General features: G+C 40.0%; 2 protein-coding genes and 3 long non-coding RNA genes across 11 annotated transcripts in view; 2 read left to right on the top strand and 3 right to left on the bottom strand.

Annotated features, from left to right (window-relative positions):
- Nucleotides 1-669: 669 nt before the first annotated feature.
- Nucleotides 670-124,859, bottom strand: CERS6 (ceramide synthase 6). 6 transcript variants are annotated; one of them, XM_083842405.1, is made up of 12 exons: nucleotides 124,319-124,713; nucleotides 89,205-89,310; nucleotides 86,775-86,905; nucleotides 63,951-64,008; nucleotides 54,320-54,469; nucleotides 39,280-39,330; nucleotides 37,118-37,210; nucleotides 30,616-30,744; nucleotides 25,164-25,270; nucleotides 10,168-10,324; nucleotides 9,128-9,151; nucleotides 670-6,200 (listed from the first exon to the last, which is right to left on the bottom strand). In XM_083842405.1, the coding sequence occupies exons 1-12, from the start codon at nucleotides 124,486-124,488 to the stop codon at nucleotides 6,039-6,041; spliced, it is 1,338 nt and encodes a 445-aa protein (XP_083698531.1). In that variant the 5' UTR covers nucleotides 124,489-124,713; the 3' UTR covers nucleotides 670-6,038. The 6 variants fall into 6 exon arrangements, with proteins under 6 accessions (XP_083698531.1, XP_083698533.1, XP_083698532.1 ...); XM_083842407.1 differs by lacking the exon at nucleotides 54,320-54,469 and having other exon boundaries at nucleotides 124,319-124,821; XM_083842406.1 differs by lacking the exon at nucleotides 9,128-9,151 and having other exon boundaries at nucleotides 124,319-124,705.
- Nucleotides 107,602-124,308, bottom strand: LOC310901881. Its single transcript, XR_014586264.1, has 2 exons — nucleotides 108,916-124,308; nucleotides 107,602-108,211 (listed from the first exon to the last, which is right to left on the bottom strand). It is a non-coding gene; the product is annotated as an uncharacterized lncRNA (long non-coding RNA).
- A 167-nt stretch (nucleotides 124,860-125,026) lies between the features above and the next one.
- LOC310901883 lies at nucleotides 125,027-141,592 on the top strand. The gene is made up of 3 exons (XR_014586266.1): nucleotides 125,027-125,166; nucleotides 131,509-131,629; nucleotides 139,932-141,592. It is a non-coding gene; the product is annotated as an uncharacterized lncRNA (long non-coding RNA).
- LOC310901878 lies at nucleotides 130,724-139,316 on the bottom strand. Of its 2 annotated transcripts, XR_014586258.1 has the most exons (5): nucleotides 138,211-139,316; nucleotides 137,489-137,595; nucleotides 137,206-137,399; nucleotides 136,880-137,077; nucleotides 130,724-130,835 (listed from the first exon to the last, which is right to left on the bottom strand). It is a non-coding gene; the product is annotated as an uncharacterized lncRNA (long non-coding RNA). The 2 variants fall into 2 exon arrangements; XR_014586259.1 differs by lacking the exon at nucleotides 130,724-130,835 and having other exon boundaries at nucleotides 135,945-137,077; nucleotides 138,211-138,504.
- A 20,621-nt stretch (nucleotides 141,593-162,213) lies between the features above and the next one.
- Nucleotides 162,214-209,350, top strand: part of STK39 (serine/threonine kinase 39) — a 91,088-nt gene continuing 43,951 nt past the window's right edge. Inside the window, 11 exon segments of the mRNA XM_083842403.1 lie at nucleotides 162,214-163,697; nucleotides 163,699-163,970; nucleotides 180,322-180,434; nucleotides 185,587-185,695; nucleotides 186,772-186,913; nucleotides 189,022-189,077; nucleotides 189,560-189,669; nucleotides 189,762-189,863; nucleotides 191,132-191,265; nucleotides 194,686-194,734; nucleotides 194,841-194,906. Coding sequence (XP_083698529.1) covers nucleotides 163,552-163,697; nucleotides 163,699-163,970; nucleotides 180,322-180,434; nucleotides 185,587-185,695; nucleotides 186,772-186,913; nucleotides 189,022-189,077; nucleotides 189,560-189,669; nucleotides 189,762-189,863; nucleotides 191,132-191,265; nucleotides 194,686-194,734; nucleotides 194,841-194,906 — 1,299 coding nt within the window. The 5' untranslated portion in view covers nucleotides 162,214-163,551.

Here is a 209,350-nt window from a genome sequence, read left to right as displayed (position 1 = left end):
ACAAGCAAACAAACAAAACAAAAAGATGACCCCCCAGCCACGCACCTATAAGCCTTTACCCCACTCCCTCTTAACAGCAGTGAAAAAAACCCACAGAATCCTATCATATAATAAGCAAGCAGATTTGGTCTACTCTGTAATGGCAGAGGTCTGAAAGATGTAGGTTCCTTGGCAAAATCAACAGCTTTTTCTTAGGAGAACCACTGTACAACAGTGGCCCTCTTCTCTCACTTCCAGAAGAGGCAAGTAGTTGGTGCTTTACTGACTGACAGTCTAACCTGAAACATCCAAACAAATGTCTATTTAAAAAAAACTCTGACCACTTATACTGAAAAAAGACAGCTTTTCTGAAGTGGCTCAAGCTGGTATTTCAGAAATGATAACATTCAAAATTTTACATTTGAAATCTTAGCAAAATGCCTTATTTTTATTTTTTGTAGTAATTTTAATTTTTATTTTATATAGAGAGAACTTGCTCTTCTGACACTTACTGTTACAAACTGTCTCAACCAAGAAATACCAGAAAATATGGCAGTGATGACCTCAGCAAAAACATACTTTATCTGCTCTAGAAATGCTGGCATCTGCAGTGTGGATGACAATCCTTGATCTAACAGAAAGGAAAAATGTCATTTGCATTTAATGAAAAAGAGAAGGCAAGTGACAGTAGATTCCTAATACTTATGTTTATTATGAAAGTGTCTCCAAATTTAAATAGCCCACAATACCGATTGGTTCCAGAGACTTTATGAGGGATAATTATTTTCCATATTAAAAACAAACAAACAAAACCAAACCAACCAAGTTAAACACAAAATAATTCCCAAAGTTCTACACAATAGCTATACATAAAAGGACTTTCAGCTAGCTAGCACATCACTGTGTCTGGGACAGTGGAGTTCCTACACATCACTGCATTTCTGAAAGAGTTGCTCAAGCACAGGATTGTCATGAAAACACACGTGAAATAGTGTCATCTGCCTCACCCTGACTTGCAACAGGCAGTCAACATGCACAATACATATGAGAGCTCGTCTGTGGATCTACTTAAATCCAGGGACTGCAAGAAGCTGAATTTCAACAGAAGAAGATGTAAAACGTGTTTCATTACACAGATCATTTTAGGTCATGTAAGACAATCTTGTTGGTCTTTCATTGTCACAGCTCCAAAACATCAATTCATAGTATTTCCTCCATTTTTCAAATTGAAAGCAGTTTCAAAAACAGAATTCTGTACAGACACACTCAAACACTGTGTTTTCATTGCAACTACTATCAGAAATCTTTACAATTTAAAGGCTACACATATATGCCACTTTTCCAAACTTGCACTAGTGTTTTTCAAAAAGAAAAGAAATAAAGAATAAGGTTGTCTTACTGAAGTTCCCATTAGGTCCCTGTTCCAAATCAAAACCAGTCAAAACAAGTAATACAAACTGGTTTTGCTTTATGGTTTAAAGGCAACTATAGTTTGCAAAACACTGAAGTTAGGCCTAATAGGTTTTACATTACAGGAAGGGTAAAAAGTATTCAATAGCTCCTCTTGCACAAATGTCACAAGTAGTAGACAGTAGGAGACATACAAAAATGGGTTGTAGCAAATAGATTAAAAAAATACCAAAGCATCAACTGTAGAAAACCAATAATAGCCCATATTTCTCTGAGAATACAGAAGGCTGCAGTAATGAAAAGATGAATGTAACAGGCATTAGGCTTCCTACTAGAATAGGCTGCGTAAAACACGCAGCGTCTAAATCAACTCGTGTTGATCATCATTGACATTTGCTGCAGGGTAACAGCTTTTGCCATTGTGTTCTGTTCAGAACTAGAACGTGATTTTCACTCAAAACAGATACAGATTTAAAACAAGAATCATTTTACCATAAGCAAAGCTTTAGTGCATGTACTTGGGTCTCAGAAAAAGGATTTGGCATCAGCAGTCACACAGACTGGTTCCAGGCTGAAACAGGAGCACCTGAAGATGTGACACCCATTTCAGTTCTGCTGGAATCATTAAATAAATAACACATATAAAAACTACAAAATGGCAACAAGGAAACAGCATGGGACACTTTGGTATTTTAGAACTAGCACTATTTAACAGTGATCAAGATCCAAACGACTCCAATATCCACCCTTGTTGTTTGATCAGATATTTCTACCAATTTCTGCAATGTTTAAGTGTTTTTTTTTTAATGGTAAAAAAAAAAACCACAAACAAACCAACAACTTATTTTTCTTTTGGTATGAAAAATGCCAATATGAAAAGCAGTAAACAAAAGGAGACCTGAATCTTATTTTACTATATTCTGGGCTGGCTAGGGAGAGAAGACAAATTCTTACTACTTACTAATAAACTCTACACATCATTTCCTCATTTTCCTACTTCAACATCTCAACCACTGTGTTGTGTACTGTACTATAAAAAGGGAGCATAGAGTTTGAAGACAAATAGGTTATAGAATACAAACCCTCATTTCTAAAATGACAATTCTACAAAAGGTACGAATATACAGAACTTTCTAAGATATCGCATTTACCATGAGCCATGCGAATCACTTTAATAAATTTTCAGGAATGTGTGTGATTATCCTCTAAATACTTAATGGCCTCCAAAAGCACCTTGCAAAGCTCTTCAGCAGAGAAGCAAACAAATTCAGTTAAAAAGGAAATAGTTGCATGACATTCTCTCTGCAGAGTGGAAGAAGAAGCCAAAGTTTTGACATCCATTGGTTAAAGCAATAAATCAAAGCACACTGCCAAGTATGATCACTAAAACACTTGGTCCTTCTCAGTAAAGACAGAAAAAATGTGTGAATTTTTCATCACCATTAAAAACTGTAACTTGAAAGTTCAGCAATTGTTCAGCAAGTTAATTACTTGACACTTCTTTAGTCTTATCCCATTTCCGCAAACGTGCCCTTTGAATCTCTGACCTTGCCTATTTTCCAGACATATCTGTATTGAGTTTATCCGAGGCTGCTAAGAATGGACTCCAAAAAGCCTGGTTTATGGGAGATAAATAAGTTACTGGACATCAGTGGAATCTTGGTAACTGTTTACATGCTTTAGTGAGTAATAGACACAACTTATTTTAAATGTCAAAGGAAGAGTTTCAATCCAAGTTACATTATTTAACAGTGGGGGTACACTACGAATCTACATATCCAGAAATGGTCAAGCCAATTCAAGGGTTGTAACCTTGACTGAACGTCTGAATCAGCGCTCTACAGCACAACTGGAGAGGACCAACAGGGACCAAAGGTCTCCTGTATCTTGTTTGAGAACTGTTCATGAGAACCACTGTCTTTCCTGATATCGATGATATCACAGCACTATAGGTGTATGCCAACAGTTGAGAACAACATTCTGTCCCCACATATGACAAAATATTTACCAGAATGCCATTTTTATAACTATCTTTGCAGAAGGGAAACGGTCCAGTAGAGGTAGAAATCAACATTATGAAAGAGATGTGTTTTAGCTATTCACCGAGAGGGTGGTTGGGCACTGGAGCAGGCTTTCCAGGGCAGTGGTCACAGCACCAAGCCTGCTGGAGTTCAAAAAGCATTTGGACAATGCTCTCGGACACACGGTCTGATTTTTAGGTAGACCTGTGTAGAACCAGGAGTTAGATTTAATGGTCTTAGTGGGACCCTTCCAACTCAGGGTATTCTATAATTTTATGATTCTAAGCTGTTACTCTCAAGAACTTTCTCAGCAGGTCAGATTTCAGAACTAACAATGCTTATTCAATATATCCCAATTCAATTTTCTTTTAAAACCTTAGTATAATATTCACAGTAATTAGTAACAAGTGCCACTTCAAATACTGTGGATGGGATACCTTCTATTGCAATCACGGTATCTTCACACGTATAGCTGGCCTTGCAGATAACTGTACGAAATCAGGGTCACAGGAGACAGATTAGAAAAATTAAGAGGCAAAGAAGCTTTTAGGGGAGAAGGAGATTTGAATAAGACTCTCTTGCTCCCTCATATACGCTCAGGGACATATAAGCTTTGAAGCTGCTGAATTACAAGGTGCCTGGATTTTTCAAAGGATGCTCTGTAAACCAGTTTTCCTCACACGATTTAGAAGTTTTCAGTTTTCTTACCTTTATTTGCTACTAAATGGTGGTACTATTTTCATTCATGCCATTCTGTCTTTACTTTCAGCACATTTTTTGCTAACACGCATATGGTCCCTATGGGTAATAAGGGTTTCAGAAGTTTTCAAGAGTCATGAGTAGAATGGAACGAATCGCAGTGTTTCAAAAAGAGAGAAGTGGCAACAAAACTTTCTTCAGATGAGTCTGTATGCTTTAGAACCTTTAAACATGTTTTATGATGCTAGAAATCATCTATGTTTTGCTATTTGCATAGGGTGGAAGGAATAAGAAATACTTCCTGGCCTAGGATTCCAGCTGAACACAGCACTCCAGTCCCTTTCTGTATAGAAGACACACTGTTACATTTTTTCCTGGTTTATTCCTTCCTTTTTTTTTCCTTTTCTTTTCTTTTCTTTTTTTTTTTTTTAATATTTATATAAGTCTTTGGTCTACAAGCACATTGGTTCTGTGTGCACATACACAATACTGTTGAACAGTAGGTTGCATAGAGTCTGTTGCCCAAGAACCTTGCCTACTTTTGGCACTGCTGTCACAAATCACAGAAAAGTGTCCTTCAAGAGTTGTATGATCCTTAGCATCCTACATCAAACTATGATCTAGGAACTGGAAGAAGTGTTATATATGTATATATATATATTATGTTAAAAGAGGATGTTAGTTTTAGGTGTTATTTTGTCTTCTTTGGGACACAGTTTGTAAATATTGGATGAAATAGGAGAGCAAAATAATTTAACAGACACACCCCCTTTTTTTATAAAGGTGACAAAATACTGCTGAGCCTTCGAAGTTTGTTGTGAATTACGTTAAGTGAATTTTGCTCAAGTTTTCATGCATTTAAAATAAACTACTTCTAGTAATGTATGACATTGTGCCTTTTCTCTCTTCAGCCTACCAAAAAAGTGGTAATAATTAAAAGAATGATACCTAGACTGAACTGTGTTTGAGGAAGCAATGACTTTTCATCTGCTGTTTTTTCAATTACATATCTGCTCTCATCCATCTTAATTTGCAAGAACAGTTTCAGGAGTGAGTTCTGGATTCACAATGGTGCACTTGAACAAATACCTTTCAACATGGAATCTCTGCAAAAAACTGAAATCTATAGAGGTCAAAAATTGCAAGACAAAAAAAAACCAACAAAACAAATAAAAAAACAATACAAGAATGAGCGTATCTTAACCGTTAACATAAATGCTTTTGGGCATTTGCACAACCAATCAAATCTACTTCTAATGCAACTAACGACCAATTTTGAATTTTAGCTTATGCTAAAATAACATCTCACAATGGCAACAGTTCTTTTTCCCCAAATTGCTAATTGACCATATTACCTACTATTTAAAATATCAATCCAGTGTTTTAAAACTTTCTGTTGGAGAAACGGCCACTGTGAATTGATAGGCAATTTCAAAACCAGCACTCTAAAACACAAAGATAGCAAAAATATCTGAAGCAGAACTAGAATATGTAAAGCTATGTTCTATCTTTTGTAATTAACAAATCAAGCAACTATTACTTATAGCAGACTCAGCAAAAGCAACAGGGATGGACCGAAGAGCTCTGAGCGTGATGCTCTCCACCACTGTGAAAAAAGTTTGAGAAAGGATATTCCCTTTTGTTCAGAAGTTCCCAGAAAGAATACAAAATAAATAATATTTTAAAGACAGTACAGGTGAAAATACTGCTCCCATTGTGTCAATTACATACACATACAGCATGCCTACGTATACAGAATGATGTGTTGTCTTCATTCACAAACAGGAAATATGGCAGTGCACTATCTGAATGCTTTTATACTCCTAATTTTTTCTGATGCTGAGATATATGAAGAAACCGCATTCACAACTTATAATTTACTTCCATAACAAACAGTTCATTCTGTTCGTGTCTCATGACACCCAAGGATTAATGCTCCTCTGAGCAAGTGCCACCAGTAATATACCCATTTGTCCCATTGGCACCACCGGTCCCATTAGTGGTGATAGTGCTGTGCGGGGTCTTTGAGCGAGGTACTGTTTCTTCCTCATCTGAGCTTGATTCAATGTCACTTCGGTCATCCTTTGCTACCTGTAGAATTTGAAGAAGAAGCAAGCAGTAGATAATTTTAAGGAAAGAACTGAGCTTTTTGGTTCAAGCTGGAATCAGAGAATTCAAACAGTTTTCAGTTGGAGCTTTGAAAGTGGTATCAGCTCTGGCACATTCTCTGCCTTTGCCTGCCTGCACAACTTCAAACACAGCTGCCTGTACACACGCCCTCTGCATGCAGATGCAGGGTGAGAACTGTGCCCTGACGCATAAAAGGTATTATGTCAAAGGGAGAGTACAGGGTTCAAGGCAAAGGGTGGTGCCCCAACTAAAGGTTACCACAGTCCAAGCTCCCTAGTTCAACCTAGTCCGTGTCCTTCTGCCCTCCTACTACAACTCCATTTTCTTTGTCTTCCAGACATGGGGAGGCTCATAACTGACACAGGGATTCCCATACTTCCTTTGGGGTGCTTTTATTTGACCTGACAATGCCAGAATAAATAGTAAGTATTCACCCTAACATCTCCCCCCTCACCTCCCACATGGCTCCCAGGAGCTGTGCTGTGGGCTGGCAGTAGGAGGTAGGAGTACTGGCCTAAACGCACCTCACGGCACCAGTCTCTGATCTCTGAGACGTGGTGAGAACAGTGCTCGGAAACACTCGATGTAGTCCAGTCCCTAGCACAGGAACCCCACATGTACTCGAGCACTTCAACCATCTGCCCCAGTGTGCCATTGGAAAGCTGCTTCAGAAACACACTGGCCTTAACTGCTAGGGACTTCCTGCTAATTTCCAGCTGAACTTCATTCCTGCCAATTTATACCCTTTTACTGGATGAATTCTACTCCTTAGACTAACGAGTCTGCTCTTCTCCTTTGTAGAGCTCTTTGAAGATCATAAATGAGGATCACTAAGTTTGAGAACTGAGCACTAAGTCCCTTTGGAATCCCTGAGGTGACTTTGCTTTTCTGTGTTCAGTCAGGTGCACCCAAAACAAGCAAAAATGTGGGGAAGCCAACAACAGACAGGTTAAGAAGAGCAAAGAAGGGCAACAGAAAAGAAAATCCTGCAAAGAAAAAGCCCTGCCTGCCCTATTTTTTCAGGGCTGTTTTTTTTCTAGGAGGTAACAGCGACACTGCCAACATGTAGGATCATAGGATAACTCAGGTCAGAAGAGGCCTCGGAAAGACTATGCCTAGCCTCCTGCTCACAGCAGGGTAATCTGTCAAGTCAGCCGAGGTTTATCCCAGAGCTTTATCCAGTCTAGTCTTGATAAACTCCAAAACTGATAAAAGTACATCAGAGAAGTTAAAAAAAAAAAAAAAAGGCATCAACAGAGAGAGGCATGAAGTCAAAGTTGCAGGCAGCTTTTAAAGATGCAGCTTTCTATGCCTGACTGTATAGCTGAGCTTCCTAATTCTTTTGGGATCTATCCATCCTGTGCAAGTTACCACATCTGAAAATTACGATTGACTTTACCATAGTGAGTGGACATAAAGGTGACAAAACACACGGCAAGTCTTTTCACCAAGGAAATCAAAACAATTAAAGAACAGGGAATGTCACTGAATATATATGTTTGCTTACAACAATCCTCCGCCATCCCAGAAAGCCCTGAAGACAATTTTGCTCTCCAACTGTTGCTTCAAAAATGACTATTGGCCTTTGAGGCTCCCAGCGCTGCTACCACCCCTGCAATACTGTAACGCCTGAGTGACATTACTCTGTTTGGGAACAGAGAAGAAAGAAACACAAAGTTCCCATACACCTGGGAATAACTGCTTTTTAATGTCAATGTCTAGTAGGGCAGCAGTTCTGACACCTGTGAAATTGGACTCAGCTGAGGTCAGAAATTCAATACCATACCTACACAGCTTCAATTAACAGATTACTTCAGTCTCTTATATACAGGGAGTTTTGTATTAAAACTGTTGTGGATATAGAACTACGCTTAGAATTACACCTTTATCAGACAAAAGAGAATGGGCTCTCACAGTGTGCCTGTGATCAACGTGAGGGCAGACTAGATGATCTGAAAATTCTGCGTCATTTTAAATTCTTTTAATATATTAAATTTACTGCTAAATCTTCTGCTAGCATCCTGCCCCGAAGCCAATTAAGATTCTATGATGTGACCATTTATAAAATGCAGCACATGACATACCAGGGGCTTTCTACATAAAACGTGGTATGAATGCAGCACATCTTGCAGTACTTAATTATCTTTGTTTATTTCCAAAAGACCAGTGGAGTAATTCCTACAGAGTGTGTTTAGAAAATATGTACCTAGGTTTATAGAACTCCTAAGCATAACAAAAAGTAAGAAATAGATTATCAGGACTGTTTACAGATTTAATGATAAGAAATTGCTTTATTAGCTGAGCTGTTCCAAAGGTGGGTACTAGTAATACAACAATAAAACAATTAAGAAAGAAGATATACTGTAAGATATCTTCAAACTTCTGTGAAAACACTGCTTATTTTACTGTGGAAACTGAAAGGGTTGTAAGTGAGGAAGAAAGTTAAGATCTAGAGGAAGATAGTCATGTATATGTCATCATGCCTCAAGTCATGTATATGCAGCTTTAACCTTGTCACTGTCTTCTTGCAAGTGTCTAACTCCGCTTTCATACAATCTTAATTTCCTCCTTCTGTGCAATTGGTTGAACTACAAGGCAGAGGACTTATGCTCTCACGTATGCTTCCTGAAGGGTGACAGAGCAGCATATGTAAAAATGGTTGTAATGCAATAACACTCAGATACTATGGATAGAAGAGGGTTTGAATGGTGTTGGACAGTGCACAGGCAAGAAGCAAAAACACGCTTTAAGGACAGCCTTCCTTTAAATATGTAAACACAATCAATGGATAAAAACATCAGGCAGAAACTGCAAAAGAAAAAAAGAAAAACAACACCCTGCTATTGTGCAGAACACATCTTTTGCATAGTAAATTTAAAGAAACTTACATGCAAGGGGTTCCACTTCCCAGCCTTCCAGCACAGCACAAGGGAAAGGATAAACAAGCAGAGTAAGAGACAGTATGAAACACTTTTTGAAGTCACTGGTTTAATTCAAACAGGACAGCTGACGGTAATAACCGGTAAAAGCAGAGAAGCCCAAAGCGTGACTTTCAGGCATAATACAGTTCAAGAACGTGCTGCCACACTGAGCGAGTGACAGATTCTGGGCTCTGTCCAGCAAGAGGCTGAGCTCTCAAGTACATCCACAGAAAGCAGTTATCTGCAGAACAATCCCATTCCCTTCAGAGGTGGTCATGTCTAAAATATCAACTTATGTGCTCTACTGTTTAAGGGCAAAATACCCTGTAGTTTACATGATCAATGCAAACTTTTTTAATCTAAATGTGAGTGCAGTTCCTGCACAGGAAGTGTAATGGGGCTAGTATTTCTGTGAATTACATCTCCCCATCAAATCTAACAATGTTAGCAATATACTACATTGCATCCCAAACAGTCTTGCTGTGAGATTCCTAGAAAGCAAGTACATAGCCCTTTGCAGAATCTCATTATACCAAAATCCAAAAGAGATTGTGGTTTGTAACTTTGCCACTACCAAAAGCAGCAGAATTTCAGTTTGTATTATTATAACTACCAGCTGGGAAATTAACACTTTTCTAACTACTATAAAGAAGAAGAACAGAACTGGCAGCCCCTAAGGAGCAGTTTGCTTGTTTTTTTTGTTTGTTTGTTTGTTTTTTTTAAAATCCAATTTCTGGAATGTAGTTTGGTTCAGTGCATCAGATTATAAAAAAGAAGCATGGAAGCACATATAAATACAGTCACTATAAAGAATGTATTAACTTATTTACCATTTGTTAGGAGGAGTGGAAAAAAAATCCATGAAAAGGAAAAGTGTTTATGTAAGACAACATGTGCCTTTAGTAATGGGTTATGGATCAGAAAGAACAAGTACCTAAAAAGTAACCATGTATTGATAATGAAAAAGTTAAAAAGAGTAAACATGAAACAGAGATGTGCTGTCTTACCTTGCCCTTTGAAATAGCTTTGTAGGCTGCCTTTATGATTAGGTAAGACCAAAAACAGTGCAGAATTTGAAGAACCACAAGCAACACATTGAAGACCCACAAGGCAGGAAAATTGCCCAGAGCTTCATACAGTTCAAACAATGTAGTGTTTAATATCCTATAAGAGAATGAGACAGAAAAATAATTGCACTTTCTTTAGGCCAACAATCTAAAAAAAGCCCTTTATAAATCAAGATGACAAATACGTGATTAGATGGGATCCACCCATATAGTTGTTTCTTACAGCAACAGCGACTTGGACTGAATTGTATTGGTGTCTCCAGAGATAACCACCACCAAAATGTTGCTTTCAATGTTTAACATCACTTAACAAACATCACATATAGGAATAAACAATTCTCAGTGTGCATTTCTTCCGTTCTTTTATAAAGCTGGCAGGTGTCAACTCTCTCAAATAACCCCATCCCTGATTAATAACAAAAATTACCTATTTATTTATTTTTGATCTTGACTTCTGGAGGGGTTGGGTTTAGTAACTGCCTATTACCAACAGGTAAGAGAATGCATGAGGATTGCTACTTTGCACTGCAACTCCCAAACAGTACTGTGCTCTTCAAACCACACTCCCAGGCTGGGATGGTGGCTGCAACCTCCCTTGCTACACAAGGGAGAGCTGGACAAAGAGCTGGGCAAGGTTCCCTGCACACTGCCATCTGAAGTCCTGACGGAAGCTGATGGGCTTGCCTCAGCGTACACAGCTATGAATGTCTTTGCCTTCTTGACATCAACAAAGTGAGTAAAGTGCTATGAACAACAGAAAACACAGCCTGAGGTTGTTCCATTAATATGAAACTTTACCAGTATATGAAACAATGGCATACGCATGGCAGGACTCTGCCCCTTGTGGGGTTTTCCAAGACTGAGAGTGAGCTTTAGTGCAGGCACTAAAAGGGATGCTAAAATATGACTTGTGAAGCTTTGTAAATACAGCACTAATTATTCTCTGCCCAAACACTGATATAGCAGATGATTTTGATCTAGACGTTAGCAAATAGCCTGACAGCAGAAAGTGGATAACAGACATTAAAACAACTGCATTTTTGGAAACAAATAACGATCTATGAATGCCTGTTATGGAAGAATGGAGGTGGCCAAGAAAGGAGGAAATATGAGGATTTGTCAATCTCCATCCATTTTCCCCGCTGGTATGTATTTTTTTAAATTAGCTATCAGCCTGTAGCCACTAGATGGCACTAGATGCGCTTTGTCTGAAGGCAAGGGATCTAACTGAGGTCCTGTAAGAGATTCAGGACAGCATGGTTCACTTTTGAAGTGTTAGAGATACTGGGCTCTACTTTTTAATAAACAATCAAGCTTGCCATAATCCTTTCCACATAAAATTCGGCTCAAGCAATATTTTAGTAAGAGGAATGTACACACAGCAAACCCATAAAATAACATTTAGTGGTAATGATTTATGCGTATAAACAGTATTGGCCAAAAATCAGTCAGCAATTTTTAATACACTGGCCTTAATACTCTAGGGCATTTCATAACAAATATTTTACCTTTTTATTTTTGCTTTCTTATGCTAAACTACAAATATGCTTCACAATTTAGTGACAAGTGGACGTCTTATAACCTTATTATCCAGCTGTGTTTTTTAGAATGTTTTCTGGTTCTGGAGTGAACATCAGAAAAAAAAAAATGTTTTCCAGATGATGCAAAAAAAACCCATCACATTATTGCTTTTGTCAGCTAAAACTCTTCAGTCTCAGCTTTCTGCAATTTGTTCTGCCAATGGAGGCATTGCTCCATGGCACTGCAATACCCCACTTTATAATTCAAGGGGAAACTCTCAGCTGTAGTCAGCACTCATAGCTGTAGTCAGCACTGTTTTACTTCACCAGTACTTAGTTTAGTTCAAACTACGATATCAAATTCAAACTTCACATCAACAACTCCTGTATGCAAGCCTACTGTTATTTACATCCAACTGTCTTCTTTTGCGTCTGGAATTCTATGTGCTCCAGAATTTAAGTGCAGTTACTACAGGTTTCTATCTGCACTTTTATTCACTGGACTGAGTTCATCTCTGCTGACTTCCATAGTAGTCAAGTCAAAAAAGCAGCATTAGAGATACAGATGGTCTGTTCTTGCAGTAGTGCAAAATATTAGGAAGACAGGAAGGCCAAAAAGAGTGCTTGTGATTCCAAAAACAGTTTCACTGTGCAAATGAGTCATCTACTGTGTATGAGGTATGGGAAATAAGCTTACGCTGGAAAAGCAGAACTCTCTGTAACTTGCTTGTGCCTGGCATACTAAGGACAGACTGGAACTCTCCATAAAAGCTGCTGAAGAGATCTCATTAATTGCTCAGTAATGCTAGGAGGGGTCAGAGACACAATGTGCAGGCTAGGTGTGGAGATATAGCTAATGCTTACAGCATCTAAGCACAAAAGGCTGAACAGAAGCTGAGTGAAAACTACAGAAAATTATGGAAAAAATGGAGGAAAGCAAATAGACTTTTTCTAAATATAAATCAATTATTTCATATCAAAAGCCTGAAATGGGGGGAAATCATAAGGTTAATGGGACAGAAAACAGAGAGTAATTCCTCCTATAGAGACTGAGGAAGGGAGGGAGGGAAGAAAAGTTAGACAACTTTCCACCAATTCTGCTTTTGAAAGGATTCAACGGAAGCATTTTAACCAACTGCACAAGTAACAGGGGCTGGAAGAACCAGCATGAGAATGGATTACATAAAGGAAAGAGCATCTATGGCATTAATGTACAAATAAACCTTTGGTTCAGCTACTCAGAAAGGTGCTTAGGTACTTATATCTGCAAATCTGCTTGCTGGAATATTACAGTTCTCCAGTTGTTAAATCCCAGCTTTTCAAAATGAATGGTGGAAACTTTGATTCCTGTCTTTCTGATTTAAAAAGTTGGATTTGATCTCAGAGAAAGAAATTACTTTAAGATGCAAGTGCTCTACTTCTCTGAAAACTTTGGTCAGCATTTCTCAGCTCCTGCAATTTGAAACAAAATATTAGCTTCTTCTTTGAAAACAGGTATTGGCCTACAGAAATCTTCCTGGGGCCTTGAAAGATTTTAATAGCTGAACAAAACACCAGAATTTCATGGAAGATATTTTTCTCTTTTCTCTTGTTAAATATTTCCCAAGTGGGGTTCTGTACCTGGAAGCACGAAGCTCTCAGTTTAGCATTTTGAATTAAGCAGTGGCTGATGAAGACACATGAAAACACATTCAACACTTAGATCATCCAATCTACTCTTACAGAAATCTGTGGTCTCAGACAAGGACCGAGACACGACTCAGATAAGATTATGCTCCCTCCCATCAATTTACTGGGCACAAGTCCAGGCTCTTGGATAGCAGAAACTAAATTCTTGGTTAGCTGATCGCTTGTCTTGCACTTGAGGTGCAACAAGGAAAGGGAGATGAAGGAAGAGAGATAGAGATGGATGGGTGGAAGAGTAAAATGCGCATTTAAATTTATCTGAGAATTGGCAAAATGTGCCGTGTTTGTTTCTGAAAGGACCTTTAGAAGAATGAAAGGAGGCAAGAAAGAAGGCCATGTGGAAAGAGTAGGCAGTTTTCCAGGCGAGCAGGAAACACATGATAAACTCTGCAGAATGAGGCATATGAGGCTGACTGCCATGCTGGGCACTATTATCAAATCCAAAGGAAGCAAAAACCGTGCAGCTGAAATGAACACTACTGAGAGTTGCCTGAGCTCCTGCAGCACTGCCAGTGACCAACATACTGAGCGTGCAACAAGCTGAACAAAAGGCTTGTGGTTACTGCAGCGGAACAGGTATAACAAAGGACAGCAAAACATCAACCTCCATGTCTAAACAATTTCAGAATAGATGTCTATCTTCTTGGCCAAGCATATAGCAGACAAGTTATTCCATATTACACCATAACCAGCTGCACTGGGACATCTTGCATACTGCATTCATTACAGAGCAAATAGCTAATTGCATCTAGGTGGGCACAAATGAAATTCAGATCTTATTTAGTGCAAGTAATCCAACAGCTACATATACTATTTCCAGCAATGCTTAGAAACTTCTGCTTCTCTGAATTTTTCCCTTAAAAATAAAGGATTGAACTTACTTCTACCTCAAAACATAATTTATTCTTCATTATACATGGTAAATAGTGACCAAGACCAGAGATCAAAGAAAGAGGAGTCCTATATTTTGTATTTAGCTGTTCTATTAACTTATTGTGAGATCCGAGACATTTTCAAGTTCCTTTATATGGTTTACTTATTGTTAAAGATGGATATAAGGTATCAATACATCCTGTCTATCTTACAAAGATGCTGGGAGACTTAATTCATTAGCTTGCTTGTAAACTGCTATGGACTACCTAAGTAAAAAGATCCCATAACACTAAGAGTGTGAAAGTACATCCACATGTTGATCAGCCACAGGACAATAAATCAGTACAGTTCATCAGTAGTCAAGATTTATTTCTGGGATTTAGACTTCCATTGAAATCTAACAGGACTTCATAACTCAGGCTGCCCTAGCTACTTACAGTGATAATGCTAAGCTAACTTTATGCAACAGGTGATCTGACAGATGTTTCTGTATGCATGACCTTAGACGAGCTACCCAACATTTTACCTGAGATGGGTAGGAAATGATGGGCAAAATAGCCATTAACTTCAAGAAATGTTGGTCTGCAGTGCTTGCATATCCCAGAACCCTCAATCTGCAGCACAGCTAAATATTTAATTATAGCAAATCCAGTATATAAAGGTTGTACTGCCAACTTCTCCCTCTTCTAAGTTTCAGCTCGGCCAGCTGCTTTCAGGACTGCGTCTGTACCACTGTGCTGCTTTGAACAGATGCTTCTCGGTTCCTGCTGAGTGGAAGAACAAGCTGGTTTCCCTTTTCAGATCTTGCTGTCTCTGAGATTTTCAGTGCCTCAAAGGAAGATTTATGCTACTAATCAGTGCATGGCAAATACGGGGGGAGCAGCATAAACCCACTGCAAACTGAGAACAGTCAGAAGAACCAGTCACTCACACAGCATCATTGAAAGAGGGAAGAAGGGACAGAACAGGAGAGAGAGACGGAAAGAGATGGTCTTTCAAGAGCATCTCAGAGGAAGTCCTCAGATTTTTGGATTGGTGCTGCTCATTACCCTCTTCCTTTACACAGTAAGTCGATAAAACATCTCCACAAAATGCAGCAAAAGAAGGGATAGAAACTCCTGAGTTCATATACAGAGCAATGTTAAACCCACATATTTCAGTTTTATCAGTGAGGTCAGCAGCATGTGGAATTCTGCTCACCCATCCCAGCCCCACATCAGAGGATTCTGAGGTCAGCTGAGGCCTGCTGCTCCTAACATGGTGCTAGTACAAAGGCTCAGCTGCTGTGCAGACCGGTGGCTCCTGCTCTAGCACTAATCGGCAACAATACCTCTTGGCAGAAATCACATCCCTGACACTGAGACCGTGTTATTTTTAGCCCTGTGCAGATCAATAGGATTTCCAATTACTTAACTAAAATGATGCATTGGACAGGAAATTATTCATGTTTGATGTACTGTAAAAGATACCATTCTGATCAAGCTGTCACTGTCCTGGGTTCAGCTGTGCTTTTCTCTTCACTCAATTTCTTCTCATCAACAGTTACCGCCCATTAACTGATTTTGCAGCCACTGGCATGAATATAAGCATTTCCACTCTTGTGGATAGAAAAAACACAAGAATACAAGGTCAGAGACACCTTCACATTCTAAGCTCAAATCTCAAATCTCAGGAGAGTCTTTCAATAGACATTAGGATATGGAAAGAATTCAAATTTCCTAGCAGAATGTAATTATACGCAGCAAAATGTTGTATCAGTAATGTATTCTGGCAAAATGCTTGCATGAAGGCCTGTGGATCACATCACAGGCAGAAACGACGTTATGCTAAGAACGACACTTCCACATCTGAAAACCTCCAAGCACACATAAAACTTTTACATGCGAATATGTTATCAAGATCCCTTTGCCTACAGTTCATGCTATTCTCTAAATAGGAAAGGCATTCAGTGGAAACTATAGGAGACCAGTTTCCAGTCCTTGCAAAACAGGCTATCAGAGGAAATAAAAGCCTTCCTCATGCCTCTTTCTGTTAACTACAAGTAAGTGCAGTACCTGTGTGCAAGGAATATTTCTCCCTCTTGCTTTAGGAGCACACACTGATGCTGATGGCAGACAGTTCAGGAAAAAAGATTACCCAAACCTTCTCTAACGCAGGAACTAAACAGAACTAGTTCAAAAACCCACAAAACATCACAAAACAGCTGCAGTGACCTCTCTGCCAGGTACCCAGTGCCTTTCAGGTGGCTTATATCCCATTAGGAGTACTGCACTCTGGATTCATTGGTCTGGTTCTGAGAACCTGGCTCTAGAGTAATGGAATCATTTTAAAATACACAAAAAATCATGCAGCTTAAAGAAGTGTGCTGGCACGGTGTCTGTCAGTGACTTATCTTTCAAATAAATGACTCAGGTATTACGGTCCAGTTGTGGGAGAAATGCCAAAAGACATGGATAGGGAGGGGGAAAAAAAAACCAAAAAGCTAATGAATTCTACCTTTGTCTCCACAACCGTCATAAGAACTTCCTCCATGGCAAAGGCTTGGAAATCAGCATTAAACAGTTTTCAGTTCAATCCAGCTTCCTCAGTTGTGACCTGTACTTTCACAGCTATCATGGCTCACACTCTGCCATTGTGCAACACTGATAAAACCAACAGGATGTGCTCACTTACATGGGTGCTGACTTTATTCCAAAGTGTTTTGCTGTAATGACCTCCTTCTAGCTGAGCACTAATGAGACTCTAGCTGCATCATGGCTGTTGATCACGGTGCTCAAAAGCCATTTACTATTTCAAGCTGGTAAGTTAACTACCATTCCCACACTTCTGTACAGCTACAATTTTTATGCCCCACATATAACAGCAACTTGCAGTGAACCAGCAGCATTGTTCTGCTTTTATATCAACACGGTGGCATTATAAAATATGCCCCACCAGCAGCAAACACCCCTGCTACAGTTAAAGCTTTTAAAAGAAAAGGGGATGAGCAGAGGCAAAACATTCGCCAGTGTTGAAACTACCTAGAGCCAGCCAGAGCATCAGCACTCCTATGGGCTGCCTGTGGTACTTCTGCATCAGCACAGCTCTCCCCTCTGCAGAACAGGTTATGCTTTAAAATGTATTTGGGGTCAAACTTTCCTCACATACCTCTGCTTTAGATAAAAACCATGTCCAGCCTCTTTTTTTCTCCCTTCCTTCCTGCAAATGATGCAATTTCAGAGAACTTCAGCTGACTGCCATGGCAGAGCCAACCTGCAGTTCAGCCTCCTCTCCAGTCACCATGCCCCGTGGAGCTGGCTTAAAAGCAGCTAAAGCATCTGGCCACAGGAACACCACCAAAGCTGCTTCCCTTCCCTTGAGACATTTACACTCATCAGAATAATTCTGAGCAAAAGAAGTGTTCTGGTAATTGTCTCTGTCCTGTTTTCAATCAGACCTCAGGTTTTAGAAAGGACAGATTTCGTAATAAAAGAAGGAAAGCGAGTACACAGTCTGAACACCCTGTCCCTGACAACAGAAGGCATTATTACAGCCACAGGGAACAGTCTGTAGAAACTAAAAATGAGGATAAGAATTGACTTTGGAAGTCCTGATGAAATCCTTTTTAATACATTTTTTTCCAGTTGTGATCACATGAAAATCTTCGAAACTGAAATACCAAGCAAATGCCACTTCTTTTTGTTTACACTGCAAACCCACAATGGTGAATGACACATGTAACCTTTCCATTTCTTATAGCTTCTCTGTAAACAGTTGGTTCGGCACTCCAAAGACTTCAGTTTTGATTCATACAGTACTCAGAGCCCTGAGTTCACAAGTGCTGTAAACAATTTGAGGAAATAAAATAACCAAGCAATACAAAAAACATCATCAGGTAATGTTTTGTCAAAAACAGATGGGATGACAACATTATATGTACTCTGCTAAAGAGCTAAGACAAGAGTCATGAGTAAATTTATGGAGACTTAATTAATAGACCCTTTTTAAAAAAAAGCATACATTGAAGTCTATAATTTCTTCAAATGTATTGCATTTAGGTTGCCAAAAACTTATTAAATGCTCTTGATAAACTAATGGGTTAGAAGTTACCTCCTGAAGCTTAAAACAACCTGAAATACAAGCACATTAGATAATTTTTGCTGCTAGTTCTGCAGCATCCACTCACTGACAGTGTGAATAATATTGGGAATCAAGTACATTGGATCAAAATAAGAATTTATTCCTTCAATATCTGCTACCCACAAACAACCTAGATTGTGCTTTATTTTAGACAATGTTTTGAGCAAAATGAGCTCAAAACAGTGTCAGAAGAGATTTACTTGCTTAATAAAAAAGTAGCTTATTTTACAGTAGAACAATTAGAGATGTTTGCCCAGTTGTATACATAATACTAGCCAGGCTAGAAAGGTTTTTGCTTGCCTCAGGATCCAGTGAGAATAACTAAAGCCATCGTGAAACACTGTTCATAGAGTCCAGATGAGGTTGGGGCAGCTGGGATTTATCTGGTTACCTAGATTCTTACCATGCCTAGTAAATGACCAGGATTCTTGCTTTAGCTAGTGCCCACATATTGCTTTGATGTAGTGGGATGCTTGTGGGTTTGAGATTTCTGTTTTACCAATATGTTCACAGGAATGAAGCAGGGTGCCTCTGTCAGGGTCCACATGCTGCCTTCCCACAATACACATGCTCAAAGGGCCGAACAGCAGAAAATGTGCCAGGAAAGAAAAACAGTATCAAAGATGATGATTCAAATTCCCTGCATGTTAAGAGCTGCACAAAAACAGTCAATATCAGCTAGAAACAGGACAAGGCTAGGAAAAAGAGAGGTTCAGCAAATCTCTGCAGCAGCTGCTACTAATGGGGGCTCTGTGCTGCCCTATTCATAACTCAAGCTGCAATTTCACTCAGAAGCTGATTGCAGGATAGAAGGAAGGAGACAGAACAGTGCAAACGGGCAATACTGGATCACTGTTTGGAGACCCAGTGTGTGCATTAATAGTATGGCTGTATTCCATGCTGTTGTTCAACCAGTGATGAAATTCAGGAAGGGCTAGTCAGCTGGTCATGCAGAGATGAGAGAAAGATGGTAATAAGTAACTAGGGTTTGTTCCAGCACACCATTGTGAAAAGAAGTTAATTTTAACTCAGCAAGGATCACACCATGCCTGTGTGGTTCATGCAGATATTCACTGCCATGAAAAGGCAATTAGAAATCAGCCATGAACCAGACTGTTTGTACTCTCATGGGCATTAAAAATGAAAGAATAACAAGAAACCAAGCTATTCTAAGGTCTGGCAGACCTGCGCTTATATAGGATTTGTTGGCAGAAGAAAAAAAATCCATTTAGCAACTGTATTTTGGAGTCAATAAGAAGACAGGCACCAGAAAGAGCCTTGAGTCGTAACTGTGAGAACTATTTTTCTTTTTTTTTTTTTCTTGACAGAACCTTTCCAAACAGATGCACAAATGGAATAACCAGTTAGATATACCTACCAACATTACACAAGACCATAACAACTAACCAAAGTGGTTTACTGTCTGTGCTCACAGCTTCTAATGTGGTACAGTAGTGGGGGCATGCTGAGGCTTCACAGATCTCATGAGTGCAAACAACATTTCCCTGCTCCTCTGACTTTTGACAGTGGCAATTGCCAGTAAGACTTCCCTGAAACTCAGTGTGTTCTAGTTCTCATATAACATAATTAATTAAAAGTAGCAAAACACAAACTCATACGAGTACTATTCAGAGAAACACAAAAGAATGTGAATTTAAACAACTTGGTGCCTCCACGTGGTCATCATCAGCCTCGCTTTCCTTGAAGTGTTCTCTTCCTTCTTTGAAACCCCTAAGTTGCACCTTTCCCTAGTTACCTTAACCCATGTTTTTAAACAGAGAATGGGTTTAGTAATCTTGTATCTCTCTCCATGCCAGCCACCTTTCTCCCACTGAAGCTCTTGGAAATACCCTAATTGTCACCTTGTGAAAATAGTTTCAGATACTGAACTCTTCACAGCATTAGGAGATCTATACGAACAACCCTGTCAAAAAAAAAAAAAAAGGCAAAACAACAACAACAAAAAACACCCACATATTCTGGAAAGATAAGCAAAGCAGGTGAGTAGTCTTGGGTTTCCTCTATAGCCAGCCTTCAGGAGTTTCAGTTCTCAGAACATGAACTCTGCAATGAGCAAAGAAAACTGGAGAGACTGGAAAATCTTGGCTGCTACACAGCATCACCTTCTTAAGACCCACGCCTCTTCGAATGGAAGTGCCTGTTTGCCATCTGCACACCTCAAAATTTGATTAATAAATATTACAGCCCCATGAGTTCCCCTGTCTGAATACTGAAAGAAAAACATAACAGCAGCAAAAAGCAAACCATTCCTTTATCAACAGAGAAGACTACGTCTGTGTAACTACATCAAAAATAAATGTTTGAGGCCTAAGGAAAAGGAATTGCAAGGCTTATTGAAATGAAGAAAGGCTCTAGGTAACAGTTTTGTACAGCCTGATTAGACTAGCCGAGGGCTCGCATCACTTCTATCAATTCTTCAGTTTGAGATTGCCTTCATTCTCTCTACAATCCTCTATCACCTGAGAAGGCATCATGTTCCCCGACTCTTGGAGAGTTGTTTTATGTTGTAATTTGCTAGAACAGTGATTATGCGCAAGTGGGAGAATTTCACAAGCAAAATGTCTTGTCAGTGGAAATAGCAGCTTTACTCCTACATTTGCTTAGCAGCAGGAGGCAGAAAGTGTCCTGGGGTTTTTGAATTATTGCTGAAATGAACTCCAGATGCCTGTAGAAAGACTGCTAAATATATACCTAATTGCCTGTTTCTTTTGTCTTAGCCCTGCTGCTAAACAACCTTCAGACAACAGCATTTGATACATTCTGAATTCTTTATTAGCACCTTTATGCGGAATTAAATGGCACTTGTGCAAAGCTGGAGCACAAGAGCATGCCAGCGCTTCATAAGCGACATTGCTGGAACCCTGCCTTGGATGTTCGCCTTCTTGCGTGGGGGAAGTTTTCTTTATAAATTACAGTCTTCCTTTTACATTGCACACTCACCAATTTTATACCTCTCAGTTTTTATGCTAGAAAAAATTTGCATATTTATGTAATATTAATCAGGCATCAAATTTTGCTATTTTGAATATTCAGCAACAAGGAAAAGGAGGGCAAAACTATGTTTCCTGGCCTGCTGCCACTTCAATGACTCATCTTTGCTGACATGCAAGCTAATGGGGGTGAAGATTTATAAATGCAGCTTCACAGAAATAAAGGATTTTGAGAGACAAGCTCATATGTCCCATGCTTCATCCTTACTAACTCTGACTCTCACATGCAATGCCCGCACTACAGCTGAGAACTATGAAGCTGCCTCCAGACTCCATGATTACAGATACCTGTAAGTATAACCATTAACTGCATGTACATGAAGGAAATAAGATGGTATCAAAAATCACACATCATACACAACATACTTGTACTGTATTCCCTGTAATTGAAGCATTCTTGCAAATAACATTCCACCAACAGCTTCCCTTTTCCTTGGAGCCACCCTCTGAAAACACCTCTCCAATTATTCCTTTCTGCTACAAGGTATTTTGGGGCTAAACAGTTTTACTCAGTTTGGTAAGAAGTAAGTGGAGTCTGACATTCTGCTTCTTACTCATGCAGTTAAGCCTATTATACATTGCATGTACTTCAAAGCAAGGACTTTGCTTTTCTTGCAATGTGGTTGTTTTTCTTGCTATGAGAATACTGGCCATTTATAAAGTAGCAATAAATTTCCACAGCTGAAGTGCTGGAATACTAAAAAAAAAAAGGTATAAAAACAATGAAAATGACAATTTCAAGCCACAGACAGACTTGTCAAATACTATTACTAAGAGCATCAGGTGCCAGGTGGACTCAGAGAATGATTCAAACAATATTTATGGTTCAGCATCATATTTTGAAGGTTCAAGTGAATGACTGAACCATTCACAAATTCAAATTAAATAAATGTGCTCTTTTGTCAATTAAGGGGGAGGAAAGGCAGAGGGATCACTAGTATAACCACTCCATCTGTGAAAGAGGAGTACACTGTCTACTGCTAAATTCCTGTGATTCACACAGTCCCTCTACATTCATTGCCTTCATGAGTCTACTTTGAATGATACCACCTAATCACACAAGTGTGGTGATGCATTCTTCCACTGCAGGCTTCATATGAACAAAATATGGCTATTAGGCAGGCAGTAAGTTGATCACATTCGTCTCAATCTTTAAAATATTGCTTAGTCCTAGCAAAGGCTTTCTGCAGGGTAGCACTTGGCTGCAACACTTCATGGAAATCACTCTAGACGGCATGGACCTTCAGTTTCTGAGCCTCAGTTATGGTTATAAACACAGTGTTATTTTAAACACTTCAGATTAATAGTTAAAAGGGTGGACTTTCCAAAATTTGACTACCACAGTAAGGATGTAAAAGATGGGAAAAACTGGACCTTGCTGATTTTCAGATGTCTCAAGAGAAAAGGCATATTAGGCAGCTTCTTCTAGTTCAATGCGTAAAGGACTAATGACCTCCTTCAAAATCATGCACTCTGAAAAGATTAATCTGCTCTTTGTTGACTATTCAGCAAGGCAAGCACACAGTGGTGATCTGGTAAAGTTTGTGTTTGAATAGCAAAATTTAAAGTCAGCAGTTCCCTGTTTGCCAGTTCATATAACACAGAGAAGGGTTTAAATACTCTGCTAGTGCTGCAAATAAATGCATAAGGCAGCTTGCAGAATCACAAAAGGGTTGAGGTTGGAAAGGTCCTCTGGAGGTCATCTGGTCCAACATCCCTGTTCAAACAGGGTCACCTAGAGCAGGCTGCCCAAGACTCAGGCTTTCACAGGTCCCATGTCACCAGGTCCCCTGTCTCATTCAGCAGTAGGTGTGTATTTTCCCTAGTCTTCCTTTTGTCACCTATGTATTTATAGAAGACCTCCTTGTTGTCTTTGACATCCCCCACCAGATTCAATTTTAGTTGGGCCTTACCTTTCCTAACCTCATCCCTGCATGCTCTGTATTCCTCCCAGGTTAGCTCTGCAAAAAAACCACCCTCAAAGCACTCAAAAAGGAGTGTGAATTTGTTATTGTTTTAAAGCCATTAGAGGAGAGAGGAATAAGCAGTGGGATTTCTATTTCAAGCTGTCATCATCTGACTGAGTCTTCTCTGAAGCAGAATCATGTATTGAAGTCTCCAGTGGCAGAGCTGCACTGATAGAATTTGGTCTTCACTACATTTCCTAATGCAAGACAATGTGTGACAGACTAAATCCTATGAGCAGATGTACCACCATTTTTCCTGTCTGAGATCATACAAGTAGAAAAATCAGCTTAATTTATTTATAGAAATTCAGTGTATGGCCAAGTTAGCTTTGAGGAACAACTAAGGAAAGGGAAGCAAACTTGTTTAAGAAATAAATCATTGCTCCCTGGAAAAAATAACAAGCACTTTTAAATATGTATGTTGTGTGTCTATCCCTTTTCTCCTTTTGTCATGGGGCTTCACCAACTCACAGCGCAGTAGGGACTAGGCATTATCACATTATCTTTGGAGTCATTAAACACTAAATGAGACTTCTACATTCTACTGCTAATAAGAACTGATGACACAGCTCCCTTAGGGCACCTTGGTGTTATCCTGTTTGCACTGAACAAACTCCTAAAGAGGTATCATTATATAGGATTTGAGAGGAAAAAGTGACAGAGATTGATATTAGTATCTGTAAATCATCTGCATGCTTAAATAAGGAGCTTGGTAGTAATGCCTCTAATTAAACCTTTGCCAAAGGTAACATTTCTGGTATTCCTGTTGGTTCCCAAAACCAAAGCTATCATCGTTACCTTCTATTGCAATGACAAACCCCTCTTGCTCTCACAGAGATTTGGGTTGGTTCTGTTCATACTAGAGAAAGGAAGGATCCTGAACACAAAAGAGTGAGATCTACGCCTTCTCCCAGCCCTGCTCATACATAGAACACATTCAGCTGTGTGGGAGCATTTCTTTTTTTGGCAAAGGTAACTCATACCGTGCTTGCAGAGAAACTTGAATGGGTTTCTGAACTGGTGTGCATCAGGCTATCTTCTAACTAGCCAGCAGCCTTCTGGATGTTGAAGATCCTAGCTAAAGAACCAAATGTCTGTGTCTGTCTGTGTGTATAGATGCATGTGTTCTCACCTAGGAAGAGAGAGTGAGTGCACATGCAAGCGACTGCCTTTCGGAAGAGGTGAGATTACATTAACACTTGTATAATTACCCTGAAGATGTATGTATTATACAGCTTCCCCAGGACACCCAGTTCAAAGGAAGGGTGGAAAAGGAGTAGCCTGCAGTATTACAAATCTGCATGGCAATAACATCCTTATACAGATTTCAGCAGAGCTGAACTTTCCTTAGCTCCCTGTGTTTTCTTTAAGCTGAACTTGTTTATAAAGGGTGCACTGAAAGCTAATGAGCAGAGCCTAGCTTCAAGCATAGCCTCTGGTCAGCATCTTCAGAGACTAATATTTTATTCCCCCTCTAACTTCTTGCCAGCACAAAAAACCACCTGCTAACCCAAAGCCATGTGATTTTCAATCCACTTCCACCTTAAAACCAGCAGAAGCCCCATATGTTTCTTGTCTAGAACGCAGTAACTATAATGGCACTCTAGCAAATATGCTATTACAACACCTGGTTATGTCTGAAACTCTCCTTGATGCTTTGGGAAACAGAGTAATGTCAATGAATCATGTTCAATTATAACACAGCTATTTCCAAACTTGTTTGATGTTTAGCATTAGACGAAAATGATATGCTTACTCACCATAAAGGATATATGCCAAGCCTACTGACAATGAAGACAATGGCAAACGTAAGGAACAGAAGGTCACTCAGTTTTTGATACTTGCAATAGTTTGCCATTTTGGCAGCCTGTAAAAGAAAGAAATGTCTATTTACTTCTGTGAGGACAACTGAACTCTCCTGCATTGCGCTGTAAAAAGAAATTAAATTTTGATGAAATCACTAACATTTTTATTGGTCACCTCCCAGTGACCTTGTAACTCCTTTCTACCAAGCAGCTGGAAAATGTCTTCTCAGAAAAAAAAAACAAACAGACTGCATGAAAACAAAGGTACTTCTTCCACTTGTTCCATCTCCTTTTTGAAACTCTAGAGTTTCAGATTCACAAAATGTTTCTAAACCTTCTTTTGAACTCCATTATATTTGTGCTATTTTTGTCTCCAGCCTTTTAACCTACCCATCCCTCGCCTTTCCAATATGCTATTCTTCTGAATCTGACCTAATAAAGCACTTCCTTCTTTCCCATTGGGCTCCACTTTCATTTTCCCCAACTATCCATCTTCCAGCCGCCCCATGTTCTTCATCTTCTAGTACTTTTTATATATAAACTTCGTCTCAAATCCTCTATTATGCCCGATATCCTATATTCTCCTACAGTCTCTCTCCTTTCCTAGCCTCTACGGAGCAGTTTCCACCTCTAAGATTATACTCCCCTCCTTCAAATCTTTTTCCAAGGTTTTCTATTGCTTCTCTTTCTTCCTTGTCCTCTGTCATTTTTGCTCTCCCAACTTGTTGCCCTAAGCCTATTTTTACATGCTTCTTTCATATATCTTCATGCAATCTTTTGATTCCTTCCTTGGTGGAGGAGTCAGCTATAGAATCTTTAATCAAACTGCTCTTTAAACTTTGATCTTTCCTGAAGTTGCCCTGTCCTCTTACCTCTGGAGAAAACAACATGTACAAGCAAGTTTGTTTTAAGGCATCTATGCTTTTTCCAGAGTGTTCATGTGCATTAGCAAAATTACTTATTTTACAGCATTTGCTTCAAGGCAGGAACAGTCTTTCTTTATGCTTTGTGCCAAAAGTATACAGAGAGTCACTGCATGATGAAATACACGAAGAGCCTGGTTAAGTGTACACTGTCTGTGTCCCTCTGAGGGGACCGTATCCAGCTACCTTATTTCAGAAAATGCTTACTTGCACAGACTTTCCAGAGGGCTAAGAGGGAGCAAAATAACTACAGTTATGCATATGGAATACTATTCTGAATGCAGAATTCAAACCAGAGAAGTCTCTAAAACGGTGAGAGACACTCTTGCATTGTCTAATTTTATCGGTATGAACACAATTAATCTGTAACTGTTGAATGCTCATGTCAGACAATCCAGAAGCCAAAATCAACCTGCACTTTAGGATATTACATACTGTCTGCAATACTTCTGTTCAAAACCTGAACATAAAGGATATCCTTACTAACAGAAAACAAATTAGGGAGCTCACAAAATATGAGGAAAGCCACAAGCTCTGCAAAGAAATCCCATGACTTCTGAATCAGTCTTATATTCTACTGGACACAAATGAGTTTCCTAGCAGTTTGTACTCACAGTGTGGTTTAGGGAAAAAAGAACACTTTGGATGCCAACATGTAAAGCAGAGGAGTTACTAACATCTTGATTTTCAGATGACTGAAAGTTCAGCTAGGAATCTTGGATGTATTTTCATGGTGGCAGTCTAAAAAAGTTGGTTTTATAGTGTGTGGAGCTGATATTGCCATAGCAACTTGTAGTAGTATCATGCCATTTCTCAAAAACAGAACAGCTGCTGGGTCATCAGTTCTCAAATAACAAATCTGCAAACAAAATTGATACAGAAGTACTAAAAAAAAAAAAAAAAGGGAAAGAGAGTGTGTTGCTGGATGGAATTTGGCCACCTAGGACAATACAACACAATTTTCAAAGCTTAAAAACTGTGACGAAAGCTGAACAACATAGCTCTTATGGAGACCCTTGCTGGTCTATTTAAACCCATTTTTTTTACAGTGCAGCTGTTTGCCTTGGTCTAAAGTGTCCATTCCCTGCTCTTTTTGAAAAGTGTGTTAGGAGATAGCTGGAACTTGACAGGAAGGATTCTGGTTCAACAGTCAGCTATGTGAGGCTCATATACCAGAAGCAACCAACTACTTCACATCCATACACTGACATAAAAAATGTCAGTGTTCATTTGAAGTAGGAAGGTAATTGAATCTGGAAGGTCTCAAGGTCTCCAAATTGGTGGGGTTTTACATACTGTAGTGGGTTAATTCACAGTGTTTCCAACCCACAAGCTGTACTGCAGTGCAAAGATACCTAAGACCCCTCAAACAACTTAGGGAGGATGCTGAAAATAGCCTCTCAGTGACCTAGACTTCAACTTAAGCTAATGTACTGGTTTCCTAGGCAAGCAAGTGACTCTTTGCTTGGTCTGTTCTTCAGTGGCTTAAGATAACTTTCACTGAGACCTAAGAGAACAGCCATGGATTCCTGGAAATCACAGAATCACAGAATGGCTGAGTTTGGAACTGACACCTGGAGGTTATCTGTCCAAACACGGGCACCTAGAGCAGGTTGCCCAGAACCATGTCCAGGTGACTTCTGAAGATCTCCAAGGGTGGAGACTCCACAACCTCTCCAAGCAACCTCTGCCAGTGCTCCATCACCTGCAAAGTGCTTCCTGATGTTCAGAGGGAACCTCTGTTCCGGTTTGTGCCCATAACTTCTGGTCCTGGCACTGGGCACCACTGGAAAGAGTCTGGCTCTGTCCTCTTTGCATTCTCCCTTCAGATATTTTTATACATTGACAAGATCCCCCTTGAGCCTTTTCTTCTCCAGGCTGAACAGTCCCAGCTCTCTGAGACTCTCCTCACAGAAGAGGTGCTCCAATCCTTTGATTTTCTCAGTGGCCCTACGTTGGACAGTTTCCAGCATGTCTCTCTTGTGCTGGGGGGCCCAGAACTGGTCAGAGGACTCCAGGTGTGACCTCACCAGTGCCGAGCAGAGGGAAAGGATCACCTTTTCTGACTTATGGGTGATACTTTGCCTAATGCAGCCAAGAATACCACTAGCCTTAGCAGCAAGGGCACATTGCTGACTCACATTCAACTTGGTGTCTGCCAAATCCTGGTTCCTTTCCTGAAGAGCTGCTTTCCAGCTGGGTGGACCCCAGCACATACTGCTGCCTGAGGCTGCACAGGACTCTGCATTTCTTGTTGAATTCCATGAGACTCATCAGCCCACCTCTCTAACCTGTCAACGTCCATCTGGATGGCTGCTCAGCCCTCTGGCTGAGTTGTCCTTGAATGAGACAACATTCTCCCCCATTTCATCTGTGAATTTACTGAGGGTGCACTCTACCCCACTGTCCAGATTGTTAATGAAGATGTTAAACAGGATGGGACTCTTTATTGACCCCTGGGGTACTCTGCTTACTACTGGCCTCCAACTAGACTTTGCACCACTGACCACTACCCTCTGGGAACGGCTATTCAGCCAGTTTTTGATCCACCTCACTGTCTGCTCATCCAGCTTTAGCAGCTTCTCTATGAGAATCTTACGGGGCTGTCCCAAGGTTTTACTGAAATCCAGGAAGACAATACCCACTGCTCTCCTCTCATCAAATCCTATGACTCTTCTTTACATGCAGATGTCTTAAAGTCCATGGAAAACAACTAATTTCCAGTATTTCCACCAACACTTACCACTTTTTGCAATAATAGCAAAATGACTGCATCCTCAATCAGATTTTCATTGGGTGTATTCCATGATGAAATAGGTAGGTGGAAAAAGTCTAGTGGCCTCTGGAAATAGCTTTCCATTTCTACAAATATGTAACACATAAAACAGGTCAGGTGCACAACTGCACATCATGGCAAGAAATTCTACCAGCTTCTTTTGCAGCTAAATATTTTTCTTCCTCTGCATTGACTTTCCATCACTAATGTCCCAGAGCATACGAGTCCATCTTCTCTCCTACAGCACTGGGGCTGTGACCCACTGCCCTGGCAGAAGAAAGTCTGTTGAGTGAGTCATAATGGCTCTCTTAGTAAATGCTTCCCTGGGGTTGTGATTCTTGTTCTTTATAAGTGACTTTAGTATTTCCAGGTAAAACAGACTGAACAAATTGACTAGGAAGACCACTAAAGACTATGTCTCATGGGGAAATGTATTTGCTGAATGTTTTCAAACCATGTGAGAATAGCAATTTCTCTTTGTCTTGGGCAGTGAATGAACAGAGGAATTGATCAAAAATGTATATCTCAGTGTGCTCAAGCTAAGGTTTTAGCTAGCCTACTACAGCTACCCTATGGTAGTTTTCTAGTTCCACAAGCACCAGTCTGATCTGAAATGAGCAAGGTCAAGTATGTCCTTCTGGTGGCAAGAAAAGAGGAATGAATAAAGTTTGGGGGAATTCACAGGCAGCAGAATGGATATACACGGATCTGTTACTAAAACAGAAAAAAAATGTAAAGATGTAATTATTTCTAACCACAGAAATACATATTCTATGTTACCTTCTGCCTCAGGCAGTCATGTGACTTCTACATTAAGAGCAGATTAAAAAATAAAAACAGTTGCAGCATAATCAAATCAAAATAGCAGGATTTTGATTCTGAGATAGGTGAATCATACAGTGAGGCTGCGTTGTTGCGTAACAGGATCCTTGAAACTACTTGAAAAATACTTGTAGACAAAACAGTTATTAATTGATCCTGCTGGAGAGTTCACAGAGCAATCCTAGCATTACTCAGAGTAGTCTAAAAATGGATACATATACAGGATGAGAAAATCTCTAAATTGCCACTACAGAAGTTAGAGACCATCTTGACTTAAAAGAGTATCAATCATCCCCTCTTCTCCAAAGCAAGCTGCTTCATACTGGCATCTAGATGAAGAGGCACAGGAACCTGGAAAATTCTCAGGACCAGCACTGAGCTCATTGCCTTTGCACAGACCAGCCAAGAAGTTGGCCAATGCCCTCTGCTCAGCAAAGCACAGCAGAATCAAATAATGACACCTTGATTCTTTGAAAGACAAGATTCTCCCTCAACCCATCACTTCAGAGTGGTCAAGAAACAGAAGCTTCCATCCCACACAGCCATCACTTTTCAGATTTCACAATCTTTAACTTTTGACTTTACCATGTGATATTTAAAATCTATGTGTAACCTTCCATGGCAAGTAATGCGTTACCAGACTCTGCTCTATACAAGCAACTTACCAAGGGATAAACCAGCCTGAAATCACAAACATGCACTGCTACAACTGTAATATATTTTAGCAAGGAAATGTGCTATATTAATCACCACTACCTTCTTGAACTGGCCTCTTTGCTGAGGGAATAGTTGTTCTGCATAGCAAATAGATTCCAGCCACTGACAAGTGAGCTCTCAGAATAGTGAATACCATGTAGAGACACTGATGACACATGTATTTTCTCACCTCTAGGACAACATCGGCCGCATCATGGAGACATAAGGTCAAGGTTCCCACTCGTGTCAAATTGGTTACGTATGAGAAGGTTATCAAGGTGACTGTTACAATGTGATGTGTAAACATGATGCCAAAATCCTGGAGCAGCAAGAAGCAGAAAACAAAAAAAAAAACAAAAAACAAAAAAACAAAACAAAACAAAACAAAAAACAACAGTGAACCAAATAGTGAAATTCAATATTCTTATACAAAAACGGATGGATATTTTTAAACCCAGCATTATGGTTATGTTACAGAAAGATCCTGCTACTTAATACATATATTTCACTTAGACTGAATAAAGTGGTCATTGCATGTTAACAAAAGGCAAAAAGATTATTGAAAGCTAGGAAATTCCTACACTTCTCAGTTCATAGTAATTTAACCAAATGAACCTTTTATGACTGAAGTTACATTGAAAAGCCTCATGTACTTAAAAATAAATTACACCGTATTTCTTATACACCAATCAACATGCAGCCTGCAAAATAATGCATCATTCACAAGAGTTCAAATAGCTACAGAGATACAAGAAACATATTTCCACCATGGTAAGAGCTGTTGACAGTCACCTGCCAAGCACAACTGAGCAGTTTCACAGCTGAGAATCCCAGTTCCAGTTTTTCACTTGTATGTTTTTACGGAAGCTGCTTTGTCTTCACACAGTATCGGTGTCAGAAAAGTCTTTAAATTAGCTGGTGCAGCTCCTCCTACTCGGATCTAAGCTACTGCCTTCCAAATGATGCAGATTCACTGGTCTTAAAACCAGTAACTCACAGAGTTATTTGGTCAGAAAGTAACTGTTACTATTGAAAAAAAGTGGGAACAGTAAAACTCTTGGACCATAAAATTCCCAGACACATGCTGAGGAGCAGGCAAAGCAGAGGAAAGGACCAGTCTGCCTGGCCTAAGCTCCCAGGCTGATTACTGGGAGAACAGAACCTAAAGGGATGAGATTCTTCTCTGTAAGGCACCAAATCAGTTTAAAAAAGAAAAAAGAAAACAAACAAACAAAAAACAGCTGTGAGAATGTAGTATCAAAACCCTAAAGAAAAGGTCACCAGACATCATTTGACTGGGGAGTTCCTCCAAGCATCAGGTGCCCACCTAGCAGAGCAGCTCTCAGCAGTGGCCCTCATGCAGGGCTGTCTGAGGGAACAGATCCAGGAAGCCATGAGAAACAGCTCCTCCAGGCAAGCTCTTTTTCACCAAGCATTTCAGGAGGCAGCGTTTGGCTTTGTGGCAGCTGTTGTGTGCCAGTCCTGCTGAGCTGTCTCCAGCTGAGTGGCTCAAAGCAGAGAAGCTGAAGCTGCGATGTGCAGCCTTTAGAGAGGCAGAACCTGGCTTGGAAAGGGAGGAAAGGTCTGAGGCTCTGCAGGGAAAGTGCTGGTGAGCTCCCACTAACACAGGGACAGCTGTAGCTACAGCTGCCCACTGCTCTCTCTCTCCAGTGCTGGGAAGAGTAACTAGCAGCATGCTGCCTCTCCCTGGGAATGGAGCAGGCACCTCTGTGTTAAGGGAATGCTGTGCCACTTGTACTTCCAGTACCAGCACTCACCTGCGCTGCATTGCACACCTGGAAGCTGTGCAAAAAACCTGCAGCTGGAGCCGACCCACTACCCTTGTAGGGAAAGGACCTCCTCCCAGGAGTTGAGTAGCTATCAAGTGCTACAAAGCTCCTCTTTTCTACAACTACTCATCAATGGGCACTGCCAGTATTTCCAACACAAAGATGAAAAAACAAACAAACCCACAACCAGACTAAAAGCATAAAATTGTATCCTAGTTTGATATACATCCAACATTTCTCAGCCAGATTATTTGGTCTCCAGCAGTCTGAAGCATAATCATATACATTCACCAGGCATCTCAAGCCATTGCTTTAAATCCATTTTCTTAAAGCAGAATGAATAAAAGGAAAAATATAGGCTGTTTTTCTCTTTTTGAGGGTCTTAAGGGGGAGTGGGGACATGATATCTTAGTCATTTCAGTAACCAGAAATCCCCACGTAGGGATCACTTGACCTTGCCATAATCAGAACAAGAAAGCACCTACCCTTTTCCCCAGGAGTAGAAGTAAGGTGTTAGCATTCCCATATGGCCATACTGCAGCCTAGCACTTTACCTGCTTCAGCTGCAAATGCTATGGCACTGTTCTTTATTTTCCTGCTAATTGCAATTACATTTGCACGTTAGCAGTCCAAATGAGCAAGGAAGCCAAGCAGAAATTCTCCTCTGTTTTTATAGATGCCACATTCATGTTATGCAAACACTACATTTCTAGTCCCTCTTGGGAACTCTTCAAGGCTTTCCTGACAATATGGATTATTTCTAAGCAGACCTAATGCTCTTGGGCAGCAGTCTTCTGCACTTCTGCATGAGACTACTTACAGAAACACTGTCCAGGGAACTCCTTCCCTGATAATGTTTCTTAAAAGAGACAGCTGTCTGACCCTGCCAGCTCTGAAACAGAGGTGCTGGACTGACCTACTGAAAACTGTTAGAAGAAAGTGGCAGTGTGACACTAATAAGAATACTCTTGTTGCTCTGGTCTGTCCTTTCCCATTTGTGCCATTTCTTCATGTCAGTAATTATTACTATACTTGGAGATGCTATGTGTTAGATTTTAATTACACATAAAGGTAATGAATACAGAGAAACTGATGTTGCAAGTCTCCATAATGTCAAGAGGTACTCGTGTTCCCAGCTCACTCAAGCACTTTCATCCATACACAGTAGATGAGTAGCTGTACAAGAATGGTTTCTTTTTTCCTTTTAAAATATATTTTGAACTGCATGCATGTTTGCACAAGATGCCTTTATTTACAGCACAATTATAGCCTCCAGCTGTAACTTCTTAAAGATGGCATGTGCCTGTACATGTCATGAAAATATGTGGCTAATGGGAGAAAGACCCTGCTCCTGACACCATCAGTGGAAAGAATACAGTGCAGACAATGGAAATCCCCATGGGTCTCAAGTTTGACACAAACCCTCCAGAAACAAGGTTTCTATTACTCAGGTTAGCTTAACATGTCACAATGACTATGGCACATAAAGGCCACTAAAGGGCAAAACATTGTTGGTCAAGCCAGCTCTTGGAAATGGGCTATGTCAACAAAGAAAGAGAATATGATCAGCTAAAGGTTTTAACCATTACAATTCTTGTGAAGTCTGCAAAATGTACACAGTCTACATTTCTTTCCTCTGAAACAAATAAATCAGCCCTGACTCCTATTTTTTTTTTTTAACTGAGTCTGAAGAAAGATCTAGGATCCAGAAAAATATAGCATATGTTTTCTAGAACCAAAACGGAATATTCAAGAAAATTAGCAGCTACAGATTATTTTACTTTGGGGGATGAGTGCAGAGTCATTTTTTTAAAAAAGTAAAACACAGAAGCTCTAGGAATTGCCAAATGTTTGGAACTAAAAGGTGTGAATGAACAAAAAGGTCTAGATCTTCTATTAACCTGTTAAAACACTGACTGAGGTAGAAGTTTTATAAATTCCCTTAAATACACTGTTCAAATGTATTTGTAGCAAGCAATACTTCAGGTATTCAGAAAGCATGTTAAATAAGCCTCACTGCTTTTAAAACTTATCAGGGGCTTGCGAGAGTAAAACAGTTCACCAATCCAATTATCTTTCTCTGTGTTTTACAGAAAGGAGTATGGGAAGCTGGAGAGAGAAGATATAATAATAATAAATAATAATAAAAAAAGAAAGATACTAGATTGTGATTTTTGAAAATGGATGGAAACTCTTAACGGTAGAACATCATTACAGCAACAGAGTAGATGTTTATGAAGCAAATAACACTCCATTATGAAACTGTAAAAGTTAATCTACTCAGTTCACTGCTTTAACTTAATGCCAATAGCAGGTATGGGCAAAAGTCTTAAAATTTTGCTCATATCTCTTCAGCCAGACAGAGATAATCTGGTGGAATTTATAAAATCTGAATAAAGATAAATAAATGAATAAAGATAAACCAATTGGAAGTCATTTTAAAGTCATGAATTTGTTGTTAGGGAAGAATAAAAGACTTTGAAAACAAGAAGTAGCACTTCTCTTGAGCTGCACAAAGTAAAAGACCAGTGCTGGAGTTACGGCAGTGCTGATCACTAGCACTTTCTGAGAAGACCTATAGCACCTTGCCTTGAGAAAGCCAGCTGCATAAAAGCAGTTGGCTGAATTCCCGCAGTGCACAAGGCTGCCAGGGCACTTTTGATCCTCCCAGACTACAAGACAGTCCCTGTTGAATTTAAAAGTATCTAAAATGATAACCACAACTTAGATAAAAGTATTCCTCTCACAGTAACAAGAAAATATCAACAGGTTTCTAGGGCTGAGAACTGTTAATCTGCTCTGCATAAACTGTCATGAAGTATTGCCATAATGTCTGATAATAGCTGGCAAATATCCTGCTTCTTCCAGCTCTCTATCTCATATCGTATACTGAGTACGTTAAGAAGTTTCCACACTTTTCAAACTAAAACTAAACCTGCTCTTTAAAAGAGAACTATGATGGTGCTGCAAGAGCTGGTGTCTCTGTCAAGCTCATACCTCCTGCAGGCTATGAAGCGTTAACTCAGTTGGCACCTTTACTTGCTGGCCTAGTGAAGTGAGGGTCTCGCAACACGTAGAGTAGCTTAGGAACATGGCCTTCAGGGCCAATCTGTTGTGACATTTCAGGTCTCAAAATCTTCCAAGTGCATCAGTCTTGGGCCAATATTACGCTTCTTGCCCTTGCCTTATTTGACAGGTTGAGAACTTGTAACACTTTTAGCTTTTCCTTGTTGGTATACATACCCATGTATTTGGGGCTCCTGAGTGTCTGATGTGAGAGATCTGGGCGTTGAGGCTCATCTCATGTTTTCCTAGCACCATCTGTATTCCCACTAGCCTGATACATTGTCTGTCTGATATCCTTCTACATCCTGAGCTGTCTTGTCAGAGAGGACATTCTGGCGTTGTGCTGTGTTCCGGCTGACGGCTGCCATTGCCCAGGAGTGTGTGCTACTACTGTTTGTCAACTACTGTAAGCTGCCAGCATTAACATTTTTCAACTCATGGGTTTCCTTGACAGTTTGCATTTTTGCCCCTGGACACAGCAGTTTTACTGTCTGACACCAGCACATGGCCACATTTCTCCAGTCTGACCTTCCTAGTTATCAATTTTGTTTAAAATACGAAAAGAACTGCCTCCACAGTGCAAACTGGTTGGTGATCTCATATTCTATTTACATATATGGCATCTCAATCCACTGTCTCCTGCAGGGTGCTTATAATGAAAGGCTTTTGACTTGCTATCACTGCACTACAGATACTGTGCTCCCGCTCTGTGGGACACTTCATACTCAGACACCGCAGATGTATGGGATGCTGCTTTGACTTGGTGCTCTGGGGTCAAGCGCTGCAAATCTGTGACAGGAGTGTTATTTAGCTGTTAGCAATCCACTTCCCCACCTCCATCTCCCCTTCTATTTCCACAGTAGGCTGCTGAGAAACCTTCTCAGTAGTCATATGTATTTGTGTGTATAAATATATATATATATAAAAGTCATTTATATATAACAGAGAGACAGACTTGCAAAAGATTGTTTGCACCTATATATGGACAGGATCAGGCTTTATCTCTGTGCTCAGCTCACCAATGGGAACAAACTCTCCAAGTCACAAGGGAAATAGCTATTGCATTTTCCCAGGAGACTTATCAAAGAAGAAAGGTGTTACTGACTGTCACAATGGACCTTTTCAGAATTGTACTTCACTATACCTAGGTGCTGCTCAGGTCAGGAATCAATTAAATATTATTTAAAGATGTAATGTTGCAAATGCAATGCTGTTCAATTTTCCTCCCCCTGAAGAACAAAGAACAAAAATACAGCCAATGGCTCAGAGCAGAGAGCTGAATATGAATGCAGGGGGATTGATTAGACACAGCACATTTCTGCAGTGATAACTTCAACAATTCTGTAGCATTGCTGCAGAGGTTTGGTTGATAACCAAAGGTTACGTGTAGCATCCGTGTTTAATATTAAATGTATCCCTTTTTTTTCCCTGCCTGCGTAGAATAAATTCAAAGCCTTCATAGACCTTACCAAAAAGATGTTATGAATTTATGAGGTAGCCTTGCTCCATCATTGATATATCATCATTTAACTCTTAGTAGAAATAATACATCTATGTGATCAATTTCATTCAAGTCACTGTTTAAGAGCAGGAGATCTTTTCGGCTGATGCCGTTTCCCTTTGAATATTTGGTTACACCAGGCTCTTTTTCCCATATGCAGAAAAAAAAACCTACACATCATAGTAACAAGGAACAGAATGAAACAGGCACTTCCAACACCAGTTTCTCAGTGACAACTATCTGCAAGTTCCACTGCACAGGTAATACAGATATTCTTCAGGTCAAGAAAGATATGTGTTTAAAGCCTTCAGTGTTTTTAGTCTTGCTGTTCTTACCTTTCTTTTGATGTCAATGAATTGAGAAAACATTAAGGACCAGTAGAATGACAATTCAACAATGTAGTAAAAATGAAGGTCGGGCATCAGCGGCTGCAAGATGGAGATGAGAAAAGGTTAACAGAGGGTCTAACTGATATTACAGGTATCTGAGGTCTATAGGGCAGATGTGCAATCATCAAGGGATTACTCAATTATACATAAGCATCCTATGCAAGAAAAATGATGATGGTTGCCTCTTTTGAACTTTGATGGTTCTGGAAAAAAAAAAAAGCTTCCCAATCTACCCTCTTGACAAACCTTTACAGTATTGTAATACCAAAAAATTATGATATCCAAAAGGAACCTAGAACAAACTAAATTCTGCCCACTCATACCTCTGTTTTGAAAGATTACTTGAAACATCTTGCTGTACATCATTAATGTGTGTGTAAAGCACAGCAAAAGAAACAATACTACAGCGGATTAGAGAAATATGATACCAGCATATAACATCATCTGCACGTGTTAAAAATGTGAGTTTTAAACAGGTTTAACTCTTTCTGGTATTAAAGCCTCCCTTTAAAGATTGTAACCATTTTCTAGGAACATGTTAACATTTGTGAAGAAGAAAATAAATAAATTTAGCCAGGCATCTTGCTTGATAAACATCACTAAATACACATTTAAAAGCAAAAGAAGTAAAAACAACAAGAAAGAAATTTTTCACAACCGAAACCAACCTGGGGTAACTTCAAAGGAGGTAGCTGGTGGCATGCATAGGGTGTTTAGCCCTCAGCCTAGGAGACAGTCCTAGGAGCTACTCTAATTTCCTCATGATTTTCTGCTAGTCATATCTTCCACCACAGTGACAGAGAGGGGCCCTAGCACAGGAGAAGCTTCTGAGGACACCTCTCAAGGGATTAGAGGAACCATCTCTAGAACAGTCTTCACTGGCCCAACCAAACACCCAAGCAGGGCAAGAGTCATTTCAGTCAGCAAGAGGCATTTCAGTTGCCTCTTTTATTCCCACTCCCTTTTGTAGACTGATTCTTTTTAGCTGAAAAACAGTCTTTAGGTGCCCACTGAATGTTGCCTATGGGTTATTTAAATATAGACATATGCTTATACTTTATGAAAATGTATACGCTCAAAATCAGTCTTTTAAAGCTATTGCCTGGGCCAATACGATCCTTTTCTGATTTAGTGATACAGTCAGTAAGCTTTTAATTAGGTGTAATAAAAAAGGGACAAGAACATGAGCTAGCAATGGTAGTAACGAGCTGCAACTATTAAATTCATTATTGCAAGACAACTCACCAGGGAAAATCTCTAGTAAAACAATTAAGATAGTCAGCTGCTTTACTAACAATAACTTTAGAACTTCTATACCCATATACAATGACAACAGGGGGAAGTGTGGCTTTCCCTCCATGAAAAGATCAACAGTGTGTGTTTAACTTAGTCAAAATACTAGGTTTCAGTTCCCTATAGACTTAATTCAATAGGGCTGTTCTGCACTTATGGATAGGTTGTTGCCCAAATGATTGACTGTATCTATTGCAAGTCCAGCTGTATTTCTGCAATGTTGTGCTGAATAAATTACAAAGGGACTGTAACAAACAAGAGATTAGAAGTTTTACCTAGTTAAGAAAAATAAGAGTCAAACTGAAAAACCAGTACATAATCCTGATCAGCACTCAGTAGATTTTGTCTCTGCAACAATGATTTTAATAATGTTTTTTATTACATAATTTCTGTTGGACCCTGTCAACTTGTAGCATGATTTTAGATATAGCAGGTATAATTACCACCCTCTAAGAATTGTAACTCACTTTCTGAATGACTTTTCTCAATCTGCTGAATCTCTGGCTTTGCTAAAACTTTCAGCATCCTCAAAACTTTGTAAAAAAATGGCCATTCCTCCACTGTGGCAGATGTCTGCTTTCACAGTTAGATTTCCCAGATCTGTTTTCAGATCATGTGCTTCATATCAAAACAGGTGTGATAGTTATATTCATATTTCCCATCTTGAACACAAACAAGACAGGGAGCATCTAACAATGTTCTGAAACACCACGTGGCCTGTTCATGCTAACATATTGACATAAAGCTGCACCATAGTACAAACAGAGCACTGCAGAGATGCCATTTCTGATTTTAGGCAGCACTGTAACTTTTACCTGATATGGGTACCCATTCCAGCACTGTCTGGTATTCCAAAGCCATGGTGTCTGAAAGAGAAAGAAAAAAATAAACATTCTGTACATAACATTCTGGACAAAATAAAAAACCGGGAGACATGCAGCTCAGTTACATGTCCTGTTTTTTTTTTTTCCTGCTTCCAAAAGACTTACATGATTATTTCCTTTTCAATGCCACAAAAGATAGCAGAGCCTTTTAAATCTGTTCCTGTAAGCAGTTTTTTCTTTCAGAGTTCTTTAGTTTTATCTTCATTTTCTGTGCAACTGAATAGGCTCAACATATGGGCAAACTCTTCTACCCAACATCTTCAACTGTTAAATATGTCCACAATGGGCAATAAGAGAATGGCCAAACCAGCAGTAACCAAGCAGCCACACTTCCCTTTTTAGGCACGAGCAGGAGCAACTCCTTTTCGCTATGCATGTCTTGCAAAGCACAGCTGCATCTCAGGCTCTGCAGGCATCTGCACTGAGAAACACACATCTACAGCACAAGTACCCACCCACTGGGTATCTCAGAAACATGAAAGAAAGCTGTGGATTCAAGATATTTGTGCAACTCCTTTACATAACCTTAGCTTCCCTACATGCATGTATAAAGGTGGCAGAACATTGTTAGAAGGTTCCCTGGATTAAGACACGCATACCCTTACAGCACTACGTGCTTCCACTAAAATCATTTTCTCAAATGAGTCCCTTGTGTGGAAGAAAGCATTTTCTTGTTTTCACCATCAGGTGGAGCAGTCCAGCTCAGGCAAAGCCTAACAACACACACATGTAAAACACAGTATGTGAGGAGCATCAAACCAAATAAAACGAACACTAAGCAGGCTGTTGTTCTGGGGCCTAAAGTCCCAAGCTGAGAATCACGCTAGTACAGTCTTTATAAATAGGAAGCATTTGTGCCATATTAAAAGATAGTACAAATGGCAGTCAGAGTTATAGCCCAATTCCCAACTGATATTTCGGTTCTAATTATGATTTGTCTTACACAATGTCCAAAGGGCCTTTGTGGGTTAACAGTGATGTAAGATGACTATTAAAGGCTCTTCCTAGTTTTTTGAATGCATCCTTCACTTAATAAAACAAAATAAAACTTACACACCTACACCCCTGTTGCTCCTCAAATGTAAAGGGATACTTGTTACAATAACCTGAGCAACATTTACAAGTAACAGACCTCCTAGAGTTTCTGATGTGCCTCTCACAAGGAGGCTGTAAGAATAGTAAAAGTCCACTGAAATCTCTCCATCTCTCTGCTTGGAACAGCAACCAATTCATTGGTTCAAACATCTCCATGGTAGTTACTGTGGTGAGTTCCTTTCATTTCCCACAACAAAAAAGGTCTTTGGAAACAGACACAGCCTCTCTATAATTGTTTCTAATATACAGAATTTTTGTCTGACAGCTGCCTAAATTAGAGCCATCCAAATATTGTAGGATAATTCATAGTTTTAGCCAGGTTTGAAAAGCTGTAACTGTCTTTCATATCAGATTCAGCTAGAGCTAAGAGATGCTTCCTACCCAATTATTTTGCTATCTAAATTACAGGTGCTAGCAAAAAATGCACATTTTTCTCTGTCAAATATTATGATGTATTAAGGCTTCTTATGAGAGATGTGTGCTATAGGAGCTGCAGATACAAGAGATCTACATTCAGTTAAAACACTGAATACTAAATAAAATAAGCCTCACTGGAAGAACCCGGAAAGACTTTACCGCAAAGCCAGAAAGGATACCACAAATTGAGAAACAATGCACTCCATGCATTATTATTAAGTCTCAGAGACCAATACAGTGCAGAAAATCTGCTGCTTCTGAGCCACAGAAGGCTCAGCCAGCCACGCTGCCACCTCCAGCAAAATGCTTCCAAGTTGCTGTTTGGAAACCTAAGGGATGCTAGGAGGGCAAGAGGCAGGCAGCGAAGGCTAAGACTGTGGGGCATCTACACCACTTTCCCACCCCTCTTCCCTTCCCTGTCTCCCCTCCGTTTGACTTGCCTCAGCTTCTCAGAGTCGACCCTAACTGCTGTAGTAGCACTGGACTTTGGTTGCAGTTGCCCTGGAGTGAAGAGGTAAAGAAAGAGCACTTGGTTTAAGCACAACCTCCCCATCCCACCTCCACAATCAATGCAGCCCTAGACTGAAGCTCACTTCTCCATGAAGACGTGGTTCCAGCTGGAACAGCGAGGTGCCTCCCTTAGCGACCCCCACAGCTGAGGGATACTCTGGGCAGGCTGCGGCTGGAAGGAGAGAATCCTGAACTGCAGTGGAACACCTAGACATGGGCAAACTATCAAGAAAGGAGTTAATGCAGGCACGCTCGGGGCTCAGCTGAGCCCTGTGTGTGCTCATACGACAAACCCATGAACCTCCTTGCACCAGACAAGTTCACTGCTGGGCAGAGCCCAGCTCTTCCTGGGAAGTCCCACAACAGACTGGGAGAAAAGGTCACTGGCTTGGCTCTGCAACAGACCCTTTCTTGATGAACAAAAGAAGCATGCTACTGTTTCCACTACCTACTGAATACCCAAATATTGAGAACAAGAAGTAAAATGGAAGTGTAACGCCTGGGGAGGAGGTGAAATGCAAGGAACCTGATAACAAAAAGGCATCCTGAAGCTGGAAACAATACTAAAAACTTCAGTACCAATAATGTCAGGCACAAAGCACCAGCCCCACAGTGCTGAAATCCTCCCTTACATAACAAAGGAGTTCAGATGGAGACGTAAGCTTTACCACACTTCAGTAAAGTATCTGATCAGTGCAGTATCAATGACAGTGAAGGATGACAAACAGCTGTTGAATCTGCCGTCATTCACAGCATCAAGGAAAAAAACTCCTTTCTTTTACTTTCCTTATAGAAATATCTGTCAAAAGCTCCATCAAACCTCTCTCTAACACTGTGATTAAAGAGAGCAATTGTAAAGAACCCTTTCAGAAAAAAACAAAACTCTCTCGAGACAATGGAATGACTGAGGATTTGGAAAAAAATGAACAAATGATCTCAGATGCCTGCATGCTAGGCAGAAGCCTCGGGTTGCCTTGCATGCCCTGGCCTATTCACTTATCTTTAGAGAAAGCTTCTCGTCGGGTCCTGGCTCTCACATGCCCCCAAGTCTGTGTGTCTTGCTCAAAGTGCTGCTAGCATCTTGTATGTGATGGGTCAGTTTTGATAGTAAATGGGAAAAAAAAGGAGCATAATAAACCCCCTTCCATTTGTGATCTGCTCCTTAGACAGCTGATTTGGCTGAAAGGTATTTCTGTGTGTGTGTTATCAGAGAGACAATAAATGTACCTGATGAAGTATTTTCAAATAACAAGCTAGATTCTAGTTCATCACACAGTAATAAAAATGACCACAAAAATGCCTCCCTCGTCCACATGTGCCCAGCAGAACCCACCAAGTACAGAAAACACGCAAAGGCCAGGGGCTGGATTCTCTAGCAGAGGGAAAGGAGCCCTACGTGTCTTCAGCCTGTACTTCCCCACACCATTGGCAAGCCAGCCATCGGGGGTGGGGGGGTGTGGGGGGGTGGTGGTATCAGGCATGTCAAGGGTGAAAGTGAAATGCACGTGCCTTTTACACAAGCAGCTTGTATTTTTAAACATAAATATAACTATCTGGAGGTCACACTTTTTTTTTTTTTAAGAACGACTGCTTTTGTGCAGCTAAAGTTCATCTCATTGCAAGTTGCTCTGTCACTCAGTGAGCTACCTGTACTTGTACCGAGCACGATTAGAAACCCAAAACCACAGGTTGTACCACGTGTACTGGTGTTGCTTTGCGCAAGAATTCATGCTCACCCGTGGAAGTATGAGCTTATAGATAAATAAAAGATGTGCAAAAAATGATTAGTGTTGCTGGCATTCATTTTTCTTCTTGCAGTCCATAAACTTGAAACGAGGAACTTGGTGAGGAAACACTTCCAGAGGCACATCCTTAAGCCCGGTGACAGCAACCCCCAGCTCTCTACAGAGCAGCTTCTGCCCTCGCAGTCTGAGCATTAGACAGCTGTTATGCACCTGATTTACCCCTGGCCATATGGGCACGCTGTAACACCCAAAGGAGTTCTCCCTAAATTCCCAGATAAGTAAGAAAAATCTTCTGGCTTTTCCAGCAGATGAATAAACACAGTGGGCCAGCTGTTTTTATGAGAATACAGCATGCAAAAATCCAGGAAAATCTCCACAGAATCCCCACATTTCTCGAAAGCCTATTCATACCCAAAACCGCATTTGAAACAAAAACGAGACATTCTCTGAACAAGAATTTAAGTCACTTTTGAAACCTGGGTTACTTTTGAAACCTTATAGGTTAATTGAAAATTGGCCCTATAAAAACAAAACCACCAGAAATCCTGAACATCCACCGCACATGTTACTCTACATTCTCAAAAGGCCAAGATTTTATCTGGCTTGGTTAATATATCTGGATGCAGCTTTACATAATTTTTTACATAATTTTAACTCTGACTGTTATAAGCATTATAAAGTGCAACAGAAAATAGTGCTTTTAGCATCAATTAAAGTCAAGGGAACAAATATGTTTGGCAAATTTCTACGCACCTCACTAGTTTTTGGCTGATAGATATCTTATGGCACTTGTACCTCTACTTTCATCAAGTTAGAGCAGGTTCTTGTTCTTCATGGAAACAAGTAGTACAGCTGAGGCCAGAACATTTCCTCTTGGTCAGCATTTGTTAACTGAGCCCTGAAAATGCTGTGCTAGTTTGTTCTTAACCCTAGACCTAAAGGTTTGTCATCTCATACACGCATGTCCTTTCCTCTGTTCCTCAAGAGCAGCTGTGTGCTCTCACTGCAGGCAGAACACTATCTCCTGCTCAAGGGGATGGACACCCCACCATAGTCCAAGCTTTACAGCTTATCTGTGTGGGAGTGCAATTGTAACAGCAGGGAAGGAGGAGACTATAATTTTTCTGTTGACTGCAAGGCATAAAAGTATTTAAGACTTCCACCTCTTTTTTATTATCCAGGAACTGAAAATTTCATGCTTTTAGTGAACAGCACCTTCCAGAACATCAGCAGAAGAACAGTTACTCATAATTAACAGTTCCGTGTTTTGTTTTTTTTTTTATGTTTTGCATTTAATCTTCTTCGTGCTTAAATTAAATAGTATCTCACTGTTCACTTTTTTTCCAATTAAGGTTAAAAAAATCTAGCACTTTTTCCTTATTCAGTATATTAATAGGCATTCTTCCAGCACATCACTTGGTTGAATAAGTACTCACTTAGAGGGGATTTACTTGAATTGCTTTTTTTTTTTTTGTCCCCTCTCTATAACACCTGCATCCTCTTGGCATGGTAAACTGAATGGCTGTTGACATTAGAGAGAAAGCCAGGTCACCGTGGCAGCTCACAAAGCATCCTTCTGTAGTTTCCCACCCCAGAGGCACTACGGTACTTCCGCGGTGCAGAAGTGACTCCACCCTCTTATGGTCAGACCGAGAGACTTTTCACTAAGTGCATCTCTCCTACTCCAGCCTCACAGTGGTCCCTGGTTCCCTTCCCCATCTTCTTTCTTGGCCTAATGGCAATCAGTATAAGTGTGGACTACTGCAGCCTTCCTCTCTTAACAAAAATATATACCAATGAAAACACATGCTTCTGCGTGTAATGGACAAACCAATACACCGCTGGTTTTTTTAAGCTACAGAAAACTCCCAGATATTAATTGTTGTAAAACAAATCACAGCTGAACAGGCACAGGCTGTTGCAAAGGAAAAACAATAAAGGAAAATAATGAGAAGCTCTTCCTTGCTAATAAAATTTATAAACTGTGCATTGATTTATTATTACTAAAATAAGCAAAATGCATTGAGTTGTAACCCGTCCTTTAGTCATTAAGCCTATCTTTATTAGCTCTCTGAATGTACTCCAAGCACTTCTTCAACTAAAAAATAGCCAAGAAATGCTGAGAAAATACTCTGTTGTTACTTCGTCTTTAGAGAAGCAAAATGAAATTAAAATCTATGTTTAACTAGGCCCTCTGGGGTAAAACACTCACATATAGCGGCATAGCTTGGATACTCTGCTAGCCACGCAAAAAAAACAGGAGACCAGGAGAACTGGTCTGTGTTTCTGTCCACACAGGGGCTGTTAGCTGCCTTATTAAAATCAGTCATCTTAGGCATACAGTTTACACAGCTCCTGTGACTTCTGCTGGCAAGCTTAACAGTCAAAGTACTGGATAGCCAAGAGATACTCGTCTCAGAAGAATTTCTCTGGTCAAAGCTGCTCCGCTTTTTGTTCATTGCTGCACTTAGCCGCAGTTGATGGCCTACAGCAACAAAGCTGAGACCGAGACCTAGGCCCCGTGCCACTTCAGCAGACAGGATAATGACCAGGGAGTATAAGAGTTTGAGCCCTCAGTCTGTGTCAGATTTCTGGAAAGGCTGCCTTAACCAAAAAGCCATTTGATACTCTAGAGGAGATGTGACATGCACATTGCTGTGGAAAAGTTATTGATGCATCACAACTGATTTTTTCAGGGGAATGATGCAACTGAAAACCTCCAGCAGTTCTCAGCAGCATCCTTTTCAGTTTCAACCAGAAAAGTAGCTTTTATTTTGAACTCTTGGGCACATCCCTGTTTTTATTATGATCATTTGAACACCAGCAGCACATTCATGATAATCTGGATGTTGGTAAAGGGCTCCATTTTCTGAACATGTTTCTTTCCATATTATTATTATTATTTTCACAATGTGACACAAATGAAGTGACATTTCTTTTCTTCCACAAGTATCAGCATTTGCAGCAATTTTTTCTCCAGCAGAAAGAAAATTAAACTCCTCCTCATTTTCCTTGATTTTTAGAAGATTTACAAATGAATAACCAGAATGCTGTGTGTCAGCTTTTCAGTTTCTATGGCCTTCCCTAAATTTACCCAGCCTCTTAGGACTTCACACTTAAGATGTCTCAGAAATTTTCTGTGATCATTTAGAAATATTTTTTACTTCTCCTCCTCCAAAAGACACCCTACATAAGACAGAATCTGAACCGTACTAATACCATTCCTTGTTATGGTTGTTTGCTACTAGAGTATTTCTCATACTGAAGTCTCACCCATTTAAAAATCACATCAGACAGCTTTCAGCATCCAGTGGCTGCCGGGACAGGCATTTTATGCACGATGTTAGCAGCAAACAATGCCAACAGCACTGGCTGGTTTTGTTTATGGCAAGATAAACTGTGGAGTCATCAGACAAGGCTCTCTGCAAAGACAGGATTTAACCGCCCCCAAATCACTAAGTAGTGACAATGCGAAATGGAAAAATCCATGGCTAACATTTTGTATCAACTTCTGCACGCTCTTCTTCCCAGTGATTTGTGGTTTGGTTTGCTGCTCACACCAGGAATAGCATTTTCATAAATTCTTCACAGACCCAAGCAATCATTCATCATATTTCTTGGCACAGTTCACAACATAAGCGAAGACAGTATGACACATTGCCGATGAAAATCCTGAGGTGCTCTTTTCATAGATTATGACTGAGCAAACTGTCATAAGTTTCTGCAGAACTGTTACTGCTCTAGAGTTTAGTGCTTTGTGTCTGCAGAAACAAGGTGCTGGGAAAAAACACTTGTAGTGTAGAGCCCAGCCTCTCCCCTCAGCAATCTGCAGTGCCGACTTCCAAATATAATTAAAAATGATACTTCTACTAATCGGAAACTATAAAATATACAGGAGGACACATTCCAAGGCCAAGATTAACAACAGTCACTGAAAGATGCACTTGACATTTCAAATGCAAATATGTGCACAGAAGTATTTTTAGAAAAAAATATGAATTCAAATTTGGATTTATTTACATAAAATCACTTCTGGAAAGGCAGAGTAAGCTCAATGCACCACATACATCCACTTTTCCCTTTTGCAGATATGATGTATGTAGGTCCGTTGTGGCATTTATGTCTTGTGCTGATAAACACACGGTTTCAACTTTAATTGTAAAGAATGTGGAAGGGCCCTAATATCTGCCAAAGGATGGAGGTGTTGGGAGGAAAGAAGTCTGCACCATTTCTAGCAGTTGACACACAGAGTGGTGTGGGTGAAGTTTTGCATGCATTGAACAGAACCGAGGAATTCTGCAGCCAGAGAAGCTGGTAGCTGCAGCATCTCCTCCCCTTGCTCTGATCAGCAGTCCTGCTACCAAGTCTGGTCATCAAACAATTTGTGCTCGTTTGAGTACCTTCTTATTCTGACACTTCCTCTTCTGCTTGCTTGTCACAAAGAGGCTGGGCTGCCAGTGATACTCAGATAGTTTAGAGCAGCTGAAGGTCTATGGAAATGTAGAAGCTGGGCTAAAGATCCCGTTCGTTTGTGCGTAACAGGTTTCCTAGTGACACGACTCAATATATTTTGTACTTACTGCATGGTAAGGGTAGTGCATAAAAAGTAGCAGACCCATTCAGCAGAGCACTCCAGATGCCTGATAACACTTTGGGAAAGCAAAGCAGCTGTAAACCCATTAGCTTTACAGCTGCCTTGTGTTTTTTGATCATAGAGCCAGACCACACCAATTAACCTAGAATTTGCATCTAAGAGGGCATTTTTGAATTTATTTTATTAAGACAGACAACATGCAACCATGGGTCTGGAATCAGTTCAAAAAGAGCAAGTGTTGAGGTTTACACTTGGCAAACAGTAGCTCTGTAAGAGGGTGAACTGCATAGAATTATACATATAAGAGACCAATAAAAATCCCAAGAGAGAATTATTAAAACAGATAAATAGGTCAGTTCACCCCTGGTAGCTGTGCAGTGCTCCAAGATTGCTGCTGAACTGCGGGACCTCAGAATGCTCCTCGCTTTCCTACAGGATACAGCTTCAACAGAGCTCCAGGGTTTCCAGCACGCTCTGCTCTGATACTACAGTTACCCAAAGGCATACAGGAAAGTGGTTAATAATTAAACTCATCATTACACATCTACTTTCTGTAATTATACCTACTATCTGTGGCTGATCTGCCAGAAGAGTACATCAGGCTGATTTTGACCAGCCGCTGATTTCCATGCCATTTGCTGAAGGGAAGCATTGACTATATCCTACATTGTCATCCTACATTGTCCTACTGACGCTGACTTTTGGAAATCCCCAGTGAGCTTCTTTCCTTCCCAGGACTTGCTGTGTGCTGTAAGGACTTGATTTACTGACATGCTGTGTCAGTGAAGCAAGCTGTTACTGCCCGTGGCCCACAAAGGGAAGCAGAGTCCACCTCAAGTAACAGCAAAACAACTCTTTCCTGAGTGAGCACTAAGGTACAATTTCAAGCACAAAACCAGATGTTTAAGGAAGATGTTTAAGGATATTTATGAACTTGCACTGCCTGCCAGAAAAAGGCTGTATACAGAAAAACAGAACAAAATCCCCTCCACTTTCCACTCCTGCAATGGCCGTGTTTCTGGAGGTTAGCATTGGCACATTGCAGCAAGGTCTCAAAATCATCCCTGACATCTGAAAGGTAGGAAGTTATTGCAATTGCAGAATTTTGATTAGGAAATACAGGACTTTTCCAGGTCACAGGGCCAAGACTTAACCCCAGAGATACAAGAGTGTGTTTGAAACATTTGGTGCCATTACTGGTGCCTGGTCAGGAAACCTTTTGGCAGTGAACTCCTCTCACTGCTGCCACTAAAACCCTGACAGAGTAACTGACCTGCTCCCAGACGCAGAAGCAGATCAAGTCCCAGGAGTGGCTGTGGCAGCAGAGCTCCATCCAGACAGGTTGCTGCAGCAGGCAGCCTGAAAGCACCTGTTGTGCGCCTCTCCAGCCCCACTGAGGTGATGCTCACTAGAGGGACCAGTTTCTAAGCAATTCCATCACTGGGCACAGCTAAAACAAAGCATAGGCTAAGCAACAAAGACAAGGATGGACTAAGGCAGCCTCTTTCCCTCCCCCTTCTGCAACTGCTGCATTTTTCTGAGGTCAGTGCACGTATACTGGAGCAGGGCAATTCACCCTTGGGGTGCTGGTGTCCTCAGTAGTGTATTTAATAATGCTACAAGTACTGGGTACTGCCTGGGAAAAGGCCAGTGAGGAAAACCTCAAATACTGTATTTTCCTCTAGCAGAATAAAAGACTGTGGGAAAACATTAATTAATTTTAATGTAAGAATACAGTTTACAAGGCATTGCTTCCTGCCCAGTTCTGAGCCAGTGGCTCTGAGAACATTTACTACACCAGAGCAGAATAAAATGGACATCTTGAAAGATTTGGGAAATTATTTTGCCTAAGCCTACATAAACTTTTATGTAAACTTTTCTTCTTTTATTTCCCTTTCTCCTCCTGCTGAGGAAGCGCGTAGATACAATCTTTTGTTGTTTCCATTTGTCATCTCTCACTGGATCCATTCAGACATAACTTCTGTTTTTCTTATGCAGCCCTCTGCTGAAACAGCTAGCAAGAAGAGTGGCTGGTAGAGATGGAAGCAAAGGAACTGCGCTGGTGTTTTATAACTGCTCAATTTGTAATTAATTTTGGATTAATATCATAAACTGTAAGTTCTGGGCACAGCAAACACCTAGAGTAACTGAGCAAGAAGAAAGGGTCTGCTCCCTCACTTTCCTGAACCTACAAATCTCAAGGGAAAAAAAAATCTATAATCTCTGCTGAAACTCCTTATTTAAGTTACATGTGTGAAAACAGCAGTTAAGAAAACAGAAGCAAAACTCAGAATTAGATTTGAACTTAAAGGAGTATTTCCCCAAGAAAAGTCTGCCATTTCTCATAGCCAGTAACTGAGACCATCAATAGGCAGGAAAAATGAGATACCTTTAAGAAAAAATTAACTGGGAAGCTGTGGAAGGTAATATAATACAAGAAAAAAGAAATGCTCACTGAACTACTAATAACGTATCTGTTTAAATAGTAAACTTCTTTTCCCTAGCACTCAAAGGGTAAAGTGAAACAGCTTTATGACTCGAAGCCTTATACTGTAAAAATACATAGTGATCTAAAGGTCATACTAGCCTAAATGAAGATAAAGCTATCGTGCTCCAAGTCACTGCCTCAATAGTGAGATCAACTCAATAATGGCAATTCAAAGCACCAGTTGGATTATTAATAACCTGCTCTTATATCCAAACGTGCACTCTTTGCTCAAGTGTAATTAGCTGTGGAAAATAGGACTGCTTCGTTCATCTGAACAGCAAAACAGGAAAAGCTCCTGCAGTAGCAGAGCACTGTTCTAAATACTCTGCTAGAGGTAAGTGAGCTACCATAGTTTCCAAATGAATTAAAGCTATTTTTATCCTAAAGTTACTCAAATAAAATGCTTCTAGAATTACTTCCTCTAGATCTGCTATTTTTATATATAGGACATTGAAAAATCCGTGTCTTTCAGAAAGCTGGTAAGTGCTGTGCTGAAGTCAAAGCTGGCTAGCAGGCTGCAGCAGGACAGGCGCCCTGCGCTGACCGGAGCAACGGCATAAGGTGCAACCACTGACAATGTGGGGCATGGCTCCCTACCGCCGTAACTCTTCAAACTGCTGATTACAGAGCATTTACTCTGGTGTCCATGGTTATTAAATACTCCCAGCTGGATACCAAGCAAAGAGAAATTCAATTCTAGATATATTTTTAAATTACTGTGTCGTTTTTCAATCCCTTGCTTATGTCAAATTTGTCCTCATTGTCATTATGGTATTCATTAGGAATATCAGTGATATTCTCCTTTTGCCCATTTCTTTCAAAAAAACCTTTTATTTTCTTTCAGCCACAAATAAATTCTGCCATCTGGCTTAGCTTTTGCTTGATCCAGTTATTATGTTAACTTCAAACAGCTTACACAATAGATTATTTCCTATACTAACTGGCCTTCTCTTACAAAACCTCAGTGTCTAAACTGCATTCATTCTTCCCTGTTAATGTATATTGAAGTAGTGGAGTAATTTAAAATTAAATTTCTCTGCTGACTTTGATCTTTCTCACAGCATGATTCATGATTTATATTTTAGATAGCCAAAGCACTCTATTAATCTCTCCTAAATGCCCTCAACCATTTTTATGCCCTTTTGAAAGAGACATCTGAAACAAATTCCTTTTCCATTAGATGGATCTAACGTTGGTCTTTCTGGAAACCTTTTCTACTCATGATACTTACTTAAAAATGCAATATGGCATTTCCATGTTTCACAATGGCATCCTTCAGGAGACTCTGACACAAGTGCTCTTCCCTGTTTTCACAGCAAATTAGAAATTATGTTATTTAGCACCCAATGCTGAGCCCCACTTTCAGGAAAGAAATCAAACTAGATTGGATTTTAACATCCAATATTATTTTAGCTTAACAATTTTCATTACTTACAAACACTGAGCAATTTGTTTTCCCGATTTAAAAGAAAATAATAATAAAGAAAAACAGCCCAAATCAATTTTAGAGCAAGTACAATCTGACAAAGGCAGGCTTCATTTCCTCCCTGAGTGGCATACGTATCACATTATCCTTCTGTTAATAGAACAGTAAAATATCAAATATCAGCGTTGTGTTAAAAGCACTGCAGAGTGGCCCCTGACATTCTTCATTTAAATGAGAGTATTTATCCAGTATGGGACAGATAAGCTCAGTGAACAAAAGCAGTTACAAGGCTTCAGTAACAGATAATATAACAACTTTCCAGCCCTAACATGGGAAGGAAACACCACAACACACACAGACTAGAATACATGCCCAGCTGGATGCCTGCTTCACTTAATTCAGGAGTGGAGAAGAGAGGGGGCAGCAGCAAGGGCTCTGGAGCAAACCTCCTGCTGCCAGCTGCTGTCACACTGCTGTTTTCTACAGCCAGGTCTGAAATAAACCAAGGTGGCAGATATTTCAAAAACTCATGCTTTGGTACCTCAGAGCTAAAAGTAGAAGAGTTTGGCCCAGCTTAGTTAGTCTCATAAGAAGCAAACTGTCAGATGTGTTGTGTGTTCACAGCAGCGCACATGTTTCTGAGATACTGTGCTTCTTGTGTCTTTCTGCTCAGCAGAATAGCCAGAAGCAACAGCTTCATGGAGAAGTACATGCAGGAACATGAAATGGAAATAAGCGATAAGTGAAGTGCTGCCCATTCTCATCCAGCTTGTTTTTCTCCACTCCAAATCAGCTAAGTCACACACAACACGTTCTGTAAATAGCTTTCCAATAGCTGAGAAACTTTTTCAATGGAATCAAGGCTGTTCTACTGCTAGAAATACCAAAAATTGTGTAAAGCATTGTACGTTTTCAATTAAGTCAGTAGGATTGGTATCGAATCCCTGGATGTGATACCAAATTCATCTGCAGTGTTGCTCCATGCAAGCGTAAGGAATTTTGGCCAGAAACATATTCTGCTGCCATCACATTCCTTAGGTGTTTCAGAGGTAAGCATAAACTAAACCAAACTTTCTATTTCTTATTCATCATTATTTCTATATTTAAACTCTTTTGTTATTCCCTCCAGAAAAATATCATTAATATTCTAACTAAAACTCAATTTAAACTGCAGCACAGCCTTTATTTTGTAATGCTGAAAAGGTAGTTTCATAGTCCTAGGCCAAATTAAAATCCCGAAGTCCAAATAAATGCACTTGACACCTCCATATCCACTGTTTTCAGAAATCATGTGTTGCTCATGCACCAGCGGCAAGGGATCAGTGCACCCGGAAGGGAGCGGCAGAGCAGCGGTGCTGTCAGAGTGATCATGCAGCCCAAGGGCTCTTACCCAACAAGACATTTCTGAGCCATCAGACTTGTAAAACACAAGGCTTTTGGGAAGCACGGCAACAGCACTATATAGTGGTTGGTTATACTTTCATACCTTTAAGAATGTATAATTGTATTTATACTTGCAACCTAATTTGCAATAATGTACGAACATTTACAGCCCACTGACTGCAGGCTTCATTTCAAACAGGATAATTTCCAAAACTATTTCCCATATTTCTTCAGTTCCGATTTCTTCAGTTCTCAAACCAATGCCAACTAAAAAAGTAACATAAGCTTGTTTAAAAGCACAGTGAGTGATCTTCTCCTGTATTAGCAGCTTTGTTCTGCTGCAGACCACACAGTACCATGACTTGGTGTGCACAGTAACCTTACATATGGTGCAGCTTCCCAAGTAAAGCAGTTAAAAATGTCAACTTGGAACTTGTCATGAAGCTAAAATGAATCCTTTTCAGCAATGTGTATACAGAATCAGTGACATTAGGAAAAGAAAACTACTCACAGTTGTGTGCCGCTTGACTGTTTGAACAACTCTTTGCAGATGCAGTCACCTTTGCTGCAGCACAGCTGCTGTCTCATGAAACTGACAGAAAGACTTCAAAAGCATTCCTAAAAATCACGGTTCAATAAAGCACTGCAACCAGCGTGAGGCTTTTGAGAAAGTCACCATGTGCCTCTCCCATGGCGTGACTACAGCAAAAAGTCACTGGACAACTGAGGAAGACCAGCTGGCTTCAAAGCAGCTGCATCCTGGCTTGCTTCCTCAGCACATTCAGAGCCGGTCGATCACAGCGGTAGCCGACGTCCGTCCTGCTGAACCTTCAGGCTAACGGGCATGGCATCAGTAGGGCCGAGTCAGAAGTACCCCCCAGTCCCTCTAGCGCTTTGGAAATTGCAGTGTACAAAGATAAAATTCCTCAGATGTATTCTCTCCCTGTTCTAGAGAACTGAAGGGATCAGATAACCTTCAGAAGGATGACACTCCCTGGAGCGCTTCTGCTGGAACATGATTGACCGAGATTGTAAAAGCAAGGTCACTGCTATCTGTTTCTTCAGGAATATGTGTTGATACTATGTAAGATGATCAGAGTAAAAAGATGGCAGCAAGAAAAGAATGAAACAATGCAGCCTTCCTGTAGTCCATAGGAACATGTCAAACCTGCAGTCTTCCAGGACTCCCAAATCCATTTCTCAAAACGTACCAACAAGCCTTTGGCCGCACAACACAGAGGAACTGACCATGGGGAAATGGGCTGCTAAGACTAACCAGTCTTTCCAAGAGAATTGCAAGGATAAAGCCATACCTTCTCCCAACTACTCCTCTTCAGATAATCCACGAGAGAAATCTTCAGATAAACAGACCAGAAAACAAATGTTGCATAGCCGGTAGAAGCTAACAGAAGTCTCAGCCACTTCATGCTTTCCAAGATCAGGTCGTTCTTTCCAAAGCTACACTAACCAGATCAGGAAAAGAGAGAAACGATTAACTGACCAAATCGTACCCTCCATTGCTCCTCAGAAATACAACTCAGCTCTCATGGGAACAATTAAGGAAAAACAGGAACAGTATTAAAAAAAAGCCTCAGGTACAGCTGTGAAATTAGAACTCTCCTTGTTTGTTAGGCAAAGTAATTTGTGACAGAACCAAGTTGCTTTATTGAGTCGGTGCAGGGAACCACTTACAATGTATGCTGGGCATACTCATGATTGTTTCCTACCAAAGAATTCTTGCCACTAAACAAAAAAGTGCATGATCTTCAAGCTGGCTGCACACTTCTGCCACTGTTTCAGGTACTCCCTTTTCCTGGACATGATAAGGCTAGGGACAAATGCCCATATATTCTAGAGAAGCAATATTACTTTCTTAAAAATACCTAGAAAAATAACCAAATAGAGAATCCAACACATGGCTTTGAGTAACTTGAGATTTCAGATCAGAGATTAAAGTGAAATTAATTCAGAGAAGAAAAGGGAGTTACTTTTTTGTAGACTGAATACTTATAGCCAAAGGCTCTACGTACATCTAGCCCTCTGGAAAACAGTCAGTCAGTCTACATTTAATAATTAGTTTTGACTCTACAGAGTTAACCCCTCATTTCACAAAACAGTCTTATCCCATTTTATCAGCCTAATTCCCAAAGCTTTCATTCAAGCTTTTCAGTAATCCAGCAGTTTTATTGCTAATTCTTCCCAAACTCAGGGTATTTTTACTTTCAGAGCACACTGCCTCTTGGAGGTCCTTGAGAACATCTTGTCTTTGGTAACCAGAGCAAGCAGAGTGACAGCAGTTGCAATTTCTTAGGTCCTTAAACTGACTGAAAGAAGCTATTACCAACTCATTAGCTTAGTGACCAGTAGAGACACATCTCCTTTAAGGTGTTTCCAAAGGTGTGTTGCTAGTGTTTCCAAAATTGCTTTATTTAACAGCTAAAATAAATGTAAATGTATTTGATGACATCTGAACATACGAATGCATCCAGAACAGACCTCATGATGTTCTGAGGAAAACCGAAAATATACTATCAGTGATAAAACTGATGCAAGAAACAGCGTACAGTGAAACTACCAAATTGTTTAATACCAAAATATCAAATAGCTGCAAAACTGATAGTAAGATAAATAGAAGAAAACTACCAAAACCTGAATGGCAAATGAAAGACCACTCCAGCTAAACATCCCATTGTTCCTGTGTCCCAGTCTTGACTTCCCACAGGAATATGAACTCATTCTTCATCACAGAGACACCTCTTTTCCCAGATATAAATCCTACGACTACTTTACCTCTGTGGGAATCAACAACTATTTACTTCTTTGGAGGTTAACAATCTCAGTAGTCAAGAGATACAGATGAAGTGTATTACAGAAAACATGTCAAATACCAGTCACCACACCATGAATCAATTTTTTTTTTTTGTATTTTAAATGCAGATGGTCTGACTTCAGGCTCTAAGATTCTCGGTCAGAAGCAACTCAAAATGACATTTTCAAATGTTTGTCTTATCTCCCAGGACTGTAACATCTGTGTGCGCTGCTGTTGCTGTTCTGTTCCAAAAAAGGCAAAGAACACGCTGATTCACCTCAGCAGTGAAATGGAGCATCCTCACTCACAAAAAAAAAAAAAAAAAAAAAAAAGCATCAGGAAGCCAAGTCATCTCTAAGTGCATGCAGAAACGTTCAGACAGTAACAGGCCACATCTTGCTGTCACAGAGCACTTACTTAGCCCAGTGGTTTCTGCACACACTTAAGGATAAAGTCAAACATCCTATAGTTTCAAGAAAAAAGAACTTTTCAGAAAAGGAGGAGTGGAATTGCTTTTTCCACTTCATGTCACACTGTAATCTTTCCAGTTGCCTTCCATACATTCACATTACTTCTATTTGGAGTCAAATTTAGAGTTCAGTATGGCCTTCCTGTTGTTTTGAAATAGATCTGCACTGCTATCACTTGCAATTTCATGATCAGCTGTTTCAACAAGAGAGTTCTACTGTATGGGGATGGCTTCTTAGGAAGGGAGATGCAGAACTGCCCCTCAATCATCTGCAGAAATATGGAAGCTTGTTGCACCTGGCATTTTCTAAACAGCCATAGTATCCTGATACCATGTGCTTTACTACAAGACTAATTTTGAAAAAGAGCAAGTCAAAAGTGTTGTGTTTTTTTTTTTATCCAGTCAGATGGTCCTTTTCCAAGTAGGATAACCACATGACTTCATATTCCCAAGTCTCAATATAGACCTACCAAGACTCTTACAGAGGGGAATTCATGCTCTTTAATGACTTTGTAATTCTCATGGGCAATTAATGGAACTGAATGTGAAGAGTCACCAAATGTCACCTGGAAGCTTTGCTTCCAGATATTTGTAAAGGTTTTTTATTCTACATAATTACACGGATACTGCTTAGCACCAAGACTCAGCAAGCAAGTAACAAGCCAATCCTGAATTCCTCACTCTGTTTATCACCAAAACTAACCCAAATTGTAACTATTAACTATTAATTAACTATTAATATTGACTACCAACTCTTAATTAACCAAGCCACTATTGATTTCATTGTAAAAATTGTTGAAGGAAACAAAAATGTTATCTTGCTCCTATATTAGCAATAAGCAAAGCAGTCAGTTTAACGTTACGGGAACTTAGTGTCTTGCTGGCACCAATGCTGGTGTGGTGCACTACAAGGGAATATTTTGTAGACATGCAAACAAACAAAAAAACCTGTAGCACCATGCTGAAAAATCTCAGCTACAGTTAAAAAGGTGAAAAGTTTGCACATACATGATCAGAGTAGAAATATAGCTGGTTAGTTATCTTCTTTTCTGCTTTGAATCTTAGTGATTTATGAAGATAAAAAGAACACTGCGGTACAGTTACTACCAAGGGAAGACGTGCCTCTGAGCATGGAGAGTATTATGCCAGCTCCTGGTAGGACCTGGAGGCATATCATTATTTCATAATCATACTTCACACTAATGATGGCATTTGAGACAAAAGACCTCTGTGCAAGAGTCAATGTCATTACACACAGCTTAGCCTGGACAGAGGTATTCTAAGCTAATAACCAGCACCATCTTGTCATGCATTATCTATGAAGATGAAAATCTTTCCAGAACTACTAGGGCCCTGGTACCACCCATGGAAAAATACCAGGTTTGTATTAGGTAATTTCTTATCAACATCAGACCTTTGCATTAAGGGATTCTGTGGCCCACTCAGTCTTAAGCCCAAAATCATTTAAATTTACTGTGGAAAGCAGTAATGGAGGGAGCACTGAGTAACGAAAGAAAGCTTCACCTTCTCTTTGCAGGTCAGTGTCTCAGTCTGCTTCTTCACATAGAAGAACATTCATCACCAAATCTGCCCTTGAAAATAGTAATATTTGTGGAGGAAATGAATTGGCTTGAACTCTGACTTACAGTGACATTGATCCCCTCTTCTCATAAAGCACTAGAAGTTACAGAGGCCGCTTCAAATCCGACTCGGGACCTGTTGGGCCGCTCAGCGCAGCAGCCGTCATGCTGCTGAGGAGCCCAGAGCCAGCTCAGCAAGATGGCGGGACCCAGCCTGGCTGCGGCCTGGCGCTGTGAGGCAGCGGATGGGGAGATAACCCTCTTGATCTCCTCACGACTGCCTCATGCTCGTTACACTGAAAGTTAACAGTTGTTTGCATCAAATTGAAATTTGGAAGAACAAGAATAAATCTGTATCTTAATCTAACAATGGGAGACTCTTTTGGGAGCCTTACTATGCCACTTGGTAATATAATGAGCTACAACTGAAAGTGTTAAGTCTGAGAGGACTTGAAGCGGAGGCAAAAATTTATAAGGAACATTTAAAAAAGAATCCAAAACCAAGGAAACAATTTTGTCTTTGAGATGCTTTGACACTAAAATGTCATTAATTACTTCACCACTGACAGACAATGACTGCAAAACCGCTAATAAAATTAAACCTTGTGGCTCTGTAATATTCATCTACTTATTTTGACGCAAAGAAAAGTAAAGGCTGAAGGCGCACAGGAGCTGGGGAAACGAGGAATGTCTAATATGATAATTAAATACTAACACCTCTACATAAAAAAAAGTACTGAAGTCTGTTGCTCTCTTATACGTACATATTAAGACAATTTGTAGGTGATTCAATGCTTTGGCTGAGTATCTGGAAGGCTGTGAGCTATTTATCTATGTGTGGTCCATTTGTGAGTAATAAAGCAACTGCTTTGCCATCTCTCCTCTCTTACAGAGGACAGAAGAACTTAATTCTCTTACTTCACTGAGAGGGGCATTTATTTCATTTGCATTGCAAATATTTATAAGAGAACACCAATAATATACCTGCACCCTGCAGTCAAAAACACCTGTTGACTGAAGAAGGCAGATATGAATGGTAGAAGCTGCATTTTTACCATTTCTTTACACCCAAGAAAAGGAAAACAATCAGAGAAGCTGGACATGGGATATGCCATCAACAGTACACCTTATAAGAAAAAGGTTCATTTTTATAATGTCACTTAATGAGTGATGCATTATCACAACAAAGGCAAAGTTGACAATGTACACACTTTTGAGCTAGGTCTCTGTTGTGCATAGACCATGAAGACGAAGACTTATTTAAATCCTATAGACTGATTGGTTCTGATGTAGCAGTGCAAAATTAGAAAACAAAGCTTTGCATCAGATATTTTTCCCTGTGAATTGAGATTTTTGAAAATACTGTTTAACAAAGGTAAGATTTTTGATGATTTTTTATGACTGAACACTGTGCATCAAGAATGTTTCTGCCACTGGAAAATGACCAGACCCAAGAGAACAGTTCAACAGAGACAGTTTTCAATGATTACAAAGGTTTAGGATTCCAAGAACGTACTCAGCAATTGACCAATGTGACCAAAGAACTGATGTCTCATATCATCAGAGTTGTCAAGAAGTCTTCTATATGACTACGTCTTATTAAACTTGGGCACATCTTCCCCCAGAAAAGCTATATAGGCTTGTCAGCTCTACAAAGCCACCAAAGACCTAGTGGTACTTCTTGCAAGAATGGTGGTTTGACACAGTATCCTGGTGAGATCTTCCTTGGGTGGCTTGATGGGACACAATGAAGCTGAAATCCACCCTTTTGCTGACACTGCACGGAGGCAGTAATACTGCTTTATGCGGCAAACAGGGAAGGTGACAGTAGAAGACAAAGTAGCTATGATTCATGTGCTGTGGGCATAATGAGAAATGTGTTTTCCAAAAGAATCCAAAAGGTGAAATTCATCTCTAGGCAAGGGGCCAGCACAAAGCAAAGGACCTCAAAACTAACTCAGAGTGGTGCTTAAGTAATTGACAGGCTCCGTGCCAGTCTTGTAAGTAAAGGTGAATTTCTACCTCCAACCAAGGGAGAGCCAATTGTAAACAGAAGAGAACCAACAGGTCAGCAACAGCATGTGCAGCAAAGCAAAGGAGCGGCAGGTTGCAAGAAGACTAGGTTAGGTCAGAAGGGAAGGATGATAGTACAGAGGTCAGAGTATTTTGTTGCCTGGCAATTCAAGAGCCAACAGAGAAACTGTAAAAGAGACAATGCACTGGGATTTGTGTTTTAGGGATATCCTTTTGTACAGATGAGCTGGTTCATATTTCAAAACCTCTAAGAGACCTTAGATCCTCTTATGTCACCAGATGTCTTTGCATAGGCTATCACATGGTTTTTGCTTCACCAGCGGAGACCAGTGGCTTTATTATTGAGAATTTATAAACCAGCAGATGAAAGAGCTACAGGAAGAGAACACGTAGCAATGCAACCATGCTGCTAAAGCTCGGGTTAGGAGAAAGCACTTGCCTGGAAAACCCTGTGTAACAGTCTTCAGAAAGAAAGTGGTGTTACTTCCCACAGCAGAAAGGCACATCCTGCACAGTGCAGTCTACTGCAGGGCTTAATGGTGCAAACACAACCACCCCAAAAATCCACAAGTCAATGATTACCATATTTTAGTGGTAGCTACCCTTGCCCCACACTTAAGAGACACAGATAAGTTGCTGCTAGTGTATCTAGAGACCAGGAGAGCAATGGAGCATCTCTGCAATTCCGTGACAACCTCCCAGCCACTGTGTAAATCAAGTCATTGTAGAGTTTGACGGTGAGTTGCACCAACTTGCTGAACACCATCTTTCAACAGGATTCTGTCCTCCCAAGTGATATATTCTTCACATGTAAAAAATAAATAAATTGTAACACAGTATTACTGAGAGCAAGACCTTGAAAATCGGTGTGGCAAATTGGCTTGGTTAGAAAGGAATAACCAAAGCAAAAAATACAGAAGGCAGGTACACTATTGAACATGAACAAGGGAGTACCTCATGAAAGTAAGTCACAAGCCCAGCCAATAAAAAACACTTCCCACTCGAGATGGCAAAAATCTTCTCAAATCTGGGATCTTAACTATCCAGAAATGGACAAATGAACCCATCTTGAATGATTCTGTTATTTAAAAATCACCAGATCACCAAAATGCGGTTTCCCTTCTAAAAATACTTTCTTATATACATTCAAGTGTTTGACATGTGTATTCACTATGTAAAATCTCTTATCCAACTGTCCAAAGTGTCCATCACTTAAGCATTAGTTTAGGTTCTAAAAGTCAAAATTAGTATTTCAAATGTGTTGCTATACTGGTGGCATATTCCGTTCCTCAAAACAGGAGTGTTAGTAATAATTACTCTTCCTCCTACTCTCTCAGTTAGTGAGTGTGTTGCTCTGATGGAATTATGCTTTTTCTCTAGCTTCCTAAAGAAGCAAATAACTGTTTCATCACAATTGTTCCCTTAACAAAAACAAGATACACACACACACACACAAAAAAAAACAACAAAAAACCACAAAGGATTATCCAACTTAGTACTGCAGTGAAAGGTTTGAAAGAAGCTCTCCTCCAGATTCCAGGGTCAGGATTTTATTCCTTTCAAACTCAGATTTCCCTCCTAAGTGGGCTCAGTAAAGTCTTTGATGTTTGATGAACAGTAAAAATACTGTATTTTCTTTTAGTTACACAATGTTACTGGGGAGATGATGCAATTACAAATATAAATACAATCATAATTTTGTTAATTTACCTGCATTCCCATGTGGAAGACTTGAGCATATGAAGTAGAACACTGGAATAATGACTATAGCATAAAATGATGTGATTCATTTACAATACTGTGTAAAAACAAATAATTAAATATATACACAGTTACATAGTGAACAAGTTCACTGTAAAAATTAAAACATGTTGAAAGTTAAAATTATAGCAAAATCACAAAACCAATCTTTGTTAAGACTAGTTTGTTTAAATACTGGTATATTTCATTCAAACAGCCATGCTATGCTGGCAATCCCTCTTCAAACTGAGTGATATTCTGAACAGGGAGGATGACATTCACACTGTGGATGTGGATGACAATTGTCATCTCAGCCTTCAGACCCAGCTCACAATGCTTGTAATAAAGCATGCATTTTCTGTATTCTTTTCAGTCCTTAGAAATGCTGGTATTCAGAGTTTTTCCAAGGACAGACACTTTCTTTGTACTGTGTAAGGAAGTTTCTGAATTGTTACCGTAAGGCTTCAGTTTAGCTAGCAGGTTCAAAAAGTATTTTCTTCGTTTGTCTAATTTGAAGCTAAGAAATATCAAAATAGTAATTTTATTCATTCTCACCTCCAAAGGTACGGGAAAAGAACAAAACCAAAAGAGCTTGCCAGAAGAAAATCAGTAATTCTGAAACCGTAAGGGGCACAAGATCATTCTCCCAAAAGAAGTTAAGCACTCCAATACTTTCGAGAGAGATCCAGTCTATGGCCACCAAAAAAAAAAAATCACTGAAACATCCTTTAGTTTTAAAGTAAAACTATTCTTACACAATCTACCATTTCTCACTTTTCAACATATTTAAAATAAGATAAAGCTCTATGAGGTTGAAAATCAAAACAAGACTAAGGCTGTTTTACCTAAAGGATTCCCTACTTGCTAGTTATATTATTCTGAAGAGTATGAAACTTAAATCTCTTTGATTTAAAACAAACCACACTGTTGCCCAAAATTCTAGTGTGAGCTTGAGCTGAAAAACATTACTCCATATATTACTATGTATTTGCCAACAAGCTAGAAATATAATATGTAATACAGGCACAGGGAAAAGAAAACTAGATTTTTCTTATTCCACTGCACCATGGCCACTCTTCTTGTCAAACACAGGTAGAATAACTTGACTTTGAGTAGTGAAGTCTTCTGCATTGAGCGAAAGCATCCTAACAAGTCAGAAACCAACCACAGAGCATGGAGCGTTCCGCATGGTGGCAACATTCACTTAACAGCTTATCATTAAAACTGTTTTCCTATTTCAGGCCACACTCACAGGAAAAATCAAAGGCACACAACAGAATATTAGATCATGGAGCATAGAGCATGTTAATGAATGAAGTACACACAGAACAGGAGCGTTCAAGGAGAGAGGGAGAGGCTGTGCGTTATGTGTGGCTCTGCTCTGTTTGGAGGACAGGTGCACGCTCTGCATCTGAGGCTGACCACTGGTAAGGGGCTGACAACAGCTGATGTCCCCTCCCTGCACAGGGCATAATCAGTCCTGCTGGCACTGAGTTGACTCACCTGGAACAGCCTCAGGAATTACAACTGTAAAAATGATGGTTCTCTACCCCCTGCACTCTCCGTACTTTTGCTTACAAAAAACATCAGGAACATTTAGGACGCATTCCCTTTTGTCAATTTTTTGTCCAAAATGAACAGATGAAATTACATTAATACACGGAGAACACACATTCCCCTAAATTACATCTCTCAGAACTACAAAAATATTGCCTGACTTGCACAAAAGCTCTGAGAACTAGCAACACTGAAAAAATAGTTTGAACCACAAACCCATATAACTGCCCAGGACGAAGTTAACAGACTTATGCCAGGGCATTGAGAGGCTGTCCATACCCTCCTCTATTTTAAATCACCAGAAACACAGCATTGATAGGAAACTCCATGGAAACTTCTTTCCACAGCGTACCAGACAAAGAATGAGCAAAACCACAGCATTTTTAAAATCACTAATAGATTGATTGTTATTAAAAAGCATCTTCTACCAGAGGCATTTAAATAAGGATGGTGCAGAAATTGAGCTGAATACTTTGGTAAACTTTTCTGCCAGTTTAATGCCTATAATGAAAAGTAATAAAGTGAACTAGGCAAGTTGCTATACCCATGTGGTTTTTTTTTTTGTTCCATTAAATATTGATGAGCACTTATATTCCTTACAAGTGCCAATGGCAACTCATTTTATGAATGCAAATTAAGTTTTAATTTTGTTCTTGGTGAATGTAAGTTTTATGCCTGTGCTCTACATTATACATATACAAGACTTGAAACAAATCCATAACGTGTCATGAAAGCATAATAATGCAAGTGCCTACCTTTTTCAGGAACCGTACTCCATAGGTAAATATATAAAGGTAAAATGTAAATCTCCACCTGCAAAAAGTACAACAGATTAACTCTAGGATACCAGGTTTACACTTCATAGTTCAACACATTTCTTACAGTACTGCCAACACAACACACCCATGTCACGTTAACAGAATTTGAAGCAAAATTTTGGTCTGGTATTCTAAGACTTTTGTTATCAAGCATTGTGTTCATCTGCCTTTTCCCCCATTTCCCACATGTCTGGTGCAAAGAAATTCACTTGTTACTAGATACTGGAAAGTCCACCAAGCTTAGGAAAAACCAAAAGAATTAAGGATAGTCATCACCACTGCTAAGTGGGAAAAACTTCAACTCCTTTACTAAGTAGAGAATTCAAATATGAAAGAGATTCTTAAGAAACCATGTTTCACTAATTCTACCCTGATAACACTTTCTTTTGAAAATTGCACTCCAATTCAGGGAAGCACTTCTGTATGTGATTTCAATGTATTGAAATAAGCGGTAATTCAGTACTTGTTTAAATTACGCATCTGCCCCATGCTTCCCAGCTCCCTGTTTACTCCGTCTTTGTGTTTCAGAGGTTCTTATGGTTATACTTGTTTACCTGGGGCTTCATTTTGATGCCGTCTTACATGGCAAGGCAGTGTTAAAATTAAGCCATTTGTGTAGAAAGAACTTAGATTTTCACTTTAAAAATGTAACACCTAGGACTGCTGTCACTTCTGATACTTGGGAGTTACTGAGCAATCAGAAAAAAAGAAAGACTTACTGCAATGCTTCTACAGGACCTGACTTCATTTTTAGGACAACAATAACAAGAAATTTTATTAAGCTTTCAACGGGTAACATTAAGAGTGCTGCACACCAAATACGGTCTTCAGTAATGAAAAACATCACCCACAGCTAGCCATAGCCAGAGTTTTTGCAGAGGAGATTTCAGCACTCCACTTAGTTCTAGGAAGTGTATTTGTATCAGACAGACATGCTGGATGCAAGTATATATCCGTAACTTATGTCTGCTTCTAAAGAGTTTCCTAGCTGCACATTTCCTGGAGAGTTTTATATTCCATATTTTCCCAAGCACACATGAAATAATTTCTGGGCTTCTAGGTGTTCTTTTCAGAGGCAAACTAGAAGCCAAAAGCAAGGTGCCATAGAAAATGAGAGAAAAGCCAGCAGGAGATCAAATCCAACCCTACAAAATGATCGTCTCTAGGTCTTTCTTCCTTTTCCAATAAAAGAAGGCATAGCAAGTATCTTCCTATCTTCCGGACCCATTACTGGCTTAAGAAAAAAGGGTCAATAGAAGCATAACAAAATAAAATCAAAACTTTATGCAGTGCAAATTCTTACACGAACCCCTGTTTTTTCCAAGGGCTGAAGTGACTACACAAACATGCTTGAGATAAACACCAGTGACTTACTATTCATAACATTTATAACAGGATGAGATTTAGCTTCATTAGTGAGGCAATACTGCTGCGTGAATCATCTTCAATTACGCATTTTACGGCACAACTTTCTGTTCACTGGCAAAACTATTAGCTTACAGTTAATTGCCACTGAAGTGTGCTCAAAAACCTATTGGAAGGGTGTCAAAACTGAAAACGCTCTTATGTGAAAGAAGGTTAATCCAAACCTTACTCTTCAGAGCTACTTCTACAAGTGTTTAGAAGGAAAGCTGTGTAGCTGTGTCAGACATAAATAACCTTATGACAAGCTGAGTACAGGACAGTGTAAGAACATCAATGAGATTTAAACTGCAATACCTCAGCTGAACAGAAACTGTCTCTTACCCTGTAACCTCCAGAGCACTTCAGAGATTATTTATTCATTTGGTATTATACAAACACCAATCCCTTCAGTAACACCAGCAACACAGCTCGCAGTTTTCATGCTGGCACTTTTGTTAAGATACCGCAAAAAAAGGGCACTTGGGGGGTGGGGGGTAGGAGAGTAGTTGTGCTGGTAGAAACCTTCAGGCTACGCATGTGGAAGAAACAGCAAGAACAGCAATATGAATCAAGGTTTTATTTGGATAGTAATCTTCTTATTAGGCTACTCCTATGGCTAGGAAACCTGCTGTTTAACTTCAAAGTCATCTACCTCCTCTAGTGAAAGCTTCAAGACTGTCATTGAAAAAAATATACATATTGGAAGAGAAAAACTGTCTATCCTCATCTCACTGTTGAGCACTCTCAGTGTCCTTATTTTACTCATAATTATGAGCAGTTGTTATAGATCCCTCAAAGGTTTTTTTTGTTGTTGTAGTTACACTAAAAATCTCCTCAATATCCCCTTTATTTCACACTTCTCCAAGTAAAATTTGTAACATATTTGAGGACATTTGTAAATTGCTGTTGAGAAATTCAAAGGCGTTCTAAAGTATTTGAAATATGGTGCTGGTTAAGATTTACATGGTGGAGCTCAGGGATTTTCCAGCCTGTGTGTTTCTCTGAAAGACTCCCACTGCAGCATTCGCTGCAGCTGGCACCTCAGTGGAAGGAAACAGCCCTTTCCTGAAACGTGCAAATTCAGAAATATTGATTTTCCAGCCTAAGATTCCACCCTCACCCCAGACTACTGCCACAACCACAGATCTGTGCCAAAAGCACGGACTACCCCACAGGAGGATTCCTGGAGCTTTTGGAAAAACCTCAGAGCCAAAAGCCACCAGACACTAGTTGTACCTGCCAAAGGCTATCAGCTTGCTCCAAGTATTCAAGTGCTCCACAGGTGATATACAGATACAAGCATACAGTAATAGATGCTGTTAGTATTCTTTAATCTTTTTCCCAACCCTCCCAAACAAGTCTATTTGGGTTGAGCATCAGAAGACAAAGAAAAGCTCTGAACTGGGTGACAGACAAAGCTGGTCAATCTTCTAAGCAAATAAATAAAACAATGTAAAGGTAAAATGCTCATTCCTGAGGAACGACATTCATAAAAGCTATTCAATAATCTTCTGGGTTGGTCAAACTGCCATCAGAATTGGTACCCGGCATCTTACAGTTGCAGTGAAGTGAAGGACTTTCCATTGCTCTGTGTCAGGTAACCAGCTGCCTTTTCTGTAGGCTTCAGAGGGAAATTCTGCCCGGCTCAATACCTACACGGGAGTCCAGACAGTTTAACGCATTGTTTTACCACTACCTGAAGTTGGTATGCTGCATCAATTAACAGTAAAACATCCACTGGCCAAGGTCAAATGGATAACTATGTCCTTGTTTCAGCTGGGACTGAGTTAATTTTCTTCCTAGTGGTTGGTATGGTGCCATGTTTTGGATTTACGATGAAAATACTGTCAATAACATGCTGACGTTTTAGTTGTCGCAGAGCAGTGCTCACACAGAGCCAAGGACTCAGCTTCTCATGGTGCCCTGCCAGCGAGAGGGCTGGGGGTGCCCCAGGAGCTGGGAGGGGAGACATCCAGGACAGGTGGCCCAGACTGGCCAAAGGGATGTCCCACACCCTGTAGCATCGTGCTGAACAGTAAAACTGGGGGGAGTTGGCTGGTGGGGCTGCTGTTGCTCTGGGATGTGTGTTGGTTGGCTAGAGGTGAGTAATCGCATTGTGCACCATTTGTTTTGTGTAATTTTTTTCACCCTCTCTCTTTTCTTTCCTGTTAAACTATCTGTATCTCAGCCCACAAATTTTCTCCCAATGCCCTATCCCATCCCACTGTGGGGGGAGTGAACAAAACAGCTGTGTGGTGCTTAGCTGCCTGTTGGGTTAAACCACAGGAGAGTACAAGAAGGTCTGGGAGAAAATTAATTTTACGTTATTAAAACGTTTCTTATTATACACTAAGTGAATATATCTGGTCTAACTAGCTAAGTAACTATGTTCAACACTTTAGTAAATGTTGCACATTAACTACTACTTATTGTGCTAACACCAATGGTCTTAGCAACTGGATATATTTCACTTATAATTGTCTTTTTAAACCAAAAAACTAGATCCTTGTTATCTACAAATTAACATATATTGAGATCTATAAAATCTACATTAAATTAAATCAGTATTTAAGGCCATTTACAGAGTGAGTGACAGTAATGAAGCATAATAGTCTAAAGACATATACATACAACAAATGGACAGAAATGAGGGATGTTATTTCCATCAGCTTCAGCTATAGAGTCAGAAAAGATAAGAACGTATCTGGAGCTGTCGGCTGTGCACTATCAGGAATTTAACTGTAGATATATCACTAATTCTTTGTACAAGATCACACACAGATCACTCTGCCTCTGAAACACACCAGGAATTGAATTATCACACGTTCCTCTGCCTACTTTCCTACCTTGGCGCAGAGAGCCAATAATCTAAAACTATGCAGATATTTTATTAGCATATGAGCAGTCCTCACTCCCCCCAACCTCTCCTTTTGCTCAGTAGCCCAATAGTAAGAACATCTGCCAGACTTTGGAAAAGTTAGGTTCGGTTTTCTCTTGTCACATCTTGCATGCCCCTGATGGGTTGTTAGCCCCAAAGCTGTCATATGTAGGACCATCTCTCCTTGTGAAGCCATTTTATGTAGCAAAAAAACCACACCTCTATGACTTGGGAGGAAGGACAAGAAGAAAGGGACTGGAACTGTGTCATGAAGCTGTACAAATCTCTCAAAACTCATACAGACAAGTCCAGGAAATAAAAGATAAATATATCTCATGCAAAGAAGATTTGTCCAAGGTTGAATGGACAAGGTTCAACTCCAAATTCAATTCTTTTCCATGAAGTACTCTATCTAAATCTATAATTTGCAGTCTACAGTATCTCTCTCTTTATCCCTCCATTTTGGTCTCAGTGCAGTCTACTGATGAAGAGATGATACAGTGGAGGGAAACAGTTAGGAGCAGGAATCATGTCCACATGGCAATACATCTGAGTGTCCAAAACACTGTAGTATTTTGGGAACTTAGGCAAAATATTCTCTATGCACAGCATACTATAGAAGAAAATGACATCTTTCTTTAGTGTGAGATTAACAAGTCTCATTCCCAACTGAATTCACAAAATGGTAGCTGATTAAGAGAGGTCTTTAATTTATCCTAAGTAATAATGCCAACACTCAAGGTTGGAAAAAGCCCTTAGCCTAGCCACAGTCCAATTAATCACAGATTGCAGGTAGGGGAAAATCTCTGGTCAGTAGCATAAACCCTCTTTAGGACCCTTTCTGATAACTCTCAGAAGTCCTGAGGCATCCACAGCTCAAGCTTTAGCTCTCCAGGCCACTGGGGATGGTTGTTGTTAGGGTCATAGCTATTTCTCTACAACAGGGAAAGTAACAAACTGTTCTACAGCAGCAACAGCAGAGACCAACTGACTAGGAAAAGCAGCACAAGGTTTGTATTAAGATACCTCTTGTTCCCCTTCCTCCCCAGCAATATTCTCCGGCCCATTTACACAACACAATGGAGGCCACTAGGTGAAGCACCCCATTCCGGGTGACTGCTGCATCAATTCACATTTAACTGAAAGAAGAGGACAGCTGAAGCCGCTCTGTTTTGTGAGAATTTGCTCTGTCCCTCAGATGTGAAACACCCCTCCAGTCAGTTGTGCAGAGACACGAATTCTGAATGACCCAAATACACTCAATTTGTATTGCCTGAAAGGCTTCTTAGGTTAATTTAAATCCAGCAAACCCAGATGAAAGCATACAAGGAGCCAATGTTCTGGAAGACTTGATCTGTCTGCTCAAAATAAGGTTTACTTCAGTCCTGCACTAACATGCCTACAAGACCTCCTGACTGAACCAGGCTTGTGTCTGGTCTGCTTGAGCCCAACATGAGCGAGATCAAGTCTACGTACGAGCCTTTAGGGTAATCCTTTCAGGTTGGGCTGTGCTTATCAGGGCTGTTGTTATGTTTCAAAAATGGATGTGACACACTGCAACAAAGAGTCACGGTAAAGCATAGTAAGATTTTTTTTTTCTTTTCAAATGTAGTCTTAAAACAGATGCTCTGAAGCACCTGGAGAGTACAGCAACAGATCTGACTGCTCTTGTTCAACACATAAGTGCATTCCTGATCCAAAGTACAGACAGTTTCAAAACCTCTCAACCCTTTTAACTTTGAGCCACTAATAAAATTTTAAAGATGCTTCAGCATGATACAGAATGCTAAGGAGATGGAAAAGTTGAAGAGCATCTGCCAATTAATCTGGTATATCCAATCATGCTCAATTCAGCAAAAACTATTTCAGTGCACATCTAACTAAGCACTTTGCAGACTCCAGGCATACTTCTGACGAGGTTCCCTTTAACATCCTGCTGAATTGTGTCCTTAAAAATTCACTCCAAAAAGTGAGATTGAACTTTACCTAATAAAAGTCAATTGTTACAGCAATGAACTAAAACAACTCTCCCCCACACACATTTTGCAGAGCCCAACACATCAGGTTCATCTACCCAATGACCTGCTGTCTAGCGGAGCGAGCTCAGCATGGCTGCTCTCCCAGGAAAAAGACCTTACATTGCCAACTGCAGATTAAACAACCCCTCACACCTCCTCCCCCGCCCCCAGATTTGTAGCTGTTACTTACAAAGACACTTCTGCCACTGTTTTGCTGCTGTTAGGGCTGCAGACAGTAACATAAGAATGTCACGCTTCAAATGGTTAACATTAGGCGGTGCTAAAACCCCTGTCATATTTAGCAATTAGCCATAGGCTCTTCAGATTGTCAGTAATCAATTCAACTGGCTTTCCAGCTCTGAAAACCATTTTCATGTGACAATTCAACCGGTACTGTATGTCACTCTACTTTGGGCAATATTATTTTTTTTTTGGCCTTCCTCGATCAAAGCCCTAACACATACTAGCAATAAGCACTGGTATCCTGCAGACCCGTTAGGGAACTGTGTTGGATGGTTACTAACACTTCACAGCCTATGTCACTATCTACAAAAATAATGCAGTGAATTGCCACCTTCATTTGAGACATCATCTTTTCAAAGAATTTAGAAAATCAGAGTCCCAGCTTCCTTCCACACAGAAGGCAAAATACAGCAGGTGAAGGAGGCTGATAACCCTTGTGGCACGCTCTGAGCATTCTGCCTGGTACGCATGGGCACATGTTTTCACATTCAAGTTTTCAGAGATATCTCCTGAAGAACTTCTATTCCTAGTTCCAATCTCAATTTCCTTCATCTACTAAAGTTATTTAAAATAAATTGACAGCTTTATTAAATCCTGTCTGCATGTACTTCAGATCACAACAAACATATACACAAAACCCAACACAAAGCGTATCAGAAACACAATTAGTACATAGGACAGCCTCATGGAGTACTTCCCATCGGTTCAGAAACCAGGAAGAAGTAGAACACTGCTTCAGTTTGTAGCTTCCACAAAATCCATGCTTATAGAAAGCTCTGTGACGGTATGTTTAATGGTAATAGACCAGCTGTTCCAATATTCTACCCCCCATGATTTCTTCAATGATAATTTGCTGCATTTTTAACAGCCTGACAGATGCAACAAGAATTATATAGTGTTAATTTAAAAATAAATAAAAGTCTTCTTCTTGCCCTTCTTGGCATGGTAGTGCTGTTGAGCTGTACTGGAGCAATGAAGCATAAGGTAAGCACTACGGTTAAGTTATCTGAGGAAGGAAACAGTTATAGACAGTTCCTTACGATGTGCAAAACAGCAGGTATGACGAATTGAGAAATTTTCATTACTTTCCTCTGCAATTTTATAGCTTAAGATTTGGCCGGCATCTGATTTTTCTCTTGGCTGCAGTTTGAAACAGCTATTTAATATTTAATGTTACAGTGCCACTTGAGACCATCCCTGTCCTAAATCTGTATGCTCAAAATGTAGCTCTAAAAGTCTTAAGAACAAAATTTAGTAGTGCAGGAAAAAAAAAGGAAAGGAAACACAGTGATGCAGTTTTATAAATTATAGAGCATGTTTATATAATTAGACCACAATAGATGCACAATGCAGTAGGTGTTTTGGTAATTCTTTTAGGTTACATATCTTCTGTTTTGTGGTTATGTAACCGCCCCCAAGGCATCCAGGAGAGAACAACATGAAATAAAGCTCTGATAAGACCTCAGAGATCCGTTAGCACTGCCAAATCTTGCCCTTCTATCATCTGGAAAGCTCATGGGAAGAACACATAGAAAACAGACATTGCTGCCATGCACTCTCCCCTGTGCTCTGACTGACAGAACTGCTTTCCTCATCAGTGACGTTCAGAGCACACAGCTGACAGGAGACTTTGAGAGAAATCAGACCCAAGGTCTTTCCATCCTGGACTTCTACTCTCTGTCCTTACTGGTAATCTCACAAGTCACCTACGTTTTCAAACACAGCCCTTCACTTTCCCTGTGGCAATCACAACAGACACTGTCCCCCTCTTTTTCAGTTTTAGAGTAACAAAAACTTAAAAACTTCCAAACTGCATTTGCTTTTCCAACCTGGATGATTCTGTGCTTTTTGCCTAGTAATGCCGTCTGAGCCATGATGACCATCATATATCCATAAGACAACTTTTGTGACAGGTAATTATCATTTTAGACCACATTATACTAGCTGTTTCCATTTTTTTTCTCACGCTGAAAGTTACTTTCCTCCAGCATTACATCATTTGCTTCAGATTAGTTCTTAACCCACTAAAACAAGTGCTGGACCATTACTGGTACTGATCTTCTTGATGTTTCTCACCTCTACCTGCACTGTGTGCATCTTCTTGCTGAGGCCACTGCCAGTATCCTCTCAGTCAAAGGCCACTGCTTGCCTTTTTTGTGGTGAGCAGTACTCCTGTGTCACCTACCTTACAGTTCTGGATATAAACAGATGTTATGCCCATATATTACAAGTATATAGGCATACAAAATATTCTGCCAAGTCAAAAATTTATTTCCATGTAGATACAAGGGAAATCTTTCCATAAATGCATTTTGATTGACAGCCATACAAGTGCAGCATTAAGCAGGCATTATTTTGACCCAGGTCAGTTTAGAGCTTTCAGTAAAGAAAATGGAGGGGGAAAAAAAGAGAACTGTATATCGTAAGTTGCAACACTAGCTTACAAACTATTTACATTTTAAACAAATAATCAGTTCAGCTTCCTCCAAAGAGCATGAAAGTACTTTATCAGACAACTTGCTAACACAGAAAGCAATGCAGTTAAATGCCTGTAAGGAAAAAATATTAAACATTGTGGAAGCTAATTCTCCTCTGTAATTGCATCTCTGTGAACAGATGCACATAGTCCATGTATCTACAAAATGAAAGGTAATCAAATGCAGCAGAAAACCGTGTGACAACTTAAATAAGAAGGAGAACAGAGGAGTAAGGACTTGCATGCCAATTCACTGACTGCTGCATATAAAATCAAAACTTACTGCCACTACCCTTCAGAGTGCAAGGTATTTTGATAAGTGTTGATCGTGACTAGCAACCCATAGAGAACAGGTAAATCATACTCAAATTTCTGTTTAGTGGTAGAGACTGAAATAGGAAAAGATACCGAGTATGTTTGGTCTACTAAGTCTGTGCAATTCGTAATCTCCTGTGGAAGAGAAGAACTTGCTACAAAAGGCATCCCTGGGGAGCTCCAGCTGGGCCAAATCTGTGTGGATTCAGTGAAAAGCTGGCAAATAACATTTACTAGTTCTATACATGCAGAACAGCTAACAAGTCTAAAGACAGCATAAATTGAGTAAAAGCAGTACCTGAATTGTCTTTTTTATTAAATGCAAATAAAAGTAAGACTCTTATTCTGGATGGTTATCTGGTGGATATCTGCATTTACTCATAAAGCAAAGATTTGCATCCACATGAGAATGGAGGATTTATTCTGAAACTGACAATCTCTCTCCATGAATAAATACTTGTTTTAATGTGTTTCATAAAGTTACTGCTGCCTAAGCTAATATTGGTCATGCCATTTTTATACTGCGAATATGTAAAAGGTCAAACTAAAGCATAGTTTGGACTGGTAGAAAAAAAGAAAAAAGAGAACATCCTGGAGACAGAAAAGAAGTATAACTTTCTAAGAATAGAGAAAGCAATATGGAGGAACAAAGTATAAAGCAAATATTGCACAGTAATCATTAAGTAATCACTAAGACATAGAATGGAAACAAACACCAAACCTACAGGATGAAAGTAATGAAAAGAGAAGAATGCTCTGAAAGGGAGGGAAGAAGGTAAGTGTTTTTGCTGTCTTCCTCCCTTCCACACACCTGTTATACTTTTAAAGGCAATATCACAGATTAAATAAAGAACTGACGAGCACCATTATGGATATGAGAAGTGAATAAGAACTTCACTTAATAGATAATAACTATTTTACACTATTTGCTATGCTACTTTGGCAATAACGGTTTTATTATTGAAAATTACATTTCAGAGAAATAAAAAGCCTTCAAAGTCTAGAAGTAATAAAATATATTTTTAAATCCAGTCTATGTTCCAACTCACAAGTCAAGAAAAAAAATCAGAGGTGACAGTAATTTAGGAACTGGAGATATCAGTACCTGAAAACTACCACTTAGGGGAGATCAGTATCACGGACAAGCACACTAACAAATGATGAGGAAAAAGAAGTCCAAAGCTTCAAATGGAACAAGAGAGACAAACTGTCAGAAATCCTGGTACTGAATTCTCAAAAGATCCTCCCCAAATCATCAAGAATCAGTTTTTAAGCCCTGTGATTCTCATCTGATCTACTAAGCATAAGAAGCAGTCTTGAAGTCTACAGCATCCCAGATTCAGCCAGTACTTCCCTTGTGGCTCCTCTGAAAAATCCCGGGTCTGTCTAGGCGTTCTTTCACTTTCAAGCCACTATCTGAGACGTTTGACAACTTCATTTAAAGCTGACACTGACTAAAGAGGCAGCCTCATCCACCATCAAGAGACGGACAATTTAAGGCACACAGAACATAAGAAACAAGCAGCTACTGCAGTCTGCGCAGTTTGCCTCTAGTTGTCTTTAATTACCATACTGAAGTTGTGATTTTGAACTAGTATACACATTAACTAGAACTTTAGTAAGATTTATTTAATTTCCATAACATAAAATAATGATGATAACACACAAACCACAAGAGAAAAGAAATCTAGTTAATTTGTTATAACCTTGCTTAACGTGCAGTGATAATGTTAAGTGATGGTATCTTTGGAGGGCTAGCATATGAGTTAATGTAAATTTATTAATTTTATTAAATAATGTGTCACAGAAGGCAGTAAAAGTAGGGAATTCAAAGTTTTAAGTAATCCAATTTGAGGGAAGAGGGGAACTTCATAAGATGCAAAATGAAAAGTGCTTACAGCACAGTCTAGAAATACAGTGAGCATAATCCGACAACCCGGCATGGTCATCTTCACCTGCTTGCTCCAGCAGAACAGCAAGGGAAAGGGTCTGATGATTCCCGACACCTAACCAGTGTCTGGGCACAGAGATGCCACAAGACCCAGCTTATAAAGGGAAATCAAAGATCATATTCACACGAGCATGGCAGATACAGTAGGAAAGGAATCATGAGAGAAACTGCCAACATTGCCCAATTCTAGGGTCTGCTCCATAGAGTCCTGAAGTAACTGAAGCCTAAGCAGCAGGCTAGGGAGTAACAAGAAGTCTACCCCCACCTTCCCCTTCACCCACCAGTTCAGCTTTCTCATGCAGTGGGATAAGGCAACAAGTGCAGAGACATGCAGACCCAGTATTCTTCTATTCAAAATTGAGAAATAAGGATAGAAGGATTAGATAGAGGATGTAAACATACTCAAAGGAACAGCTATTCAACAGAAATGCATTCATTCTCTTAGCCACTGTTAATCTAAGCACTTATAAACAGCTGACAGCAGGGAGAGATGCACTTGCAGCACCCATGGCATACCCTGTCCTGCTCCACCACCACACCATGTCCTCCTGCCTGGCTGTGCCAGAAGGGGCCAGTGACTGCAGCAACACCCCTTCTCCCTCCTCCTCTGCACCAAAACCCAAGCTTTCCCATTTGATGCAAGTACTGCCACGGTGCCTCCACATCTTCCCTTCTGTGCTCAGGTGCATGTGTATCCCTCTCTACCACAAAAAAAGACACCCCAGCATGTTTACATTAGTACCTCATGACCCCCATGAGGAAAATCTGTCTGAGAAGCATGCTATGTTTTTATGCAGGGTGCCATTTAACCCCCATGAGCTCACTGTGCAGCCAAGCCTGGTGCAGTGCAGGCGATGGGCAGGCAAGGACACAGGTCAGGAAGGGGACCTTTACAGCTTATGAGAGCAGCAGCGATAGCCTGTGCTGCTAAATGACAGTTGGAGCCAGCCTGTACAACTACACTGCAAGCCACTGAGAGAAAGCATCAGCACAAAAGCACACAACAAAACCACAAAATAATATATAATTTAGCTACTCAGGCCAGCCTGGCCAGCAAATAAGTGTGAATAGTCCAAAGCCTGAGAATACAGATGCTCCCAGAGGCAAAGCTGGAGGCATAAACCCACTGTAAATCACGTAACTGCCGGCTGTGACGCCCAGCCTGGGCATCTGGAAGCGCGAGTGCTGAGCAAGCTGTGCATTGGAGAGGAGGCGCAGGCACAATATTCAGTCCTGATTCATCAGAGAGCAAGTGTTAGGGCAGGATTAAAATTGCTCTCAGTGGCCGCACAGTGTACTCATGACTTTAAAATCACGACTGCTTGTTTTGGCAGCCATTGAATTATTCATGTATTCAGGACCTTGTATTGGGTTTATGTGGCAAGGTTTTGATAGCAGGGGGGCTGCAGGGGTGGCCTCTGTGAGAAAAGCCCAGCAGCTGCCCCATGTCAGAGCAGAGCCAGCTCCAGCTGGCCCCAGAAGGGACCCGCTGCTGGCCAGAGCTGAGCAAGTGAGCAATACTAGTTGTGCCCCTGTGAGAGCAGATTTAAGAAAGGGAAAAAACTGCTGGGCAACAGCAGCTGGGATAGAGTGAGAAGATAGGAGACAGCCCTGCAGACCTCAAGGTCAGTTCAGAAGGAGGGCAGGAGGTGCTCCAGGCACCAGAGCAGAAGTTCCCCTGCGGCCTGTGGAGAGGCCCATGGAGGAACAGGCTTCCAGTTTGCTTTCAGTTTCTCGCTGCTATAGCCCGTTTGTTACAGGCAATATATAGCTCTCCCTATGTTGAACCTGTTTTGCCCATGACGGTAATTGCTGAGCAATCTCCCTGTCCTTATCTCAAGCCTTACACCCTTTCTCATTGTATTTTCTCCCCCTTCTCCCTCAAGGAGGGAGACTGAGAGGGCAGTTGTGGTGGAGTTCAGCTGCCCGTCAGGGTAAAACGACCACAGGCCTCAGGCTAAAAATTACTACATTTTATGTAACTCAAGGCAACAAGTATTGTCTTAGCCTCTCTCCCTCTGATAGGGAAGCCATCAGTGAACCAGCTCTGGATCACATCTTATGAAAAAGAATATTTACACTAAACGAAAAGGCTTCATCAATACCCTTCCGCATAGGCTTCAAACGTGGCTTAGGGAAACAAATTCCCCTCAGCGTACCCTGCTACCAGACAAATGAGTCAGTAACGTACAGAGCTATTTAGTGTTATTCTCAAGGAGCAACATCTCACACTGATGTAATATGGAGCAGGATTTTTCTCGTACCTTTTTATAGCCATACATGACTCTATGCCTTTTTGCACCAATAGTTTTGCTAACACATGAAACTGAGCATAATTGCCCCATTCTCTTTTATCTCATATTAAGACCTTGTATTCAAGTTCTCTGTTCGTTCTCTGTGATGCTATTAGATACAACACCAAGAGAAACACATTTCCTTGACTGTATCAATCCCATCATCCAGATGTAAATCTTACAGATAAAATAGCAGTACTTTACATACTAACTATAGATCACAATTGCAAGACTGTCTTTACTTCTCTCTACACTGTAGTTGCCTCTTGCTAGATGACTTCAATGAGAGTCTCCTTTTTGGCAACCATGACTCATCTCAACTTCCCTGCTACCTGCAGTTATAATAAACCCTTCCTGCACCCAGTGAAGGTCATGTTTTCCCTGTTCCAGAACAATTTCATGGACTCCAACTCCCTCCACATCTCACTGAAAGCATGTGTCCTCCCTCACCCACTTGCCTCACAAATCTGACTCTGCCAACACCTCAGCTTGTACTCCTTGCTATGCCCTTTGTTTGGACAACACAGTTTGCTTTCAGGGTTCTTCTCTCCCTTACCTCCACACTCCAGTTTTAGCATGCATGATACTCTGTGGTTAAAAAAAGATTAGTCTTCACAACTGATTTTGATGTAAACTATGGCTACAATTTATTTATCAGCACAATACTGAATATTCTGGTTCCCGAAGTAAATACAGCCATCTCTTTAATTACAAATTACTGCTGACTTACTGCCTCAGGAGAGCAATGAACACCATGAAAGAAACATGAAATCCTGTTTAATTACTCAGGGTGTGAAAAACTGTTTTCACTATTCAGTTTTGTACATGCTTCTTCTCTTTCTTGATTAAGTATCGCCTGGTTCTTCCACTGTGTGATAGGTAGTTGCTGGTTTTTTTCTTTGTGCAAATCATCATTTCTGTATGTTTTTATCTTTTACTAAGGCAACCCTCGCACTTCTTCTATTGTCTCTGATCTCCTGCACAATCCTTTTAGTATCTATGCAGTCACTGTCCTATTTGCATCTGCAAAGCACAATACTTTCATGCTACAACTAATGAAAATTTTAATTAAACACATCAGTGGAACAGTTTGGTCTGCTCACACCAGTCTAGCAGTACACTGGGGAATGGTGACAGGCAACCCATCTCTTTAGGATTCAGCAACAGTAATTATATTCCCTTCAAAGACAACTTTTCTTGAGTATTATCAGAGTTAGCCTTTGCTGCTAACACTAGAACCAACATTAAATCCACATCATCTGATGTATGAATCCTTTCACAGACATTTTACAGAGTTCATGGTTGCAGAAGACCAACTAGCTTGGAGTGGTTCACATCCACAGTGCTCTGAGCTTGAACACTGGATAGCATGTGCCCAGGATTTCCTTTACATTGATAGGAAATATAGCTCCAAAGTGTGGGGGTTGTGGGTTTGGGCTTTTGTTTTTCTGCTATTTCTCCCCTGCAAGAAGGATCACAGTTTCACAGATAGTGAGACTGACGTATTGCATCTTGCCAGAATAGTGCTTTTATAGCCTGACACTAAGCATGTGCTGCATGCCCTATGGCACAATGCGGAGGCACTAGCCCTGCCTGGATAACAAGACTATCCCAGCTGGAAGAGTCAGATTTGGCAAGTTTTATATACATATCATCTGTCTAGAGCAAAGCCTGGAGAGAATTATCTTTCCAATGAATTATCCTTTCAGCAGTGCCTGCATTCCCTTTTGGCAGGAGGTAGCAGCATCACTACAGAAAGTGAGTCCAGCAGTACACCAGTGTTCACAAAGTGCAGACCATTGGAGATAAGACCCCTGGGCAAGAGCATGACAGTGAAGGTGCACCCTGGTTTTTCAGTTTTGTTTCTATTGCAAAGGCAAAGATAATTAAAAAAAAGTAACTGAGACCTGAGACTTTCAAGTTGGTATTTTTAGAAAGACACATCACAAAAACTATATTAGATGAAAATCACACGTTTGATAAAAACAAAAATGGATTATTGGTATTAATTAATTCTTCTTTCTCCAGCATTTTTACAATAGACATCGCACAGCATGTTTCTTACTCCCTTCTTCTACCAGTTAAAAAAAACAACAAACAAACAAACACAACAAATGAGAACACCCTTCTTGCTTCAATGGCATTTTATGGCTATTTAAGAGGTACCAATTTACCTTTACCAGCAGCTTTATGGCATACAAGCTATCAGGAGTAATTGACATGAAGTTCCCATATATGAAGCTCTACACTACTTAGTTACATGATATTCATTAAAGGAAAAAATAATTAAAATATATATATCGAGAGACCTTCAGAAAACACTATTAAAGTGCTTTTTATTTCTGAAGACTGTCAGACACAATCTTTAATGGTTTGTCAAGGGTAACTAGTACAAAACAATAAGGATGCCACATGGAAAAATCACAACTGTGGACTGGGGGATAAAATAAAAATAAAAAAAAAAATCACACCACAAAGACAAAACCAAAACAAACAAAACATTGATTTACGCTAAATTATAGGGATCTCTCAGATTACTCATTTGAAAAAGGGCATATTCTTTTACAAGGACAGATCATGTAGCAGTTCCTTCTCTCTCCTTTTGATGTAATAAGGTTGGCACAATTAGAGCGTACAGACAGCAGCAGTAAACAGTAACACTGAAAAGCTTCTTCAGAATAAAGTAGGATGCCTCAAAATTTAATTTGTGAAGTGCTACACTTTGGTAAATTGATAGAAAGAAAAATCTGTGTTCACACTGCCTTGCCTAGACTTGATACTCATGTAGGTTAAAAGAAGCTAGCTTGGGCAACTTTTTAGCTTGACATTAACTCTCAGTGCAACTGGGTCATTCACAGAAGCTCAGAAACAATGACAGTTTCCCTCGCTCTCCCTTTACAGCACTGTTTTAACAGGTTGGCATTCTGAGTTAGCAGCTTTGGAGAAACGACCTTGTTGCTTTACCTGAGACAAAACAGTCACTTCTTTGGGCTATAAGCCCAGATACTGTGCTTGAAGGAATAATCCTCCTCTTACCCCTCCTGCTCAATTCCCTTTGTTGTACGGCCATAGGAAATAAATAAATAAATAAATCAACTGCATTAAGAGAGATGTACAGACATCACACAATTATTTTGACACCACTACCAGAAATACAAAGTAGTTGCTCCAGTATCGTAACAGTCTTTGTGAAAGGCTGATGGATATTTCCATCAGGGTCACAGAAATCTCTATGAAATACTGAAAAGAAGTCAAAAAGTTAAGGATCAGCAATAAAAATATGCAAATGACTCAACTCTTCACTTGTATAAACGTTTAACAGTTCTATTAACTGCTTCAGCACAAAGTGGCCCAGAAAGAAGAAACTGTATTAATTAGTGCCTTCTAGTACTATGGCTCATTGCAGAGTTTCCTGCTGCCACTTCACAAAACGTTCCAGAAACTTTGGATTTTCCTCAATGCTTTCTCTTTCGGGCCAAACTGCTGTCCTATAATCATCTACCAGAAGTACCACCTGTAGCAGGAACACCTGCCTGCAGCACACAGCTCACTGCTGGAAGTTAGAAGGAGAGGGAGCAGCAGAACTATGTATCTGCCCAGTTAGAAATAGTAATAATCCAGGATAGCATGAAAAAATCTCTGCCTTTTTGTCAACATACTACATAGACATGCAATTTCCACCAAGCAGCTTGTCGAGCTACCGGTGCTTTGGATCTCCTGAACAGACCAGGACAGCAGTGGAAATGTTCTGCCCCACATCCATGACAGCATGGAGGAACAGCCACTCCTGCCCCATGGAAACCCGCAGAGGAATGCAAAGGAGATTTGATAGCTCTATGCCATTAAACAGCAACTATCACACTGTCCTGTCACATCATGGTTAATTAACAGAACCCTTCTACTCCTTAAAGTCAGGTTTAAAAAACAAAAAGTCTAATCTCTGGGCTAACTTCAAATATCAGCTTTCAGGTGGAGTTATCCTTCGTCCCGTCCTTACAAACTCCTTTACTCACAACCCCAGATTTGAGCTTCCATTTCACTCGAGTAGACAGTGCACCCAGTAAGCGTAGAAGAAACAGATTTTAATATTGGTAACTGGATAGTGACTTCAGTGGCTACATAGCTGCAGAGACTGGCTACCTCAAGAGATGTGAGACGCATAATCACCATCAGACCTCCAAGTACACCTTAAATACACATGCATGCAATCCAAACACTGCACATTGAGAATAAGGAGTTGTCACATACATATGCATCAGCAGCAAATCATCTGCTCATGATAGCTGAATCCTATCTATCCAAGTTATCTATTGGTCAGTGACCAATAATAATAAGAAAAAAATTATAAAAGAAACCTGAAATCAGTGAGTGTAGTAGCATTTGGTCCACATGGCCACCCAATGCACTGCTTCCTACAGGAATTCTAAACATTCAGGCAATTTACAAATTCTACTAGTTGCTGCAGCAGGTAACAACCTGAGAAACTTCCAAGGAAGAAACTCTGGGTTTCTCCAAAGAAGGACTCCAAGTCATCTTAAGATGCCTGCAAATATGAAAAGCTAGATAGCACATATAATAGAGGCCTAATTCCTTCCCATTTTGGGTGTATGCTTTGTATTCACACTTAGAAGCCACTCACCCCAGGGGAGCAGCACTGCTTTCCAGACTTCTCTCTTTTCTAGTTGTGAAACACTCGTCAATTCTCTGTTGCATGTAGCACTGAAGCAGCAGAAAATTTGTATTGACAACTCTGAATTAAATGGACCCATAATATCATTTACCACTTCTTCTTGCTTGCATCTCAAAGATCGCTGTATTCAGCAGTGTTCTGTAGTTGACTTAAGTGGGCCTGAGGCTACACAAAATTCGGAGCTAGAAGGTTTTTTGACGCCTATTTGTTTTCTAGTGCTTTACTGCTACACAGAAAAGAATTCATCAGTCTGTGCTTTATGTGCTTTGTTAAGATTTGTATCAGCACAATTCAGAATTTCAACAACCAAGCAGCTGTCTCAATTTCTTTCCCCTGCATAGTTATTTTTCTAGCGCAATTCTGTAGAAGAGAATAAGGCCAAGAAGTTGCAAAACAGCCCATAAAATTTTCACAAATGTGCACAAGTGAAAAAATATTCTATATGTATATATCTCTCTATACACATAAACATGTATACAAATAGATACATATAGCAGTCTTCGCCTCGCAAAAAATGCACAGTTTCACTTCCTTGGAAAAAGGGTATGTTCTGTCTAGGAGGCGAGATTGAGACTCTCTTTTCACCTACATCAAAACTAAAAGTCACCCTACTTACAGATACTTTATTATCCAAACTTCCTCTACAGAAATACGTTTAGAAAAATAAATGAAAATCTTTAGCTCGTCAGTCAGCACATTTCCATGTTTTCACACGCAGACTGCTGCATAAACTCAAAAAACACTCTTGGACATATCTATCTGCCAGCTCCTCCTTGGAAACCATGCAAATATCTCTAATAAGCAGCTCTAGACAGCAAGGGAGGGGAATGGGCTGCTTGTTCTTTCTATGCTATTTAGCCTTTGAGAAAAGCAGACATGCCTAGGCACTGGCAGTGTGAGCAGCAGCAGCACAACAGACTGAAGTGGCCACGAACCTGGAAGTCACTTGAAAATCACCACTGTGTTGTCTTTCAGATATATTAACAAAGATATTCGTGTGCCCTGCATTCTGCCTGGCAGTCACCAAAGTTACCATTCAAGGTATTCCAGACATTACATTCTCCCAGTTGTCCCCAGCATACCTCTAAGCCTTTTTTCCATGAGCTTATTCCATGCCTGGAATTCCCATTCTTCTATATTCAGATGTAACGTTCTCCCTCAAGACATTTTTGGGAAGTTGTTCTCCATTAATGGCCAGACTTTTTTCCTTCTTTTTTTTTTCTTAAATATATTCGTGCTAGAATTATGCTCCAGCCGAGTCCTTAGAGCATTTGGCCCAATTTATGCCACACACCTATAAGTAGATCAATAGTCCTCTGCAGAAACAACTTTTAGCCTTGTAAAGTACTGCAGATACTCTCCATGAATAACACACAAATTACACAAGCTTTAGAAAAGATTCAAGGTAATCCACTTGGTGTTTTCTGATGTGCTGCATGCTTAAAGAGCAGAGTACAAGGTCCTTCCCCTCCTCTTGTTAAGGAGAAAGCTTGTTCTTTCTTGATGGTAGGCTACACTATGAGTACAGAGACAAAGGAATAAAAAGCAGCAGAAATGCACAGCAGTAGAAAAGTCCACTGTGCACACAGTTTGCCAGTTCTTCTCCTTTATTCACTTTGGATCTATCAAGTGAAGAAAGCAGAAAAACTGCCTATATTCCCAACAAGAAAGAAACGTTATGCACAGACTCACTCCTGCAGCTACTACCTGAGCATTACAATCTTAAGTTGTACAAGTTGGGTGTCTTCCAGTGACTACAAACATCCTACTGCTAACTCCAAGTTTCATTTCAGAATCATCAAATCCTTGAGAAACAACCCATCAACTTGCTGGTAAAATAAACCTCTGCACCCCATTTATTACTGCCTTTCTGAATAATACTGGATAATGAATCATCACCTGCTGATACCATCTATTTCATGTTTTGTATAGGTACATATCACCATAACATCTGAAATCTTAAGCAGGTATGTGATGCCACTGAAGTCTCACTATCAGCAGATTCCACAGCTCCAATAACCAAATGGCACCTTCACTTGAAAGAGAAGGTTGAGACAAAACTGAGGTGACTGCTGGTTAAGGTCACTCCAAAGTCATTTGTTTTCACGACAAGACTGTTGCACAGGCAGTGCCTACAGACAAGGTATTTTATTACTATGTTTTTCTTCATATAGCTACCACATGCTAATTCCCAGGACATCTGATAAAACCCAGAAAAAAAAGAATTATTCAATTTTTTTTTGAGGAAAAAAAAAGTGTAGATTTTGAAGTTGCTCTGTTTAGGACCATAACTGAAATACCTTGGAGGGAAAAAAATGGGATAAAGAAATTGAAAATTCTGGGGCAAGAGAAATAAGAGAAATCTAGTGAAAAAGTTACTGTTTTAGCCTGTCTGGGTCTGGATCTTGGGTGTCATTCATGCCAGCTGAGTGCATTTATCATCAAATTTCACTGTCATCCTTTGCCCTTTTGAAACTCCTCTACTTTACATAGTAACCAAGATATCCATTTGGCAAGAAAGATAAGGCAGTCAAGAAACAGTCTACATCCCCTCATGCATGTCTGTCTTCTCCTGTGCAACATGGGAAAAGCCATTTTGTGCCCAAGGAACACTTTTACTAGCAGTAAATTGAACCGTCTGCTTGTAAAAAGAGTTGGAGCTCTTCTTAGGCAGCTCCACATTTGCTGTGGGTTCTGTCACTGTTCTCTCCGAGTCTTTGCCAATCAATTCAGATGCCAGCAAAACTGAAGTCTTCTCTGGAAGGACAACAGCAGCTCAACAGACGAAGGTGTGGGTGGGGATCACTGTTGCGTTGCTTACGTTATGCCTGCTGGCTACTTACGGGCACGTTTTGCTCTCTGTCGGGGCTTCTGACCATTCCCCTGGAGCACGAGTTACTGCAGGTTTGGAGTGCGGCCGTTCCCATGACTGCTACGGGAACACGTGCTTCATGCAGCCTAGAGCTCTGTAGCAGCTGTCCACACACGGATTCTTCATCCAAAATGTCACCCAATTAACTACATCTGTGAAAAGGCTATTGACCTTGAGCAGATTTGTATTTCTTTGCTCCAAAGATACTGCACCACATGTACTGCCCTGATTTAACTAGACACCCGTTTCACAGCCATACTGAGGGGAGAAAAGGGTATCCCTGACTTCCCGGTGCTATTCCAACTACCTGCCACCAACTCCATCCAGCACACATGACAGGACACCTGGTGGTACCTGCTGCAGTGCTGCAAACACTATCAGGGCAATGCACACCCGCAGACAGCAGCACGTTCTACAGTAACGGTACTTGTGGAGCCGCAGAGGCAACTCTTTCTGCACTCTCTGCAAACCGTGAGCTGAGAGAACCTGAACTACCCACTTGTTCTTCACACCAACTCGCTTCCTTCTGGAGATACGAGTATTGTCATTACTGTTAAGTATACATATTGTAGTAACACCCAATGGCCCTCTCTAAATGAAGCTGGAACTTAATTCTGCTTGCGGAAGTTAATGGCATTCATTACAGCTTGATCTCACCTTTCAATTTGCATTCACAACTCTTATCTACACACTTTTGCCATAATGTATGCCACAAAGAAGAAAATATGTATATATACACACATACACATATATATACTTTTTTTTTTTATTTATTTCTTTACTTGAAATTTTTAATGAAATCACGTAAAACTGTTTGAAACCAAAAAAGGTTTAGAAAAATAGATTTAAAATAAATAAGTTTTACTTTGTAATTTAAATAGGCTTCCTCTATTGGTGCTGACATTTCTACTTAACACTTCTTTCCCAGCTAACAAAAAGCATAACTAGTTTTAAGCCAGCACTAAAATGACTACTTGACCACAGGGTATGATAAAGCTGATGCTTGTTTATGGCATTATTTGCCAAGCCTCTTGATTTGGAGCATGTAAAACTTGCCTTAAATGCATGACCTTCCACATCAAAGGAACAACATTACAGCAGTGCTGGAGGGCTGAGTCTTAAGTCTTTCAAAGAAACTAGTATTCTTCGTGTTTTGTTGTAAGTTCAATATCTATCATTCCTCCTTTAAGAAAAACATGTAAACATATTAAGTAGATTTAGTTTTTCACGCTCTTTCAACGCAGATTACGTATTAGTGTGTTAAATCCAGCCAGCATGAAAATCTGACTCAGAGACTAGAAACAATGGGGTCTGATTAGAAAAAAGACCTATGTGTAGATAACCAGTTTTGAAGAGCAGCTGCATTCTGGGAAGCAGTCTTTAGAAGTAAACCCTTGCAGGTGAAAAATAACTGCCCAAAGAAAGTGGAGGAGCCTTTAGTTTCTCAGAATTAAGTGCACTCAAGAAGCCCTGCTAGTAAAAGGATCAAGCCCAGGATGAGAAAAACAAGGAAGGGCTTTAACAACCCAATTGGCTTTTATTTTTACTGCTCCATTTCAGATCTCTGTCAAGCTGTATAGAGAAAGGAGAAAGACTCTGCTGTAAAGACAGTTTGCTTACATGCTCTCGCAGAACTTCGTAAGAGTACTGGGCTTTTCCTGGTTGCGTCTTTGTCGAAACCAACGCTGAATGCTGCGTACATCCCAGTCCAGCTGTTTGGAGAGTCCCTCCAGCCTCTTCTCATCCGGATGCTACAGAACAGAGAAGGATAAAAATTATTTCCTCTTCCCAATTGTGGTAACGCCACTTTAAATTTAGAACTGCTGTAACCACCTCCCAATGGCTTAGAGGCTGCTTGTCAGACAAATGGATGCACAGAAATAAAATAACTATGACAGAAATCTCTGCTGGCACATCCACATCAAAATATGTTTACAGCGACAGTACCTTATTGATATAAGAAGGTTGACATATGTTGCAATATTGCATATTGGTTATTACTGATAAAAACTTACAGGGGTAACTGGATGAAACCTTGCATGAAACTTGGAAAGTAATGGTAAGCAGAGGTAAAAAGACATATCTATCAAGCAGAGGGGCTTACAAATGCTCCCCTGCCTGCCACACACTTTGTATATTCCAACCTTGGTCCCATTGACAGTTGCAGGAGTGATGATTGCTTGACTGAAACGGAAAGAAGAGGATATATCCCATGTTTGTGCGTATTAATGTTAAAAAATGAGGTCATTAAACAAAGTGACAACTTCAAAAGGAAAATCACCTGGGAAACAAGGAAAGAAATTTTTTTTTTCTTTAAAATTAGCTACACAGAGCTATTCTCCAAAGCAGCAAATGTAAAACTCCCCTTCCATTCTAGTGGCTGTTCTCTGCAAACATACTTTACGTAAAGGTAAAATAAAATGTAAGGTAAAAAAATGGCAACGTAAAATAAAATGAATCTATTCTTAGTTTGAATACTAAATAGAAAAGAGTGGAACAGGCCATATTTCAGATCATGCAGCAATTCTACATGTACACTACTGCATAAGCACAATTTATATATTTCTCCTGATTACCTTTTTTTTTAAAAAAACAAAAAGAAAAAAGAAAAAAAAAGAAAACGAAAAAGCCATCGGACAGTCTGTTTTCTGGAGCTTTAGGTTTAGGTCTGTAAGCCAGTTAGATACATTAAAAAAGATACACAATCTGCCACCACAAAGACCTTGTTAAATGTAGCAAAGAGTAAAGCAGCAGCCTTTGCCAGGGTGAAGTTTCATCTACCAGTCTCCAGCAAAGAAGTCGGAAAGTAAAATTAAATAATAAGATGAGAAAAGGGGGAAGTTCTCAGAACTTCCCATCCCTTCCAGAAATTATTTTTTTATTTAATTTTCAAGAGAGTCAACGTAGCCACTAGGTTTTCCAATGTAAAACTGAGAAAAGCCCCTGTCACTGACTTTAAAAAATCTAATTCTTCCTCCACCTGAGTCAGGGAGAGAATACAAGTGCTGCACCGTTTAGAAATGAGGCATGCATCACTTTCTCTGAAAACAAGACAAAAATTGCACCAAGTGCTCTGGTGATCTCAGCATAGGGTAGGACACACAAAGACATACTCATGGCATATTTCACTGTCTGTGATACTGAACCCAATTTAGCCCTCTGTGATCTTAATAGTTTCTGAAATTCCAGCTAATTACTGTCTTTGCTGTGGTGTGCCCAACTGCAGCCTGGAGCCAAGGTGGAACTGGTGAGTTTCTGCAAAAGAGAGGCTTCATCCTTCAGGTCTTCACAGGCCTTTGCACTATTAAAGAACTGCCTGTTGACTTCTTCAGGAGAAGCTAAAGGACATCTGATCATTGCTTAGTGCTATGAGAAAACTTAGATTGCAGCAAAAGCATGGACAGGATGACAGCTTTAGCTGAAGATCTCATACAACGGGAGCTGTAGAAACAGTGGCAAGCAGTGGCAAAAAACTAATTTTCTACAAAAAAAAAAAACCCTGCAATCTAAAATAGTGTTCAGTCAGTTCTCTGTACTTTTCTAGCTTTTCCCTCCAGTTTCAAAGGACATTAATCACAAACAGCTAGGATAACAGTAAACCATCAGCACCCTGCTCTCAAGCAGTTGCCCTGGAAGGAGTATCTTCAGTTTCATGGAATACACAGTAAGGCCCATCTTAGAATCTCATAATTTGCTCTTCATTCAATACAAACAAACAAAAAACCCACCCTAACGAAAACAAAAAAACAAGGATTCCGTGGAACTTTCTAAAAGGAAGCAAGCAAAACAAAAAAGTAGGTGGCCATACAGCCAGCACCTACGAAGTATTTCTGTAACTTTTTTTTTAAATCAAAAGCTTACAGGACACATCATGAAGGGATGCACAACTGTTCAAGTTGGCATGCCAATAAAAACCTTGACATTTTAATGTTATGACATTAGCTGTAAACAAGGCAGTACTGAATTTAGCAGTTACCCTCATTTTGTTCAGATGTATTTTATAATGCCATATCCCACTTTATAAGGTAAATATTTAGGTAAATACTCTACCTTTGTAATGGCTGTGAAAACTTTTTCCAGGATAGCATTAGGTTGAGCTTTTTGTGGTCCATTAGCTTGGACTTTAAGGCCTAAGGCACATGGTTTAGCAATGAACCTACGAGAAACAGAAGAGTGAAAAAAGAATGTAAGTGAAATCCTTCAGTTATTTACTTCATTACTGTTATCAATCAATGACATGTGGTAAATGTGCAAACATTATAACACTGCCAACAAGAACCAATACTTAGCCTAACAGCTTAAAAGCAAGCTCATACAGGCGATTACATGACAAAATAAGTAACAGCACTTTGAAGGATGAAATGAACTCCACAGAGCACATGAAACGGGATTTTCTTTCATGTTGAAGAAAAAAAAAAAGCATAGAACAAAAGCATGAGAGGAATGCCTCCCAGAGAAGCACTGCCTAATGAAAAGAGCAGGGCAGCTTGCAGAGCTGAAGAGCACGTAATGTTCTCCTCCTCCAAATAAGGCCTTTTTCACAGATCAGTTTCCAGAGTAGCTATTGCCTTAGGACTCCTTTTGCACAGTGAAAATTCAAACAAAGTCCTTAAAGGCAGCAAGCATTGAAGATGCCCAGTCAATACAATTTTCTGAACCATAAAGTTCAAATGATGTTGAGCCATGACTCAAAGACTTTGCTTAAGAAATAGATTTTCCTCTAAATTCTTACGCTCAAGCACAAAGCTGTCACAGATCCAAACACCAATCTATAAATTCAGCCAGTTTATAAACTGGGAGTCTCTAACATATTTTAGAGATGAATTAAATAGCTTACACTCAAAGAAAACCATTCCATCCATTAAAAACTAAACTATTTGTAACTATGGGTCCCACTCTTGAATCCCCGAAGTCTAAGGGATTCAAGTGTGGGATTCATAGCTACAAAGTCTTTGTAGGAATTCCATCCATATAAGAATAGTAAAGGATTCAGTAATGTCTGTCAACAGCACCAGAGGTGCCAGCCTCTGCACCACAGGAAAGCATGTGCAGATGTATTGAGGCTAACTCCTTTGAAAAGAAAGGAGAAGATACTCTGAGAGGAACACACCAGAATTTAACCTTACCCTCTGCTCACAAGCAGCAACTACTATAAACAGTTACATAGTTGGAAAAATATACAGGAAAATTTGATGGGGAGTAATTCAAGACACTACTTAAATAGATCATATTTATGCAGTACATGCCTGCCTATATGTAAATTATTAATGCTTAGATATATTGTTTTGTTCTTCATTTCTGTGGTGCCCAGAACAATAGGACTTAATCCATACAGCTGAAGAGGAACTAGGGTAAAATAATGCTTACTGACTTCTAACAAGTGGATGCAGTTGCAGTGGTAACTGAAGTGAGAACTGGATCCCATCGTCCCCTGAAAACCATCAGTTTCCTAAACTTCTGCCATCTTTGAATTAAGTAATTTTTGATTTCACTTTAAATATTTTATTTTGTTAAGACTTAATTTGCCACAGACAAAACCAACACACTAAGTAGTTAAGAAGTAGCTCTGTGTTTATCCACCTGAATACAACCACATGCTCTTCAAAACTATAATGTTCTTATACACATTTAAGCACCATTTTAAGTATTGTTTTGAACTAAAATTGCTGCTTCTGCTGATTAAAGTGAAATACAAGCTCTGCATTTGTATTATATGAAAATATACAATTTGTACACTAGCTAAGTAATACACAAGTTTCCAATTTAAAGTGCAAGAGATACATAAAATCTGCTGAAGGGACATTTTTTTCATCTAAAACTAGATGACAAAAAGAAGTGAGAGCTGTATTCTTTAGTTCAACATGGACATAATCAAATCAGTTGGTCATTGCTGTTATCAGGTAATCAAAAAGGTGCAGCTGAATAAGCTGATAAAATGCACAAAGAATTTGGTTTCAGAAATTTACTTTTTAATTCTAAGGACTAGTAAAACACTTCCAGTCATGTAACAGATACCAAGATCCTCAGTCCCTTTACGTCCGTGTTTTGAACAAAAAGCTGAACAAAGCTCTTATCTTTCTGCTGATGGAAGGAATGAGATCGTCATTCCTTCACTCCAATAGAAAGACACTTCCCTAAACATCCTAATTGAAAAGAAAAAAAATAAAGTATTTAATTTGTTAAGGTCAAAAGCAGGTAGAAGAGTCCCTGCTAGAAAATTCTACCAGATGCAATTCCAACAGGCTTCATGTTGAGCTGATCTTCATTTAAACCTAAGCCGAATTGCTGGGTTTGCTTAAATGCCATTCTTCAAATGACATGTCTTGCTAATGAAATGTGTAGAGAAACACAGGAAAAAGCACAGATAAGATTTAAGAGAGATTTTTTACTTTTCCTATGAAAACTTAAGCTTAAACTATATTTTGCAATATTTAAAATTGTTTTTCAAGGTTAAAATGAAACTTTTAAAGTATAATTTAATCAATAGGATCCAAAATTTCACACCAAATGTAAAAAACACCATTATCATAATTCTCACTAAGCTTTCTGTAATAATTTAAATTGATTCATAATGAAACAAAAGTAGTGTTTGATACATGCACAAACAGAGCGTTTTGCCAAATGTTGTACTTCTTAAAAGCTTTACTCATTTTTTCCATTTCTTCTGCACTGTGGTATTCAATTCCCTAAACAGTCTTACTGAAACCCATGGGACTATTTATTGCATAAGGTATTGCAATTAAGAGGGAAGAAGTATTGTAGAGGAGTAAGGAGAGCAGAATTGAATATATTACCAGCTTTCCTCCCCACATGTAAATCTGAGCAAACACCACAGCAATCTCTCTCTTTCGGCTGATTTCAGTGAAGCTGAATTGAGAGCTGGCATTCAATTACACAGAAATTAAAAGGACAAACATTTTTTGCCAAATGCAGCCCCATCCATTCTGTATCTAGAAATGAAATAACCAAACAAGCACGGGAATTAAACTCAGAATTCAAGAACCTTACTAAAGGTGGCCTCCTCATCCACTGTTTAAAGCCACATTTAAGAACAAAACCAAACCAAAAAAGCCACGGATGACCATTCAGGTAACACAGGGTACTTCAGAGTAACCAGGTGGAAGGTACTCTGCCCTTGCTGGTCTGTAAATACCGCGCTGCCTGCCCAACCATGACGGGCTCCTAACAGCGGCCTGCACCTCCCGGAAGCAGCCACTGCTTGCCATTTTGGACCCTGCCTGTAGTTCTCAAGTGTTTGCAGCAGTGACAGCAAGGCCTCATGCTCCACCCCAAACTTGGGAATTGTTTTTTCCTCTATGAAGGACACAAGAAACCCTTCACAAAATAGCCCCCCATACATACTAGACCATAAAAAGGAGCAACATTTCACCAGAGGCATGTAACTGATAAAGATACCATGCTGGCTTTCTGGCCTGCCCTTTAGCAAATGTCCACTAGACAAAGCCAGCCACCATTACGGCCCAATGAACACAGGGGAAAAAGAGAAGTAAAGAAACAAACCAGTTTTGCCCTGGTGGAAGGAGCTAAATGCCAGCTGGGTACAATTTACTCCTTGAGGTGGCTATAGTGGGCACAACGCTGCATAGGAAGAGGTCCGAATCCCACGTCCTTCAATGCCAGCTGAAATGAAAACCCAAACCCTCAGACTCTTCAGAAGCCATTCCCACCCCTCTAGACCAAACACACAGTTCCTCATATTCAGAAAATTACAGCTTAATAATAAGCTGGTTCCACTTTCTGCATCTTCCACACCCTATGAAAGTTTTCCTTTAGAAATATGAATAGGTCAGACCCTCAATAAACACAAATCATTGTGGACACATGAAACTGGAAACATAACTTCAATATCACAAATCAAATAACCTCAATAAAACAGTAAGGGAGATGCCTTCACTCAGAGTCAGTTTTATACTCCTTTATTGCATAGTCCAGCCTTACTAATTAATTACCATAACCCTTTTAGCTTACTGCTATTCATCTTGACAAATTACATCGAGTCCCAGAATTAACTAGGCATCTTAGTGTTGGCCCTCATAATCCTTTGAGGCTGATATTTATCAGCACTAGCAAAGTTTGCATTAAACAAATAATTCAAAGTGTCACAGGAAGCAGAAAAGTAAGTTGATTTTTTTTTTTTTTGCGACTCTGCATTTTACTATAAACCAGAGAGACCTACTGGTGATGTGTAATATTCGTCTGAAATCCTGTCACAAACCTGCATATAGCAATCAAAAAGCATTTGGACAATGCTCTCAGACACCTGGTCTGATTTTTGTGTGGTCCTGTGCAGAGCCAGGAGTTGGACTCGATGATCTTTGTGAGTCTCTTCCAACTCAGGATATTCTATGATATGGGGCCAAAGCACACACACCATGCTGCAGTATGGCAAGATCAGATACTTGCCACAGATTTGATTCAAACTCTCCCTTCAATTTAAATAAAAAAATGTATATATAGGCAATTATTCCACAACATTACTAGGAGATTTTGGAGGTGCTTCAGTAACACCAATAGACACATTGAGGGGGTGGAGATGCTGGAGGGGAAGCGGAAGCGTTCCTAGGTCAAAAGGATGTACAGAGATACATCCTTGAATTCTAGGAAGGTAAGCGACTTCTTCATTAAGCCACTGGAAATACGCCTGTAGAGCCCTCCTGGATCACCAGTGTTTCCCTACCAGCAGGTCATCTGCTATTTCAGATGTGACCAAGGTGGTCACCCTTTGCAAATCCATGCTTGCCAGGTTCTCAGTAGCTTTGAAGAAGCTCACACCTATGCAGTGCACACAACAGGTTAAGAGGCATCAGAGATTTTTTTTTAAACAGCCTAAAAGGTCTGCAAGAATTAAGACTTGTCAGACAGTACCAAAAAAAAATATATCAAGCTAGATGAGCTAATGAATATGTGATTTAAGAAATTAAATACTTTTAAGCAAAATAACAAATAAAGAAAATACTCAAACAATGGCTTGTCCTAAACATGCAGTTTAAGAAATATCAGTCTTAAAATAATTGACAATGTTATGCAAGTTATGTATGTTAGCAAGTTATGTATGTTAACCAGTTCAAAGCACGTTTGGATTCCTTCCCACTGCCTTTGAAGTGATAAAATTGTACTACTTTGCAATGCTTATTGGCCAAGTGTTTCTGCTCTATTTAGAGGCTCATTTGATTTCACCAAAATTTTATCTCTAGAACAAGATAACAAGAATCTAGAAATTGAAAAGCATAAACCTTGCTATATTTTACTGCAATGTATTTCTTTTTAATAGGAAAACCAAGAAAAAGCCCTCAACCCTCTCCAGTACACAAAACTCAGACTCCACCAGCCAATAAGAAAGGGGCCCAGAAATCATGACCAACCTTCCCCCTGCATGCAGAATGAACAAAAATTTTGCTACAGGTTTTCATATATCTTTTCTACTGTGGGAAGATACCTTACTACCTGCTCCTTGATTTTACCATACTGTCCTAATATAATCTGCCAAAAAGCTATTGAATTCATGTCCAATCATGTATACAAAGTGATAAGGATAAAATTACCCATTCAAGAGAATCTAAATCAAGACTAGGTTCTTTGATGTAGATGCAGAATTGTACTTTATACTTCTGCATTTAAAGTTGGCAAACCTAAATTAAGTTGCCAGAACTTAAAGTCTTACAAGGCCCCACACCCAGGAATAACTGCCAGCAAAATAAAATTAGAACTTTATTTAAGTCATTGGCCTCCCCCTATCAGACAATAAAGCTGTCCCTTTATTTACATGCAATATATTTTGAATGTTGCTGTATGTTAAATTTTTGAAAAGCTGTTCAATTTTTAGTTGAAGTCTTTCAAGCTAACTGCACTGAGACAAGTGACCTGTCTGCTTCACGACCTCGAAACCTCTCCCAAGGTCTGCAAGCAAAGACTGACTTCATTTCAGTTTCTGACCTATTATTTTCATTTCTTACTTTTGCATCAGCCTTCGTATTTCTCCCAAGTCTTGTAAAAGCAATGATTTCTTCTGTCTAGATGTGACACATTTTAATGGCTAACAGGCTCTGAAAAATCTTCTTCCCACGAGTTAGAAAACAGTTTTCCACTAATGTTTTTCAAGCACAGAAATCATGCTTCTTCCCTCACTTGAACAGTTTTATTCTGTGGCCAACTTCACTATGGAAGCCCACATGCAAGTTTTCATCAGTGCCAGTGAGAACAGCAAAGTGAGTACATACTTGATACACTTTTTCTTTTTTTTTGTCTTTCTTTTTTTAATGTTGATCACAGCTTAAACCAGTCCATTTTGCCTTTTATTTTTGTTTAAAGTAGGTCATCCTATGGACAAACAGGCAGGATTAAAGGCCTCTTATTACAGCCCAGACCTCAAAGAGCCTACCCATCACCTGCCAAACAATCTGCTTTCTGGGAAGGTATCTCAGCCGGCTCAAAGCATCTGCACAAAAATGCTGAGACTGCTCCTACGTGAGCTGTGCTAATAGACCCAAGGTGTAACGAAGCTACTGGGCAGAACCCTGGCTACAAAGTCCCCATGAGCACTGAGAAAAAACATTTTTGCTTTAGTTCTCACAACCACAAAAACACTTGAGTTAGTTGCCTGCTGGTACATGAGGGGAGTTTGAATCTCCCCTTCCTGTGCTGAGGATGCATCTTCAGAGATAAATTTGGGAAAACTAAGGTAGATCAGAAGTGCACACGGCATCTCTGAGCCATCCCCAAGCAAAATGAACTCTAGTTTGAGCTAAGTGGTAAACTCTGACTACACACATACAGCATCTCTGTGAACCTGATAAAAAACTCACTTTGACACAGGCACTGTTCAAGTTGTGCTTGCATAAGGGACTGCTGATGCTGCTAATGCAGCCCACTCTAAGCTGTATAATGAAAAAAAAAAAATAAGCAACCTAATCCTGCAACTTAAACACATCCATCAAAACTCATTTTTTCCTACCAGTACATTTATAAACACCAGAGAATGCAGTTATAACCAGCAACAATTCCTCTCTGTGCTAAAGATGTGCCCAATTTGGTTTTGAAGAGTTGGGCTCTCTTTTTGAAAGTGATGCAGAACAAATTTTCCCAGCTCATCTACTTCATGCTCCCTAAAAACAGGGGAGAAAAAAACATTTCAGGGATTAATAATTGCAATTGTCTAACGTGTTGGACATTGCTGTTTTATCAACAGCAATCTAAATATGCTCTAACTACAAGAATGAGCAAGAGGAATGAGCAGAAGAAACTTGTATCTGAGCAGACATTCAACAGATTTACTGCCACAAATCAAACAATTGCTGAGTTTGTTTTGTTATTTTTGTACAGCTGACCTATTCAATTCAGAAGTTACCTGTATTACTAACAACAACAACAAAAAATCTTGACAGTCCTAGGACGAATTCAGTAGACAGGTCAGCTTGTCACTTCAGGATACCTTGCCTAGAACTGATTTTTCTTTCTGTTTCTCAACACGAACACGTTCTGCTGCAGAAGCACCACCAGGATACAAGGCCTGAAGCAGAGGCAGTTCTGACCCAGTTAACCCCACCAGCAGCTATACAGAGAAGTTAAGTTCTCCAAAAGGTGTTGGCTGTGCTGGGAAATGGGTCACAACTCTGACAAGGAAACCTTGCTGAGGTAAGGCGCTGCCTGTCCAGCACGCAAGGCAGGAGCACACAAGGCTGCTGAGCGTGACGGGGAGTGCCTCAGAGGGCAGCAGGCAGGAGAGCTCAGAGCCAAGCCTTTCAGAGAGTACCTGTTCCCAAATCTCTAAACTGACATCATAAACAGATACATAAATATGCTTTTCATCTAAAAGGTCCGATGCCTTTCCTTCCCTTCATGGTAGAGACGCATTATCTGTTATTGACACACCAGCATCATTATCCCATCTCCCCCACCAAGTGATAAAAACAAAGCACTGTACTGTGGAACCCACATATGCTTCTAAAAAAAGAAAAACTAAGTAGCTTTCAGGAACATTCAAGTTACCAAATAACTGAGATTTTGTCTTTCTTTGGCTCAAATTACTAGAAAGCATTTATACTCCCTAGAGGGGAAAAAATGATTGCTGGGAAACAAACTCTGAGTTTTAATTTTTTCCTCTAAAGTTTTGAAAATTTTTTATTCATGTTATGACCTGACAAATTTTCTCAAGCATGCATGTTTTCAACCTCAGCATTTCTACAAAGTATTGTATATTTAATTTTAAAAGGCTTAGAAACCAAACCAAACACACACACAAACCCACAAAGAAAACCATCATTCACAAATGTCCTGTTACCTTGTAACCACAAAGCTGGGAAGCTATTTGAAATCCTCTCTAAGAAAGGGCATTGCTCATTCCCCCTAACAAAAATCAAAGCAGCCATCAAGCTGGCAGCAGCAAATGCACCTGTGCATCCTTCGGATGTCAGGGAGCGGGGCTGGCAGCAGCCAGGCGTGCTGATGAGGGCCAGAGGAACTAATGGCCTGGAAGGAGAAACTGCTTCTCTGAAATAAGGAAGCACAATCCAGTACTTCTCTACGTGCAGGTATTTGCTGGCATCTAGCACAGCCAGAGTGCCAGAACCAGCAACTGCAGAAGCGGGTGCATGGCTGTACGCCTGCTCTGCTGGCGGGACCCCCCTCTGCAACACCAGGCACCCGCCCGCATGTGCTGCCACAGCCCTGGTCACACCACAGCGCTGCTCCTGGGCTCCCTTCTGCTTTTCAAAAGAAAAGATTGACATAGTCAAACTTACAGCTAAGCTTCGGTTCAATTTCTTCTTTGATTTATAATTCCAGGCACAAGTGCTGTGAGCAGGGAGGGCAGCCACGTGCTGCAGTACTGCCTCAGCTCAGAGCCGTATAAAACTGCTCCACCTCGACTTGCAAGAGTAAAGCGTCGCCTCAGAAATCTTTCAATAATTTTTCAGCTGGGAAGCAAAGTGCCCTATAAATTCAGCATTCTGTCCTAGCAAAACAGCACTCAGCATTAAGTGTTTTTCATACTTTGGTTGCTATATAAGTGAAAATTGGGTTTGTACAGATCAGTTTTAGAGAAGAAAATTTGGTCACAGTAATCTGCCTGGGGGCAGTAAGCAATTCAAGGCCTGTAGTCCACGTGTACTTTCAGAGAACGTTTAACATTATTCAACAGTCTTTGGAAGAGGTAGCTGTAATCAAAAGGAAAAAAAAGATGTAGTAGCTGCATTTCAGCTTGCAGGCCTACTGGTTTTTGCAGTGCTAATACACACACCATTTAAAGTAAATAAAACAAATTACTGACAATTCTTTATTGTCATCACTCAACAGCACTACTATGAAATGCTTTGTCCTACAGACTTACCCTTTCAAAGAACATGATTGACCTGAACCATTCAATTATAGTAAAATTAGATTTTTTTTTGCAACTGGGTTTCTCACATTTAAATTGTCCTTTTTTTTGACTGAGCATGGATGTCTAAAAATCATCTCTCCACAACGTGCAAAGTCAAAAATACCAACTTTTTCCTGACATTTTGCTTCAATCACAAAAAAAAAAAAATATGATCAGCTGCATCAGTTTGGCTTCAGCTACCTTTCCATGCCTGCTAACACCCATCAAAACCTGCCGGGCAGACCCTGCTGATCACAGCCCTCATTCTACCCCCTATTCACACACACCATCATACTTTTGCCCCGCTGAGCCAACAAACCTATTTAATCCTTTCTCCAACAAGCAGAAAGGACAGGGAGAAGTCTATCTCAAGATGGAGGTTAGCTCATAAGCAGGACTGAGTGGAGCAGAGGGTGTTCAGCCACTGATGCAGGACTGCTCCAGTGCAGCCTCCACCAGCAGCGCTCCCGTTGCTTGTCCAGTTAGGAATTCTCTATGGAAATGGAAGACAAACCTCATCCAACAGCTTACAAATAGAAGTAGCATCAGACCATGTTTTCCAGACATGGAACAGGTTTTTGTTTGTTTGTTTGTTTGTTTTGTTTTTTAATTATTATTATTTAAATACATATGCATAAAACTCTAAGCACTTTAGTTTCTCCTGAAACTGTGAGAGCGAAGAACTGAATCATGGAGAAATTGCATGTCCAAAATATAACAGAACTCTCGCCAGAAAGCAAGAAGTACTGTACAAATGTGGAGAAAGGTCACAAATAAATATTTTTTGCAGCCAGCTGTCTAATGCTTTCTTTCTTTGTAATGTCTAAAAATAAAGAGTTTAGTCACTCTGTAACTTTCCAAGGACGGATCAGGCAGAGGGAAAAGGGAGATGCACTCCGGTCCCACACATCTCTTACACACAGGGCTGCCTCTCAGTAGACCTCAGCTGGCATTACCGAAGCCAGCTTTGAAGGTATGGATGATACAGTACTGAAGGTATCACTCCTACCCTTTTTTTTACATATGGTAAAATCAGGACATACAAGTCAGGGTCAGTATTAAAATTTACATCCCCAAAGTCCTAGCCCACTGCTAGAGGTCAACAGAGATAAAAAATATTCTCCAAAATTCTAAAAAGCTGTGGCTCAGGGACTTTCTAGACCAAAAAAGCCTTCTCTGCATGCAGCAGTCCCCAAAGAGCTCATATCCCCTCCCCAAGCTGCACTAGTAAGATACTGAGACCATGCAATCTTTTGACACCCTGTGAAAGAACTCCTCAGCTTAAATTCAGGCTGTGTGAAGAGAACCATCTCCCTTTGTTACGAACTCATCGCCCCCTGGTTTCAATTCTGGCTTTTTACTGCTTGTATTGGAGAAAAATGACCAGTCGTTCCCAGTGCATCCGTTTCCATACTACTCCTGACCCCGCTGAGCTGTCTCCTGCTCCTCTCTGCCACCTTTCTGCCACCTCCTGAAATACAGAGCTAATAGGTACCACTGTTTTGGCAACCAAAGCTGTAAAATGTTTACATATGAAAAAACACATTGCCCAAATGGGATTAAGTGACGGACATAGAAAAGGGCAGAAAGAAAGCATGGTAGGAAGGGAAGATAGCTGATTTAATTTTTAAAATCACAGTAGGTCACTCTAATTGTATTAGTGTATTACGGTGGCCTACTGTTCTAAGCCACAAAGCTTTGCAGCGTCACTTTATCTTTTACTTCGGTCACATTTTCAGTATGTGAACAAGGAAGGAAAAAAAAAAAAGGAGCAATACCTGTGCCTACATCAAAGGGCAGCCAAGGCATACCAGCCACTGGCCTCCTGGCATGTGGACACACTCTCCTTCATTCTCCGAGGCAGCTTCCAAGACACAAAAGAAGGTGCAGTTACCTACCACTTGGAAATGGCCCAAAAGTTACTAGGTGCCTCAGAGCAACTGTCTAAAGAAGTAAAAGCCTCAGTACTCATTTTGATAAATAACGTAACTGCCCACTAGAAAGCCAGTGCTACTCCTCCAGATTCCTCCTTGGTAGCTCCTAGTGTGGTCATTACATGATAGCTCATTACATCACTGCCTTCTTATAGTCTTATATTCATTTATTTTCCTTACGCTGATCAATTTACTACCAGGAGAGAAAACAATGAAGGATGTAGTTAAAAATCCCCAGTGATCACTCTAACAGCAATCAATCCACGCAATATTGTTCTAAAAGCCCACAGCAAGTCACAAAACAGAACTGGGCAGTTCAGCAACATCTTCCTGAAAATACTAAAAAGTGTCTGAAATGTTGAGCTATTATATTGTTCATCTAGAACAAGAACTCATTAAGAGACCTCACGTTAGCATGCATTTTTTGAAAGTAGAGAAGATAGAAGCAACTTTACGTTCAATGGAATGATGATAAATTTTTAACTCTTCAAAATATTTCATGCCTTTCTGGCTCAAGGACCCCTCCCTGCTGCCTTACTCCATGGGTCCTGCAGCCAGACCCTGCCCAGCCAGCACAGGCGTGCTTGTGCATCTGAGGAAATGAGCCAGGCTTGCCTGAGTGACTTACAGGCGTGCTCTGCTCTGGGATATTGTCATTGTGCTATCTGGGACAGCCACAGACTTCAGGTCTAAAGAGATGAGCACACACCATGAAGTCCTTAAATATTCATAAGCTTCCTCTTTGATCTCCTGGGTGGTTGACTGGCTGCCCCACTGCAGGTCTGGTGTGGTGTATGACAGAGGACTGAAATATAAGTCTCACTCTTGATGAGGAACCAGTAACTCTGGTGCAAATCCTATTTCCCCCCTTCCCCCATCTAAAGGTACGAAATGTTTCAGGAACTTTCCTACTCCAAGATGAAAGCTCATACTAAATCTTTCTTCTGGTGAAGACTGTTCCCTTTGAAGAGGGAATAGGTCATGGATGTCTCACAGTAGGATGGCTGAATTTCTGGAAGTGCTTGAAATAGGGATGGTTGGTTTGACTTAGAGGTTAAACTTTAATTCCAAGAGTGAGGTCACAAAATCATCAAATCTTTTGAAAGAACTTAGAGGAAGCAATTTTCATCCTGGCTGGTGGATATTAGTCACACAAGATGATCAAAGGTATTCACTCATTTATATATAAAATGTATATGTGTGTGTACATGTATATATGTACGTATGCCAAGCGTGGGACAACCAAAGCAAAGAGCCAGCTGTAACACATCTACATATGAAAAGATACATGTCCCAAACGGGATTAAATGATGGACAGAGACAAGAGCAGGAAGAGTGGATATGAACATACAAATGTATTCAAACACAGAAACACACGTGTGTAAGACATACATCATGACGTACTGAATTTCGGATGGGTTGGGTCAGGCCAGGAGAGATGAGGGTTCCCTGGAGCCCCCCTCCTGCCCAGCCCCAGCCCTTCCCACCTGGCCGCCCAGGGGGAATGACCCACAGCAGTGCCCGACATTCTCAGCCCCTGCTTTCTGCCTTCCACACTAAAGCTTTCCCAAAGCAAAGCCCCCCAGTGCAGACAAAGGCTCAGCAAGTCTTTCACACCAAATGCTCATAACACAGCTGACAGACATCTCATTGTACTCCTAATGCGCGATAAACAATTAGCGATTGGACAAAACAGTGCAAGAACAAATCCTATTAACAAATAATAGGATTTGCTTGTGGATCACCCAAACGCCACTTTGGCAATTACTCCCTTGGCGGCTGCAGTGGGAAGCGCCAGGCAGGGAGCCTCGTGACACTGCACACTCATGAGGCACACGCGGCTCCCGGCCAGCCCCTGGGGCTCGCCACGCCACAGTAGTGGTGGCTCGCCAGCGCTGGCGGGATGGAAATGGCTGCAGCACGTGGCAAACAGAAGTAAAGAAGTAATCTACCTGGGGTACTGCGAACCACTCACATTTTGTATCCGTATGCAAGCATACTTTGTAGAGCAAAACAGGCCAGAAAATAAACCGTTACAGTCCTCTTATTTATTTTTTTTAAGCTCAGTCCAAGATTTTTCTCAGCAGCTTAATACAGCCACTGGTAAGATAACATTCATTTAAAGCTTTTAAAGTGGCAGCTATTTGTTACTCTTTGTATTTCTGTTTAGTGGTGCCATGCCTTCTCATCTCCTTGTGATCAATAGAGTTGTCTTATTTGTTTATTTGTTTCCTTTAACAAACCACAGTGCACACTGCTTGGGATAAAATCAGCTTCTTCCACACCACTACCACCACGTTACAAAGGAACCAGCTCCTGCTCTTCATTGGTTTAGTACCTTCTGTTAGGAAATAAAAGTGGAAGCTAATAACCAAAACTGGGAGCCCATGAGTGGTAATCATGTCATTATAGAATATTTTTAGCGAGAATTTGAAAAAAAAAATCAATTGTAGACCATGATTTTTATTTGTTAAATAGAGCAGACTGGTTATAAATTCATTTTTCTTATTTAGGAGTATAACTAAAAATCTGAAAGGAAAAACATTCTGGCTTTTAAGTAAGCTGTGACCAGAAAAGGTGACGGTATGGCTGCAGGAAAGATCAACCTGGGTACTCCTGAATGTCCTAACCCTATAATAACCCTATAATAACCTAGCCCTATCATCAAAAACCACCCAGCAATACTGAGAAATAAACATGCTACCTCATTGGGGATTACCTCTTCCACAGGCGTTTAATGCTTATCCCACTGCTGTGGGTAATGCAGTAAATGGAGCGTTCTGGTGTGAATGAAGAGTTACAAGATTGTTTGGAGGAACAAACACTAAGGCTATTTGGATGGTACCTAGGGATGTTGGCTCGCCAAATGGAAGCGACACCCAGTCTCTCACCCAGCAGTGCCAGAGATTAGCTGTGAGCAGCATTACTGAACTCAGCCTGACTAGTGCTGTGCCCTAGGAAGAAAGGAGAAGAAAGGAGGAGATGGAAGCGAGTGGGGGAATACCTAGGTAAGATCACTGCAAGGCTGATTTTGAAGACATAGCCATACAGCCTGTTTGCCCAGGCAAAAAAAAAGAGCACCTACAGACCACCACACACTCAGCCAGTGCACTGTTAAGACTCCTGCACTTCCCTCCTACATATACCCCAAAACGTTCAGAAAGCACATCAGTTAAGTATTTGCAGAGTGCTTGAGGTGCACAAGGCTTTGCAAGCAGAGAGCACTTGATAATTACCAACTTTACACAGAATTATAGATCAAACTCTGCCTTCCCCTGACAACAAACGAGATGTGACATCTCTATCCAGGATACAAAAAGAAGTATCACAGCCCAGGACTGTAGCTCACTTAGAGCTGGACTGCAAACGTCAAATCAGCAAACACGATTGCTTCAGAAGGGTACTCAGAGCAGCTCTTGTGAGTGTGCATCTCCTTTCAGCATCCTGGCTGACAGTCACTTTCTTGGCGTGCATGTCAGTCACTGACCTCAAGAGAAACATCAGACACAGCCTGAAGAGTGTGACCACTGCCTCCATGCCTATGGCCAAGGAACACAAAGAAAAGCAAAAGTCTGCGGAACAGCCACAACTATGGCATCATCACAAGTTTTACTTTAGAAGAGGAAAAGTGACAAATACATTCCACTGCAAGATTGACTTCTTACCTACGGGAATATCTTTCCAGCTTCAGAGAAGAACACTTGCAAAAACAAGGCGGGGCGGAGGAAGGAGGGCTTGGGAAAACTGTTATACCAAGGCACGCAGAATCTCTTTTTTCATGCTCTGAGTAGTTGAATGCTGCTGACTGACATATACAGGCCAGCTGAAAAGAGGACCAGCCTCTGAGGAGTGCACATAAAGCTGACAGAACCTCTCCTGGCCAGGGCACCACCTTTTCTCTGCTTATCATTCATCACAGCAGGCTCATCCTTGCTAACTCAGGACTATCAGCTCCTGCCCACCTCAAGAGCCTCTCTAGCTGGGAAGAGCCAACAGAGGAGCCAGAGCTGTAAGACAGCAGAAATCACGAGCAAATGCTGAGAAATTACAGAGCTATGTGGAGCTGTGCTTGTGCTACAGCAAGATAAAGGGCAGCCTCAGGACAGGCCGGGTAAGAAGCCAGGGTGTGACCTACGAGGGTGGGCATCCCGGGTATCCAGTGTCCTGGCTGCAGTTCCAGCTACGTACCAGAGCAGCTTCAGAAACAGAGTCTGTCCCCTGACTTTCAGGTGGGCATGGTTTTCCTGAAGCAGATGCAAGCAGATCAAGAACAAAACCAGTCATCAAAAGTACACAGGACAGGGAAAGCCCCAGTCAGGCTGGGGCAGAGCCCTGCACTCACAGCTCTGTAAGGAAACCTCTGCAATCAAACGGTAGAAGACAATCATTATACATGTATGTATTCAGCGGCTGAGTACCCCCCCTTCAGATGTTTGTTGTAAGGCTTATCCAGAGCATCTGGACAGTCAAAGCACCAGTCATCTGCCTGTCATGAATCCCCATGCTGGAAACAAGAGACAGCTTGCTGTTACATTACTGGTACTAAATCCCTGGTCCTTCACGGCTAAGTAATGGAATTAAAATGAACAAACAAGCAAACCTAGCAGAGGCCACGGCCACTTGATATAAATAGAAATAAGAAGGCAAAATGATTAGCTTAGAGACATAACCAAAAACTTCAAATATATATATATATTTCAGCATTGTTTAACTTTGTGTGCAAAGCAGAGTCACACCAACTCTTGCACAGAGGGAAGAATACGTGCTTCACACACACGTCATTAAAACTACTGGCAGGATGATAAAGCAAGTGTTTAATGTCACACAGCTACCCAGCACAGAAAGAGGAGTGACAGTGGGCTGGGGGAGGGAGAGAAGAGCAGAAAGCAGAGAACCCCACAACAACCCAGCAGAAGCTCATGCCTTCCCTCACCTCCTCCCCAGATGTGCACATTTCCATTACACTATACCGCACTGACAAAAGTTTGCATTCTAACCACCAAATCTGAACATTCGAAATAAACATTGCTGTTCACGCAGAGAACAAAAATAAATAAAAAAATGAATGCTCTTCTACAGAGGCAGATTTACAGCTGACTCTGCCTGCAGTGCCAGTGCCATGCAGACTGGAAAAACTAGGTCAAATCTTCTGCCAGCCGGCCTCACTGCTGCTCCTCCCCGCACCCCTCCTCTTCAGCTTGCAGTAGTAACCAAATAAATCGATTAACGAGAATGCAGCGGATCTGCTATGTGGGGCTCATGTTACTTGAGCCCAGTCCATATCAGGTGGGTCATTGATGCAACTACAGATGGAAGGGGTAAAAATTAAATCCTCACAATCTTTTACAATTCACAAATCCTAATCCTAGAGCATATGTACTGAATGCTGCTAGCCTCCATGAGCCTCCAAACAGCAATGTATGTGAAGGGGGGGGCATGGGGAAGAGAGAGAGTGGCTAGGAAGAGACAAAGAGAGGGACTGCTGGGCTTTCGCTTCTGCTGTACTTGCAATGGAAACATATCTGCTGATTTGTTTTTTAAGCTTAGCATTTTTATAATGAAATCTTGCTGGTCTATTTCCTACAACTTTGGGAGTGATCGGTTTTAGAAAACTATCTCCATTTTGACATTGGATTTCCAGAGTGTAACTGTAATAATAGTTTTTACATCTACTATTCATTCTGTATGTTTTAAATAGTTATCTTTTAAGAAAAAAGAAGACTCACAAACTGCAATTCACTGTCACAAAAGCACTTTTTTTAACCTTCATTAAATGTAGGACCAAATCAGTCCAAGTCAGCTTACTCATTTTTATTGATTTCTCTCCTTCTGTTGCACAGGCAGAAGGCATTCAGATCCATCATTAAAAAGCAAAACACTGCCGCCACCCCCGAGATGCAGTTCGGTATCAGCTGAATACTAAAACAAATCGCTCTCCAACTCCATTTCCACCACAGGCAGTATGCTGCCTCACAAGTTACTGCAAGAAGAAAAAGATGGCCAACCTGACTGGTTTACCAAGCCACAGACCCAAACCCTCAAATGGTTAAGTGCCCCAGGACGCGGCCCTGACAGACGGAGGCAGGGGAAACGCCAGCAAGCCCCGCAGGCTGGGACGCAGGACATCTGGCTGGCAAAATACATGGCTACTCCCAGGCGATTTCAGCCGGAATTAATGGGAATTGTCATTGTTTCTCTCTCTGTTCAGGTGCTCAGTGGAGTTTCTGTGATGATGACAAGGCCTTTTTCTCCCACTAGCAATCCCACGTAGCACATGGAGAAGCCCTTTAGAGCAGCCTATATAACTGAGCGGCAGACTAGAGCACAATGCATCCGAAATGCAATAATGCACATAGGGAGCCTTTGTCTCTGATGTTTCTTCACGTTTACCCTTCCTGCCTTTGGCTGAATTCCTTTGAAACCAAGGCCGTGCTACGCACAATTCATCTAAATCAGCCCCATCTGGCCTTTGTTCCTGAGGAGGGCCTTATTTATAGCAGTCACTGTTGAACTTTTACAGTCTTGGATAATTTTTCACCCTTAACTCAGCAAGCCATAAACAATTACCGTCTCAGTACCTTAGATAAATAGCTATGGAAACCCTGAGGAAAAGGTTGGATTTTGTTTGCTTGTTGCGGGCGAGGGGCCAGTGTTTTGGGGTTATTTTGTTGGTGGTGGTTTGTTTTGACAGTGACACATTAAGAGGGGGGAGGCATCTTGGACCTGAACCCAGGAGGACCCTTAGAGTCTGGACCCAGTGAGATGTAAAAGGCAACCTAATGAACACTGCTTACTGTCTGCTGGATTGGAAGGCAAGTAAAGACATGGTAGTGCTGGGATTACATACAGGGAGGAGATGGACCAAGGAAGGTGATGAAAATGAGCATCTCTGAGAAAACTGACAGGCTAAAAACATCCTGGACCTTCTGCACTGTCAAGTAGCAGTATCCAATGTGCTATGACTCACTCCAAGCAAACCAAATACTCAGTTTTGAAGCCTGTATCTTAATCCTCAATGATTTTCCTCAAACAGTTCTCATGCATGATAGCATAATAAAGATCTTTTGCTTCTATAAAAATTCAAAGCTTCACTTTCTATTAAGCCTTTCAACACAGGTCAGATAGAATGTCTGTATATATCTACATCATATTTCCTTTATTTATCTTTCATTTGTTAAATACTAAACCACAATGAGAAAAATGTTCTGCTATCCAGATTTTTTTCCAACCCATTTAATAGACAAAACAAATGATAATTTGATCAGTTTCATTTGTAAAAGGATTTCATGTTCCACACATAGTTCCCAATTTGGCCATAACTCAGGTAGCCAAAATACAAGGGGCAATGTCCATAAAATGGGGCACAGGGAGTTCCGCACCAATATGCCAATGAACTTCTTCATAGTGAGGGTGATGGAGCACTGGAACAAGCTGCCCAGGGAGGTTGTGGAGTCTCCTTCTCTGGAGATATTCAAGAGCCGTCTGGACGCCTACCTGTGCAACCTGCTCTAAGGAACCTACTTTGGCAGGGGGTTGGACCCGATGATCTCTGGAGGTCCCTTCCAACCCCTACAATAATGTGATTCTATAAGCAGCTGGTGGAAGTCACACAATCGCCAGCACTTCGTGTGGGTGTCGTCAACTGTCCGGACATATGCTGGAAATTTGATACAGCCCCGAGGAAGCAGTCTAGGAGGTTCCTATCTTGCACAATTCAATCAAAAATTTGCATCATTCCTTAAAGATACCTGCAAAACAGCAAACTTTATTTTTACTCTTAAACTATTAGCTAAAATTACAGTATACTCAAAAATCAAGCTGGAAATTATTTCTCCATTTATTTAAAAAAGCAACCCAAATCAGCATTTTATACAATTCAACAGAAACTTCCAAGAGCAGTCAAACTGTATTCTGAGTAAACAAAGCACAATTTTTCAATTGTTTAAATTTCTTCTCTTGGATCATTAAAGCATCTTATGACTAATATTCTAACTATAAACTTAACAGAAGATCTCACTACTTAAGTGTTTCTCAAAAGGAAAATTAAAGTTTGTGGATTTCTTCTTCAAGCTTCAGCTATTGTGAAATTATACAACCAATCTTTCAATGAACAGCTCTTCTCCTTTATTGGGTTCTCGCCATAATGATCATCTGGCAAGTCTATAAATTAATTGCCAAAAACGTCTTGTGTTTCTAGATGATCCAGGCAATCATAGCTGTTCTGGATTACTAGTGAAGACCACCGTATTTTTCTCTCTCACATGGACACACATCTACACACACATCCCTCCTTAGAGTATAGCATAAAGCAAAAACAATTATTTGGCATTATTTTTAATGTAACGTGCTAATCACATCTTCAGAGAAGCACCCTAGCACACTAAGTTTCCCTAGATGAATTGAACAGTAGTTTTTGTACTCTGATAGTCTAAGGTTATCAATGGAGCCTCACCCAGCTGATTGAAAATGATGTCCTGAAGTCAGGAATTCTACCACCAGTTGTTTGCCAACAGCAGAGTTCGGTAGGATGTTGCAATCGGTTCTTTCCAGTTCGAAGAAAGGGCTAGAGCCCACTTTAGAGAACTTTTTTTACATGTAACAATATTTGTCTGCCTCACAGAACATCCATCAGAGTCAAACTTCACCTGCTTGCTCCATCTTCCACATTTTCCATTCTTCCTGCCTATACTGGCATACTGTGGTGTGGCACTTCATCTAACACCCAGCTGGGATTCTTCTGTCCTTGGAGCTCACAGTTCAGTAGTCAGAAATGGGCCATTTGCAAGTTCTGTAAATTGAAGTCACCTGCCCTAATCAAAGTTTTATACAAGCATCTTGCCTTTCCTTTTGGTGTTCCTGTTCTCATCAGCCATCTGGGGCTCTGGTGAACGATGATGACCCAGTCTTCCACTAACACTTGCCAGAAGTTACAGTACTTGCATTTTCCAACCAAACCTGGAACCTCATTAATGACTTAATTTGGAAAGAGTAGAGAGGGTTCTCTCTCTGCCAGACAGAAGATTTCTGGATGCCATCAGCAGAGATAAATAGACACCAGCCTGTAATCATTTTGGGTCATTTGCCAGCTGGCATCTCTTCTCTTTCTTACTTGTAATCTGTGTTCATTAAAGTTGCTGCAAGAAGGTGGGGATGGTGCCTGAGCCTGCTACACCCTTCCAAGTGGGAGGGGGTTGCAACAGTACAAACACTATGTCTTTGCACTGCCATCTTAAGAAAAAAATAATTCTTAAGAATTTTCAGAGCTGACCCCTGCATGACTTGGGGCAGACAAATCACACATACATGAAGTCTCTTCCTTTCCTAGGAAACAAGTGTTCTCACGTACCTTTGAATTTAGAAGCATATCTCATGGGATCAGTTGCAAATGCAGATTGCTTCTAGTGAGAATGAACAAATCAGTATGCCTGGTTACACTGTATTCCTCCCAGGTGCATGCACATACATGGGTCATACTTCCCCCAACACACACTCTGTATCTTTATTCTCACTTTAGTTTCACTCCCACACCAGCAAACACAGCTGTGTGCTCCTTTCTGCCCCATCCCACCTCTGGTCTTCAACCTCTCTGTTAGCAATTTTTACCTAGAGAGAAGAGAGAGAACATGGAGAGCAAAGAACTCCCTAAACCTTAAATTTCAAGCAAGAGAAGTGCCATGTTGTTGCTGCGCTGTATTTCTACAAAAGTTATTTGCTTTGCTCATACATATGAGGGGGCTGACTTGTCATGATCTGTCATTTGAGATGGAGATATTTATTGATGGCACAGAAGAATTCCAACTTTTCTTTTTATTACTCATTTTAATACCATTATTTAAGAGGCTTTAGAATATTAAAATTCCTCAGCCTGTCCTGCAGTAGGACAGAAAGAACTTAAATTTTATCACTATTTCATTTGTACCATAAATAATCCAGATCTAAATCAAGATCTAAATCTAAAACTATGAGCTGAGAGCCAAAGTACACTGTGCTAGGTTTACCACATCATAAATAATGCCTAAGAGTAAACTAAGTCCTTCATTAAAATTACAATTTTAAGAGAACTTTGTAAATAAGAACTTTTTATACCGTGTAAACTGTCTGAGGGAATAGGTTTTAGGAATTCAGCAGAATGGTTCATCCTGCAATAAATGCTGAAAAGCTTTATGCTATTTGTGATAGCTCTCACTAAACAATGTGGAAAACATTTTAGAAGTGAGAACTGTCCCACAGGCTGGAGTTGGAGAGTTCACTCCTGTGATTCTTCTTTTGGGCTGATAGATGCTCTCCTGTGAGCAAAGCTGGTGGGGTGGCATTTGCCATGCGTTCACTTGAAGAGAGCCTGGTTAAAGGGGAATCATTTAAAAAAAAAAAAAACACCAAGGTGGATCCAAAGCTATTTTCCAGCTCAATTTTCCTATTCTTTACACAAGTATATTCATTCAGAAGCCTCTTTGTGTAATTTAATGTAAGCAAATACCTGCAGCGCTGTCAGACAAGATAGGAAGAGGACACTTATGAAGAAGAGAGAGAGATCTGTTGGGATGGCTTTGGAGGTCGTGATTATAACCTATTTAATATACATACACACACACACAGAGTTGTACTCTCTAAATAACAGAATTGTGACATGTGAAACAAACATCATCATCATTAATGATGGCACTCTCCTTTTTCTGTTTACATGTACCCAACAAAGCTCTTAATAGATGTATTACCACTCTGACAGTGACAATCGTGTACACAGAAGCACCTGGACTTGCATTAAACCAGTTGCTGCACAGACTGACGGCAACACAGTTGCAGCACAGTTCAGAAAGAGTTGCCAACACCCCTGCAGGATCGCCAGTCCCTGTTAGGGGAGCACCAGGATATTCCTTCCAGGCCACCCTGCATGTGACCACCACAGACATAGCTGACATTCCTCTCACCTGTAAAGTGGCTTTGTGAAAGAGCAAACCTAGAGCAAGACACGTGGAAAGCTGTCAACAAGGTACCTGCTCCCAGCCAGTCATGGAGTTGCAGACCTGAAGCCTACAGTCAATATTAGCTGATGCTCTTGTTCAAAAGGTATTAAGGGAGAGGAGAAGCAGGGCTATTGCATGATCTTGTTACTGACTGGACACCTAATGCCATGCAGGAGCAGAGGCTCACATCTTACTCTGTCAAAATAAAGAGAAAGGGGGGGGGGGGGGGGACGACACACATTTAAAATGTGTTAACTCTTTCCAGTTAACATCCAGTAAACTAACCTTCTGCAGGTGAAGGTCACAGACAGGTACATACGTATTACCAGTCTTGGAAAAAAAAAAAAGTGGGGGCAGAGAGAGTAAAGCATGTCACTTGGTAAGGGAAGGAAAAAAGGATTTAAAAAAAGACTCATATAAATGATTACTTGGATTTCTATCTAAGTGTAGTGATTGAATGGCTTTCGCTTCATAATTTCTAAAACAATAATCAAATGGCTACACGTATCTATATATAATGACACACCATTTCTGGTCTTCCACACAGGTTTTATACTGATGTAACACCTGCATTCTGTAGAAGCTAATTCCTTAATTATACTGGCAGAAGACCAGATTCAGGACATTTGTGAGTAAATAAATCATGCACAAGAGCAGTATGCATCCCCAGCTGGTATAAATCAACCTGACCACCCTTGAACAAACCATGATTTGCACCACCAACAGACCTGCCCAGTATGTAAACAATCACATAAAGCTGTGTGATAAAGCTCTCTTCATGCATGTAATGCCGTTTCACAAAAGTAATGCACTCTTTGCACTAAAAGTGATATAGGCAAGTGAATGCTAATAATTCAAGAGAGACAACTGATCTGATGTACAGAGTCTAGGATGTTTCATAAATTTACAGTTCCTTACTGTAGGAATTCATTGGGCAGGGAGAATGGAAAGCCCTAACCACTGTAATCTCAATTCTTTGTGTATGATTTAGGATTTTCTGGCACATGTGTGCTGGGCAGGCCTAAAGCTTTGGAAGAGGTTCACAGAAGCCTCCAGGTGAAGTTAACAGAAGTCTGAAAGAGAAGACCAGATGGAAGTGGTAACACCTGGATTCCAAAGACCATTTTTATATGTGAGAATGGTCTAATATAGCTTTTTATTTGAAATTTCTACAAAGGATTATATCAACAACAAAGTTTAGATGTTGGGAACTGCTGCCTTGACTCTTCATTCCAGTAAGCCTTCCCTGAGACAGAGAACAACCAACAGAATCAAAATAAAATCAGAAAAAGAAAGCACCATCCGTGGTTCTTCCTGAGCTGCAAAGTCCTAATACAGGGTGGACCGCACCAGAACTATCTCAGTTCATTGAACAAAACCACTGCAAAGCTAGAAGGGATTTGAGGGCTGTTTTTTTTTTTTTTTTTTTAAAAAAAAAGACAGGATCACATTCTTCATAAATGGTCCTATTGTGGTCAAGGTCTAAAGTCAGCTACAGTCATTCAAGGGAAGCAGAAGTCCTTTGGAGATTGCACACAGAGCACTTGATATTGAGGACTGCAATCCAGGCTACCTTCTCCTTGCTCTGCGAATCACTTTACGGACCACATAGCTGGCAACATCCTTGCCTTGACAGATACCTCCTTCTCTGTAGTTGGTTTCTCAATGTACTGTGCTCTAGTCTGAGTGCCAGGAGAGAAAGGCAGATAATCTTTTTATATATCACTTTACATATATTTTATATATCATTTTCTTAGCTAATGCACTTGGGTTATTTCCAAATACCCTTTCGGGGAATATTCCCTGGTACTGACACAGGATTTTGTAGATATAAAACATGAATGAAGTTATGATTTTTCCTAATAAACCCTTCAAGGATTTTTCAACAAAATTGACCGATGTATGCTTGTTCCACCAAACTGAGAAAGATCTTTGACAAAATCATGATGAGCTTGCAAATCTTTCCCAACACAAACCTGTCTTCCTACACACCACTGCAGTCAGTCTTAACTGCAGTCAGTTAAGAATGTAGTGGAAGAACAGTTCATCTGAATAATAGGGATGGTATCCACCCTAGCTGCATAAAAGACTTTATTTCCTCTTGATTTCAGTTACTGCCTGTTCCATGCACGAGACTGGGGCAGTGATGGACAACCTCAGAGAGAAACTTCAGGCCTGCTTTTGTTTGCCCCTGCAGCTTCACAGCGCATCACACATGGGTAGACAACTTTTGTTCAAAGGGAAAAAAAATCAACAAGAAGAGGATGAATAAGACAAGAGCAATTGCAAGACAGAAAACATTTAAGAGGCATGAAGAAGAAAATGAGAAAAAGATTAGAAAGTTGCAAAACAAGAAATACTGGAATAAACATTATTTTCAAGATAAGATAAGAGGGAAAAGCAAGGGACATTTGTTTTGAGACTGAGGACACAGCTGTAAGATGGGACATACAAGAGAGAGAGTGTGTCAGGAATCATATATTTTGCTCCCAGATAATGCACTCTTATTGAACTCTTAACACTCAGTTTCACAGAAGATCTGAAACAATCAGAAACTTCAAGCTGTATATTAATACAGCCCTGGTGCTTCAAAGACATGATGGCTGTCATGTTTGGAGACTTTATAGACATGTGTGTCATCAAACTCACCCTCAAGAATAGGGCAAAAGGTTTAACTACAATGCACTTAAAAATGAGTGTAAATGCAAATGCTTCAACGTAACTTTGCCATTTTCTATTATTTCAGTCACATTACTTAAGAGATTTGCTATCACTATTTAAAGCCTAAAGCCCAGTGAAGTTATGCCTGAATTATCCCCATCAAGAAACAAGGCAAAACACAAGTTATGTATGTACCAAGTGTTACTTTCTCGTCAAACCTTGAAGTCACCTCTCATTGGAACATTGAGAGAGATGAAGTAGTGTTGCTCCATTTCTACGAATGCAGTTTTCATTTTGACAACTGAAAATAAAATGCCAGGCTGGAGGTTTGAGCTCATGCTATGATTCCAGCAAATCAAATCACCAGCCTATTTTCAAGAAAATTAACCTGTTATGATTATTAAAAAAAATATATATATATATATAGGCAACATGCATACATAAATAAACTGAACGACTAAAATTAAGAGCTGGTCAAGGATATATGCTTTTGGAGGCTAGCAATGCTATAGAGATCTCATTTTTAACTCTACATCATAGTCCTATAACCAGGCCCATTTAGCTGTGCTGGCTGAAAGTCAGGACATCTGTTCCTAAGGAAATTTTGACATTTCTAAATTTCCATTTCATTCCAAACTGGAAGAAAACCAAATATTTGTCATATTTCATATAAATGCTCTAGAAAATAACAATTCCAGGTTAGCGCACACAAAAAAATCTTCCATTAATTAACTAGGATAAAGGGTGTTTCTTCTGTCAAATATCAAACTGTTTCATTAACACCCCGACAAGTAACATTTTGGAATATCTCATTTTCTAGACCAGCCAACATTTCATAGCTTCTCTTAAAGATTTAATTAATGATTTTTTAAATAAAATAGAAAATAAGTATTATATCAGAGTGACATGATGCCAATGTGATTTATAAATTCTTCTATGTTGTGCACACACATATACATATACATTTACAAATATACATATATTACCTACAGACAACTAGCAAATGTGGAACTAGAGACTAATTTCTCAGGGTTTTTGTCTAAGACTGATTTAATCTTATTATCTTGAACACAAAAGGAATAAAAGCTTTTCCAGTAAGACATGCGACCATCACTCCCTCTTGACAGGGAACATAAGAGTTCTCTATTTTCTAAAGTATGAATTCTTTTGGGAACAAAATTATCTTAAAATATTGTAATGTGGAGAAGAATCAATTTATGGAGAACAGAACTGAAATTATCCTCAAAGTTGCCTGTTATAATCAGATTTGCTGCTGTAGGAAACTCAAAGTATTGATCCTACAAGGGAACAGGAATGTGCTTAAGAAGAGAAAAGGAAGAGAAGGTCCAAGTCCATTTCTTGATTTACTTCCTGTCTGTTCACATGCCAGACTACAATAACAGCAATCCAAAGACCCATTCTATGGCAAATGGAAAACGCAGATGCCCATCAAATGTTGTGTGCTCTGCCCTAGTTGAGTTTCACTTGCAGACTTACAGCGAACTTCAACCTAATCCTCACCTATTTAGGCTTCCACTATAGTTTGTCATCTTCCTACAGGCTTGGATTCCCAGGTGCCTCCTTGAGTCTTGCAGGGTGAAAGCACGGCCTCACCAGTGCCCAGTACCAGGGGATCACCGCTCCCCTTGCCCTGCTGGCAGCCCCCCTTCCCAATGCAGCCCTGAATGCCACTGGTACATTTCTGGCTTACGTTCAACGCGTTGTCCACCAGCACTCCCAGGACTCCATCTGCAGTTCAATTTGTCATAATCACGTCAATGCAATCACTGCAAAGTTAATTTAGTTCAAAGGGTGTTGTAATCCTAGGGAGCATTTGGCTTTGGAACTATTCATATTTTCAGGCTGTTCTCTTATCATATCAGTTCTCTCCCTTCTCTCATACTAGGTGTGTGGGAAAAGTTGACAGATAAGTATCAACCACCCAATTACCACCCAATTATTGCTTCAATATATACAAAACACCCTCCCACTTGTGGTCTAACCGCTTGCCTTTCTTTTTCCCAAAGGCTTCTTTCCAACATAATGTCCTTAAGAGGAATAAAGACACCCCATCAGACCCGATCATCTTGTTCAGCAGCATGCTTTGGCCGACTGCTAGTTGTAAACAGCAGGAAGTCCAAGCAAATCTAGTGGACAACTGTGGAAAAGCTTGTCAACAGACACATTCTCACTCATGACCTTTACATTCAGTCAGGAATCTTCTCATTACACATCTTCACCTTAAAATTTGTTTTCAACAGAAGCAACTGGTCTCACCAGTTGCAGCAAGGATTCTGGTCTTGATGACATGCTGGTTTAATCTTCTACAGCAATGCCCAGGGAAGCCACAGCCCTGGGTCAGCTCCAAAGCTCAGCAGACCTCCTTCCTACAGAGCATGGACTCGAAGCTCCCTGCCACCTGAGTTCATGCTTTGAGCTATCCTAAACATTTCTCAGCTCACTTTCATTTCATCGCAGATTTCATTTTCTCTTTGTTATGCTGTAATCCCCGTGGCTGTAGACTACCATTCCACCTTTATGCTGCCCACCTCCAAAGGTGCCATATAAAGGCTAAGTCTTGTATTTCCTAAGAAGCCGGCCTTGTTCAGCAGCGCAGCAGCTGCCTCCAGCTATGTGGATCACTGCATTCTTTTGAGGAGCCGACACACCACACTGCCACAACAGACAAGCAAGAGCAGCAGATGTTACTGTACGCCACTCCAATCTTCATTTCAGTTACTTTGTGACCTGCAACTCCTCATGAGCAAGTGGGGGCTCCTTCCTTGGTGCTGTGCAGCATTCGCTATTTCCAAATAAGCAGCTCCCTGCCACCTCACGAAGGTGCCTCTTTTTCTAGCCTAGAGAGTTATGCCTGTTTGTAGTATCTGCCCAAGGAGGCAGTATTAGTGCAAAAGCAGCTTTCAAGTTTAAAGTCCCACGTACCTACAGGATGCCAAACATCACAACAAAGCAGAAGCTGAGTGGCCTCCACTTCCACTTTCTTTCAGAAGTATGAGAGTCCCAGGGACATGGTAAACAACAGCACCAGCAAAAGGTGAGGTATCTATACACTATCTTATAGAAATTGAATTATCACCACCAGAAGGAAGGGAGTAAAAAGATCCCAATTCCAAAGTAAGGATTTCAGCCTCATTTCTATCAAGCTTATGCTGTGTGCTTTTTTTTTTTTAATCCTTCTGCTTGCACAAGTAAACTTTATCTCAAAGGATGGCAAACAGGCAATAAGCAGATGTGATCTCACCATACAAAATAAACAAAAGAGCCACTTCTTCCTCTGGGTCATCCCCTACACAAACACAGAAACAGGATCAGGAATCTAAGATTTTATGCCAATGAACATCCTTTTGGGGTCTAACCTTTGGTTTTTGCACCAGCATAACTATGTCAGCTAAACTGATTGATTTATCTTTACAGTACCACAGGTTGGTCTCTGCATCCACCTACTCCCATCCCTACAAGAGAAACCCAGACAGAGCAAATACTATTTAAAGGAAGCTTTCACTGAACTCACGCTGAGGAAAAATGCAAGTGGTTCTGATATATTCCTTTAACCATCCTAATGTGACCTGTGAGTGCAAAGAAGGCTTTTAATCATTTTACACCAAGCTCTAAGGAACATCTTTTGTTGTGATATTAACATGAGGATTAGCTTAATGAATCTGAAAGATATTTCATTAATACAGGGTAGTTAGGAGAATTTCAGTATTCTGCTCTTCCCTATTCAAAAGGCAACTTAGATTAATAGCTGATATACAAATATATCTGTATTTTACATAGTATACAACAGATCTAACTGAATATCATGCTTCTTTACAGCCCTTAGATTTTCTTAGTAGTTATACAGACAGCTATCTTGAGAGTTGAAATTTGATTATGCAACATCAGTAACATTTACATGAGGCTTCGCTACTACTCAACAGTAGGAAAGTTTACAAAAGGAAAAGGTGACGTTATAAGATGTATTAAATACAAAGAAAAAAAAAAGATCATCATATTTCACTCTCTGCTTCTGGTACAGAAGTCACAGGTCTGTGTTACAGGTCCACCAGCACTATGAAAGTCATCTCTAAGCTGACAGCTGGCTAGGCTCAATACTTAACTCTCCCTCCTCCGTCACCATTTGACCACTTCAGAGTAACTGGGAAGGTAACATCCCTGTGAGAAATCAATGACTGTCAGATAGTCCTAACTGAAGACTGCAATTCTTCATCGTGTGCTAAAAAGACTTCCTCACAGAGGATGGAAGAGCTTAGACCAGCCAAACATCAGAAACATTGCTCACCTCTGAGCAAAATATTAGTGATTCCTGCTCTCTCAGGTGATCAGAAATTGCTGTTTTTCCCAAAAAAATATCCTGTAAATGCCTAACGAGTGAAGGGAGTCACTGGTGCATGAGCTCACAAAGTGATCAAGATGTTAGATGAACACCTCCAAAGAACTGTTGGTACACATCATACTCATTCGATCATTTGTGAGGTGCCAATTACAGTCTTAAGTAGACTACTGAACATTACCTGAGGTTACACCCCTTATGAAAGCCATGCGCTTTTGTGCTGTAATTTTCACTTTTATGCCAAGACTCCAAGATGACCTTGAGACAGGTACAGAAATCCCAAATATTAATAAACTGTCAAAATTGTTGTAAACATGGAATATTTTTCAACTGTTAGGAAAAAAAACAACAAACATGGTCAAGTAAACGCTGCTCAATTGGACTAGTAAGAAACTTGTCTGCAGATGTGCAAAAAAAAAGGCAGAATACCAGAAACTCTTCTTTTTCCAAGAAGAAATTCTTAGCAAATGCCTGTTAATCAGTGACAGAAGCAGAAGCAGGAGCAACAAAAAGAGCCACAGTCAATTTGGATCAAACTGCAGTTACAGGAATCCTGGAGAGAACCGAATGCAAGTTTCTAACAGTAGCTGGGACCTGTTCTCAGACAAAACACTGCTAATAGCAGCTCTGCCCGGGTAATAAGCTCCCAGTATCCTCTAGTAACTTGTCACCTGAACCTTTCCTTCAGGCGGGCTGTGGTTTGGCTGTCATTTGGACATTTTAGAAATCGGTTTTAATGGCATTCTCTACAGGAGCTCAACACATATTTCCCATTTAACTCCCAATTTTGAGATTGGCACTAACGTACATCTATAAATGGGCCTTTACAAGAGACATTTAAATAGTACCTATTTTCTCCACTCTGCCTTCTTTTAAAGGAACGTGCTCGGCTTACATGTGAACACACACCTACGGTTTTCTCCAAGCAACAGTGATGTGTAGCAGCCAGCAGTCACACCTGAGGTGGGTGAGCGTACGCTGTGCTGCTCAGAGCTGGAAAGGTAAAAACAATCATTTTGCTGTGAGATATCTACTTGTTTTAGCAACTGAAATCCAAACACTGCAATGCTAGGAAACAAAAACTGGTTGCATAAACAAAAATGTAAATGACAGAAGATTAATAACTAAACCAAAAGAAAAACAGAGAAATGGATAGCACAATCAGCACGATATACATTCATTTTAAATCTATTTACTGTTAATGCTCTACTGATACTATTTCAAAAAAGAAATGGGTTTAAAATTTAAAAGAAATAGCTTGTCACTTTCTTCACATTGCCAGTATCTTTTCGTAAGGGAGTTATCAATTTCAATATCTAATTCAATTTCAACTGAATTAAGTATTTATCAGTTTTCAACAACAATAACAAAACCCATAACCAAACCAAATCAATTATGTTATTAGAAATCATACAAAAAAAACACACACACACACAAAATAGAACTGAAGAAGTTACTGTCAGTGAACACCTGCATCCACTCGCACACAAGTGAATTATACCTGAATGATCAGATCATGTCTAACACACAGGGAACTAAGCAAGAAAACTACAAATGTCACAGCCTACAAACAGGTTTGGAGGGGTGAAAAAGACAATCACTGCCTCACCTGGCCTGCTGAGAAGAGGTTTTGGGCTGCTGGAAAGGCACAAAGTTCGTGCTCACCCTTCCAAGCTCTATATCCTCTCTGACCTCCCTGTTGTCATAGGAGAGCACCAATTCTAGACATCTTAGGGATTATGAAAGCCAAATTTTTACATACATGCCACATATCACAAACCTTTTAAGTGCTTTAATGTACTGCCACCTGAATTATTTGTTACAGTTTGCAATATATATACACGATCACACACACACATTGTGTCACGTCACCCCGATCCACTAGGAATTACAGTAACGCTACATATGAGCCAGCTGAGGTTACCTTTGAGGCTGAATTATCATTATAAAAGAAAAATGTCATACAACAGCCATGAATTTCCATATGCCTAATGTCTAGGGTATCTTGATCTGACTGATCTTAAGCCAAGAGGCTGGCTCAGTTTAAATCTGTGCAGCTTGAGGGCTGCTCCTGTTTACAATCAAGCTACCTCTGACCACGTAAGCCATTCCATCAGCTGATGGAGATCAGCTTCACCTTAGAGAAATGTCCCCTATATCAAGGCCAGAGGACAATAAAGGCACTGTAATCCCAGATTGCCAATTTATGGAGTTAACTCATTAGATCTGAGCCCAAACTGTTGCTCACAAGGCAAGAGAAAGAAAGCACATTGCAACTACAGCGCAAGGAAGAGAAACAAGAAACTTGAGAATGTGAGCCAAGTGTAAAAAAAGCAGTAAGAAAGATTACTTGACTCAGATATAAGATTGCTGGACCACAACAGAAATGTGTTTAGTTAGCACATCTTTTGGAGGATTCAGCCAACCTCTCCCTCAAGAGATGGCTCTAAAGGAGAGGAGTGTTACCCTCTTGTTTTGTGGCAGACAAGCACATTGATTGTTGAGCAAATATTTTTGTGTAACCACATGCCCCTCACAGAGGACATGCTTGGGACGATAAGCAGGGCTGCTGCACTCGGCAGTGAAGAACTACGAGATCCCACAGAAGAAAGAGTAAAAAATAATATTTTGCCCAGAATAACAGATACTTCTTTATCTTTTTAGGCCAACTGAGGCTGCAACACCCTGCTATTAGCTAAATCAACTTTGATTCAGCTTTAACCTGTCTTGCCCGCTCTAGACCTGGAGAGGATCTGGAGAGTGGTAGTAATAAAAAACTCTTATGTCCTTATAGATGAAGGTGTTGGGTAGTACAAGATGGGATCCTTAATTGCTAACATGCGTTTAAAAACAAACAAACAAAAAGAAAAAAGCCTACAAAAATGATGGATACCATGAAGAAATACATCCCCACATTACCACCGCAATGCTGAACTCATGTCAACTTCTAAATTACTAGGTAACACTATAATTGCACTTAGCTACAGTTTTCTAAAATATACTTTGTGTTTAAAGAGAGAGATAAATGAGAAGGAAGGGAAAAAAGGAAAAGCTGTTAAGGTATTTTAGCACCTCATCCATAACTATGACGGCCTCAGCAGATAGAGCCACTAAATCTCACAGTTATGAGATGATACCTCTGAGCAAAGCTTATTTCTAGAGCAGTCATCATCATCAGATCCAATTGCCGAAGCGATTCAGAACACACAATGTTCTAATCTACTTTTTCCTTTCATCCACAAGTGTGATGGTCAGTGATGACAGGGTAGGGAAATAGAAGAAAAAGTGTTTTATTTGAAAGAGAAAAGAAAGCATAATTTCAGAAGTGTCTAGATTCTTTTCTGGGCTTTGCTAGGTGATTCAAACTAGTAACAAAACAAGCAAAAGGAAAAACCACCCACCACGACCAAAAATATCCACCAAACAACCAGTAGGATTAATTCTGTTAATAATAGGTGAATACACATAAAACGAAGTTTGCAAGTTCTATGCTTACAGTTGCACACAAAAACATGTACACACAAATATATGTATTACATGTATATATTATATATAAGGTACGTATATATATGAATGAAGTCAACTTTTCATCTTTAGCATGACTAGTTTTACCCCCCAGACACACCGAGAACTTTGTAAGCAAAGACATGTGAAGTTCAAATCACAGCTCCACCTGAACTGTACTTCTTAGTGCTGTAAGATCTGGGAAGTTAGTCATCCTTTAGAGCAAGTGAAGTAAAACCATTCTACCCTGGCAGCCAGCTACTGTGAAGGAGTTAGAAAATAACGGATACTAAATCACGCAGTGCTGAGAATCTGATGGCTGCTTGCCTATCAGTATAAAGAATTACAAGAGTACCTGTTAGGTATCTTGCAGAAGAAAACAGAGGACACGCTTCTGTTACAAATATTTCACTACAGCCATGGATTTAAAGTACACATGGAACTTTTAAAGTTGTTTTACAGCATCTATTTTTATTTGTTCTTTAAGTGCTACCGTTGCAAAATCAGCAAACACATCCACAAAGGCTTCTTCCAGGATGCAGCATGTACAATATCAGTCACCAACACTGAGTTTTGAAAGGAAAAAAATGCATCTGTTTTAATACACAGAAAAATGAAGAAATCATCAGTTCAACAGATATTCCTTCTCTTGTCCCTTCCAGATCTCACATAGCTTTACCAACCGAAGTAACTGCAAACCTTTAATTAATGACGCACTTGAGGCATTTCTCTTGCTCCCCACAAACGATGGACCGAGGTCTGATGAAATACATTACTAATAAGCAATAACGAGGCTTGATTTTTCTCTCATTCAAAGACAATCCTCCTGCTTTGATCAGTGGAAGCAGGTCCAGTCACTTCTGCTCAGCCTGCTTTAGTAAAATGCTGTACGTTAAAAATCACAACTGTACCAGGCTGTGTGGATCAATCTCACATGAAATGGCCTAATCCTAGTCTCACATTGGTGTCTTACGATCGATTTGAAATTAAAAAGGAACAAATACATACTTAAGTAGTTGTTAACAAAACCTCGTCGGAGGTCGCTCACCTACTATCAAGCTACCAATACACATTTCCAGAGCTGAATTTCAAAATTAGCCTAGCAAAAATAGAAGAGTTACGAAAATGTACCCGCATCCTCATCTGCGTAGCCAACACTTATAAATATAACGGTCTTCCAAATTAAAAATTACTTTAATTGAGTTAAGAAAGCTAGCCTGTGGGGGTAGATATAGACTACTGAAAAATCACAGTAGCTTCTGTAACACCAGCAGCTGCATCAGAACCGGCAGAAACAACGTGTTTCTAAGTTTAGGCTGACATTGTCTCCCTGACTAACTGCTCTGCCACCTAACAGCCCTGCTGCGATACACGTTGCAGTTCAGATGGCAAGAGATGCAAAATCACGCACCCGCTTTCAGCACTGCGAAGCACACGTTGTACGGACGGCAAAGGGGAGAAACAACCAGTGAGTGACCTGGCGTTATCTAAATGCCACCGGGTACTTTAATTGCAATCGTATTGCGGTATTCCATTCGGGACAAGCGGCTAGGTCAGCCTGTCGGGTCCCCAGTCAGACCACAAGTTTTGCTGCCTTTCAGCCCACCCGCAGAGTGCCACCGAAGTTGCCAGCGGCGGCTCGGCTCTGGGCGCACTCGCAGCCTGCCCTGGGCACTGCAGCCCCCGGCACCGTGCTCCGAGGGCAGGGAGCGCTCAGGAGGCAGCTCCGCCCCGCAGAGCTGCGATTTCATAGCTGCTACAGCACCGTGACAGCCCTTCCCCGGGATGCAGCGGCTACTGGTCCTCCTCGCTCCTCCGCCGCCGCCCCGGCAGCACCGCTCGGGAGGGCGGCAGGCGCTGAGGGGCCGACCCGCTCTTTGTTCTTCGCGGGCACAGCAGCGAGCGCACAGGAGAGCCCGCTCCACCCCAGCCTCCCCACACACACACCCCACAGCCCCACTCCCGTTTCCGCGCCCCGACCCCTCCGCGGGAGCCCCGCGGCGATAATCGCGGGCGACTCCTCCTGTCGCGACAGCCTCCCGCTGCCCTCAGGGGCAGCACGGCCGGGGCCGGCGGCCACCACCCCGCCGGCACAGGTGCCCCGGGGCCCTGCCCGCCGCCGCCGGGCCGCAGGTGGAGGAGGCCGGGGCCGTTCCCGGGGCGACCTCGCCTCCTAGCGCCCGCTCCGCGCCGCGCCGGCTCCCGGAGCCCGCCGCCCTCCCGCATCAGGCCCGCACCGTGACCGAGGCGGGGGGCACAGCGCTACCGGCCCGGCCCGGCCGGGGGAGGAGGACCCGAGGCGGCCCCCCGGCCGGCGGCCCCCCGGCCCCGCGCTCCCCGGAGGAGGCTCCCGCCGGGCGGCTCCGCGTTACCTTTCGAAGAGCAGGCGGATCATGAAGATGCAGAAGGCCAGGGGGAAGGCGAGGTAGAGGTCCTCCGCCTGCGGGAAGGAGGCTTCCTCCGTGCTCTGCAGGTCGGCCCAGGTGACGTTGTGCGGCAGCCAGAACCGCTCGTTCCAGAACCAGGCGAGGATCCCTGCCATCTTTGCTTTGTCTGCCGCGGCGCCCCCCGCTCCGCTCCGTTCCGCTCCGCCGGCCTCCCTCACCGCGGCTGCCGCGGGGGAGGAGGACGGAGCCGTGCGGCAGCCCCGCCGCGGACACTGAGACGGCTGCTGCTACTGATACTGCCGCTGGTGCTGCTGCTGCTGCCGCCGAGCGCCGCGGCTGTGCCGGTTCCCCGCCCCGGCCGCCCGGCGGGGGCAGCGGCCGCCCCGCCTGTCACACGGCCGCGCCGGCCCCCATTGGCTCCCGGCCGCTTCCCGCCGCCCGCCGTTACGCCGCTGCTCCGCCGCCGCCTCGGGGCCCGGGCCGCCGGGTGCCCGCCGCCGCCTTCCCCCCCCCCCGCCCCTTCCCCCTGCTGAGGCAGCCCCCAAGCGGCGAGCACCGAGGGGGGTCCTCCCCCCGCTCCGAAGTGCCGCTGGGTTTGCACGGGCCGGTGGTCGCCACGGGCAGCCCCCCACAAGCCCCTTTCTCAGCCCGGCGAGCCGCGGCCCCGCGGCCGGTGGCACCTCAGAGGGCTGCCCCCGGCACGGAGGCGTTCAGGCGGGAGCCCGGCGTCCTGGCTGAGAGGAGCGGCCGCGGCATCTCACGACCTAACCCCGTTAAATGAGGCACGGACGAGAGCGTCTGAGAGCACAGCGCCCAGCAAAATCAAAGCTGAGGTGAGGGCTATGGCTTTGCATTCCCAGATAAAGAAAATCTTACTGTCTTTACGTAGGTTTTCACTTTCAGTTGCTTATCTCGCTGCCCGCTTCCAGCAGAGATGAGCTACGAGAGGAAAATTATAGTTGTCTCCACCAGGTTTTACAGAAAAGGTGGCAAGCAGGCTTTAGCAGAGCAGTGGCCTCTGGACTGTAGGCAGGGTGGTCTAGGCACAGACAAAATTACTCCAGGTAGTAGGTGTACATTATCCCTACACCATCAATGTTTTTCTGCCCTGCCCCACTTTATTTTTGTTGGCCTCAGTTTTCACCCCTGTATCATCACCCCCCCCCAGCTGGCTACCAAATACCAAGAGAAGCTGAGTGCTGTGCAAGGTGAACTCCAGAATTTTATCATCCTGGTTGTAGGTTTTCTGCCAGCTTGCTCTTTTTTCCCTGCTGACTCTACTTGTCTTTCCTGAAAAACTAATTACATAGCTCCTCATCTGTGTGCTGACATTTCTTTGCCGAAGAAAACTCCAAGGTAAACACACAACACCCTCACACTGTGAAAAACGTGATATCGATTTAACAAAATTAACCATGTTTGTATATGGAGAGGATTTCCATGCAGGACATTTGGGGAAGTTTCAGGGAATGTTTTGGCAGGTTGGCTGATGAGCCGTGCAGGTGAAATCTTCCACTGGGTGTTTTTGGCTTATTGCTAAGCCAACATCCCATGTGTCTGTGAAGTTTCTGATTCATTGCTTCTGGTCACTCCTAGATGAAAGCTTTTCTTGATGAAAAGCTCTTCAGATATAATTTTAATAGCTGTCAATATGCAGATAACCATTTGCTTCATTAACGATAATTGGATTTAAGGCAAAGTTAATTTTAATCAGAAAATTGGTATCATTATTCAGCATCTAAAGGTTGACCTGTTTTTTTTCAGCACATTTCAATATTCCAATCAGTTTAGAAGTGTATTCAATATTTATGTCTGTTTCCAATACAATGAGATAGCTCTTTCCCAGACATTGCAGAGGCTCACGGGCTCTGGTACTTGGCATTGCTTATGTACAGATACAGGAAAGGAACGAACGGATCTTTGCAAAGTGAGCCTAGCAACAATAATAACATGATGATGAATAAGAGGTTAATTCCTGCTGAACAATTAGTATAATTGACTTTTGTGTCAGAGTAAAATTATTTCAGGGCAACAGCTCTCTAAGCCTATCTGAAAAGAAATGGCATTTCTGAAACATTTGGGAGGATGACCGATTAAAAGCTTTTAATTGCATTCAAATTGTAGCAGCAATCATGTAGAAGGAGCCAAGAGGGGACTATGGAATGAGAACGCCTGAATCCTGTGCTGTGGAGGGAGATATTCCTGGGAGGGGCTCAACAGCAACCCTGATATTTTAAAATGGGTAATAGCCACTTTTATTATTTAAAAAAAAAAAAAAAAAAACATGCCATGGTTTATTTGTTCATTTGCAGTACACAGGAGTTTGTTTTGCACCTCTAAATCTCTCTGAATGAATTTGGTAACATGTATTTGTCAGCACCACTGCATCTGTGCCGTGCTGCTGGCCACCCGGAGGAGTTCCTCGGCCAAACCAGGAAAAGCTGCAGCAAAACCTGGCGATACTGTCGGGGCACTCAGCAGCAGCGTGCCTAGCGGGAGGGCCGAGAGCTGGATGGTTGCTGTGTGGCCGCTCCTCACCTGCATGGGGAACCGGGAGGACCATGGACATGTTTGGATGTGGCACCCCGAGGCATGGCCCTGGGCTGTCTTTCTTCTGACTGCCTGCTGGTCCCAACAGCCGTGGGGCTTCTGGTTTCTTGTGCTGTTAGTTTTGTCGGCTTTTCTAGTGATTTCACCTAAAAACTAAAACCTCATGGACGGAGTGGCAATCTTCACTATGAGATCTATGCTGGACCATTCAAATCAGTCCTGACTCCTGTATGGGTTTGTTATTAGTCTGAAGGGATCAGTGTGACTTCACCTGATTACCAAATGATGTACCCTGAACTCAAATCACTGTCAGAGCTCTGTGTAATTGGTCTTAAAATACATCAGTACAGTAGGTGCAGTAAGTGTCCCCAGGTTATATCACTTCAGTCTTCCTTTTTTTTTTTTTTAAATATTGGCAGACAAGCAGGTTTTAACACTTGGGGAGACATGCAATGGTAATTAGTTTGACTGTTGCAAAAAGATTTATGGACAAGTAACTGTAGTTGAAAGAGTGGTTTACATGCCACAGGAAGGCTTGTGCATTGTGCTGGGCTCCAGTTTGAGTCTACCTGAAGCAGAACTGCTCTATGAGGACTGATCAGAAGGAAAGGAGGAAGCAGGGATTGCCTGAGTCACTTAATGTGTCCATGCTTCATTCTTCTCCATTGTTCACTTCGGTTTGTCTTCCTGCTGTAAATTTAAAGGAAGTGTGCCAAAGTGTACATTGTAATTATGATACAGTCGTAGTTCACTATTTCAATGTTGTGTAACCACCCAAGCTTATGGTAAGCTGAACTGGACCCTATTCACACTAGGATAGGAGTAGTTAATCTTCTGCACCAATTTTGACTAAGTTATCCTGAAAGAAAACTTCTGATTTGTTTTACACAGCCGTGGTTTTATCTCAGACAAACTAGATACACTGCATTACACTTCCACTGGCATTTCAGATATATCTGCTTCATGCCTACTGACGCAGCCAGGTTTGAGCTCCAGAGTCACATTATGATTTACTTAGTAAAGCAAATTTTCAAACCTTCAAGCAGTCAACATTTACTGTTCAGGTTATTGGTACATGGGTACCAGGTACACAGAGCTGTACAGATCTTGTCTTATTATCTGGAGATGCTCTGGGGGACCGCAGACTTCCCCTAGTCCCGCCTTACTTTCATGTTCAGTAAAATTTGGGAACTGACTGATGACACAGTTGTGCCTGGCTCTACAATGAGCATGGAGCCTGGAGTCTGTGCCAGCTTCACATCAGCTGTGAGGGGACAGACAATACCTGACAACTGGAGACTTAATCTGGCACAAAAAGTAAGCTACTTCAGTGCTAAGCCATCAAAATGTTTACAGTGGATTTGTGTTGACAGCGTGAGTTTTTGTGAGATCAGTACTTCCTCTCTCGTGTCTGCAAGCTTTGCTCCAGGCCTTGCAGCCTGAGTTATCCAATGCGTTATCAAACTGAAGTCCTGAGAACTCCAGAAATAACCCTCAGAGCTAAACTCACTTCTTTATTAATCATCTTCAGCCAGCATCCAAGGTGATATTCTGTCCAGAAGAATATTCACCTGGTCATCTCATTATTTCTTTTCCCTCACAAAGCTGTTTTTAATGTAGTTGTTTCATTAGTTATCTGTTACCACTTTGTGTTCACACATGAATGAAGCTCTTGCCATTTAGTATTTGGTTTAAAGACCCCATATAGATGTGAATTATTATTTGCCTCAGAGCTAGATGATAGGCAACTTGCTGGCAATATATTTTTATTTTCTTATTACATCATTTTTAATTTCATCCTTATAAATTTTGCTGTACTTATGTCATGGTTGTACAGGGAGACCTGAGGAGAATATTGTTTTCAGCAAAAGTACACATTTGGGTTGACTGAAACTATCGCTGAATTCATGCTAATTTATCAGATAAGCATTTTAATCTCCCCAAATCATAACATATATTATTCTGACATTTTCAAGTCAAAGCATCCATTTTTCATTTTGTAATGACACTGCAAGAGTAAGGTTATTTCACTTAAGTGAATTGGAAGCAAAATATAAATCAAAGGATTGGTTAAAATCGGACACATCATAACTATATGATCCAAGTATACCTTTAAAGCTCTAGATAGCCATTAAACGGTCCCCTAGCTGTAGTGACAATGTCAAGGCTCTCAAGATTGAAAGTCATGCATTGTTGCACATGTCAGCTAAATGGGAAAGGTACCAGAGAACTAGTCCGATAACTCAGCGGCCACACTCCCTGATGGAATAACTCAAGTGCTGACCATGCTCTATTGTGAATATAGCAACTTACCGCATCCTGTAAATGCAGCCATAACTCTATAAAAGGAAGATGACACCATCTTGTCTCCTCCATCACCAAGGCATAGCTATAGTTGGCACTGACACCAAATTAGTTAGGTACGGCTTTAAGCGTTTTCTGAATGAGACCTATAGTACTCTATTTCTCCTTTCTGTTTGGAGTTATGGAGAGGAAAAAACAGAGAACACCACCTTCAGGCTTCCCAAGCTTTGTTTCTGCCCCAGTGCACGCTCTCTCTTTGGTTAGTTCATGCTGGGTTACTAGTCAACAGAAAAACTGGAACATTTTCTCTACCTTGATTATAAAAAAGGGATGCTTCTTTATTCCTCCAATGAAAAAAAAAGCACAAACATAGTTTGTCTGCCAGATCTTGTATCTAGGTTTAAAACTATAGCTTTATATTATTATATAAAATAGTTAAATATCTTGATTTAAGTGTTGTATTTAGACCTTGTCCAGTGTCATCATTTTACCCATCCTAGCAGGCTGCACTCATGCCTACACTCTTCCTCAAATGGGCGGCTGCAGCCCGTTGGTGTTCTCTCGAGCCTTTGTTCTCGCTCACCAGCTGGAGCCGCCGTGCACCCGCTGGACTGGCCCAGCAGAGCAGGCGAGCAGCTCTCTTGTGTCCATGCACAGTAATACAGACACACCAGCAAAATCTCTCATTGATTCCTTCAATTCATTCTCATCCACAACGCGTTTTGTGATAACTAGTGGCTTATTTAGCAACTTATTGATTAAGGAATCAAAACATTTGTGTCAATCCAAGCATCCAGCAGGAGAGGTGAGAGGACTTGTTCACCTGCATAAAGCATTCACCCACATTTAACGTTGGTGCGGCCTCACCTTGAATATGGTGTACGCTTCTGGGCTCCCTGGTATAAAAAAGGATGCTCTGGGAGCATACAGAGGAGGGCAGCAAAGCTGGTAAAGATGCTGGACGCATCTTGTGAGGAGAGGCTGAGGTCACTTGGATCATCCAGTCTGGAGAAGAGGAGGGTGAGAGGTGGCCTTGCTGCTCTGCAGCTCCCTGAGGAGGGGAAGCGCAGAGGGAGGCGCCGGTCTCTGCTCCCGGGTCACCAAGGGCAGGACGGGCACAGACAGCAGAGCTGTGCCAGGAAAGGGTCAGACCAGACATGAGCAAAAATTTTTTCGCTGTGAGGGTGGTGAAACACTGGAACAGGCTTCCTGGAGAGGTGGTTGATGCCCCAAGCCTGTCAGTGTTCGAGAGGCATTTTGATAACATCCTCGAGAATGTGCTTTAACTATTAGCTCTGAAGTGGTCAGGCAGTTGGATTCGGTCTTTGAAGGTCTCTTCCAACTGAACTATTCTATGTCAATTTTTCCTCACATGAAAATAGGAAGGCTGCACAAATAATGTAAAGTAGAGGAAGAATGAGTATACCAGTTTGTGTAGTAGGCCAGTAAGCATCCTCATTTGGAAGCAGACACGTAGAGGAATCCAAATGAATTTGCCCCAAGTCATGCTAGTAAAAGAGCAAATAACATCAGCCATCCATCGTGTACTCACAGACTGTAACGTGTATGAGCTAGGAAGCATCAGTGCTGATCTCAGTGCTCTTCTGTTTGCAGTAAGGGAAGGAATTCCCAGGGAATTTAGCATAATCTGGAAAATTAATGTTGGACACTCATGAAAAATTCACTACATTCAGTAGCTACTACTTCACTGCTTAATGTGTAAACTGAACACTGAGGAACCAAGTGTGTACAGAAGGTCCTTGGCCAGAAGAGCTGGATTACCAGTTTCTTAGTAGACTATAAAAAATATCACAGCAAATAAACTGGTATATTTGTAGTGATGTCACATGACATCTCAACATTAGTCATGCGTCTCTGAAAGCTCAAGGAACAATACCAGAATGGAGTTTTGGGGATATTTACCAGAAGGATAAGGCGAACTTAGAAAAGTTTTTCAAGGCTTTACCATTTCATAGGGCTCTGAATGATCCACTAAAATTGTTTTATGGTAACTTTACTAAGAATTCATTTATCAAAAACATATTTGCAATGCTGTCTTTTTAAACACTTGAAACATCAATTTTTTAAAAAAGAGAGAACAGCCACCAACAGCAATGATTTTTCCTAGACCTCCATTACTAAAAGCTTTCTTATTTTTAAGAAAGACTACATTTTCTGAAATAATATTTAGTCTTGAAAGGGTTGAATTGGCTCTATTGCTTGATGATTATTTTGTATTTTTTCTATTGCATTTCACACCAAGAGAGATAAAGGGAGATATTGGCAATTTTGCATTGACTGTTTACTTTTGTCTTGTGCAGGGGAGAATACCAGTGTAATTAATGCTCCTCCTACTCTGCAACATGAGGTGGATTGTAAAGCGGGTGCAAAGACAGACAGACATACTCACAGGTTACCATGGGAGAACGCAAAATTGGTGAGGTGAGTCAGTACTTCTTCCCACAAGAAGTACTTGCTAAGACATCCTGTTGTAAGCTTATAGTTTGTATACAGTGATCTAACTATATAGACATTCTACCAAACAGGATTAAAAGTGGTTATTAGAAATATTTCATTAACATAACCATTTGTATCTTACATATATGTAGTGTTGAGATTTATTTATTTTAAGGGAAAAATTCAAAGCCTATGAGACCTTTGTCTCTGTAGTTAGAGTTTCTAAAAGAATATTGTACTGAGGTAAGAAAAAAGGGATGAAAGAAAAAAAGTATTAAACTTTTTATACCATTTGTGTACAATCCACCTCTGAAGTCAATGGCAGTTTTGTCTCTGACTTCAAGAGGAAAACTATCAGACCAATAGAAAAGGCAGTTAGCTGAGCTCATTATCTTGTTTGTCATCAGGCTGTTGCTATTTTGCTTTATCTGGAGTACATTTAAGCTTAATACAAATTAGAAACAAAACAAATGAGAAAGCTGTTTTGACTGACTGGAGGTTCTATCAGAAAACTTTTTCTAGAAACTGACCTGAACGAATTGAATATGCCAATAAATCCACTTTCTCGAAACAGAACTTTTGCAGGGGACATTGTTTCACCAGCAGTGGAACACATGTATTATTTCATTAATTTCCCAGTTAACAGCTGATACTGCTGAGGTTGATGGTCTTGATCATTCCAGAGGAACCAAATTCAGGTATCTAACTATGTGCTTGCTGATCAGCACTGCTGCAAAACATTTTTGTGCTAGTGCTGCCTCCTTACATGCTGGCTTTTGTTACAGTTTTGAGGAAGCCTTTACTTCTGCACAATGAAGGGGGCCAGGCTATAATTTAGAAACTTTACAAACAGAAATTGTACATTGGAAACCACTTTTTGTTAGCTAACCATGTTCATAAAGAGACCAAAATAAATACAGCTGCAAAAGCTCAGGAGCTTCCCTGGTGGGTGAGGTCTGTATCAAGACAGCTAAATTAAATAGCAGTACTCCAAACTGAGCACATGAGGGTAGCTGAATAATATCAATTAACACTGGCAGGCTTTTTTTTTTCTTTAAATAAATCAAGATTATTTTTTTTCCAAAGTTTATTTTCAATGAAAACAATAGCTGTTTCTTGGAAAGGATACCCATTGGAAGGAAAAAGCAAACAATGGTATCACTTGATGTTAAACAACCTTTTAACTAACATGTTTATCAGTGTCATTGTTGGCTACTGTTTATCAATAAAAGAGGTTTTAATTTACTGAAACCCCAAGTAATTAAACCTCAGGAAGAAAATGCTGCTTCTAGAAATAAGAACTCATCATAAAAACAAATAAATGAAATAATGCAAACCACAATGCACTCATTTCTGACTATGCATTTAGGATATCAACAGAGGATGAAAATCCAGCTGGCTAGGGCCCAAAGCGTTGGCGGTGGGTAGGGGAGGAAAGGGATTTAAAGGGAGACAGTTTAAAGTAAGGAAAATGTTATCTTTCTTTATCCTGTTGCACCTTCCAGTGGATTTGAGCACCAAGTACAACCCATTTTTGCTCTGCCCTCCAGGGCAGATGGGGAACAGAGAGAAATGTTCTGACATGATGCTAACTGAACCTGAATCACTCACATGAAGGCAGTTCTCTCCCATCTCATCACAAGTTCAGGTTCATCAACACTTTGGAGCCCAGTTTCTGCCACACATGGAATTGCACCACTGTGGTTCAGAACAGGAAAAAAAAACCTGCAGCTGTTATGAGTGGCAAACTGAGCTGAGATGGGTTGTACCCTGCTGGCTGGGTCATGGTGGGAATTCTTCCTGTACCAAAGCAGGATCATAACAAACTCTATGAGGCAACTATAGAGGAAGGCAGGTAGCCCACTGTAGCAACAATTTCAAACACACAAAAACTCTTCACATGAGCGGTCATTCAGCTGAGCCAGACACACAAAGCAGTATGATATTGCAAAATAAACTCCTCGTAGTGTGCTCATCTTTAAATAAATGCCACCTCTTTAAATCAGATTCAGTCCTTTATGTCATATTTTTCAAGTCCTCTAGAACACCATCTAGGGATGGGGGAAGTTCCGTCATTTTATCAGTGTGCAGTTTCTAGATTGACTTTTCACTGTGTGGTAAAATCAACACTCCCCTGGCATGTTATTTTGGGTCATATACTGCACCTTCTATTACATGGGTGTTTAGATCCCATTGAAGTCTGTCAGGAGGTAAAGTCACAATACAACTGCTATAATCCTCTGCTTCTTGCAGAATATGTAAGATTTTCTTTGTCCTATAGTACTATGTTCGCTGTATTTATTTTATCACAATAGTATTTCATAAGTCAGTCTGAAAGCAGAGGATCCAAACAAAGACTTAGGATTAAAACTTCAACATGACTTGTAAGATTTTACACTCTACAGTATCTTGACTCAGCCTCTGCAGTATTAGAAAAAGAAGAAACCCCCCACTTCAGAAGTACTAACGTTTTGTTAGAATTATAAGCAGCCAGCATTTACACATTTAAGTTTTGATGACTTTTAAAATTAAAGTTAGAAAAATACCACTTCCCCTTCGGTAAATTCAGACTGTTATGTTTTGCAGGAACCATTATGCAGTGTAGAGCAAACCCAGGAATTAAAAACCGTAACACTGAGCACTAAAAGTGCAAGCGTCTGCAAGGATGGGCTGAGTTAATAACAGTGTGGATAGTCACCATGTGAGGGAGCACTTAGTGTCAATTTGTCAACTCCTTTTAACTGCAGTTGGCAGCAGCAATTTTCTCTTTTTTTTTTCCTTCCACCAATCAATAACTAAAAAGACCCAGCAGTGAATGCTTTGCAGGTGTTCTTTTGTAAAAAGAGAATATTAATTAGGTATTTGAATCACTAATTGCTGTTTATTTCTTTGACTTTCTGCATCAATGATTTTTTAAATGCTTTCCTTTTCCAGACTTCTCATTGCTTCCTAAGCCATTTTTGTTTCTCCCTTGATTGCCTCTCCTCTGTCCTTTCCTATGTATGTGGTCATTTTTCTGCTCACTTATTATTCAGACTCAACATTAACTAAATATAAGCTGTGAATGTGTGTATATTTTTACTGCAATATTATTTTAAAGGGTTAACAGGCTTATTTATTAGTGCACTCATATAATTATGTTCTATTTGGTTTCATGCTGATTTGATTACAAAATCAGCCTAAGAACTGAGAGAAAACAGCATCAAATATATAGGCAGAGGCTGTTTGGAACAGGAATTAGGAGGCTACTAAAATATGCTTTCAAATTCACTCACCCACAAATATCGAAGATAGTTGGCGTGTTTACCACAACATTCTCAGCATGTTTAGTCATCTAGTAAAACACAGCATGGAATGAAGCAAATGCAAGCATGAGCAAGGATTTCACCAATGCCAGCTGATTTTGGAATGACACTCTAAGATTTGCAACTTTAAGGATGGAAAAAGGCAGTGGCTATAAGGAGACCATATTGCTGAGGAGATACTTGGTGTTTGAAAAAGAACTTATTATTCATTCTTTATCTACCTCAGTGCTTGCAGTTTTTCCTGCAAAATGCTCAGATACCAGAGAACAGGAGCAACTGAAAGGACCATCAAGAAGCAGATTTTTTTTCCTGTTGACTTCAGAGGAGCACAAGGCAGCAACAGGGAAAGAAGTTCATGCTCAGATGGCACCTCTGACTGGCTCTGGGGTCATGTGAAGCAGCTATGAAGGGACCTGCACTTGATAGCGGCTGAATTAAGGATGATTTATTGCCTGCCTGGCAGGAGCAGAGATCAGCATCTTGTCTGAAGTGTTACATCACATACCTTAGGAAGGGCCACTTCAGATGCTATTTCCCATTCTAGTAGCTTAAAGCAACAGAAGAATAACATAGCCCAGCACTTGAAGTGAGATCTGCTGATGTAGCAATTGGCAGTCACCCTTTCTGGATCTGGCCATGCCATAAGGTTGGGTTAACGACACAGTATCATGATGGGGGAAGCTCATATGTTAATAGAAACTGGGACCCAAAGGTTGCTGGGGAGGCTAAAACTAATAGTTTCCACCTCCACCTCCCTCCTTGTGCCAAGGCTACACAGACCCAGCTGACAGTGTGGCCACGTTAGCTGTATGGAAGCACTATAATCAGAAACAACATCTACCTTAGATTAGCACTTAATTGTTCTGCTGTCACTGCTTAAATGATAACATGTTTCAGGTAAATACCATGGCTTTATCCAGCAATTCTAATACAGTCTGTTGGCAGCAAATTCTGTTTTCCTCTCATCTTCTCTGTCTCTGATAACACCTATCAGGATGGGCATTGAGGAAAAGATTAACAGCCTTTGCCTTCTTTGGATAGCTATTAAGGGCCTTTAAAAATAGAAGTCTAATACAAAGATACTTTAGTGATTTTACAAGTAGAACAAACATCTCTGTACATAACTCAAACTACATACCTATGCCAATCTCATCCCACTATTATTTTCCCTGCTCCAGTAACTGATAACGATGCAGAAGAGACTGCCTAGCAGCTTTGGCTTCTGAGTTTGCTATTTTTCTAGACTTAATATTCCTAATCTTTAAATCCTATGACCTTCTACTTTTAATGTCATTTTGTTCTTAAACAGATGACTCTAATCATCTGCTTCTCAGCACTTGCCTAATCCTATCAATTTTTCCCATTAAGTCACTCGATGTATTTCCCTACATAGACCTGCAATACTATTGTTAACTGGGGACTCCTAAAGATCCCTTTTTTACCGTGACTCACTGCCTTATTTCCCAGCACACTGATTCTTGCCTTTTCCATTATTTCATTCAGCTATAATTTTCTAAATCTCTTTGGCATCAGGACTTGTTAAAGGAATGTTCTACACAGTTAAAGACCCTTCCTGCTTAACAAAAGAGCTATATTTGAAGAGGTGCACGAAGAGTGTAAAATTTAAAATATTTCAGCTGATAGGGACAGATTTCTAAGCTAAAACACAGTTTAGTCATCTGCAACTCTGAACAGCCATATAAACATGCTACTGCTTTTGAAGTTTTCCTGTTGCCTCAGTGAAACCCTACTGCCTCCTTTAAACTTATTTTTTTTTGCACAGAAATAGTATACTGCTTTTTTTTTCCTCCCCACGTACAGATGAAAGTCTGCATTCCTCTTTATTTCAAAACTAAACATTAAAGTAATTGCACAGAGAGAAAGAATATCATAATGAACTTCTTTACCAATGCAAGTCTGCATTACTTACAGCGTTCACCACAGGAATCTAATGCTGGCTCTCAAGTGTCTCAAAGCCTCTGCTAGCATCCCTGTCTCTCTGACACTCTTGAGCTGTGTGGTGATGCTAGTAGCCACATCAGGATTTGAGCAATTTCAGATTTCCTCATAGCTAACCATGTGCATCCACAGCTCTCATTTGCCTGTCTCCAGGGACAGTTGTGTACCTCTGAAACACAAACCAGAAACAAAAGATGCATGAAAATTTATGACAGTCAACAGCAACTGGAGTCAAAACAGTAGACTACCTTCACTGTTTGCCCCCAGAAACACAGAAAACAACACTAAAGCAAGTACTTCTGTTTCCTGTAAAAATATTTTGGTTGTCCTATCCTGAACTATGCTTCTGTCACTGCAGACTGGAGCCTTGACCTGTCCTTTGCAACTTCAGCCCCACACACAAATGGGCATCCTCCACAATCCTACACAGCATCTGGTACTTCTGGGCCAGCAGTCAGGAAAGAAGAAATCAAAGTGTGGAAGGGCTGACGCTGTGTGAAAAGGAGGAGACAAAATGCATATTCAGAAATGTGCAATTAAAAATGCACAAGAAGTATGAGGTAGAGAGCTTGTTAGTTACCTGCTTTGGGATTTTTTGCTTAACTGGAAGTGTATTGCACACCGGATGGCTGTGTCCTGTCCTCCAGCCCCCAGCTTATCTAGCCTGGCTGGGCAGCCCCTGCGAGTCTGAAGTAAGAATCAAGAAAGCGTAAGCTATCTGTCCTAATTGCTCGAGAAACAGATCCAAGACTGGAGATAAGGGATTAATAAAAAAGAGGAAAGGCACTCCACTGGTGAATTTATGTTAATTAACAGCAAAGGAGCTACGGATACAATTTTCAGGTCATTGCATCTTTGCTATTCCCAAGGTTTGCCATAGGGATTTAATAGTCATCTATCTTGCCTGTGCATTGTGAGGGTTAATTGGCATTTTTGCATCAGCAATAGCATATGAAATGTGCTAATAAATTATAAGAGTCCTTAAAAAGCATTAACAGCTTAGAAAAATGGTAGTGTATAAATAAGTTCTGAAAGTCATACTACATTTAAGCATTCATTCTAAAGCACTCAAAATTTCAGCAATAAACACCTAAAATCCAACTTTCTAAGAATCAGCAAGAAGACAGACCAGAAGCTAAGAAAGACTAAGCAGCTAGAGGAAAAAATAATTGCATGGCTGCTTTGTTATGCCTGAGGGTCCCAAAAACCTGAGATCTACTCAGAGAAAGATTTTTTTAATGTTACTTTTGAATTCTTTTTCTTCCAATGCCCTAACCTTGGAGGGAGCCAGCTGCCACTTACCCCACAGCCAGGACAGACAGAAACCATCACTTTATGACTTGCACCTGATGCTTCTGTAAGGGCCCTGAATGGAGCAAAACACAACAACCTAGAGGGGAGCTGGTCCCCAGTAGTGCCCCAGGAACTCAGAGCAGAGAAGGGGACCTGAAGCATGAGAGGACCTGTTGCCCATGCTTGTCACCTGCTGAGCAGTAGTGCTCATAGTGGGGGTGTGCTGAGAGATGCAGGGGGCCTGCTGGCTTTTGCAATTTATGATGAAAGAGGAATACGGCAATTAGGGTAAACAATTGCAGTCACACCCTTCTAGGGAAAAATGAAGGCTGCAATGCCACCTGTGTGAACATGTCAGGAGGGAAGCATACCCCAGGCATGAGCAACAGCTGCAGTCCACGTGCTGCCACCCTTCCCTGTGGTTTTGAAAGGCACAAGCGGAGCTCACAGTCATTAACCTGGGTGAACTCTTAGAGGTATCATTACGCATATAAGTTCTGTTCTGAGACAGGTTCCCAAGGGTAAAAGTTGTTTTACTCCAACTATTTCAGATACATTCATACAGCAAAGACACGATCTCCTCCTGGGGCATTCCTACTGCCTGTAAAATAGCACTCAATTTACTAAGGTATGTGCAACATCTACCATATGCTACAGTTAACCCAAGGGCCAGATTTTTAGGAGTTCATTCTACAAAATTGAGGCTGCAATTGGAAAAAAAAAAAAAAAAGCCAAACTGTTATCAGACTAGCAACCGGATTCTTGGAGGAAGGTGGCAGACTGGAAATGTATTTGTGATATTGGGTAACTCCCTGGAAGCCTGAAGGATCTGGCCCCACCTGTGAGACAAACTCGCCTCTTTGGACATGTGGCCTCCTTGCACATGCTCTGTGGAGGCTGGAGCTGGAAGCTGTCAGCTTTCTGGCATGCAAAGTGTCAGGCAGTGGCATGCACTGGCAGCCAGATCCCATCCGTCTTGCCAGGCAGGGAGCTAGGAGAAAGGGATACTCCAACATGGAAAATCTTTCATCCTACTTGGCAGCTGGTATCCTTATACACCTCGTGGCTGTGCTTACTCCACTGAGACTCTACTAGAGAAAGCTGTATTTTAGCATGCTCTGTTTACTAACACCTTTTCAAATCCTAGTGTAAACGAAGCTGTTAGAAGTTTGCAGTCATTAGCTGGTTAAAATGACCTCTAGCATAAAGCCCAGGGTCTCACTTGACAAGCTAACACGTGATAAAGCGCAGGCTGTCATCACGTGTGAACAAAAGCAGTTACTGGGTGATGGTTCACCATTTAAGTGCCACATTAAGGATAATTATAACTGGATGAAGTATATTTGTTTTTAAATAATCGATATGTTTTCAAACACTGTTGTTGGCAGAGCAATTTGTATTCTGATGTGTTTTAATGTGAGACATCTGAAACACAAGTAGTTTCGAAGCCCCTTCCTTCTCCCCTCGGCTAGCCTGCTCTTCTCTAATGGGTTGCCGTAGCCTCCTGCCCTTGTCCCTCACCCTGCGCAATAGAAAGCAACCCAAAAAAGAACTGATCTCCCCATGGAAAAAGCATAAATGTGCCTCAGAAATTCAAGTATCTAAAGCTCAATTTGACATGTTTTTTTTTCGCAGGCCTCTCGTGACACTTTGAGGCTTCACAAAATTTACTGCACATTACCTACATACTGGCAGAACCGCCTCTAACCTTTATGCCCGATGTATTACAGGGACTGTAGGAAGAAACAGCAGAGGCTTTGGATCAGACTTTATTGCTGCAGGAGGCTGAAGCAATGTCCGTTGAGTCAGCCCAGCTGAGAATCCAGCCCAGAGGTCTCGGGGCAGGTACAGCTTCCTTCGGTGGCCTGGGAGGAGGCTGGACAGCTTTTCCCCTGACACATAGCTGTACAGGTCATAGCAAGCAGGACTTGAAGGAGAGTCCCAGCCTTGTAAATTCATGTCTGAAATTCATCATCAGACAGATGCTACTTCAGTATTTTACATAACTGCAATTGATTGATTGCCAGTTCTTTTGAGGCATTTAATACATTTGCAAAAGATAAGGCCAAGAGCTTAATTTTTTCATGTGTCCCAGAACAAGCCAATAACTTGGCAGCTGAATCAGACCCAGGGCTCAATTCATCTGTCAGCAGTCAGCACAAGGTATTTCAGAAGAGTATGTAAGACCTCTGCAGCTGTCAGATGATGGAAACAATTTGTCTTCCACTCTCCCCCTACACATGCTTTAGATTTCTTCCTAATCTGCTGGAGATTTTATGAATCCCCCCAAAGCTTAACACCCTTCAGACAGCTTTGTCCATAGTTACAACTCTGGATATTTGTTATCCAGTGACACTCTGACTATCATTTGTCAGCCTTCATCATTCTCCTCATGACAGTGAATGCAAAGGTTATATTAGGTGTCCAGTGTAGAGGCTCATTATTTTTGTATCCCTATCCTTTAATTTAATTGAATGTTGCCTTGCTCTCATCTACAGAGGTAGTATAGGTGGAAAGCTTCAAGATAGTTCATAATATATTTTTTATCTACCATGCTCTTATTTATCTTTGCATTAAAGCAAACAATCCTTAGCTTTTTTAATTTGTCTGCATAGGAGAGTTTTTTCCATTCCCTTGATTGATCATCTTTTTCTGATCACCACCTCTTCCAGAAACCACTCTAATGAGCTCTGTGATATCCTTTCTGACATGGAATTACAAAGACCACACAGATGATGCTGCAGTGTCAACATAAACAATACCAATATACATATTGTAAATATAAACAAAGCAATGATTTTTCCTATCACAGGGTATCTGCCATGCTTTTCTTTCCCTGTAATGACTTGTTTGCTCTTTTGGCCACAGATAACCCATTGAGGATCCTACAGTGATGCTTCATTTTAAGTTTTAAATTAGTTTGGACTCCTATGAGACATATGATTAGTTTAATCTTTCCCTTCCAATCTACAGTAGATGGCATATCTCAGACTGAAAAATTATTTGGTCCTATGTTGTCTGTTCTGTTTAATCTGGGGAATTTAAAAGAGGCCAGGATAGGTGAAGCATAATTTTAAAAAATTGCCTCTCTCTTCGTAACCTGTGCTTTATTTTCCTGGATAATTTCCTAAATGACAGTCTTCTAGATAATTTCAGCTTCTTTGTATTGCTGAAGCAAATTGGGATGATAAAAAATAAACATCAGTTTCCTTAATATATATATATTTTTTCCACATTTATGCTACAGTTTCTTGGTATTAAAAATACAAGAAAATTGTGGGTTTGGGGGGATTGTTGGATAAGTTTTTAAAGCAGTTTTAATATATTCTTTTGTGGCCATACAGAATAAGCCCGTTTGCTGCAGTTTTTTTAAAACCTTATTTAAAATTTATTTAGGGACCCCAGCAAATCAAGTATATTTGATTGAGGGTAATTCAACCTTTCTTAAAAAGCAGATGGCAAATAACTCCTTAATAGTTACCTAAATTGAACATAATGAAGTTGCTTTACTAATATATTCATAAAAATATTTTGATGATTTTGGTACCACCAAGTTATTTGGGCATATTCTCCCTTTTTGATGCTTCCTGGACACATCAGCCTTGGCGAGTCTTCAGTAATGCTTATGTGAACAATATGATACAAGATTTCCTTGAAGCGAAGAATTAAGTGTTTTGCTCTACCCAGAATGAAGAATTCTGTAGTGCTTCTCATCATGAATACACTATGAAGTAGTTGTAAAACAGGGTTAGCAAGGCTGCCTAACAGCTGGCCATATAAGTACATGTGTTGGAGGACTAAGTTCCTTAACAGTGTTCATTCTGGTTTTCAAAAAATGACTTTGTTTTTTATTTCAAGCATGTTCCACCGCCTCCCCTGAACTCAAAGATTAGGGAGTCACTTAAATGCTTGCACGCACTTATTGCTGTGTACAGAAGAAAATCTGTAAAAGCATAGAGAAATGATTACTTAAGATGTGAGGATAAGAATGGGGACTAGAACTAGCCTGAGAACCAAGAAATAAGAATTCATATCCTTATGTCTGCTGAAGAAACACAGCGTGGTCTTAGGCAAATCATTTCACATTGCTGTGGTTCTGCTTCCTCTCCAGCTGTAAAATGGATATTTTTAGTCTGCAGGACAGGAAAAAATCATGAAAATACAGTAATTAACATTTCCACAGCAAATAGATACTGTGGTTGTATATACAAAGCTGGCAGATATCTTTAACTGACTGTCACCAAGATTATTGGTAATTAGGCTTAAACTTTGGATCCCATGTGCATCCAAACCAGCTTGGTCTGGACAGAGTTGAGGCATTGGTTCTAGCCCAGTCTCTGACATTTTCAGAGGAGACAGGACCTGGCAGCTCAGCTCTTCTACATTCTTAATCCACCCCTGTGACTTGCCAGGACAGCCTTTAGATGCCCTTCTCTGACTGGCAATCTGCTCCGTAGGATTGACCTCCTACAATATTAGCCCCATGTAGTAACTCATAACCTTCAGTCATACAAGGTTCATTGATTGTTAGCAACAGCAGCTACCTAGGATACGTGTTAGAAGCAGCATTACACCAAGTGAAATTGATGCAAATAAAGCCCCCATGTTCCTCCAGAAGCACATACTCTGGTTAAGTCTGTGCTTACCTTCCTTGTGAGCTGGATCTACTGATTGCCTTGGAGGAGCAAACTCCCAACACTGCCCAGCAGCAATCAGCTCCTGAGAAGAAATGTACCTCTAAGAACAGCTCCTTGTGCAAGCAAGTTATTACCTGCTCTAAACCAGTTTAGAAAAGGATCTTCCTGCAGCCAAAATTAGGATGTTTGTGCATGCCTAAGTGCTCAGACCAAGGATGATATTATAGCAGCTGTGATTCTGAGTGCCTCAGTGAACTTTGTCACCAGGAGCAACTGGGACGGTGATAGCCATATGACTGTAAGTAGCATGGGGAGGTCTCTCGTTCTGGTGTTTCTCTTGCAGGTATTTTTAGGGGAGAAAAGGGGAATTCTGCGGAGATCTCTAGAAAGGTGGCGTTGGTTCTGTTGTCACTCCTGAGCCTTCCATGTGTGCAGCTCCACTGGCCGATGATTGTCAGAACTGACCCCACCAAAGTGAGTTTGGATCAAATACAGTTCCTTCAGAAGGAGCTGTTTCACATTCTTCCCTTTTTTCTTCCTCACAGACTTCCTGCACCACCTGCAGGCAATGCGGTTGTTGGCGTCACTGCCAAAAGTCACTCGGGAGCTTAATTTGCAAAACTGATGCTGTTTGACTATAAGATGCCAAATATGCATCAACAAACAGCTGCTTGTTTGCCGTGATCAGCCCTGTGGCTTTGAGCACCTTTCATGCTGCCCATGGTATAAAAATGGTATAACTGAATTATAAAGAAGGGTAATGGGATGGCAATGAAGGAGCTGCTGTTTATGAATTAGAATCCTCATTCCAAGGTTTTTTCAATATGGAGAAGCTGCCTATGGTGTTGTTTTTTCTCATAGGAGAAATTGTCTTCTTATTAGTTAGCAATGATTTCTATAGTGATACGGAGTGGCTGGACAAATAGATTCAACTGCAACCTAACTACAGCTTGTTGCAAATTAAAGTCCCTCAAACAGGCAGCTCTCAGAACCAGGTCCTTCCTGGACAGTGATAAGGGCAGGGAAGGCAGCCCTTCAACAAAAAGGACGTATATTTGAAAGCTGGACTGAAAAAAAAAAAAAAAAAAGAAAGAAACTTCTATCTGGTTAATGACACGTTCTTAGAAGCTTTCTTGCTCACCTTGCTTGATTCTCCTTTTTTCTAAATATCTTAGCAGGAAGCAACACTGACCTTTTGACATATATTTAAACAGGAAACCAATTGTAGTTAATCTTCCCTTTCTTTATATTCTTCAAGGGCAAATATACTTTAGATGATATTTAGCATACCTTAGCATCCCTTCAACTTCTTGCGTGTTCATTTGGTTTGTTGATTTGTAGGAACAGTGTTTATTTTTCATGTGTGATAAAACTGTCTCAGATTTGATCATCATGTCAAAAACTCAGAGGTACAATACTGGTCCCAGATGGATTATTTGTTTGTCAGTAATTTGAAAGAAAAATGCTATTAAAAATAAGACTCGGATACAAATTGATGAGATGGTATATCAGCCAATATCCCTGTGTCTCTATATACCTGTGTCTGTGTAATGCTTTATGGCAACCTGGATGGTTCTTTGTAAGTCACAATACAGAAGACGTGGGCACTAATAATTTGGGATTCTATTAGCATTCTTCACCCAGACACAATGTGCTGCAAATGTTAATTAGGTCTCACTGTGCCCCTTTAGTTTAGCTCACTACTATTAAATCAATTCCAATATACCATAAAGAGCTATTTATAAAGAAGTAGCTTCAGCCACTATTGTTTTAATCTTTTGTTCTAACCATCAGTTAGCATTTCCTCACTGAAGTATTCGTACATTGACATGCATCCACTTGCACTAATGCTCATACATCAAGGCGAAAATAGTCTCTAGGAATAAAACTGAATAGTTAACCTTGAATTCTTGATGCAGATAGCCTCTGTATTTTCAGAAGTGTAAAATTCTCCTATTTACTGACAGGTTCTTACAAACATATTTTATTGACCATGTTATAATGCATATTCAGGGTCTTTTTAAAATGCACATTACTGACAATCTAATACAGTAGCTCGTGTGCTTTATTACACACATCTATCTTTTGCAAGATCTATGGAAAATATCAATGCTCTCATGGTTGGATACAAATGTTCTTTTGGAGTTGACACACATTCTTTCATTTGCAGGCAATTAGAGGTGCTGGATTGCCATGTTGGTCATACAGTTCATATATGAGTATGTACCAAGGACACCTATGGTAATGCATGGGTGTGCTAAAGGCTGTATTTTCCTGATGACAGAAACATTATTCATCTTCAATAGATGCAAGATTGAACCTTATTATCTGTGTGTTAAAAACCCAATGTTTTTAGCTGATTATGTATCTGAGTAAGAGGTTGAACCTGATGCCACTTGGGTAAAAGGAAAAAAATCTCCTGCTGACTTGAATGTTCAAGGTTATTATGTCCTACAATGGCAAATTGCTATTTAAGGAAAATGATGCTCTATTTTCCAGTATAAAATGAGCTTATTGATCTCAGTGTAGATACGTAAACTACAATTGTATTTGACTTGAAAATTGCTTAACATAATGTTAGGAAGTTCTCTGTATCTTCTCTTCCATGGCATTGCAATATTGGATCTATATTCAGTGTCTGGTATTTTTAATTAGTATCTAATTTCATCAGGCCAGATCGTAATACAGGTATGAAATGGAGGATACTGCTGGGAAGAGCTAGTAAAAACACAAGGATGTGAACAATGTTGTCTCATAATCATGGGTCAGTTCCTCTTACATCTTTCCTTTTGACTTAGCTTTCACAAGGAGTAACTTCTGTGGTGCTGAGAAGCCCACATGCATGTATTAAGGGAACTTACACCTTGTTCTGAGCAGCTGGTTATCCTGAAGGAACAGAATCTTCCAGGGTATTTGAGATGGAACCTAAAACGTGACATGTTTGAAATGGCACTTCACCCATTTATAAAAAGAGGGGGAGAGATTTCCTATTCTTTTCACATTGAAGCCTTCAAAACTACTGCTTGACAGGTCTGACCTGTGGTCAACTGCACTACCTGCATTAGGACATCCATCTGAAATGTGTTTATTTTAGAAGTTACTTGCTAGAAAGAGACAGAATAAGAGCACAGTAGGTACCAAACCTCACTCTCCCTCCCGCCAAAGCCTGAGAGAACTAGCCAATGCACAGCAGATTTGTAAAGCAGGATATGCAATAGAAAAGGCAAAGAAGAATGTTGTGTTAATGCATCCTTTGAAGCACCACCACATTTCTTTTTAGGATATTCCTGAGAGAGCAGTATACGAAGTAACAGTTTGATTCTCATGGCTGAAGATACTCCTCCTACAAATTTTAAGCTAGGATTAGACTGCACCTTTCAACAAGTAAAATTTTTTAGGGTAAGGGCTAGGGCTATTACCTCTGTGCTTAAGTATTTCCCAGCTTTTTTGCCCTTTTGATGAAACTTTGGTTTTGGTGAGTAATTGTGACAGAAACTGAAATATTGGCTGGAAAGTTCCTTTTAATTGCAAAATTAAAATCAGCAGTGTAATTGAGTTACACTGATGTCTCACTGAACACTGCTGTACTATTCATGTGGATCTTCACACACAATGCATGTTATCTTTTTACTCCATATTAGTTGCTTGAGTAAAACATTACCAAGCTATTTCTGGTTCATCTGGAATTAATAAGCGTGAACTACACTAATGACCATGGTCTAGTGATGGACTACCATTTTTCAAGACATCCCCAGCAGCAGCTATTTTGCGACTGCAGATCACATTCCCTGTCTCCACATAGGAGTACTTGCTGACTTGCATCTGGAACACTGACGTACATGGGAAGTCAGAGTTGCATTTGCACAAGCTTTCCTGTGGGCTGGCATTTTCTGTTCACCTTAGGAACAGACAGTGTGGTATCAACTACTTCCTTCCAATTTGTATTGTAAAAGGACTGTGTTAGGTGCTAAGACAGGAATTCTTGAATTCTTCTGCTTCCTTTCATGGGAATCAGGACACAATAAACCATTGCTTACATTCTGTAATAGATACTTTTTATAATATAGAAATATTTCCTGCGAGGACACATAATTTGACCTTTTCAGAAACATTGTTCTAATTTTGTTGATGCAAACTTCTATATATCGTCCACTTTACAGGACGGGATCTAAAGGACAGGGACTGACAGGAGGATAATTTTGTTTCTTTGGCTGCAGATAGTGCTGCTGTTACTGCTTTTCAAGAATTATCTGTCTTTTTTACAGCCCACTAGAAAGTTTCCTGAAGAACTGTACTTCACTAAATTAATAATGAAAACTACACAACAGAGAAATAACAGTCTACCACTGGCATGCACTGTCAGGTAGAGGTTTACATTATATGGTCTAAAGGAGGGCCTCTTGCAAATACAATACTTCAAACAAACAAACAAACAAACAAAAAACACAGAATGCTGCTTTTACCTGAATTTACTCACTGTGAATTCAGTTTTCAGCTATAGTTTGGAAAGAAGATGGAGCCTCCAATTCTTTAAAAAAAAAAAAAAAAAAAAGCATTTAAAAATCCTCAAGAAATCTGCATTCAGCTACATACTCTCTTGTTCTTCGGGTTCTTTCAGCCAAATCTGTTCCTCTATATGGACCTAGCATTAGTTCAAATTGTTGCCTCAAATCTGGAGGACAGCATTTTCTGCAGTCTTTCTGTCTCTACATGTTTTTTTAGCCAACAGCTTGTGAACTGGGATGACCTTTTCTATTGGTTTGAGATATATAAAGTGGATAATCATAGCAGAGGGAGACAAAAAAAAATCAATTTGGTGAGCAAGTCCATTCTCCTTTAAGGACAGACTGCAGTCCTAGTGATGGATGTATCAAATTAAATTGTCACTATAATTTGATTTTGCCAGACATCTGCAAAAGTGATTTATTTAGGTAAGGGTAAGTGTAGAAAGGGCAGTAACAGCTCTCTCCAAAAATATCGTCTCTCTTAAAATCATCTTTCCTTGTGGATGTTTTCATTCTTTCCTGAAACAGTTAAAATATTTTAATTATCAATGGAACTGCAGAGGCTCGGTGTCTCTGTATATCCACCATAAGAAGTACCCAATCATGAGCAGGAAGACAAAATAGGAGATAGAAATGACAGTTAATCAGGACATAGACAATTAGGGATCAAGTAACACCACATAATTTTTCTAGGTTGGTTGATCATTTGTTAGTATGACAGAAGAAAAAAATGTCCACCTTTTAAATTTGAATGATGTTTTCCAGCAACAGCAAAAGCTCACTTTATCTGTGAATTCATTACTAGAGACATACGGGTTGATCAAAGCATAGAAAACCGGACATTTGAAACAGAGTGGAAAAGCATATCACTGTCTCCTTGGCGTGTTACTGTGGATCAAATAGGACCAAATCAGTTAAAACACTAGGAGCATATAGCCAAAAGCTTGCCCAAGCAATTGCAGGGGTAATGATGTTAACTGCCAGGAAATAAGTGATTTGCACTTTGTGATGGCTGCATCAATTGGTGAACTACTTGCTATTATAGAAGGCAAGAAAAATATTTATTGAATTTTCACTGTGCGATTTCAAAGATCATGCATTAAAAAATCTAAATGATTTGCACATAGGTACTCTTGTGATAAAGTATTCTATCCACTGCACTGTAAGAACTGGTATTTTGCCAGTATCCAAATAACAGGTCTTATTGATTATAGATTTGTCTCATGCCGTTTTGTGCAGCTATAGCTTTGAGACCACCTGCTTTTAACTGCATGGAGCCTTCATCTGAACACAGAGCTGGGAGCCAGTCTTCAGCTTCTGTCTCAGCATTAAGTCTGTAAATTTTAGCACTTTATTTTCTGTTAAAATCTGAAGAACCCACTGAAGAAAACGGGTATTCCACAAAGGCTGTAATACAGATATGATATGAATTTTGAACTGCTGGAATAAAGTTAGTAGAAAACAAGGAGTATTAATGATTTTTGCAGAAAAAGACCAGGATCAAAGACAAATAAAAAATAAAGTTGATGGAATGAAGGATTCTGAAATGAAACAGCAAGGTGCTGTGATAGTTAAGAGATTGGGTAGGTCCTTCTTTTCTTCCTTATATGTAGCTATAGAGGTTTGTTAAAATTGCAGTGCTTTTGAAAAATACTGTGGTGTATTTGACCACCAAAGCAATCTTTTTTTTTTTTTTTTTTTTTTCTTTTGTCTTATATTACGTAAGTCAGAAGGAGAGCTGGTTGCCCTACCACTTGCTTCTTTGTGTGTCCTGGCCACTGTGTCATGGTGCCTCCCTAAATTTCCTCTGTTATTTTGACATAAAAATGTAAAGTTTGTATCTAAAATTGCTTTATTGGAAACTTTTATCCACAAAATGTAAATATTACATACTTAGAAATTTAATTTAATACATCAAATATATATAAAAAATTACCTCCAAGTAATGTAGGAAAAAAGTCTGGCAAAATGTCAGAGATCTGCTGATGTTGGTTGCCCAGAGGAGTGCAGAAGAAGGCAGGAGGCAGGTTTTAGATAACTTTGGTGGAAGTTACAACAATGCTGATTAAAATAAATACATGCCTTCACAAATATGATATTGGAAAAGAAACTGGTTTCCACTCTCTCTTCTTTCTCTCACTCTCTCCAAGACTTGAATCATAATAATGATGATCAAAACAGGAAAAGAACTCTTTTTTTTTTTTTTAAGATTTTATAGGAGTTGCTTAAGTAGGCATAACGACATTGCGGAGAGGTTACCTGGATGATTCTTGTGGCATATAATAATTATGTCAAAGCATTTATTACAGTAAAAGTCATAAACAGACTCAAAACTTCCAACACAAAGAAAGACAGGGAACATAATTTTCAGAGCTGGAATTTCATTAAAAGGTGCTATTTTATTCTCAGCTCCTATTTCAATAGCTTATCACTTCAAGTGTTATGTGGTCCACAATTTCTACTTTCAGATAGGGATTTTATTAAGCCTCCAAGTAATGAAAATAGATATAAATTTCAGCTCCATCATTCTAATTTAATTAGTTGCTTTGCCAAGGGACTATTGGTACAATGTGAGAAAATCACAGCCCTGCTCTGCTCAGTAGTGTTGGGCTGGAAGGCTTTCCCACTCCAGGAATGCCTGGTGCAGTGCTGACACCTCTGTCTCAAAGAGGCTGAATGAACAGCCTCCAGGCGAGGGAACCCAATGGGGGCCAAATCCAGCCTCCTGACGCCTTAAGCAGTAGCTCCCGTGACCATTGGCGTATCTCATCACAGTGTACCATAGGACAATGAATCCACGTAATGTTTTGCTCACTTGCCTGTGCCTCAGCTTGCTCCCTCCCCACTAAGACAGGAGGAATGGGTTTTCCTGGGAGACAGTGGGTGTCTGATATCCAGCCCTCTGGGCTCTGTGGACTCTTTGAAGTTTGAAGGCAGGCTCTGCATTGGAGTATCTTTTTGAAGAGGAAAATAAAGTATTAGAGATATTTTAAACAAATCACTCTTCATACCAAATGTTGTACCTGAAAACAGATAAACTGTGGAAGGATTTAGTTTTTGGTATGCCAGCATGGTAGTGGGGTGACTTTTTTTTTACATTTCCAAAGAGCTTTGCAAAACAACTATTTAATCCTCCATAGTGGAGGTTCAGAAGGTGATGAGGCAATTTCAGTAACCTGAAACTTCTCATAGTGTCTTAATACTAACAATCAATGTGGTTTTGCAATTCTCTTACAAAAAATGTTTTTTTTTTTTTTTTTTCCTGCATTGTATACCAACCACATTACATTGTACATTCATTATGTGTACTTATATACACAAGGGAATTAAACTGGTGTGAATGAATAAACTGAAAACTTTCTCGAACAAGAAAATATTCAGTGATTCTCTCTCTGTTCTCTCTTCCTGTGTATTTGAGTATAAACTTTTGTAAGACTTGGTTGAAAGATGTAGAATTTAGATGTCCTTTCTGGTTAAAAGAAAATGTTTTAGACAGTAGTTCTCAGCACTCAAATTCTGCTGTTAATCTCTAACTCATTTTTAAAGATAAATGCCTGGAAAGACAAGGAATGATAACTTAAACAACAGCAGGTAAGATGATGAGAATGAGATAAAGACTATAAATAAGTGAAATAGTGGTGGACCGAACAAACATGGAGAGAAACTTTTTGTTGACAAGTAATTTCTGCCTGCCCTTCCCACCTCACCTGGTCGTGTTCCAGAACTTCGAAGAGACAGGTACAGCTACCAACTGTCTGAATTCCAGCATGTGGCAAGAATCTTTAAAGATGTTACTGTAATTACACAACCAACCACTGAATTTTTCAGCTTGATCACAGTGAAGAACTACAGCATATCTAGTACAAATGTTCACCTGCATCAGCTTCTCTTCACATTCTATAGCACCTGTGAAGTCAAGGAGAACTTCTCGTTTGACTGCAGGTCCTACCAACAGCTCCTATCCTTTGCAAACTGGAACTCCCAACAGACAAAGCAGACTTAAAATGAAACCACAGCATTTCCAGGGCCCTGAGTGCACCACCAGGGAAAGTCCCCTTGCAGGGGTTTGCTGTCTGTGCTCAAGGCCAGCTCCGATACAGCCTGGACCAGATTCCTGTGAGAACAGTGAGGAGCATCTCCTGGAGCCTTTGGTCCTGCATCTGACCTCAAGCCTTTGCCTAAACTGCATTGTAGATTAGCCTGTGCCAGGCTTGTTCTTTCTTATCTCTTGCCCTGCTGCCTGGGCTTCCTAGCTTCACCTTGGACCTGCCCTGTCCCTGCAGACTCACCTGGCGGCCATCAGACCATTCACTGGCCATTCCTGGCTGCCATCCCTGGGCCTGCCCCCTTGCCTGGCCAGATCCTTACAGGCTGCGGCCTACTGGGCCACCGCTGCCCCTGCTGCCTCTCGGCACCTGCGGGCCTGGCTCACCTGCCCTCATGGATTTGCCCAGCCCAGGCACCTTCCAAAAATGCTTTAAGTCTGGGAATACATCCAATGTTAAAAGCAAAACAAGATGTACTCTCTCTTGCATGCACCTAAATGCGTGTGTGCTTCCCCTTCAATCTGTGATAAAGCCCATATAAAGCCCATGGGAAAAGTAATCAAAGTACATGGAAGAGTAAGGAGTGGTACTGTTGTAAAGCAATGGTGGGATAAAGATAAGAGATCCTATCTTTTACAGAACACCGAAACTGCTAGAAAGAATTAAGAAGGCTTTTGTACATAAAGGCTTGCTTCAGTTCTGGAGCAGAATCACTAAAATTCTGGCAAATACATGTACGGTTCGAGTATTTGGAGTTTAAGCTCCTTAAACAATTGAGGGAAAAGGATAGTTGGCACCTGTGAGGCACAGAAGCCTGACAGCAAGGTGGGAAGCAGCGATGTTGTCAGGGCTGTAGGATATAGAGTTAGTAGCTCTGGAACAACAGCAGGCTCTGTACAGCAAAAATGATCTGTACTGAATTTATGATTTTTAATATGTAGCAAAATTATTTAGTGCTCTTCCTAGGCTCATCTTTGGAAAGCAGCCCAGGCTAAGAGCTGAGAGGTCAGAGCTGGAGTGACAGTTCCATGAAAAGCATTCTTCTTGTAGGTAAGGGAGTGCTTCCATCCCTGAGTGTCCCTGCTTCTGATCAGTGTCTATCTCCGAGTTTCCTGTGTCTGCTTCAGAACTGAAGAAGTTGTGACCTAAAAACTTGTCTTTCCTCTTCGTCTCCCCAACAATATCAATTAGAATGATATGAGATATTACTCCCTCCCACAGCCTTGTTTCTGAGAGTATAAAGAGATATATAAGCTATATTCTAACAAAACGTCACTGACTCCGTACTGAGTATAAGTAGCAAAAAGATGTAGACATCCACCTGCTAAAAATAATTTAAGCTTCTGCAAATTGCTTAGACAGCTGAACTTCCAAGCAAAGTGTAGGCGAGAGTGGGAATTAAAAATTAATGTACAAATCTAGAAACTGGCAATCTGCAAGTGAGATAGGCCCCTTTGCCTCTGTGATTATAGGCTGTATCTAGCCCTGTCATCTGTCTGAGTGAGTGTCAGCTGCTTTAAAATTAGTTCATTGTCTTCTTGCAGTTTGGGGCTGCTGTTAAATGATGCTTTGTGGCAGTCTCAGCAGAGGTACTGGAGACTGATGAGTTGATAAGAGTTTGAGATCGTGTTGACTCTGCAGCCTGGGGAAGCCTGCTGTCTGTTTGTGGTAATTCTCTTGTTCCATTATCCATCTAGCATCCATGCTAGTCAGCTTGGCAACTTTTGGGGGGCACAAGGTTAAAAATGCTTCAAAACTTGAGAAAACAGGCTCTCATTTGAAAGTAATAGTCCTTTGGATTTGTCTGGCTTGCTTCTACAAAAGAACTTTTAATTCATCAAGCGAGTGGAAATGTCACCTGAATGTTGCTGAGGAATATGAGATCAGCACTAATACAAATCAATACTGGTTACTTTCCTGATTCATAATGTGTGTGTTAGGTTGCAATTCCCCTGGCTGAAGGCAGCCTGCCAGATATGTTTATCTAGTAGCACACAGTCAGTGTGGGATCTCCAGAATAAAAGATTTCCATTTAAAAGTAATGGTGAATTTTGAACCCTGAGACTCATTCAGAGATCTCATGTTGTCATTGGTGTGTACAGGTGTTGGATACACGGTTGGATATGTTTTGTGAGAAAACAGATATAATGGTGATGGTAGCTGAACAGCACTATTTCCAGCTCAGGGTCCATGACATAAGGGGCAGTTTCCTGAAGTGTCTCATCATTCATAAGATGATGTTTCTTTTGTTGTACTGATGCCAGGGAGCATTAAAACACCTTGGCTGAGTCCTGGACTTCTTCTGAGGCACCTTTAGATTTTCTGTGAATATAACTGTCAAATGATTTTTTTTCTTTTCTTTTTTTTGGGGGTAAAAAACTTTTAAACTGATTTAAAGTCTTTCTCTTGCTTTTTGACTAGTTTATGTACCAATGCTTCACAGAATTTACACAGTTGAATAAATGCTTTGTCAGAATTCGTCAGAGCAGCTTTGAAGATGACTAGTACTATCTGCAGTAGAAATGTGAATTTAAACAAACAAAACCAAAACTATTTTATTCATATTGTGGAAAAATCTTCTGTGAGCTTGGAGTCATTAATTCACTTTACAGCCCAGAATCTAAGACCCTTATTAAGCCTTATTTTTTGATTTAAAGCATTCAGCAGACAACATCTGAATCTAAAAAAAAAGCATTTTCTGATTTATATATAGATAAGTATACATATACTGCTGTTTAATTGTTCAATACAGCATTCAGACAGTAAATAGTGTCAGGGAATATCGATAAATAGGGTACAATAAGTGTGAAAATAAACCCTTTCTATTGTTTGCTCCATTAAAATGGAAGCATTTTACCGCAGCAGCAGAAATATGTCTTGCAAATATTGTAACTCCTACATATTTGTGTTTAATTATTACTCTGTTTCAAGCAGCAAAAAATGCTCTTATATAACTTTGGAAGTACATTTGTGGGAGAGACAACAAAAACCCTGTATGTATTATCACTTGTTAGGAGTCTTGAGAGAATTAATGAGAAAGAACTGGTACGTATCTTTAGTCTGACAAAGCAGCAAAGGAAATACTCCTTTCCCTTCTCATTATTAAAGGCCACTATGTTTCTGCCTATTAGAGAAAAACTGTGAGGTGTAAAAGCGGGTACAAAACTTGTCTGGTCTTCCTTAACCATGTAATTAATAGATTCTTGGAATACAGGCAGTTACCTGCTTGCTGAAAACCTTGTAGCAGGCAAAGGAGTTCCTGCCCTTCAGCTGGGGTGGCATAAGTGATCATGCCCGTTCTAGTGCTTCAACTTCCTTTCTGGAAAACATTTACAAATAAAAAGGTATTTTTAAAATTTGCAGGTGATACCCGGAACCTACCTGTATGGCTTAGAAATTAAAAATGATATTTAGTGATTCTCAGCTGAAATATCACTGCCGCTGTTGATAAGGAAAATTCATTTGTTCTGCTTGCTCTGTGTCAGGGGATTTGGTGATCTTGCCTCAGCTCTGCAACGAAAAAATACTTACATCTCATTCTGTAGCATCTGGTCTCCCTCCTTTCTGGGTTTGGAGCCATTATGTTCCTTTCACTGTCTCTGGCTGGAGTGGTAACCCTGGCTGTCATCTCTGATATCTATGATGATTTACTTCCATTTTTGTCTGTTTCAAAGCAGCATTCATTCCCAGGGACTCACCACCCTTGCTATTTGAGGTTTTCTATTTCTTTGTAGTTTTGCATATCCCATTTTTTTCTTCTGCCTCCAGCTTCCCCCATTATTAGTATTCCGGTTTGGAGTTTTTTGTGAAAAATGTCTGTAGGTTACCAACAATGATTCATTGTTAGAACTGCTAAATTATAGTCTGCGCTATTAAGTAACAGGATATGGCATCAATGGAACAGAATGTGATGCTGTCACTATAGTCCCTTTCAGTACGGATGGTATTACTTTAAAAGACTTTCAGCTATCTTGTTGAATTGGAAGAAAAAGACACCAACTTTGCTGTGACATGCTCAGACTTGTGCCACACAAATTGCAACCTAGAATGTTTATCCAGCTAAATGACTCTGACTTTGTCAATCAGCTGCTTAGCTGAGATACTCCTCTAGTATATCTGTTCCAGGAAATTGAGAATATTAAATTATATGTTTTTGCCATCAACATACACAAGCCTATGAAGGATTTTACCAGTGCCTTTTTTTCTCGTCACCAAGCTACTCTTTTGTTTTCACTGAAGTTGTGTCTGTGGCACATCACAAACCTCCACAGTAAATCTGATAACACAGAAGCTACAATGAGGCCAATATAAAATTTTACTAGCTCTTTTGTTTGCTTTTTAAATTCACATGTAGCCTATAATTTTTAATACACTTTTTTTCTCTAACATTTTACAGATCAGCACTCTGCTGTCTAAAAACAAAGTTAACATTGGGTTGGGATCTTGCTCCAGAATTGGTAGGTGCAGCTGGGCACCTCCTGTCCCTAACTGTGTTAATGGCCTTAACCTTACAAGCTTTGCTCTTCAGGTATATTTTTGGCAATTACAGTTCACATTCTGCTCGACAGTATTTTATTTTTTTTTAAATCTAATCTTTATTTAAGTACCTGCCTCTTGCTTCTGTCCAGTCATGGAAGCAAAGGCTTTCCCAGCATTTATTTGTTTTCTATATGTTAGGTATTGTTCTCGTTCATGCTACTGCCGTCAGCACTACCTGCAAGTCATCCTTGATTTTGAGCTTTGCCCCCCTTCTTCCTGCAGGGCTGTGCTGGTTCTCAGCCCTGTGTGGAATATCAGGCTGTCTTCTATTGTCTGCAGATTTCTTCCTGGAGTGAACAACTTCAGTTGCTTCAGTGTGCCAGCAGGCTAGCCAAGATTTTGGGTCCTGAAAGACTTGGAATGAAGTTTTTGTTCATAACCTGAACCAGTGTAGGAGACCAGATTAACTTCCTAAATTTGCACAGCTTAAACAGGTTGCATATTCCCTTATAAGTTCACTTTCCTTTTGTATTGTAAGGTTACAGGACATTGCACTTTTACATTTCAAATATATGCATAGTGCATTGCTCAAGTCTGTGTAATGCAAGTTTGTAGTAAACTTATTCTAAGTAAACAGTTTCTGATATGCATGATGTGTTAAAGAGATTTTAGTTACTCTAGGGAATCAGGTTATACTCCAAGAGTTGTGTTTTTTTTCTTTTTTTTTTTCTTTTTTCTTCTTCTTCTTTTTTTTTTTTCTACTGACCCTGCAGTTTCAGATGAAAGCTCTGTTTAAGTATTTTCCTGTTGTATTTTGCCTGTTCAGATTTTCAGCTGTCCCAGAGCTTCCAGCTGCCCAGTTCTTCCCATCAAATACTAATCTTGCCTTTCGTTGTTATCTAGCAATATTTACCCTGGGCCCTACACATTCCAGAGAGAGCTGTGATGACTCCCATTGCTCTGGATGTGTGGAAATACAATATCCTCTCCCATACAGCTCTCTCTGGTGCCACTCAAAGATCAAATGCCAGAACTACATCAATTCAGCTGATGCTTTGTGTAACTGGCATGACCTACATCAGTGAGTACTTTCATACCAGAACGATGCCACGTGATGGTGTAATCACTGGTGAGACAAAGCTGTGCCCATGCTAGGGCTTGTTTACCAACAGAGGAAAAGCTGCATTTGACTGGCACCATTTCCAAATATGTTTTTGTGTGGAAAAATTCTGCTTTTATATTAGAACAATAACTGCCCTTACATAAGCAAAACAATCAGAACTAGTGAAAGCAGAGTTTTTACTGCTTTAAATAGTTTTGTAAGGGTAATCATACAGGGCAGAGCACCAGCTCAGAGCTCTGACTTTCATGGCTGTATTTGCAGAGGACACATTACAGGCTATGAAAGCAAAACCTGCTCATACCAGGGTATCTGATTTTCACGTACTGTATTGATTGACTCTACTGTATTGGTAATGATTGAAACAAAATTAGGAGTGCTTTCTTGGAATGTTATACCACTAGTATGTACTAAATGTAGGGCTTTTATTTCTGTGAAAAATTGTCTATTGGTGGTGTTTTGTTTGTTTTAATAATATGCCAGTAAAACTGAAAATTAGGTTGTATCTAACCTGCCTATTTTCTGTTTCTTCTGTAGTAAAAGCAGTGTTAAAACATTTAGATTTCTGTCACTCACGGATAAATTGGACTTTTAAAGAAACCGTAAGAACAGTAAAACATGCATTAGAAAATAATGTTGTTTATACTGTTACATTTGAAAACTCAATTTCTTCAATTAAAAAATCGTGCAAGGCCCAAAACAATTGGTAAAGGTCTTTTAAAGAAGACTAAAATGCAAATATTTGAGTCAACATATTTTTTTTTCTTTACTACTGTGAACAGTTAAGGATATTATTGCTGTACATTTTAGCTTTTTTTTTTTACAGGTGAAAGAGAAGGCAATTTTAGTATTTAGGAATCTTACAGCATTCTCACCGTTCTGAGGAAGAGAGATTTTTCTTTAGATTTGAGTTCTACTTTTAATGTCTTAGCTGTCATTTTAATCTTCCTGGAGTGGACTACTGATTTCCTACAGGACTTTTGTTTCAGATGCTATTTCATAGCTTGCCTTGTTACTGGGAAGCTTTGTGATCTTTGCCTGATAAATAGGAAAGGATGTCAATTTCTGACCTTTCCCCTTTGGGTAGATTGCCATGTTTCAGTGCTTTCTCAGGCTAGAAGGAATTAAAGCAATAGGCACCTTTCCAAATCTGGATCTGCAGCTCTGCTGAGAGTGCTTCTGCTCTGCACTGCTGCTCTGGCTGTTAACAGTGGGTGTAGGGAGCACTCAACACGTGAAGCACTGGAGGCTTCTCGGTGCTAAGCCCTTGTTGCCGGGGCTGCATGCACTCCCGTGGTGTTTGCAACCCCTTTCCCTCCAAGGTTGAGGAGCTCTGCCCGTCCTCCAAAAGCAGAACAAGCTGCCCTGAGGGATAGGAGCCTGAGCTTTTTAGGATGCTTGAGCTAGAATAGGAATCTAGTTGAATTACTCGAGGGGAAACTTAGCCAGCGGCTCTGGACAGCTTTATTTCTCATTTGTAAATCATAATGCTGGAAAGAAATCATAAAATATGAGAAAAGCTTATTTTATTTTTAACTGCCATTTTGATTTCCCAGAAGGCACTGCCCACTGCCCACTGCCCACCAGTACCGACCCCAAGTTTTCCATTAGAAAAAAAATATGGTAATTTTAAAAGTCATCACAAATATCTGTTTAATAGTTGGGTTTCATATACAGGCGTACTTACAGCTTTTAGATTACAAAATGATTTCAGCTTATATCCCTCAAAGTAAAAGTAAAACATTTTATTTTTAGTGTTTCAATCCCAAGAGCTCAAGCGCTTTACAAACATTGCTGAATTGAAGTTTGCAGCTTTCCAGTAAAGTATGAACTGTTCTTTTCCTGATAGTATAAATGGAAAACGCGGAAAGGCTAGGGTCATTTACTCAAGCAATGAATAGCCTTTTATAATGAAGTTATTTGTTTAGGATTTACTGTCATTCCATAACCATCTAACAAATCTAAAACTGTGCTCTTGTTGAAATGGTACCATGTCCTATTCTCCACTTTTGGCCACAGTTTCTCATGCCTCTCCAGTTCATCCTCTCTCTCTCTCATTTGGCTGTCTGGTAGACTAGCTAATTTTTTTTCAGCTGAACCAAACTCGGAATTAGCAATCAGCCTGATCTCGCTGTGAGACTGTGTGAAATCTCAACCTTAGAAAATGCATTATAGTCCTAGTTTTGCTACAGATTTCTTGTACGACCTTTAGCAAATCCCTTAAGCTCTCTGTTTCCAGTTGTAAAATTGAGATAATTATATTCCCCAGCCTTTCGGTATGTGAATATTAATTTATTAATATGCATGAGACATTCATGCCCCACAGTCATGAAAGACATGGAAGCTCCTAGATCAACATATTTATGTTTTTATCCATCCAGAGCCAGGGAGAGTTCATTTCTGTTAAAAGCCTCAGTAAACCAGACACCCCCATAACATCTTAATAATATTAAACTGGAATTCAAAAGCAACATTAATCTTTAGTCCAGTGTCATCTTCATGGTGACTGTATCCTAAAATCATCATAGCAGAAATTATGATTCCTGCAAGTTCCAAAAAGTGTATGTTGCCAAAAGGCTATTGTTGTCAATGCATGACTAACTGCTGCGTAAATATTCTGAATGTATACAGAATTCTGAATTTGGAATGTTTGAAATATATAATCATTGGTGTACCATCATGATGTAGGTAATGAGCCACCAATGCTTACGGTGCTGGACCGAGCCAGTCATCCTTAAACTGGTGATTTTCAATTTCAGCTGGCTTGGTAAAAGCAGCAGGTCAGCTGCAATATGCGTTCTCATGGTTTCATCTTAAAAACTGGATGGGGAAGATATGAAGATATAATTATCTTAATGGTGGTTCTACCATGCAATGCTAGATGTGAGATTGAAGAAATGGCTCGTATGAGACCATCTCCACCCTCCAGCTCTGCAAAGAAGCTTGCATAGGCTCCATTATTATTTTAAGTGGCTTCTTCAAAACGCCCATCATGGTCCCTCGAGTTCAGAGCGGTTGAGACAAAGTTGTATTTCCTGTATCTGTGGCCTGAAAAATAGGATGGTCAAAAAAGAAAATACTTAAGAAAAAGGTTTGGTGTTTTCATGAAAGAAAACAGGACTTCATTCTGTTTCTAATAGGAAAAGCCATTAATCACAGGGGTAGGTATTGGGGCACTGACTGCACTTACCAGAAAGGCAGCGGAAGCTTCTATTGCAAGGACCAGTTACAGCTTGGGGTATAGCATATGAAGAAATAATTAAAAGGCCAATCTAACTACATAACAATGAACTGCAGCTTAATGATTACTGAATCAACAATCATTAATATCCAGAACACAAAATCTTACAGCCTGAGCTTAAGGAGGAAACTTGCTGAGCTTGCAAAGCTTTACAAAGAAGGGAGGTGGAGGAGGAGAAGAGACACAGACATCAAGGCCTTCAGCCTAGGAAAAAAAAAAGGGCAACTTGTTTTGTAAGGTCGCTATGCCCTGAAAGATATTAACTTCAGTGAGATTTAGCAAAAGTAGAGCTGACACAGTGACTACTGAACCAAAGGTTTCCAGTGTATTAAGACCCTTTTTGTAATACATGTTGCCTAAAAGATACTAGTGCTTTTTGTGTTAGCCGAAACTAACCTAAACTACAAGCTCTAATGAAAGCAAGCATCCCAGTGACAATAATGGGTATGTTACCTGCTTAACGATGTGTTTGCTAGAAGAAAAAGGGTGATTGAAAGCATTTAGTCCCCTACCATCAGCAGCAGCTGCTGTTGTATCAGCCATTGTATCCAATGATGTCGTTTAAAAGCACAACCATTCCTCACTCCTATCAAATTAGAGGCTTTCAAACCTAAGGTACAAAATTGCAGGCAGCTGTGCTGTACCATGTAATGGTCATAACTGCAATATTAGGCCAATTTTTGGGTAAGAAGATGGCTTGGCTTTGCTTGCTTCTCTGAGGTGGAGGCGATAGTGAAGATAGCTCTTTCCTGCTGTTTAAGTTTGTGCTAGTTTATGTGGTTGTGGTTGCTGCGGGTTAGGTGGCAGAAGGTTGTGCCTGCTGTTCTTCTTCCTTTTATTTTTTTTTCTTCCCCCTTTGTTAGAAAAAAGGATTGGGTGTGTGTTTCTAGTGGTACGTGTTATTGCTTGTGAGCCCTACTCCTTATGCTTATCTCTGACTTTATATAGGTATATTTATATTTAAGGCTAACTAATTGGTCACTTCTGTTACTGTGCACACAAGCGTTATTCTCAGTTAAATCCTTCAAAGCTACAGATCAAGCCAGAATTACTTTGCTCTAAACACTGTTGTTGTTCTGTCTTCATGTGATACTACTGGGGGCTACTGAAAGGTCTGAGCATTGTCTTAACTCTTCCCTGTGGTGGTCTAAAAGGCTTTAAATAGCACTAGTTCTTCTTGTAGCCTGGCTATGTAAAATACTTCACTTTTGGAATCAATCAATTGGTGACTGGATTCAGTGGCTTGGAAAATCAGAGTCCTACATTTCTGAAGCATTTGGAAAGACCACACCATATTCAGACAGGATAGGACTGTTCTGAGCTGTCTTTGACTTGCAGAACACTGACTTTGTGAGTCCTAGCTCTTTCTCTGGAATCTCCAAAATCTGCGGATAGCTATTTGTTCAATGTCTGAAAAGCACGATCAAACAATATTTCCTGTACTTCTTTAAGCAGCAGAGACTTTAATGTTGCAGGACTATTCCCGTACGTCTCCAGCAGGGGACCTGCTTCCAAAAGGCAGCTGGCCTACTAGCACAAACCAACTGCTTCAAGGTCTTGCTGTTGCTTTCTTTTGCATTATCGTACTCTGCTCTGGAACTTTTGAGTGTTATCCAGATTGCACGGAGTATTTCCCACAGGTCCCACTTTTTGTTGAATTGCTATCCTGAAAAATTCTTCCTATAAAAGCTGCTAATTTCAAGAAATTGGGGAGTGCAGGTGCTCCCAAGAAATTACCAAAGTTGTGATTTTTGTCCCAGACTAATAATGCTATGATGGTATCAGATACAAACCAGCAGTTTAGCTAGTGAAAGGGCAGGAGCATCACAGGCTCAGGAACTGAAAACATCCCCCCGCCACCACCCGCAACAGCTGAGTACAGATGGAGAAGTTGGCTGTTTTCCATCATTAGTGAGTAACCCATTTCTCTGTGCTGATTGATTTGCCCTATGCTGTCTTATTTTTTTTCCATGCTATTGCTGGCAGAAAGGTCTTCTCTACTAACAACAAGTTTGTCTAGTTTTGGCACTGAGCTTAATATTGAACGACAATTTAATACTTCCTCTTCCAAGTCACGTTGACCTTTAGTTTTGTGGCAGATAACTTCTAATGTGTGTATATAAAAATATCTTAATTACTTTGCTTTTAAAAACTAGTTTGAGGGAAATCATCATTTCAGCCCAAAAGCATGCAATAATGGTTTTTCTGTTACTGGGGGGGTCTCCGTACTGAGCTTAGCTCTTGCTTCTAAGAAAACAGAAGTTGAGTGCACAAATGAGTCCCTGTTTGCAAGTTGCTTATACACCTGTTGAAATCTTGTTCTTTATTCTGCTTTCTTAGCAACACAGTAAAATGTATCTTTTTGCTTCTAGTTACTGAAAGTCTTTACTAAATAAGCTACATAGTTTAGTAAAAGAGGCTCATCCTGAATTGACCTAGGACTGAATTAAGTATTTAACAAGCTATGTGTATCTTTTTGTTATGGCTTTATATCACACTTCACCATGCTTTCTGCCAGTTTTGAGACTGAATTTTAATATTAACCAATGCTTGCTCTGAGAAGGTTTCTGCTCACATTTCCACTATTAGTTCCAATGACCTTAAATTCCTGCTGTAGTAGGAAGTGAAATTTTAAATCTATGCTGAAAATCTTTTCTTACCATTCTTTCAGATTTCCATAAATCTTTTAATGCACAGCATTCAAAGTAGGCGTGAGACTGTAGACTGTACAAATAGCTCTCTTTTTCCTAAATTATTTCATAGTAAGTAAAATCCTGCTGGCATTATACAACAGTGGCACTACTGCTAAGAGGGTGGAAAAGTTTTAAAAAAAAAAAATTCTATGCTAATATTATTAATAGCAGAGTTTCATCAGGGATTCTTAAAATCTGATCTCGCATAACGGAAAGCAGTAGAAAAATTTAACTATGATCTTTGTTGGCACATTTGTCGGAATCGCCGGGCTGTGGCTGGCCGAGGGGCCCGTCACCCCTCCTCACTGCAGCGGGGGGAGTCGGGGCTGCCTGCGGTGAGGCCCCGCTACCTGTCCCCTAAGGGCTGCTCGGCTCCAGGGGCCGCCTCGCTGCTGTGCGGAGCCCTCAGAGCTGCCAAACCCCAGCGGCTTCCAATGTCCTGAAATTCAAACGCAACTGTGCGGCACCAGCGCCGGCGGCAGTAAGGCTTGTATGCTCGGGCGATGTGCTCCAGCAATGCCTGCGTGCTGATGGTGCCGGCCTAACAGGTGCTCTCCAGCATCCCCGCCCCGGGCTCGGCTTCCTCCAGGCCTCCCGGGGTGCGCCCGCGGCCCTCGGGGAGCCGCGCGATGGGCGAGGAGGAAGATGGCCGGAGACGGAGGGGGCGGGAGGCGCCGCCGGGGCCGCCTGAGGGGGCGCCGGGGCCGTGTGAGGGGGGCGCGGGCCGCGCTCCGCCGGCGGCCCAACCGCTGCTCCCCTCAGCGGCGCGGGGCGAGCGGCCGGGGCCGGCGGCGGCGCCCGCCTCTGCCTCCTCCCCCTCGGTGCCCTGCCTCCTCCCTCCGCCGGGCGGCCGGGAGGGAGCGCGGCCGAAAGGTGCTGCTGGAAGGGAAGTTTGAAGAAGGTCGCCGGGTGCCTGGGCGCTCCAGCAGCATCATGGCGGAGCCGGGCGAGTCACCGGTCCACGTCCAGCAGCCCCAGGCGGCGCCCGCCGCCCCGGCCGTCGGCTGGCCCATCTGCAGGGACGCCTACGAGCTGCAGGAGGTCATCGGTCAGTGCGGCGGGGGAGCGGGGCCGGGCGGGCGGCGGGGGGATGCCGCGGGGGGGCGGGCGGCCCCCGGCGGGCTGGGGCTCGCTGGCTGCGGCGGATGCGCCCGGCACTGCGGTGGCGCCGCCGGCGGCTGCCGCAAACTTTATCCGCCCGGCGGCGGCCCCGGGGGGCGGCGGCTCCTTCTAGAAACCGCCGCGCCCCGCCCGGTGAGGCCCGGCCCGGCCCGGCCCGGCGTGGGGGGTTCGCCCCGGTGTCCTGCGGGGCGGCGTCAGCCCCGCACCGAGCCCCGGTCTCCGCCGGGACCCCGGCAACTCTGCGGATGCGCGCCCGGCCGTGCGCGCAGCTGTACGTGCATCCGCTCCGATTAGTCTGCATTTTTCCGGTGGTTGGATGGGGGAGGTAGAGCTCACCCAGAGACCTGCTGCTACATCGCCCTGACTTCCTTTTTGCCTTTCTTTTTTTCTCTTTCTGGTTTGCGTTTGAACCCTGCCCTCTCCCCCGCAGCGGTCGTTGTCGCCCCCCCCATCCACCTCCCCGTGCCCCCACGCCCGGCCGCGTGCTCCGGAGGGGTTACAGCCCGGCTCACCCGGCACGCCCCGGCTTTTGTCCCGGTTTGCGGGGTGAGGCTTGGCCGGGCTGCCGCCCTCCTCCGCAGCCCCCTCCGCAGCGGGCTTGCTGCGGTGCGCTCTGTCTGTCTGTCTGTCTGTCTGTCCGGTCAGTGCGGATCACACGTGCTCCATCTTCATCCCATGTGTTTGGAGTTCTGCAGTGTGAAGAGGTGGCTGTGGTTAGCAGTACGTGGGATGGGAAGGTTTCTGGCTCCTGATCTACACGTTGCTTGTTGCTAATAAACTACTTTGGGAAAACTTGCTTTTATTTGTGAGTGGCACTTTGAACTTGGAGCAGATACTGCAGGTGGTAAAGGCCGGATCTGACTGGGGTTGTTGCGTGTGCACGAGGCCATTTTGATGAAAAAATCCAGGAGTCTTGCCTGGTGATGCTGGTGGTAATCTTTGATATTGCGCACCGATTGCTAATCACTGTCAGGCTGACGACAACCAGAATGTGTGTTGGTGATCGGGGCCGCGAGCTGTGGGTACCCAGTTTTGTCACTACGCTAGCTGTTTTCCATGAGCACAAACCAAACAGCTGAGAACTTCTTCCTTGAAGTGGGGGTGACTTGCTGTTGGCCCAGGTGATCCAAGTGCTTGTTTGCACTTCCTAGGCTGTGAGAAGGGATTAGGGAGGGCCGAGGGGTCAGGTGCTGGGTACCAATGGGTCCAGGGCGGTGACGCACCTGGAGCGGCTCTTGATGAAGGCCCCACGTAGGCACACATTTGTTTTCCAGAGGCTTCTGTCTTGCTCAGCATGGGGATGGGTCTAAATTAGCCAAGCAGAAGCAATTCTACTGGTATAAGCTCTATCTTTGCTGAGGAGCAAGTCTTTCTTCTAAGTTTTTTTTTTTTTTAAAGAAAAAAGCATCAGAAAGTGTTGGATTAAGCCTTGTCTAGGGTTGCTCAGGGTGTGACGTGAGTCATATGAGTTATTTTAATAGTGGTTATTTTCTCTTGCAGTTCTGCAGAAGGGCTGGGTGAGAGTTCCTGAATGTCTTTTTCCTTTCCACTTACAAAGCCTGCATTTTTTTGTAGTGTAAATCATTTCTAAATAATAATTTTTAAGAATTCATCTATTATAAGGGTAGATGCTCATTGGAGTCACAAATACTTATCTGAAGGAGACTTCATTGCTAGTTACTTACTGGTGCTATTAGATATCAATATTTCTGCAGTAAAGTGAATGCCTAGTGAGGAAATTGAGGCCAGGTTGTGTTGAATTTGATCCTTAGTCATAGCAAACTTAGCTGGCTTGACCTGAACCTTTACTAAGCTTAGGCTACATACGTGACTTTTTTTCTCAAATGCATTGAGGTTTATTTTGTATCATGACAAATCTTATGATTAGTCTAACATATATTTTTTGCTTCAACATACTGGAGACCATTAAATTTGGTCGCAATACTCTTAAAAATGGTAAAACAACCTGTAAATCCCATGCAGTTGACCAAATGTGGGCATAACATTCATCCAACATCTCCAGAATTGTTACTTTAATGAATTTGGTGAGGGGTTCCTAAAGCATCTTTATATCGGAGGGAGGGGAGAATGATCTAGCCTGACCTCGGCTCAGCAGCCATTCCTGTCCCTCTGCAGCAGCCGTGCCAGGGTCAAATGCCTTGTGAACGTGAGCAATACCATGCACTGCTGAAGCAGAGCCCTTCACCTGTGGAAAGCACTGCTTAGCTCTTCCTGAGGAACGGGGTTGAGTCCTCAGGGCTGGCTTCAGTTACAACAGCCATTCGCCACTTAAATGTGAAAAATAATGTATTGGAGTGTTTCTGTAGGCTTTGCAGGAGGAAAGGTACACAGGGTGAGGTACTCCAGGATGTTTTAGCAGAGCACTTCACAAAAGAGTAAACTTCATATCATATGCTAATTAGTATACAAGGTGCAAAATGATTTCAATGAGCTGTTCTAGGGGGCGTTTAAAAGTTTGTGGTGATCATAGGATAAAAAGTTAAAATCATCACTTGTCATATATGTTGTCTCCATCCTGTGGATTTAGTGGGTTGGAGAAATTTTAACCTCTTTCTATGAGAATGTGAATGCTGCTTATTGCTCATCTGTGCTTGGCCAAATGTAATTTTGAAAAGCAAGGCCACATGGTATGGATGTCAAATGATCTGCCTTCCCTTCTCTGTTGCTTTTTTTTTTTGCAGTGGTTAGGAGGTTCAAATGCCTGTAAAAGAGAATGCTAGCTGTAAGTTGCACTTCTTAGGAGATGTTATTTCATGTGTGTTTTATTTTTAAGGTTGTTAGCAAGTTCTTTGTAAACTCTTGGTATGCAGTTTCATGATACATTTAATCTGCTGCAACAGGCAGCTGTTGAAAAGATCTCATTGATCTGACAGAAAACTAGTTCTTCTGCTGGGTTAGTTTTCGGTCGGATCAGGTTCCCTGTTTGATTTGCTGCATGGCTGATCTCATGGAAAGAAGAGGCTCTTCCTAGTAATGTCTGTATCCAAATCTTTACTGAGGCAAGAAGAAGTTCTGATTGCTGTCTGTAAATGTGTAGGATAGAGTTAAGAGATAAGGAAATTCTTGCGTTAATTCAGATTGATACAGGCTGCATAAACGTGCCCATTTAGAAATTAAAAGGGGACTGACTGTTTGGATGGTGACGGTCCAAAGCAGCCTTCCCGTAGGAGTTGGAGACAAGAATGGTAATCCCTATTAAGGGACAGCCAGACTTAATTTTGTGAAGATTTGGGAGATCTTTGTATGACTTTAATATATCAAGATAAAATGTGCTGTGTATTTTATTTATGTTGTAGCTGGATATGACTTAGGTTAAAAGAATAAACAAACAGAACAACAGAGGTAATAAAAACAATACTTTGAGATGTTCTTTTCAGTTTGAGTTTATTTCCGAGTAGTCTGGATAAGACAACTGGAATAGATTTGTCTGAATTGCTGTCACTTACACAAGCAAGGTTTTTTCCTTCTGAGAAGCAATGGAAATCTGCACAGAACAAATGTTTAAATGATAATCAATATAAAAGCATGAAAATTGATTAGTCTTAATTATATTTGTATTCTTCATATTGTTATGAGTCCTACATCACATGGATGAGGCAAAGCAGCATTAAAGGTTTTATTTTTTTAATTGATATGAACAAGTGACTTTGCTCTTGAAAAACTGCATTGGAGTTGATGCTCTCTTACTGGCTGTAACTCCGTGTTTGTAAGACTGCACTGATAGTTTGGGGGAAGATCCTGTTAGGGACAAAATGTATCTTGTCATTAGGCTGGCTGCTTGGTCCTGTTACAAAGCGATAATTTCACTTCTCCAGTTGCAACTGATTTGCAGAATTAATTTGGCTAGAAAAGAGGCAGAATTAATTGGAAAATAAAGGGTTACTTCCAAATGATGGATTATCTTTACATTGGTTGCAACTCATTAAAAAGCTACTTTAATTGAACTGAGGCTTCCGTCTAGTATTGCCTTTCTAACTTTGAACTCCAAAATATCTTGTCATTTGCTACCTTGTGATGTTCAGTGTTAAGTCAAATGTGTTGGGAGTTTGACTAAAACAGCTTATAGCTCAAGGCTCTTCTGCTCATTTTGTAGCCCTTATTGTAAGCAGTCTGTGAGCCACTCTCACATTAATGGCTCAGAGGTCTTTGGTGTTTCTATGGAATAGAATACTTATTATTTTTTCCCTTGCTGCATGTGTGTTTTTGAAGGCTCTTTGTCTGACAGAGAATACTCTCCTGTTTTTGTTGTTACCAGGGATCTTAGTTTGGCTCTGTAGAGCCTCTGTAGAGAGGGTCTGATTATGATGCTTAGGAACTGATGTTCAAGTTTGTAAGCGTAGTGTATGCTGTTTTGAAAAGTTTCTCTGTAGTTAAATAGGTAAAATTACAGTTCTGTATTTTGTTATTTAGATGCTTGTGCCTCATTCACGCTTTCCAAAGTTTCTTATCCCTCTGCTTAACTAACCTTTTTTTTTTTTTTTAGAGACTGTTTGGGGTGGGGAGAACAATTGAAGGGCTTTTGAATCAGTTATGTATATGCTGCGAATTAGAGTGGACTGTGCTTGGTGAAATTTTACACAGCAGCAGCTAAAGCTCCAGTCCGCTTGGGTATTTGCTCTTACAGAGGTTTTTGAAACCCCCATGTAATTTTTGTATACAAAACTGCGTAATTTGATAAGTAATGCTTAATGCTACCTGACATCTTTATCCTAAAACTTTGTCAAAACAAATGTGCATATTTACCTTAATTCTGATCCAAAACAAATTAGTTTTTAACAATAACTGTTAAGTTACAAAGGCAGCCTGAGTATATTGTGTATGCCCACATCAAATACAGCATTCATAACATTCATCATGTGGGTTGAAGCGAATGTAGTTTCATACAATGGTAGCTTGACAGGGAGAGTATGTTTTGCAGGTTAAAATTCTACATTTTGAGAAATAATTGATTGAGATTTGCTGTCAGCTAATAACCATTTGAAGAAACTAAAAAAAGTTAAATCCCCATTGAGTAATTTAAAGGGGATGGCTTTTAGTTCAGTTGTCAGTGTAAAGATGGTCATGGTGCAATTAAAAATACCTCTTAGAACATCCTCAGTGCCATGCTGCAGACGAGGCTGTGCAGCTCTTAGTTATTATTTGACATGTCCACACATGATAATAGCAGTGTTGGGGAAGGGAGCTCTGTCTTGACTTTTTTTCCAAAGAAAATGAACTTTCCGTACTAGAAATACTAAGCTTGGTGACAAAGCTGTAGTTTCTGTTGCTTTTAAGACATCAGGCTTTAAGTGATTCATTGATCAAACCTTGCTATTGTACTAACTTTTACAATTGTGGCTTATACAGTTGGAATTCAAACTTGTCAGGAAGAAGATTAGTTATATTGTAATCTGAATGGTATGGAGAGTACATGTTTTCTTCATTTTTGGCTAACTTGCTTTGATTTTGTTGCTATTGCAAGTAACCAGCAAGTCTTGTTTATAATTTGTTAAACAGAAGGGTAAAGGAACACATAATCATCACGCTCAGCATGTCAGGCAGTTGACTGGTACTACATAATTGTAACTTACACAAACGTATGCTGTGTTTCCTGCTCTTGGAATCCGTCTGCCTCCTTTTCACTTGGACCTCGCGTCCCTCTGCTTTCTACCCTCTTCCCCTTCCCCAGATTCTTCCGACGGAGAAGGTCTGGAACTTCAGACCCCAAAAGCCCAGAATTGGCTTGAGTGCTGCAAAAGGAGCAGTTCTGCTGGTGATAGTGTGGAAATATGATTCTTCTTAAGCCATGCAGCAGGGCTTTGCGTCTTCAATGTGGAACGACAGCTTGTGAGCAGCATTGTAAGGATGCTTGGATAGCTGGGGCCAAGTTCAGACCGGGAGAGCAGTTCTAGGTTGGGTCACGTGTTGCTCTGAAACATCAGAATTGTCACACTGATTTTTTTTTTTTTTTTAAAGAATTACTTACTGTTTGGTCAGAGATGTTTTTTCTCTCCAGAATCTGCCTGTCAAGCGGAGCTTCTCTTGAAGTGGAAACAAAACCACATCTCTTCTGACTGGCTTGAGGGGGGGAACAGTGATCTCTCCCTGAGATGTGGGTGGTTTGTATAGTGGCCTGATGTGTAGACCATATTTCATTTGTGTGTGACCATTCTGGTTCTTTCTACCTCTCCCCACCCCCCTTCCAAAGTAATTCAAAGCTATGTGGCAGCAGTAGTTGGAAGCTGGCTTTCTTTCCAGTAATAATGGTAGCAATCCTTGGCTCTCCAAGAATGGAGCTTAAAAATCAAGTTGTATTAGTTACTAGTGTTAACTTTTTGGCTTTGCTGAAATCACTGGGATACTGCTGAGCAGCAGCAGAGGTACAGTCTGCTTGCTGATCTTGGAAGGTAAATATGACACTAGAAAATTTATGGAGCCCCAAATTAAAAGCAAGGTATTTAGTGGATGTTGATGCTGCTTACCCTGTGTAAATAATTAGCTTTTTTTTTTTGAATGAGTGAATTTTTCAGGTAGTTTTGCTGGTAGGATGAAACCTGACAGCTCTGCTGGCTTTCTGTTTCGTGCTAAGTTTTAAAGGTTTTAGGGTGTGCGTAAGGATAGCGTGATTGAAGCTTGTTGGGTGTAAAGCCAGTAGCATTCAGCAGTGGCAGCAAGAAGCAATGCTGGTGTGAAATAGTTGAGAAGAATGTGCTTTAAAACTTTTTTCCTTCTTTCATCAGTCTCTGTATGTATCATACAATGTTCTGCACTTCAGGTTGACTGGTGACTTGTTTGGAGAGCTTCTGTGACTCTGTGAAGACACTGGCAGTGCTGATAAAGGTGGTGGGTTTTCAGGAGCCTATCTGAAGAGATTTCTGGTGCAATTTTTCAAGGGTGCTGATTGTGGCAGTTCTGCTTTCTGCAAAGTGGGCTCAGTAAAAAGCTGTAACCGTCAGCATTGTTCGTTTGGTAGCTGGTGTGTTCAGTGTGTGGCATCGATGGAGTTAACGTTTCCAGTCCTTTGTCCCCAGGTATTTGACTAAGCATGTGACTTTATTCCATGGCTTGGTGAAACCTCACTATGATAAATTAGCTGTCTCCATTATTCCTTTATCTTTATGATTAACAATTTCTGAATTGTTTTATTAGTCTAATTATTCCTGTGGATGTCTACATGCCTCAGAGGTATTCTGATCAGAAGTAAAATATAGGTGAAACTTGAGGATGTCATATAAGGCTGCTGTAATGATTATGTTGCATAGCTTTTAAGCTGAGCTATGCTAGTGCACTTAAAGAGAAATGGGGGACTAAAGCAGGTGGAAAACTGGAAGGTTTTCAGTGTTCCTAGCCATGCTTTCAGATGTAGCATGAACTCTTGATCTTGGAGGTACAGATCAATATTGAATGTCTGAGGTTTTTCTTAATAGGAACAAATGATTATAGCTGTAAGCAAACTGTGTGCCAAGCATATCTGTTTTATGGTAGTGGTACAAAAATAGTTAATTGACTGACTGGAAAAATGTTGTGTATTTACCTGCTGATCATGGTTTCTATCCTGTAAAAGTAATATGGGCAAGTTTGTGAGCTTGGACTGTAGCTTTAGTCTTCTGAGAAAGATCATATTCAGATTGAGAAGGACCACAACTGATCTATAAATTTTCTTTTCCCTTCTCACTTCTTTGCTTGGAAGACATTTTATTATGTGGACTGAATTTAAACTTATTTCTGTTAGTCTCGTGCTTCCAGTCTGTGCTGGAACTTCATTGGAATTAGATTAGAATCACCTGATGAAAATTCAATACTATGGTAGCATTTGTATTGCTCCAACTTTTCTATTATTTCATGAGGAATGGAACCAGAAATAGATAAGTTTTTGCTTGTACTGCGTGTCCATGACAGGCTTATTCTAGCAGAGCATATTCTGTTGCGGTGAACTAGCTAAAGATGCGTTATAGCTCAGCACTGCAATATTAATTGCAGATCTGCATGACTGCGGTAGCAGAACTGTCTTTGTGTTGGTAGGTTGCTGTTCTCCATTCTCAGAGGGGAATGATGCACTATGTGGTGACATCCAGAAGACCTAGAAAATAGAATTGTTCTAAGTGTTTGCTTTCAAGCTAAATGAGAAACAATAAAATGTGGCAACTAACTAAATCAACAGCAGTGTTTGTTTGTAGTGCTACTTCATGCAAGAACAGTAATTCTTTTAATAGTTTTTTTTTTTTTCTGGGGATGAAATATGGTTCAGCATAGCAAATCTTCAATTTATCCTGCTTGTATAAGGTGAAGTGAACTTCAGATGATAACTTGCTAAGGGGACTCTGGTCTGTACAATGAGTACAAGAACTTCATATCTGGTGTAGCTACGCAGAGCCATTTCCAGTGTGAGTTTTGCCTTCCGAATCCGTTTGCATTCGTATGTATACGGAATAGTGGTTTCTGTACTGATGATGAAAGAACAGGAAGGATGGGATAATCACAGTTCACGTTTCTCTTCTGAAAATATTTCAACTAAAAATTAGATCTTGAAATTTATCTTGGAGGGGAAACTTACCTTGCCGTGTAACATAAAAGTATTTAAAGTTTCTAGTACAACATATGATTGGAAAGGTTTTGTTTTGTGTTTTAAGGTAGACTTAGATTAGGAAGACCTGGCTCTATCCTAGAAGAGTGGATTTCCTTGCATCGCTGAAGTTTTGAAGTAAAAACTACTTCGGAAGCAGTGCGTCTATATCTGGTGTGATAAGATGCCAGTGCTGTTGAGGAACGTGATTCAAATTAATGGTTAGATTAACATTTTTCCTAATTGGAAAGGTAATTTATTTTTTTTCCCCACTAGATTGTTGTTGTGTAGATAGCTATAGCTCAAAATTGTTGTTTCTTCCAGATGTTATTCTGAGTGTTATTCTTGGGCTTTGCTTTGAGCTATTCTGAAAACTGAGGGCTGAATGGGGTTTGGATAGACATGTAAGAAGGAGATTGGAAACAGTAGAAACCTTATCCCTGCTGGTCATGCCTCAGCTTGGAAAAACTAAACTTGTTCTGGGAGTCTTGCAGTAAAGATTTTCTTCAGCTTTATACTTCAGGCATGAGCCTGCAGAACTTCAGCATGTCTCTGGCCCCAGAGATCATTAAGGGCCTGGGGGCATCTTTGATTTGAGGCTTAGGGCTGGGACAATGTCTGATGGGAGCCAGACACCACTAGTGTCAATTGACAGGGCGAGAGGCAATGAGCACAAACTAAGAAACATGAAATTCCATCTGAACACAATAAAACTTTTTATCTTTTATTTTATTTATTTTTTACTGTGATGGTGATCAAACAGTGGAACAGGTTGCTCAGGGGGTGGTGGTGTCTTTATCTATGAAGATATGCAAAACCCATCTGGGCAACTTGCTGTAGCTGACCCTGTTTGAGCAGGGAGGTCAGACTAGATGATCTCTAGAGGACTCCTTCAACCTTCAATGATACTCTGGTTCCATGGTTTGAAACAGTTTTTGGTGGTATCTTTGTATGAAACAGCAGAAAAATAGATGCTTAGGGCTTCGTTCTTTCAAGGACATCGCATATCTAGGAAGCAGCTGTCATGGGTGTTCCTTAATATTGCTGTTAAGATTTTTCCTATGAAATTCGTGCTGACTCTTCAACCTAAGATAAAACTAGACCTTTAACAACAAATTTGGATGCAAAATCTTTAAGGAAGAAAATGTCAGATTTCTCTTTCTTGTCTAGATAATCTTCTTTGGTTTAAGTTGAGATTTATTACTCAGTGTTCTTCTGTTGTGTAGCTGACTGGATGATAAGGAAGTCTATTTTAGCAGCTTTTTCAGATGGATTTGGAAAAAAGCTACTTCTTGTGGTGCTTGTGTCCATGTGGAGTGTTTTATGCTGCTTCAGATCAATGAAGGAAAAACGGAATGCCTGTGCTGGCAGTCCTTTCTGGAGGGCTAATTAGGGACAGGGGGATCTCTCAGGCTTAGTGTAGAAATACCTTCACAGAATCCGTGGAAACTTTCTTCTTAATAACAGATAGTTTGAAGTCTGTGATAAAATGTTTAAAATGTGTACTGCAAGCAATGATGTGAAAAAACATACTTTTGAAGTAACTTGATGAGGAAAAAAAAATATTCTCTCAAAACACAGGCAAAACTTCTGAGTTCTGTCAAATGCTGTAAAAAAAACTCGAGACCTCTTACACATATTTAAGCATTTTTGTATAATGCTATGAATAACAAAGGTGAAAAAGAAAAGTGAGACCTGTTAGGTCACTGATGTAATCTGACCTTATCACAGCGTATTACAGCAGCAAAAAAATGCTTTACACAGATGTTCTTTTGTATGTCTTTTGGTTTTGTGAATTTGATAGCAAGTTGGTGGTACAACCATAAATGAAAAAAAAATAATAAAGATTTTTACTTAATTATCTGAAAAAAAGACATACATTGTGAGGATGAATGGATAATGACGGGCAAAATCCATTTTGTTGTTTGAAACATTCTTAAACCAAATTGCATCTTCAACTTTTTCATGTCTTTTGTTGGGAAAGTGCCAAATGGCTAGGAATTTGTTGTAGCCATTCAAGATGAGCACAGCGTGTCCACATCTTGCCTTATCCCAGGAAGGCTCCAGTTGGGTGTACAACAGGAGCAGATTAGTTCTGCAGATTTGATAGAGAGGGAGTTGTAACACAGTGCTGCATAGCAAACCTCAAAATATTTCCTGTAGTTTATCTAACAAAAATATTTCATATAACCAGTCCTTTCACTGTTTTATTGTGTGTGTGTGTGTAAAAAAAAAAAAAAAAAAAAAGAGTTCAAAAAGCAGGGGAAAAATCATTCCCTCTTGTCCCTAGTGTTCTCTTATGTGTTGTGTTAGTGCTGACTGCTAATGCCCCTATCTGTCTGCATGGAGAATGAAGTTTGGTTCATGCTCACGCTTGCTGTATCTTGTATTTAGCACAGGTTGGATCAGGGCTTAAATAAAAATTCTCTTGTAGCTTTTCCCTAATGTATAGTAATTGACATGGATGTTCAGGGTATTTACCTAAGACTTCAGTGGGATCAGAAGTATTTATAGACCTTTATCATCTTTGGAGAGGATTTTTTTTTTTTCTGGATTATTTATGAATGTGCTTTCAAGAAATAGAATGGAGTAAGCATTGCTAGACCTCCCACTCTGCATAAGCTACTCTCCCACAAAAGGTACGTAAAACAACTGGATTACCTAATGCCTCTGTTGGCCATAATGGTGATGTTCTTAAATGCCTAATTGCAGAACAAATTCATTTTGTGTAGCTCAATGAGGAGTTAAGCAAATTAGTTGTCAAGTGATGACCTGGCAGAATTAGCAGTTGAATGTATGGGCCCATATTTCATAGGACACTTAGTGTATTTTAAGTGAATTCTGTCTATGACCTAACAGACAAGGATAAACAAACTAGTATGCGTGTGAATTATAAGAGGAAGGATTTGATTACCGCCTAAATTAAGAAAAACGTACACAGGAATTGTAAGTAAGCTGTATTTACTTGGTTATCTTGAAATGCTTCCATTCTTAAGAACTTCTGTTGTGTGAGAGAAATTGTTGTTGTGGAGAGTGAAATCGTGAGGTAATTTTCTGCGAAGAAGTTATGTTACAGAAATTGATTTTCAATGTTTTGGATTGAAAGGGACCTTAAAGACCATCTAATTCCACCCTCCATCCTTTCCACCAGACCATGTTGCACCAAGCCCCATCCAACCTGGCATTGAACACTTCCAGGGATGGGGCATCCACAGCTTCTCTGGGCAACCTGTGACAGTGCCTCAATGCCTTCTCAGTGAAGAATTTCTTCCTGGTATCTAATCTAGATCTACCCTCTTTTAGTTTAAAGCCATTCCTCCTTGTCCTATCACCACACTCTCTGACAAGGAGTCCCTCCCCAGCTTTCCTGTAGCTCCCTTTGGAAGGCCTCTGTAAGGTCTCTCCGGGACTTTCTCTTCTTCAGGCTGAACAACCCCAACACCCTCAACCTGTCTTCGTAGAAGAGGTGCTCCACCCTCCTGATCATCCTCATGGTCCTCCTATGGACTTGGTGTAATACATCCATGTCCTTGTTCTTCATAGGTAGTCATCAAGAAAATTTACCATCACCAACAAATAACATTGTCCTCTTGATGTTTTTCTCTTCTATACTGAGACTAAACAGAAGAACTGTGGAGTGGAGGGAAGTGTAGTTGGGTAGAGTATCTGAAGGGACTTAAAAATGTGAGAATCTTTAAAAGATGTTTGTATCGGAGTATTGCGGAGTAATACAGAACTACTAGAAAGTAAGACTTGGTAAATCGTTACAAGGGTAATGAGGATGCTGTCTTTATTTTTGAGGAAAAGAAAAAGGAATAGTTGTAGGCCTGTTTTGAACACAGTTACTGCACAGTGATTAGTGAGTGGAAAGTCTCATCCCTTTCTACATAACGGGATAAATGAAGAGATTTGTTGCATGCTTGTGTGAATGGTGTGTATCTGCGCATGCGAAGTGCATGCAACATGGTGTGACCATCTTGCCTTTGCTCTTTCTTTTTGAGGCTTGGCTAGGGGAGGGTAGATAAAGCTAAAATGGTAATGTCAGTAGTTGTTCAAAGATCCTTCTCTTTGCCAGCTGGAAACAGGTTCTGCAAGGGTTGAGTTCAAAAGCAGAGAGAAAATGTCAGATTTAGAACAACTTTAAGGAACTTAATCAGATAAGCTTAAATCCCTGACAGATTTGTTTGTTGGAATTTCAGACAACTTTATTTCTGTTCTTAGGTTATATCCTTTCAGAAGTGAAATGTAACCATACATAATAGCTCTTGAAGAAGTTTCTGTTGTGTGAACCCAAGTAAGTCAGAGTATTTCTAATGGCTGTGCTACACTGAAGGCAGGGTCGTACGGAGTGCATAGTTTGGAGCGTGAAGGAACAGGTTGTTTTAAGTGCACACTTGTACTACAAAGAAGGATGACAGTAAGAAATGAGTTCAAGATTACTCTGACCTACTCCTATTTCGCAATAGGCAGAAATAGACATCTTCATGTAGACTGCAGTTGCATTATTTCACTGTTAACTTTTGAAATTGGCCAGAAGAATTCTTGACTTTACTTCCCGGTTTTTCAGGAGGATGACTTTTCTAGTAGTGGGAAAAAAAAAAAACAAAACACATCATTCTTACAAAGCTTTTTTTTTTTTGTCTGACAACTGGCGATCCTTTTGTCTTGTTCTTCTTCAGGAGACAGCTGGATGTAAAGGCTTCATGGTTTATCCTACCTGCACTTAGATTATGCTGGATGTGTTCTCTAAAGAGAGAAGTGACAGGATATTTAAACCAGTCTGTGCTTCAATTATGCAGTTAGTAGGGTCACAGCTATGAGGGGTGGGTGTTGGAAGACTGGTAAGGTTCAGTATACCTGAAGAAGTCGTGGTTGTCTGTGGCGGCGGTGGTGGTTGTTGTTTCACTCTATGATGGTGCATAACTCATGTAGTCTGTTCTCTCTCAACTGAATTGCTTATCTGGGTAGTCCACTCTATTGTAGCTGTTCTTCAGGAACACTTCAAATTTCTGCTTGTTTAGTAGACCTCAGAGTAGGGCATCTTCCTTTACGCAAAAAGGAATTTTCAGACCAGATGGGAAACTTTCAGACTTCCCTCATCTTTATCCTTGGTTGTTCGCCAGAAGAGGAGAGGGGAAAGTCTCTTACGAAGAAGGATGCACATAGCCACTAAGTGCCTGGCTTGTACTTCAGTACTCAAAACTGTTTTTTTGAACGGGTTTTGTGCGTAGGTACCACTGAGAATGCAGTGTGTGCAGAGTGCCTTGAGTAGCAAAATACTGTATTGCATATAGTATTCAAAAGGCAAAAAGAAAGAAGAGACACAGAGATAGTTTGACTTTGTTCTAAACATAGAAAGCTTTTTGTATTGTCTGTGCATCGTATTCTTCATATAGTGGAGAATATCACACTGAAAGGCCTCCTCCGTGTCTGGGGAGAAAACACCAGGACGTGCACTGTGATAGGCTTTTTATATAAATAAATTTCAATCTAGTTCACGTCCCAAAATCTTACATCTCATCCATTTTCAGTAGCCAAGAGAGGAATAGATCTTCAACTTCTGCATAAGGATAGCTCAGGATTAATTTTGTGATCATGAATTTTTAAATATCATTAAGGACATACTCTTTGGTTTGGGGTCTCATAGCACTTTAACAAGTGCTGTCTGTAGTAGTTGTGGAGTCAGTGATGTGACAGGATTCTTTTTAGTAATCTATTTTTCCATGATGTTTTAAAGTGTTTCCTACTGGCATTGTACTTTAACTTGAGGGAGCAGTCAGGATTTCATCATGGCTTGACTGAGTAATTATCCTCTGTGCTTCTTCTGTTTATCTGTTATGTGGTCATAGCGTACTAACCCATTTTGGAAGTGATGATCTGATTGCTTCCCACAAGTAGCAAATGCTATTTGGTGTAGAAAAGATGCTTCAAGAAAAGTCTTAATCTTAGTTCTTGTATCCTTAGTAGGTGAAAAACATACCTTCTTCTCCCCTGCCTCAACCTATGGTTGTGTAGCCAAAGCAACGAGGGGCTTTGTCTTGATGTCTACTGAGCAATAACTTCAATGAAGTGGTGTAGGATGAATCTCAGAGTTGCATTGTGCTGACTTGCTGGTTTCGTCCTTGGGATGTTTTATTTATTTTTTAAATCTCTTAATTCTTTTATTGCTTATTGAATTTTTTTAAAGACTTTGTTCTGTAAGCAGACAGAGCAGGACATGTCAATATTTGCCTGTGACCGCATCCTGCAAAAGAATGACTAGTTAGTCCTGTGGAGACTTTTTTTTTTAAGATGAGCTCAGCATTTTTTAATAACTTATACACTGAGTTAAAGCTTTGTGATTTGACTGAGGGAGGGTGGGAGGAAGGAACCAAAACACCAAACACGTGAATGAACTGAAAATATGAAAATATCTAAGCAAATAGCAATTAAAACTTGGACAATAACTCTCAGTCATGAGGTATTGTCGGTGCTGTTTTCAGATGTGCAGAGAGAAAAGCTCTCAATTGTTCTTAAGTCAACTTGTAACTCAGTCCACGTTTGTAGAGCTTGACAACAAAAGGCTTTTTGTTCACAGTTTGTATTCATCTAGGACATGCCAATTACTGAGGATAAATAGAACATAATGTATGAGCAGGCAACTATAACATGTTGCTCAATTCAGTGAGTTACCAGAAATCCATTATATATATTAAAATAGTTGGAATTACAGGTAGAAAGTACTCACTGAGGAATTTTGGATTTCTGCTCAAATGAGCATGATGTAATGACTTTGAAGAAGCCCACACTGCTGTATTTGATGTGGCAGTAAAATGTGCAACCAGCGTACAACTCTTCTGGAATATAAGTCGCAATCATCTGATTGAGGCAAAGCCAGTGGGTGCTTGACAAAGGAAGCAACAATCCCTCTTACTCCCGCTGTTCACGAATAAAGCATGCTTTGAAAAAGGAAAATGTTCTTCCTAATGTTTTGTTCAGTTCCATCAAGCATTGTTATCTGTGTATTGTTTGACCATATGTGATTTAAATGTCAACTGGGACTGACTTTCCCTGCCAGGCCATTCAGCAACACGTACCTTCTTACTGTTGGTGTGATACTTGTGCCTCCTGTGCTGTTTACAAGAATCGGCATGCTTTTTGTAGGATGTTACCCTAATCATGATGAATGAGCAGGAACACATATGAAACTGTAGAAAGTTTGGCATGTTCAACTGTAATGGTATTTTTCTTTTCATTGCACAGTGGGAACAAAAGCCTGGTAAGCAGGGACTGACCTGAAACAACAGAAAGAAATAACATTGGATAAAGCACTCTTCCCCTGCCCCCTCTGCCCTTAACACTAAATCATGTTAACTCTGCGAGTTATGTTCTTGATTGACACAGATGTGTACAAAGGCAAAGGTGTGATGGCTCCCAAACTATATGAAATGCATTTAAGAGGTGGGTGTGACTTGATAAGTGAGCACATCATTTTAAGTTTTCATCTTGGGAATTGTTTGTGGAGTATGGAACAGAAGCTTTCAGGCAGAGAATATTTCTTTGCGTTTGAGAAATGTGTAAACTGACTTTCTTATAGAAATATTCGCATGTGGGGAAAGCACTGAAAAAGGGTTGACAAAAAATTAAGTTCATTGTAAGTGCTACGTTCTTGCACTGGACACGGGTTTATATTTCTGTTATGTTAAGTCTGTGTTCCTTTTCTGTCCTTTTTCAGGTAGCGGTGCTACAGCAGTTGTACAGGCAGCGCTATGCAAACCCAGGCAAGAACGTGTAGCAATAAAGAGGATCAACTTAGAAAAATGCCAAACCAGTATGGATGAGTTACTTGTAAGTAAATCAAAGGGAAAAATATGTACAGGGAGATGATCTTCTGTTTTCATTTCAGTTTTTGCTTGGTCAGAGTGAGGGCAAAATTTTGTGCAGGATAATAGAAAAGGACCAGAAAACAACCTGAAAGGTGTGCCCTTTCTCTAAAATAAATTGTACTTATGTATGTTTTCTAATGCCACAAAAACAAGTACAAATTTGAATCCTTTGGGATAACCAACTGTTGGGAACTATGGGAAGAACCTTTCCCCTTGCATTCTGGAGATCTGATTTTCAAGAGATAACTGTCTGGTTATCCCTTGTTCCTTAACAGTGCGGAAAGATATTTTTTTTCCTTTGGTTAAACAATGATCAAAAATGTAGAGGTAAAATTTAGTAGGGTTTCTTAATGCCTGAAGCACCAGAAGTGGAAAAATGTAGTTGAGTATTTCACGATACCTTCTCTGGGGAAAACTAAGAACCGGCTACACTACCAGCTACACAAGAAAACAGCTAATAACACATTTATCCGATAGGCCATAACAAACCATTTGAGGAATGCTATTTGTTTGGGTCGCTGATCAGAGGAGGGAGGGACCTATAAGATGTCCTTTGTAAAAGGGACTAAAAGAGTACTTCCTCTGCACTGGTTATGTAATCCAAAGTCACAAAACTTGTTTAAAAAGCAAAGAAACACTGTTGCTTTCTCTTGCTCCTGGTCAGGTGCTTACAAGATAATTGTTTACTTATGTATAGGCAGCATAACAAGAACTGAAGGACAGAACCGTTCTAAAAGTGAGAACACTCTCTTCTGTTCCACAGGTTATACTACTGCCTAGAGACTGTGGGCTTTTTCTAATGCAGAAATTCCTGCCTCTGAAGGAAATGATCTCCTCAGCAGGGAATTGCCAGTGCAAAAGATATCTTGAATTTGATACAGAGGGTATGGTCCATCCAGTTTTCTTCAGATAAAATGGCTTGTTTACAGTGGAGGACCCAAAATGCTCTTCCCCTGGTGATTGATGGCATGTGCCTTGAGTTTATGGAACAGTTTGTATGGGATGTTGTTGTGTTCTTAAAGAAGATTGTGGTAGCGAGAACACTTCTCTAAGACTAAAAATACTAACTAATATATTTAAAATGGTCAAACATTCATCTTATTCATCAGAATTTGAACTAATAATGGGAATTAAGAATTAAAGTCACAATGGATTAAAAAACCCACAAACTACAAAACGGCCAAAGCTCTGCAAGAGATACCCAGATTGTGCAGAGAGATGACTACAGTTACAAACTAGATTGTATATAGTTACCTTGGCAAGTACTTGAGTGTCCTTACTGCTGAGATGCCTCCACTGTCTGGTACATGAGGCAATAGCCCTTGAATTTCTGGTCCCATATTGCTTTCCTTTGCTACAGACAACTGTCCATACCATCTTTTTTTTTAACATAAGTTAGTTTCTGCTTTTCTATGTTAAGATTTTTCTTTTATTTGTTCATCTGTTTTGAGCTGAACATAAATTTTGTCTTTCTCAATCCCTGGTTAGAAGGGTAGGGAGAAAAGGCCATATGACTTCTTTTATACTCCTGTATATTTCTACACACAGGTGCATGCCTAAACATACAAAATTATTTTTTCAGACTTTAAAATTTATTTTAAAAGAAAGATGCTATTCTGGAAGAGGAAACCATTTGCTTTCACAACTCTTGTTACACTTGTGCTAACATTTTTGTTTCACTTGATTAAATATTTAGAATGCTCTCCTGTTTTGTTGTTAACATTTTTTTGAGTCTGCTCAATTTTCAATCACTTACTCTGATCAGTTTCTGTTAGTATGGGGATACTTTAAAACTGCCCTCTGAACATTCTGTTTTGGAAAAATTCCGCTGATAAGTGCTTATGGATGGTGTGCAAAGGCCTCCCTCGCATTCTCAGCTACATGGCCTTCAGCGAAGTAGAAAATGCAGCAAGCCTGATGTCCACATAAACAAACTTAGGATTTGGGTCAGTGTCAATTAAAATAGAAAAGCAGTGGGGGAGGGGTTTAAATAATACTAATGTTACACACAAACTGCCCAACTCCTGAAATTCAATACTTGGTTTCCTGCAGTGTCCTGTGCTCTCACTATTGTGTGCTAAATGTAACTTAACCTCAGAAGCCAAGGAAGAAGTTCCTGTCCTTAGTATTGTCCTGACAGAATATCTTCTCCCATCCCTTTACCTTGTCTTAAAAAAAAAAAAAAAGCAAGCACCCCCCCCAAAACAAACAAACAAACAAAAAAACCCTCCTGCAACAATAAAAATAAAACAACAAGAAAAGCCCTCTATAGAACGGCTTACCCTCTGCACTCTAGGAAAAATGAGAGTCTGGATAGCATGAAAATGCTGTTTTATACTGCTTCTATGTTCATTATAGCAGTAAGTCTACTGTGTGTTGTGGACGGGCTTTTAGATAGTAGCTAAGCATTGCATGTCATGAAGCGGAGCTCCTGAATCCATTACAAGGCTTAGCTGTTACAGTGGAGTACTGTCAGATAAATACGGAACTTGTAAAGCTGTTCTGTAAAAGTGAAATGAAGCCTTCTACCTAAAGACCCTGACAGAGCCATTTCCAGATAACTGTCTCTTTCACCAGGAAATTTCAGAACATTTTTCTAGAATGTTTGAAGTTCTGGTCTGATAGTCCTTTGAGGTGGGCTGTGTGGAGGAGCCCCTCGCATAGTATGTCCAGTTCCTCAAAGTGGTTGTGACCCATGTGTCTGTGTCCCTCAGGAAACACCCCCAGGACGATCACCTGCCAGCTTACTTGGAGCTGAACCCAGGTCCTGTGAATGCTGCAGCTTAGCACTGAAAGTAGTTGTCTTGCATTTGCTTATTACTGCATCACCCACCTGCCCTTAGGCTGACATTTTTGTGCAGCTGATCAGTGAAACTGGATCAGAAATAACCTGGCTGAAAAGAAGTTAGCTTTTAACCTGGATGTGTTTGCTGATGCAGTTCACATGCGTACAGCACAGGGGGGGAAGAAGCACAGAAGCAGAGGGATGAGGATGAGACTTGAAATTCTAAATGCTGCTATGGCTTTGGTGCTGCCAAATGTCTAAAGTGATGTGAATGTGAAGAGTGCTCCTGGGCATTCACCTGGATGCTATGCTACAAACTCTTCCTCAGACTGTATATTTTAAGTAAATGTTTCTCACCTGTGTGGGTCGTGAGCCTCAGCCAAATAAATGAAGTTTATGGAGGATTATTGTATGGGATAGGGGCTCTTCAGAATTAAACATCCGAAATTAATATTTTCCCCATTAAAATTTAATCCCTTATTTCTCATGGGGAGCTTTCTACTTTTTGTGAAGACTTGTTTGGAAGAAATCACCAAAGCTGAGACACAAAGTACCTTTGGCCATGGTTACTGTGATAGCTCAGTTTTTGCCACCAGTTGTTCCAGACAGACAAAACATTTGAAGCATTTTTGGGTTGAATTGGGAAGCTTATTACAGGTGATTATTTATAATTCTGCAGTTTTCATGTGCTAATAAAACAGCTAAGATGTATTTTTGTCTAGTAGTGGCAGGCGGACTTCATGAGCAATCATTATATTACCAGCATAGGAAAGCAATAAACCAGTAGAAGGTGTGAAATAGTAATATGGAATGGGAGAGTTAAGGTAAGGATTTGGTATGCATAGCTGAATGAAGAACCTGAGGCAGAGACAATGATTTGGCTTTTCTTTAAGATCTACTGGAAAGGGAAATGTGCCCCACATATATTTCTTCTCTTTTGTTTGCTGCCTATTGAATCCCAGAAAACAAACAAACAAAAAATGACCCAAAACACGATGTTGTAATTTGCTCAGTTAGGCTTATTGCATGGCTATGCAGACGTTCATCTTTCTGTGGTTCAGGGCAGAGAAGTTACCTGGGGAGGAGGACTTGACAACATTACTAGCTGAAATGTATGGCAGACTACAGCCTGGCTTAATTGCCAACAGGCATGAGATTAAATCAGTTTTTAATAGCATAATTAACATTTTATTGTAAAGAGATTGTGATCTTGAATGCATTGAAAATAACACACTACACTGCTCCCCCCCCCCCCAAGTCTATGAAATAGTCACTGAAATGAGGCTGAAAGTTGAAAACTGCCTCTGTGGTAGCTGTAATCCACCTAATTGGGACTGCCATAGTGCCTGCCTTGAGTGAGTACTGTTGAATCAGTGTTGCATGGGTCCACCAGACAGCAGGGGCTTTTCAGGGATGGATTGGCTCCTGGAATGGCTCTCCCTCCAGGAGCACGTGCGCTGGTGCCGGGGATGGTTCAGGGCTCTGTGGCCGGAGGCAGAGAGAGAGAAGGAGGTAGGGCTGTAGGAGCTTAAGCTGCTGTGACGCCAAACCCTCAAATACAAATGAGGTTTAAAGGCATTGGGGTTTGGCAGAACAACGAGAACAGCCAGAAAGGTGTAACAGAACAGTTAAGTGAAAGATTAAGTAGAAAAGGGCTCTACTTGAAATGAAGGGACAAGGTTGTCATTCTTAACGTGTACAGCTGTGTTGTAGATCGTGTTACTTGGTAATGCTGCATCATCATGCATCTGTTAGTGATTGTGTGCTTCTTTGCTCAATTGTTTCCTCAGACTTTCAGTCAGTAACATTGCTTCTTCCTATTCTGCTGCTGTTTGCTTGCATGACTGTGGTCCATTTGTCCATCTCACAGTAAACAGAGCCAGTGTAGATGTGTATTTTGTCCTACCACTTCCTTCCTTCTTTCCCTCTTGCTCCCATTGTATTTTCATATCCCTTTTGAACAGGAAAGGCAGTAGGTTTTAATCTCTCCTTGTGTTCTGTTGTCCAGTCTATTCCCATACCTTCAGCTCTTGGAGTGGGCTTATTCTGCTCATTCTGGGATTTTAAACATAATTTCTCAGCTGATATCAGAAGAAAACTGATGCAGTTATGCCTGTATCTCCTGGCCAAGCATCCTTCATGTTCTTTGCAATAATGTATTGTCTTGAATGTAGATCTATAGGTAAAATTGAAATGTTTTCATGCCTTGAGGCATATTCTTTGCATATTTCAGTTCTGTTACAGTATTTCACTTTGGAATTAAAATTTCACTTTACACAAGCAGAACTGATAGCTGGCCGTGTTACGTTGGACTTTGTATTTCTTACAGAAAGAAATTCAAGCAATGAGTCAATGCAATCACCCCAATGTGGTGACTTATTACACATCTTTTGTGGTGAAGGATGAGCTTTGGCTGGTTATGAAGCTGTTAAGTGGGGGTAAGTTACTGGTTTTACTTGTTTAGCTGCAAGGAAATTGTATGAATTTTCTAATGTGTGTTCTTTGAGGTAATTGACCTAAACCAAGTAAGGAGAAGGCAGAAGAGACTATATAGGATGAATCTTGAGAACCTAGACACGCTAAATGTTATAACAGTAATGTACAAGCTTAAAAAGTCTACATACGTATATAGATACTACATACTAAGAATTACTGAAATAAATTCTGTTAATCTATTTGCTGTAATTTTTTATTCTAAATCACAATGTTAACGTTCTCTAAGGCTATTCAGGGAAAATTAATGATGAGAATTAAGTGATACCTGTCAATGCGGCCTTTTTTTGAGTTACAAATCCCTTCTATTTTTGTAAAGATTTTATAATTGGTATTTCTCATTCCTTATCCAAGGAATATTCTTCCTAGGACAGGCCTTATAAATATCACATCCTTTTTGCTGCTTAAGCTAACTGAACGCCCTTTACAGTTTTTCTGGTGATAGTTAATGGTACAAAAATGGTATGTGTTTCTGAAAGAAGAAAAAGGGACTAAACTGAATAGGCTTCTGGCTTACAGAAGTGAGGCCCCGATGTACTGTGAAGTGTTGAAAAATACTTGGACAGGAAGAAGATACTGCTATTAAATTCCTTGAGATTAGTAGTAACTGAAGTTCAGTGTAAAACTGCATGTCACTAGAAATGTAGTCATCATTTGTGTGCAAAGAATATCTCCTAGTCTTGCAGCTGCATGTTTACATCATAAACTCGTGAACTATAATTTAAGGTGGATGATAAAAACATGTTTGGTGTGCTTGTTGTCTAAATCTGGATTAGTCCTGAATTTATAGCTTAGCAAACAGATCTTCCTAATGGATCATTGTTACAGTATGCTTGGCAAAATCCATTCCTTTGTTTCTCGTTTGAACAAGGTAATAGTTTGCTTTATTCTGAGAGCTCATTATCTGAAGATATAAATTGCAATAACAAGGGAAGAATGAAGAAATGACTTTCAAGAAACAATATGATAATGCTGTATATGTTTTTTTTCTTTTTCTTTCTTCCCTGGATCTGCAATATAGGTTCAATGCTTGATATAATAAAGTATATTGTCAATAGAGGTGAGCACAAAAATGGTGTCCTTGAAGAACCCATAATAGCAACAATTCTTAAAGAAGTTTTGGAAGGTTTAGACTATCTACACAGGAACGGGCAAATTCACAGGTAGGAGCATGTACACAGTGAAAAGCATTTTCTAAGTTGCATGTATAGGGTGTTGATACTGGTCAGCTGCAGTTGCTTGGTAAAGCAAATTATATCGCCTATTTCACATACTGTAAATGTGATCAGTAATTTTTAAATTAGATTGCTCAGGCAGATGCTGTAATCTTGACTGTGGTTTGTCACTTATACTTCGTACTCGTTTAGTCTTTATTCTGTCTGTCCCTTTTATAGCTAAGATAGGCCTGTGCTGCACTAAGTCTGCCAGAACTGTGGTATATACTCCTGTAACCACTGGTACTCCTGATATTTAATCTGACTTTAGTTTGCACTGTGGTCTGTGGCTTATATTTGTGTATTGTATTGAACAGTAAACACATTATCTTAGGCACTTGGGCACTGCTGCATAAATGTGGAATGTATTTCTTCCTGATAATTAGTAGTGTCTAATACAAATCTACGGGTGTCTCTACATGACCATACATGAAGCCAGGTCTGATATTATGGATCTGCATCTTGATGTATACGTATCTAAGTGATTATTATGTTCAGTGTGTTCTCTATATAGACCCCCCAGTGTGGTTTATACATACCTGTTGATCAGGAGGTTGCTTCCACTGTTTGGAAACTGGAAGTGCTGTACTTTGGCCTCGCTAATTAATTTTACTGAGGTGAATTTGCCTTTTAAGGAAGATGCCAAGAAGGGGCTCTCTGTTTCTAGCACTGGCCTTTATGAGGGAGTGTTGTCACAAAAGATTCACAATCACAAAAGATTCACTGCAGACAGAACTGATAATGGCGGTGGCAGGGATGTAACACAGTAATGGTTCTTTCTATGTACTACTAATGTCTCATCTTATAAATGAGCTCCCTTTGATGTAAATCAAGAACTGTTTCCTCATTTTGCAGAGAGAAAATTGAGATAAATGGAGAAATAAAGAACAGTTAACTTGACTTCTGTTCTGGAATTCCAAAGATCTGCCACAAAACTTAATTTGTAGCCTTCTATTACACTGATACTGCTGCAGAAGGAACATTCATTAGCTTTTAGGGATAACAGGACCCTTTCAGGTCAGATTTGGGAATTCCCCTTGTATCTTTTTAATGGAGCTTAAAGATAAAGCTCCTTATTACACATAAGATTTCTCCTTCTTATAATACCTCATTTATAAACTGTAATACCACAGAAGTCCTGTTCAAAAGAATACAATGTACATTCCTTTTCTCTATGTATGTTGTAGGTAAAACCTGTGGCAGTTTGGGGAACACTGTATTAAGCAGTATTTTCCTGTTGGAAATGTTTCAAAAATGAAGGGATTTTGTTTTGTTGTTTTACTGTACTCTCCTTTATGTATAAGGCAGAAGGTTATGTTAGTTTTCAACAGAAAAGTGTTAATTTCTTTCAGTAAATCCTGGAAAGGTTTGCTCAAATTCTTAATGTTCATGGCATTTTCTGTATGAAAGATTTATCTATCTTCTGCATTAAGAATGGGATGTACATTTCTATTTTAGAAAGTATTTTTAAATGTTATCTATGAGTAGTGTGTTACATGGATAGGTAGTTGACATTTAAGTACGTGCATTTTTGACAGATTCAGTTTCAAGTAACTTTTAATCCGAGTACACTAGGAAAATGTGGTTGCTATTTCAGAGCTTTAATAACTTAATTGGATAGAAATCTACACTATATTTACCATTCGATCTCTCAGGAGATCAAAGAAGACAACTTTTTTCACTTTTTTTCGTTAGTGGTGCATTTCAGTGTGAGGAAGTGTTAATTCTTGCTATAAAGCTCTGAAACCATTTGTGAAGTTACATCTATAAAAGGAGGTAAAACAGTTGGACCTAAATATTTATTCTAAAAATGTATCCTTGAATTCTACTCAATTTGTGCCAAGGCCAATTTGGGTGGCTGTACACAAAGATACAGCTTGAGTTTATTCTGCACTCTGTTTTATTGTAATACTTCAATTCCTGTTCCTGCCTTTTAAATTTTCAAATACGATCTTGTGGAACTACGTAATATGAAGATGTGTTTTTTTCTTCATAAAATGTAAGTTTATGTATTTTCTTATGTCTTACATAAGTAACTTCTTATTTGTACGTTCTAGAGATTTGAAGGCTGGCAACATTCTTCTGGGTGAAGATGGCTCTGTACAAATAGCAGGTAATGGCAGTGATTAAAAAAAAAAGTAGTGGCTAAATTAAAAGAACAAGGGATATGAGGCTTGCTTAAGGACAACAGATATGAGTTTTCCTGTTGGCTTTTAACTGGAGAGTTGTAGCTGTAGGTTGTCCAGTTTTAGGATGTTTGGTTAATGATACCTGACTTTAAAATTTGCTCAGTATTTTTGTGTCCAAAGGCTGATATTCTTCCTTGTTACATGTTTTAGCTTTGACAAAGTAAAATCTCCTTTCATCTTTGAAGAATAGATACCTGATTTGTAACCTGGATTTTTCCTTCTGGCTTCTTATTTGCAAAAAGTACTTTTAGGTCTTTCCCTTGTGACTGCTCATTATGCTGCACCCCAAGTTTCTTTTATGAAAGAGAGTTGACTTTTATGAGTTGACTTCACTTCTACTGTATGAAACCTTTGCTTTGTTACTGGTAGTTCAAGTGGTTATAACTTTTTTTTTCCTATTCTCCAGATTTTGGCGTTAGTGCTTTTTTAGCTACAGGAGGCGATGTAACTCGTAACAAAGTAAGGAAAACGTTTGTTGGTACTCCATGTTGGATGGCACCTGAAGTGATGGAGCAGGTATTACAAACATTTAAAAATAAAAATAAAATATTTAATCTTTATAACTTGAGAAATCACCACCATATTTTTCCTTTCTGGCTCTATTCCAGGTGCGAGGGTATGACTTCAAGGCTGATATGTGGAGTTTTGGGATAACAGCCATTGAGTTAGCAACAGGAGCAGCACCTTATCACAAATATCCTCCTATGAAAGTAACTGTCACTTTATATTAGTGCCGAAGGGTTCCAGGATTCAGTTTGTTCTGTCTTTAAACTTCTTTGGTTATTGCATTTTTTTTTCTGTTGACAAATGACTACAAGTAGAGCAACTTTGTGGATGCTGAATGTGGGTGGTGGTGGTGATGGTATGTAGGCAGCTGTGTGAGAGCATTGATGTGCAAGGCACAGACCTATGAAACTGGGCTTTTGGGCCTTTGTTATTAGCATTTAAGATGGGTTGCTTCATTCACTTTTGAGGAAATAAAAAGAATAAACAAGACACTTCTGTTGAAGGTAGAAAAGTATGTAGTACATTCTTTGTGATTTCTTCTGTCTTTCTGATTATGTTTTTGTGCTTTTAAAATAGGGTGATATAGAGGTTTTCTGAAAAAGCGTCTCCTCAATTTGGGCATTTAAGTGATTTGTTATGTATTTTTCACTAATTCTGATAAAATAATGGTAGTAACTAAGGGCTTTCTGGAAATGAGTTTTGTGCCTTTGCTTGAAGAAGAGCTTGTAGCCTAGTAGGGAAGCCTACTGGGAGAAAAAAAAAAAAAAAGTTGGGAGAAAGGGTGGAAGCTTGTGGTTGATGTTTATTTTTCGTAGAGTAATTAAAAATTTTTAAAGTTCAGAACTGGGAAGATACACCATCCTATATAGTGTTAAGATGCTTAAATTTATAGCAACTGCTGTACACAGCAGTATTTCTGAAAAGGTGTAGAATGGTGTCTAATATAGCTGATAAAGGAATAAATGTTTTTTATTATTACAACATCCTAGAAAATATATTTTATTTTTCAGGCATAAGATCTACATTTATGTCTGAAATACTTTAAATGTTGCAGTGTTTCACCAAAGTGTGTATTTTTTTGATCTATGCAGTAGAAATGTTGATTGCAGCAACCTTGCTTACTATTCCTCTTTTTCTGTTTTCACTTGTGTGTTCACATTATTCTCACAAGTCCACAGTCCAAGGATGCAACACCTGGGCACAACATTTTAAGTATTCTGACCACTTGTTTTCATCTATTTGGGGAATTTTAAAGTGGTGTATATATTCTTTATTTTTAATGTATTTTTTTTATCAGTTATACTGTTCGTTGTTCTGAGGATTGCATAGAAATGCTGTTGTGATGGTCAGCACTACTTTGTTTTAGTAGTAAATCAAGATATCTAAATATCTGAAGAATATTTATTCTTTTAATTTCTGCATGTTTTGAATTGGTTTTGCTTACAGTACCTTTTCTTGGGTTTTACTGTAGGTGTTAATGCTGACGTTGCAAAATGATCCTCCTACTTTAGAGACAGGTGTAGAGGACAAGGAGATGATGAAAAAGTATGGCAAATCCTTTAGAAAATTGATTTCATTATGCCTTCAAAAAGATCCTTCCAAAAGGTAAGTCATTATTGCCACACACAGTGGAATTACTTTTTTTAAATGTGCAGACTATTTAGGGTTCCAATATTTAAACATCACCTTTAAGCATATGATTTGAGTTTTGTAATACTAACCTTCAGTATCTTCATCTGGGGAGAAGAAATTGCCTCTGAATTGTCACTAGCTTTATTCTAGCTTTTTAACCTAATTTGCTTATATTTAAATATGCTGTTCTGATCAAACAAAATTCCTTGCTCTATATCTTAATTTCTCATTGGAAGCAGGATATAAATCTTTGTTTTCCATAATCTAACATGACTGTTCAAGGTGATCAAACAGAGCTATTGGTAACCAAACATTATGACCTCTTGGCCTATACAATAATAATTTAAAAAAAAAAAAAAGTCTTGAGCTTTGTATTGCCTTTTAACTTTAGTATCTCCAGAGAAAATTACTTATTAAGAGAGATTTTTGTAATTTGAAGTGGGATGCTCCGAGCTTGTTTAGAGATCCTCGTGTTACTGTAGGCAATTATCTTTGTGTTTTGATTCTTCTTGCTGTATTTTTTGAATGGGGTAGCCAAGACAATGAAAATGTTAAACATTTATTTCAGAATTATTGCTGAGGTTTCCGGTTCCCAGAGCAATTCATTTATTTACCCTTTATTCGTTTTTATGCAGACCTATTTTCGTAGGTGTCTTGCTGAAGAGGTGGAGGAGGCACATTCTAATTAACATTATTTCCTGAGGGTGTTCAATATGGCACTTTTCTAAAACTTTCACAGCTGACATTTGTGGGGGGAAAAAAAGATTATGGTCTGAAACAGCAATTCTGACTGAGTAGTGTGATTAAGTCTGTTATTGTATGTTCTTCATTTGCTGATGTTCCACTAGCATTAAGTCCAAGGTATGAAGCAAGTTAAATTTCAAGGGTAACAACAGCAATACTGGAAGTAATACTAGACATAAATTATAATTAAGAAAAAAAATAATAATTGCATGTTAAGATCTTTATTCTTGAAATCCTTCAAATTCTGCTTTGACTGAAAGGTCATTTGTGTACTATTTTCAGATTCCCCCGTTCCTTCCAGTTGGTGGTCTTAGTATCAAGTCCTAATTCTTTAAGCTTAGCACGGCAATTTGCTGGCTGCTTATGGATCAGAATGAAATGTTGTTCTGGCATATCAGGCTGGATAATCAAGTATAATCTTTGTCCAGAGAAGTGGATGCTCCCTCTTTGGAAGTGTTCAAGGTCATAAGCAACCTGATCTTGTGGAAGGTATCCCCTGCCCATGCCAGTGGGTTTGGAACTAGATGAACTTTAAAGGTCCGTTCCAACCCAAACCGTTCTATGATTCTATGCTCTGAAGTTTCTTTTAAGTTTCCTATGTTCAGCAATTTTCAGGGAAAGATTAAATGAATAGGAAAACACAAGTACATAATTAAAATAGCTTTCCTCCTCTCATTGAACATACAATGCTAAGAGTTACCTGATACCAGTGTTGAAACAGTAGTGTTCTAACACACATACAGTATTTTCATGCTCTAGATTGATCTGAACTGAACAACTAGCCCAGCGTATAGGTGGTGAGATCTATGCGTCAGTTACTCTTGATAGAGAGTGTCCTTATGTTGAGGGGTTATTGGTACATTTAGTTTCTTCACAGTTGGAAGTTAGTTTTGCATTAGAGATACTTCCATAGTCATTGTGTCAACTGTGGGAGACTGCTCTTTCTGGCAAATTCTGTGACTGGCATTGCACTGTTGTCTCTCAGGCCATGATGTTTTTCTTTTGGGCTTCTGTATGTGAGTATTTCTCTCCTCAGTGCAAAGTATGTAGGTTACAGTCCTCGGCTGTAATTCACTCCTAAGTGTGTGTGGAAAGCACTTTCAGACCTGTTCAGAAGTGTCTGGTATAAATAATGGTGGAGCAATGAACACTAGTTTGGATAAGACCTTACCAAGAATCTGGCTTTTAATTGTGCATATCCGTGTTGAGAGAGAGTAGTGCTGGGTCACAAAGATTTGTCTTAAAGTTTAAAGTTGATTTGAGGTTGAACTTGAAAACTCGATGCAGAAACTGATTTTTAAAAGGTTCCCCTTCCATTTTGCCCTTCCAAGGTTTGTGTGAATTACGGCTAAGCTTGGTGGTTTTCACAGTATCACCACTAAGAACTCCATTATTTTAGAGTGGTGCTTTGGAGTGGGAGAAAAATAGGTGCTCTGTGGAACTACTGTCTTATGTCTAAATTGAATGCTTTTTGTTGATGACAGGAATAGTTTCATTATTTCTAGCAGGAGCGAGCTGGGATACATTCCTGTTTTTCTTCACTTCCTCTTCAGATGTGTCCCCTGAGAAATTAACTAGTTCAGATTTTTGTGTTCTTTTATTTTTCCATATGGAGACTTTCCACTGTCTTATCTAACCTAAGCTGTATCCACTCTATTGCTGTAAGTCAAATGAAAATCCACAGCAGATGTTGCTTCTGTTCATTTGGAAATTATGAATCTTGGAGATTCCAGCTCCCCTAGATTTAGCCATATCGAAATCAGCATTGGGTAGGGGCCTCGGTTCCTAGTAGAAAGGATTAAAAAAAAAAAAACAAAACAAAACCCCACACCTGAAGGATTTTATTTCATCCCAAGAGATGCTTCTATTTCTTTCCAGAGTCTGCTTCAGTACCACAATATGGCTTTGTCTGGATGTGTAGCTTTAGATCCCTGAAGCTAGGGGGACAAATCCCTTTATGTGAATCATTTCAGTAGCTGTAAGATTATGAAAATCTGTTGGAAACTTCAAAAATATAAACTTGAAGATGATCGGAAGAAATAGACTTTAACAGAACTGCAAGTAAACGTGAAATGTGTAGGTTTTGACCTTACAACTGTTGAATTGGTATTTGTTTAGTTGGATGATGCTCCTCATGGTTCTTTGGTTTTTGCATCAAATTAATAGTGTCAGTATGGTTTCTTGTGAATACCTGCTTGCATCACTAAAGAAAGAATGCAATTAGCAGGTATGATGTTACTGTTTGGAAAATGGACCCTTTCATTGCTGTGGAGGAAAGTTTAGTTGCATTCATGGAGTCACTTGGGGAAGCATGTTTTACTTGACTTTTTCTTTTTTGTCCCTTTGTATTAAGGGTAAAATATATTTGCATTGAAAGAAAGAGGGTGAAAATTGATGACTTAGATACTGATTTTTTGTGTGGTGGTGTTTTTTTTTTTTTTTTTTTTTTTGTATCTTTGCCATAGGGAAAAGGTTTTTTCATGCGTGGTAAGTATGTATGAATTAATTCAGTAGCTATTGCCATTCATTTCCCCATTCATACAGTACTAATTCAAAAGTATTAGAGACGTACCATTTAACTAACGTCCTGTACTGTATTCACTGAGAGGGGTCTTTGTTTTCTGTTCTAATTTATTATTGATCTTTCAGGCCCACAGCAGCAGAACTTTTAAAATGCAAATTTTTCCAGAAAGCCAAGGTAAAACGTTTAACCCTACAAGTAAATTTTGCTCTGCCTTAAAATCTACATGATTTTTCTTCTTTCCTTGTATTGATTTTTAACTTATGAAATGTTGGTTTTGCAGAATAGAGAATATCTGATTGAAAAGCTTCTCACTAGAACACCTAATATAGCACAAAGAGCAAAAAAGGTGAGTGTATTCACCTCTTTCTTGACTTGTGTGCAAGGGAAGGCGGGGACTGTTTAATTTCCTTAAATTTTAATGACTTGACTGAGCTATTCTTTTATGCGCTCCTTCATAGCCTTCTCAAGGTAGCCTTTGGGCATTTTGACTTTCTTCCTGGCCTTGTCAAAATGATGCATGGTACATATCATCGTATGTTATATGATTATTTTTCCCCACTCCCTTTTGGAAACTTATAGATGAAATGGTTGTGCAAATGAAAAGTGGCAGATCTGCTTGCATATAGGTTCATAAGCTGCATAACTAACTTGTATATTTGATTATCTAAGGAAAAGATGAAGGTACTGAAGTAGTAATTACTGACAACTAGCTCATTTTCTGGGTTATTTTAAACGTTGAATATTTTAATGTGTGGAAGTCAGGGTCAAACTCTACAAGAGGGCTCCTGAGTTACTTGTACCTATAAAGCCTTATTCCAAAATGTATGGAGCTAAACGATTACCATAATTATTATTAACAATATTATTATTAATTAATAATAATTATTAATTATTGAACTAATTATTATTAGTTATCCCACTACTGTGGCATGTGCTGATATTTCTGTGGTATCTTTGGCACTTGTTTAAAGGAGTTTACCAAGTGAGGTGCAGCAGAACTAAACAATTCTTAACAGGTAAATATTTTAAAACTTAAATAATGAAGCAAGCTACTGTTCATAAGAGCTACTAAACAGGAATGAATGTAGACTCCTGCTTTGTGGTTTGTGAGAAGTTAAATTTAATTCCAAATAAGCTCACAATATAGGTTCAGTGTGAGTAATCTGCTCAGATTGCTAAACCTCTGCAGGTATCAGGACAAAGTGCGCAGTCTAACTTTCTCAAAGTAGTCTGATTTCTGAGAAGATGTTTTAAGGAGGGTGTTTCCAGAAAAGAACTGTTGCAGCCTTTCGTGACACACCAGTTCCAGGGGTATTGAACATCTGTAGGACTTTTCTTATATTTTCTTAGCAGTGAACTGAACTGGCGCTTGTAACATTTCGTTGTGTTTGTGAATGTTTCATGTAATTGTTTCTATAGCTGGTGTTCTGTGATAGGAAGAGGCTGTCAGTGGGTTCAGTATACTATGAGTTCTTTCTAATTCTTCTATTAGGTAGAAGCAATTTGGAAGATCAGTGGCAGTGGTTGGACTTTGAGAGGTTGGAACACAAAGCTGAAAAAAAGAGGGCTTCATGTAGTGTAGGGGTAGCCTGTTGAGCAGTGCACTATCTGCAAAATGCAAAGTTCATCTGTTTCGCCATGTGGTGGCAGCAATGCCCACATAAAAATTGCCCTAACTGGAGAGAGAAAAATAAGTAGAGAAAGAGCATTTTTTCATTTTCCTTCTTGGGCATTGCAGGAGTAATTTAGGCATGCTCTAGTACCAACTCTGTTTCCAATAGAGCATGGACCTCATAGAATTTATCTCAGTTGAGTCCTCAGGTCAGCTGTAGAAACTGCATGTTAACTCATATATACCCATGTACACATACTTATTTTTTTTAACTTAGCATCTGGAATTGCAAAATGAATTCATAGTAGCTTCCCTTGTGCCATCAGCAACAGCTTGTTGAATGTTTTTTTGTACAGCTCTTCCTAATTTGGAGGAGGAGTGATTCTTAATAAGTAAAAGCTGAATGATGCTAGAGTAATAAATTATAGGTCTTTTAATTGCAGCATAAAATACAAAAAAAATAGGTTTTAGCTTGTGAAAATACTAAATTATTTACATTTTGAAAGGACACTATTAAAATTCATTAGGAATTTAAAATTTAATTCACTTACAACTTTGCATGTAGCTGCTGTTTTAAGATACTATAAAATATAAATGTATTTTAATATTAAAGTTGTGTTTTTTTTTTTTTAAATAAAAAAGCTCTAAGCAGAGTTCGGTTGCTCAAACATTCATGTGACATGTAAAATGTCTAAGAGGTCACCCTTGGAAAGAATAACCCTTGTAATGGAAAAAAGAGTGTCTCTGGGTAAGAGATAGGAAGGAGCTAGTGTCATCAGTTTCAATTATCTTCTGTAGCACTGGGTAAGAAATGCCTGTAAGTAATGATCTACAGTACCACTGTCGGTGGAGGTATTGGATCTGCTCTGTAGTAATTTATTTTTTCTTACACTTACTGCACGTACAGTTACTTTGCTTTGTTGCCCAGAACTCCAGCCTCAAAGTAGTTTTAACTTTAAATTATTTTCTCTTGACGTAGTATTCTCATGTTTTGCTGCTGTATTTACAACTTACATTTGGTAACAGTTTTGACTAAATATGAATACAGGCCTGTTTGTGAAATCACAGGTACACATGGTCTTGTATGTGTGAGGAAAACATTCAAGCCTGTAAAGATACTACCTGTTATAAAAACCAAATGGATAAGATTCAACAACTCTTACAGCGTGGGTTGAAACTACTGTTGTAAACTACATTGTTGTGCATATATTACCCATGTCCCAGTGCCTTTGTTCGTTTTTAATTGTGTTAATCTTGAAATGATGCCTCTTCCTGGTACTTCAGGTAATCAAGGATAACGGTAAAACACTTCTAGAATTGACTGGCCCAGGAGGAACATATCTTGCCTGTTTATGAGCAGAACCTGCTTAAATGCATACCAGTACCGATCTACAGGAACGAGCGTTACACTATGCAACTTCATGGCCATTTTGGGTTTTGTTAATGTTACTGCTCAGTTGGGAGACCATTGCTGGTGTCTAGAAGAACTGGAGAAATGGCTGCTGTGAATGCTCTACGCCCAGTGCAGTCTGACAAGCAGGGGACAGCTCTCCAAGGCCACGCTTTTGTTGCTGATAGAAATGTGGGAGGCCTGACTGAAGCTTCTTGCTTGTTAGATGGTGTTATGGTAGAGCAGCCTGCCCTGTCCTGCTTGGATCAGGGCTGTGTTACATCCCTGTTAAGCTCTTGCTAAGCTGTTGTATAGATACACATTTTAACGTGTGTTGAAGTAGTTTTAGTTTTAGACTGAATGCTAAGTTTTGTTTCATTTGTGACTAAAATTGCTGTATTGGAACAGAGGAAGTTAGAAGCAGCTTCCAGAATTCCACAGTCAGTTTCGAAATCTGGTCACGCTAAAAAATTAATTACTACTGTAAGTACTCTGTATGCCCAGAGGCCATTTGTCAATTCTGTGATTTTATAATCCCATTTCTTTAATTTTGAGAACGTCCTGTATGACTGCCACTTTTACAAAGTGAACAGGGAAAAAGGTGTATCTGACTTACATTTAATAGTTGTCTGAACTGTTACTAGTTAAAAAAAAAAAAAATTCTGAGTAATAATTGGGCTTGAATTCTATTTTTGGGAAGGTGCTATTGCTCTGCACTGTTAATAGAAGCTCTTTAAACCTTAGAGTTATAAGTTACTGGGAAAAAAATGACAGCATAAAGAGATGATTAGTGTGAGCGATACCAGTTTTTATTAAAATTTCAGTAGAAATACCCTTACTGATGGGTTGAAGTTTTAGGTCTGCAGTACAGCTAATTAAGGGAAATGGATCTGAATGGCATGTTATCCTGTTAAAGAAATTAACAATCCTAGTAGGGAGAGCAGTATGATACCACCTAAGCAAGGTATCATTTGCAACATTTGCATGTTGCAGTGATGGATTTAATCTAATAGAAGCTCTTCACCAAAGATTGCTGTTCATACAGCTGTGCTCCAGACCTTCTGTAAAGCAGAGAGCAACACTAATCTGAGCCCAGATTATTAATAAAAACATATATTCATTGCTGTGATTCTTGACACTTCAAAAAATGCTTACCTCATTATGGCTGATACATAAGGAGAATGGACAGATGCTGTCCTGGTATGATTTTTCTGGAAAACAGCAACTCAATGATAAGTATGTGTTGGCAAGACTCTGTCGGGGATGCCACTCCATCGCAGAGTATTAACTCCTCAGTTTACCCATAGAACTGCTACAAATAAAAGCAAAAACGAACAAAAAAACAGTGCAGCTATTTTTAATGTTGTTGAATACTACTAAAAAAAATAGAGGAGAAAAGGGCATTGTCTTTTTTTTTTGCAAAGTTTGTTTGCAAGGAGATGTTGAAAGTAAAAATTAACAGAAACACTTCCCACAAAATGTGATTTTCTTGGGGTCAAATTTACATAATCGGAAAGTTATGCCTCCATTTGTGGATAGTGGAATTGGAAAATGTTTTAAGGGGTGGACACTTACAGTTTCATCAGCTTTGTTTTAACACAAAACAAAAAGAACAGACTGTTGTCAACATTTGTCAGTTACACTTAAATACAGTTGTGCCATAAGATACAAAGAACTTCATATGGTGTATATGGGTTTGCCCATCCTGTCTTTCATAGTATGCTTTTGCCATTTGTATAGACTTCAGGAAGCTGGATTTTGTGCTCTCAAATGGACCTAATCTGTTAGAGAACAGACCAGCTTTGAAACAAACTATGGAATAGTTGTCTCATTGAGGCTTTTATAATTCAGATGGCTGTAAACTTTTTTATAATAACTTGTATTACTTTTTTTTTGTCGGGATTTAAAAGCTTACACATGATTCATCTTAATCATTAAAAAGTAACCCTACTCTGTATTGGATAGTGTTTTCCAGTTCATAAAGCATCATAGTTCAACTTCAGAATTCATTTATGTAGTGAAATAGTCATTGTCATTAGTGAATGAGCAGATGGGTGCTGTTACTCCAATGTTGTGTTCATAACCTCTTGACCCATTCGAAAATGTCTAGACCATGACCTAACATGAAGTTGGTCAATAATGAGAACTTCTTTTGTTAGACGAGTAACTTAAATACTTAGCATTTATCTAAGCTGTTGAAACTTAATACTGGAGGAGAGTTTCATTACCTTGAAATGCAAGTGTAGTATATCCTTAGAGACCCTGTTGAATGAGTTCTGGTTAAAGACTTGAGATAGGATAAAGAAACTGCATGATGCTGATGGCACATTCTTTGATCAGGAGGTCTTGTATGGTATTCTTGAAGTTGTTGGGGAGAATGGGTCAAGCAGGACATCCTTGAGATTATGCTGCCCACTGGTATTAGGCGGGAATTAATTTAGCTGAAAAGTGCTTCTGGCTCAAGAAGTTAAAATGATGGAAAGAACAGGAAACTTAAAGGTTTTAATCAGAACAGGCAGTTTAAGGCTAGCAGATTAGAAAGATGGACTGGAATAGTAATAGTGTCATAATAAGGCCAAGTCCAACTTCTGATGAGCACTGAAGAGTAGCTCCAGGAGAAGATTGTTTACCTGCACATGCATAGTTTGAATAAAGTTAGGTAGTATGTAAAGTGAAAAGGGAAAAAAGTCAACTGAATTACAAAGCTTGTGCATCCTAACTGTGCTGTGTGGGAGAGCCACAGACAGCAGAGGGCAGCCGTATCTAACACAGTACAACAAGCAGGGTTCAGTCCTTGTAGTCGTGCAGGCTGTGGGAACATTGCAAAGTTAGAAGCACCTCTAAGTCTGCAATGTTAAATGTTAAAGCCTGGTAAAATGCATGCTGTTTATGTCATACTAAAATATAAACACTGGGGTTTTAAATATTTGGATTTTATGAAAATTGTAGATTTATGTTATTTTCATGATCATTTATAACTTTTTTGAGAACTATACTCAGTTTTTTGTTTTTAACAGCTTAATTCCTTTTAAGTATCTTTAATAAGCTTGGGTCTCTTTAATACCTTCGTTTTCCTCTCTCTGATTGCTCCCCTGTATTCCATGTGTAAACTGTGAGTGTAGGTAAGTGTTCCTGGCAATTTTCTTAATTCATGGCCCTGCCTCCCTCTCTCAGTTTTCCTGTCACATTCATCGTGTGAGCATGATACTGTTTGTGTTTGGCTGTGAAAACAAACCAGTATCATACGTATTTAAAGCAAATTCTTTTTTTTTTTTTTTATAAACAGATGTCTGTTCTTTGACTTGTGCTATTTTATCCATTAAATAAAAGAGACACTATTCAAGAACTAGTAGAGAGTTAAGGAAGTCCTATGCAATTTTAAATTATCCATCTCTTTCGTGCATTGTTCTTTTGTGAAAAAAAAATGTAATGATCTTGCATTTATTGACTTGAAATTTCCAGCGTAAATGATTCCAGTAGTGAGTAAAACTGGTAATTTACAGATGTAAAAAAAATAAAATTTGTGCGCTAAATGACTTAGGTGCCATTTCAGTTTTTGCAGTCCTTTGTGCTGTATTAAGGAAGAAATGAGTAGTTGTGAATTTGCATCAGTGTCTCAGTTTTTCCTTGTTGACTTGTCTCTCTGGAGGTAATTATATGTGTTTCATAAACATGACATTGCACACTTCAAAGTAAACAGTTGTTTTGCAAGGGTGTGCTGGATAGCTGCTAATACATACTTTAATTCTAACAGAAGCACGGTTAATTATTGAAGAAAAATAATGTGGGATCAAAATTTGATTTATGAAAGCCTAATACCGAAGTCAATGAAATATTATGATCATAATTCTAATGTGAAATTTTAAATGGGATGACAATTTCTATGAGTGTTTCCATGTTTTGTGGACACCAGTTACACTTGACTTGGAATTGAAAAATTCAGTTGGAATTAAAAGTTACTTGGATTTGAAGGATATCACAAGATTTCCTTTATCTTGTGAGATAATGTATATGTGAGAATGTTCACTGCTCTTGCTTTTTCTGACTCAGGACATACAACCTGAAGTTCTGATGATGCTTTGTCTCCTCTGGCTAGGTCACCTTGGAATACTGAAATTCAAAACTTTCAGACTGAAACTTGAGAGCACGGGAGATGTGTACACCAAATAGCATGTTTGCTTCCCAGGAGCTTCTCTGTGTTCTTAATTCAAAAGGTTCTTTTCTCTTACATATGTAATATACCCACCAGAAATGCCTAAAGAAACTTCTCAGCAACAGCAAAACCTTCAGTCATCTGTCTTCTCAATCTGCACTTTATGCAGAACCTAGATGTGGTTGTAAAACATAGAGAAGCAATAATGATTAATTTGATGTAGAACATGAATTGTAACTTTGGTTAATTTTCAGGGTTCAGGACCAGCCTTACCTATCATTTTCTGCAGGTACGAATTGTAACCCTAGGAAAGTTTCCATAATGTGGAGACGTGGGTGGCATAATAGAGAATTTGAAGCTACCTGTACTGTGAAAGCTGTAATGCAACAAACCTCCCCAGATCTTGCAAGGGGAAGGGACTTACATAGTCCTGAGTGATGGCTTGCACATGACAGAATTTTAATTCTGAGATGAGAGTTTAAATTAGTGTCTGGCCCTGAAAGACCAGAATTTTTGCAGAATTAGTTTCTATGTCAGGTTAAATGCTTGCTGTCAAAACAGTGTCTTAGGCCTCTCTGCATTTAATAAAACAAACAACAACACAACAACAACAACAACAAAAATGTTCCTGCACATAAATGTAAAACATTTAGAGTTCTGTCTAACTACTTTTGCGAGTGGGAAAAAAGAAATCTAGAAAAGACTCGTCCACATCAGAATTTGTATTGTGCAGAGAGGCTTAAGAGAAGGGAAAGCAAATGTCAAAACAACAAGTTACTGTAGTATTTTAACACCTGATTCTTACAGAGCAGAAATATTTGGATGTTATTTTGGAAAGGTAGTGGTACATTCCATTAATAATGATAATCTGCATAAATACTGGTGAGGGGAAAAAAACACCTTCCCAATTACACTTTGGGGTTTGGAGGATGTTTTGGCTTATGTCAGAATAAAAATGAAAATTCCCAACATAATGAACTCAGGGGAGCTTAATAACCAACAGCAAAGGGATTGGGGTATCCACAGGCCTTTAAGACTCAATTGAATGGCGACTTCCTCCATCTCTTGAGGAAACGTCATGACTATTGAACAGAGGATGACATATACACGGGGGAATTCAGGCTCTCTCCTGTACCTCAGATTCTTTTTGGAAAAATGTGATTACAGTGTAGATGTTCGTGTGCAAAATGAATGATGTTCTTTTGCATGAAAATATTTTGTAGAAAAGTGAATTCTCCAATATCTGCCTTTTACCCCAAGTGCTAAGCTATGATTAAATTTAGAACTGTTTTAAGCAAAAGGTTTGTGCCGTGATTGGATAAATTTGATGGGAAGCTGATTTCCTTCATTGCATTGGAATGCAAATAGATGCATAGGTGTGAGGATTTAAATTAGTTTATGTATCTTGGGAAACATTCAATAAAGGTTTGAAAGAGGCCTGAAGGTAAAATTTGTAAAACCTGATTGCTCAACAGGCTTAAGATGAGTATGGAGGGAACTGGTCTGTTTCTTAGAGAAATGCACAGAGCAAAATCTGCTAAAAAACAGAATTGTGTTCTGTAATGTCCTATTTCTCATCCTCTTTTTTCCTGTAAACATAACAGGAGCAAATGGCATGGTAAATTCTTTATGTTGAATCTGTATGAGACGTGAAGCTTTTGAGACTTGTGATTTAAAAAAAAAAAGGGGGGGGGAGTAGAAGGGGGGTATAAACAGAAAACCTACCTACCTCATCAATTACCAATTAATACTGGCAGTTTAAAGAGCAATTCAGCCATCTTATCTTTAAGAACTTCTGGGGATCTGTAACAGCGGTGTCTCATCTCCTGCAAGAACCATTACACAGTTTTAGGGAAAGGTTGAAATGTACAGCATTGTTTGACTGGTTCCTCCTTGATTCTAGCAACAAATTGGAGTGCCTGTATTTAATGTTTACATTCCTCTTATTATATTAAATGGCAACGGATGATCCAGTTACTTTTGAACCCATAAGATATATAGTTCATATGGCAGTTGTAGTATGATGGTGTTGTGAGAAAACAATGTTCTAGTTGGTTGTTCTTTTTTTTTTTTTACTTGACAGATTTATGTTCAAGCTGTCTGGAATAAACTGGATTTCTTTATGAAGTTTCTAGAGAGTAGCTGGATAGTAGGATTCTGTTGCATTTGTATATATATATATTAAAGAAATAAGTCATGTTTAGGATTTATTTTCTGTGGCTGACAAACAGTGATGGTCTTCATTGTTTATGTTCCAGGAACCAGTGAAAAAACATTGATTCTAATGATGATTTTATAAAGTTTCAGAATTACAAACGCTTGAACTTTAATTTGTTTAATCTGTTGTCTGGCAAATTAGTTTAAGTGAAGTTTTGTCTAGCTTAGTGTGAATTTTTGTAAATTTTCAATAGTTATGTGACTACACAAATTTATTTGAAGGCATTTGGAAATTAGAGTGATGGACTAACTTACTCAAGAAGCAAAGAACGGATGCTGAATTTGTTTGGAATTCTTTTTACCACTCTAGAATTTGTACTTGCGTTTTTTCAGGCTGGTTTATCCTTTGAGATTTGACTGAGGCATGTAAATGTCATTCTACGAAGACTGTTTATTGCTGTTCCTATTAAATAGATGATCCTGTATCAGGGCATCTTTTTGAACGCACTAGAGAAGCAAAAGGTTGCTTACAAATGTACTTGTTAGCTTCTTTTGGAGTTCCTGTTCGTGTGCTTGTGTTTATTCATGTTGACAGGTTTCCCTCATGTCTTCAGTCTGTGTATCTTTATGTCCAGTATTAACACTGAGTATTTCCTATTAGTCTGCCTTTCTTACTGAAAGAGCTGGGGTATAACTGATGTTACTGCAAGATGCAGGGGAAGGCATCAGTTACTCCCATACTTCAGAGTTTATGTCTGCCAGGCGGTGGTAACTGTGTGCTCTTAGCCTTTGTCAATTATCTAGGAAACTTGAGCTTTTTTTTTTTTTTTCCTCAAGTGAAGAGAGATTTAATATTGGCTTCTGGGTTTTTGTGAGGCTTTCCATTAATCCTTAAACCCAAAAGCTGCTATAATTTCATATGCTAAAAAAGCTACTTGAGACACATTTTTGAAAATCCTGTAGCTTTTGCTGCCATTGCAAAGGTTGTCTGAATTAATGACAATAAATATTTGAGAGTAATTGAGTGTAATAAATAGGAAAGTGTTCTTAAGTGTAAAATTTAACAGCATGATCTTTGTAATAACACAATAATTTTCTTGAATAAAATCTTGGAGCTTTTTGAAGCAGTAGAAAAGATACTGTCATGAGGAACAATTCTGTAAACACTTGTTCATTTTTGTAGAACTGTTTCATTGTCTCCTCTCCAGTATGTTCAGTGTTGACTGTATTTTCCCCCTATCTGGGGACATGCCACCAGACCAATGCTAACTTCTTCACCTTTATATTTTTTTTTCAAAAAGCCCTTGAAATTCAGGAATAAATTAATCAGCTTTCTTGGAATAGGCAGAATATTTAGTTGAATGAACACCATATTGCTTTTCTGAGCTAATGTTTGTTTTGTCTTTCCTGCAGCCATGACTGTTGCAGTGAGTTCTGACCATTCTTATTTTTCTGTTATAAAAGTGGTAACTGTCTTGTAGCAGGGAGCAAAGCATATATGAAGTGCCGTGCTGGTCAAGGTGTCTTTAGGAGAAAGCCTGCCTCTGGAAGAGGGAGAAGTCTTTAGGGTCTTTCTCTATCCAGCATCGAAGTCAAATCAGGCCTCTTACTAGGACAGACTGCAGAAAATGTGTGTTTAAATAACCAGCTTGTCATTCTCACTCTCTAGGGCATGTTGGATTGTGTATGTCTTGAATACTGTATTAGCAGATGTAGCTGAACAGCATCAGTGGTAAAATAAAACACAATTTTATCTCTAGAAGAAGCTAAGCTATTTGATTCGATGAGATGCAAGATCTCCAGGAGAATGTGTTTTCTTTAAAAAATAATTATAAAGATTTTCCACTTGGGAATCTACAGCATGCAAACTGTAGAATAGCAGACTGTTACATAGCTAGAAAATAATGGGGAACAGGATTAGGGTTCCATGAAGACTTCTGCGGATGTTTGAAATGGATGACATTTACACATTTGCCTCTTTTTAAGAATTTAGGAACGAATTGCTTTTGGGATGTAAGTTACCCATGTATGGAGCATGGTAGTGGTAGGTAGTGGTATCTCCTATATAACTGAAGTGTTTAATGCTCATTAGTGCTGTGAATTTTGCTTACACAAATGCATCTTGTTTGCCATACTTTCAGGTTACCTTTACTTTTTTTGTGGGGCACAGTTAAAAATATTATAAATCCGGATGTGATTCTATCCCAAATATTCAATTGCTAGAGACTTTAATGTTAGACATTAAAGCTTAAATATTTGAAATACTGGACAAATCAGGATGGCTAGTTCAGTAGTCTTCCTATTGAATGAGAAAGACAATAGATGCATAGTTATTACTCATACTGAAAGAACTGGTTTTAAATGTGATCTAGATGATGTGCTCTACCATGTATGAAATGCAACAGGTTTTTTTTAATGTCTGTATTCAGTGGCATCCCACAGTATGTCCTTTTTGTTTTAAAAAATTAGGTACTGAAATAAAACACTAAATGTGTAACTGGGCCAAGTTCTTTTTTATTTTGAGTAGCTGTGAATAAGGAAGTAGAAAGATCTTAACATTCAGAAAACATTCATTCCCTTCCTTGTCCCCCTACAAAAATAGACTTGTAAAGAGATTGCAGAAGCAAAAGAATCAGTGATGAATAATAGATTATTCTTCCCCCATTCTCTGTAATATCTACATATAGCAAGCACTTCAGTGCCTAGAAGACAACAATTTGTTTTGCTTCCTTGTCGTATTCTGCTTTTATTCAAACTTTGGGAATGTGGGCAGCTTCCGCATTCTGATGCTAGAGTTCTCTCTGTATCAGGCAACCTTTGAGCTAACTTTTGATGGTTAAGATTTACAGTTGCTGTGTTCATTTGGTTATGCAGACTTTCTCCTGGAAAGCTTATGCATTCTATTGTTTGTCAAGAATATTAATGATCTGTATCCTACTTTAAAAGGGCAAGGGCAAATAATTTTGTCAACAGACTAATTTATTCTTATATCTTTGTGACTCTGCATTCTGGAATAACCAGCATACACAGTAATAACTTGTTATCTAATAATTTTGTGGTAGTTACAATTTTTCTCTCATTGTCCAAGCATTCTATGTTCCAGCTGATGTTCGTATTGTCTCTTCCACAGCTGTGGTAATGCTGGCAGTGTCTTAAGTTTTTCTTCCTACAATGTGTTTTTAGTTGCAGATTACAATGTTCTCAGCTGCTTTTGTCTTGGGTGCAGTTTAAATGCCAGTCATTCAAACTCATTTTTTATTCCGTGTGCTCTTCTGATTTATGTGAAATATGTTTTCTAATATGTGTTAATTTGTCTTTGTAAAGCTGAAGGCTTGCATTGTTTTCTTTATTAGCTAAAGTTATGAATCAGTTTAGTTCTGTTTTGGAAGGAGCATTTTGTTTTTTTTTAAAACAATAAACCCAAATTAAATTGCGCATGTTTTAACTTGTTTCCGTTTCCCTCTGAATTATTTACTGAGCGATAATCCTTGCATAAAGAGCCATCAATGCTGTGTATTTTGACTAAAGCTGATGGAGAAATTGCAGTTGTATAGCTATTGCATGCCATGTAAAAGAACTTCCTTCCTATTTTCGTAGAAATACAAAAAGTTTGTATTGGTTTCATGCTCTGTCTCAGATTTGCTTTGTGGACTTGAATAAATCACTACATTTGTCTGTGTCTTTATTTCCTTTCATAAAAATAGAAGGCCTGCACCAAGATAAGAGAAATATATAGAACATTCTGAACTGGTTTAATCATAGGGGTGAAATGCATGCATGCTGCTTTTTATCAGTCTTGTAATAGTATTTGAAATGATAAACCAATAGTAAAATTACAGGTACTTATTTACAACATTCCACGTACAACTCCTGTGATGTATTCTTGCTAGGACAAGTGTTAAGATTGTTGTTCTTATTCCCCTTCTTTCTCATCAAGATTAATGTGCTGAAGCAGTACGTTCTCTGAGGCTGGTTGATACTTGTGCCTTTGGGAGGCTTTTTCATGCTCCCTTTGATCACACTGCCCTCACACAAGAAAGAGAACCTGCATCAGGATCTCAGAAGGGTATTCCAACTACTTAGTCATGATGCAAGGATTTATTAATGAGTTAAGGCTATTCTGCTTCACAAAAGAAAGTTGAGAACAAGAGCTCTTGTCCAAAGAGATGATGTTTTGTTGAGGAATGGAATCTGATTTGTTCCAATCCAATGATAAATGACCTTCCATTAGTTTTCTTACAAGCTACCATTATAAGGTCTGTCTTAAGTGATGCTGGCCTAGAAACAAAGTTAATTTCTGAAGTGCTGGATGAACAGGGAAGAAAACCCCACAATCTGGATCTTAATGAGAATATGGAATTCAAACTACCTATAGCACTAATGGCTACTGTCACTTGAAGACAAATGTCCATTCTCATGCTGCTGGGCTTCTCTGCAAATTTCATCACTGACACAAGAAAGACTGGAGAGTTGGACTGAAGTCCACTGACTGTTTTAGACTTGCATATGAATATCTACAGACATGTCATCTTTCCAGCAGTTTGAATCATGAATATACAATCACAGCAAACTGTGGTTTCAGTTGCCAAATATATCTCTAGTCTTGACACCCAAATTCCCACCTTCTTCCCCCTCCCACTGTACAAATGAAGAATATGGTGCATTGTTTGCAGGATAGTTCATATGAGTCAAATGTTACACTTTATTTTTGTAAGATAAAATCAGAAGAAAATAGTTCTGTCTCATCCCTCAAGGGTAAAGTGTCATTGAATCTCATCAAAAGTTTTGATAAACAGGACACAAAATCTGGGCCTGCTTTCTTTCTTGATCATTGTATGGCATCCTTTGAGAGCTATGTAGTACTCATCCCTAAGTTATGTCTTCAAACCATACTTGTCTTAGCGATTTAAGCTTTCTTCTGTCTTGTCTTCAGGTAAATTTTTCCCTACTAGGATAGAGGTTCCTTTCCCCCTCCTAGAAGTTGGGATGAGTGCTCTGTCTTGCATACACTTGATGTTACTCATTTTCATTAGTTTCCTGTAGCACTTCATTTTGAAGGCAGAAAAGCTCTACTGTCTGTATGTAAGTTCATCTTCAACATGCATTTCAGAAAACAAAAAACACTTATGTTGAGCAGGAGCTGGGAGTTAAGATCTGTCATAAATAGAAGAGATTCTCTAAGTGGGATTTGAGATGTCCTGAGAGAGGTGTTCTTGTTTCACTGTCTCTGTGAATTTGGATAGGAATATCCTTGCTGTTAGAAAATATCTTGATGTTATGCTGTCGGTTTATTTGATCTCTTCAGATCTGCTGCTGTCTCTCCGATTTTTTCCACAGTTTCTTGCAGTGACCAAGTGAAGCTGAGATTATTGGCAAGGCATAGGTGGATACTTTTTGCAGTGGCGAATATAGGTTTCTATAGCCTTCCATTTGTAGCCATCTAGTTTATATTTTTCTGATAACAGTTGTTTGTTAAGT

The sequence above is a fragment of the Anser anser genome (assembly GCF_964211835.1).
Source record: "Anser anser genome assembly, chromosome: 6".
Taxonomy (NCBI): Eukaryota; Metazoa; Chordata; class Aves; order Anseriformes; family Anatidae; genus Anser; species Anser anser.
This window is presented reverse-complemented; position numbering and strand designations above follow the sequence as displayed.

Excerpts from the sequence above, each read along its gene's own strand:
- CERS6 (XM_083842405.1), bottom strand. The coding sequence starts at position 124,488 with ATGGCAGGGATCCTCGCCTGGTTCTGGAACGAGCGGTTCTGGCTGCCG. Across the intron at positions 54,470-63,950 it reads GAGTACGGTTCCTGAAAAAG|TGTAGCTTTGGAAAGAACGA; the intron begins GTAGGCACTTGC and ends TGATCTGGTTAG. Across the intron at positions 10,325-25,163 it reads CTTGGCATATATCCTTTATG|GATATTAAACACTACATTGT; the intron begins GTGAGTAAGCAT and ends ATTCTCTTATAG.